Raw genomic sequence first — 264655 nt, 5'->3', positions numbered from 1 at the left:
GCTCATATAGTAAAAGAGTGGTGTAGACTGTGGTCCTAAAACCTGCAAATGACTTGAAGTCTGAGTTTTTTCAATTGGTCTCTGGTTAAATGCCTGAAATAAGGTGTGTGGCTGCCACAGCTAGAGATATTTACACTTTTTGTTCTACAACATAAAATACATCATCAAATGTCCCACAATTGAATCATAAAACGCTACGTGTCTTAATAATGGTGGTTGCTAACAAGTGTTGTCAGGGACATTCAACGTCATGGCAATGAACACGGAGACTCATCTACTCTTCTAACTCTAACTTTACAACTTATACTGATTGACTTATAATAAAACATGTATGGTATTTGTGTAGTAAGATGTTATTGGTATTGACGTTAAAGCAATTTGACCCTAATATAGTCTGTTAATAGCCTAACAATAGCTTTTTACTTTTACTCAAATACAAAAGTGGTGTTCATCCGTGAAGATTATCTTGCTTAACAAAATGTGTAAGTATCATCAAGTCGTGTTTGTCACAGAGCTTATTTTCAGTGATATTCTGAAATCCAATTCATAAATCTCAGAGGCTTTTTGTCGAGGGAACCAGGGCGATGCCAACTTCCGGGTCGGCATGCAAAAATACGTCATCCCCACACCACTCTATGACAAATCAAATAAAAACTGTCCTATTTTTTCTGAGTTCTCCACATAGTGGAAATAGCTGTCATCAGGACTTTTTCTTCTGTTCAAAGTAGTTCTAATATAAATTTTAGTGTGTTCTGATACCTCGAAACATCGGTAAATAACACTACAACTCTTTGGATGTTAGTGCTCAGGTAAATAATGAAAAAGATAATTTAGTAATTTGGATCGTGATATTTTATTTGATCCCAAAGTCTTATCTTGATTTAATATACAGCAGTCTGACACTCTCACTCCCTACTGTGCAAATAAGGGCAGAGTCACTTGAACCACTCCCTTCAGTGAGATTAATCCTCTTCTACCGTATCACCTACACTTAGGTTCACCAGATTACACCGCTATGACCTACAGTTATTTCCAAACTCACAGTGGCCTCAGCAACAGCAAGCTTAACTACATGTTTCCTGGAGTCACAGGGATCAGAACATGAGTGACGCACAGAACGTTACAGCCTACTGTTACTGTTAATTAATATTAAATGACATAAACTGACGTGACATTAAACTTGACCTGAAGGACAGCAAATAAAAGGCCACACACACTATTTGAATGTTATAAAATCTTTATTGATGTATACAATACTAAATTTTGAAAGGAAATGCCGGCATGTTTACAAGATGCTTGAAAAAAGTAGCATCAGGAGGAGTACATTGAAAGTGGCAGGGGAATCTTCTGCTGTGAAGGAAACTTCTTTGGTTTAAGTGATCAACTAAACAAAAAGGCCATAAAGTAAGAACTTTATATGAACAAAGAGGATGTTTAAGGCAAAATCACTACCTGACAGTTCTGTAATGTTTTTAACTTTCTAACAAAACAAAAGTTCTCACATATGATCCAGATTAAACATCTGATTTCAGGACAAATACGAACAGACGTTGAAACACACACAGAAATTGTAAATATTAGCAAACGAAGATGTCACAAAAGTACAACAGTTGCATGAATGACAAGGAAATACCTCGAAGCCAGTCACATTTTAACCTCTACAGTACAGATAATGTACATGTAAGCCTAGTGTTTCAATCCCTTTTCAGTTTTTACACAAAGAAGGATAAAAAATAAAAATAAAAAAAAAATGAACAAGCACATTTAATAAACACATGCATTTAGGCGGAATTATTTACTTAATGATCCCATTGAGCCAACTGGCAGGTAAATTTTCTCTAAGTTAGGAAACACTTAAAGGGCCTAAAAATGTGCCATTTCATTTCTCCCGTATTTACCAGATAATTATAATTATTATTATATAAGCATGACAGTGATTTTCTTGCATAATTAAGATATCAAAATATTTCTGGCACCTTATTGTGACTTAAAAAGTTAAGAATCCATTGGATTATCTTATCTAGACAGTAAGTATAATTCATGTAACGGCGTATAGATCTGACACTGGTATATATTCCCTCTCCAACATATTTCAGTTCCCATGCTCTAATGCATTTCAGACTCTCTTAATTTTAATACCTTTCTGCAAAGCTTCCCATATGCCTCACCCTCAGGGCAACTTTATCATCCTCTCCAACAGCTGAAGTCCTTTTCCACTTTCCAAAACACCCACACTTGTCTCTCTTCCACTACAAGCTCATGCCCAGGAGCCTCCACAGGGGCAGAACACCTGTGGCTCCAGAGAGCTTCTTCCAGTCTTCGCATCGTCTAAACAAGGACGCGAAGAGGATGAAAAATGGGCTGAGCAGGAGTCATCCGTCAACGCTAGGAATGCTGTCGTCTGCCTTTATCCACTTCTGTGACCTCTCTAGTATCTGGGGCCTCGGCACCTGGTATCACTTGCTAAATTATTTTTGGGGAGTCGTGGCATTAGACATCTGTAGCCTCGGCTGGTGAAGCACTAACAGTGTGCAACAAGAGCAAGGTCATTTTATACAAACTTTCAGGCAGATATGGAGTTGATTGCAAAGGTTTTCGCACTTCCTTTGAACTTAAAACTTTCTCGGCTTTAATGTTGTTGGTATCAAACCTTGACTATGTCCCACAAAGAGATAGCTGCAAGATATTTCTCAGAGGACAGAGAAAAAAACATAGGCAATCAGGCATGTTTAACTCCCACTCTTATCTACAATAATATAAGAATCCATCCCCTGAAGGAGTGCGCTTACTTATACCAGCCTGTGCAAGGTAAAGGCACTGTAGGAGTACATGCGTGCATGTATGGAGGAGGGTAAGAGTGATGGTGCCGTGGCAAATGTACAAGATAGTATTTGAAACTGAGTAAACATTTCACCATGCAAGTTATGGATTCCTGAAGAGAAAGACGACTTACAAAACACCCACGTATCATATAGTAACTCAAAAACAGATTCACAGATACAACATTTACTGTTACGAGTACACACACTCAAGGCAGTTATCATAAAGTTACTAATTCATGGTGTATACGATGGAAATACCTAGAGAGTAGTGTGCCTCACAAAGAAAAAGACAAAAAGATTCCTGTACATAAACATACAAAGTTGCCCTGCAAAGGCGACAAAGGGCTGCAAACGAACATCAATATGTCTGTTGAAATCTGTCAGGTACTTTGTTTTGCTAGGGTTTGTTGCTCGCCATCTAGAGCAGCTCCTCTCCCGCATTGATGTCCTTCATTTGCATTATAGCGACAGAGCACGAACATGTTTTCTGGCATTTTCGAACAATAATTTTTTTAGAACTCTAAAAGTATTGATTAGTGTGATTCTCAAGAATATTTAGACTATTTCAAATTCCATCTATTCTAATTTTCAGCACCTGAAGGTTTATTTATTCTTATTTACTCAATTGGCAAACAATTATTAAAATATTATGAAATAAGACACGCAACTCGTCTGGTGTTCTAGGTAGGCCATCAATGATAAAGCCTGAAATTAGGAACTGGATGTCCCGAAGGACAGGGGATAAGGCAGTGCCACTTCTACTGAAGTAAAGTATTCTGTTAGCTAAGATCTGGGCTTTTTCAGAGCAGGTCCAAAGAATTCAGTAAACGACCTCTAGTTCACTACAAAACACCCTAGGACCTTTTCCCCGAAAACCCAGAAACTCCCCCATTCCAACTCTTGCACAACCTGGCAACACACTGCCTCAACAGGCTGTGGGCAGTACCACTGTGGCCAAAGATTTACTATTTTTCACAAAAACACAGAAAGAACAAAGAGGCTATCTGTCAGTGAGGAAAAACAGCTCCAGAGACAAACACAGCAGGAGGGAGATAGTTGGCCCAGCGCCCTGGTGATGCGCTGCTATTGAAGAGGTGGGCACGGCTTGATGGGAGTGAATTATGGTGCATTGCTGCAATGTCGTTTTATTTAGACAACCCTGCTACAGGGTTTAGGAATTGTTTGCATTGAATTTTGATTCTAGACCCTGTCATGTCTAGTTGCTAAGGCAGTTTGTGTCAAGTTTTTTAGACTGTACTGGTAATCATCAAAGGTTGTGCTGCAGGAGTCGTCCAAGAATGGACTATCTTAGGAAGCTGAGAGTATGTTTCAAGTGTATGTGCGTTTGTAGCAAGAACACTACTCTGCTTACAGTGGAGGGATAATTTGTGCCTGCTGGGTGTTGGTAAATGTAGAAACTTTGGGGAGAAAGAATTTGAAACTAGAATTGGTGCTAAAATCAAATTAAGACACTTGAGCAATTGTTTGCTCCACAGCAATCGTTGGCTCTACAGCAGTTGTTGCTGTGGGAGTCGATTGCTCGACAGCAAGCGTTGCTGTGGGAATCATTTGCTCAACAGCATTTGCTGAGGAAATCTGGATATCTGCTGCCGTCTCAATAAGGCTTTTGTGTTGCTCTTTTTCTTCTTCCTCTTCTTCTTCATCCTCTACACCAACATCTTCGTCGTCCTCTGGAACTGCCAGGTCAGCACGATTGCCATTGAACTGGTGCTGAATGCTTGGTGACTCTCCATTGATTGCCAGCCCTAGCTTCATGCTCTCCGGGCTGGAGGGACTCACTTCGAAAACAGCGTCATCAGTATGCATCTCGACGGAGGGAATCTCTCCATCAAAACTTCCCAGAGGAGGAATCTCCACATGGACTCCTTCCTCAGGTGAAGACATAACTTGTGTTGGGGCCTCCCCATCTCTGACCTTTTTGACATTAAAGGTCATTGGAGACACCTTGAATGAGGAGCTCTTAGTTGTCGGGCTCTTGGGATGATTAGGGGTGAGGCTCTTCTTGATTTTCTCACGCTTCTCTGGTGGCACAATCTTTGTGGTGATCTGGGTCATCTTCTTCTCGATGCTCTGGCGTGAGAAAGCCTTCTTGAGGCTATCAACCTTCTTGAGACTGTTACGCTTGAACTTGTCAGCCCTTCTCTCAAATGTGCGTGAAGTGCCCATACCCATTGCATCATCGCACTCTAGCATTTCATCACCTTCTGCATGTGCTGCAAAACTCCCCTCATCAGAGGACAAGCTAATGGATTGAAGACCCTCCTCATGGGTACGGGCGCCATCAACAGAGCCTGTAACAGATGGAGCAGGCAGGATGGATTCTGCATCAAACTGGCTTGGTTGTGGGGTCTTGAGGGAGTCCTTGACCATCACACTGGCGGGAATCTCATTGTCTTCCTATTGGGAAACAGAAGAACAGAAAAAGTTGGGTTTACAGGTATTACTCAAACAAGGCTTAGCAAGGAATGACCTTAATGATATCTTTGTTTGAACTGGTTATGGTCAGGGTTTGACTTTAGGCAACTGTGCACATTCCAGTGACGTCTATGGAATTCTTTATCATGATGATCAAAGTGAAGATATTTCAGATGTACTTCCAAACACACCACCCCATAAATATGTTAACATATACCTATGGCCATGGTTTGGCCATTGTAAATGGATGAGTGAGTCCAATACACTCTACATATGTTGGGTTGGTCTGCCTGCTGAGTACTGAGTAAACCAGTCTCAGCATGCCTCCCCCATCTTCTCCTCAAGACATCAGAGGAATTCCACATGTTTCTCTGCAGGAGTCACACATTTCTCTCAGTTTTCTCTCTTTTATAACCGACTTTGCCTTTAACTCTCTGTCCTTGAGCACATTGATGACCAAAAACAGTGCGAGATGGAGAACAGCAAGTTCAATATCCGGAGTTTCCGTTTGTTTCTCCTCAGTCTCTTCCTCCTCCCTTTTACTTGCTGCCCATCCATCTGTGCACAATCACGCAATCACACACATGCGGGCACACACTGGGGATTTATGAGCTACAGTTGCCACCCACCCCTATTACCCCTATCCCTTCACATCCAGGAGTGAGTGGAGAGTGAAGGTGCTGCTTCAGTGGTTGACATACTCCACTACACATTTGAAATGCTCATAAAGAATCCCTCTCAGGGACATATACTGAAAGTATCACTAGTGGATGCTTGGTTGTGAGAGGACTAATGCATCACAGTTTCAACGTTCAGGTACAAGAAACGTCTATGAACAGGCAGCTAACATGAATACTTTTATTTGACCACAACAAATGAAATCCAGCAAAGGCTTCATGGCTTCCACACCCCCAACAGTGCTTACATTTTTGGACTGAGTCATATCTATGTGGGCCAAGACTACAGCGGTGGTGCTTTGGTGGTTTTTTTGGATGTTTATTTCTGAATCCAAGTTTTCAGGCACTTTGGATTTTAAAATATATGCAGTGATGGGTAAATACTGGAACGGCTGATATTTGAGATTTATGAGCGCTCAGAATAACTAAAAGTCAAACAGCAGGGTGTTCCCCTGTCATCCTCTGTGCACTGGAATGACACTTTGTAAACAGTAGTTTCTGTTCACTATTGTTGTAAGAATGTGTCTACATTTGAAGTATGACTGAGTTCAAAGAATGCATGGCAGCTCTTGAGACGTAAGAGTGCTTGAAGTATGTCTATGAGTTGTTAAAGGAGTATGCAATGCATCTTTCCTGGGGTGTCATTTACACATACTCAAGGACTGGGCCAACCAGATGGTCTGGAAGATTCCTGCCTTCTGTCCATTTTTCTCTCATCACTTCTGGTGTGTTTTAGCCGGAAAGGACATTCTTATTGTACCTGCATTCTGTCACTGCCAACCTGATCCTGTTCAAGCCAGTTCTGACACTGTCATTTGCTGCTATTTTTATGAACTTGGTCAAATGTGAGAGAGAAGATGATACAGTTTCTGTGACAATTATAGGATATAATGTGGTAAAGAGGGCTGAGACTGCAATGGTGATATGAAAACTGCAAAGTGAATCACTCCTGCACTGATTCAAAGGTCTGATCAATACATTTAAGTGTCAAATACTATACTTAACAAAGATGTAGGCCATCATAACAAAGTGTGGTCTGTTCTGCACTTTCCTGATTACATAAACTCTGTCCACAAAGGGCACTCTTGGTGATCATCGCCCATTTTTAGCACCTTGCAGACACATGATACCTTTTGCCTTGATCTCAAACATGCAGGCATGATTCACTGTTCAGGTGTGAGCCAAGCATGTGTGGTATCTTCGAGTTAATGCCAATAAATCTGTCAGCGCATTCTTAAAGGCACAACATCTATCTCATGAAATTTTTAAGGGGAAGAAAAGAACATTAAATGTTTTATAACACACTGCACAACATATAGTACAGTGGAGGATATAACTTGCTGAACTTCCTCGTTGGAGGTGTCACTTGTAAAACATCAAGGAACTCAATGAATGTGTATGTTGAAAGTTTAAGACTTTTAAAATACCATAAAGAACTACTAGGGGAATGTAATCATCCCATAGGAGCTGGGAGTTGCAATGCACTGCACTGTAACTTGAAATCCCCTAAAACAAAGGAAGCACCCTGGGGACCAGCTCTGGTTGCTACTACCTTTGGTCTAGTGAAGCTGTAATTCCTTGCTTTCAGTTTTGTTCCATGTAGCTCCTTGTCATGTGTGAATGAGAAGTATCTGGATGCCCCAGTTTGCAGCTGCTCTGCCGCGCCCACAGGGACTGTGTGGATTTGAACGTGTTCATGCAGAATCCAAATCCGAAAGAACTGTGTGGGCGACAGCTCTTGTACAGGACGTTAGAGAAATACCGCAAAGCTTGCTTATACACAGAAAGTTTATATTTCTCCTGACTTCAATGCCAATCTCCATTTTCTCTGTGTGCACTTCAAGTTATAAAGAGTAAAATAATTTTAATCAGCAAGATGTGTAAGATGGCATAAGGGTTAAGCACCCACTAAAATCTGATCAGTAGAGATTAAATAATTTAACCAACATGGCCTCTTTGACCCTCATTCCCACAGATAAACACTAATGTTCTCTGATTGTTTGGCGGTATTAAGGTTTCCAAAGATTCAGTCTTCACACCTCTGCTCCAGTCTGGGCATGCCATGACTTTCTCATTTGGCTCAACATGTTTGATATAATCAGTCAGGGTTCTGGAGAGTGTGGGAGGCAGCAACTGAAACTCAAAACACCCTTCAAAGAAATTTGAGGTCGCCGACCACATACGGTACCAGACCTGCTGCAGAAACAAAGTTTCAAAAGTTTTTCTGTTGACTGATTCCAGGGTCACAACATATCATTATTTGCAGTATTGATTATTGGATTAGTTGTTTAGCCCCAGAAAATAGTTGTAAATGTTGATCACTTCCTTAAATGTCTGGCTTTATTCAATACCCAGAAAAAAAAACAAATCTCCTTCGCAGTGTTTCACTGCTGAAATCGTCATGTGCCAGCTCGGTAGACAATACCCAACTCTACCACCAATCTGTCACTTGTTGACTTTAACTGGAGTACTTATACTGATAAAAACAGCAAGAGTCCCTAGCGCTCATCATTGCCTTTTCCGCTCAGCCCTGACTTCATCCGGCTTTTATTTGGTTTTACTGGTGAAAATGCTGTGAAATTAGTTTGTCCCCAGTTTAACCCCAAACAAACTTGGCAAGCAAGCTAGAACAAACATCATTTTCCCAAATACCATTTGACCCAAGTCAGTCCCGTGTGTTTTTGTGCGTACCTCACATTCTGGCACTTTTCTCTTGGGAACCCTGTTAATTAATGTTCCCTCTAAGCAAGCGCTCATTACCCACTAGAGAATGTGATACTTGTGTGTTCGACTATCTGTGTGCCAGTGCGTATCTGTGTGCAGCCATGTAGAACATCAGACATTGTTTAAAACTATTAAAGCCATTTAAAAGAGCAACATGAAACAGAATTAAACTACACTGGACTGAAACCAAAAAACAAAGTTAATTTACTGTGACAGCGAGTTTACTGTATGTAAAATGCCACACTCTTCAGAGATATTTCGGACGCTTATGTAATTGAGTTCAAGCGCTCACTTAACAGTTGCATGGCAGAACTACCATTTAATTGCAAGTTGCGCGAGGTGTTAGTCAGCGGGTGCTTATATAAGTCAGCTCTCTGTAGTGTCTGGATCTATTCAAATGAGAGCGATCAGGCGGAGCAGGACCAAGTCACCACTGATTGAAACAGCTCTAATCGGCTCACGTTACTCTGAATGTGTGTCTCTGTTTATACCACATGTGTAATTATATCTTACATTGTTTCTCTTGTGTCTGCTCAACCTCCGTTGTGTGTGTGCACAGACATCTGCAGTTAAATACTGTCTTATAATGAGAACTGGGTGATATGTTTGAAATATGTACAAATACATTTAAGCGCTAGTGGCATAGCTCTCGGCAAGGCAGTGTCGCTCTGTCAGTTGCTAACTAGCCCTCAGATCGTATGCTTAAAGGGGCTTTATGGTAACAATCGTAGCATTTTTGGCTATATGTGAGTGGATTGTAACATGAAAAATGAGACCTTCCCCATCTTTGTTGGTGGCCTATACAAGCCTGTGGACAATTTGTTTGAGTTGTTTCGATACGGTTGGACTGTGGATTTATTTTTGTTTAAAGTACTCAAAAACAAAAAAAACTACACTATACTATAAGTGTTGAATAAATATAGTGGAGTAAAAAGTATTCCCCTCAGAAGTTAATTGGAGTAGAAGTAAAAAAAACAAACCAAAAAAAAACTGACTATGTACAGTACTTGAACATGCACTTAGTTACACACCACAAATGCAGTTATTCCATCACTATTCATTTGAGTTCCAGTACATTTACTACATCCATGATGCTCAGAGGATGAATCCGAATAAATCTGATGATCCCAGACTTTTCCTGTCATGCCACAAAGCCATCTGGTCAACATTTCCTTTTGTCCAATACTCATGATAAAATAACTGCAAAGCTTATGACATTGCCGTGAACCTCAGCTGTATACGACTTCTAATTTGCACTCTTAGAAAAAAAAAACTAATATGGTGAACATGCTAAACATCACACCTACCTACAGCTTAAATATGTGACACTTTAACACACATTGCACATGTGCACACCCCTCATAAATGAACAAATCGAAGCGCACACCCAAAATAATACGGTATCAGCATATTTGCACACAGTCAATTATGTGTTCAAATACGAGATTGTGTGTTGGCCCTTCAAGATGACTTATGCAGTTTCTCTTAATCCTACCAGGCGAGGTTAGTACAGGTGTGTTGGCACAGTGAGTCACGTACCTCCAGGCAACTGCGCCAATGAGAGGGTAAACCATCACCACCACACACACACACAAACAAACGTATGTGTACACATTTGCTGTTGTCAAGCAAGCCCCTGCAATTATTTTGTTAACAGCTTCGGATGTTTTTTTATTGACTGATTCACCCCTACCCAGCTTGTTGCGCAACACCGCGACCCCTCCGCCCCATCTCAATGTGCTTGAAGAGCCATCTGTGGACAGAGGAAGTAGGGAGGAAAGGAAGGAAAGGAAATGGAATTCTGCTATTTGTCATGGGACGGGGTAACATGATAAACTCTCACTCTGTGTGCTGCACTCTGCACATGGCCTTGCACTGATGCATGTACAGAGAAAATAATAAACCGTGAACAACACCGCACCAAGTATCTGCAAATTGTGACTTTCACTATTGTTCCGAGTATCTCAAATACCTCGTCAACACATTCACATCAATTTTGAATCATGCCTTCTGGCCTATTACCCATAAAGCTTTGCACAACAAGTTAGGGCATTCTTTCCCCATCAGCACCCCTCCCATATCTGCCTCACCAAAAGAAAACACGCCATGTTTACTGGCCTCGCAGGCTTGCGTAATTGCACGACACAATAACCGATTGAGGTGCGATGTCATGCTGACGAGCTGGTAGGATGGTAGTTCATGGCGATTATTCCTGCTGACATATACCATGATGTCGGACGTCTGAAGAAAACCTGTTCACTCAACCTGTAATCCTCAAGAGAGCAGTCTGTGCACTTGGGATGATGGTGTGTTTTAAGATCCTGCTATTTAGGCTCATAATTCATTTCATACATGACGTGGTATTCATTAATAAAGTCTGTGGTTGACTGGGCTCGTTGTCACTTCCTCTTCATTACAACGGATTGCATCACTAAACCCGCATTTTTTCCCTGCTTATCTTGCACTTTCTCCTCCGCATGTATGATGAATGTGTCACCACAGCACATTCCTGTACTTATATAGTTCTTGTTTCTTCATTTTTTTTTCTTCCTTTGGCTCTTTTGTTCGACCCTCCCAAGGTCCCCCTCTACACATTGCTGCAGCACAATCCCCAAACCGTGCCTATCTGAGCCATTGTTTGATAAGGGCTGTGCAGAGATACCACAAGCATTTTTTTTGATAAGGCTACCACCAATTGTCACAATGTTTACCCCGTATGGAGGTCAGAGGGCGCGAGTATCCGCAGAGAAGCCAGGAAGTCATCACGTTATCTCCAGATGTGCTGTATTTTCAATGTTTTATTTAAGAGCAGAGAAATAAGAACACTGAGAACCAGCACAGCTATTGTTTTCCCTTTTCCTGCCATGGACGTTGTGGCCTTGGGATATGGACTGGATGGACAGCGGGGTTTTCAAAAGTCAAGGAGAAGCAGACACGGTGGAGTCCTGACATCAAATGACAGAAAATAAGGAACTTGATGGGAGTAGTCAAAAGAAGGTGGTTGCTTTTTGTCTGATTGTATAATAGGACCTTCAGCTCCTTCGGATTAATACCGGCATTAAAACGCTATCCCTTTGAAACGGCACCACCTGAATCTAACAAGTCATGCCCTGCAACTAAGAAACGAGGAAGCTCAAAGAACAATGAGCAAGCTAGGATGAAGCAAAGAGCATTTGAGTGCAAGTGTGCAAAAGAGCTTAATGGAATTACCTGATCAATACCTGCAGCCAAATGAAAAACACGCTAAATATGTGCTCCTGGCAGTTCCGGAGAGAAAGGAGAGCAGTGCATCATGGGGTGTGCTGAGAGGCTAAACTGTCTTAAGCCTTTCCACCTTTATTTATCTTTGAACACACTGCTTTGTCGCGCTGTCTCTATCGCTTTGTAGTACTTTCATTGAGGGTAAGGTTGTCAGCATTTGGGATTTTTAATCTTTAAAACAACTCTGGTATACAAAACTTGATAACTCTTTTGATACCACAGAAAATATCAATAGTATCTGTGCAGTCTTGGGTTGAAAATCTGATTGTAGATCTGTTTTATTTTACATTTCATTTTTTTATATTTATTAATAATGAACTGACACTGTAAAGTTTCAAGAAATGTATTTCAAGAAGCACCGATTCTTTTGACGACCTTAACTTATAGGGAATCATTTTATAAATCGTTTCATACCCTCAGCTTTTTAGGTCATGATAGTGCAAACAACATAATAAAACACAATTCACACACACACACACAACTTCATGTCCCGTCACGTCAGGGAGGCTTGCTCAGACGTTGGAACATCATCATCACTTTCCCGCCTTGTTAAAACAAGACTTTCACCGCATTAATCTGCAGCACCATTGTTGCCTTTGCCTCACAAACCGAAACAATTGTGCAAACCCGTCGAGCCTGAATGTGACATCAGGCAGAGGACTACTTGCCCATCCACATGTATGTCTTTCACAAATACTTTAAGCAAACACAGGTAGGCATAATCTCTTCTCCAAACTCCCTCTTATGGTTTTTATCATTAAATGACAAAAACAGGCCACTTTTTCTTTTTGCTTCTATCTTTTATCTCTCTCATGTATCCATCCTTGGTGCTTCTCCCCTCTTTATTTGCTGTTCTCTGAAAACCCAGGGGATTATCTGAGGAATGAACCCCAAAGGGAAAATAAAGAATGATAACAAAGCCCAGAAGCCATGCTGTAAACAAACCGCATTGTTCATTTAGAGAGTGTGCCTTGAAGGCTGTGAGGACATCAATCTCTGAGACCCAGATTTACTCTCCAGAGTTATGTCCAACTGCGCTCCTGTAGAAATGCTCGAAAATCTCATTCACAAGTTTGAGATTGCAAAGGACAAAATGTATAAAAGGTCACTTGTTGTGTCCTTGTGGTCACTTGCAGGGTTATTTCCATATTACTGACCAATATTTAAATTGGAATATTCTCTATAAACTCCAGCATCCGTACCGAACAGAATAGGCCTTTTTACAAAACACTTGTCAGAGGAGTTAAAGCAAACGTAACTAATTGAGTTAACAGTGGCTCATCTCCATCGAGTCTCACAATTAGCCATTGCAGTGAGCCACGATTCACAATACCAGAGCCCTGAAACTGGCTGAATACATTTGTAGCTAATCATTAAAAAACACCTCTACGATGTGAAAAAGTCTGCCCTGACAGTTTAACTTGGATATTCTTTCTTCGAGTCAAGGAAAGCAATATAAAAGCCTGTCTTAATTTACAATCTACAGGCTAAGCAGTAATTTGCAGGTGAGGCCAGAGAGAGAAACTTCCTTGGGCCACGTAACCAGGAAGTGCACGCAGAAGCTAAAGCGTTTTTTTTGGCGTATGCACCTGGTGAGCAACTCTCAGATGCCAGCTTTGCTTCCTGTATCCAGTTTAATTAAACATCTGCGGCACAAAGCTAACTTGTCTCGTGCCAGTTTTTGCACACTGAGTGCACAGGCACAAAATTATCACCAACTGTCCAATTTGACTCCTGGTCAGAGAGACATCAAGCCAAAGAAAGACATGTCAAAGTTATAAAAGGTTACTGGGATAAGTAACTATAAAGTAACGCATAGATTTAAGAAGTAATCCTACTTGCTGAAAAGAGAAATGATCACAATACTGTAACACATTCCTACTTATTATTATGCAATTGTACCCATGGGTGAAGGACTGCTTTTAATTCCTCATGTGTCAATGTATCGGTCTACAGTGGATTTAGCTGCATAAGCTATAATAACTCACCTGTTACTTGGACTTAACAATCCTTTTACTTTAAACATCTCCATGGGCTAAAGCTCAGGAATATGCAGGCCCAGCCTGTGTGAATGCACTAAAGCAGCGAGCACTGCTTTGGGCTACAAGCTGGTGCAATATATCACCTGGACGAGGGAGACACACACTCTCTCTCACACACACACACACACACACACACACACACACGCACACACGCACACACGCACACACACACACACACACACACACAACAAATCCCAGCTGTAGCCTACAGCCAGTGGCCTGCTCCAACCTGTGGAGATGGATATGGTTTTATAATGTAGGATTCTACACTGAACAAACTCAATATGTGCACCACAATTACACTGAAATATCTAATTACCCCTAAGCTTGTATTGTTTGGGCTGCGGGTAGTTTAGTAAGTTCAACTCTCAGCTTCTGCCTATTCTCTCTCTCTCTCTCTCCGTCGCTGTTTGTTCGGCTTAAATGGTTTCTCTTGTTGCGAAAGCTCCGGTTGTGTCACATTTGATTTGTATGCACGAAATGGGACCCGACTGGATCCGACAGAGTGGAACACTACTTATTTACTTGACCATTATTTAGCTTCTGTCAGCTCCAGAGTACTGTGCTTTGCGTCATTAAGCTAAAAAGGTACGAGCTTGGGGCGAGGCTGAGAATTACCAGTTTGTCCTCCATCTTAGAGTCTGAACAGTGGGTGGAAAAACAAGCCTCACTTCCAGCTGCTGAAAGCTAAGATTAAGTCGCAACCTTTGGTCAAGTGTCGATACACAAAAAGCTCAATGACGACTGGCGGCAGAGCAAACAAAATGACAGTGAGTGAAGTTAAGCCAATCAGTCAAAACCTTTAAACCTTCGTAACCATCGCATGTACTGAGTGACGAGTGAGGACGTGGTGATGGACTGAAACGTCTCCGTCTGTGAAGCTCTTATGGTCTTAGGGAGTACATAGGGTAGCATGTAGTCTTTTGTGGAAGCTGCATGTAATTTGACAAATTGCAGACAGAGATGCCAGTCAATGGCTAAGTTGCATTGTGGGTAATGTAGGCACCATTTTTTGAAAAGCAGCCCTGGACTGGACACAGCAGAACAAGATATAGGCCTATCACCTTTTCTTATTCCACGCAGTCGTCTTCCTTTTTAAGATCTTGCGCCTACTTTACCCACAATGCAACGTAGCCACCGAGTCTCTGGAGGCAGTCCGTCAGATTACATGCAGCTTCCTCTGGAGCCGGAAAAAAGGCTTTATGCTACTTTGTATGTAATAGCGAACACACTTTAACATGTAAATTGGTGAAGTTACCCTTTAAATGTCAGGTTTTACTGCTTCTCTTTGTCACTTATGATAATAAATGAAGATTTGGGCTGTTTTGGATTGTTGGTTGGACACGAAAAAGAATCATGAAAAAAAATCTGCATATTAATGGATAGTAAAATAAATCCTCGGTTGCAGCTCTTTATTTGTATATTTGAATAATGAGAAACAAAAGAGTCAAGTTTCCATTACATCTACAGCACAGCGTGTGTCAACCAAAAGCCCGTTGCAGTCATCGTGTTTAGTTTGGCTGGGGAGAATGTTTCTCTTTCCCCGCCATGCGATACGAGCGCTCTTTGATAGTGTGTGAGCGCTCCGACTGTTGTCACTCCCTGCCACTCTGCGATTAGGGATCCTAAGAATACAGACAATCACCAAACATCCTCTTCCCATCCCATCGCACCGGGGACGGCCGCGCAAATCCCCTCTCTCTCTCTGCTAAGTATCTCGCCAAAAAAATAAAAACTATGAATCCGGGGCCCGCGTGTGCAAAGCGAGAGAAGCGAATGGAATTCTCACGGCGTTCGAATTCAATTTGCCATTGTGGCCGACTTTGTTTGTTGTGATGAAACTCGGCTGTGAAATAAACACAGGCGGGGAGATTAAGATCTGCTCAGAAATAAATGACGTCTGTCGCAGGAAATGACATTCAAAAATGCGCCGCATTTCACATCGCATGCCGCGCAGAGATAAGCTACAAGATCTCCAGGGTGACTGTGGATATTTAAACACTCAGGTAATGAGCTCGGAAATTAACCTGTGTGGCAAATACTAGGAAAAAGAAAGAAAAAAAAAACTGCTTCATGTAATCAGACACAAAACAGTTTACCTCTCCAAAAAGGCAATTACCAAAACAGGCTCTACACTGTACACACTGGAATCTCACGTGGCCGGGTATTGTGTGTGTGTGTGTGTGTGTGCATAGAGAAAAGGGCCTAGAGAAGGGGAGGGCCATGTGGAGACAGGAAAGGCACTGGTGCACAAAAACAAACAAACAAGGCCAAAGCAGCGGTAATTAAGTCCTCATTAGTCCTCGTTATGCACAGGAACGCAGCGGAGCGGCACACAGCGCTGTCATATCTGACCCAGCAGCGGCCAAAGCCCATAGCCTGGTATAGACCCCTGCTCCATGCAACAGTGGGCGTTTACCCAGAAACCCTCTCTGTGTTTCCACCTCAGCTGGCACGTACAGGGCGATGAGTGTTCTGGATCTATTTTGTCGAGCGGGCAGGGGGAGGAGGAGGGCCCCTCGGCCAATAGCCGCAGGGCTGGGGTAGAAAGTTTGGCACTTGGGTGTGCGGCAAATGCGCGTTATCAAAGAGTGGCGTGAGGCGCGCAGCATGTGCTTTCGTGTAGGTTCAGGGAATCACGACAGGTGGCGTGACCAAAGAGGAAAAAAAAACAGTGGAATTGGAGAACGGAACTAGAGAGCAATGAGGTGAAAAAATGGCTGCACATTTTAAAAGATTCACCAAAAAAATAAATCAGACAAGAACATTACAGCAAAAAAAAAAAAAAAAAAACAGATGGAGAAAAAAACTCAAGAAGAAGAAGAACAAATCCTGGAGGCGAAAAAAGAGATGAGGTGAGGCAGAATGTGATGGACACAGAAGAGAGAGTCAACGCGAGCTCGAGCGAGGAGAGGGAACAAGGGCTGCACTTGAGTTCTTTTATTTCCTGCTGCCCTCGGGCGAGCCAAGTCTCATTTACCCGCGCTGTAACTGCATACACCTGACCCAACACATCAGCGTCCAATGGGCAAGTTGCACGCACACACATGCTGTCGCTCTCACACACACACACACGCCCTTGGGATCATACCTGGCTCTTCTTCAGCCCGCCTACAACAGCTCCGCTCTCAGTTTGACTCAGAATAAGAGGGAAAAATCTCAACTCAACAGCAGAGTCAGATTGACATGCTTAGAGCAACGTTATGTAACTTTTTGAACTTAAAATAACAGCTTCAGTATCATGCTGATGGTACAGTGTCTTGCTATAGGGTGAACGGTGTCTCTGTATCAGGGACATGTAGTGTTTCTATATTTTTAACTCGTATCCTGTGTTGATCTATCCTACGTGTTTTGAAGTGTAAATGATTCATACTTAAAGTTTTAGAATCAGTCCAGAAGATCCCTCAGCTAGCAGCTACGTAAAGTAATCCTTTGGGGCAACTGTGGCCGTTGAAGCGTTTGTATGGGTCTTGCCCAAGGAAAAGTCTCCCTCTTAAATCTCGGGAGGCGAGTTGTTGCCAGTTAAATATTCAGTCATGACTTTGGAAATCAACTCGTGATGGCAGATCCTCTGGGAGGACTCCAAACTCCTCTCACCGACTCAAGACTTGGCATTCCATAGTCGTCTTCCGGCACAACAACTCGCCTCACGCAAGATTTCAGAGACTTGAGATTCTGGCTACAAAAAGGTGATTATCGTATTGTGATGCTTTAAAAAAGCCAAACACAATACGTTGATGGAAACAGCCCAGCCAGCCAGGAACATGCTAGTGCCAGTCACCATCAACAGCTCTTCAAACTGCCTTTATTGCTACTTTATCTCCCTAGGAATCGTTTCCACAATGTTGTCAGTCGCATTTGGAAAAAAAACTATCTCAGGCTGTCAGCGACAAAGAGACAAACTTTTAGTGGATGTTACTTTGACGGTCGCGGTTGCACTAAAGGATTTCATTGCCGCCATGTCACAGCCGCGGGACGGATTCAAAAACTTTTGGCGAGTACGAATCGTTTATAAACCAAAACATGAAGCCTATGAACAACAACACAACGCTCATGATACACGCTCTTATAATTTCAGTGTTATAAAGATCAAGTAAAAAACACTGAGAACATTCACATGACGCACAGAAAGGAGAAAAACAAATGAATCTTTGCGGCTCCACTGTCCACTCTCTCTACCTCCATAGCAACGGGACACTCGCCATTCAAACACCCAAAAAAAAACAAACAAACAAACTGACCGGTGGCTCAGTCAAATCGATCCGCGGTGCCTCGCCCAGCAGCACACAGAGCCACCTTGTACAGGTTAAGGTTCTGGCACCTGTTGCATTTGAACAACAGAGCCTCAGTACCTGGGAAACCAGATAACAACGGCGGTTAAAAGCTCTCAGAGGCTCTGGCTGTGTCAACAACGGCCCCCCTTCCGCGGTCCGGGCACACACTTGTACGCACAGGCTCAGACGCACCCACACAAAAACACACGCGCATAAAAAACATCCACTTATTAATGCCTGAATCAAACTCCGTGACCAGGTTTTTTTTTCTTTTCCCCTTCATCTTGCATGACAAATAAACTCTCGACTGCAAATCATGAATCCGGGCTGAAATTTATGTCTCTCTGTTCACATTCTGTGTAAACAGAAAACGTTTTTTTTTTTTATGCCTCGAGATCAGCGAAATATGGGGATATGTGGGGATGTTCCTCATAGTTTCCACTCGTAATTTCCTGAGGATACGAGGAAGTTCATCACTTCTTTTTTCGGGGGGCCAGTATAGAGTTTTAGCCTAACAGGTGTGGTATGGCAGTTGAAGTGGTAAATCCATCCGAGAGCCATCTGTGTGTCTGAATTATGACTGTGGGGTGTAAACAGATCTAGTCGAAGTCGACGTCTGAGCCCTCCTCCATTATCCTCTGTAGCTTCATTCCCAGACACACCCTTCTCCTCTCTCACACACACACACACACACACACACTCACACACGCACAGAGGGCAGGACAGGGAGAATCCTTAATGTATGTGTAGTAAAAATATTAAGATCTTATCTAAAGAAACCAAATAATTTTCAAAGATATTATTTAATTATATGAGAAGAGGCGTGTCTGAAATACGTTCCCAGGGTAAGAAAAAACGGCACATCATCACATCATCTCCGCAGCTCGCCCGCGTCCTGCTCAACAAGTTTTTAAGTGTCGAAATTGTAATAAATTGCTGTGCGCTGACATCCGATCGTCTTTCTGTGCCAAGCAGGCAGAGAAGAAATGTGCCCACATCCAAAACACACCCACAACTGTAGTCAAATATGAATGCAAATGTTGGCGCGCGCACGCACACACACACACACACACACACACACTACGATGAGACCTCAAGAGGAGATTATGATGCAAATACATCCAATGGACAAAACATTATACGCCTAAACCTTAAAGAGATAGACCGGCAATTTTGCACTGCTCTTTATAAAGCAGGTACAGAGATATCCGGACTTTTTAGACTCGATGATCCTACATTTCCCACAATGCAACTTGATAGTGTCTTCCTTTGGCGCCATCAGGTTGCCCTTCAACTTTTTTGCAAACCTCAACACCTCAATTTTGTAACGCAGGGATTCTATTAGTGACAAACATTACGTCTCAAAGCCCCGCCCGAGATGACCACCGATGACATCACTGTGACATCACCGGGGTTATTTTACAAACTTTGTAGTATCCCACCATTTACAGGATTAGTTCCCCCCCACGTTGTTTACACACGTTCAGAAACAGAAATCTCTACTTTAGCAGCTAAAAGCTAAAGGGTTAGCACACATACTGTCTGAAGCGATTTGACGAGCTCGACCTCGTGTTGACGATGTAAATAACGTCTTTTCAAATCAAATGTTGGGACCACAGGGCTTCAGGACACTTGGATTACGCCACATGGAGTTTATTTTATGGGGTTTTTTGGTTGTTTTTCCACATTTTAAAACAATTCCCCTCTCACTTTAGTTGTCTAAGGGGAATGCATGGCATGGGTGTTAGTAGAGAATGACTAAATATTCATTTTTAGGTGAACTTTTCCTTTAAAATATTAGTTTACATAATGCTGTTTTATAAACTGATCTTACATCAGTGGAGTGGCCCTTTAACATTCCTAACTGTTGGTCACGTTTTTGTGTCCCTCACCTGGAAGATGAGCACTTTGAAGTTGTTCCTCTTCAGCAGGTGGTTGTGGTTCGACTCCAGCTTCTTCACCTGGACCGCCTGCTTGTCCAGGCGCTCCCGCACTTCCTTCAGGTGCCCGCTGACTTTGCGCGAGCGCTCGAGCAGCTTGCTGACGCTGTTGGAGGTGCAGACGTGGGTCTTGGACAGGCGGGTCACGTCGCCCTGCACCACCCGCACGGCGCCCTCCAGGTCGGACTGCCGCTGCTCCATCCGCTGCTGGTTGTCCTGCACCGACTCCAGCATGTTGACCAGCTTGTCCAGCAGCGCCACCACGGTGATGGCGCTCACCTGGCCGCGGTCGACGGGGCTGCTCGGCACGGCCGCGGTCGGGCTGGTCAGGCCTTTGAAGCCCATCCGGGACAGGGTGCTGGTCGGGGTCGGGGAGGCCGGTGCGGAGGGGCTCAGGCTCGGGCTGATGATGTCTTTCTCGGGCGTGGTTTCGACCTGCGGGCCCGGGATGGTGTGGGTGCTGCCGGAGACGCTGTTGGTGAGGTCGGCGTGGGACGCGTCGTCTGCCATGGCTCACAGGTGGTCGGATGTCCCGCTGCAACCTGGTAATTCACCTCAACGCGAAAAAAAAAGTTTGGAGGTGTCTCTTTCACTTCCTCCTCTTCTTCTCTGAGTGCTGCTGTCACGTCTTGCTCCAGCTGGGAACTGAGAGCAGAGTGATTTACTTCTTCTTGGAGTTGATTCGGCATCCACGCCCCTGTCTGCCTGTCTGTTTCTGTCCCCACACACACACACACACACACAGGCTGTGAACTTTTCAAAACACCTCCCCTGCAAGCCAGAAGGGAGGGGCCTGGTTGCTATAGAGACCTTGCAGGCCTAACCCTATTGACAGAGCAGAGGTAGTGTTTAGTGTGTGTGTGTATGTGTATGTGTGTGTGTGTGCCTGCTCTCTGTTCGTGTCCATGTGACTGCCAACAATTCCACTTTGTGCACGCCTGCAAAAAATGTGCGCGGAGGCTGCTTTTGTTTACTGCGCTCACTCCGGGTTGTGTGTGTGTGTGTGTGTGTGTGTGTGTGTGTGTGTGTGTGTGTGCAGGACAGGACAGAACAACACCATAAAGAGGGGATGAAACTGCTGCAATCCACACAGGCCGGCGTTTCTCCAGGAACTTAGCTGAATTTTTCCCTTTTCCTGAGATAACTCACCAGTGTCTGGTGTATGTACTGTATGTGTTTCCTCCCCCAGTGTGCCCTGTGAGAGACCCCCACTCTCTTTTCCTCTGCCCCCCCCCCCTCCCTCCCCACCTCTTGTTTTCGAGCTCGGTGTCATGGCATGAGGAGGGGGCACCACCGACATGGAAATGTGGAAATCCCTGTTTCAACAATGAGCTCATCCGTGCCCTGGCGTGGATCCCTGGCCTCGCTCTCAATCTTTCTCTCCGCGTCGCTGTAAATGTTTCATTCACGGTGACACTATCGCCGCTTCCATCTAACACGTGTTAAAAATCAAGTAAATACGCGGCGTTCAAACAGGAATGTGTTGCAACAAGATGGATCTACAGCATTACAGCTATGAAAAGAATCTCCTTTTTCACTGCGAACTGTGGGAAGCATCCAAGACAACACCTGGCTTTTATTGGATTCTGCCTGATATGGTTAAAGGCTTGTTCTGCCACAATCTCATCGAGAAATCAATACAAAGTATTCACGCCCTTAAACTGAGATTAGGCTTCTCTGCAGCCACTTCTGTGCGCACACACACGCACACACACACAGAAAAGACACACCTTAGAACCACATTAAAATATGTTGGCAGAGTTCACAGTCGTCCTCACATCCAAACCACAGTAAAAGAAAAATGCATTTATTTTTAAATTGTGTTGTTTTGTCTGCCGTCAGAGCTGCTGGCTTTAAAGGAGTAGCTCCACATTTTAGGAAGTACATGTCGTTTTCTTTTTATCTTTCTTGCTGAGAGGTAGATGACACGACAACCTGACACAGTTAGCTTAGCCTAGCACAAAGACTGGAAACAAGGGGGGGGGGGGGGGTTAGCCTGGCTCTATCTAAAGATAAAAAAAGCCACCCACCAGCGCCCTTAAGATTGCTCATCAGTGTGTTATCTCGTTTGTTTGATCCGTACAAAAACCCAAACTGTAAAAAATGACTCATTGCACTTTTATGTGATCATGTTCCAGACTGTTTTCTTGGCCAGCTGCAGTGACTTCCTTTTTTCTTTACACTTTGATTCCAAGAGATGCTGGAATTTGTTTGCTAGGGTAGCTGCTTCCCCCAGTTTACAGTCTTTTTGCTAAGCTAAGCTAATTGGCTGTGGCCTGTAGCTTCATGTGTAGACAGGGGGTGTTTTTAAATGCCGGAGGTCATGAATTGGACTCGTGATGGGAGTGCCACCGGGTGCTGTCGTGATTGATGACTGACAAGTGCTCTCAGGCCACACTGGCTACAAGCTACGTCCTCTTACTATTGCGCAAACGCTTCCTGGCTGCACCTGATTGGCCAAACGCTTTCACTCATGGGATGTGTGCTCCGAGGTTTAAAAACCGGACCAACATGGCTACTGGTTTGGAGTCTGTCTCCTCTTAATTAATGCTAAGGGACAGGTTTTCAATTTTACCACGCTTGTTGGTGCCGCTTTCATACATAAAGCATTAGCAACACAGCTACTGCTAGCAGCCTGGCTACTGTCCAAAGCAAAAAACAAATGCGAGAATCCCAATATAACCTTGAAACCCTCATCTCAGTGTCATGAGCAGGCAGGTTCTGTTACCTACTGATCTAGTAGAGAGAATGCCGCCATCGAACCGTCTCGAGTCCGGGTGGCAAGGGGAAAACATATCACCAGGAGAACCAATTTTGACACAACACAGGGACTCTCTTTCAAGTTCACTCTCGCTCTACCTCGGTTTCCATCATTTTTTCCACAAATATTTCCACAGATATTCCAGTTGATCCATCGCTACTTGGGATAGTGATAGCCTCTTCCTGTTTTGGTCGCGCAATGACAGACTCGCTTCAGCTGTGCCATATTTCAACCTTTGTTTGGGTGGAACCATGGTGAAAACAAGGTTTATACAGAACCAATATACTCACATGGTGTCATTTTTATACAGCCACTACACTGTGCAATTAGTGTTTCCCTCAGAATGAGAAGTTGTCGATTGCTGGTGTAAATAGTTAACCTAAACGTGTTAATGTGAAACATTTAAGGCAAGAAGAAGTCATAGGGTTACTCAGCCTGTCTTCATTTTAGATTGACAACAGCTCATTGAAAAGGTTTTTGAGTGTGTCCAGAGGTGGTGAGTGGTGCTGGATGCCCCTGATTTGTATAACATAGCCTAGACCTCAACTTTATTCAAATGAGGAGTGGCCGATGTGATGCCTTTTCTGTTCACTGCACAGCTGCTTTCTTTGACAATAGATGGGAAGCATGAAAATGACGTATCTGTGGACACCTACCACAACGTTCAATGAGGAGACAAAGTCATGGTGTCAAAATGTCCTTTAAAAAGAGACCTTTACCTGAACTGCCTTGATAGCCGTGGTTTGCCATTTTTCTGTTACAGCTCAATCTTTTCCACCAGCAGAACATGTAGTCAGAAGAGCTCCTGACAGATTCTCCCATGTCAACATCGAAGACTAACACCTCTCCTAGAGGTTACTCGCTCGACAAGCTTCAAAGCTGTCAGAGTAGAGTGGAAGTGCTAGACGCAACAAATTTCCTTCCTCTCTCTGACACAAAACCCCCAGTGTTTCTGACCCGTCTCTGTCTGTCACCGCCTCTCCCCGTGGAGACACACCACTTTTGTCAACATGAAAGTGTGACCTCACGTTCCTACCTCTCGAACTCTGACTTTTCCCACTTTCGCCCCCGAGATGGAGCGGTGGGGAATGGCGCTCCCATCCTGTCATTATTCCGATTGTCCCCCTCCTTTCCTTTCCTTTCCTCAGCTCCCCCCTTTTCTCCATCCCTCCCTTTCCCCTATTTCTTCCTCTCTCTGTAACGTATCATCTGCTTTCCTGACTTCCTCCACTTTTTTCCAGTGTTCTGGTGCATGTTTCACACATTCCCTGTGTTGTGTAAAGGAAGGTCTTTCCCTTGCTGATTCTCCCACTACACTTTCTATTTATTTAAGGGATCTTTTTTTGCTGTTAACCTTCCTTTGGTCACGTATGATGGAATATACCACAAAAACAATTATGTCATGCTCTCTAGCTGATAGAGGATGAGCTGGTGGATGGACATCTGTAGATGTCAGCTGTAAGAAATTGCTCTCTGGAGGCCAAGAAATGCAAGTGCATGGCTTAACGCTGACAGTTTCGTGTGTGTACATTTCCAAGCATAATTCACGTCTTTACGTTTTGCAAGAGGTGATTAAGACTCACCTACTTCAGTTATATTCTTTTCTCTCATTTTGGACTCAGATCGAGTTTGAAATGTTCCTATTTTTATTTCGAAAATGAGCACAATCAAATATTCTACTGTAAGAATTCTCTAGAAAGAAGCTATGAGTGAAATTACTGGAGCAGAACCGGCAATCATCATATTCCATCATTTCGACAAACATGCCGCTGCACGTCGCATCCTTGAGTGAACGAGCTTTGTATCCTGGGAAACCGCGACTGCTTCGAAAACCTTCAGCAGGGGGTGTGGTGACGCTGTGACCGTTGGCTGTTGGCAAATTACCTGGGTGGAATTTCCACAAATGGTTGATGAACGAGTTCTTGCTTAAGCTCCACCACACACAATGCTTTTTCACATATAAAAAGATGGTTAACATATAACTTCAGGTGGGACTGTTTTGCACGCTAAATCACCTGCAGAGAAAAGTTTCCTCAATCTTATTTCCTTGTCGTCATTTCAGCTTTGCATACTCTACAGTCCTTGTCACTGCTGTGGTGACACGATCCGGATCCTCCTCTGTGTGATTCGAGGCCACATGATTGTCTGAGTGCCCCGCTTGTTAAGGACACAAGAATGCAACTGAAACACCTGGAGGCAGACTTCACGGGGACTGTGATGACAGTTTCTCTCACTGAACAGACATTATGCAATAATCTCGAGGAGGAAATGCTCTCAGTGGAAGTGTACCGTCTGCATTTTTTACGTTGGAGTTGCTTTGATACCATATGTCTGTTTAAAGGTTGTTAAATGCTCAGTTTACAGTAGTTTAAACTATGTTGGCACATATATGGTTCTTGGGGTAACGTGCAAACCTAAAGAACAATAATAATGGTACTAATACGGAACTTACCATGTGTAGAACTTCAAATCAACAGTTGTAAAATGCTTGACAGAGAAAAAAAGGAGACGAGAATATGAATATAGAAGACAAATAAAACAAGATAAGATATATAGTACTTGTAGTAGATATGTAGTAGATATAATGGGTAAAATAAACAATATTTAACCCTTCTTCAGACATTCAAATATATATATTTGAGACACTGTACATTACAAGACACTTGGAATAACAGACGGCCATCTCTTTGGAACAAACAAGTCCCTAGTTAACAAAGATTTGTGACTTATTGGATCTCATTGTGAAGCATTTGTATTTTTCTCTATTGTATTTTACATTACGTTGCAAAAGGCGGCATAGCAGGATGGAGGATATCAACATAGGTCATGTAAGTTTAATGTTCAGTATTTTGGAGATTATTATTCCTGGTTAAATAAAGTTATAAATGACTTGAAAAGCCTCTGTCCCCTCTGGTTGCAAGCCTGGATGTAGGAGCACTCAACCCAATCACAAGAATAAATGTTAGCAATTTACATTTCTGCAAACAGAGGATGTTGCAACTTTACTTTTTTAGGTTCAACTTTTGTCTTTATGTTGTGACAGCACTGTGCTCATACTCTGGTTAGGTTTAGATACAAAAGCCGCTTGGTTAGGTTTAGGAAAAGATCACGTTTTGGCTTTAAATGCCTGCTTTTGTTACTGCAAACAGTGCTGGAAATGTCCTGACCTTTCATCAAAAATATCAGTTAGTTTTTTTTTTGTCGACACAATCATGGCTGGAAATTATACCCTACGGTCAACTTAAAAATATCCAGTGGAGACACGTTAACATGTTAAAAAAAGCAGTCTCAAACTAAGGTCCCTGGCTTTGCAGCCTTCTTGCCTGTAACGCCACCATCATCCCGTTTCATGACATGAGAGTCAGGTCATTAACATGTGCTGTGAACATGAGATGATATGAGTTGCTCAAATTTCACTTACAAATGTTTACAAGTGTTAACTGCCGACATTTATTTCTGGCAACTGGGCTGCCGTGCTAGAAGATCTCAGGCATAAGGTCATTATTGGATCCATCTTGTTTACATTCCCTACCTCCAAGAATATAGATATATGAGGAAAAATGAAGCACTACTTGGCAAATTGTTGGAGAAAGTTCTAAGTAGCTTTTTTACACAAGTTTACAATGTAAAGTTATTTCGCTATCTTGCATTTTTGCTCTTGCAGTTCCCTCATCTCGAAGACGGGGAGTTTTTTTTAATGGATTTGTGGTTAAGTGCATAACATAAGGTCTGTTATTTACACAAGCTTTCAAAATATTGTTCTGCAGCAGTTTTTTCCTGCTACAATGCTGTTTTGCTGTGATGCTCCACAATTATTTTTCACCCGACTCTCCATCGGTATGGGAGTGAGTAGATAATGCCTGAGCTTGAATTTTTTGGGTGAACTTTTCCTTTAAACAAAGGTCAGACCTCAGAACTATTCATCCACCCGCTTCCTCATATTTCACAGTCAGTTTTGTTCGCTCCTGGTTATGTGATATCTGCAAAGGGACAACAAACAGGCTCACTGATCAGTGTTTAAATGGGACCCCTAATGATTGTGATTACCATCAACAGTCTCACACAGGTGGTCATACCTGTGATGATACGATGGATGCCCGGCAGTGTTTGATTTGTATAACCAGCTCAGACTGGATGTCTGGTCGCGCAGTGGGAAAGAAGGAAGCAATGGTACCCTTTTGTCGCTAAATCAAAGGCCCCCACAGAGGGGAAAATGGCGTGCTGGGACCAAAACAGATGGCGATGGATCTTTAAATGACCCTTTTTCACAGCCCAGCGTGTGTCTAACACACGCTCACTTAAAGGTGGCCTTGTACGTTACCACAGGAGTGCGTATGTGTTTTCTGTGGTATGTCATTTCTTTGATGCTATCAATTGTGAGGCTAATGGACCAATTTTCAAGGTGTTGAGCTTTACACACCCTCAGAATGTGAAGGATGTGTATGTGTCCGTGTGTGTGTTTGTTTGTTCATGGGAGTGTGTACGTTCTAATGTGTCCAACACCATCAATTTTCAGACCAATTTGCCAAGCCTTCCCTGGCGAAGGAGTTGAGGTGCAGTTTGCTGATTGTTAAATCGATGCGAGGGCTCTCGGGGGCCGTTCATTCAGCCTGAAGGTTCGCAAAGTGTGGATTCCTGAAAGGCAGCCGCGTGCCTCCAAGCAAAAATGGTTTGACTTTGCTGTTATTTCATTCATCACAGGTGTTTCCCTCCACACCACCGATGGAGAGAGAAAAATTATTATTCAGTGGAATGTACATTTTCAACATTTTCCATTTACCAATGCCCTGGAAAATAAGATGGCATGTTCAAACATGCTTTCCTAAAATGGTAAGGAGAAACATGAGCAGCTATGCATTTCAAAGATAAGTGTCAGATTCCAAAGCTAAGTGCTTATCTGCTCAATGTTGGGTTGGGAATGTGTGCAGGGAGTTATATCTGTGTGAACTGCTTGTCGTGATGAAAACAGATTAGTTTAAGTGTGTTTGTATAAACCCAGCCCATCTGAGATTGATCGCACGGATCATCATTGTATGGCCACACTTTAAATTGTACAATAAATCATGACAAGGGGGAAGAAATTATGAACACATATAGTTCCTAGGTGGTCCTGAAGTGCAATCACTACGGCAACACAAAGAAACAGTGGAAATTAAATAAAAGAGAAAACACAACAACAAATCAGAAATCACAATGACATTAACAGCTTCCAGAAAATGCAGGTACTCTTTTTAACATAGAGGAAAAACACCATTCACACGTTACACTGGATCCCTCTGTTATTATCTACGCTTGACTCAAACTGTCAACTCATACTGTAGCTATGGTAACAAAGGTGCGTAAGAAAGTAAGAAACGTTAACATTATATCCTGGTAACTGGGCTGTGTGGTTCTGATGGGGCGGTTTATGAGCTGCAGTTCCCCTAGTAAAACACACCAACCAATTCCAGCCTTATTTGCTTCTTTGCTTCCAGAGTGTCCCTGGGCAAGGCAGAGTGGACATGCTTACTGTTTCTAGAGGGTAAAGGTACCAAACTGTGGGAACAAACACCATTTCAGAGGATGCAGCAGGCAAATCATAAACAGCACATTAGTGGACTCACATCAAACTTTCTGTCCATCTTATTCATAACATATTTTACACAGAAGTTACAGAAGTTGGATTATAAACCTTTTGCCTTCAGGCTTGTGTGGCAGCACTGTTGAGTCCCCAGATGAGGTCTGCAGGTGGACCCTTGAACTTAAGGCAGCAGGGACACTGTTAAATGATCACACTGAACCGTTGGCAGCAGTTTCGTGTCAACATTGGATTTCTTAAAAGACTAACATTCAATTTGAAGTTGGATCTAAGCTTTAACAGTGGTACAGTATGTTCCTCCACCAGACACCCCTCGCAAGCTGTTACTTGTACAAACTCTGTTTGAACTTGATCATGCAAATCCCAAGTAGTAGCAGCAAATGGTACAACCACAGATGGCAGAAGTCTTCCTTTATTTCTGGAAGCAAAGTGGGATTTCTTAGCTTTTGGCAGCTGACAATGCTTAACTTTTTTCTTTAAGTCACCTCCCTCCGTGTGGCATGTGTTGTTCAAACTTTCTTCCGAAGTATGCACAGCAAAGTCCACTGTGGGATGAACTTTCTCTCCATTAATGATAGCATTCGCCACATTCTTCAACCTCAGATGAGAGCAGATACTCAGACATTCACAGAAATGTCCTCCCTACTCCTCCCTGGCCTCTGGCCCGCTGGATTTGAGCCGAAAACAAGCCGGAGAAGACAGGAAACTCACAGGATTACCCTGACTGGGTCTGCTGGGCACTGAGCAGACACGCAGATGAGTATACACAAAACGGTGTGTGCCGAGGGGATGAACTGCAGGACACGAAGGGGGGTGTCGCTGAGAAATTAAAACCGTATCCGTGCCTCTTAAATGACTGAATCATGCTCATGGGTTAATAATTAATGCTCTTGAATTACTAATTTGTGCCGAGTATTGTTTTTGGCATGAGACAGCTGCTATCAGGCTGTGTCTCGCTATCTCACCACCCAGAGCCACTCCTTAAAGTAAACTATACAGTAGCTGTGAAGGTTAACTGCTGCCTCCACACACTAAACAACATCTAAAACGTAGGATTTTCCTTTTTTTTTTTTTATCTCCACGTTCCATCTTCAAACTCTGTAAACAAGTCAGTGTAGGCGTGCAAACAAACACACAGACCTCTACGTTCACATGTCACCGAACAATGTCTCTGTTATTAATTATTAAAAACCTGGAGGCATCGCACCGCAGCGGGAACAATACACGGAATTAAGAATGGGCATGTCGATGCATGTGGCACAGCAGCAGGGACTTGATTGCTATTTATTATTTATAAGGGACGTCGTGCAATTATGTAGGGAGGTTGCATCTTATATTTGAGATCATTATTATATTCACAGCATGCAATAGTAAGGAAATAGTAAATATCCAGCCACTTTTTACTGAGCTGTAACTGTCTGAAATGGTTGATGACACACACAAAGGACAGCAAAAAGATTGACTTCAGAAATACTGAGAGATTAATCAACGAAACTGTGCAAATTTCAGACCAATCGGAGAAGAAATGCGACTTTTATTGTGTCGAATAAAATACTGCTGAAACAAATGTTCACTTCAGATCATTTATCATCATCGATGAACCTGACGTAGATGATGTATCGCTTTGAAACAGCACTATGCCTTAGAAATCACTACAATGTTTGCTCGAACCTCAATGAAACTTAAGATAGCTGCACAGGATGTTAGATCTGTTGACTTTGTAGCCTGACATGCATGAAATCAGATATCTGACAGATCATAAATGAAAACCAATCACATGATAGGGAGTTGCGTGTCCGGTCCCGTTGGAGACATTTGATCACGACAGCCAAGAGAGTGTGCGGTTGAATATTCAAAACGTGTTAATACCGTCTGAGAATTGAAGTTCAGCGCTCGACGACATGCAGAAGAAAAAAAGGAAGTGTGTTGTTTTACACACAGACATGAAGAGACATGTAACCGAATGAGTTTTATAGGTCCAGACGCTGAACACGTTCTGATGCATCACTGCATCACCAGCCTGACAGAGTGTGACACGAGATATCTGAATATCAGGTCAGGTCAGGTCATGAACGAGTAGCGTGACGTCTGAATAACAAAGCCAGACGAGTAGTGCTCAGTTATTGATTGTATATTAAATAACATCCATGTGTTTGTCCTAATGCAAAACGTCTTTTTCTGTCCAGCAGGACATGAAGTGTGAACTTTGTCAAATAATATATTTTTTAATAGCAAATCTTCAACTCTGCGTCCTCTCTGAGCAGTGAGGGGAACTCTGCCTGTCAGTGTAAACAACAGGTGGAGATTTCCCACATGGAGGCCCAGGATCAGCGTTAGCTCAGCGACCAGTGGTTATGACGCTCTGTGCGCAAAAACACACGATGAAAGACGGAGCTAGAAAATGTCTGTCTCACACCAGAAACACCATTCAGAGCATCAATGATAAAGTGATAGCACAGATAAGTAGTTTAAGAAATAAACATTTTTCACTGGCCTGTGGGGCTCAACATGCCAGATTCAAGATTTAGTAATTTTATGACATGGCAGAACAAATCATATGGATTAATGAATAACTAGAACGGCACACAGTAGAGTGTGGACCTCCCCCCTTGATGTTTGGGAGTGCACTCATGGGTGTACAACGTAAACATGAGGGTGAGCACCCAGGCCGAGGGTGAAGGGGGGGGGGGGTTCTGGTGTTTAGAGCAAAGCGGAGGAGGTTTGACGGCCAATCCGAGCTGTCTGGAGTCTGTTTGTGAGGAAGTGCAATATCCAGTTGCAGAGTGTTGTACTCGAGCCCAGAGTGAAGTTTTTCTGTTGGTGAAGATTGTGTTGAATGCAGAGCTGAAATCAACAAACAGCGTTCTGTTGTAGGTGTTTTTATTTTCAAGGAGTGGAGGGCAGTGGACCTGTCATCCTCTGCATCGTCCTCTGCAGCATCCTCTTCATTTGGGATTTCACAGACTCCTTATAGGTTTGAGGAGGTCCAGTACAATACTGTTCCTGCAGGCGAAGGAGAGAAGAGGAGCTCTCGCTGCTGTTTTTTTTTTTTTTTTTTTTTTTTTAATGAGATTCATCGCACTCAGGCTTTTGTGTATATGTCTGCATAATCACTCAATCATCGGCGCATCATTGCCTGGAGATACTGCGTTAAACTTGGCAAAGTCGGGCTGACATTTAAACGTGTCTGAAGTTAATAAAAGACGGAGGATCTGCCCTTCAGACAAACAAACACACACACACACACACACACACACACACACACACACACACACACACACACACACACACACACCGGTGCTGTGTAAGGCCTACAGGTCCATTAAAATCAGGCTGGGAACATATTTCAAGTCTGCCAGAATGACCTGTAAGTGACCCCGGTTTCACATGAGAACCTCATATATGAACTGTGATCTTTTCCGTTATTAGAAAAAGTCTTGTGGTGCTTCTAACAGCAGTGTGACTTTCACGTTTTGAGAAACATTAAATCATGTGGAACACGGGTGGAATGTGCACGTTGTCCTCGCTCAAGGCTAAACATAAATACACGGATTAACTTATTCTGTGGCTCGTTGCTGATGTTTGTGAACCTGGTTGAACAAAAATTAAGTAAGTCATTATGTTTTAAGTTATGTAAAAGAGGTCATATTCCAGTTGAGACTGCGACTGAAACTGCCAAAATTAAACATAAATAAATAATTTAATTAATTAATAAATGGCTCAATAATAAAATTATAGACAATTAGCACCAGAAATATTAGAAATAAATGTGACATTAATAAATCATCGGATATCATCGGATTCCTTATTTATTTACTTTCCCATCTAGTCAGTCTAGTCAGTTTATTAATTTTTAAAATGTATTTATTTAGCATTTACTGCAGTATTTATTTGTGATCATTGTTTATTATCATAAAAAATTGAGACAAACAAATAAAATGATTAATTTAATAAACACAGGGAATCACATAAATAAATTATTGTTTTTGTATTATTATGGTGCATTAATGGCATGATAATGGCATATTTATTGATTGATTGATTTTTGATTTTGGCAGTTTTGGTACTCCATATATGAGAGGCTCCGTCTCTTTCGACAACAACAAATCACCAACACAAGGCCTGAGTGAAAACATAATTTTCCTGTGACTTAATTACCATAATGACCTTTTTTGTGGTAGTTGTACTTTACTAAATTCCACCACACTACATTTTGGAGGCTTATATTTAACTATATACTCGCTTTATCACCAGTTACTTTGCAGACTGCATGCAGAATCAAGACCCAATGCACATCTTTAAAAGTGTTATTACAGATAATAGATAAAGCTTTCAGCCTGGCTGATACTTTTGATATGCAAGTACATTTATCGCCAGAAAATTACTTAAGACTCTTTTAATACCAAGAGTGTAATGAAAGTAGTGTTCATGTGGATCATTTTCGACAAGGATTTTCACACTATGATTGATTTTGCCTTGTTATGAATTAAGGGAAGGTATGAGAACAATGATTACGTCACTGTCGGCCTGTGATTGGTCAGTGAGCTGCAGATTAACTCTGGTCTCCTCTCGAAAAGAAAAAAAGCGAATCGTTGTCGGCAGGATTCGAACCTGCGCGGGGAGACCCCAATGGATTTCTAGTCCATCGCCTTAACCACTCGGCCACGACAACTGACGATGATGATGGAGTTAGAAAGGAACAAATCATTCCCGCAGACTGCGTCGCTGAATGAGAGGTCTTGAACAGAAAACACTCTTGTGTCATCGCTGTGGTCCACTCTGATCTCTGAGCCCGGTGGTTCAGTGGTGCCGTTCGAGTTTCACCCGGGCTGTTATGAGCACAGCACCACCTGGTGGCGGTGGGCGTCACACTCTGATCGACACTTCCCTCTGTGTTTATTAATGTATAAAATGTGATACACAGTGAATTCAGACAGTATTTAGCGCTGCAGCTTTATGCCAAAAGCTTTTACATATTTGTTTTCCCCTCATCAATCTACTCTCAACATAAACAGAGTAATGACAAAGTAGAAACAGAATTTTAGAAAGCTTTGCAAATGTATTAAAAAGGAAAAAACTGACCTTTTACTCAGTATTTAGTTAAACACCTTTGGCAGTGATCACAGAACGGCTTTGCACACATGGATTTCTTTTTCTGAAGTACTTTTTTGGCTGTTTTCAGGCTTTATTTCAATTAGAAGCCTTTTTTTTTACTCATGCAGACAAAGGGCCACAGGTCAGACTTGAACTCCGACCGCTGCAGCAAGGACAAAGCCTCTGCACATTGATCGTGCGCTCTACCAACAGAGCAACAAGGGAACCTGGATTTGGGGGTTTTCTGCCATTCTTCTCTGCAGATCCTCTCAAACTCTTGTTGGGTGGAGACAGACATTTTTCAGGTCTCTCCAGAGATGTTCGATTGGGACATTCACACTGCTTTTTGACGATCGGGATGGTATTGGCCAGGCGATGAGCGGTGCCTGGTTTTTACAGACATTAACGCTCAGAATTGAGGCCAAATAGTTCAATCTTGGTCTCCTTTAGAGTCCTTGAGATGCTTTTTGTGCAAACTGTCACTGAGGAGAGGTGTCCGTCTGGCCACTCTGCCTAAAGCCCAGATCGGTGGAGTGTTACAGTGATGGTTGTCTTCGTCCTTATCTCCACACTGTGACCATCATTTTAAGTATCCTTCCCCACATCTGTGCCTCGACACAATCCCGTCTCTGAGCTCCGCCTGCTCCGTCAGCTGAGACCTTTTGAATACTGATGTCAAAGTGATATCTCAGTTTTTCATTTTGAATACATTTGCACACATTTCCAAAATTCTGTTTCCGCTTTGTCTTTTAATGTGTATAGAATGCAGATTGACGAGGGAAAAAACAATGCAAATGATTTAATCATAAGTCTGGAACATGACACAATCTGAAAAAATGTGAAGGAGTCTGAATGCAGTGTAAATTTCTGGTTCTGTATTAATTTTCTTTGTCTGTATGCTGCAGCCAGGCCTCTGTATGTGGGAAGCCTGCTCTACCAGCTGAGCTAGTAGACGCCCCAATTAGCTCTTTAATCGTATTTACATTTGTGTTAATTCCCCTATTTATTCACTTTCCCATTTGTTTGTAGCATTTTGTTTATGTATTAAATTATTCAACTTTTTGGACACATTTTGCTGATTTCACCATGGTAATATTTAAGTTGTCTTGTTTTATGACAGCTGATTTGACCTGTTGTTTACTTCCTACCTGAAATCATCTGCTTTATTCTTCACACTCTAGCCTCTCTGTGATTGGTCAGTGAGCTGCAGATTATCTCTGGTCTCCTCTCGACTAAAAGTGAACCGTTGTCGGCAGGATTCGAACCTGCGCGGGGAGACCCCAATGGATTTCTAGTCCATCGCCTTAACCACTCGGCCACGACAACTGATGATGCTAAGTCTTTGAAATTTGGGAATTCATCTGAAAAGGAGTTATTTGCTCTTTGAGTGTGGGGATCCTGCATCAATTCTCAATATCCCCCTCTGTGTGAACGTCTCACATGGGGTCATGTGCCTCCGGAGGTAGAGGTGGGTGCTGTTCTGCTTCCACCGGGGAACACAGCACCATCTAGTGGCGGTGGTAGAATGAGTCCTCAGACTTTTCACCAAAGATGGCTGTTATGGAGGACTGAAACTGCCAAAATCCAACATAATAAATAAATACTGATTTAAAAAAATAAATACTAAAAATACATAGTAGACATGTATTAATGATTCATTTATTTATCTGTGTATGCATGAGTGCACATCCCATGTACAGAGGTTTGGTCCTCACTGGGTTTGAGTCCCACCCATGGCGCTTTGCTGGGTCTCACCCCCTTGAGTAAATGTACTCTGTTTAATTGCGTCACTGATCATTGCAGTTCAAACTCTTCAGGACGTAAAAGAACAGTTGAACAAAAATGGAATAAAATCAGATGCTACACATCAACTTCAGAGTATCTCCATTTCAGCAGCAAACACGACATGCCTGTATGCGTGGATGTGTTGAAGACTGTGAGACATTAAATAGGTTTCGATTCAGTAATCAATGTACTGTAAATAAAAAATACAAAGGCCACAGGTTGAGGAAGAATTCAGATGCTTAGTGATGCCATAAAAAAAAACACTCCATTAAGAGTAGATGCCTGCATTTCTTAATGCTATTGTAGTAAATGTAGTAAAAGTACTCACTTTTCTTTTATATATCATTAATGTTTTGTAGATGTAAAAATATGTGAGGTGAATTTTAGTCTTGCAGTCGGTCAAGGTGGAGCCGCTGTAACCGATGTATAATTGTAACAGGTTTATATTTTACCAAAGACCTTTTTCATGTTTGTTCATATTTTGTTGTTCTTTCTTTTATGTGGTCACATCTAATTGTGTTTATTTTTGGGAGCTTTTATTTTGGTAAATCAATATAATTTAATTTATTTTGGTAGGTTTTATCTTGCTTTGTGACCTTTGACATTGCTGTGATGTCACTTCCTGTTGATTAGCGCTGCTCTTCTCAATCGTCTCCGGACCCCGTGTGGAGAGGTTAGAGTCACGAGTGTTCTCACCTGTAGTGTGTTAAAATGTTGTAAAAATCACTAAACAGATATGTTAGTTGGTAAATGTCACACTTTTATTATTATTATTATTATTTCGGAGTGTGCAACACTTTTCTGTAGCATGCTAAGTTAAGCTAAACTATCCTCGTGGCAGATTCTCATGCAGGTCGATGTGATCTCTTGTTTTTAAAGGTGTGCTTAAAGGAAAGCTTTATAAGAGAAGTTGCTGTACTCATTTTGATGTGTTTTACACAGGTATGAGAGCTCCATTATGTTATCTTTTTTTTTACTGCCAATTTGTTAAGAAAATGCTGCTAATGGGGTGGAGAATCATTTGAAAGAGGTGTATTTTGTTTTATCATACAGTTTTACTGATGTAATTGTTTCATTTAGTTGATAGAGAGAGTGGCGGTAAATGTAGTCACTCACTCGGTTTCCGGACCCCCTGAGGAGAGGTGTGCTTGAAGGAAAGTTGTAAGAGAAGTTGCTGTAATCAAATTGATTTGTTTTATGCAAAATAAATCCCCCCGGTCAGCAAGGCAGAAACTGTCCTCGTCTCATTCTCCACCATCCACAAACACAACGCAGAGCCCGTAGCAAACCGATATGTCAGGCCAGACCGGCTACATCACCTCTGACTATGTACAGTTTAATTAATAAACACATCACATTCTATAAATGTATCAGATGTTTTGTATGTAAAAAAAAGTAACTACAAGATTTCCCTCTGAAAAGTAATGGAGTAAAAGGACAAAGTGGCAGGAAATGGAAAAAAAACCTTAAGTTTCACACAAACTGGATGCCTCCTTCATCTATTAATCTTGAAGAAAAAGCAGGTGTGACGTTGCTTTTGTGTTCCATCATTTAAGGAGTAACATCTACTGTGTATGACTGACACAATTAGGACTTTAAAGATGACAGATACTATATTGTTGATAGAGATGTCCCGATCAGGTTTTTTTACCCCGATCCCGATCCGAGACCTGAGGAGTCGGCCCTCCTGCGTTGTGCCATCCGTTTATGAAGAGGTCAATATAAAGATCTAATATCACTGAGAAAAGGTGCTGAGAGATTCTCTCTGTTATGTGACAACATCAACAACATCATTGCTTCATCACAGGACGCCACAAACAAAGAGTGACACGGCATGGTACATTTCGTGATATAAATTATTTATTTACATTTACAGAAAAATGACCCCATCAAGACAATGTAGTAATAACTATTGGAAATAAAACCAAAGATAGAGAAGCTGACGTCATCGTCACAACCGAACAGAGAGCTCTATGATAACATTGTGCCCTCTGTCAAAGGTCTCCTGTAACACAAGGTTCAAGGCATCACGTGTAGCCCCGAGAGGAATTCCTGGATGGGAGGCAGTCGATGCCTTGGCAGGGAATCTTGTCAGCCGCAATCGGACAAGTACAGCTCTCTCAAACTCTGAGATAGGAGATATTCAGACTGTACTCATGCCTGGATCCCATTGACAAGTCCCCAACCAAATACTCCTTGAAAAGCAAGAATTAGACCTTGTCAGGATCGTGGAGAGCTTCTCCGAAGCGCAGTGGCTCTGCTCCAGGCCAGCAAGCAGCTGAAAGGTATCTGCCTCTGATATACAGTATATTTGTTATATTTTTATATGGGTGTGTGTGCATGTGTATATTCATACACACAACATGCACGTGTATGTGTTACAGTACACACACTTAACGTGGATTATGTCATCTTGTCATCTATTTGCAGATTGTTCATTGTTCATGGCCAGGCTGCCCACAGACCTGATATTAACAGGATTTCTGAGTGTGTTGCACTTAGACTCTACAAAGAGTTTCGGGAAGCCAGAAATAGGCCAAAGGACAATAAAGGGAAAACATTTGCAATACCTCAGTCAGTTGTCACAACTCAAAGTCCATGTGAAGCAGAAATAAATGTGTTATGAGTTTGTCACACCACAGAAACGTGTATCATTGACCACTGAGCCAAATTTGAAAGATAAAAAAAAATTGCCAAGTATATGAAATTAGGCCTCAAAATCATGGAAAAACGAGCACTTCTCTCTGCTGTGGAACGCTGGGGGCGTGTCAGTTAGAGGCGCTGGAACCACGCGCGGGAGGGGAGCCTCCTCCCCGTACTGTACAAGGACATAACCTACAGTAACAATGGAAGCTAGCAGCATCATCGGAGGACCCAGCCCGACCTGTTTGAGCCATCAGAGCCAGAAACTGACTCTGAGTCAGACACTGATAGTGCTCATCCTCGTTCCTCACAGTCTATGTTTTACATTACTGTGGTGACCCCTGTTGGTGCTCGACGGTGGGGTCTGGAGTAGTTTGGTGGTTGGCAGGGGGTTGGGCCAGCCTGGTAATCTGGTAACGGAGTACACCTGGGCCGGTGAGCTGGTTTGATCTATATAAGCAGGTTCTCATTCATTGTCTCTCTCTCTCTTCCTTGCAGATGACGCGGCAGCCTTAAGTTTTGGTTCTTTTGGTTTTCTTTTATGCACAATACAACATTCATCTACACCATATTCACTGCATGCACATCCCACACCACTGATTCTACTGACTTTCACACCTCATGTTATTGTCTTATTTGATTTACCCATCTGGTTGATTTAAATAAACATATTTTGTTATTCCTTTGAACAGTGCATCTCCGTTGTTTTGTCATGGCCTTGAGCCAGCTGTGACAATTACACACAAACGTATAACCCCAGTCTACATATAATTCCTTGTCATAGCGATATTGGTGCACATAAAATATTACCTGTAGATTATCATTGTGCTGTCAGATGGACTCCGCTCAGGGAATGAGGCCAAATCATTTCATGATTAAATGCAACAACATTTGCTAACATTACATGGGCATGACAGGATGCACGATGTAAAATCACTTTCAGGATTTGCACCTTCAGCAAAATGCATTTAATTGTACAATATTTAGAACATGCATAAGCACACACTTACACTTAGAGCTTAGATCTGGCCCCAAAAAAATCAAGCCCGACCTGAACCGCGCCCATGCAGTGCTGCCGGTAACGCGTTACTCTAATCTGACCACTTTTTTCAGGACGGTCGCAGGCGGGCACATAATGCCGGCGGTGGAGATGAGAGCATGCGCTGTCGGCGGGACGGGAGGATGCAAGCTGGGGACAGAGAGGGTCGGTTCGGCCCCACTGACCAGCGTCAACGGACTCTTCAGATATCCAGACTTTACCTGGTGACAGTTGCTGTAACTATCGGGGGTAAAGTGGACACTGCAGAGACGGGTGATGGTGGTGATTTTAAACTCCCCACAGTAGCTCCTCTTGACAAAATCGATCCACCATTTCCTTATGTTGTAGTCCGTAGGAAACTAAAATAAGCTAACAGTGCCGTTGCCCTGCACACTGTGGCATCCAGGAAAGATGCACGAGCGATATGGAGGAGACATGTTAGCTAACTGGTTGACTGGTTAGCTAGCTACAAACAATTCTAAGAGATGCTATCCAAGACTCAAGAGCGAGCGAGCAGAAAAACCACTGAAGCTAATGCGCTGAATGTATTTATACCACTTCCGCAGAAGGGCCGGGTTTATGCAAATCATGGCCGCGCTACGTAATGTGGCCATGATTTCTTATCGCCCATTAAATCCTGAACACAGAAATGTTGAAACACAGTTTGTGAGCCTAGCTCCAAAATTAAATTCTAAATGGTTGAATGGCATTTTACATGTTTTAAGGAAATACATGTATGACCTTTTTAATGTGTTTAGAAGAAAATGGCTGAATTTGCTTTACACTGACTTTAAGGTCAAATGAAACAGCTAACAGAGGACTGCAAAGACATACTGGACAACACTAACCTTTTACTAGTGACCATAAACAACACCTCAGTGTCCTCCTGGTGAGTTCAAATTTACAGCTTCATACATTCACTTCAATATGAAAACTTACATAGTCATACAAGATAATTTCAACACAAATAATGACTGAAAAAAGTGTGTTTGTTATAAAAAAAACAAAAAAAAAAAACAAAAAAAAAACACAACCATCCTTTGGGTGGAAGATTCCAGGTGCAAGTCCTGGCAAGAGTGTGCACCTTGTTGGCCCAATCAGTATTTTATTAAAAATGAATTTATAATGTTACCACCTGGCTCTTAGGTGGCAACAAGGAGCGAGGCCACACACAGAGCATGAAAAGTAGTTTTATTTAACATAACTGAATTAACTTTATTTACAAATGAATGGCGTGTGTAGGTAAAAAAGGAGTCAGTCATGACGGCAGCGTGGATGCATGGAAAATATGGTGAGGTGTGTGTTGTATGGTGCGACAAACCAAACAAAAAGAAGCAGCAATGGTGGGTCTGGAGTCTGCAGAGAGAGGGAAGCTATGCAGAAGGCTGTGTTTTATGCCCTCTGGAGAGCCCAGCCCACATGGGCAGGTACAATCATGACCCTCCCACTTTACCCCCCTAACCACTCCCTGTACCAGCAACAAAAAGCAGAGGTAAACAGGTAGGCAGAGTGGGAGGGGTGGCCACCCTCCACGTGCCGTATGTCCAAATGAAAAGGCTGGAGGAAAGGACACAAACGCATGAGTCGCTGGTTTGGGTTTTGGAGTGAGTGGAGAAAAGTTAAAGGATTATGGTCAGTGTACACCACTGAAGGACATACTCCACCCTCCACATAAACCTGAAAGTCTCTTTAAGCCTAGATGAGTGCTTCCTTTTTAATGATAGAATGATTCAGCTGATGTGAGGTGAAATTTTTAGAAAAGAAGCTCACCGGACAGTCGACACCATCTTCATTGGCCTGCATGGGCACAGCACCAACTCCGACCTCACTAGCATCCACATGACACGAGAAAGGCCGGTACATCTGTGGAGCTACAAGGATAGGGGCAGAGCACAACACTTTAGAGACTCAAAAGCAAGTTGACATGGGGGAGACCACTTAAATTTAACATTTGGGCTAAGCCAAGAAGTGAGGGGAGTAACAACTGTGGGAAAGTTGTTACAAAAACCATGATAGTAACCCACCATACCTAAGAAACGAGAAAGTTCTTTTTGGGTCACTATGTATGGGCCAGAATACTTTACCTGGAAAGGTGAGCCAACTAAAAAGGCAGAAGAGCAAGCACTTTGTCACCAGGAGTAAACACACGGCATTCTGTTTGCCAATCATAGAGGCTTTTCATTTTCTTTTTTGCTAGTTTGTTTGCACGGTTACCCTAAACTGCTGAACCCATTTACATGATCTATGACGTTTTTTGGGGACTCCTCAGCTTGCCAGACACTGTGCAAAGAAGCTGAAGGGCTTTGAACTGCGTGGCCAAAAACCAGATCATTGGGGGTGTACACTGACCATAATCCTTTAACTTTTCTCCACTCACTCCAAAATCCAAACCATCGGCTCATGCGTTGGTGTCTTTTCCTCCAGCCTTTTCATTTGAGCATACGGCACGTAGAGGGTGATGACCCCTCCCACTCTGCCTACCTGTTCACCTCTGTTTTTTGTTGCAGGTACAGGGAGTGGTTTTGTCAATAGCAGAACCATCACTTGGGTGCAGCTTAAGTATGCCAATTCCCCACCTCCGTCTCAGTGTGAATCTCTCAGAGGCGACGAGGGGTGAAATTTGATATGCCTCTGGAGGTAGTATCAGGGCCGTATTATTGGACAACCGAACCAGGGTGAACGCATAAGCCGGCTTCGCGTATCCGCGGCGTGTTGATCAGACGGTCAGTTAACGACACAGGTCCTTCACTCAACTTAATACAGAGAAATTTCCAACAAAGCAAAATTACATGACCAAACAAAAGTAACGTAGTAACTGTAACTGTCTTTGGCAACTTGTGAGGAAAAAAAATACCGCAGATATACGTGTAGATGCGTCCGTCCTCCTGTCTGTCCTCCTGCCCTTCCTACTGACTCTTCTTTACATTTCTTCCCGAAAAACAGCGTCTGTCACCGGCAAAAAACTTTAACTCACCAAGTGTTTGTAATGACAATAAATCACTGCGATAGTCAGCACTCCGGGCTGAGACGTCAATGAACGTTCCCCTATAAAACATCCTCCGAGTATCAGGTACGGATGAAGCACTTTTGCCGAGTATGAGTATTATACGAGTAATACCAGTCAATATCTGTGCTCGGATTGAATGAAAATCCTCATTGGGTAGCTGACTGTGTCTGTGATCGGCTAGTAGTCACAGTGTTTCTGTGTCCCGCTCGGCTCAGTCACACACAGAACAGCTCTCTGTCTCTCCCTCAGTCGTTCAGGTTTGCGGTCTTTCCATTAACGTTTAGGGTTTATTTAGCTTCAGGTTTGTTTTTACTTCGGTTTGTACTCACTTATTAACCAGTAGAGTTCTGATAAACGTGGGTTCGTTTAGACGTGGTGCTTGGTAGAATGTGACTCGCGTTGCGTCTCTGCCTGTTGGAGATTTTGTTTCTTTTTTTTTTTTTTTACCGTCAGCTGGCTCTGGTTAAACCCCGCCCACTTCCTAGTTAGGTCCCGCCCACTCAGAGTACAGATACAGATGCAGATAATTCATATGGTTAACAGATACAGATGCAGATAATTCATATGGTTAACAGATACAGATAATAGTACTCACTCATCCCTAGTGGTCATGCAACGTGTTTTGAACTGTTAAAGCAAAATAAGAACATGCAGACCCTTTAAAGTCTCTATCTAGCAAGCAGCACACAAACGGTTGAAATGAATGGCTAAATCACAAGCAAACTAAGTGGGGGTCTGCCTCTCTTTGAGAGATCTGAACTGCTGGCGATAAGCTTCTGGTACTAACTCATACGCTTTAAGTACTGCCGCTTTAACCAAATGATAGCTACCGTTATCCCCAACACTTAAGGCTGAGAAAACCTGAGCCTTGCCAGTGAGTACACACTGAAGCAGCAGAGTACGTTCCGTGTCAGACCAACTTCAGGCCTCTGCCAAAAGCTCAAACACCACAAAGAAAATGTCAGGGTCCTTTTAAATTTGGGAATTAACTGCAAACTGACAGCAACATCAAATAACGGAGTCTGAGTAACAGAAAGTACAGCCCCTTTAACCTTCGATGGCTCAAGTTGAAGCTACCTTTCACTTACAACCTCCAACTTGTAACGTTCCAACTCTGACTCTGTTCACATGAGCCAGTTCAGCTTCTCAAAGGCAATCCTTCTGATTCAACTCTACCAATTCCAGGGCATTATTTTGTTCATGCTGGAGCTGCAGCAGAAGACCCCCTCCACCCATCCAGTTCTGCATTTGATTTTGTTTAATTTTTTTTTCCTTTGGGTTGAGGAAGCATGAGCTGCCCCTTAAGGGGGGGGGGGGGTTCTGTCAAAGTTCATCTCTGCCTCATCACTCTGCACCTGCCTGTTGAATCTGCCAATCAGACACACCCCCCTCATCAAGCCAACTCCAATCACCTGTGCTCTCTGCTCTAATCTGGCTGCACTTAAGCCCCAGCTCCACACTCACTAATTGCCAGATTGTTCTCGATGCTTGCACCAGACTCTCCAGCATTTCTCTGCCTGATCTCCTGGTTCTGACCCTGCTTGCCTCTGACTATCCTGCCTTACCGATCTCCTGGAAATCACCTCAGCCTTCCGTCGCCGACCACAATCCTCGCCTGTCCCTTTCTGGGATCTGCCTGTCTGCTCCCTTGGCTATCCGGTTGACCCACCCAGAACCGGACGACACACACCTCATTTAAAGCCTGTTGCCCTGCTTTGCACTACCCCAGTTTTGCTTAACCCCTCATCTAGAAACGACAGACACCGGCTAGCCCGCCTCTACCAAAGCTCACACATTTTGTATCCTCAGTACCATCCTCCCCTCAACAAACGTTATCAACCTTACTGTACCCCTCTCACTGTTAACAAATAATTCCTTAAGGAATCTACACTTGAAAGTGGTGTGTCTAGCAGTCTGGCCAGCTCCCCATTTGGTAACAGTGGGCCCATCACTTCAACTCCAGTAAAGTGGCTAATGTATTCACCATTAGAATTTATTGTTCCTTCACCTTTTCTCAAATTAGCTGTACAAGAATTGGTTTTGTTTTCTTTTCATTTGACAGGATAGTCGGTGTGATCCTAGAGGAATTCCTGAATTCCTCACCAGCATCTCTGTACCTCTGGACGATTCCCTGACAAAGGTCATCAAGGCCAGCCCCTTCACCAGTGGTCAGCACAGAATTCAGCACTTGCCCAAATTCATTGCTGATATTTGTAATCCATGTGACTGTGCCCTCAATGCCACCAGCAAGTTTTTGTGATCTACACAGGAAAAAAAAAAAAAATGTCTCAAATCATCAGCTATGCTAACAAACTGAATTAAATCAAGTTAACATAGGTTTACATTTACCTGCTTAGTAGAGTCCAGTTTCAAGATTCTACCAAACGTTGAAGTGATGACACCCCTCAACTCGTCAAGGTGACTCAAAATGTCGTTGGCATGAACTGTCTCAAACCACTGGGCCAGGGGACTGAAGGGTGGTGGTGGCTGATACAAAGCTTCAGACTGGGTGAGGACACAGGACTTTTTGTGGAACTCACAATCAGTGAGGTAGTCGATGGTCCGCCTAGCCCACTCCTCCTCACTGTGCATCTCCTGCAAGGCTTACTGTAAATAGCTGGAGCTGTTCCCTGATGTTCTTGGGCACAACATTGCAACACACCTCCTGTCCAGTGCCAAATGGGTTGTGAGGACAGCTGGGAATTTGTAACGGTGGGAGGGATCAAGCTGTTTTAAAATTTCAATGCTCCAAGGGCAGACGGGAATCATACATTTGCTGCACCTTGGATAGTCTCCACCGACCAGGTAATACCTTGACTCAATATCAATTACCTGCCTGACCTGGTGTAAATGCCAGAATGGTGCATCTTCCTATTACACTGAGTGCATTTCAGAGGGATGCCCCACATCCGCATTGGAGACCACAGGAACATCCGCTGCCGGAAATAATTATTTGGATCAGGAGGTGAGATGGATTTGGTGGGGCTGGGGGAATGAAACCAGTTCTGAGACGGGTTTTGTTTCAGCTGTCCTTTGCTGTCATAAAATCTGGGCGATCCACTCCTGGTCAGCTGGCTGGATTACTCTGGAGAACTGCCTTGGGAGAAAACTCACCCAGTTTACCTCAGGAGGCTGCAGAGTGAGTGGGTGTCATGGTGTTGCTGGTGACGTCTCATGGGCTGTGGGAGGAGCAGGGGAAGGAAAATCGGGTGGGTCACTGTGTTGCTGTGTCGTCTCTTGGGCTATGGAAGTGGTAGTAGCCGCAACATTTGGGAGGTCTGTTGGACAGGTTAAAATGTGACATTCTTCTAGGTGCTGTAACAATCCAACAGCCCCTAATACCTTTGCACCACACTGCTCACACTGCTCCTGGGTGTGGTAGTCTGCCAGGTGCTGTGTATAGTCCTCATACATCACCTCCCATTTACACAGTAAGCACGTGAGAGACTTCCCCTCACTCATCCTGCACAGAGCTGGGGCTTTCTGACCTACAACTGTCTGTGGTCCTGGAACTTGAACAGCTTTCCCAGCTGCTGCACTGGCCTGACAACCTGGAGCTGCTGTTGTGCCTGAACTGGCTTTGGATCCTGAAGCTGCTGCTACACCTGCACTGGCTTGGGATCCTGAAGCTGCTGCTGTGCCTGAACTGGCTTTGGATCCTGAAGCTGCTGCTACACCTGCACTGGCTTGGGATCCTGAAGCTGCTGCTGCTGCTGCAGCTGCTACACCTGCACTGGCCTGTGGAGCACTCAGCTGACCTGTACTGGATGCTGCTGTCCCTGTCTTCTCTGCTGACTGGGAAAAACAAAGCTGGGTTTACATTTAAAGTACATTTTCCCCCAGTAATCTGCACCCAAATAGTTACATACTCACACTGTTTAACACTGGGGAAAAAAAAAATGGAACTGAGGAGAAACCATTTTCCATTACATTTTCCAGTATATTTGCATTACATCACAGGTGTAATGATTCAATGGCATCGCTTACCTTGTAGTAGCCACACTTGCAGGGGATCCTTTTCCCAAATATGTCTTGCTTAAGGACAGCAGTTTGACCTTTCAGGTGGGTCAGAGGACAATCAGCAATCCGCTGCATTACTGCCCTCCATCTCCCCGGCCTCTTGCCAGTGGAAAATTTTTATTCTACCGGGGCATACAGGGACATCACACCTGCCCAGTAGGCATCTGATTTGCCAGTCTTTGTCATTTCTACAGATAGGGACAAGATATGGAAAACCCTTTATTTCTCAGTATTTCAGCAGTACATGTCTGTCTTCTAAATGAACAGTATAGCCTACCCTATCAGATGACAAATATGGTGATTGGTAACCGTAATTCATTTCACATTTTATTTTAGTGAGAAAGTTAATATATAGGTCACGCAATGTGTGTGCTTGCTTTTCAACTGGGTCATCGTGCTGACGTCACTTGATTATTTTAAAAGCACACAAAATCACCTCAGGCGTTAACGGTTTTCACGTCAGGTCAACAACACAAAACACAGCTTAAGATGACCACCACTTGTCGTGCGCACTTGTTTGATCTTTGCGCACATATTCAGCAACAGAGTGAAGCAGAGGCAGGTGAGTAAAAAGACAGCAACACGAACAACACTGTGCAGCTGCTCTCTCTTGGTCTCCACCCCCAAAGTGTCAAAAGTCCTTGCTTCAAGGAAGTAGAGCTCCACCACCAAAAGAACATGGGAGAGCGGGAGCGCGCAAGAGCTGTGCGTGTTGCTGTTTTTTACCCGCTCGCACCTGCCTCTGCTTTACTCTGTTGCTGAATAAGTGCGTGCGCGCAGATGTGTTATCACTCGCGTGACTTTTGACTCAAATATAATGCCATATGTCGGTCAAGGTGGAGCCACTTCTGACTATGTACAGTTTAATCAATAAATACACAACATTCTATAAATGAATCAGATGTTTTGTATGCAAAAAAACCCCTAAAAACTACTGCAAGGTTTCCCTCTGAAACGTAACGGAGTAAAAGAGGGTTGCAAAAACTGGATGCCTCCTTTGTCTATTAATCTTGAAGAAAAAGCAGCCATGACGTTGCTTTTGTGTTCCATAATTTGAGTTACATCTACTGTATATGACTGACACATTTAAAGATGACAGATTTTATATTGTTGATAATAGAGATGCACCGATCACCGAAAGCAGTATCTGCCGATCCCGATATTGCCGATCACCGATCACAGCGTCAAATCCATAAATTCTTCTATATTGTTGTCTTGTGTAACTTTAATAAATGATTCTTCTTACACAACATTGACATTGTATTATTAAGTATAAAAATTAGGAGATGAGAAAGTATCATGAATTGGCCACCGTTTTACTGCAGGCTGAGGCAATGTGCAATATTTCACATTTTAGAGACTCTCTTAGAGACAACTTGGACTCAGCTTACATAGAGTAACTGTAGCTTACTAGTGGGAATGCATGCAGTCAGGGTGGGAATTTTGTCATTTTAGGGGCAAGTTCATTTGGCCTGCACTTTTTTTTTCAGGGGCACCAAGGCCACATGACAGGGCACAGAGGCCACTGGGTACAATGTGTTGATTTACCTTTCAGACTGATACCATAACATCCTAATTTATAATAAGACATGGATTGTGTATTAACACATTTTTTTATACCAAAATCAAGTTAAAGTTACATTAGAAAGTAGTTTTTGTTAAGTAGGGTTAGGGTGAGGTGGGTTTTGTGACACCTCACTGAATATTAGTGTTATTGAATATTTCTCCCAATAGAAATTCCCAAAATTATGGCAAAGCACATTTTTTCCAAACAAAAAATTGTAGAATAACCAGCAGGAGACCACTGATGTGTGGAGTGATTATGGTGACACTGCACTCTGAATAATAGTGAAGCTATTGCATTTTTTGTAGTTTCTCTTTTCGGTGTTGCACTTTGTAGACGGTCCCTGCGCCCTCGTCTCACAGCTGGCTGACCATACAGACCAGAGTTAATGTCCAGACGCTCGTTTTGATTAACATACGGTTGTAGTTCGTTGTCTACCTTACTACGGTAGAAAAGAGCCGTCGTTTATGTTTTAACAAGGTTTCACTTATGAGTTATTGATCCGGGAAGTTCGAATCTGAATATATTTCCAACTTTACCGGACTAAATCCTACCACATAAGTCAGTTACGTATCATGTCAAAACCGGCTGCGCTCGCTTTTGCACCTGTGCTGTAAGTTTCGTACTTCTGTATTGAGACGCTGCTGCTGTTTGAGAGGCTTTCACGTGAGATCATCGTGATGATGAGACTCCACCTGCGCGAACCGTGGACTCACTGAAGTTACTGTGAGTGACTACTGTGCACTCAGGTGGCTGTAATTAAAGGCAAGCTCGCTACGCTGACCGGGCCAGGGGCACAGAGGCCACTGTGGCCGTAGATGAGTTTTTTTTTTTTCACGGGGCATCAAGGCCAAAGTGCGGGGCAACGGCAACCATGAAATTCCCTCCCTGCATGCAGTTAATGCACTGTCTTTATACTTAAACGTCATCTGATCGGCCTGATGTGATCTATTTTGAGAACTCCGATCAAAACCGATAGGGGCATTATCGGCCGATTGCGATCGGTTGCCGATCGATCGGTGCATCTCTAGTTGATAATGGTCACGGTAAAACTAGGTGCTGCATCGTAGCCAACTGGACTTGTTTAAGTGTCTTGAAGTTTCACCTCTCATTCAAGAGGCTTCTTCAGTTTAAAAGCTGCAGGCTTTTAAACTGTGTGGGAGTGTCCTTACAGACTCGATAAGGACAGGTGTGAGCTCTGAGTTTCAGAGTCGTAAGGGCCACTTGTGGGTTGTTGACTCAAACCGGCTTCATGTGGGTTGGCTAGAGCTAGATGAGCCACAGCATTGTTGGTGGGTGATAAGTGAGGTCATCAGCAATCTCCTCTGTTCAAGGACGGCCGTTCCAGTTTAACGTAGATGGATTCCCTTACTTCTCTTTCAGACCATCTGTCCTCTCTGGTCAAGGTGTTTACATTGTTGTCCTCAAAGGAATGATTTTCCTCCTTCAGATGTAAGTGGACAGTCGAGCCTTGACCTGAGCCGTCGGCCCTTCTGCGTTGTGCCATTCTTTTAGGAAGAGGTCGATAGAAGAATCTAATATCACTGAGGAAAGGTGCTGATAGATCTTTATATGTTACGTGACAACATCAACGACATCATTGCCTCATCACAGGACACCACAAACGAAGAGTCACACAGCATGTTACATTTCGTGATATAAATTATTTTTTTAAATTTACAGAAAAATGACCCCATCAAGACAATGTAGTAATAACTATTGGAAATAGAACCTGACGTCATCGTCACAACCGAACAGAGAGCTCTATAATAACATTGTGCCCTCTGTCAAAGGTATAACACAAGGTGCAAGGCATCACGTGTAGCCCCAAACCCCCCAACCCAACCCTGACAGCGCTCATCAACCTCCACCAGAAACACACATTCAACCTGGTTGTAGCCTGAGAGACCAAACAGAGCTGAAACCTGAGCTCTCTCTCTTTTTTATCTCAGTATCTCTTGCAGCGAAAACTCTTTCCGAGCTGACTTTTTCCAACATTTGAAGGAATGTCGCACACCGGACTCAAAGCGTATCGATGACCTGTTGGTCCTTTAACCCCAAGGTCCCCCAATCGGGGGACTTCAAGACATGCAGAACAATCAAAGAGCCACTACTGCACTAATTATGAAATAAGAGTCATATCTTATATCAAATTAAACAGCAGAAACTGGGCTACAACGTGTAAAGAAAACATTTCTATGACCCAAACACAGCCCAAACACTACTCAAATAAACAACTAAACATCAAACTTCATGAATCACCGATTTGTGGACCCAGTCGCCGCATTTCTGGCTCTTATGCTACAGTACATGATGCAAAACACCCAAGCTGCCCCTCATATGAAAGGGCAGACTTCACAGATTGAAATGGATAGCACTTGCAGCTACGCTGATTCGCCACAGAGACAGAAGCCAAAGTCAAGGGAAAAAAAAATACTGCTTCTCCAAAACATGGCTGTAAAATTCCACTTACCTTTGCTGTTTTGCCGTTAAAAGTTTGTTTTATCGGTGAATCCACATTTTTTCCTGGTAGCCCTGTGTTTTGTTAGATTTAAAACAATCCGGTAGTTTCTGACGGGCTTTAGGAACCGGGGGGGGAAGTATTACAAGCGCTGCACACAACAGCCTGCTCGTCATACGGACTGGGACTACGGATTCCGATTGGCTGGCAGTGCTGTCAATCACATTGTCGTGAGTATAGCTTTATTCTATTGGCTCTAAGGAGTAAAACGAGGTGTTGTTCACCCAAATTGACCAATCCGTTGCGGAGATAAAGCCCTGCTTATTTGCCCAAAGGCGAGAGCTTTGTCACCATTACACAGCGGCAGAGACTTGGTGTTTTCTGTAAGTTTTGTGAGAAATATGGCAAAACAAGGCCCAGAGAAACTTATGACAGCCACAGAAGTGCTGGAACTTATGGAGTTGGACGCCGAAAACACAATATGCGTCAGTGACGCGTCGTTGGAAGATGAAGACCTTCTTCATCCTGAAGATACGCACGAAGACAGTGACCCCGACTATTGTCTGCCATCATCGGAAAGGTATGGAATGTTCCTCTCTGCCTCACATCCACAAAAAACTGCTTTCAGCTGAGGCATGATGGACAATAGTACAGTAGACATGACACTCCTGTAACTAATTGTTTTTGTTTGCTGTGTGTTTTTATAGTTCACAGAAATGTTTGCAGTGTTATAAAATTAAACTAGTCCATTTGGATTCAACATGCAATTGCGATCATTTTTTGAATGGGATCTCGCTCTCTCTCGCGCTCTCCCCCATTCAAAAACTGTTGTATTTTGATATTTTGAACACCATTAGTGATATACATATGAAAAATATAATATATTTGTACATCAGAAAATACAAATGACACAAAATGGTGCCAAAACGGCCATTTTGGAGACTTCGCCTAAGATGTCTGTGCTAAAACCTCTCTAATTTTGTTCTGCTGCACTTGTTAAAAATCAACCTTTGCAGAGACAATGTTCACATATTGTACTATGATTTGAAAGAGGTTTAGAGCTTTGGCAGCAATATCTCTAAGGGATACACACCCTGAAAGTGCTTTGTTTTTAGGCGAGACTAAAAATTATTGAATTTTTGCTGTGTGCCATCTTCATTTACTATTCACCAGTAACACATATACTGATAATTACACATCTCAACAAATCCTCAAAGATATACTCATTTTATTATGGATATGCAATTTTCGAGCAGAAGCCTAGAATATAGGCTTGGGGCTTAAATGAATGGAAGTGTTTATGTTACGTGGAAAATCACACAGAACTCGAGTGACATTCATAAAACATGATACAGCGTCTACAGCCCAGTCTGTGCCACAGAGATAGTATGCCGAGGAGAGAGTCGCAGGGCGCTGACGTTGTACTGTGGGATTCATTCTTCTTAGCTTTCTGGGTGTACCGAATGCCGAAAGAGACATCCATGTGCTTCACTCATTCCATGGAATCGTTTGTTTAATTATAGTGTACAAAATAAATAAATACCATTTTGTACCCTGAAGGTGCCTTGTTCATGGCATGGAGAGCTGTGTACAGGTGGACTACGTCTGCCTCCTCCGTGGCTGACATGGCCGTGTTTGTCCGGTCCAAGCCAACTAGGTAGGCGGCTAGAGCATCAACTGCTGCCCATCCTCTCGAGTCACATTGGCTTGTCTGAAAAGTGATGAGGAAAAAAAAAAAAAGCAAAAAAAAGCAAAAAATGTACTTATTATGTGAGCAATGCTGATTTCACATTTATTTATCTTATTAAAATGTAACCAGATTTACTTAGTTAAATACTGTGTTTTTGAGTAAGGTGTTACAGAAAGTATTATTGACCTCTGTGACGATGGGTCCGGGTTCAGTGTCACCCTCCAACAACACCTGGTCTTCCACAGCACTTGGAGGATCGGGATCACCAGCCCCAAGCTCAGCTGACTGGCAGAGAGTAGCGTCCGGCTCAGCATCATCCCAGGGATCATCAGCCCCAAGATCTTCTGGCATGCTCACAGTGGCATCTGGCTCATCCTCGTCTTCCTCAAGCACCTAATGAGGGGATTTCAGGCATCTGCTTTGGAGCAAGCAGGTCACCTCTGTTGGTCTGGGCCAATAGATACTCCACAGCAATGTGCTCCCCTGTAACCAGTATAAACACAAAGATGAAAAAAGGACATACATCCAAACATCCATCTCCTACATTTATAGCACAATCTTCGCACCCAGGAAATGCACGTCCTCTAAGTAGGGGGGTGCCTAAGAAAAAGAGGAGGAGGGGATGTAATACTCTGGTCTACCAAAGTTGCTCTGAGATCTCTCTTACAAGTAGGTTTCCCAGGTGGGGTGAACTCTGGAACCAGAGCACAACCAAGGACCCGCTGGCTCATGTTGTTCAGGTGAGACATCAATTGGACATCGAATGTTCTGAGGGCTTAGGGCTCCCTCCACAGCTACTGCCTCCTTGCCCTTGCCCATGTTCCACCTTGATGCTCCCTCCAGCATGTACATGTACATTTGCATGTGCACTGCATTGCATCGCAAGCCTAAGAAACAACATACTCTGTTCAGTCAACCATTATTGTAAAGTGAATCTGGAGTGTCCCCACCTGCGTGTACAGTTTAACACCTGCAGGGTCTTGGAGGCACTCCAGGTGCTTCTGCTGCACCTCCCAAACGTGGGGCATGCTGTCATGGTTGACCAGACGCAGCCCTGTGGTGTCTGTCAGCTCCCACACTGATTCCAGCAGCCCTGAAATCATGCTCCGAATCTCTTCCACTCCACGTATCCTCCTTCTGCAGTGCCTCTTCAGCTCCCCTGGGCTGATGGTGGCCATGAGTTGTTCCTCAGTGGGAGCATGTCCGCTGTGGCTGCTCTTCCACTCCGCTCTCTTGGCCTCCTTCAGGCATTGCACATCCTCCCGGTCCCATTCAAAGATGTAGGAGGAAAGCTTCGCGTAAAAGATGCCATACAGAGGGTGGTGTTCTGTAGTGAGGCAGCAGTTAAAGCGTCGCATAAAATGGAAGCTGACCAAGCGCACTGAAGACCTCCACGAGTGAAAGAGTTTAACCACAGAAGACACACCTGTGAAAAACAACCATTGATAATTACATAGACAACAACACCTGTGTGTGGTTACACCAACTGGGGCGCTGCCAATGGGCTCTATGCAGAGCTCCACTACTTCCTGCCAATGTTTGTCATCCATTCAGCACTGTCCCCGATCCCACCAGCCAGCTTCTTGGTGATCTGTAAAACAAACACTACTTTCAAAAACAAACTGAAGACACTGCCCCACTAAGAAGTAAACCCATTTCCTGTTTTGTTGTAATTGTACATGTTCTATTGTTTATATTTTTTACTGTTGAAACCCTAACCTTCTTTTTTCTACAATAGGTAGAAGTGATCACTCCCTTCATCTCATCCAGATGGCTGAGGATGTCGTTGGATTGGACCGTCTCCAGCCATTGGGCAAGTGGAAGGGGTCTGAAGGGTGGTGGAGGAAGATGGACAGCTGCAGAGGGGACGAAGGTAGCCATCTTCATATGGCGCTCACAGTCCGAGAGGTAGCGGATAGTCTGACGTGCCCACTCCTCGCTGTGCGCTTCCTCTACTGCAGACTGGAGGTAGGAACTCTTACCACTGGTCCTCGGCTTCAGGAAAGAAATACATTTTCTGTCCAGAGCCAGCTGTGTTGTGAGGACAGCGGGGAACAGGCTCCAGCTGGGAGAGCATATCCTGGCTCCATGGGCAGACGGGCTGAGAGTACTTGCTGCAACGTGGATAGTCCCCTTCCACTAGACAATAGCGGCTATCCACATCGATCACCTCCCTGACCTTCCTGTAGATGCCGGAGCTGTTAATTTTCCGGGAACACTGTGGGCATTTGAGTGGAATGCCCCACATCCTCATTTGTGCCCAGATGAACATCCTCTGCCGGTAGTACCACCCAGGCTCAGGAGGAGATGGTTTGGGCTCCAGTGGTGGGTGAAACCAGCAGGCCTTGATTTTTTGCTTAAGCTGGCCTCTAGGCTCATAGAGACACTTAGCAATCCACACCTGATCGGCTTCCTGGATTACTTTTCGAAACTGTTCAGGAAGAAAACCTTTCCAATTAATTGAAGATGGTTTAAGTGGAGTTGCAGTGTGGTGTGGTGTGGCAGAGCTACTGGAAGAAGGGAGCAGAGATGGCGTTGGCTTCGGGGGTGGTATTGTTGGCCTTTGCGGTGATGGTGTTGGTTTCCGCGGTGATGAAATGATGAATGCTGAATAGTGAGCCACTGATGACAGATCTGCTGGCTGGGGGGGGGGGTACAAAAAGAGGGCCATGCTACATGCAACTAAGAATCCTACACCAACAGCTTTCTCCAGAATTGTGCAGATATATATTGTTCAATAAATAAATCCACATGCTACAGTGAATCATCAGGACTTAGTAAATAATTTCATCTACCTTATGGAACCCACAGGAGCACAGAAGGCTTCTCCCAAACAGATCCTTTGTGTGGCTCTGCAGGGGACAAGCATCTATATATTCTCTAGGGCCTTTTTCCCATTTCTTGGCCCCTGGGCATATTTTATACAGATGTCCTTCTAGTAAGTGTCTGGTTTTCCTGTCTTAGTCATCTGCAAACATTAAATATAAAACCAGTTAATGTTAAGCTAGGCTATATGTACAGACAGAGCGGAGGAATCTATGTATGTATGTATGTATGTTTTGCATTACTGTTTTATTATTGTGGTGAAGCACTTTGTAAATGTATGTTTTAGAAGGTGCTATATAAATAAAGATTATTATGATTATTAATACTACACAGACAGATGTAAAAGTAATATTCAGCTGACGAAAAATTAAACTTAGCATAATTAAGCATGTTTAAAACACCTGGACACATCTGTCTGCTCTGCTCAAACACACAACCAGGCTCCATTACCGGAGGGGAGAAAATGCCACAGATAGCCGATAAATTACTATTCCACTGACGGAAACTTGGCACAATTCTTTCACATCTTAAGGCTTTTCCCAAGAAATCAGCAGAGTTTATACGGCAAATAAACAAATAAATAAGCCACTATTGGTCTTCTGATTCTGTCATATCACCAATATCCCTACCATCGGCACACAGTGCTAGTATATGTACAGCAACGCCATTACGGGCAGAAGCTCCGTTAGCAAAACGGCTACGTAACAAGAAAGTTAGTACAAGTCGAAATTAAGTGCTAACGGGATGGGAAATTAAATCGTATATTTTTTTGTCACACGGTTTAACATTCGGCTTATACATGGCATTGCTTTTATGAGTATTAATCAAGTTTCCCGACCTTTTTTCCGTGTTTGGTGTTCGGCTGGTATGCTGTGTGTGAGAAATTTACATAGGATTCCTTTTGTTTATCAAGTGTATTGTAAGGACAGGAAGGAGAGAGAGATTGTCACACTGCCTGAGATGTCACATGAGCCACAGGTGGGGGCACATCCCCACATGGAAAGATACACAAGTTTAGATAAGATAACATTTGCTGTCCCAACTGTTACATCAAAGGGTCACTGTCCTGGGAAGACAGGACACACCAAAATATCAAAGAGTCATTTATCTGTAAAGAAGATGTTTTATGACTGTTGTAAATGAAGGTAACCTCCTCTCTGTTCTGTACTTAAGGGATAACAATTTAGAGTTTGTCAGAGAACGCATTTACGCCTTCTACTCCACGCTGCGTGTTATTAAATGACATCTGATTCATACGCTGAAGTCGGAAATTCTTCGGAGAATTAGCACTCTCTACCTCACAAGGAGAATTTCCACGACATTTTGGCGACGAGGATGGGATGGACGCCTTGCTGACTGCCGCCTGCGCCTGAACTGAAGGAAACTGCCGGCAGGGAAAATTCCACTCCGACAAACGGAGGATTGGATCCCACCTGAAAATTCGGGCGCAGACGTGGCCAGCGGACGCTCCACCGAATAAGTGAGTACAGCGTTTGAATCATTTGCTCAAATCCTAAAAGCCTAGGTTTGACTTTCGTAATGTAAATCCTGTGTGGTAGAAAGCAAGTTATGACAGGTCCGTGTTATAGAGGCCTAAATTTCCATGTAAATCCTGAAAAAGAGGTATTGACTGTGTGAGTTAAAAACGTCCGCGTCCAGAGGCGTCTTTCCATATAAAGCTGTGTGTTTATGGAAAGTTTTGAGGTAAAGGGCTCAATGAGGAGCGCCTTTTTATTTCCCTTGTAATTCCTGTGTGGTTTTGGGTGAAAACGAAAAAAAACAAAAAACAAAACTGAAACGCAGCGCAAGGCTGTCAGCACTTAACGAGTACAACAGGCGAATAATTTGATTATTATATACCTACGGTGTGGAGAAAATTTTCAAGTGATTGTAGATTTTCAGATGCTACTTACTGATGGGTAGATATTAAATAGTGGTTGACCAAAACCTGATAACAGGAAAAATAAGAATATAATAGAATATAATAATAATATGATCTTATGTGAGATACTGTAATAATGATATGATACAGTATACCACTATATGAGGCCCCAATATGATAAAATGGGCGTATGAGTGATATAAATATACGAAATAAGTATAAAGAATAAACTTTGTTGTGACATTCAGTGACTATAGTATACAGATTGTATGCTATAAAAGGGTGCGTTGCTTGGAACGAATGTGTCATACAAACCACCTGGCTGAATAAGTTGCTCAAAGTTAGTGTGTGATGGGATGAGATCCAACCATACACTGTATGGAAAGATCAGTGTGATTGTGAAGATTTTGTGTGAATGATAAGCCCATTGGAAGTTTAAGCAAATCTGTCCCAGTGAGTCACTAATATAACATTATGGGGAACAAAACGGGGAAATTAGAAATTCTAGATGACCCTCTTTCAGGTCCTGCTAAAATGTGGTTGAGGATTTCAACTTTGGCATTTTTGTCACCCTTGTGGTGTTTCCATTAACAGGCAAAATAAGCACAGAATGTTTTGAGATGGTGTAGAGTTTGTTGAAAGAAAAGGTAAAATGAAAGTAGGGAAGAAACAGATGGTCTGATAAATTGTTTTTTTTTTCAAAATCAGTAGCATGATTGAAAGAAATGTGAAAAGAGGGTTTGAGTAAGAAAAAGAAAGAGAGAAAAGAATGTAGGGCTAGAATTTTATGAAATGGACCTCCTCCCTGCTGTCTCCACACCTACATCCCTTCAGCGACACCTTCTCCACATGTGGTCAAACACCCAAAGATGACTCTAAGAAAGAAGGGGAGAAACAAATATACCCTGACTTTTCAGCCGTCTTCCTATCTCCTAAACAGCAACAAATTAATCTGCTTCTCCAAGAAAGACTTTTCTCCAATAGCAGATTCTGCTGACTGTTGGGTGCGGAGTGAAGATCACAGAAGTAATGATGTTTCCCTAGCTCCATGCCGAGGCAAACAGGAAACAAGACTGTCATTGAAATCCGGAAGTGTTTGTATACAGGCCATACAAACTGAATGAAATGAAGGAGGTTGCAGAGGAGGCACCTGACAAAGACTGGAGTTTTGGTCTGCCACAGAATCCTGGACAGAGATTGCAGTCTTATAACAAAAAGCAAGAGGAGAAGAAGACTGAATCCACATCCATCAATGAGAATGTAACAAAACTGGAAGAAGACTGATGATACAAAGGGAAGCTGATGGTAACCCTGAGTTTAATCAGCAAAAAAAAAAAAAAAAAAAGGCGAGATCCAGAAGAATCCTGGCCACATGCACCACATGAAGGTGTCTGCTCATTCACCAGGACACAAACAGGAGACAGTGGAGGAAGGTCAGAGCATTTGAACAAGCATGTAGACATGAGCAAAATTAGACACAAGTAATGATGAGATACACACACACACACACACACACACACACACACACACACACACACACACACACACACACACACACACACACACAGAAACACTGATTGACTGATAAAGACTAAGAAATTTGCTTCTAACACTATTAATAGCTTGAGGCTGTAAGCAAGTTAAATTTCTGGAGATAAAAGATGCAACATTCCCTAAAGCTGTTGAAATCAGTATTTGTCATTCAGCCTACCATAAATTAAGGTGCCATTGTTGACTTCCTAAATCTCACCATGTACCTCCCCCATCTTGCCTGACAGAAAACAAATGAGGGGGTGGAGATCATTAGAACACCTTAGAGTCGTAAATGAAGCTGGTCAACATCCAGCAGATGTTTCTAACACTAATGTTAAACATTCTATCAGACTGGGTTTTTCAGTTATTGATTTAATAAATGCATATTCTAGCATTCCTATTCATCCTGACTCACAGTTCTGGGTGGCTTTCACTATCAATGGTAAAATGTTATACCTGGATGCAGATGCCATAGGGTTTTCTTCTCCAATTTTCACTTTGGATTGCAGTAGAGCTGAAAACTTAGCATTAGTGACCATTGTGTGTTAATACACTTGTCCAGTATGTTGACAATGTTTGTGCATATGTTTTCCTATGCAGGAGCATTGTCAAACTGAGACAGTGTATCCATTTTAGTTTTCTGGCGGAAAACGATCCTACATTTTTAAAGGAAAAGTTGCAAATTCTTTTTAAAATGAAATGCGTTATTTTACTCCGGAAGATCGTGAATCTGGTACCGATTACATCCACAATCTTGGATGTTAAAAAATCTGCGAATTAAAATAAAATGATTGCCTTATTGAATTTAGCAGGCTATTGTTGTCCATGGATTTGATAAAATTGTGGAGATCTCCCAACCCCTATATAATCACATATGGGGATAGACAATTGGCCATGACTGACTTTTTGACTTGGACTCCTGACGCAGAGAAAGCTTTACTGACTTAAAACAAGCTTTTTCGAGTTCCCCCTTGCCTATAGCTACCAGACACTCCCACAATTTAACATTTTTTGTTTTTTCTGAATGTAATGAGTTTTATGACAGAAAATTCTAACTCAGTCACATGGTGACAAACGACCTGTGGGATACTATTCAAAAAGAATGTCCACAACAGAGTGAGGTATGGTTGCATACCACAAGGCTGTAGCAGCTGCTACTGAAGCAGTGCTGGCCACAATTGATATTTTTGCTATGTGCCATCTTTAATGTACATGTCCCACATGCTGTCAAGTTTTTCGTTTACAGGAAAATCCGCCCACCTTACCCCAGATAAAACTGCTACACTAGCAAAATGTGTTGCTGACAATGACTCACGTAACTTTCTAAAAAAGTACTGTCCTTTAACCCATACATTTTGGTCCTGACAGCTCAAGATGGAGAATCACACCCCTGTCTGAAAGTGGTCGTTACGGTGTCAAAACCAACAGATGCACTCTTTGACACTTTCCCTCATTAACCTTAACTCTGTTTTTCTTTTAGATAATTCTGCTGTGAGAAATCCAACAGATGGATCCCCTTGTGTGTCATTTGAAATGTACTAACTATGATATAGTTTGAACGTACTAATATTCCAAATAACCTGTCTGCTCTGGCAGCGTTTTTTATCTTTTCCATTTTTAGGACCGGGAATAATATCACTGTACATACTGTCTCTCAGTATGCATTTAAATGTCATGTGTAAGCGTCATAATGTAAAGTTCATACAAGTACTAATGACCCAGTGTCACTGGGAAATGAAGCTGCTAAGACAGCTCATCAGAATCTAAAATCAGAATACTGTATTTAAAAAAATAAATAGTTTTTCAGATACTCCATGCAAAGTAACATAGAGGTACAACATGAGACGAAACAAGTGCTAAGATAGAAATATAGATAAAACAGTAAAATGGACAATAAAATGAAATTAAATAAAATATACAATAAAATAATACAATAATAAAGTAGACAATCTGGGAATATATACAATATACAATGAAATGGTTAGCGTTTATAAATGAAAATGAGAATAAGTAATTAAAATTTGTTTGTCTGTTTCTATAAATAGCCATATGAGTCCGATCATCAAGGCAAGGAGTGGTACAGTTTTAATGACCACAGGCAAGCATGACTTCTTGCTACTTTTTCATCTGTGTCCCCACTCTACAAATGCTTTTATCTGTCCCTTAATAAAGTCTATCTGCTTCAAACAGAAGCTGATGATGTAAAAAAAAAAAAAAAAGAAAAAATGAAAGTAGGAAAAAGTTTATTGAACTCCCATCTGAACTCTGGGTTGGTGTAAATGGCCTCCCAGTACTGCCCAAAGCCATATCCCCTTTCTTTGCAAAGTTTGACACATGGTTTTGACCATGTATCAAAAGGGAGGATGTAGAATATTGTAAATAGACTGTGGCATACGGAAGGATTTTTCAACTTTTTGTTAAAAAACTTTGTTAAAAAGTGTGTGATCTGTTAAACTTAAAATGTCGGCAGAGGCATAGCCTCTGTCAGCCCATCCTAAACATTAAGATATTTTTTGAGCATTAAATAATGGATTTTATTCAACTCACTCCATGTAATAGGTCTAAATATTGTCACATTATTGTGAAAAACATTTTCTCAAAAGGGATTGAATGCTTTCCATGTAAATATGTAACAGTGATCTAAATTGCTAAATAATTGCTGAGGGAAATAATTCCCCATAGGTCTCTCCCCTAAAAAAAAAAAAATAAATAAATAAGAATAAATAATTAACAAGTAATAATGGATCACACTTACAAATAAATAATAATAGTAATGAGTGATAATAAAACATGATAAATAAATGTAGATAATTTTATTCAAAACCTCTCAAAAAAAAAAAAAAAAACCCTGCACATAAACCTAAAATCACATTGTGATAGCTAGTGGAGGTGCAGTGGAACCCGTTAACTAGACCTTAAAAACAAAGTTGACTGAATTGATAGCAGAAACAGATATGTCATGGATTTATTTTTTACCTTGCATTGGTTTTATGAAAGATTGCCCACATAAGATGACTAGACTGTCTCCTTACGAGATAATTACTGGCTGTCCTTTAAAAATAATTAACACCCCGTTTTCCTCAAAACAGGTTAACCCTCACCAAATTGGATGCTGATAGTTTTAAGATAGTGTTGTGCATTTAACCATGTTCTTTGAAGATAATCTTCCATAGGTAATCTTCTGGAGCCTACGATAGTGCAAACTCCACAATATCCAGCCTGGAGACTGGACAGTGATAAAAGAACCTGAGGAGGAAGCACTGGAGTCAACCACGGTGGACAGGACCACATCAGGTGCTGCTAATAATGCCCACTGCTGTCCGGATAGCTGAGAGGGACACCTTGATCCATGCATCCTAGGGCAAGCCTTTTCCGAGCCATGCCACTGAAGGAGGGACAACGACCTAACCTGCGGAGTGCTGAGAGAGGACGCCGTTGGACGATTATGACTGTGGTCTTCATCATTGGGTTGGTCACCACAATGGCCATTACCCAATCCTATCTTTCAACGGAGCAAAGTTTCAAACCACCAACTGATTCACCTGCAGTCATCAATCACACTAATATCATCCATACTGATACTCATACACCCCATCTCTTACAGAAGGGTAAAAATGGACTGTCTACGAGAGCAGAAGACACAGAAGAACCAATGCAGGATCAAACAATCCTGAAAGGACATAACTAAAACTTGCCACAGAGCAGGTGATCAGGAGAAAAAGAGAACTGTTTGAAAAAGAAAATAAGTGGAAACCCAACGTTTTTGATGCTGATGAACTCTTTGATGGAATGGGCTCCAGGAAACCCATATGATGATTTAAATGATGAGTTGATATAATTCTGTTCTTTAATACTAACTGTTTGAATGATTTTTTTTTTGTGTTTGTATTTTTGTTTTTGTTATTCACAGTAGAAACTGATAGCTGTAAACATTTCGAAGCTGTTAAAAATTTCCTTTCCTATTTTTGAAACTTTCAATGTAATTTCTCAAAATGTTGTGTTGACACTTTTGTGTCAAAAGGGAGGAATGTGAGAAAATTACATAGGCTTCCTTTTGTTATCAATGTACTGTAAGGACAAGAGGGGGAAAGAGAGACTGTCACACTGCCTGAGGTGTCACAAGAGCCACAGGTGGGGGCACATCCCCACATGGAAAGATACACAAGTTTAGATAAGATAACATTTGCTGTCCCATCTGTTACATCAAAGGGTCACTGTCCTGGGAAGACAGGACACACCAAAATATCAAAAAGTCATTATTCTGTAAAGAAGATGTTTTATGACTGTTGTAAATGAAGGTAACCTCCTCTCTGTTCTGTACTTAAGGGATAACAATTTAGAGTTTGTCAGAGACAGGTTTACGCCTTCTACTCCACGCTGCGTGTTATTAAATGACATCTGATTCATACGCTGAAGTCTGAAATTCTTCGGAGATTTAGCACTCTCTACCTCACAAAGGAGAATTTCCAGTACACAGTTCAGCAGCAAACACAACGACACGCCTGTATGTGTGGATGTGTTGAAGACTGTGAGACATTTAACGGGTTTCCATTCAGTAGCCCCATTCAATCTGGCTTTTGGGTGCGGCTTTAGTACGCCAATTCCCCGCCTCCGTCTCAGTGTGAATCTCTCGGAAGTGGCGTGGGGTGAAATTTTGCTTCGGCCCTGATACGCCTCCGGAGATGGTATCGGGGCCGTATTATTGGAGAACCGAACCAGTGTGAACGGATAAGCCGGCTTCACGTATCGGGGGAGTGTCGATCGGAGAGACTATGCATACTGAGAGACTAAACGGGTCCTTCACTCAACTTGATACAGACAAATTTCCCACAAAGCAACATTACATGACAAAACAAAAGTAACGCAGTAACTGTAACTGTCTTTGGCAACTTATGAGGAAAAAAATACCGCAGATATACGTGGAGACGCGACTGTCCTCCCACTGTCCTACTGACTCTTCGTCACATTTCTGCCCGAAAAAATGGCGTCGTACAACGGCAAAAAAACTTTAATGCACCGAGGGTTTTAATGAAAATAAATCACTGTGACGGTCAGTCCTTCCCGCTTGAAACTTCAGTGAACTTTCCCCCAGAAAACAGCCTCCGTATCGCGAGTGAGGGAGTCAGGTTGAAAGGGGGGACACTTGGGAAACACCTTGAAAAAAACACAGACGTCATCATCAAGACGTGTACCATCAGGCCTCTTTAGGAGCCGCAATGCCGGCTTTCTGTGTGAATTCACAGCGGTTTGTCTATAAGGAGGAGCTGCTTCGCTCTGTGTGAATCACCCTCGGTGGAGAATTGGCTAAACGCGGCTGTGGCTTTTATGCGCCTTCTCCTGTGTGAATAGGGCTAGTAGTCAATGTACTGTAAATACAAATACAAAGGCCACAGGTGGAGGAAGAATTCAGATGCTTAGCGTTGCCGTAAAAACACTCCATTAAGAGTAGATGCCTGCATTTCTTAATGTTTTTTTAGTACATGTAGTAAAAGTACTCTTTTCTTTCATATATCATTAATGTTTTGTTGATGTAAAAATATGTAAGGTGAACTTTAATGTTACATTCGGTCAAGGTGGAGCCGCCTCTGACTACGTACAGTTTAATCAACAAACACATCACATTCTGAAAATGTATCAGATGTTTTGTATGTAAAAAAAAAACTACAAGATTTCCCTCTGAAAAGTAATGGAGTAAAAGGACAAAGTAGCATGAAATGGAAAAAAACAAACTGGATGCCTCCTTTGTGTATTAATCTTGAAGAAAATGCAGCCGTGATATTGCTTTATTGTTCCGTAATTTAAGGAGTTACATCTACTGTGTATGACTGACACAATAAAGGATTTAAAGATGACAGATATTATATTGTTGATAATGGTCACGGTAAATGTAGGTGCTGCATCGTAGCCATCTGGACTTGTTTCAGTGTCTTGAAGACGTTTCACCTCATGCAAGAGGCTTCTTCAGTTCTGAGTGACTTGAGGGGAGCTGCAGACTTTTAAATTGTGTGTGGGAGTGTCCTTACAGACTCGTTAAGGACATGTGTGAGCTCTGAGTTTCAGAGTCGTTAGGGGCCACTTGTGGGTCGTTGACTCAACCCAACTTCATATAGGTTGCTAGGGCTAGATGAGCCCAGGTGTGAATGGTTGTTAAGCTTTCAGGACAGCATCGTAAGGTGGGTGATAAGTGATGTCGTTGGCAACCTCCTGTGTTCAAGGACGGCTGTTCCAGTTTAACGTAGATGGATTCCCTTACTTCTCTTTCAGACCATCTGTCCTCTCTGGCCAAGGTGTTTACATTGTTGTCCTCAAAGGAATGATTTTCCTCCTTCAGATGTAAGTGGACGAGTCTTGACCTGAGGAGTCGTCCCTCCTGCGTTGTGCCATTTGTTTATGAAGAGTTCGATATGAAGATCTTTTATCACTGCGAAAAGGTGCTGAGAGATTCTCTTTATGTTACGTGACAACATCGACAACATCATTGCCTCATCACAGGACGCCACAAACAAAGAGTGACACGGCATGTTACATTTCGTGATATAAATTATTTATTTACATTTACAGAAAAATGACCCCATCAAGACAATGTAGTAATAACTATTGGAAATAGAACCCAAAGATACAGAAGCTGACGTCATCGTCACAACCGAACAGAGAGCTCTATAATAACATTGTGCCCTCTGTCAAAGGTCTCCTATAACACAAGGTGCAAGGCATCACGTGTAGCCCCGAACCCCCCCCCAACCCAAACCCACCCCCCACCCAGAACCGGACGACACACACCTCATTTAAAGCCCGTTACCCTGCTTTGCACTACCCCGGTTTTGCGTAACCCCTCATCTAGAAACGACAGACACCGGCTAGCCCGCCTCTACCAAAGCTCACACATCTAAGACACATTCACACTCTCACTCATTCACACATTCTGTATCCTCAGCACCATCCGCCCCTCAACACCTCATTGTTCAGTTTTTTTCAGAAAAACCCTGGACGGAAGTGACAAGGTGCAAGGAGACACATCGGCGACTTGGGGAAGGATTTGGCGGCGGCGGTGACTGACGACAACATCATCACCATCATCGTCGTCACCATCATCGCTGACTCGGTACTCGCCAGCTCTGTCTCTGCCGTGCCACCATCCTCCCTGGGCATTCTTTAAGTTCGTACTGGGAGAGAGGGGGGCGAGGGGTGAGGGGAAGCAGATCCTAATTTTTTCGGGTTGGCCTACAAGGGGGGAACATCTAACGCCACAGCGCTCCGTAAAGTGGAGGGGGGGTCTCTGTTCGGCGGGTCTGGGCTCAGATAAGTCGAGTGGAGGCGCGCATGGTGTTCTCCCTGCTGAAGTGGACATTGTTCTGCTTCTGCCGGTTGATCCTGTTGGTCCGCGGGCACTTCCTGTACAGGGGGAGAGGGTGAGGGAGGGGCACAAGAAGATACATGTCAGGGTTAAAGATCATTCTGATGCCAGAAAAAGAACTGAAATATTTTTTTTCAAGTATGAAGATGGAAATATGTTATTTTAAAGAAATCTGATTAAAAGACCAAAAGCCAACGATAAACTGATCCTACTAGCGAGTAGCCGAAGTTTTATATAGTTTAGTCCGAGGTTGTGTGTTTTGATTCTGCCTGTTCTCAGAGTTGTAAATAAAAGAAAGAAAGTGTTCATCTGCTCATGACCCAGAAGCAAGCTAACTAAGCTAGCTAACGTTACAAGTTTACATCCCAAAATGTCACAAACTTCACATCCGTGAGCTGCGTGCCTCCGCAGCCTTGTTGGTGAACTATCCCTTCAATTAACGTTGATGAAGAGGTGACTAAATCCAAGCTGTGAGTGTAGTCGCAGTGTTTTCCTCTGAGCCTGACAGCGCTCATCAACCTCCACCAGAAACACACATTCAACCTGGTTGTAGCCTGAGCTAAAACCTGAGCTCTCTCCTTTTTATCTCAGTATCTCTTGCAGCAAAAACCCTTTCCGAGCTGACTTTTTCCAACCTGTGACGGAATGTCGCGTACCGATGACCTGTTCGTCCTTTAAGTGAATGGAAGTCTTTATGCTACGTGGAAAATCACACAGAACTCCAGCGACATTCATAAAACACGATACAGCGTCTACAGCCCAGTCTGTGCCACAGAGATAATACGCCAAGGTGAGAGAGTGGCAGGGCGCTTACGTTGTACCGTGGGATTCATTCAGTCGTGCCGTGTGATGTATTGCGAACTTTTACAAGGCTGAGTTTTTTTTATATATTTTCCAATTTAAATGAATATCGCTGAGCAGCAGGAAACATTAATGGTACTGTAGCTGCATTCAGTGTTATAACGCTCCCTTCTTCTTTTTTATCTTCTCTCTTTACCCTCTCACCCTGCTCTCCCCTTTACGCCCCCCCCCCCTCTCTCTTTTTGTCCCTCCTCCTCCTTTACTCAGAGGAGCAGTTTTGTCTCGGCTAAAACTCTTTTAAAATCTTTTATTAAATGTCATAAATTGCTTAGGTCAGCCGGAGGCAGACGAGCTGCAGGGTAAATGTGTGTGTGAGAGAGAATCTGTGGGTGTCAGTGGTTTTCTTCCGTGAATACAAAACTCCTCCTCAAACACAAGCGTGTATGCTTGCCTACACAGATATCTCTGTGTATCTGTGCTTGTACGCACGCCCAGCACGTTTTTCACTTCAGATGCATGTGTGTGTGTCCGCGGGGGAAAGTGACAGTACTTTCTCTCACTGCGGTGAAAGCAAGGTGACCTTTCGGCTGTTTCCTCCAGGCCTCAGGAGCCCCGCAGCCCCCCTTGTGACTCCCTAAATATACACAACAACATGGAAAACACTGCTCCCAGGCTCATTAGTAAGCTGTGTGTGTCTGTGTCTGTGTATGTGTGTGTGTGTGTGTGTGTCGGGGCGTGACTCACCTGGTAATGCAGAGCACCACCACACAGATGATGACCACCTGGAGCGCTCCGATGATCGAGGCGATGAGGACGTAGTGCAGTTTGCCAGAGCCTGGCACCACGTACAGCACGTTGTACTCCTTGATGTCACACTGGGCGCCCCTGAAACCCGAGTGACAGCTGAGATCACACACACACACACACACACACACACACACACACACACGAGGAGCGAGAGAGAGAGAGAGAGAGAGAGTCACTTGAGGCGCTGAGAGACAGGTTCATTATATTGTGTTTCTAATTGAAATGTCACGGTGGTGGAACAATGCACCTCCGTGACACGGGAGCGACTGCGCGCTTCCTTTGCTTTGACCGTTCAGACGAACTCGCCCGATACAACGTGAGTGTTTCGGACTGAGTGGCTGAATATAAAAACGCTTCATGTTGGCCAGGTTTTCTGATGCCAGTGAAAAATATTGATAGTAAAAAAAAAAACTACATTAAAGAAGCGAGTTCAGTTGATTCAGCAGTCTTGTCCTCTTTAGTGACACATTTCTTCAGCACACCTCCTCCTCTCCGCGATCACAGCTGTTTGTCACAGCGGTTGCACAGCATTTCCTACTATTCAGCAGTAATACACAAAGAAATGGCATTTACAGCAATGCATCTCCAGTCATACAGCATATGTACACACAAAGTGTAGCCTACTGTCACTTTATGTCCAACAAGTCCTCCATATTAAGTGATACAAAGATTTTTCCTCGCACCACATATTCCCTCTGATGGCCTTATCGTTGTCTGAACCTTAAACCTGTAAGATATCACTTAATCCGCTCTATGATGTATGTTAGGTTTTGGTACAATCATGATTTTGGTCAGGAAAAGGGACCTCGGTAATGTGCGGGCGGCTTCATCATCATGGTAACAGAAACAGGAGATTGACGTTTATTTCTGAGTCCAGTGATTTGTCCCGACCAGTATTGATAGTATTACGTCTGTTCCTTGGTCGAACTTGTTTTTCACTTTGGAACCAAACATATTCTAGTGGATATATATCTGAAAACACCAGCCTCACATTCAGAGACAATTATATGGACATTTTATTTTGAAATTCCGAGTCTGTTTGGTCCCTTCCAATGTCGACTCTGCAGCTACTACCGCTAACCAAGCTATGCCACCTCCTTAGCAGATGTTGGCAGTGATCAGCTGTGATGTTTTTGTCTGTTGACCATGAAGAAGAGGTTTTCAACAACGTGCTGTTTTCACATGTAATTGGTGTTTTTGGATCCGGCCAGCTTTGTGTGTCTGTGGCCTGAGAGAGAGAGAGAGAGACTGATGGAGGTGATCTTTGTCCTCAGAGAGGAGCTAAAACGGTCCCCCTTTTAATCTCTCTCTTCCTCCCTCCGTCCTCTCTTCTCTACCTGCTTTTCCTGTCTCCGGGGAGGTTGTTACCCACCAACACCTGCACATCCTTGTTTGATACCAACACACACACACACACACACACACACACCCCATCCCTTTCGACCTGACAATGTGTAAGATGAACACTGCAACCTTGTTCTGTTCTGGGGTTTGTGCTCCGTTTCCACACACATATATGCAACGTTCCCACAGAGACCACTGTGTGCCTCCCCTTCTCATTACGACCTCCAGGGGGCAGCAGAGACATGTCACACTCTCCCTCTCACCCTCTCTCTCTCTCCCTCTCTCCCTCTCTGCTCGGCTCTGCTCTGTATGCATGAAGAATGTCTGGCTGGGCGAGCTGGGACGAGCGAGGTTAGAAAGAAAAAGGAGAGAAATAGAGGGAGCGAGAGATACCAAGACCCCCTGGCTGCTACACTATCAGGCTGTAAAAGATGGCAGACCTGAGCGGCACACATGTACGTTCACTGTGTGTGTGTGTGTGTGTGTGTGTGTGTGTGTGTGTGTGTGTGTGTGTGTGTGTGTGTGTGTGTGTGTGTGTGTGGGCGGCGGTATATAAAATCATTCGTCATTTCGCCTTTATGTAAATGTGTGTCTGCGCCGCCTGTGTTCAAGTGTATATTATGCACTTGTGTGAGTCTGTATGTATGCGTGCTGTCACATGCAGCTGTGGGACTGCTGTTTTCTAAGTGCATCTGAGTGTGTGAGTGTGTGAGTGAGTGTGTGTGTGTTGCATTCCTGTCTTTCTACACTTGTAGGGCCCCAAAATGACCAAATCCTCACCAAAGTGAGGACGTCCTCGCCTCTTTTTAGGATACATCCAATTTATGGATCTTATTTTTGCTAAGGTATTGTTTGTATTGGTATTGTTTTCACCGGAGTCGAGGCCAGAGGTCTGGAAATCACAATCAAAAGACATCCGACAAGGCCAGAATCAAGGTCCCAGATACACTAAACCTGGAGTAAACCGAGGTGAACGGTCCCGACAATCCACAGGCAAGGTTTTCCTGCGTAATGACAATGACGTAATGATAATCTAAATTCTAGCCAAAATTCTGGTTGCACTAAATTTCATTTCTGCATCTAGGGGTCATTGAAAGCAGATACAAAAAATGTCTGCTGATTGTTGTGTGGTTCAGGCTGGCCAAGCTGCCCAGAGCGACCAGCTTTGGGAGGAATGAGTCGGGTGCAGAGCCGGACCTTCTGGAGGGATAAACACCCAGAGTCACATCGGATTCTGCTCTGTTTCAGAGTGCAGAGAGATTCATTTTTAACTTGCAGCAATGATCTGAGAAAGTGAACTCCTTCCTTTGGTGGGTTTTTATGTTTGGTAATGTTGACAGGAGCTGGAAGGGAAACGTACTTCAGTGGAAGGCGACATGAATTTAACTTTAGTCTCGTTCCCCATCCTGGAAGTAGCAACGGGCAAACCAACCCTTAGCTTGAGTAAACTTGTATAGTTCTCTGGATTGAACACTGTTGGAAACATTTGGTAGAGTGATCTGTAAGTACACAACTCAGTGGTTGCTTTTACACATTTTATGTAGATTTTTTACATATAAAAAGGGATTGCTTAATTGTTAGGACTAGATTTAGGACTAGGTTTAGGTCAAGGTTATGAGACAAGGCATTAAGTGGTCACGTTACACCTGCATTTACTCTTTTTTTGGCCACTTTGTGACAATTTAAGTGCAAAAAAACACATTAAGCAGCGACAAAGTAGCACAAACACTCTTCTAAAGTTGTGTTTCTGACTTCCTGATGATATAGATTCAAAATTCAGTCTTATTTTAGCTCCGTTTTTGGTCTCTACCAGGGAAACATCTGGCTCTTTTAGCTGCTACATGCTAGCTACCATTTCACAAGCTAGTGGCAAGAAGTGTTCTTCAGAGCGAGGGTCGGTTAAAATTGTAAAATTGCATGTAGTTGACCGAAAACAACAGGATGAGCTCAAATAGGCTTAAAGGGAGGTATAATTTGGTCAGTTGTTGTTTCCATCCCCATCGATGGCACCGACACTGACAACTGCACCACTTCCAGACTGTTGGCAGCAGTGATGTTGATCTCATGCAAATGATCCTGTTTTTAAAAATGAAATATTCTTGTATTTCTGGGAACTCACTGATGACACCCCCGAGGTGTCAGCCGTCAATGACAGCAGCACGACGATGTGTTTACAGCCAAGTTCCATCACTGGGCAGACAGATGACAACGTGTTGCTTTCTCTCTGAGAATCACCAGCAAAGTGAAATCTGGTGGAACAAGATTAAAATGTGTGCCGGGGAAAGGAAACACCAACATCCTCATTTAGCGGGTGAGAAATCCAACATGGGATTAATTTGAAGCAGCGCAGTTTATTTTGACTGGTCAACAGCCGGGCCGACTGCTACAGCAGGAGGGAGCTCAAACACTTCCCCCTCTCGCAGCACCCTGGCTTCTGTTCATACAAGATAAACAAGCCTGATTAAAAAAGATTAATGGGTTCTAGCACTTGCTTAGCAATTGCTGAATTTTAACTGATTAGCCATCTCACATTACACGCTTTATTTTGGTATCTACAGATTAGGGAAGACGGGGGAGCGGGAGTAAAAAAAAAAAAGAAAACAGAAACAGACAGAGCAGGTCTGAGTCGTCACACTACAGTCAGACTTACTGTAAAAACTTTGCAGCCAATAATAGATACAGTAAATAGAGTTTAATTGATTGCTATATAAGAATCCTTCTGCTGGACCATAATTAGCTCAAACAAAATATAACCCTATTGATTTCAGGCTATTAAAACTCTATTGAAGTCATTTGGAATTAATAATCAATAGTCCTGTCTCGATGCATGACGCTTAAATAACATTCACTTTACTAAATATTGTTTAGTTTTCAGAATTACGGCCAAAATAATGGTGTCCTAGTGGCTCACTGGGCATTCATGACAATTGTAACTTAGTATTCTTCAATCAATCCCATAAATTATTTAATATAGTGTATTTTTTTCAGCCAATAACAATTACAAATTAAAGTAAATGTTTAACTAGCAGAGGCGGGACTAACTCTGGGGGTGGGTACAATACTGGATTAGCTCTGAGAGGCTGTTTGCAAATGTAGCCATGATCTGATTGGAACACACCCCCAGTGTGGGAAGTGAGCATTCGTAGAGACAGAGACAGTCTGAACATTTGACATATAAATGACGAAATATGTTGTCTGTGGTTCAGTACTACAGTTAATGTTTTAAATGTTCCCGAAATTTGAGAGGGACAGGTCTGCTCAGCTGATTTATATGCAGCTTTCTTTTTTGTTTTGTTTTTTTACATCAAAAGGGACCCAAATGCCAGACAGGCAAGTAAAGGAACAAAAAAATTGAACTTTAATGCTGGTAACCAAAGTCCAAAACCCAAAAAGCAAGAAATAAAAAGGCAGGCAAAAGGAAAGTCAGAGGCAAAAACTAAACCAAAAGGACAAATCAGAAACACAGGGAGCGCACAAGGACCAAACAGAGGAACCACCAGACTTGCACTTAAATACACATGCGCTAATGACCTAATGAAACTCAGGTGGACACGGAAAAAAAGGTGGCAGGAACACACACACAGAGGCAGGAAGTGGAAAGTAAAACATGACAGAAGAGGATAAACTTTAAACAGGAAATCAACCGAGGACCACGACAACAGCTGCAAACTGATAAGATCCTGATTTATATGAGAATTCATGTAAAATGGAGGTTGAACCGTGAGCAGAAAAAAAAAAAACACAGACAGCCTGTAAAACATTTTAATAGGCCACCCTGTCATAAATAAAGCAATTGGAGGCCGCGTACGAGCTGATATATTAGTCTGATAACATTTATCCCTACCCGTCCCTTCTGCTAACAAATATAGTCATACTGTGTGTGTGTGTGTGTGTGATTGTGTGTGTGTACCTGCAGGAGGGCTGGGCCGGGATCCTGGGGTACTGACACTCTCCGTGGACACAGTAGTTTTTGTAGTGATCTGGACAGGGGATGTACAGGCCGCGCGCCAGAGGATCCTCGTTTTCCACTACTGAGTAAAAAAAAAAAAAAAAACATGCAGACAAACGAAATTCATCAATTCAAGTCAGTACTGGATGTTTATATATATGCTGGAGGCTAGACGTGAATATACATCTCTGTACTGTACAAAGAAAAAAAAAAAGGTTTGAAGAGGAGAGGAAGAGATGAATGACGAAGGGTGAATAAAAGAAGTTCAAGCACGCAGTGAGAGACGAGACAGACGGAGGTGGGGGCTGAGTCGGGGGGCTGAAGGCAGCTTTTGAGTGGCAGCACATGTCATTTGGCAATTCGCCCGCCGCACACGCACTCACCTGTGAGGTCAGTCCGCGCGAAGTGTCCGTCTTCGCCTTTGTTCCCGGTGATGATGTCACCTGGAAAGGGCCAGAAACACATCCAGAGTGATCTCAGCGGTCCCTACAACCTCTCCTATAGCTCTCAATTATACATATACAGCGCACAAAAGAGAGCGGGAGAGAAAGCGCAGGATGTGAATCATCACCTCGACAAAGGGGTTCATGTGGTGTGTGCACCCGTCTAGTTAACGCGTATAAATGTGGACGATTCCCTTCAAAAGTCTGACGCCGTCCCCTCTAATGCACAAGGCTGAACAAAGGTTAGAATGGAGCCGAGCGGGCGAGAAGAAAAGATCAGGGGGAATGATGTATTTTTGCTCACCTTATTGACGCTGCATTGAATTCATCTCTCACGAAGGCGAGACAATATAAATGGTGTTTTTACTGTCTGGTGAGCGTGAGATAAAGTTTGAATTGAATCTCTCCTTCCTATCATTAACATTTTATTGCGATTGATTTTTATTATTATTATCATTATTTTTTTTTTTTTTCGCAGCGGTCAGTGAATGTATTCCCTCAAACCGAGTTTGTGAAAGTAATTTCCTGGTTTATGATGCAAGAAATGCGCCGAGATCTGACACTTTTGATTTATCTTTCTTATTTATCTGCTTGTAGGACATCGGAGGAGATATAAAGCAGCAGTTCACTGAGATCAGAAGAGTATTGTGTTTTATTCACCGGGCAACTCCACCAGTTTTACAGGTTAACAGGACTTATTCTATTTAGATATATGAAAAAAAGTAGTTTGAAGTTGCATTGTGGGTAATATAGGCCCCAGGTTTTGAAAATAAGTCCACTGGCTTAGCATTGCACTCCTGACGGGCCTTTCCAGTGGACTTTTAGCAGCGCCGAGGCAAACCGCGCCGTGTTTACCCGCCCCGCGTTGAGCCAAGCCACTCCTGGGATGGACCCATTCCGGAGTGGAGCCACAGTGGGCACACGAAGCCTCCAGGTGGGCGGATTGACATCTCAGTACCGCAGCTAAACGTGCTAATCCCCCGTGTTGCGATCGTTAGACTTGTATCTGCGCAGGAGGCGAGGGAGAAAAGTGCTCTTATAAGTTTCCGTTTTTAGTTCTCAGTACTTCTTCTCCTAGCTTCCTACTGAATCTCTTTAGTTTCCCTGTTTCTTTTTATTTTAGATATCCGCTTTATTTTACTTATTCATCATGTTCGCTTTCAGTTGTTTAGTGAGTTAATTTGATGAATATCTTTCCATAACTGAATAAACAAGCTTTTCCTCAAAGGGAAATAAGGTCCCCAGAAAAAAATGTTTTGAAGCCAGAAATGTGTTGACTTGGAAAAGATCCTGCAAATATGAACACAGTAAATGAGTGTGCAATTTTGACACTTTGGTTATTCCGTCATTAAATCAGTGAATTTGTCTCTACTGATTAAAATTTCATCCCCAAAACTACTGAGGACACCTTGTAGTCACTGCTGGTGAAAACCCAACATGTCCTGACTTTGCTGCGTCATTCCGAAGGCTTTTAAATGTCTACGTACTTTAATGTATGGAGGACTTTTATTGTGAAGACTATACAGGAAATGAAACTAATTATACCCGGAGTGGAACTCTGTTTGAGGCTATTCTTTGGTAATCCTGCGGGGGGAAGAGTGTTGGACTGATGTTTCAAGTCAAACATGTCATGAAAGCCATGAAAATCCCCACAACAACACTGGTAGACTCATTATGGACTGAAAGAATAAAAACAAAATGTTAAAAATCGTTCCAGCAGAACCAGAGATCCTTTAACCTGGCGCCTACATTACCCACAATGCAACGTAGCCACTGAGTGACATCAATAGAGGCAATTTATCAGATTACAGACAGCTTTCTTTGGAACCACAAAAGGCTTTATTCTACTTTTTTTTTTCCTCTCATATGCAGTAATACTGTCCAGGACATGCCGGCACACTTTAATGTGTAAAATTGGTGGAGTTACCCTTTATTAAGCAAAATCAGATATGAGACTGAATGAATTTTCAGACTCTCAGAGACGAGACACAAGCTTTTCTTTCTTCCCCCTTTAATTTTTCCTCGCTCCACACGTCAACGACAGCTTAAGATCTTAACGATACGACGCCTGGTTTTATAAGGACCCGGATTGTTTCTCGATGCTCCGGATCGGCGTGAGATCCAATAAGAAGCAGCGATTTCAAGGAGAATAAAAAGAAACTGTTTCCCATAGTATTATAAACCAGCCATCTGAATATCAAGGACCCACTTTGAATCCTGACTAACGAGAACTTTACTCCAAACCTCACACTTTCATGACGTTTGTTTCTCCCTGATTAACACAGAAAGCGGATCAGATCAATAAGGGTGGTCCGACCCAAAGGGTGTAACGTTCGGGGGGGATGGGGGGGGGGGGGGCGTCAGATTTCCATTTGTGCTCCAGAGCTGGTAAGCCCTGATTGCTTTACTCCCCTTTACTCCTCAACGCCCTCATATCTATTCTCACATCTCGATCAATTGTCCCGTTCGTCCCAGGTGGGCGCAGAGCTGATCAGATGCTCGCAAATGAGCTTGCGCACGACCTGAGCCGCCGCCGCCGCCGAGCAAGACTTGAACACCTCTGCCTCTCTTTGAGATCTTTTCAGCTGCACGAAGTCGCAATGAAGAGAAATTGAGATGTTTCTGGATCGTGCGTCAAACAGATAAAAAGACTAAAACGACATTAAAAATAATTATTCGTATGTGATTTTTTTCCCTTCTCTCCCACGTGGATGAGCAGCATGACTCAGTACAGGGATTTCAGCACGGAGATTAATAAAATAACTTCATCCCTGCACCCAAATAAAAGATACCGCACTAAAAAAGAGAGGATTACCATTCTGCAAAAATTATCAATATACATAGCAGAGAAGGCTATGTGGGTTTTTTTTTGAGGATTATCTTTGCGCAAAGTTTTTTTTTTTTTTCCCCCAAACATGATTGAGAGGAAAAAAATATTTTGCAATCACGAAATGTGTTTGGAGCGGCAGCTGGGAGGGAGATAGCGAATCACGCCCGTCTGCATTTAGCTCTGCTGCGCGCCGCCTCATTTGCCTCCGTGGCCTCGCTTCAACTTGAAGTGAACACCTGCCAGACGGATTGACGGCTCCCGCGGCGCGTGCGAAGGTGTCGCCGTGTCTTTCGAGTGTGTGTGTGAGAGAGAGAGAGGAAGAGAGAGAGAAAGAGAGAGAAAGCGTGTGTGTGTGTGTGTTTGTGACTCTGACCTTGGCAGTGGCCCAGGTACTTGACCTCGATGCGTTCCTGCTTCTGACAGGACGCCTCCTTCACCTGGCAGGGGTTGTCATAGGAACGACCGTCCGAGGCACACACCGGGTTGAAGCTGATGTGGGAGCAGTCGATGTTGCAAACACACCTGCGGAGGGACAAATCACATCAGAGGATTTTTTTTTATTTATTAGGCGTGTTAAGACATAAAATGAATGAGATCTGAAATATTAATAAAAATGAGAGCATCTTTATCCCGGAGAGACTTTCGTGTGCGTGTGTGTGCGCGTGTGTGTGTGTGTGCATTTGACTGCGAGGGACACAGACGGAAATCCGTTCAGGGATTAAAAAATGAGGAAGAGAGAGAGAGAGAGAGAGAGAGAAAAAAAAGGAGTACAGCTTGCACTCAGTCAGGAAGCTGGACCATGCATAGTAATCCTGTTCAGACTGGGTGTTGGCACATTCAATCTAACACAATGGCAAATGGATTTAACTTTGCACAAAAAAATAAAAAAAACAGAAAAAAGAAAGAGAGAGAGAGAGAGAGACAGGCTGCACAGAGGACTTGATTGACAAATGATGTAGCATTACAATGGCAGGAAGTTATTAATAATGAAAGAAAAGTAGATAACAAAGCTGCACATTTTTTAGCGTCGCAGAGGAAATTGTTGCCGCCACCAGACTGAAGCTTTCAGATGTGTAATTTATTTTAGATAGCATTGGAAACAAAGTAAAACGGAGAAAAAGAAATCATAACTTGGCTAATGCTATCATGGCGCACAGTGAAACAGCTTTGGCGAAAAAAACAGTGACTGAAGCTTGCAGAACAGAAAACGTATAAATGTTTCTGCAGAATCACAGATAACTGGACTTTGTGTAAGGTGAGTTTGCTTGCTTTAGGTGTTCGGCTTTAAAAAGCCTGTTGTGGGCGCCATGATCACACATAGACGTGGTCCAACCGCCCGTAAATGACTAGCCGGTTTGAGTTGCCACAGAAACAGCTGGAAATGTCCGCAGTGACGTGCCAAGTCTGGTACAAATGTCAACCAAACAGTAACTGCTAAGTAAGTTATAAGTAAGGGATAATGTCCGACGAGGTGTCCATAAACAGAAGTTAATGGATGACGCGGAGGCCATTAACTTCTGTTTATGGACACCTCGAAGGGCATTATCCCGCTTATACCATAGTAACTTGCCAAAGAAAAGAAATTCGGACTTTTAATTTACATTTTCATGCGTTTTACAATCAAAATATAAAGTTTTTCTCAAGCCATAACTTAGTTTCCCTGGTAACGCCTGAGGGTTTGACTAATACCTGGAACAGTCATTAATCTCCCGTAAGATTCTTATGCAACGGAAGCGTTGTTCACTCCTCCAGTAAATAGGATGGATCATAGATACGACTTGGCAACGGGAGATATTCTAGTCCGCTCAGCGATGAGCCAGAAAGCTAACGCTATGCTAGCAAGATTCAAAGTCAATAACATTGCGCACGGTTGACAAACAGTAAATATAATTTGACAGTATGCTAGCTAACACGATTAGCTAACTAACCAGTCATGTTATTGTCCCCAAATCAATAGCAACATGTTCACGAACAAATGACCGGCCGTGTGTAACGTTACTGTGGCCGCAGCCTGAAGTAGAGAGTTGAACAGCGTATTTGCGTAGCAATAAGTTTAGAGGGCAAGTGAACTTTCTGCAGCTTGTGTGTTACAGTCGCCACCCTGTGGTGTTCAGAGGATAAGACACTGAAGGGCTGACAGTCAGACTGCACTCAGTGCTGGAAATAACATATTAAGATTTGAAACGCCAGCTAGCGCATTAATTTACAGCGGTGAACAGTCAATTTGACTGGAACTACTTAGTAGGTGTCCATATATCAAGGGTTAATGGACACCCTGCAGCCAATCAGAATCGAGTATTCCTCCAGACCATGGTATAATGACGGTTATAAGCTTTTAATTAAATGCATGTTCCTGCCCAGTCACCAAGATATGTCAGTATAGTCACACATGTCGATGTATCGTACTGACATCTGTATAAAATGTGACATATCACGTCAACACTTCATGTTTATTACTTGACTTTCGTTGGGTGTTTTTAAGGAAACCTCAGGATGTTTCCAGCTGTGTTTGTGAAGAAAAAAACTGAGACATCATGACACCTCCAGCCGTATTTGTGGCAACCAAAACAGCTATTAAGCCAACCACATTGCTTTCCTAACCCTAATCAAGTGTTTTTTTGTCAGAGCACAGTGTATTCTGGTGTTTTCCTTGGCAGGTTGCTAACTTTTAAGCTGTTCAATTTAAAGTTTGGTAAAAACTTTTTCTTCAGATCTGCACACGTCAAATTAAAAAGCGTGTTACTTTTTTGTCTTGGGTAGATAACTTTTTCATGTCCATACGCTTTGACGCGAGTTGTGTTTTGCCTCCGCCGTTTATTAAATCAGTTACTTCCTCGCAGACAGCTGATATTCCTGGTGTGTTTTTGCTGCAGACTGTAATGCGTTCTCAGTGAATCAGACACTCGCTCGATGCTTTCAGCTCTCGCAAATTAAACGAGCAATTTGCTGTCGCACCACAATGTTCGGTGAAATTTAAGTGTGAGATGTTTTGTGTTTCTGTGTGTGTGTGTGTGTGTGTTTGTGAGGGCCCTTCTGGGCGTGCGACATCTGCACAAATCACAGAGAGAGAGAGTGAGCACACACACCTGCGTGCGTGTCCATATACGTCTGTGTATTGTGTGTGTGTGTGTGTGTCTTGGCATACGTGTAGTGTGACCCCTTAAGTGCGTGGCGGGCCTGATCAGCAGAAATTACACCCAGATTGCCTTCCCCAGACAGTTGCTGCTGAGTAGCGCTGAACGCTGGATTCTGTAATTATAAATCTGTCATTATTCTCCCGGTCTTTTCATTTTCCCCTGGTGCCAAGCTCTCGGTAAAGCACGGGCATTCAGCTGTCTCGCAGCTGCATTTGCATACAGGCCCTCGTGGGCGCCCGCCAACGCATAAACGTGTGCCCACACACACACACACACACACACATACGAGCACGCCGACACCTTCACAATCAGCCGCGATGATTCGTACTGCTGACATTGATGTTGATTGAAACGCCGCGCAGCAAAGCGTGGCGGCGCTCAGCTACTGTTGTAATGATGGATCAGCAAAGTACGGCTGATTCGCTCCGCATCAGAGACGACACGGCCGTGTGACGGCGATATCCAAAACCCCACATGACATCGAAGGTGAGCCGGAGCAGCTATGAATGACCTGCCACTGCACAGGGTTACACAATGATACTGTGTGGTTTCATAAAAGGTCACTGCACCCGAATTACAAAAAAAAAACAAAAAACACACAGTCTCCAGTCATGCAGATAGTTTTGGTTTTGTGCACTGAGGTTTTGACATACCCGCCTCAAGACCTCACTGTCAACAGCTTTCGTTAGAAACGGAGAAAATAGCTGTTGACAGCTTTCTCTGTGCGCTATCCAGAGTCATGAGCGCTCGGGTCTGTGGAAAGATCTTTTGCTCTTGAATTATTAACACGTAATGTTTCACTACAAATGAATTCCCATTTGCTTCCAATAAAGGGTGTAAAAACCACAGAATGAGAGATATGGCTGCGTCGAGACACAACCGCAGATCTGATAAATTCTTTGTGGCAGAAGTCGACGCTGCTGCCAAGAAACAATGTTTTCAGCACTCTCTCATTCTGATGTGTGTGTTCGCTTGTGTCTCTCGGCGTCATAGGCAGTCTGAAAACATGGAGCTTCCAGGTCTGAAAAGTCCCTCTAATGGCCGGCAGGGGGAGAGTCCACTGCTGTCATAGAGAATTTAAATTCTATGTAAGCTTATGAGAAAATTACCCTCCTACTTCTACTTCTTTGGCTCAGAAAACAGTTTCCTCATGAGATTAGGGTCTCAATCCCTAGTTTAAAGTCTTCCTCAATACAGCATGATGTTCATTTTGTAAACTATGCTTCCATGTAGAGTAGAGGGTATGCTCCACCCCTTCGTCCAAATATGTTCACCTTTGGCTCAAAAACCAAGATGGCAGTGAATATGGTATAACACGCATCCACTCTTCATAATAAAGTCTTTGTTCAGTACTTCTTTTTTATCTGGCTGGCTGAATTTTCACATAATTTTCACATAAATCCCCAAAATGAAAGAAATAACTCCCGAGGTCACAGTTCTCTTGTACTTGTATTCCCAGTGTTGGTTATGATGACCTGTGTCTGGTGCTGTACAGAAGATAGTCTGCTGCACTGTGTCGCCTCGTCCTCCTCAATGACTGACAGACAGACAGAGAAAATGGAGAAGAGACAGAAGAAAGAGGTACTTTGGTGCAAATTTCAGACGTTTCTGCAAAAGACAAAAAGCCCAGTTTCTTTTTGAACGTCTGAGAGGAAAAGGAGAGTGCGGTCTGTAAAATCTGCTCAGCCATTTTTCTTAAGATCACAGGGGTCGCACTGACTTGTGCAGTGGTGTGCACAAACTGTCTCAGGGGCAAGAAAAGATTAATCAATGGTAACTGATGTAAATTAGTTGTGTTGTTGCGGTGTTGTTTCCATTCTTCATAAGTCACCAGAATGCAGGAAACAAAACTTAAAAGTTTTCTGGCTCTCGGTTTGGAAATCCTCCCTATTTTTGAGATCTCAAGGTTGGAAAGTATGACGGATGCTCTTTCAAAAGCACTCTGGCTCCTGTTACTTCTCTCGGTTGAAGGCCAACGTTGCCATATAGCACTGCTAGAAGTAAACAGCACAGGTTTGGCAGCATTTCTGCAAAAAAAAATGGTGTTGTGCAATGTTAATGTTGTTGATGTAGCAGTAGAAATCATACTCTGGGGTATTTCTCATGCGATTTGATGTAAAAATTGGCAAAATAATATATTTTTTTTAACTTACTGAGGCCAAAACAATGTCTTATATAGTTCTTAAAGAATTAAAAAAATGATAAATCTTCACTCGTGGTTTAATTGTCTTGTACCGAATTGGCTTATTTGAATCTCAGTGTAATATTACAAATGCACCTATTATCTTGTTCCCTATATTATAGACTGTGTATCTGGACAAGTTTCAAGTCCTCAAAGACGTATACCTCCACTTGTGTAAAGAGGGTTTTCTGATACGCCGCGAGCAGACTTCAGTTAAAGCTGAAACGATCTGCATAGCTAGATATCACTCGAGGCAAAGTGAAGAAGTTTTGGGTTAACCTTTAAAGATTATAAAAGCCCAAACTTTAATTTTTGCAACAGCCGCCCTCATGACAAGATTAGGGCGTACAAGTAAAGTCTCTGCGTTATCGTGCGGAGTATCTAAATGAGAATAGTTTTTAGGATGAAAGGAGGAGGCGAGATGAATCACGAGGAACCAAGAAGAAAAGGAAAAAAAAACCTTCAGAGCTTCTGGTCTACAAGAGGAAAAAATGTCCAAACTTGATACTGCACACATGCACATACAACCTCCTGGAGCTCTCTGAGTCTCGGCCAATCCCGAGAGGCCGCCGTCGGTCGGTGGCTCATGTCTGGGCTCCATACATATTTAATGAGGACTCTCACTTTCTCCACAATAGGCACTATACCGCCAGACTGCAGTGCGTCAACACATCCTAATGCTACTCGCACACACACTCGAACACCCGCAGACAGACGTGCACAAACAGTCACACACTTGAACAAGACAACAATCGCTTTGTGATCAACCTTGTTCCTCCGCCCTCTCTCTCACACACACACACACTGCTTCACACAGTCTGCTGCGAGCTACAAAGGGAAAGAAGTGTTCAATGAAAGTTACCGGTGTGTGTGTCTGTGTGTGATATGTGTGCGTGAGGTTACTTTCTTAGCAGGATGTGTCGTATTGATTAGTTCCCCCGCGATTATTTCCCTCCCATTAAAGCCCCCCTCCGCCCCCGGACTGTCTGCTAGTTCCCAACTGAGAAAAGCCACTTTACACACATGTAAACATTCTCACACACACACACACACACACACACACACACACACACACACACACACACACACAGAATAACACACATGCACAGCAGCTTAGGCCAACACTATCCACTGACTGCCTCGTGTTGTGTACAAATCCTTAGCAGCAAACCTTATTGCAACTGAACACAGCATTGATTTTCATAATCCTTGGCCTCAAATTTCACTCTAATCCTGTGAAAAACTGAGCGAGAGGCGAACAGACTGAGAGCGAGAGAGGAAGAGAGAGATGAAGAGATGGAGGGAGCAAGAGACCCAGTGACGGAGAGGACGCACACGATCTGCTGAAACACAAAGGAGAGGGGAGATAGCGAGGTCGTTTATATATATATTTATATTGTCTATTTATATATAAGATATTGGAAAAAGAGAAGGCCTCAAGAACACATGACACAAACTGTGAAATACTATTGCATCGCTTTGGTGCACTAAACATGGTGAGGTCAGCAATCACCATCAATAATTATTAATTAAATGGGTTAAAAGGTCAGGATGCCAGAGCTTCTGATTGAAGCGGCTGTTAACACTTTCTGTTGGAAAGTCAAAATATTAGCACAATGACTACAAAGAGACACAGAACTATAAATAATCACAAGACAACAGCAAAGAGTCACCTAATGAATATGAAGAGACAAACAACAACAAAACCAACAGAAATAGTCAAACTTCAACTACAAAGACTCAGAAAGTAATCAGAGCGTCACAAAACGCAAAACACAAAGGAGACAAAAAACAACTAAAAAGAGCCAGAAAACAACTACAAAGCCTCATAAACAACCTCGGCATCACAGAACGACACCAAGGAGACACAAAACAACTGCACAAAACCAGAACAATCTGAAAGAGTCATACAAGGACAGCAGGGTCACAAAGAATGCACACACATACTCAAATATACTACAGGGAGTCAAAAGCAGCCACAAAGAGACACAAAACATCCACCAAGGGATGCAAAACTTCCACAAAGTGATACAACACCTCCACAAAGTGTTATAAAACTCCACAAAAAGACACAAAACCTCCATAAAGAGATACAAAACCTCCACCAAGGGATGCAAAACCTCCACAAAGAGACACAAAACCTCCACAAAGACACACAAAACCTCCACCAAGGGATGCAAAACCTCCACAAAGAGAAACGAAACTCCCACTGAGGGATGCAAAACCTCCACAAAGAGAAACGAAACTCCCACTGAGGGATGCAAAACCTCCACAAAGAGACACAAAACCTCCACCAAGGGATGCAAAACTTCCACAAATAGACACAAAACCTCCACAAAGACACACAAAATCTCCACAAAGACACACAAAACCTCCACCAAGGGATGGAAAACGACTACAAAGAGACGACGTCTCAGTGGCCTTTGCCCAGTGGCCCGTTGTCGCTCTTTGTCTGCTCCTTTATACTTTCTATTTTTATCCTCTTTTTATATTTTCTCTTATCTCATGTCAGTTGTGTGAGGATGGCTACCAGTGGCTGTTGCATGTATATGTGTGTGTGTGTGTGTGTGTGTGTGTGTGTGTGTGTGTGTGTGTGTGTAAGGACCCGGCTCAAGGAAAATAAAGGCTGTCTCTCACTTTGCCTGTTGGCCTGTGGCTTGTCTGGCTTTTCACTGAAATTCCCTTTTGCTTTCCGCAGAATGGGCCTCAATGAGGACACAACTGTCGGGTCTGAAAAGGCCTCCAGCTCCATTCTCAGGAGGTCTGAACCAGCGAGGATCCCTCCAGCCCCTCTCTATGACTAGCTCGCTATCTGCTCCTCCTCTACCTTAATTCCATCAACATCAATGGGTGCTATTGATGGGTTTGAAAGCATGGGTTTTTGTGGGTAATTACAGTTCCACACCACAAATGGTTCTAAATGGTTTTCCGTGACACTCTATTGATCCTTGAGGGGTAAATTGGTCTTTTTTTTTTTTGCGTGCCGCCTGCCTCGAGTGTACAGAGAGCCTAAAGAGGGGTGGTGTGAGGACAGCGAGGCTTTTTTGGCCACAGCAGGGTCAGTCGCATTATAGTTCAGCCAAAATAGGTTCAAACACCACAGAGTATCTCAGCTTCACCGCTGAGCACATTTTTTCTTTTCCCTTATCTAAATCCAGATGATCATTAATGACAAATGAATGAAATAGCAATTTTCTCCTGACCAGACCGCTCAGTGAAAAAGTCAGAGCATCACTTCTCAGCACATTATGAAAATAACCCTTCATTATGGCAGGCACTACATTTATCTATGCTGTCAAACTGTGTAAAAAACAATAATCTTGCATTAAAATTGCATCAAAACATCTCATCGTGATTCATCATGATCGTGCTAATCATGGTTTCACTGGCGAGCACACTGACGGATCCTTCTTCACCACGACTACATGGACTTTTGTTGTTACAAGTGTCCGGACATTAGTTTACATTTTGAAAAAGTAATGAATTCCTTTCTCAGTGACTTTTAAGGTCAAGTACATCCAGTGCTCCGTGAGTTAATGTGCTCTGTCAGCCAAGTCCGAAGCCTTTTAGGTGAGATTAAGAAATGTGAAGGTCATCTGTTTGTGCCAATGTCAGAAAAATACAGCAACAGAAAAATGATTACAAGCGTCACTGATAGGATCAATACAGCTGGAAAAGGTTGATGCGAGTTGACTCACGCCGAGTTCAGAGCTCATGATATCATCCAACTGTAGCTTCATAACTAGGGGTGTAAAGTTTCACCAATATGAATCGCTAACTGTATTGATTTGAATTTATCATTAACCGGTCGATGGCCCGATTCTAAAGTTATGTATCAGTTGACTGAAGCTTTGCTGCTAATTCTGCAGAGCGTCTCTCAACTCTCGTAAAAGGTTAAAGGTCAACGCGCAATTCTCGCGAGAGTAACATTAGCGTATCCGAGGGAAAAACCACAGCAACAACAACAACAACAACTACATGTCCGACAACTCCGACACTGTTTACAATGCACCAGCTAATCTGAAATCTAAAGTTTGGAAGAGATTTGGATTTTATGGACATTTGGACAAAAGTCTGGCCATATGTAAGGTCTGTAGAACAGCTATTAAGTACAGCAGTAGCACGACAAATCTGACAACTCACCTGGTGAGACGGCATGGAGAAAACTACGCGGGAGACGAGGAGTCTGTGGATGCTAACGTTACAGCTAGCACAAGCAAGAACACACAAGACAACGACATGGCTATTAAAGACTTTTTCCAGCCACAACTGGGCGAGGTCCAAGGTAATCCCGGCATCTATAGCCCGTTTTATTGCGAAGGACTTACGACCTTACAATGTGGTTGAGAGTGATGGCTTTCGAGACATGGTAAGGTAAGCAATCCCACTTTTATAGAATTGCTTATTTTAATTCATAATGGAAAATTAATGTCTACATTAAACAAACGTTAAGAACTGTATCAGATTGCATCGAATCGCATCGTATCGTCCCTGAATCGTATCGTATCTAGATGCGTATTGAATCGTCTTATGAGGGAAAGATACACACCCCTATTCATTATCCGAACATAACCTTAACGTTACGTACATGAGAGAGGCATCGTTCATCTCATCCTCAACTCTAAGAATAAGCGGATTTCCGAAAAACTCCTTGAAAACTGGATCTTTCTTGATTCATTATACGAATAAATAAAACGCTCGCATGACGGATGCGCGACTAATTACTGATTGGTTGGGGTAAAATGATTAAACACTCCCAAACAAAAACACAATTAACATGAATAAAACTGAATAATGTGATGAAAACAAGATGGCACTTGAGTCGAGCTGATCATCAGGCTACTTTGAGTCCCACATATCTTGAAAAAAAAAATAAAATATGCATACAGTCCCAGTATACGCTCATTCCTCCCTCTGTATTGTTTGTATGAAAATAAAGAGTAATGCCTCGCTGTAAACACATCACTTCACCGACACCGCGTCTGTGATTACAGTCATCCCTCTCCACTCATTGTTTGATTAACTGACAGTTTGTTTGATTAAAATCAGCTGCAGCCTGATTGGAATAACCTGTCATTTTAATCAAAATGATCCCTCGCTAAGCCACCCGGTTGGCTGCTGTTTGATGAAAATTACCTGCTGTTGGGTTGCAATTACCTGTCTGATTATTCACCAGAAACCGCTCTTATCAAAACACCTTCGGGGCTTTTTGAAAGACTGAGGAGCACTTGTAGTTTCCCTTTTTTTTACAAGACGGTATGCTGAAATATTCATGCGTGTTTGTGTCAACAGGATACCTCGCCGACTTCGACTGGCTCGCTCGTCTTGTCCGTTCTCTTCCCATCGAGGAGGCAAAACATCCTGCAGTGTATATACTGCGTATTTTCACCTCCCGTTCCGGTTATGCTGTTTACACTCGAGGCTCCGCTTTCTTTTTTATGCTTTTAAGCTTTGTGTGCAGTCATCATCGACATTACGTCGTGCTGCTGCGACCTTACGAGTTCTACCTTTGGGGATTGAGGAATTGCCAATAAATCCATTTCTGTGTTTTAGCGGAATATTAAGGTGCATTTGTGGAAGTGGGTAGCATCGGGAGGAGTGGACTCCAGCTGTTTGGTATTTGCAGCAAGGCTCAGAAAGCGCTGTGAAACTGTGCCTTTGCATTATGGTTATTGCACACCAGGGTACATTATCTTTCCATTACATCAAGCAGTTTGATAGAGCCATACTCTCGGGGCACTTCTAATTTTCTAGCCCTTACGTCTGGGACTTCTTCTGAGCGCCGCCTTTGCTTCTGCTGATACCAGCTGATCCTTGTATCACCCCAAACTGGCTGCTTCATTTAAGCTCCATCCATGCTGCAGAGAGCAAAACACACCGACACTGCCACAGCCTGGAAACAGTTCACAAGTCGAGCCTCATCTAACTGGGCTCTGCACCCGCATGTTTATTACGTACCCCTCGAGGATGTTTTTTAATGCATGTAACACATTACTTGCCTCCGTCTCATCGGCAATAAATGGTTAAAATTTATGACAAACCTTATTTCTTTCACTGAACTAGTTCTCCTCGCGTGAGTCAAAGTCATTTTTGGACTGACATTGCCGAGTCCTGTAAGGATAGTAATTGGATTTCCAGAATAAGCGAAAATCTCCTTTCTCTCTGCGCCCTGCTCTAGTAATTGAGGTTAAATGAAATGGTCAACCATGCACTAAACCTCAGTGGGTGTTCGGCGGCGGGGGTGTGAAGCATAAAGACAAGTTCTAATCTATATTCTTAGTGCTCCAACTGGCTACAACAACAAATACAGAGGGGTTAGAGAATGTTGAGGTGTTGAGATAATCTGATTGTAGCCGTGTGGGTCCGCCGGTGTCGAGCGGCTTTGACAAAAAAGTTGCAGTATCAAGCCTTTTGTTGGGATGAGCAAGTGAGACATTATCAGGGTTTGGTTAAACAGCTAAATGATCCAAATTTCATATCTGATAAGTTGTGAATTTAATCCTGAAACTGACTGATCATAATTTGCTTTTTTTTTTTTTTAAGAAACAGCAAACAGCAACTGAATAAGGATTTTCCCTTTATCAGTTAGCTTGTTATCAGTTAGCACCTGTCTTTGTGTATGAGCTTTGTATTATGGGTAGGTCGTGATAACACGATTAAATAACAACTAAGTTAGCTGTGTGCTGCCAGTGTTAAACACTTTGGTTGTAACTCCAGTTTGCAGACTTGCAGGCTAGCTGAAGTTTTGTGTGGAGAGGAGCCCGGTCGCCAGGATACAAGGCTAGCAGTTACTAGAGGTAGAGGTCCAAAGTTGACACGTGAGAATGATTATGAACTGACTTTCATACCTGGAGGGGTAGAGGTTGATGGTGGCATGATTACAGCCAACAAGGCTGCCAGACTGCCGACCGCAGTTTCGAGTCACACCAGTGGATATTAGATAGAAGGCCTCTAGACACTTCCATCCTTTCTTACCACGTCAACAGTAGGTGTTGTTTTAGGAAGATCTCCAGACATTTTTATGGCAACCAGAACCGTCTACATTTCTCGGGACGTCGGACTGTCTCCATCAGTAATCTCAGGTATTCTAAGCCAAACCATAACGTTTTACTAACCCTGTGTTTTTTTTTTTGCCTCAGCCTACGCTGAGCATCAGCACAGTGTTGTGACAAGAGAGAAATAGAACATTTTAAAAAAAGGCTGTTTGTGGTTTTTGCAGAAAATTACTGAGTATTTATTCTGACGATGTGGTCGTGGGAGGAGGGAGGGAGGGAGCCTCTGTGTGTAGTTTTACGACTTCCATGATATACTTCTGTGATGTGTACTGGCACACTTGTGTTGTTGTTGGCTTAGGTGAGGCAGATCTCGCTGCTGATGAAGGTCTTTGTACTTGTTGGCAAGTGTTTGTTTTTTTTGCTACCAAATGTGGACCCTTGGAATTAGTTGTTGTATCCTTGGTGAAGCTGGCTGGTAGCACACTGCTGCCTACAACACAGAGCGTGTTTCATCCTGAGTGCTACTCAAGGCCCTCGATCCCTTTGATGGCTGCAAGTGTCCGTCTACATTCACTAGTTTTGTCCAATTTTTTGAGAGGCTGCATCTTCAGGCATGCAGCCGAGAGATGTCCATCTTTGTCAAATACTGCCGAATGTAAAATGAATACTGTTGAATTAACTGGCTGTTTGGTTTGCCTGTGTTGAAGGGAATTCACTCTTAGGGGGGGAGATAAAATGACCAATGTAGTTTTTTGTGTACTTGGCTCCCACCATTCTCCGTTTTTTTTTAAACTCAATAAACCTTAAATTAGCTTTATCCTCCCTTCAGCCAGCGTTTTAACAAACATACGTTATCTGGAGCAGATCCGTGCTCACTTAACCCTACGGGGGGTTTGTCTCTTTGTTCAAACTCACCAAACATCCTCTGCATCCACGTCGCACTCAGCCCCAAACTGGCAAATATCACAGGTGGAGGTTTCCTTCTGCCCGGCCTCGGCTGAGCCTTCTCCACCTTTAAGAAACACAAAAGGCAGAGACGGAGAGAAAAACATTTAACACCTGTTTCATCCAGGAAGGATTTGCACAAACACTTACTGTTTGTCTTAAACCCAGCTGTTTCATTCAGAGGTAGATAGAACCTGCAACAAAAGACCCCGTTAACAATACACCTCTCACAATGCAATGTGACCGTGAGAAATCATCCTCGGACAACTCAAGTGCATTTACATTCAGCCACATCCCCGCCGTAATCCCACCGAAGCCGTCTCCCTCATCCCTTCACTCCTTCCCTTTTTTTCCCCCTCAACCCTCCTCTCTCCTCTCTCCGGTACTCGTCTGACTCCCATCTATCACTCCCAATATCCCCGCTGATCTCTTTGGAGTCCCTCTTTTATTTCATCGGCCTGATTTTCTCGCGCTGTGAGTGCCACGACTCCTTGGCGGCGGTGTGGGTACTGGCGTCAGGCTTATGGCGGCTTAGGGACCCCGCCGGTGCATATCACGCTTCATGAGCGGCCGAGGGGGAGAGGGAAGAAAACGGGAGGGGGGTTGGGGGGGGAGCAAAAAAAAAAAGCAATCTGGCCAATCTCAAATTGCATTCTCCGACCACAGAGGACTCCTCCAGTCTCTGCACGCTCTCGCTCTTCTTCGCTTTCCCCTCGGCCCTCTTCTCCATTAGAAAAGCGCTATTTTTAAACTTACTCGGGGGCCCACGAGGACAACTTTGGAAAAGAAGACGAAGAGGTGGCATCATTTCCCCATGTCATATCTTTAATCTCCCCTACACACACACACACACTGAACACACACTCAGGCTATTCACAGACACCCACACACTGCTGCCACCATTCGCTGCTCCCCTGCGTCGCCTCTCTCATTCTCCCTTCTGAAACTTTTGTTATTTCTTGTGATCCCCGGCGACGCGCTGGATGAATTGGAGAGAGCTCTGGTAGGGAGGTTTAACCTGATTTTCCGCTGCGAGGCTTAAGTTGGGTTTGACTCTTATTTTAAGGTCAAAGTCACTTAGTCTCACCGTTGAATCTAGTTAGCATTTTGACTTGCCTCCTCCATAACTCTCGGCTCGGATTTTCGTGGCTGTAGGGTCAGATTATCTCGACAGCTTCATTCGCCTCTTTCGACTGTGTCCAAAAAAACACAATGCAGCCGACAAGAGTGAAAAGTTCCTCTGCTGAGGGTGTTAAGCTACTTTCAAACGTCCTGTATTTCCCTCTCAGTGTTTATTTTCCTTTTGAAGTTGACTCCAAAGCTGCAGGTGCTGGAAGGCAGCCACGGCAGAGAGGCAGCACGTCCTCCGAGTGCTTAAAATTTTGCAGTCAGGTGACGAGATGTACACTCCGGTACGACTTTATCATCTGGTCACTGGACCGGCAGGGCCAAGAGGTGTGACACAGTGTTCACATGTAGCCACTCAGTGGAGCCTCAACGCCAAATTGCCACCGCAGTAATAATTTCAGAAAAATGTATACTTCTAAAGAAAATCTGTTTCCAAAAAGTTTCCCAGTTACTTGCAAAGACAGTTAATGAAAGCAGCTTTGTTTTTGCACTGAATGAAAGGGAAGGTTGAGACTGAAATTGTGTGTTAATTAATGTTAATTAGCTGTATGGGCTGTACTTGTGTCGGCTGCCTCTGCTGCTACTTGATCAACAAGATTTATCTTTGAAATTTCAGCCACAGTTGAACATTTTCTATTGTTTTTTTTACAACTCCTGATAGAAATTCAAGAGCAAACACTTGGTCACATGTTGTTTCTGCGCTGTCTTCATCGAAGGTGTCGGTGTATAGTTTGATGATGAAAGAATTCTGCGGAGGCAAGGCTGGGTGGAATGGTAGAGCAATCTTTATTGAAACAGATCTCGAGCCTGCGTCCGAACCAGGGCGGCCGCTCCCGGTGTCCCAAATTCTTCTGCCCAATTCTTTGCCCTCTGCTCCATTTGAAATCCTCTCGAACCTTCAATCTTAGGAAATCTACAAGTAACCACCCCACCTTCTCTTCTTGCGCAGGCCTTTTTAAAGTCCCTTCGCCTGTACCTACCTACTTCTTGTAATTGGTCATTTTGGTGGGTTGAGGGTCAAACCATCCAATAGACTGAAAGAAAAGTTGGCCTGTCTGCCTGCTCATCTCCCATAAATCACCTAACTCTGCTGTCACTCCTTAGGTCTTGTACCCCAAAATGGCCAAAATGGTCTCACTTGTACTTCTATGGGAACACAAACGTTTAGACATCTCCCACCATCTGGCGCGAGGGTCACACTCAGTTTTAGTACTTTATGGTGGCCTGGTCTTTTCGCTGACCTTTGACACACACACAGCTAAATAATAACTCCTGGACCTGCAAGAACCACACCGTCTGGATTCCTTAACTCACACAAGGAGAAGCAATTGGACATAGTTAAATCTAAACTACGTTAAATCAAAGATCAGAATGTGTTGCAGTCCAGATACCTCACACACATTAATATAAAAAAATGCGTCCACCAGACTGTTTGTAGTAAAAGCCCTGATGATGTCCCCGATTCTATAACGATGCATTGTGGGAAGTGTAGGATCCAGTCTTTTGGGAGCTTGACACATACAAGGTCGTGTCAGGATATCTCTACTAAACATAATTTCCTTTCACTTTCTTTTTATATCCGTCTTGCGTTACAGTTTCAATACTTAAAAGACACAAGCCTCAGCGCCTCAGTCATCATTGCTGATATAAAAGTGAAAAACAATGATGATATTTCTCGTTAGTCATCAGCATTGCATCTTTACCCTGGGCCCAAATTTATCTTAGTTATAAATGCACAGTATGTATTTGCACAGCGTGCTGCCGGGGGTCCCTCAATCCAAACAAAACAAAGGAAGTAAGTACTGTGGGATCATGGGAATTGTTGTCTTCATTGTTCAAAAGCCATGATTACAGATTAAAATCTATAAGACGTGACTCAGAATGATGAATGAAGTACATGACCTAATAAAATATATAAGAGTTGCTTTTAGCGATTTTAATGTGTAAATGTTTCGTATTATATCTTCTGCTGTAGCTGCTCAGCAGTGAGTTTATTATAACTAGTCTTTGTATCAGCTACTGCTCAGAGTACTTTTACAAATGTAAACAACAACATATGAAGAAAACTCAATCACACACACACACATGCGGCTTCATCAACTTCATCACTATTTGTGGAGTGGCTACTTTGTTGATTTACTTTCTCAAAGAATAATTTTTCTGATGAATCATCTGGAGTTTACCATGTTTTCGAGGAAGTCCTCGCAAGTAGATGTGTGCGGGGATGTGACACCACTGACAGGCGACCAAATTGAAGAGTCAAGATACAAGATTCAACATGTTTACTGACATCTTTGTGTCCTCTGTGCATTTCTTAATGAAGCTCGTGACTGTGTTCGTGTCGTCACTGATATTTCCTGCGTCCCTGAACCCCCTTCCAGTCAACACGTTCAAAACAAAATGAAGCTCAAACCCGTTAACTTGGACAAAATTAGGATTTCTCTGGGTTTGAACACATTTGGAAAGATTCTGGTGAATGTAGAGTAACAGCAACACCACAAAGGTCTAGTCATTTGTATTTAAATGCTGAAATGTGACATATTATGCCTTTGATTCATATCCTATCAAGGCGTGTTGTCAGTGTTGTTCTCAAGTGTTCAACTGTGCCTGACAGTTCAATTATATGAGCTTGTTTTTGTATCATACCAGACTGTAACGTACTGTCGACACCGTGACTGCGGCTGATTGAATTAGCCAGTTGAGACTGGTTGACCGCTGACGTAAATGAAATTTCTCCGTATATCCAGCCGTCGTGTACGTCGTGGGCAGTGAAATTTTCACAGGGCTCCCGCAGGAACTAGGAGCTGGCCGGTCTCTCAAGCTGCTCTGTACTCTGTCAAATGATCAGCTCCACATAAAGGGGCTTGTGGGCAGGCAAGCATGTAAGCTCTCCCACGACTCCCTGCTCGTAGGAGAGCAGAGTCGTGGTGTTTCTTACAAGTGTGCGCGTACGTGCACGAAGCAAAATGCCAACATTGTCTTCTTTTCCCTCCCAAACACTCCAGCTAACACATCTCGTATGCACTCTCTTACTCACACTCTTCCCCCGGATCCCAATACGAGGTACTGCAGGCACAATTACTGAAGGCGGCTGGGGACAGGCAGTGTTTTCCACTCCTCAAATCCCTGATAGAGTGTCCTGTAGCACTAACACAACATCTCCCCTGTTTCTGCGTCTGCTAATCCCTCGAATCAGGAGACACGGCTGGGTAATGACTGAAATGATTAGCCCCTCTACTGCCCCCGCAACCGCCCCCCCGCCAGCTCCTACATCTCCCAGTATCGATCCACACCTGGACCGTATCGGTCAACCGGCTCCCCCTCCGCGATTACTGTCCTAGCCTCACCTTCATCTCTACTGAATCCTGCCCTCTCCTTTTGTTCCTTTTGTTTCAAGCAGTTCACTTCACAATCAGCAACAATCGTGTAGTTTTTTGTGTTACTTTAGCAAAAAAGAAGAAGAAGATAATGTCGAGATTAAGTTACAAGGACGAGAAGAAGAGATTAGAGCGAAATAATGACTTAAACATGAGATTATCAGGATAAAAGGTAAAATGACAGGAGGAAAAGATGGTGGATCATCCCCAGAGGTGCTGTGGACGCTCATCTGGGGGTTAAACAGTGTCTCTAATCTCTCTGTCTGGAGATCGGCTAAGCTGTGAATACAATATGCACGTCTGTATGCACACAAATTGGCATTATCACGAATTTAAACCCTGAGATTCCACAATGACAAGATCTTCCTGTAGAAAATAGGAAAAAGGTTTGCTGCGATGAGCTCGGAGCTCATTTAACTGCTGATTCGTTCACTGTAAGTAGTAAAATAGAAGCAGGGACAGTCAGTGTGCTCGACGAACATGAAGAAATATCTGTGACGATATCCTAGTAAATAACTACGGCATTAAAATCTGTAGAAAATTTAACAAAAGATGAAGAAAAATGTGCACTTTCACTAAACTCGACATTTAACTTGAATGAAAATCACCTGTTATGGTAATTTTTCCAGGAACAACTACGACTTTATCCAAACAGATCTGAGTATGAAGTTGATTTTCACTTCTATCATCTATATCCCAAATTTGATCTTTGACCGATGACAGTGTGCTGTGTTTCTCTGAAGCCTCCCCCTCAACCACTAACCCTGATTTGAATTCTGTTGGTTTTCTGCCTCCATTGATGGAAATCCCCTCGGCTACGACTTCCCACCGGTGGAACTGTGAAACTGGTCGTGCCTCAGAAAAAAAATATCATACGCCCGTGGTGTTTATTGCAACTTATATTGGCTGCCTTCCCTTCGACACACAGCTCTGTGGCAGGTTTTTTTTCTTGCCAAGCGCTCGCTCACGGGGGGAAATGGTGGGTCTCTGTAAATAAATGAATCAAAGAGTATGGCCTAGAACTGCTCCAAATAATGATAACTTTTGTTGTGAATTGGCGCTATATGAATACAATGACTTGGAAATTGACTCACTGGAGCAGCTCCGGGCTCTGTGACACAGTAGCCTTCATTGTTATAGGCTTGTGATATTTAACTAATCAGACAGAGCTTTTGGTTGACATTCAAATAATGATTTAGATGTTGTTTAACATGGCAACCGTAGCTGCTTTGGAGCATTCGGCTCAGCCCCGGTTCACCCCAATCAGCCGACGATCGTGCAGATGTTAGCTGGCTCGCTGATCTCAAACTTTTCCAGGAACTCTGATTCTCTCTGGCACTTTCTCCCAGACTGCTCTCATTTTCTTTTCTTTTTTTTTGTCTCCATGCATTCCTGAATTGGAGTCCCAAAGATCTGAGTTAAGCAAAAAAGTTTTCGCTCGCTCAAGTTAAAGTTATCTTCAATCAATTAAATTCTTACCACGCCATGAATTTAGGTCAATAGCTATCTGTCCATGTGTTTGTATCGACTCTACCAGAGAGCAAGCATGTCAGTTAATCTCAATTTGTACGGCCATGTTTTTCTCCTACATGAGCTTATGGTACAGTTATATCACCGAAACAAAGACGAGATCATTCATTTGAAGCGAGCACACGGAGAGAACAAGGGAAAATTGTATTTGAGTAAGCAAACGCACACACACACACACACATACACACAAACACAGACAGGAGATTTAGGGCACTCTAGCATGCGGCTATCATACGGATGATGAATGAAGCCCACACACCTCTGGAAAACAGAGCAGGACCACTACGACCTTGGTTGCAAACACACTGGGGAGGGATTGAGAAGAGGGGGGCGAGAGAGAGAGAGAGAGAGGGGAGGGGATGGGTTGATGAGTGTGTGTGTGTGTGTGTGTGTGGTCGCTGACACACACTCAGTGTAAACCCCACATGGCTCTCTATTGTTGCTGAATCCCCCCTTCAAAAGGTTTAGACTGGGCTCAGACTAAACGTGTTGAAAGCCATTTATTCAACCCCCCTGGAGCACGATGGTGATTTGTTTGGTTCAGACGGTGAGATGCTCATGTGTTGCACTATCAGGGCAGTTTAACATGTGAGCCGCTGGAGATATTGCACCCGGGTTGAGGACAATGTCACCAACAGAAAGAAGTAATGATGCAACCCAATCACCAGAGTGATGTTTCAATGTGTGTCTCTTTACATGTGTTTATGTTGCAACCTTACTTTTCTTTCTGTATAATATGTACTGATCTGGTTAGGTTTAGGTCTACCATCATCTCCTGAATTTCCGTACATGACAGGTCAGGTTGTTAACCGTCCAGGCGACTGATGATTCCAATAAGAAGGATTCATCCATGCAGACATTTGTGACCACAAGAACCAGATATTTTTTTGATGAAACCTTGCAACATCTACAGCTGTGTTTGTGGAGACCATAAAAGGCATTTTGAGCCAAAACATCATCTTTTCCTGACCCTAACCACGTGGCTTTAGTGCCTAAACCTAACCAGAACAGAAGTACATTACACTTCCAACATTTATTATTATGATTTGGTCGCATCATTAAATGTTTTTGTCAGTTTTATTTTCTTTAACCAATTCACCGTATGCGATAACTTTATATAAAACCTCCTATAAACCCTGTAGAGCAAAACAAAATATTAGACACAGGATGCGAATAAACAGCAGTACAAACTGCAGCCTCTGAAATATCCATTAGGTTGATGCAACACTCTCTAAAACAGCTTCAACGAAAGCCAAACATTATAACTTCAGGAAGGTGCAGGGCTGTTGTATTATAAGCCGCATTAGTTTTAGTGCCATGTACTTTATAAATCACTCCTTGCACATATACTCAATTCCTATTGAGCGTTCCAAAAAGACTTGTATACCGGCCACATAATAATTGCACAATGCCAGCGAAACCGAACTACGCCTATTGGCAGGTGTGATAAATCTTGCAGAGGGCTGTTTTCTTTCCCGCACACGGACATGTGATCCGTGAAAGGTGATACAGGAAGCAATAAACACGAGGCGGATAGCTGATAATGGGCCGGGGATGATGATACTGAATCTATGGAACAATCGCATTGTATCTGCATCACACTGCGAGACGTACACGCAGTTTGAACTCTGACTCATTTGCGATGCAGTCTTTCAGTTGTGTTGGAGAGCTCCATTAAGAGAAGGCCGTGCTGACAATTAAACTATTAAAGCCATCAATCAAAATGGCATTATCAACGGGCCGTTGCCCCAAGTGGCCGATCTGACAGGGCGAGCCGGGCCAGGGAACAGAAGACAGCCAAATAATCCATAAACATAATGGACATCAATATTGAAAAGATGACAGATGAGACTGCCGACAGAGGCCTGGATTCAATTTCTATTCTTTTTTTTTTATCCTGCAGGAGACCGTATCGCGTTTCACAAAGTCATTTGTCAGCCATGAGGCCGATGAGGAGAAGCCAAGCTCCTCAAAAAGTGAGCCAAGGGCGGTTGTTCCAGTGACGCAAATGACAAAATGAATCAGGCACGAGGCAATAATGACTCCGATATAAATAATGATACTATCAAAATGCTTGGTGGGCGTTGTCAGGGAAACATAAAGACCCATGCAGCGTTAGCAACAGAAGCAATATTTTGAAAAAGCCAGTTTTAAAATCACATTCCAACGACAAAAAGGAATCAAGTTTTGGCTGTTGGAGTTAATTAAATTGACTGTCAGAACAAAATGAAAATCATTCATTTAAAGTTCCCATGAAGACGTAATGATCGTGTTTTTAATCACAACATGTCTGAAGCTGTGCAACACCCACACGCCATTATTTGGCCCAACACTGGCAAAGAAAGTCGTTTTGTAGGAATTCTGGTATTTAAAGAGTTTGTCATTTCCGTATATACAATAAAAAATTGTGATGACTCATCCTACAATCTAATTTTCCATCCAAGTGTTTCTGTGGGCCGGATTACAAAAACACAACTTCATATCTTAATTCACTGATTTTAATCATATTCTGTGGATGTCCTCCAGCTGCTTTGCCTCAGCTCTGGACAGATAGGTTAATTTGTTGCTACAGTAATCGCTAATTGCTGCTAGCACCCTCCGAATGAACACCTCTGAAAAAGGCATTAACACAGCCTCCAAGAGAAAGAATTACTGAGGTGATTTATGGAATCTCCTGAAGGACAGATGGCTTGACTTGTTGCTTAACTTGTTGCTAACTGCAGCAAAATGTAGCTAGTGAGCTAAGTTAGCCATGCAGCTAGCAGTCGTATTAACGATGACTGATCTCTGGGGTGCCGGAGTCAAACTCAGGGAATAAATGACTGAGGTATTTCATGGAATCTCCTGATAGATTTACTTGTTGCTAAAATGATTGCTAACTGCTGCTAACTGTAGCGAGTGAGCTTCGTTAGCCACGCAGGGGTGCGGCAGGAAAACAACATTGATTGTAATATAGCGATAAGGTGCAAGCAGCCAAGAAGGAGGGTTGTTGTTGAGCTGCTGAGCTGTTGAGTCCATTGTGCTGCAGCGAGTGACCACAACATAACTCAGGTAAAGTCCTCGCCGGGGTGGATTCATCACTGACCTGCTCTCATATTTTAGTCAGACGCAATCACAAAAGACAGCAATCATTTGTAATTGACGCCTGCCGGTGCATGTTGACGAGACGGTTCTCATGCGACCTTGCGGCTTTTCCTGTCACAGCATACTGTCGAGTCTCTTCAATCCTTTTTTGAGGGTAGTTTGTTGGGCAAAAGCAGAGCCACAGCAAAGACAACTACCCATCCCCCTTTCATAGACAATTAAGTTATCTGATTCAGTTTCTTTACTTTTTTTTGCACCCCCTGACCTGCTTTCTGTCAAATAACCATAATAATATCCCTCCAGACTTAATGGACTGGTTCCTTTGACCAGACGATTCAGAAGATTACTGGGCAACTGAAAGCCGCTATTACTTATTTGAGCTGTCACATTACTCTGATGACCGACTGACCCTGATGGAGGCCATCATGCTTTCGAGTTTAGACCGTTTGCACACAGCTAGCGAGTCGGACGTCACCTCCTGCTGACATGTTGGGAGTTGTGTCCATAAATCTTTGACTAAAATCCTTTCTGTCCCTGCTCAAGCCAACACAAATAAAACTCTTACGCCGGAACTCAATGCTCAGATCAAATTCAAACCTGAAGCGCAACACAAACACGGTGGCCTCCGACTCGCTGTCGTAAATCCCACAGTACCTGGGTGCAGCTCCAGCCAGGTACCACACTGCTAGTGACCGTGCAGCTGTTAACGAATCCTAGAACAAGGTCGCCAACTGGGTCAGAGCCTTTCTGAATGGATTAAAAGGAGAATTGTGGCTTTAAAAACGTCATCTTTCCCAGCTTTGAGAGGATTAGACGCTGCATTCTGTTCTCCTCTCGCCTGTATGGCTTAGCGACTGTCTTTCAATCCTGTCACCTATCTGCAGTCGACCAGAGCCGTGGAAAAGTGCATTCATGGTGCTCAGAAACTTTAGGAATATGTACTGGCGTGTCTAAACCTCCGCCTCTACCTCCCTTTCTTCGCTCTAATAAGCATGAGTGAGACACAAATATCAACCTGTGTGTGGTTCTTGATCACAGAATGGGTATTTAGGAGATTTAATTCCAAATGTTGAGGTACAACGGATCTTAATTAGCATCTTAATAGTTTATTTATTAGGCCTTGATAATGTTACCTCTGCCAAGAATGTAATATTTTCACCTGTGTCCGTTTGTTGGTTAGTTGGTTTGTCAGCAGGATTACACAAAAATCACTGAGTGTATTTTCACAAAATTTGGATGGAAGATTTTGGAACTTTGTGATGAAACGTTTATCCAACATCTTTGTTAATTTCTCAGGAAGTAAGAATTAGATCTTGATGAAATAAACCAGGCGTCATTAGATCGCCGGTGTCTACGAGTGTGTACAATTTGACGAGGATCCAAATAAATCTGGATCAAGCAGATTTGAATATATCGTCATAGAGGATGGTCTTTTTCATTGTCCCAGTGGTTGGTTGTTAGAGACCTGGTGAGAATAAATTAAGGTGAACGAGTTATGGGTGGTTTAAAATTTATAGTGATACGGGGGGGATATCAAGTTTAATATTGGATTAGGCTTAATTGAATTAAAGAGGACTGTTGGGTCTTGGCAGAGGCCTTTCTAGTTTTAAATGTTCAATACTTGTGCCAGTACAGACATAAATATGAACATGTTTTTGATATATGTTATGTTTTTTCTCTCTCTTGCTGATTGGAGATGAAAAAAATGACGTCAGTGCATTACCTATGGAGGTTAGGACCTGGAGGTGTGTAGCGTAGCTTAGCAACAGATGCCAAGAAACACTTACACTTCATTACTCAGTGTAAAACTCAACCTTTTGTTATTTTTTACTGTCCTGGTATAGACCTTATAAATGCCTTTGGTCTTTGGTCAGAACCAGGCTAACGTCCAGCCTTTATGCTAGGCTAAGCTCATCGTCTCCTGCAGCCGTAGCTAATTTGTTAATGCATGACGAGTGACTGATATCAATCGTTCAAGCTGAAGTCAATGCAGTCCTTTAAGTTTTGTTACTGATACCAACATGACGCTGTGTCTTTGAGCTATACTGTAGCTCACCCTTGGTAATAATTGGAAAATGTGTCAGTATTCAACTTTGTCTCATCCAAAAGCCATTTAAAAACTAAGCATGGATGAAAACATTAGCAGAAGTATGATTTAAATGGAGGGAAATTTTCATCTTTTAACCAACACATGCTGAATTCTTGTACTCTTTCTGTTTTTGATGCCCTGTGATGAGCTGTGACACATTACAGTTGGTGCCCCAACAGTGTAGGAGCACCAGTCCCAGCAGATTAAACTTGTTTTGACAAAGTTGAAATGTATATTTATACTTCGGAGGACATGCACACACTGTGAAGTGCAAATCAGTGCGAGTTTGAATAGCAGTCCATCAGATGTCAGACGAGCCATCACTCACTAATCAGAGAGGCATCTGTGTCTGTGTATTAATGCAGTCCCTCAGCGAGTCATGTGCCTTTACAAGATAAATAAAAATCCCCACAAATAGTTACCGTAACAACTACAATGCATGAAGCAAGTACGGAACATCTGGAGTTTGGACCGGCTCAGTATTATGCTAAAAGCATTTCACAGTGCGCTGCTTCGCCAACAACAGACTGTGGAATCAGCTTTTGTGCCGTTTCTTCCTCCGTATTCGCTACGGCCCTTTTTTCTGAACAGTCCCTTTCTGTGTTGTGTCCCAAACAAGATTCCTCTTTTAATCCGGAAACATGCTTAACTAGCCTAAAGCAAGTCACATTGGACTTCAGAAAACACGGGGAAAAAAGCAATGCTTTTCAAAGCAAGGCTATTCTTCCCTAAAGAGGACACCCGTCTATTTAAAGTTTGATTTCACTAATGCATTATGACAAAGCCACAGCTCTGGCCCACAGCACCGGCTGTCTATTAAACCCAGGGAAGGATTTTTTTTAATCAGGCACACTAAATCATTCATGCCTTTGTTTCTGGTTAATTTCAACTAATATAATTTTACATGACTGTGGCAGACACCGCCACCACAGCATCAAAATGCAATGGATCCCCATTATTCGGCCCAAGTTTTTCTTTTTGTACACCTGTTCTTCCCTTCCGTGATCCTATTATTCGTCCTCACATGCACACAGCTCACGAGGATTTTGAATTTCCTATCCATATCTCACATCAGCATGCTTGTTGGAAATTCAATTAATTTCCCTCTCAGTTCGCACCAGCAGCCAGGCCTCTCTAACCTTGGCATATTTACTCTCAAAGCCCCAGCACAACATGGAGAATACACAGGAATGAGCTGGCAGGGAGCAAGAAGCATGCTCTCGCTCTCTGCCTCTATCCCTTTTTATATTCGCCCCAGTGGAAAATTGCGGTGCACTTTTTATTTGTCGAGTGGTCCTTCTGCGGGGAAAAATATCCAGTCACGTGTGGCTCGTTGCCCACCTTGACCCGTTCTGCAATGTAGAGCAACCAGTGGACACGGACTGAGGCGTACTTCATCATACTGTGGCTGTATGTTTGAAATATGACCCAATTTCAACACCCCAAAAAACTGGCTGAGCAAAGATTTTACTGGCCACGTTGTTCCAGAAACAACCACACAGGTGTTTCAAGCACGGATAATTAGATCTCGGTGTTTCATGTGCGAGCGCTATCACCGGGATGTTTGTCAAAAATGCGGCTCTCGTATATCGTGAATGTGACTTACAGCAATAGTTTGACATTTTGAAAAATGTATTTGCCTTCTTGCTGAGAGTTGGATGAGAGGATTGCTACCTCTCATATCTTTCGCATTATACAGAGTTAGAGCTGAGGAAGCGTGGAAGCGGGAAGCAGGGTTGTTGAGGGAGGGAGGCGCCGCGGCACCGACTACAACGAGGCATTATAAAAAATCCATCATTTGATAAAAAAAAAAAAAAGTGGGTGATGCAGATTTGCAGCACCGAAAAAAGAGAGAGAGAGACGAGCGAGAAAGAGAGAGCGTAATAATAAATGTCCACTTGATATGAAGACTTTCTTTGAAGCCTAATGTTGGTCTACAATTCTCTGCTTATTAGTCAAGTTCATAAACTGCAGATTGGAATCTGTGTTCGCAGAGACAAACAGATCCGTGTCATATTCGCCCGTCTCCTCAACGAAACAGCTGTAGCTTCATGTCTCTGCAAAATGAGGCTGTTGATTGCCGGCTTTAAGATCCCTCCTCGGTGGATCCAATCATGACTGGACAGGTCTCAGTCCGTGAGTGCACACCTGGCCATGCGCCTGCAGCGACCGCTTGTCATCACATCTCATTTCTCTAGCTCTATATGCAAAATGTGCATCACTGGGACACGATGAATGTTACGCAAGCAAAGAAAGAACTTAATGTATGACATATGTGGTATTCACAAGAAGGCACAAATAATTAGGAACTCACAAAACTGAGATTTGATTAGGGACTCTGGAGGATTTCTCTCAATGGTAATCTCCTCGCTGTGGTTGACTGTGTAGTTGTTTCGGCTGCTTTAAATCTATATCTTGTTGGTATTTTCAAGTTGTTGTATGTGTTTTTTATAATATAATTGTTACTTATCTGGCCGTTACAATGAGGTTAATGTGCCTGACTTCCAGCTTCCTTGGCTGGGAGACAATTAGCCGGCTCAACAGCACAAAAAACTGAAAAGGGAGAAAAAGCAACCCTGACTAAAGTAGGCTAAATACAAAAGAAAAGCCTACCAGCACCTCTTCAGTTCACGTATTAACATATTGTATCTCAATACATCCGCAAACAAAACAAAATTTGAAATTCATGGGGAAATACGCTTGCATGTCTCCCAAAGGAGAGCTTGATACTTCCCTCTGCTTCAAGGCCGTATCGTAAGCTAATGACGTCTCAGAGAGTTGTGTCGATTTTTTTTTACATTCAATAGTAAAACAAATAAAAAAAAATGCCAAGTAAATCCTTTGTGCTAGCAGACCTCCTGGGGGCTGTAGCTAGGCTACTTGAATGCCAACAAAGTGTTGTTTTATCTGTTTTAAAAAAGTGTGGAAATGTTCACATCAGTAGACACAAAAGCCCAGTACCATGTTTCAAGGCTACGCGGAGCACAAGCTAACCTCGGAGCTAGGCTGAACTTGAGAGTTTATGTCATTTTAATTAGCCTTGCTGTTGTCCATGTTGCTCTTGATGGGGATTGTTTTCTTCCCGCTCGTCTCGTTTATGTTGCTGACTAAGTTTATGGCTCAAAGTTAAGCTGAAGGACGCATCCAACCTCGACTGCAACCACGGCAAATCCCTGCTTTGCCGCTTGTCCAGGTCCTACGGTTCAGCTGGCAGCACACCCGACCACGAGTCCTCTCCTCGCAGGTGGCGAGCCCACATGGCAAACAAACACGCCAGCTGATGACTAATGACTATTTCTGTAAGCTAATGCTACGTTTGACCAGCACTGTAATTATATACTGCGCCAATTGCTGTACTTACAAGCGCTAAACACGGCTAGCGCGGCGGCTTTCGAGTAGCAATCTTTCAGAGCTAATTTGGGTTTGCATTTAGTTATTCAAGTGCTTACCGCACCACAAGCAGCCATTGTTGAGTTGTTGAGTAGCTCATCATCACAGCGGTATATAATGGAAGTCACTCTGTCCATAAGCTCAAGTGGTGTGTCGCTCTCAGCCAGCGGCTTTGACACGGTGTTATCTCGCGGAAGAGATGACAGCTGTCAGACTTTTTTCAGCGCAGTCTTTTACAGAGCCAAGGTTTTTTTTTTTTCCCGCGTAACTTTTTCCCAAAAGCACGAGCCACGTTATGTTAAAAGCATCAGAAAAAATGTCTCTTTAAACCCGTCTGTCTGTGCGTCCGTCCCACGGGAAGGAGGACGAGGCGACAAGAGGAAGAGAGGGAATGAGTGCATGTGTGTGCTTTGTGTAAATCTCTATAGCTACGAGGAGCAAATTGTTCTTACATGGCTCAAAAATGCGGCTGGCTGAGAGTCATCATTATGTTCTGGTGTATGATACGGCAGAGATTATAGCGAGGCTCTGCTGGTTAGGCTTTCATGGGGGTTAGCAGGTTAATTTAATCATTTGCAAATAAGCAAAAGTCTGAATCTTTATCGACAAAGCAATGAGAATACATCATAAAGTACAGCGTCCATGGTCATGCAGACAAAGGCACATATTTGTGTACTGTGTACATTTGCCTCTGGTCTGTGATGAGAAGTCAAGGCAGCGAAAGAAAGAAGAGTCGCTCTTTCAATTTTCCACTTTGTGAATCAATTGATGAAAGAACCGTTCTCCTCCTACACATAAATATCCTGCATGAAAAATGTCCGTCCAAGGTTGCCAGTGGCCCTGAAGCAGATTGCCGTTTAATGCAAAGCTCCGGGGCACTTTGGCAGTGGTAGTGTGTATTTCAAAGCCTCTACCAACCCTGGCTGACTTTAAGAAAATCTAACTTTTCAAACAGCGGCTCATTAACAAATTAAAAAGTGACTCTTCCACCCTCTTTTTACTTGCGGGCGTATTTATGTTGTTGCGAGAAGTTTGCTCTGACTTTAAACTGGCATCAGTCCAGGCTTGAATCTTAACTTTGGGGTTCGTATTTCAAGCAGATCGGACTGATCCGTTAAAATATTGCTTTTTCATATTGAAAGGAGGAACAAGCAGCCAGAAGTGAAGCAGCGATCCTGCAGGACGCTACACTTAAAATAAGTGAGCTTTTGTGCTCACATGGACTCTCCGTATTTGACAGTTGTTTCAAAAGCTCCATTTTCGTTTTGCTACTTATTGCTTGGAGCAATTTAGAAGCACTTCAACCACTTGTATCGTATGCGGTATTTGCTTTGTCTCACTGCTGCAAAAAGCCCCAAAATATGCATTCCACCAGGGTTTCAGAGAGCAGGGAGAGATATCTGTGTCTGAAGTGTCACTGCAGACGTTTTTACTCGAAAATGTATTATATGTGAAAATGAGAAGCAAAGGCAGCTTTAGGTGTATTTAAATGTACATTACTCAACAGCGCGTGGCCAATTAGAGAGACTTTGAGTCATGGATAGCACCGCCGCTGAAAAAGAAAGCCTCGCTAACGAACAAAACATCAAACCACATCCTGTTGTTTCAGAAGTCAGGTAGACGGAGATGAACCTCTCATGCAAGGAAAACAACAGGTTCAGCAAACAAAAGCGATCATAAACAGAAAGGTTTAATTGTGACTTAACTGCGTAGAAAGACGCTTTGGATTGTGGTTTACTTTGAGACGGGCATGAAACAGAAGCTGCCTCCAACAACGAGCAGAAGAAGAAGACAGAATGTACGTGATGACGGTACAGCCTCGACCACGAGACGTTATCGTATCCCCTGAAACGAGCGCTCGGAGAAGCACCGCACAGCAAACAGTAACCGGTGTGTTCATTCAGTGTTGCAGCCTGTGACAAACAAACTTCGGGACTTAAGCTGATGAACTTAAATGATCCTTTCCAAACTAAGCTTCCTGACTGCCAACTTTTCACACAGGGCGGATTTTATGGATTCAAACCGACAACTCTTCAGAGGTCTTGCAACAACTGTTCCATTATAATGGATTTCCTGTTTGCAGCCCGTGCAATTTTTTTCTTTAAACTTTTCTACATCAAGACGTGAATTGAATTCATAACAACCGCCGGCGAGTCTTAAAAAGGCCGGTTTGGATTTTTCACACCTCAATGACTCATAAGTCATTTGTACTTTGAAAGAGTAATTGGACGCTGTAATCGTTTCGCTTTTGTCCGTACCGAGCCGAGATGGATCCCTTCCGAGAGTGACTGCACTACAAACGCTGAGGGTCCTCACACTGTGCAGTAATGCTTGTGAAGTTGATGTGAGGCAAACAGAAATAGAGATGTTGAACTTTTATTGCTGGTTCTGTAACTTTGAAACAAACCTACACACGATCCATGAAGATAGACACAAAGGAGGACACTTACCGTAGACACATCATTGATAGTTCGATAAATGTTCGATAGTTTCACATGTATGAACACAGAACAGATACGCCCAAAACACTTCCCTTGGTTGTGGAGCGCGCGACGGAATGAGTGACACACGAACAGCCAATCACGCAACACAGAAATCCCACGTGTGCGCCCTCCCTCGCTCGCTTACAAAGCCAATCATATCATCGTAAGACGACCTGACCGGCACCATAACAACCTTATTTTATTACTTTAGCCGTTTCCATCTATCGGAGTGCACGACATGTCGTCAGTCACAACCGTCTACATCTGCTGCTACATCTCAAGAAACAAGACCCAGTGATGCCTTTGTGTCTTACAAAGAGGTCTAATTCAACATAAAGAGTTCGAATTAATGTTTTTTGTCTAGTCTTTAAAAATGATAAAACAGCATAAATTATTGATAGTGATCAACATGACACTTCACTTTCCTGACAGACTTTTCCACCATAATAACCTACAAAGTATCATTTCAGTGAGATACATGGCAATTTGATTTGGTAAACTGAAGAAATCTGTAACTATCCTTTAAGTCTAAGAGCATAAATAAGCACACCACATTACTTTAGATGTATACTGTGATGTATAATAATCTTTGCACCTTGATCCTGCGTTCACACCTCCTCTGAGCAGACAATCCCCTGACAATCCTGTCCACTGACCCCTGTGTCCTTGGGCAAACACACACTTTAGCGATCTTGGCACAGCCGTGCCCCTTCTGTCCCCGTCACCTGCTTGTTCCATTATGCATCAGTGACAGAAGAATCTCAGGAAACGTCAGCTTCCAGCCTGTGACTGCTCTGAACCAACTCCACCGGTGTGTACTCGCTGCCCGCTGAGCCCCACCATGCCACGTCTAATCTCGCCTCCAGCCTGCGGAGGCCAATCGCGCACCGCCGAGTTCTGGAGAGAAGCCGTGGACAGCCGGACGGCTGCCGATGGTGGCAGGGTTCGCTCACAGGGGAAGGAAGAGGAAGAGCAAAACTACGAGGCTAATGGCTAATCCTGTGTGCACAAGACCACCAGAGCGGATTGGCTGGGGCTAAAGACAGAGCAACAGGGGATAGAGGACTGGGGATCAGACCAGAGAAGGCGAGAGGAGAGGAGCTGGAGGAGAGGGAGGATGAGTGAAGTCATATCAGAGGGCGGAGGAAGGCGAAGAAGAGCCATGAGTCGGTGATTATGGGCTAAGATGTCTGACAGCACAAATATCTGGGCTCCAGCCGTGATTACTTTTTAAATCGTTGATTAATCTTGTTATTTGGTCTATAAAATGTCTGAAAAGGGTGAAAAATCGGTGTTTCCAAAGCCCGAGGTTGTTTAGTCCTCAATCCAAATGTATTCAGATAGAAGTGAGATTGTGTTTACCTTCAAGGAGCTGGAATCACATGATCTTTTTCATACTTGAAAAATATTTAAACTGTTAAATCAAATTAGTCCGGGATTAATAAAATAGCTGGAGGCTAAAACCATTCACTAATTAATCACGCTCTACACAGCTTCATCAAAATCATCGTAAAATGGTTGTGGATCTGAATATTGTTTTAAAGTTAATTTCTTTAAAAGCATTTTATTGTTTAATTTAATCTCCCAAGACAAAAATCTGCCTCGTCAGCTGCTAAACGCTCCACGACTACCTTCACCTGTCCGCCTGCTGTTTGGAGCTGATCAGGTGGTTCACAGCCGGTTTATTAGAGCTTCTCTCTGCTTGCTGCGGTTTGGAAGCGACATGAAAACTGAAACAGTACAATTGTTCTGGCAGTAAACTCTAAACAGTGACTTCATTTCTAGTATAAAGAGATAGAAATACACAATCTCCCCGTCCTTGTGCGGGAAAGACCTTCAACAGTCAACAGAAGTGTTCGTCTGAGCCACAAGCAAAACCGTAAAGTGGCAGCAGCGGATTTTAGAGACGCCTCAAGGTCTTTATCTGAGCCTCCTACAGGTACGGCGATTGTTCGGAACGACAGCAACGAACCAATAAAGAATCCTTTTGCATGCAAATGGGAGAGATTTGTCCTCGTTGGCATGTGCACGAGAGACACTTACAGCAGCGACGTGTCCGAGTCAGAAACAGGACACATTAAAACACATTACCATATAAACATAACGGCAGCTGCATCCAAAGGAGCACCTGGTGTTTAAGAGTGAGTCAGAAACAGTAAGATATAAAGTGGCCGTGTGCTGAGGAGGCAGGCTCGCTTCAGAGAGTAGCTGTCGGTACTGATACAGATATTTTTACGGCAGCAGGGAACAAACCTGGTCCTGTAGTGAGGATGTATCTTTAGCTGCCTCTTAAATCTTTTTCAACATTTGGATTTACTTCATGATTTTCATTCGCATGACTAAAAATTCAGCTTCAAGTTGTCCATGAAGCACTTTGTTGATTTGCCTCGATCCGACTGCAAACACGGTGAGAATGATTAACAAAATGTGTTAATTGCTTTAGTGGCCTTACAATCAGCACCTGGACTACGATTGTCACCCACAGCTGCGTGTCCTTGTTTTCTACTCTCTCCTCATCAGTGAGAATCTGAGGTTGTACGTGGAATTCGAGGGGAAACGTAACACAACTGAAGAACAGAGCCAAACATGGAGAGGCGTGTTCATCAGAAGGAACTGATTGTTTGTTAATCAGCCAATCTTTTACCTCTTTTCAGCTCTGATAGTCACATTGACTCAATCCAATATCCAATATTTCATATGCTTTGGAAACTAACTTATAGCTGCTAACTTCACATGACTAACTCTGTAACTCTGCAACACTGAGCCGCTACGGCAAGCTCAACAGGTCAAAATGCAAACTCAAAGTTCCCGATCGGTTGAAGGTGTAGCCCCAGCTAGTGGAGACGTTGTGCGCCAGGAGAGGGCAGCACATATACATCTTGGTGTTTTCTGTTTTATTTGCTCTTACAGGACGAGTTTGATGAGCAGGAAAAGCTAAATGTAGCAGTTCACTTCAGAAAGTATTTTATTTTACAGATTTATAGGCAGGACAGCAAGAAGCTACTGAAATAAAATGTAGAGTGACTGACATGTGATGTGCACTAATGCTGGAAATATGACTCATGATATGTTTGACTCTAGAACAGGTTAAAACTGAAATTATTATTTTTTTGTTCCAGGTGCCAGTGTCTGTTCAAGTGTGAGCGGTAACCGAGCCGATTGATAAGTCTGTAAACGTACTCCTTCATAGATAAGCACTAAGATAGTTCCAGATTAGTTAAGATAGAATCAGAAACTTCCACCACACTATACTTCTTGGTACAAAGCGGAACATCACTGTGAAGTTTTGATTAAAGGTTTTGATTTCAGTCACAGTGTTTCAGAGGAGCTGTGGTGCCGATCAGAGCCGAGGCCAGCGGAGCAAAGATCAATGCTGTAACAGTCGACTTCGCGCATGTTTCAAGTCCACCGCGTTACGTAGGAAATTATATTTCCATACAATCACCTCGCTGTGAATAATTAACAAATTACATCCCCCTTTTTCTCCCCCATTGAAAAAAAACTCCATTCGAATCTTGTTCCTTTCAGAGGTTTAACTGCTGGACGCAGCGTGTGTCCGGACAGACTGAGAGGTGTATTTTCAGAGTGTTTCAGGTCTCCGTCACACTTCTATGTGCTGTAAATTGGACCTCGACCAGCTTCCGAACAAGCTACGGTACGATGCCATCTCGCACCGACGTGTATTCATCTGAGATTTGAGCGCAGATAAAACTACGTCACGTAAAACCCGGCACGGACACCAGGGCGTTTTTTTTCTTTTTTTTACCATTCAAGACAACTATTAGGGATTTGTTGAGGAGAAAGTAAAGCCTCACACACTGTAATATCTCTTTCTGGAACAAATAAATAATTTCTCCACTAGATTTCACTTCAGCTCTTTTAATCCGATCGCTTTCTCCTGTGGAGAGAGTAAACAAACACTTCGACTGTTCCTCCGCCGCGAGCTCCACCGTCTCAACCCCTCAATATCAACTGCTTCTTGAATGCAAACAAACTGGCAGCCACGCCGGGCCGTTCCCAAAGCACAGCCTATATGTTCTGCCTTCAAAACACAAAGCCTTTAGTTTTCTCCCCCATCCACTTAAGCGCCACGAGGGGGTTTTGAGCTCCAGCCCTAAGATGAGCGTCGAAGCCCACAAACAAACAGCCGTCAGATGTTTACGTATGGAGCCCACCGCTGTGGAGGGGCCTCCAGAGAGGGAGCGGGGAGCTCATTTGCACTTGTCGATGAGGAGAATCACAAATTGCCGCCTTTGGTTTCGTGATGGTTCAGACTGTATGTAGGTTAGGAGGGAAATATAGCAGAGACAGAAGCACAGGAACAAAAAAAAATGCTGTACATGGAGGAAAAACTGGCCGGCAAAATTGTTCCGTTTTCTGTGTTTTTTAGGTTGCAAAATGCGCCAATCACATGTTACACTGTTGTGGCTCATAAGGTGGGAAAGGGGGAATGTTTCGATTGATGTACACATTTTGCTGTGATAAAAAACACAACGAGATATAAAGGAGGCGGACTATTTTACAGTTTAACAGGAAACGTGGAATTTAACCATTATAAATGACCCGAGCATCTTTTTCTGCATTATTATATTAAAAAAAAAACAACCTTTTCATGTCAATGCATATAGCACAACATAGAGGTCAACACTGATATACTGAAGCCCATAATGTCAGCCGATCAATACTCTGGTCAGGCTCAACTTACTGTAACAACACATATAAACATTTTATTTAGTAAGATGTAGGCTTTTTGATAAGGGTACGAGTTTATTTTATTGAATGTAACGTCAAAATGTCAAAATTGCAACAGACCTGGAGATAAATCAGGAGGCCAGAAAAGAAAAGGAGAAGATGAAGACAGCGGGAGCTTTAGACCCCAAATAAAGATGTGATGACCAACTCTTTTAAAGCTGATTCCCAGTCAGGCGAGCGATAAGTGCTGGAGATATCATTCGCTCCTGCTGCCACGAGTTAGCGAGCGTCAAAGGAGGCACGACCACCTGTTGATGATAGTGAGGATGTTCTGCAGAGACCACCGTGTTGCAGAAAAAGATGCTTAAAGGTGATTTATAATTCTCAAATTCACTGATGTCATTTTAGATTTTTAAAGTTTGTTGCTGAACTCCTGCCACCATTAGTGATGCACTGCACACAGTAAGGCCGATATCGTCATTTCACGCATTGGGAATGGGGGAAAAATAACAGTGTTTTTGTGTTTATGTAATACTTTTTCATTTTAAAGTGACGGTGGATTATATGTACCTCTGTGTTTATCCAGAAGCCAGCGGTGCTGAATGATATATCTCACATTAACTGTTAAAATCTGCAGACTAGTGGAGCCGGTTGTTGTTACTGCAGGACGGTAATCATCTGTTCTACCATCACAGCTTTCTATAATTAACAGTAATGACTTCTGTAAACAAACAAACAAACAAACAAACATGTCCAGCAGGTATTACACCTTAGCTGTGAATCCAAGTCCCTTATAAAATGACCTGCTCTGGGTTACTGCTTAACTGAGCATCAGCAGAATAATAAGTGCTGCAATTATCTTCACGCAAATGAGGAAATGTTCTTCTCTCTGGAACAATGACCCACAGGAGAGACCATAATGTGACTCCTCAGTATCCTTCCTTCCTTTCTTCTTTATTCCTTTCTTCTTTCTTTATTTCTTTACCTCCATCCTCTTCTTCCCTTTCTTTTCCCCTTTCTTTCTTCTTTCTTTCTTTCTTTCTTTCTTTTTTCTTTATTATTCTTCTTCTCCAAGCAATATTCCGTCTTTCCCTTTCTTTCTTTCTTTTTTCTTCCTCCTTCCTTTCATGATTTCTTGATTCCTTCTACCTTTCTTCCCCATCCTTTCTAATTCCCTTTGTTTCTTTCTTTCTTTCTTTCTTCCCTCCTCCTTCTTCTTCTATTTCTTCCTTTCTTTCTGATCCTTCTTTCTGTCTTTATTTTATTACTCTTCCTGCCTTCTTCCTTCCTACTTCCTTCATTCTTTCCCTTTTTTTCTCTCTTTCTTGATTTCTTTCTTTCTTCCTTCCTTCCTTCCTTCTTTCCTCTCTCTTCTTTCTTTCTTTTCTTTCCTCTCCTTCTTTCTGATTTCTGATTCCTCCTCCCTTTCTCCACATCCTTATTCCCTTTCTTTCTTTCTTTCTTTCTTTCTTCCCTCCCTCCTTCCTTCTTCCTTCCCTCCTTCCTTCTTCTTCCTTTTTTCCTCTCTTTCTTTATTTCTTTCTTTCTTGATTTCTTGATTCCTTCTTTCTTTCTTTCTTCTTCTTCCTCCTTCCTTCTTCCTTCCCTCCTCCTTCCTTCTTCCCTTTTTTTCCTCTCTTTCTTGATTTCTTTCTTTCTTCCTTCCTTCCTTCCTTCTTGCCTTCCTTCCTCTCTTTCTTGATTTCTTTCTTTCTTTCTTCCTTCCTTCATTCCTACCTTCCAGGAATTGAGGCCGGCATCTCTCTGGGAGCTCGTAGCTCAAATTGCTTTGCTAGCATCGCGCAGCCACACGCGTCCTCTAATGAGCTGCGGCAGCTCGTTGCTGACGAGGGAAATGACAGCTGGCGTGATTACAGAAATCTGGGACTTGACCAAACTGTAACTCGTGGAGAATGATCAGGGGAAGAAAAAAACTGTAAAAAAGATTCCAGTATCTCAAAAAGGAAAGAGGACAAAAAAAAAAAAAAAACCTCACACGCATATCACCATGGAGACTGAAAACCTGTGAAGTTATGAATAAATTGGGCACGTTTAAAATAATGAGTAATAGTGTTAATAATATTTCTCAAATCCTGAAATAGAGAGAGGAAGCGGAGACGAGCATGATTGCTCCATTGAAAGTGTTTTTTTTTTTGGGAGGGGGATCAGGCTTACAGAAGAAGCCATGACCTGGAATCACCAGAGAACGGGCCAAAAGGGCGAGCGGATGTCTCCGCCGCTGCTGCATGAAGGATTATGAGCCTTCATTTATCTGGGACATCCTATCTGTTTCCCTGAGTACAGTCTTTACAGCCGTGACAGCGACACTGTAAGACAGCGTACACAGCAGATGGTGAGGGCTCAGTAGAACCGAATATCACTCAGCTGATATAAAGTATGTTTGGATTCGCTGCTGTTTCTATTATCCGCTGTATGTTGTGACATTACGAGAAACTGCTGCTATGTGTGCACTTTTTTTTTTCTCAAGTTGGATATACATTTTCAAAACCGCCAGCTAGTTTACAGTCAGGGGCGAGTTCTGAACCGCAGCCTTTTCAAATCCCCCCTCCCTGTGAAATCGCTCCCTCACGACACGGCTCAGATTCCTTCCTGAAGTGCCCACCTGATTCCCCCTGTTCCCTCTCTTAATCCCAGTCAAATCCTGCCATTACAGAAAAAAAAAATCCAATCCTCCCAATCTCTCCATCCCAATATCTGTCCGCGCCTCCCTTTCGCGTGGGCCCCCCTCGATTTGGCGCAATCGTCCTCCCCTCCCCTCCCCTGCCGCTCTCCGCCTCAGCCCCGTTCCATTATTTTCCGGATGACAAAAAAATATATGACAATAAAATCCCAGACGCCGGCGAGAGAGCGAGGGCTGGCCCAAAGGTGACCCCGCTATTCTCATCAGCCTCCATCCCACTTTTCACCCACCGTCCTCTGATAGCTCTGACACAAGGCGGCTGTCGCTCGCCGGCCCCATCTCACGCCAGATACCGTCTGAATCCTCACCACCGCCACCGCCGCCCGCCAGCACCACCACCACCACCACCACCCCAACACACACACACACACACACACACACACTGGCAAAGGAAATTTTAATAATAATTTCAGAGTGGTATGATTGGATACGTTCCCGTGGAGAGATGAAGGAAAAGCCAGAGCGGCAGAGGTGAGAGATGGAAAAAGGAGGGAGAGAGTGTGAGAGGGAGCGAACGTGCGGGGATGAAGGGATATAACGGCTTTGCTTCTATCTCATTTGCAGATCCTATCCCTCTCAGTCTACATTACTACATTATCCCCGTGCCAAAATAAAGGCTTATCGCCCGAGCTTTTCTCATGTACAGCGCCGGAACGTATGCTCTGTGAGAGCGTGAGACAGATCTGCTTTAACGTCGGGGCTATCTCGATGTACATTACAATGAGCCTCGCCAACCTTCGTATTCATCGGCAGCGCTCTGTGAGGAATGGAGCTGTTTGTGTATACAACATGTTTGCAGGGCCGAGGTCCGAGACCTTTTATCTTTGTTTCACAATCATCCGTCTGAATATAAATTGAACATGCAGCGCTGCTGTTATCTAAAGTGACTTATGGAGCGATGAAAGCATTTTTTTTTTTTTTAAACATAGAAGTGACTGGTTCAGTGTGTCATCCTTGCATCCAGCGTCCCCACAACCAGCACACGTTGTTCAAGTTCAGGCACTAAAACTACTTGGTTAGGTTTAGTAAACATTGTGGTTTAGTTTAATGGTCATATTTGTAACATAGTTAATTTTGAGTCTCATTCCCGACTCGTCAAATACCGACGTTTTGGGACGGTGGCCGACCTCACCTACAGTCACTCAGTGTCAGGATCCTACGAGTCAGGGATGAAACTGAAAAATCAACTATCTTACCGTGACATCAGTTACGAACGTACCTTACGTATGCTACTTCTTTTACCATTTTCCATTGTGCTTGCATAGGCTGATGTCAAGGCCTGTTGCTTTACACCAAGTTTGATAAAACCTATTTATTCTGTTTGCTTGTGCTGTCCCTTTACTTTTTCTTCGTTGGTGCTGTTGTCTGAATTCATTAGTACTGTTAATCTATTTGATAATATTTGAGTCTTTCTTTTTTTTTTTTTTTTTAATTTTGGGTTAGATTTTGCACAATCATTGTGCTGGAAAGCCTGAAACCAAATCTGGCAACGCTTGCCTGTGAAGCTGGGCAGCCTCTTGGTGTTTCTTTGTGGGGATATTGATCTGCAAATGTTGCGCTGAACACTTGACTCTACGGAAAGCGTTTGCTGCTTTCTTACTCAAGATTCACCAAACATCTGCACTAAAAAGCAGCAGAGCTTCCCTTTAATGTTGAGGAACGTCAGCTAGAGTACGGCTCAGACTTTTCAACAAGGCTGGAAGCCTATCTGCCCCTCCGGCTTTCACCTGCCTATTAGGGTGGAACATATTGGCTAGATAGGCTGTGTGTGTGTCTGTGTGTGTGAGCGTGTGTGTGTGTGTGAGTAAGACATGCAGCATAGAATGACCAAATACGACACGCAGAATCACTCACACTCGCACACACATACACTTGGGTGGGCTGGCGGTGGCGAGCCTTATCGCTATGCCACAAAGTGGGAAGATTAGATTACTCACTTCCCTAAACCTCTAACTTGGTTACCATAGCAATAGCAGTGTGACTGGGGCAGCAGCTCGTCATTGTGGAGGCGGGAATCGACGAAGGAGGCAACCACCGGGGGGGAACGGCAGGTCAGCCGGCTATTTTCCCTCAGTTATTCACCGACCTGTTCACTTTGTTTCCAAAGTCAGAGCGGCTACAGCGAGGTCACCTCACGGTCAAGAGCTCCAGCGTCTATTCCCTCCACGCCGCGGACTGACGCAGGGACAGTATCGTTCAGATTAGTCATCATTATTCTCAACGTTGGCTAATATCAGCCCTAACAGGCTTTTGATTGAATACGTTGCTGCACAATATTTGGAGAGTCGATGGAAAAACAGCACAGACTGCTGCCTCATGTAATCATTTTTGTGCATCGCTGCATGCCGACCAAAGGAGATCAATTAAAATTGAATTCATAATTGCACCATATTGGAACCTTGCCCCTAATTCAAATTAATGAAGTGCTTGCAGATCCATAGTGTTGTGGGTCTGATCGTTAGATTAATTACCCCAATCAGGCTATTGTATTTCAATTAAGCCGAGTGCTGTGTTTATCTTTTCATTAGTCAACGCTCAGAGAAGTAAATGTGAAATAAAGAGTGGAGACAGGTGGTGAACGTGCGCACAAATACACAAATCCATTGTTGTTATCTATCTTGAACAGTGATCAAACTCTTTAAAGTAAAAGAGGCTAAACAAAGCTCAGCAGATAATAAGAGGGAGACACAAAGGAGATCAGGTGGAGAGAAGCACATAGAGGAACGACTGATAAAAGCTCGTATCGAGGCTGCGGACGGTCCAGGCGCTCTCTCTCTCCCCGACCGCTAAGGACTCATAATGGAGTCGTTCTTCACCATTCAAACAGAAAAAATGGCTCTGTTAAGTTTCGGGACACTGTTTTGACCTTGACAAAGCACTTAATTTAGATAAGAGTTACCCTGCGAAAAAAAAAAAAAAAAAACTGCAGTGAAATTAGGTCAGTTAAATGCCGGCAGCCCACGAAGCATGACAGAGTTTAAATCTTTGACTTTGGGGCTGGAGGCAGGAGTGTCCTCATGGATCCTGACTGCTGTTCTGGCTTCCTCTGTTCGGGACTAATTCAGCTTTACTACAGGGGATTTTTTTCTTTTTCTCTCCCCACAAAGTAGATATTTAATATTGAATTGAAAAAGCCACAGACCTAAAAGTACATTTTCGTATTCTGAAAAAGATAGTGAATGATTTAAGTTGCTGGTTTGGAAAAGTAACATTTCAACAGACTGTCTTATCTTCAGAGGTATTTTGATTCCATGTAATGTTTTTTTTAGCCATGCTAGCTGCTCAGCTCTGAGGCGATGTTGGTCCAGACTAAAACATCTCAACCGCCGTTTGAGTTTCGTACCGACCGTCATTGTTCCCTCAGGATGAATCCTAATCACTTTGACTATCCTGAGTCTCATCAACCGTCCATGAATTACCTTTTAATCTTGCTGCGAGTCAAAACATCGGCACCCTCGTACTTGTGACTAATGACCGGTTTGATGAGTGTCTCGTCAGTCTCAGCTGTGCTTTGAGCTAATGTGTGAGTATTAGCACGGTAACGCGCAAAACTGAGATAGTAACAGTGGTAAATACAGACAGGAAATGATGACATATTATAAAATATTGAGGTGTAATCGTTCAAAGAAAAGTTTGAGAGACTACAGCAGTGTTAAACATTCAGCTCAGGACTGGAAAAAACCCTGAGCTGCCCTGAAAACGAGAAAAGTTCGAGGTTTGCAAAAAAGTACGTCAATTATGAACCACTGCGAGAGCAATTTCTCTTTCCTGGTCAAGTCAGACGTCGTGTTGACTGAAGTCAGATAAAGTTCGAGTTACTCCTTAGTTAAGCTCGATTTACGCTACAAAGAGCAGATCAGGCCGGGCAGGAAGTCAGACACAGGAACCGCATAAAGCATCCGGTTGATTTTCAAAATAAAACACCCTGTGCGGTCCAGGGATCTTATAGCACAACAAAGTCGGAAATAACGACAGTAAACACAGTTAAAACAACAAGACAACACCAAAAACAACAAAAAACATATTGCACATTTGCTCACGGCTGAAATAAAATAAAATAAAATAAACACACTCCGAGCAACTCAACAATATCAGGCGGCATGATGCTCTCCGTCTGAAGCTCCCGGTGGGTTCTGGAGTCGTGCTGAAGACACGCAAGGTCATAGGAGATGTGCCCGGTGAGTCAAGGCTGACTAGTTAGTTGAGTCATGTCTTTAAAGCTGCTGCTGCTATTTTCTTATTAAAACAAGTGTTAAATAGCTCTGTGCTCTCACAGTAATCACTGTTATAGAGTGTTCAGTCAGTAAACCATGTCTGCTCCTGCTGTGGGCCGGTTTCGGTACCGGTGTCGCTGCTGTTGTGTGCTCACGTGTGGGTTTGATGTCAGAGACGGGCTGTGAACTGGTACCAGCCCGCGCCTCTGTACAGATGTTATCATTGTCATTAGATGCTGGAGCTGATTACATCTCGCTCTGTTTACTTATCAGGACAGAACATGTGTCCGACAAGCGTCTTCCTAACACCACATCCTCCACTCACAGCGGTCCCTCAGAAAGTGGTGAGTTATATTCCGGTTAAAGGCAGTTTTCTCCGTCCACATCACTTCCTTGAAGCTGTCCACGGCTCTGACACATTTTAAGGCTGTCCAACATTTCATGGCAGTCCACCCAGCAGCTGTTGAGTCATCCAGTCTGAATCAAAGAGCCTCACTGCCCTCCACGGAAGATTTCTTTCACACCATAAAATCTCACAAATCTATGACTTCATCTCCTCTGTGAGGATTCTTTGCGATGAGCATCGCAGAGCTAAACATATGCAGGAGTCGCTGAAGCCCCGACAGAAATCTTTTAAGGCTTTTTGTTGTCCTTTGTCCCTCTGTGACCATGTGAGCGCAATTCAATTTATCCACTCTACAATTTGATTTGGACAAATGTCTGATTCGGACTAACGGGGCCATGTGACCAGAATCATGTCTTAAGGGCATCTCCCTGCACAGTTGACTTGTGCTCTCACTTATCGGATCAGCAAGACAAAAAAAAAAAAAAAAAAAGAGGCAGACGCTTAAACAGGCGTACATGCACACACACACACACACGGCTGTCTGGTCTGGAAACACACATTCACACTCGTACGAAGTGTGAGAGCTACCCGGCTGACCGGCGCTTTATGTGTGCAGATTTATCATTGGCCATTAAAATACATTTGATTTTTAGCAGGACGGCGCTCCGCTGCCGGTTTCCTCGACGGGAGTCGGACTCGCCTTTTTTTTTTTTTTACAACCACTTTCTTTAACCTTCTTCCCTGCTCATAAAACACCAGCAGCTCTCGTCTTCCTCCGCCGGCTCCCCCCCCCTCCTCCTTCCCTCTCCCGTCTCTTCTACTGTATCTCTCCATCTATTCTGACCTCTGCTATGATTCTATCTTTACAGGGTGTGTTTGTGTTTCTCCTCCTCCTCCTCCTCCTCCTCCTCCTCCTCCTCCTGCCCTTGCCCTCCTCTCGCACCTCTCTCCTCGTCTACCACACAAATACCCTCTCTGCCCCCCTCGAGCTATTTTTTTCTTAATTGTCTCTTTTCCTCCCGAATGATCGATTCGTCACATTTATCTGACAGCTTGAGAATAAGGACAGTTCTCGGGCTTCTTACTTTAGACCACGCAGAGGTCTCCGAAGGTGAACGCTCATAATGAGCTTTCATGGGGATATTCAGAGGAAACGCTTCGCACTTTCTGCCAGAGGACGACGGCGTATTACTGCGTAGACTGCTGTGCTTCTTCACCCCGCTGTTTGCTAATGTATGAAAGTGACGTTAAGGCAGACAAACACACTGTTTAGTTCACTCTTTACGCTTTTGCTTCCTTAAATGGCGGTTCTGAAAACGTCTGCCGCGCCTTGTTCAGGTTGCTGAGCGATGATTGGACAGGGGATTCTGGGAGATGGGTTCAGCGGACGGTCGCAAGTTTTACTTTTATACGTGGCTGCTGTTTGTTTGAACAATTTTCAGAGGGCTGTGGGGATAATTTGGTTATTTGTTTATTGTGAGAGAATTGTATTAATTTATTGTTACAGGGCATTTTTTTTGGTTCCAGACTTTTCCCTGGGAAGGCGCAGGGTATTTATAGACTCGCTGTGAATGCTTTGTTCCTTATTTTACGATTGCAGAGAGGCGATGATGATGATGATGCCTTGTAATAAAAAGCCAGAAAAAAACACTCCTGGGAAGCACGATCCACTGCACGACGCAGCACGGAGTGAGAACCAGCTTACGCGGCGTTACTCCGTGGTAGGGATGTTCCTGGTGACTAATTTCCCTGACATTTCAAAACAAACTCTAAAATTAGACCAGGACTAGAACTTAAAAGCACGAAAACAATCCGAACAACACAATCAAGAGTTGTTTGGAAACAAATAGTGCATGTATTACATCTCAGAGGCGAAGGTTAACCAGCGTCGTTAACATTAGCAACTGTCGCTTGTTATTTAGAAGACAACATTTGACAAGGACGACATAAGACTTGAGTGCAAACTAGAATGGCACTCAGTTGAGCGTATATCTCTGCCAAGATCCACAAGTCACCTCTCGAACCCTCCTCATATACCACTTTTGGGCCCAAAGCGAACCAAGTGCTGGTTCTGGGCTGGTGCTAGTGCTGGTTTGGAGATGGTTTAAGCTGCAAACCTTTAAAGAACCATTCTTCCATGGACAAGTCCGAACACGCGACTCTAGCTCTGATTTTAAAAATGACAGTGATAGTAACATGAAGATGACATAAGCCGTTCTAGTTGGTCCTTATAAAGTCAAAATAACCCCATCCCCTGACGTAAGCTGTACTTTGTTCTAGTAGGCACCTGAACTGCCCTGGTTGAAAAAGGCCATGTTTTGCCCCCCCCCCCCCCCAAAAAAAAAAAAATCATGGATCTTTGTCTTTATCCGGATCTGCAAAAAAAGTTAATGGGGTCCATTCTGGGGCAAGACCAACCCTCCATTCAAGTTTCACTGAAATCTGCTCAGTAGTTTTTGTGTAGTCCTGATCACAAACCAACCGAAAAACAGACAGGAGCGAAAACAAAATGACCCTGGCCGAGGTAATGATTGCAATATTTGATTTAAATATATGCTATGTAATATTATTGCACCAATTATTACAACCAGAAATGTTAAACCCCGGGGACATCAGTCATTAAATTTGCATTTTATTTGGTCACCTGTGGCTGTAACTTCAGGGAAACTGCAGATGACACATTAAAAAGTGCGGAGGAAAGTCGCTGAATGTGACTCAACATAATGTGATTAAATCTTTATTACATTACCTCATCTGTGAACATTTCTTCCTGAATCACGTCAGCTCGATTCTCGTCTTTAGTTTTGCTTTGATTGACCCCCATAGCGGCAGAAATTACAGTTTCAATGTTCCTTAATTGACAGAATATGAAGAAGACACACTTTGCTAATGCTAATGCCAGTAGTTTATAATCCACATGTGATTATACAATTCAAGTTTAGGTCGTGTTTGTTGCTCGTCTGCATCACACGATCCCAGTCATAACAAATTCAACGCGACGTTCTGAATACTCTGTTCATATATGAAAATGTATGTTTCATTTAGATCCTCCGTCCTCGCGTCTCTTATCTCCCTTCCTTCTCTCCCTCCATCTCTGAATCGCTCGCCGTCTGTTTCCTCAGTTCTCTTATCTATTTAGTGACTTTCCTCGGGCCATTTCTTTGTCCGCCTCCCCCGCCCCCGTCGTCCTCCCTCCACCTTCCACACTCTCCTTTCCCCTCTCGCTCTCCCTCTCTCTGGTTGACCTAGCACCAGTTTCATTTCCGCTCGTTCATCCGTCTGTCTGCCGTCTTTTTTTTTTTGGGGGGGGGGGGGAACTAATCTCTTTTCCAATCTCTCCCTCATATATGCTTGGAGAGGCTCCATGCATGGGAGTTAATGAAGGAGCTGCACGGGTAAACCCACAGGGGGACGGATAGAGACGGACCGGAGTCGATATATGCATGCGTACGAACGCGATCTGACGGATGAGCTCGGCTTCTGACCGTCTGCGCCGACGTTAACGCCGAGTCTTGTTAGTCAATTAAGCAACAAATTAAGAGTCTTAGTTGGATGACATTATTAATCATCTGGAGGTTTTACATGATTAGCTGCTCACACAAAAAGTTATTCGCAAAAAGTCACTCGCAGCTCTAAGCTCCTCTCCATCTTCGCACAATAAACCCTCGCACACTTAATCACCCGCCTCCCGAATCGTGTTCCCAGCTCCAGTCTTTATTGATTGCAATGTTGTCCACGCACTCGCACAGAGGAAAACAGCCACTGTTACCCCTCCTTCCTTTCAGCAGGGTAACACTCACTCGCACGATCCTGAATGAGAAAGTTGATGAGTACAAGGTTCCTGTGACAGTCTGCACAGTCTTTGCAAAATAAAACACCGTAAGACACGTTCTGAATCAGTGGATTCCAGATGTGCAACAAAAACAACCTCAGTCAAATTAAAAAAAAGTTAAGACGAGGAATAATTAAATGTTGTGGCGAGAACTGTCTGATTCCTGACCATTCTCCGAATAATGTTCTCCCTCTCGGGCCGGAAATTTCAGGATGCTATTAAAATTATCTCGCCGAGACATGAGAGTAGCTCGAGATAGTAAACGCACCACGAGCCTTTTGTTTTTTTATTATCCCTATTTTCTGTCCCAGTTACACTATCGTTCACTGCAGCGGCTACAGCGGCAATCATTTCAAATGATGCAATCAAGGCCACTTTGACATGTTTTGTTTTCTCAGTAAACACTCCCTGCTTCTTCTTGAATTATCATGCACAGACAGAAGTCAATTTGACCCCCCCCAAAAATAAAAAAAAAGTAATAAAGGCACTGAAATGTGTACTGATGTAGATAAAGTAAGAGAAACAATGGTTTAGTTCAGCTGTTTTAACTTTAATTTGCACGGCTAGAACGAAGTGTTGGCAAGCAGAAGTGGCTCTTTTGTTGCCTGGCAGTTCAATTAGAAAACAATGTTCATAAAGACTCAGCAACAACAGTCACTCTTCTCCAATATGTTCACCAGCTAACTTTTTGTGCTTGTGCTGCATCGATCAAACCAAAACAATGAGCTGAAAGACGCTAAAACAGATCTTAGAGGGAACTGCAGACCGGCTAAATAATTCCCTGTGGATTCATCATCACGAGGGAAATCTTTCACATGCAGGTAATCATGTCAGCTATCAATAACACAGAAATACAGATTATAGCAGCTTTAAATTCAAAAGTAGAAACATAATCATTAAGGCTTGATCCGCAGGGGGTTCAACTTTAAATTGCACCAAACCTGAAAACTTGATTCAAGATTTGAAAACGTACATATTTAAATTGCTTAAGTTTTTACTCGAAATCTAAATTAACTGTAATTCTGTTGCACAAAACTCTTATGGCCAGAATTTAAAGATGGCTCCAAAAATTTAAAAAATGCTGTAGTTAGCTTCCGTTAGCTTTTTAAGCTCATGGCTCGGTTGGCTGTGGAGCCAGTGGCTCTGGAGGTTGGCTGGACGTGGGCCTCAGATCACAGAGGGAGTTACCACAGGCGACCGGGCTCGGCTCAGCTGGGTTTGGCAGCCTGAGTGGACGAACTGGGGCTGAACACGGCGTCTGAGACCGACGGAGGTCAGTGCGGCTACACGGGATGCAGCGCGGTGGTGATTTAAAGCAGCTCTGACCGAGACTATGACTCTGATAAGACGCAGAAGCTTTGCCATCTGATGTTTCTGAATTGGACTGAATTGCTTCCTGTCCGTCTGTTATATGTCTGTTTTACTGTTTGTCCATATCGCTCCATTGATTTGGTCAGCGAGGTTTTCTCAAAGGAGGAGAAACTAGAGCTGTTATGAGTAGGCTAATTATCTTTTTAGCTAGCTGACAGTGTACCGTCCTGGCAAGAGGGGTTTAGCTTTTATTTATTTACTCTATTTTGGACAGGAAAGCATTTGTGCTGATCAATAAACTTGGGTTTACTGAGCAGGGATTTGGTGCACCAGATCTCTTCCTCATTCTGAGTCTGATTTCACCCAGAAACTAACCTTTTTTTTTCTGGTGCGGCCCAGTCGATGAGTTACAAAGACTCATGCATTGTTGAGAGCCACGAATTACTGCAATTGTCTTCGCAGAAACTGCTCTTGTCTCGGCTTACAGCTCAGACGTCTGTATGTATGCGGCTTCATTTCGAATGTAGTTTTCAGTGGAGGGAGACAATGAGTGCAGAGGAACACATTAGAAAGCAGCACATGTGGAGTTAGAACAGAGAAAGGAGGAGGAGGAGGAGGAGGAGGAGGAGGCCAGTAATCTTACCGTCGTCTCCTGATCCTGAGCCGGCATCTGCGGAGGAGAACAAACAGTTATTAACCAGAGGCTCGCACCGCCACAGACATTAGCTGAATAAGCGTGCGTGTCTGCATATGTAAGTGTTCGTCTGGGCCGAAGTCAGTATCTGCTTTTGTGTGCGAGGAGACACTTTGCGAGCTCGTGGGTGTGTTTGACCGCGACGAGATTTCTCTAAAGACGGTTGCAGAGAGTGAAGCTGAGAGAGGAAAGAAAGCAGAGAGGAGACCCCAGCGAGGACGCCCCGAGGCTCCGAGCATCGTGTATCTGCCCCGTTCTGCAGCAGTACATTAAAGATAACACCTCCGACTGTGGACCTTTTCTGCGGCGGGTCTGCGGGTCTGCGGGAGGGCGCTCCGTTTCCACTCCTTGATGTGTTTTGTGTGTCATCTGTGTAAAGCTCCCTAAAAACACACCGAGCTCCCTGAATTGTTTAACAATAAGGCTGTGAAAGGGATAGCGATGAGCACTTAGAAGGAACAGGCAGCGTGTAACTCGAGCCGCAGCAGAAAGCGATCCGCTAAAATGCCCGGGGCCGGAGAGCAGACGCAGGGCCTCAGAGGACCGCAGGGGGATAATAGCTCAGCTCCATATGAATGCCCATGTGAGACGGTTTATAGGAGGAGGAGCGCTCAAACTGGCCGGGTCCATCGCAGCCCTGAAACACGCCGAGTCTGACCGGCAAGCTGTCCTGATACTTTAATGGCATAAGCTTTGGTTCAATAAAAAGCATTTCTGAGGGGGTGAAAACATGAGGTCAGCGCAGCAGATGGTCCGCCGTGCCAGGGGAAGGTAGCTCTCAGAGCAGCCACTCAGAATCTGATCACAATCAGTGAGATGGGACCGGGTCCAACTATAAAAGCAGAATTATTTTACTGGCGAATTTGAAATTCAAATTATTTGGGGGGGGGGGGGGGGGGGGGGGGATTTATTTTTATATATTTTTTTTTTCATTTGTTTGACAGATTTCAAACGAAATAAAAAGGGTCATTGAATAATTCAGTCCCTTTAATGGTGCAGTTGTGGCAGATTGTTTTGTAAAGTCTGTGGATGGAATACATGTTTATTAATGAACCAACACTTGAGAGTTACATGTCAACTGTTTTGAAAGACTTGCATTCGTGCACTTACTCATTTACTAAACCTTAACCCAACTGTTTTATTTATTATTTCAACTAGAACGAGAGCGTGACTTCTTACCTCACAACAGAATCACCGTATCTTGATTAAAGATCCCACATTATGCTCATTTTTCAGGTTCATACTTCTATCTTTACATGTTTACACTAAAAATTGTTCTTTTTCCTTAAGCTGTCGATTGCTGCAACCTCTATTTACACTCTTAGTCGTAGCGTCTGTCTCTTTAAGGCCCGCTACCTCTTGAAAAGCCCAGTGTGCTCTGATTGGTTAGCTCTCACAGGCCTGAGTGGGGATGCGAGTGGTGACTGTATACTGTAGCTGTGACACCAGGACCTTATGGAAGTCTTGACGACTTATTTCAAGGCCCAGTTTCTGAGTGAGTGTGCACTTCTGTGTCGATTGCAGGTTTTAATACTCATATAACACAAAGCTGCTTTATGATCAGGTAACACAGGAAGTGCTTTTGTTGTGTTTATTTACATTTTGTCCTGACGTATACGATATACAATCGGAACAATGGCATAATGATGATACTATCCGACAGCGTGGTGTCAAAATAAACCCAGCAATCTAAACTGTAGGTTTCTTTAAAGGCCACTGATTTATTATGGGGATCAGTGAGCCTTCGGTCTTGAGTCTTGATGGGGAAGGTGGTGTGTTAGCATTAGCATCAGGGGCTGAAGGCAGATTATTACCGTGCTGCTAACTGCTCCGAAAAAAAGGGGGATTGTGAAATGTGATCGGCTCCCGTGTGGACAAATGAGAGACCATTCTCATTTGTTCTGAGATTACTTTATTGGATCCAGCGAGGGAGTCAGGAGTGGATCTAAACTGATCCACAGTCACACCACAGCTGATCCTGAGCATGCTTTCTCAATGAAGTTTACTAGCTTTGTTTCGGAGCATCATTGTTTCTAAATTCCTTATCGAAAACTATTATTTTCCTGGAAGTGGCCGCAACTGTAAACCAGGGCCGAGGAGGAGGAGGAGGAGGAGGAGGAGTCCCAGCCGCATACATCCAAAGACCACACTTATGAAATAGCCGGCTTATTTTACTTTTTACAAACATCCTTCGCTCTGGAACTCGCTGATCATTTGAAATTTGCAGAAAAAAAAGAGCGACTGAATCCTGGTTAACTGAGCAACACACCTGCAATCATGTCCACTTCTTAAATGTAATGTTCTTAAATGTAAACTTTATTGTTTTAAATGCAGACATTCATTTTCCCTCTTTCGGGACAGAGGTTGCAAATAAGCATCTGCTGTAAACACGTCGGACAGATGTTTCAGTTTGTCAAATAAATAAATGAATAAAGAATAATATGGTAAAAAAAGTTTTAAGACAGACAGGTCTACAACTTAAACAGGTGTCTGTTCAGTATGCGTGTGCATATGAATACAGATTCATCCTCGTTTATGTTTTGGTGTCTATTGTTTTATTTGTTTGTAAGTCATATGTTTAGTTATTGCTCTCGGCGTAATGGAGATATCGGCGTCCTTTATTATTCTATTTGCCGAGTGTTATGTAAGAAAGCATTTGTTTGTTATAAGGCGAACTCAACATGGACCGCCGCTGCCGAGCTAACAGCTCATCCCGGTAAACAACAATAAACAACAATAACCCGACCCGGCGCTGTCGAGAGCGAGCGGGAAATACATTTAAGAGAGGAAGAAAAATGCGTCTCATCCACTTCTTTGTTGAAACGAAGCAGAGGGAATTTTAGCACGACATAATGCAGAGTAGATATAATGAACAGAGGAGAAGGGGATTGATCTTTTACAATAGAAACGCTCTCTGATTTAGCTACAGTGTCATTTAAGGCCTCGCCTCTCTATCCTCAAGTCACAGATGGCAAAAACACAAATCCACTGAAAATATAAGACGCACTTTGAAATATGTCTTGGGAAAATAAGAGTATACGCGCACATCCAAACCAGAAAGTGAGCAAAACGTGAAACGAAAAGACGTGTCGCACGACATCCACTTATTTAATGCACCAAAGTACTGACGCTGGACGTCTGATGAAGAGTGAAACGTCACTACCTTTGTGGATTAAATAAGTGGATATTGGGGAAGTGCAGGTGCTGTCTTCTTCTTTCATGCGCTACGTATTCCTGCCATATCTCACACTATACTGAAAGACGGTTGGCGACGTTAATGCTCAAAGACGCGCAAGCGCTCCGACAAAGGCAGCGAGGACGAAGGCTGCCCACAAGCACCTTTAATGTCGGAGAGAAAAAGCCTGCGCCCAGACTCTGTACAGAAACCCGCCCTGCTCCGCCTCACCTGCTTTTAAATCTGCAGAACTTCAGTGACCTTGGAACACGAGGGACACCAAATGTGCAGTGTTTCATGAAAAGGCTTAGCTCGAAGGATCAGGCCGAAGTCAGAAGGGGTTCGCGGGAGATCAATACAAACCGTTCAGTATCTGTACAAGGGCAAAGGTTCGAGGAGAGAACGACTGGCATTAGATAAAAAAAGAACAAAATGGCGAGGGAGATAGGCACAAGCTCAGTTCTCTGCCTGCTTGTCTGCCAAATGAAGGGTCACAAAAGAGGAGATACCGCACGATTTTATTTTATGTGAGGCACTGAAGACTGAGCGAGAGAGAGCACAGGAGGAGTGCCAAGAGAAAAAAAAAAAGATAAAAATGGTTTCCTCTGCTGACAATAGATGATTGAAGTGATTTTTTTTTTTTTTCAGTTTTGGAGCGATTGATTAGAAGAGGATAGAAGCAGAGAGGAACCTTCCAGGAGAGCTGTTATTAACATTACTGTGGTGCTTTCACAGAGGCTGTACTGCATCACACACACACACACACACTTCCTGTCTGCGTGCACGCGAACACACACTTTACACTTTCGGCTTTAAATAAAGGCTTGAAAGTCACGCCTCAGCAGACGGTATGGCTGTGGTAATGTTGACAGACACTCTGCATGGCCGGGTGGTTTTCGGGTATCAAACAACTTGTAGAAATTCCTCGTAAAAAAAAAAAAGATTCTCACATTCTAATAGCTATCTTTACTGTGAACACTTGTAATAGATTTTTCCGTGATACACAGTCGGAGACACAGACCAGCCTGGCGGTCCCACAAACGCTTTCCAATCCCTCAACTGTGTAGTAAATACGCTCGGAAAACAGAACCTATCCGCGAGACTTCCAACAGCAACACGCGGCGGAGTATTTAGTCACATTTCTTTGCGATGTCGAGCTGCGGCGTGAACACCAACCCTTTTTTCACAAAATATCTTCAGTATTTGCAGCTTTGAAGGCTGCAGTCGCTGTCGGGGGAGATCCAGAGCGAGTTTGTGCACCTTTTGAAATTATGTTCCATCAAAGCAAATCTTGATCGGAACATTTTCTCCTCAGTGGGAAACAGGGGTTTTTAATAAAGTGACCGCGGGGGGTCGGTGGATCCTGGGACTCAGCCAGAATCTTTAATATCTGACTGACCAAACAGCTTTGTAGATACAACACCGATCCCGAAGAGAATCTGAGAGGCGGCGGACCCTCCAGCTGACACTGTGGCTCAATCCCCTTTTCCAATTTTTATACCTGTACTATTTTCCAGTGTCCCTTTGTCCCCTCAGAATAAAGTTACAAGGGACAGGAGTTGAACTGTCCGCCTATGAAATGTGACAACCCTTCAAGACTTTCATATTTCATCAGTTGTCGACATAAACGGAAGCAACTGGACCTTTCCAATATGCCGTCTTCACATGTGGTGATTTCTGTTGTGTGACTGTGGCAATCCTGGTATTATCACGATGTCATTCTTCATTTATCTGATGGGAGATCAGAATGCATGGAGGCTCGCCATTTGTTCACAACTTCACGCTATCAATCACGTCATCAAACGGTATGTGAACTGTACTTTCATAGAGTTTTTCCAGTCTTGACCGTCACCATTCTGGGAGCAGAGGCTACCATGTAAGGCGCCGCCTACTCATCAAGAGCGATAACCTCTGATGTGCAATCATGCACCAATAGGAGAACCACTGGGAACATTTTGGGGATCAGTATCGTGTCCAAGAATACTTCAGGAATCAAACTACCAACATCCCGAATGGCGGACGACCGCTCGACCCCATGAGCTACAAAAAAATGATCATTGCCTCATTATCTGGCATCTAGTGGCACTTTGTTGGTTTACATTTGCAATCCGTGATCTGAAACTGCCAGTCTGCACTGATATTACAGAAGCTGCTGGACTTAAGTTCAATTTTGGGGCGTCGTATACCATGAGAAGTACGAACGCAACATTGAAATACATCAAAATGCAGATCTGTCGTGCACAAAGCATTCATCACAATTTTATGTTGGCTAGCATCAACAAAATATCATATATTGTTTCATATGTTTGGGGGGCCATGTAGCCCGAACATTTACCCCTTGTACCTTTTAACAAGCATGACGACACAGTGCTCCTTGGCATGAACACACAAAATTGAGGGTGAGTGGTAGGGGCGAGGGGCGTATTGGGATTGTGAAATCCACTCAAATTTTGCCATTAGAGAACACTTCTGTCAGCTTACAGCCCCTCCAAGCCCTGTTTTCCAAGGAATGGTGTCCATATTGGATGGAAGAAGGAAGAATGTAGGAAGAAGTCTGTTGTGAGAAGAGAAAAGTAAAAATATGGTGGGGGCGAATGAGCATCACAAGCCTACAAAACAAATGCAAACATTTGCAGAATCATCACTCAACACTGACATTCTGACGACAGGGTTGCCCCCACCCTAAAAATGTCCTTGAGAAAGTCCTCGATTCCCCTCCGGAGTCCTGCACTGTAGCTCATCTTTACCTCTGACCTCCCTGGAGAACAGCAAGCAGAGAGAAAATCTCCCTCCGGATCAATAACGTATTACATTATCACTTAAAGTACTTTAAATTCAGATTTAATTTGCAACTAATTGGCAGTGTCGAGACATGGATTTTTTTTTTTTCTTAAACACACAGAAAATTAGCAGCGTATTGACGAGTTCTCCTGTGCTGAATGTAAGACTGCACTGACACGACTACGCCGCTTCTCACTTAGCTCCTGGTCTGCTGTTAACCCGGAGTGTGCATCTTAAATCATCAGCCGAACATATGGCTCCTGTCGTCTGTCGGTGCTCGGGGATCTCGGAGTGACAACACTGTGATTAAACATGCCATCAACATTTTAACACCGTGTCAGTTAGACCCGTCTCACACCTTCCCGTTTAATGACTTCCTGGAACTTGTTTGTAAACTGAGTCAGAGAGAATGCCGTGTTAGCACTTTGCGTAGCTTAACTCTCTCCTTTGGGGGAAATAGCCCGCTTGGTTTGTTTCACTTGGCTAAGCTAATGCTTTAACTGCTCCTCACTGTGCTGGGCTAGCACTTGATGTGATGGGGAAAGTGGTGCCTTTTTCTGCGCTAATCAGCTTTTACTGGCTTTGTCCCTCTGAGAGCACCTCCTGTAATCGACTTTGGAACTTCGGAACAATCAGAAGTTCCTTATCTGTCGGTGACATGAAGGTAATAAAGGCCGGAATGGACCGAGACTGGAATAAAGAGAGCGTATATCTGCTTCTTCACCTGACAGATACTGTACTGAAAAAGTCAATAATGGGCTAAAAACACCCCCGATTTGCGAGATGTCACAAATCGGACCCTCTGTGATATTATGTGGTGCATTATGTGAGCGCTTTTTCTGCCGGATGCTTTTCCACGGGGGACCACAAACGCATCGTTATGGTATGAAATCATGTTTATATATGCCTCGCTGCCGTCACTTAGCATGAAACTGGCACCTCAGCAGGCCTCCTGTTTACTGTTTGGAATGACAGCAGATTGTAACGTCTGGCCTCTTGGCCTCAGCGGCATCCAGGAGGGTTAATGCGAGCGCATGAAACTGCGCTGTTCTGTTTGGTGAACATCAAGACGGATCCTGCAGGTCTGTCATGCACAGCAAACAAAAAAAAAAAAAGGGGGAATTTACAGTGTTGAATATAGATATCTCGCTTTCCATTCTGTCAACTACGACTGCAGAGAAGTCTCTTAAACCTATTTTGATTCCAGTTGAGTCCTCAGCAGCTGACAAAGACGGCTGTAATATGCTTCTAAGAGCACGTTACATGTTTCTTTTCCTTTTTTTTTTTTTACAAAATAGCAAACAAAGAAACTAAGCTGGTGATTATCAGGGGTTGTTGGAGACTAAAGAGGGGTAAACACAAAGTAAATATTTGCGTTATGGCTTAAAAGTAATACTTAAAGGCACGGAGGAAAAGAGTGGATTGTTGCGTCTCATTCCCAGGTCGTCAATTACAAGCGCTCCGGGTCGGTGTTTGGTGTGAAGTTCCGACCCAAAAGTTGGTATTTGACGACCTGTAACAATCAACTATATTTACCCAGATTCGCCTTGCCCACCTTTAAAGGATAAGTTCGCAGAAATTAAAATCCAGTCATGATCGGCTCACCCACATGCTGCGGACAGTATCGTAGTCCACAGATCATTTCTGGAGCTTCACAGCAAAATGGCGTTACGGCAAAAGATAACTTGTTTTAAAGCGTGAACAGCCACAAAAAACTTTAAATGGCTCCAAACGTATGGCGAAATCCAAGTCTCTGAAAGCCGAAACTTACTAGAAAAGAAGTTCTTGACACCAGGATGACATGCAGTCCAGGGTGTATATAACCTCTTTCTAAATCAATTTTGTGTCACTGGTCTTCCAGAGACTTGGATGACACTGGACTAGCTGCATGGAGCCATTTAGTTGTTTTATTTTCGAGCTGTTTTAAACATTTCAAAACTAAAATTACGGCCTTGTGGTTAAATGTCTTCATGCACTAGTCAAGTTGCTGTTATGGTGCGAAAATCTGTTTCATGAGGTCACAGTGACATTGACCTCTGACCTATGGCAACCAAATTCTAATCAGTTCATTCTTGAGTCGTAGTGGACACTTGCACCAAATTTGAAGAAATCTCCTCAATGCAATCTTGAGTTAAGCCCTGATGGAGGGTTAGCTCCGTCTGCTTCAGCTGTTTAGGACTTTCTGTTAATGTAACTGTAAACTGTGATTTGTTGCTCTTTTCTGCACACTCGACATCTATTGCATGTCTGTCTGTCCTGGAAGAGGGATCCCTCCTCTGTGGCTCCACCTGAGGTTTCTTCTATTGTTTAGTTTTTTTCCATCAACGTGAAGTTTTTCCTCACTCGAATCGAGGGTTTAAGGACAGAGGATGTTGTTCACTGTACAGATTGTAAAGCCCACTGAGGCAATTGTGATTTGTGATTTTGGGCTATATAAATAAAATTGATTTGATTTAGGAGAAAGCTGCAATGCTGTTTTTCTGCAAAACTCCAGAAATGTTTGGTGAACTAAGACGGCATGAGGGTGAGAAGATATGACTACATTTTCATAATTGGGAAAATAAAACTAAAAACACAGAACGTGGTATCGATGTAAGCTCCATGTGCTGATGAAGACTATGCGATATGACGAAAGACCTTATGGTGAGACTGTTTTGTCAACACTCACATTTGCACGACTCCAATTTGTTGACGCTGATCCGCTGATACGAGGAGTCACAGCTACAAGATGAACACTATATCTAGATTTTCTTTCGTCCCTCCCCGAGATCACCGTTTCATGATATTTTCTCACCCCGGCAAAGAAAACAAGTATTGGCAGCGCGGAGCTGACATATATCCATTACCCTGTGTACTGTTGCCGCTAATGGGATTCTGGAGGATGGAGCGCAGGGAGGAGAGGGGGGGAGACTGAGAGAGAGCGAGAGAGACCACGAGAGACAAGGGGAGGTTTTGTTGCAGCGAACGCACAGCTCGGGCAAAAGTAGTTCCTCGCCGTTCCTCGTAATCGCAGGTGTTTGAGATACTTTTAATGTGTTGCCACTGCTGCTCTCGTTTTAAGTTAGCTTAGCTGAGGGTATCAACTAAACGGCTAAGTGGCGAGGAGAGCAGAGAGGAAGCGCTTCAGAAGTAGCTGCCTGGCCTACTTTTCCACATGAAAGGTTTGTGTGCAACACTCGGTTATGTAAGAAAAAGCTCCCACACAGCGATCCCGTGTTTAACGCTCCGATGAGAAGCGGGCGTCACATATCTTCACCGTATCAAAGACCTCATCACTTAACTTTCGGTATATTTAGAAGGAGTTAATCAGTTTAATCAGCGAGTGTGAGCACATTTCTTCAACGCGGCGCTCGCATCGATTTATCATCGTGTTGCTTTGCTGGATTTTACTTTGAATTTCAATTAAGAAATAACATTAGACAAGTTATTTCAATCTTTTTTTTTGTTCTTTTTACTTTGCAACTTGTTAAATATCTATAATCCTTCATACTTTTGAATGAGTGTTTATGTTTGTTCCTGTTTCAGCTGCCTTTGACCTTTTTTGGAAACAGAACACTCATTAACGACCACATCGCGACTGTTGTTTATAGGGTTGAATGAACTAGCAGAGAAACAAACTAAATGCAGAAGTTTTTTCCGCACGTTGCACGAGGAGTCGCCGACCCGTTGGATGATTTTTCTGAGAATGAATCATCCGCTCTGACCTTCACAGTCAGAAGATGTGAACCCAAATTAACGCTCGTCAAAGATCAAAAACATCAAACGTGGGAATGTGCGGTCACGACCCCGCATCTTCAAACACATGATAGATTTACTTTTGTTTTGCCCAAAGCGTATTCTGAGTGCCGGTTCCATACAACGTGCGAACTGTAAGCAGGTCATCTCGCTGGCAAAGTGCCAGAATAAAGAAAGGTCACAGAAGTATCTATCTGTACGAAAAAGTAGGGTTCGACTGATGCGGCTTTTTCAATGCCAAACATTAGAAATCATGGAGACTGATATATATATTATACAGTATGATGTAGTATGTAGCAAAAACTGGAGATAAACTGGGGTGGAGGAGGTTTATATGGTTCTTTTCTCTGAGTGGTTCGCTCCTTTGGCTCCATATCTCAAGGTAGTCGGTCTGTCAGATCAACGAGATAAAGTAACACATTTTGTCTTTTCTGGGTATTTTTAATTATATATTTATTTTTGTCTGAGCTGTTTCATCAGAAAAAAATATAGGATGCGAGCAGGTTATTACAATCCATGTTTTTTTTTTGTTCGGAAGCAATTTCTAGCGGCCGTCGTAAAAGGAGGAAGTGAGGTGAAGTAGTATAAAGACAGAAAAGTATAAAGTGGAGGTCGGTGAAGGACAGCTGAGTTAAACAAACACAAGTGCAATAATCCAAATTTAAACTATCCCGTGTGAAACCAAAAAATCTTGTTCTGTACTGAAGTAATCCAGGCAGTGTAATGATTTTAACGCAGACCACAATGTTTCTATAAACTTGATCAGGTTTTTTTTTTTTGCCTAAACTGAACAAAGGTCTGGTACGTGTGTGTTGCCGGTGCGTTGCAGCGATCGCGTTGTTTGGAAATGCGAGTTATGTAATTTTGGGAGATCCAGACGATCGACCTTTTCAGTCGTTACGGCGATGAGGATGTTGTTTTTGTCTCCAGGAGTTTATCGTTTAGTCGTGTGTCCCAAAGAGAGGTCACTGTCTGAGAGAACATTCTGTTCAGCAGAGTTCAATGTTGTTTTTCAGCTCTCATTACCAATGTTCCACTGGTCCCCATCCTAATGTAACAGAGTAAACATACTAAACTACTTGAAGTCACAAAATTCCACAAATTTTAAGGGGGATGTTAAAATGTAGTAGTCAACATTGAAGCCACTGTGCTGCACTTGAAGAAAAAAAATTGACCCACACCGCTGGAAGGAACAGTGACTGGACTGAGACAGGGAAATAAAGTTGTTTACTGGGGCCTTGGTTTGGAAAAATGCCAGAATAAAGAGTGCAGCATGAGACGCTGAAAAGATCGCTTCATGTAACATCACTGTCATGGTCTGTTTTTACAGAAGACACAAAAAACATTGTTGTACGAAGCCCTGAAATAAGCTTGAAAAGCGCTGGTTGTTGCGTCGGAGAAAAGGGTCTTTGTGCCTTTTTCTCTTTCTAAAGATACAGCAGACTACACACACACACACACACACACACACACACACACACTGGCGTACACCATCACATGTCTTGAGAAGGACCTCACACACAACACCACAAACAAGCAATTTAGAGAAAGTCTGGACATGTGACTGGACGGCCCGGCCCACTGGCACACAGACACCTCTACTGTTACCGCAGTGACATTTCCACCTCAATCTCCACATGTTCCCGCTTTCTGAGCCGGCGCCATTCAAGGGCCCGTTAATGGACTTCTGCCGGCTGCCTATCACTGAGTCAGCGAGCGCTCAACTCGAGCCCCGCAACACTGTCTTAGCCGGGGTGGTGATTCACATACGCCTCGGAAAAAAAAATAAATAAATAAAAAAACAGGCATCATCGCCTTCGCCAGTGGATTCACTCATTCACAACTAAGCACATTATTCAGGACATGACTCACTAATTGGTAGATTCTGAAAAGAAATTCCCTGGTGGGCATCGGGGGAATACGAAGTATACGCTCATCCATTTCGATTTATCATCACAGGATTACACACATTACATAGGCCAAACCTAATTACACATGTTCAAATGAAAAACAGAGCCACGAGCAGTGATACAGAGTTCAAACCACGAGGCAGCTCTGATGAACTGCTGCGAAAGTTTCAGGCACGTGGTCACTTTAGCTAGTTTACTTCTGATTAAAAGAGGCGACGCCGTGTGCAGCATGCAGCTGTTTCTCCTCTTTTCATGTGAATGAAAGCTTTTTGCTCAGCAATGGATGACTGTTTTTACAATACTGACATTTCGACAATTTGTGTCACGTCACTGCTCTCATTAGATGTTTATGAGCTGACTCTTATCAGGAGGTGGAGGGGATGGTGATGGAGTTATGGGAGGAAGTTGGGCGGCGAGCGCAGTTTGAGACAGTTTCAACATTTGTTCGTGCGAAACCGCTGGATGTTTCGACAAAGGACCACAGTATTTCGACATTTGTAAGCCCGACCTCGGGGCAGAAGCCGGGTTTGCGGTGAATAAAACTGATATTTACGACGGGAAGTCATCTCCTTGTTGTAGCAACCAGGCTTGCTGTGGTTTACAACGATTATATAACATGCAAACCGGCCCCAAACATCATTTGGCTTCTAAAAGACATCAACACGTACAAATTTGGCGTCAATCGGGTCGAAAATCCATCAAAAGCTGCTCACATTTTTTTGCAAATTAGCACAAAATGTCTGTTGAGCACATTGATTGGGATACATGTAATACATCTTAACTCAATCAGTGTGTGGATTCTAGCGCCAACATACGAAGGTCGATTGGAGTCATACATCATCTTCATCCGCAACGTAACGTCCAACCAATGAGTCACATTTCTAATCTCTTCCAATTTGAGCTCTGGCAGAAGACGAGCAATAATAATAAAGCAGCACAAGCTCAATGTGCTGCGTCCCCTTCAGGGTTTGAGCTCTAATAAAAAACAGAGAGAGGGGGGGAGAAAAAAAAAAAATCTCCACCTGCTTTTGTATGTGTAACAAAATTTGATGAGCTGCTAACACAATGAAGAGCTGCACGTGAAAATGTTATATGTGCCATTAGATTAGGCTAATCGATTCAGTCACTGTGGTGCATTTTCAAATCGAATGCTCTGGATTCAATTCGTGGCAGGTTATACGACAAGACACTGGGCGTTGGGAGGGTAAAAAAAAAAGTCTTGTATGCTGCTAAAAAACTGTGTCTTCATTAGAGCAGACAGCTTCTGCTCAATCATCAGGATGAAAATGAAGTACGTTTATGAGGGTCTTATTTCTACGACTGCCTTTAGAGTAAATTAACCGTCGGCAAACCTTTTATGGCCGAGCTTCTTTAAGTTTACGGCAGTCCGAGCGGCACTGCTCGTCTCCACTGCACAGCTAATGAAGTGGCTGACCTTTTCCAGCTGAAGACGCCTACTCAACAGCTTAAACACCAAACTATATCAGCAAACAGGAATCCCAATTATGTTGGATAATTACACCCAGCGCTTTTTTTTTCATCAGTTCCAGCCAATGCGAGGATGAAAAACAAAAAAAAAAAAAAACAATAGCAGATGCCATCAATGAAAAGAGAAGCCTAGGGAAGGATATTCTCAGGAAAAAAGTGAATTTTGCAAACGGGTATTCCCTACACATGAAGGATAATCTACAACAAACCCGGCAGTTATATGAATATAAAAAGAATCCCAGGAAAGTACGAGACAGAACCTAATTATTCATTGATGTGAAGCAGTCAGGCTTTTGGCTCTGTGGATCGTGTTATCCTGCTTGTACCACAGCTACTTGCCGGCAATTCAAATATAGTTTATTCGCATTTTGAGTCAAAAGAGATGCTATAGACTGTCCGGATTCAATAAAGACTCACCAGATTCAGCAAAAAACATTGATACTTCCAATGCAAACACACACTAAGGGCTCACTCACACTGAGGAATCTGTACCGTCCACGTTTGACCCCCAAAGTCCAGTTTGCGGTCTGAAGCTGGAACTGATCTACAGGTCAACACGAGAGTCCACCTGATAATTGTTGTCAAAATGTAACTGATGCGTTCTTCGTGACGATGGGAAAGATTTCCCTTTATATTTGTTTACCCTCTCAAAAGGAGTGTATTTCCATTCAATCATCATCATCATAGAAAGCACAAACTGCAGTGAGAGGATTGTTTGCACTGGATGCGGCTTCAAAAGATAACGAAATATGATCGCTGAGCCTTTAAGTAGCTCCATGTTTCCTCCCTCGTCTATCAACAATCCCAGCATCAGAAATTTGCAGGAGGAAACGCAAACAACCATTCTGTTGGTAATCTTGCGGTATATGCTTGTAGGAGCATCTGGTTTGGGGATGCCATCAAATATATAGAAATGTTAGCACACAGCAGCTTACTTCAGCGCCAACGTGAATAACTTTTTGACCATCATTATTTGTCCCTAACATTACAGACTATCTCTTCCGTCTCTTTTACTCTTTAATGCTGCCTCAGAAGCAGTGGCGTGCGCAGACTTTTTGAAGGGCAGGGCGGAAAAGAAGGGCACTTTAGCGTGCATTTTGGCTCCCAAGAGGGCACTTTAGCACGCGTTTTGGCTCCCAAGAGGGCACTTTAGCGCTTGTTTTGGCTCCCAAGAGGGCAGTTTATCATGTTCTAACCAGCCAAGGGGGCAGTTTAGTGTGTTTTGCCAACCAAGAGGGCACTTTTGCACGCTTTTTTGGCTCTCAGGAGCGCACTTTAGCGTGCATTTTGGCTCTCAGGAGGGCACTTTAGCGCGCGTTTTGGCTCTCAGGAGGGCACTTTAGCGCGCGTTTTTCAACAATTGGGCCACGAGGGGGGGCGACTGCGACTCCCCTTGTGCACATCACTGCTCAGAAGTATCTTCTACCGTTTAAATGCCTGCAACAACTACAAACATTTGCACGCTTTGCTTTTGGCGTCCAAAACAGGTATTTTTAGCCAAACGCACCTAAACCTAACCAGACCATAACGACAGCGCTGTGACAGGAGAGAAATATAAAATTCAACCTAAAACAAACTTAAGTTTCAACTCAGGGAAGCTTTTTAACACATCTGTGGTTTTTGCAGAAACATGCTCACTGACATTACAAAGGCTGTCAGGGATATCACATGTCACGTCTCTAGTCGTAAAATATTCTAACTCTGACTTTCAAACTAGTGGATTGGTTAATTTATAGTAAGGTGTAGCAGGACGCTAACGGGTGCTGATGTCCTTTTACATTTAAATTAGCTTTATCCTTCTGCGTATGTTACTCAAGCTTCAAAAACATTAATTGTTTTTTCATTTGAGAGGATTATGCTGCTGAGCAAAAAGCACGTATCATAAACCGCAGAGCTTATTTTCTTTTTTGTCTTTTGCCAGGGCGATGCCAACGTCCGGGGTTAGGAGACAACAACACCAAGTCCTCCCTGCAGCACCCTGTTACCATCCCGAGACCCCCTGCTGCCAGCGTGGCTAAAAATGTTTCTCATAACTGTAAGACTGACTCTTATTCAGTGAAAGGGTTTTGGTGACACAACTGTCACCGAGAGAAATTACATTTCATGCATTGTTGGCCAATTCGGAGCTGGTAGCATATCATTTGTAAGTGTGCTCTTTCATGTATTGCAGAAATTAGTCATACAGTATTTATTCGACTTCAGTGGATCCCTTTACAGAGTGAATTCAAGTGCTTTTTGAAGAAGATGAAAGAAAACAATATGTCAACACAATCCAGATGACGCGTGATTCAGTCATTCAATTTTCTGCTTTATTGAGCGTGCCTCTCGGCTGCGCGTTACAGTAACTACCTATGACAATTTGCCGCGCATTTGTATTTCATGCCTTTTGACATTCATTCAAACATTACGTAACGAAAGGTCACAGCTGTCGAGCTCCCTCTGACTTCCTGTTTAGCGCTCCAAATGTTGAATAAACTGTATAATGAACTTGTTCAAACTCTCTCCGTCGCTCCGCAGGCCTCTTGGCCAAACCGCGGTCTTCTGTTTCTTTTGGGAGGACATCGTCTGGCGTGATGAAACCTTCGTCTGCTCAAAGCGAATGCTTGTCACTTGTCATTGTGCTTTTGCTTGTTACACTAAACTTGAGAAAATTACATCAGTCTGTCACCTCCAGAGATTTTTTCATCATGCCTTTTTTCTTCTAATTCCTTTGAAGTGATGCATCGCTCTGTAATTACTGAATCCCGTCCACTGGAAGCATTTACATATATTGATAATTATAATATTTAAGCCTGAAAAAATTGCTCTGCCGTTTGCACAATGTTGCAAATTGGATTACGTTTCTGGCATCCGAGCTGTACGTTTGCTGTTCGTCGTCTTGTTTGCTAACGTAGAAAATGCGCTGGAGATATTCTTCTCGCTCGAGTGTTTTCTCTTTGTGTTATCGTCTGCAGGGTCGCTGGTGTTTGTGCGTGCGTTTCGAGTGTATCTTGCTTGTGTGTACACCTGCGTAGGCGCCATGATGTTAATGTACATACCAGCAGGACAGGTGCCTTCTGACATGATAAGCACTTCAGACTGCTGCTTGCAGGCATCCCTGCGCAGGAAGCACTCGTTCTGGTAGTTCTGATTGTTGGAGCCGCACACTGGGGTATAGTCACTGTTGCACTGCGGAGAGGAGAGGAGAAAACAGGGAGAGACAGGTGAGCGTTAAAAAGCTGAGGCTGGCATAAACACGGCATCTTAAGAGCACATGTAGGTGGTGTTTGATTTTCAGGACAGACAGCAGTTGCAGGAGACGAGGCTGAGAAGCCAGCGTCTGGAGCTCCAGACTGGGTTTCAACATTTGTAGCGGTCGCACCACTGGATGTTTTTTAACAGTACCAAGGAACATCGCCCAGCTGTGTTTGTGGTGACCACAGCGGATATTTTACACCAAAAAATAATATTTTCCTCATCCTTACCAAGACGCCTGAACCAAACCAGACCATCAGAACAGCCTATGAACAAAGTTTAACACGTCTGTGGTTTCAGAAACGTATGTTGCCCAACAACCATCCTTGTGATTGGGTTGAGAGGACTTATTTTGTCATTGTATTTGCTACTCACTTTCTCTGCGGTCATTGAAAATGGAACAAGAGAGGTATTCCCGACTGCAAACATAATCCACCAGTTAATAATAACAAAGGAAAATCAAAATGAACGTGCAGCTACTTGAAAACACACCGCGCACTTGTTCCAGCCTTTAAAAGAGCCCCGAATGTTAGTGTTATAAAAATGCCTTCTCATTTGGATTCATAACGCTTTCCTGTCTTTATTTGGAGACGTGCAGTTGTCAGATGTTGCTGTGTGGCACGTGGAAATGCACGGACACCATCAGGAGTGCTGTAATTGTAAATGTAGTGTTTTAAGAGGATTTAAAACTGTGTACAGTTAACAAAAAAAGACCTCAATTAAACATTGCTGCTTGCACCTTTAAGTGTAAGCATTGATGTGTTTTTTTGTTCAGGAAATGAGCTGTTTAATATTTTGTGTTAGTGTAAAATTACAAGTCTGTTTGTTATGCAATATCCCTGATGGATTAGATAATAACTAAGGAGAAACACCTGTCAAAAACAAACATCAGCTGCTTTATACTTTTTCTTATTAAACATCACATTTGGCAGTTTGACAGATCCAGCGTTAATTTGGAGACGTAGAAACGTGCAGTCTGGTTCAGGAGCAGAATATAAAGGAGTTCATCTGTTTGTCACCGACTATCCACGTGTAGTTACGAACAGCAGCTGGACACGTGTCTCTTCAGCGCTGTGACTGATTGCAGAACTGACACCATATCATCACAATCACGATCTAAAGAGGCCCTGAAAATCCTACACGAACATAAAGACATGAATATAATCCACTGGTGCATAAATCCATGCCCTAATCAGGATTACGCAACATTTGAATCAGAAGCTGATGACACATTTGATCAGACCACACCCACGCCACCGCCACGAGTCTTCAACTCAACCTCCAGATGTTTTCTCTCTACTTGTTGTTGCGTTTTTCAGCCGTTCGGTCGCATTCTTTAGATTTTTCCACACTTTGTTCGATATCATTCATCTTCACGCTACATATAACTCCAGAAAAATGGCCACCGTCTTGAGCAGCTCACCTCTGCTGCTCCACTGGAGCATTTGCAGGTTAAGTGACTTGCTCAAGGGCACTGAGCGAAATAGCTGCTAAGCTACGGGAGAACATTACTCATTCATTTCCCCACACGGTTTGTTGGCTTCGGAGCAACTCGAGATTTTTTTCAGATGACTGATGACACCAGCGCGCCGAGTCTTAGTTTTCATTTTTTAAGGCTGCCGAGGAGAGATACTCATTTGATTTGATATTGATTCGCCCGTGCTACACCGCAGGAATAACAAACGTGATTATTCAATTGAGAAATATTCCTCCATGTTCCCCGGGTAGAAGGAATGGCCATCAGAGGGTCCGGAGAAATTGTCCGTCCGTAGTCAGAGCCCCGTAACCTGATTAAACTTTAAAGTGCCGAAGAACGGGCAACGTGTGAAAATGCTGTTTCTGTCGGGCGTGACATCACAAGGACAAGGGGCGCGCTTGAGAGTCCCCGAAGGAACGAGTCTAAGGAGCTCACGGCTCTTTGTCTACACTTCTGCTCCCCTCCAGGTCTCTAATGGATTGACCTGGAATCTGATCTCTCTGTGCCCTCGAAGAAAATGACACGGCTCTCGCAAAAAGGGCATTTAAGGATGGAGAGAGATTCACTCATGCGGAATGTAAGATTGTGTATATTTACGACACTCCAACTACAAAGTACATACAGGCGGAAACATCCGCATTAAACCAGCTAACGTTGGGAAAAGTCATCGTCATTCTAATTTAAGATTTCAAGATTAAATGTGTTCATCACTATACAACACAAGAAACAAATACAGTTTTCAGTAATCCATTTATTTCTTCCCACAAAAACAAATGATCTAATTGGATGAGATCTCACAGCCTGATGAGCGAAGCTGCTCTGTAGTCTGGCGGCTCAGCAGCGGATACTTGTATCGTTTGTCAGATTCAGCGGGGTGAACAGACTGTGGCTGAGATGGTTGTTGTCTTTTTTGTGTTTAGCGTAGTTTAGTTTAAACTTTGCATCACCTGCCCATAAAAAACAGCATCTTATTCTGTCATCAGACTCGCAATGACAGACATGCGAGGTCTGTTGAAACTTTCAAAATAAAGGTGCAATGACTGTCTAAATTTCGAATCAAGAAAAAGATTGTGGTGGCTTAACATGATTGGTATTCTTTATCCTCCTCTGCTGGTGCTGAACCTTGATACACGCACGCAGAGTACTTTTCCAACTGAGGCAATGCAAAGCTAACTTGAATTTTATTCTGTTTGACGGTGGGGGACAAATTAAATACGTTTATGGTCACGTTACAGCTTGTTGTGACACAGCCAGGTGCTATAGAGCAGAGAGAGAGAAAGACTTTGCCGCCTCTAACCCACTAAACGAGAGCTAGTTTTAAAGGTCGGTTTAGAAGATCACACATTGCAGGTCGCATGGGAACGAGACAATAAGGAAACGAAAAAACTGGGGAAGAACTGTGAGTGTGACTTTTGGGATAATTCTGTGAAGTTGCTTGGAACCAGTCCATTTCATCTCTACCCGACCACATTGCGCTCATATTTATACTCTTTATGTTATATAGTTGTAGTAGTTCACAGTCCAAATTGTCCTATCAAGTCAGAACTCTAGAGTATAAATACAAAAAGGTCTGAAAAACATATATTTAATCTCTTAAATTGTTCAAAAACCTTCAGTTCAGGTCTTGAACGTACACACATAATAATCAATATATCCTCACATTCTTCTGTATCGAATTTAATTGCGTCACTAAATCCTTTCTGTTGGTGAGACGTGCCGATCACAGGATGAACTCCGCAAACTGTGAAAGAACACGCCGTCTCAGGTGACTGAGTGTCTTTTCTTTAAAATCGTTTTTTTTTTTTTTCCCCCTTCACAAATAAACCAAATCAACTGGGAACATTTGCCTTCAGCGATCCAACGCTTGCATGTAAAGTTGCTTAAAGTTGTGTCAAAGAGAATTTGTTCTTGGCAGTTTCTCTTGAAACAAAAAGCCCAAAAAGCAAACGAGGCAAAACTGTTGAACATATGGTTTGGGAGACGGTGGCTGCTCCCTAACAGGGATCAGATCACTATTTTACACTTGTTCTGACACGAGAAAGAGAAAAAAATATGCAAATGAGAGCGACTGCAGTGAGAGTCAGGCTGCATTAAAACACGTCAGCGTGCTGTGGGTGATTAAAAATATTCAGCATCTCTTCTGTTGTCCGGTGTGGACAGACGTCGTTAAGAGAATGCTTCTGAAAACGGCAGCGTGGAGACGAACATCGCTTTCACTCGCGAGCTGCATTTTCAAATCGAGCTGGCTTGGAGTGGATGTCATCTGAGACACGCTGACAAACACAAGGTCTGATGGCCTCAAGGAGATGAGCAAAAATAACCACGCCATCGATTCAAGAGCCCTGGAGCATCATAACGATCAGGCGCGAACAGTGTTTTTGACCGGCTGAAGGGGGGGGAAGATGGCAGAATATACACAAAAGTGAGCAAAAGGGAGGAGGAGGAAACTGCATGCTGGCTCTTGATCAAAGGGACTGAGATGCAGGAAGGAAGGAGGCTGTGGAGGAGAGGAGAGGCAAACTTGATGAGTGAAATTGGTCTTAGGGGGGGGAGAAGAAGTCAGTGGAAATGGATGAGAGTGAGGCAGAAGGAGACTGAGGGGGTAATCAAAGCGAAGTGAAAATACAGAGCCGAGATGCAGACGGGGCTGGTGAGAGCGACGAAGCCCTGGCTCCGCAAACTTGGCATGATAAAAAAGAGCCACGGCGCCTGAAGAAACCACCGCAACAACAAAAAAAAAAGGAGAACATCATAAAATAAAATAAAAAAAAGGAAAGAAAAGAAATGGGGACACAGACAGAGAGAGGGAGAGGAATAGAAAATCCCCTCAAAGGAGAGCGGGAGAGAGAATGAAAAAATGGCAACCCCACAAAGGCGCTTGGAATAGCTTTCTGCAGGGCCCGCGCTTTTTTGCCATCCTCTATCCTTCCCCTCTGCCTCCCCTCCCCTCCATTCCCCTTACTCTCACACACATTCTCCCATCTGGCTCAGGCTGTTCTTAACCTGGGGACTCTCACTTTATGCCAGGCGTGATGCAACGGAAGGGAAAGCTGCCCGGCAGAACCCTGCGGGTGTCTTTTAAGAGTGCCTTTCTATTTCAGAGAAAACTCCCCAACCCCATCTTCTTGATCTTCCCCAGCGTTTGGATCTCACCCCTGCAGGAAAGAGCGAGGAGTGATGAGAGGATGGGTGATTTAAAAAAAAAAAAAGTAAAAAACCTCCGTCTCCCTGAGAGGAAGTGCAAGGACGGAGGCTGCAGCTGTGTCTCACCTAGATGTAACCACAGGAAGGTATAAAGGAGGATCCTGCTGCTTATCAGCCTATTTAAGCATGCCGAGTGCATCCCTCCAAAAAGTCTAGTCTAGTCTATGGGGAAGAAATTTTAGTTGCCATCTATTTTTACAATTGATTGATCCTTTAGTCATTCAAGTCAAGCCGAATCAAGTCAAGATTCAAGATTCATTCATTTGTGCCGTGGGAAATGTATCTTTGACAAGACGCTGCCACATAGAAATACATCATCAAGTCATTTGTCAAGCATAAATGTCAAACATGTGCTGGTTCCAGCTCCCTAAATGGAAGGATTTGCTGCTTTTCTTTGTCTTGTGGGATAGTAAACGAAGAGGCTTTGGGTTTTGGACTGTCAGCCGGACAAAAAGATTGCATGTAAAGACGTCACTCTGGGCTATTCAAAGTTGTGACGAGCATTTGTCACACACACTTAAAAAGGATAAATCGGGTGTTTGGATGCGGGGTTGTGTGAGGCACTTATCTCTCGTCAGTGCATCACCTGCAGTAGGTGACCGTCAGCTCTCCCCCCCCCCATGAGGAGAAAGCAGCGCCAGCGGGAAGCAAAGCAGAGCACCAAACTGCTCCAAACCACAAATGTTTTGAGCATTTCTTGGTGCTTTATGTTGCCATTAAACAGCCTTTTCCTTTGGCACATTTCCTCCACCGTATAACATCCGTATTCCTGCACACAAGCGCAACGTAGTGCCGAAGGAAAAGGGCTGTTTGACGGCAACATAAAGCTCCAGAAATGATCAAAACATATTTCAGGTGGCTAAAATACGTCTTGCTGCTTTCATGTCGGTGCTACGCGCCGCTTTGCCACAGCTGACGGTCGTCTACTGCAGGAAATACACTATGATAAGTACCTCACATCCAAAGAACCGAACTGTTAGTTCAAGACTCAACGATTACTCCAATACACGTGAAAATAATAGTAAACAATAATGACAGTAATAAAAACTTCAACAGGTATAGAGTAATACCTGACTGATGATCTGAATCTGCAACGTGTCTAGAAACTAAAGTTCAGGAGTGGAAATGTCTCGATTATAAGATGCGTTGATCTTCCAGCCTCGGCTGCTCAACAGAGTTGTGAAGACAGGTCGCTCTCATGCTTTGAACTGAGGGCGGACATCCGGTTAATGGCTCGGATCGGACCTGCTGAGGAACGACCTGGACAGGACGCCGGCGCGCTGTGTTCAGGCAGCAGTGGTTCGGTCTGTAGGGACCTTAAGACCAGAGCACTGCTGAAGTGCCCCTGAGCAAGGCATCAAACCCATAACTGCTTCTCGCAGCCCCCTTGCTCTGACACCTCTCAATTAATGCACGTGTATATGTCCTCTATGTAAAAGAATAAAGCATAAATGGAGCACTTCCTCTTCTTCTAACTAGCTGTCAGCTGTTTTCAACTGAAGCCTGCAGCACGATGACAGAGTAGCCGAAGAAAAGAGATGATGTCAGACGCTGAGATGCATCGAGAATCGTTGACGGATGAATCGTAACTGCATAGACCCGTGAGTGAAAGTTACAATATCTGCCTCACAAATGTGTTAACTAAAAGTAATGTAAAGCAGCAGACACTGGAAACATGCAAGTAAATCACCCCAAATGTGTATTTAAATGCACAGAGGATGTAGTGTGGGATCATGTGGGACACGGTCAAGATAAATTATTCTAAGCTGTGTTCTTGTGATGTTGAGTCACATTCGCAGATTTCCTTATTCACTCTCCGACTCTCTCCGTGAAGTTATAGCGATTGGTGACCAAATAAAACTGCTATGTTAAAGAAAAATGACAGATTTCTCTGGTTTGATCATTGTTGGAGACATCCGGGTCGACGGAACATCCAACAAACTAAGTTTTAAGACATTTCAGCGTAAAAATGTCACATTTCATAACTTTAAGTAAAATGCTCGGGTAAATTGTACTTATTCATGTTTCCTTATGGTTTCTATTCCAAATATCAGTTACTAATCCTTGATTAATACTCAGTCTTGGCAACAGACTGCTTGAAATAAATAAATAAGACAGTCAGACAAGAGAGAAGACGCTGCACCTCTTCACCTCTACTGGATCTTGAACCAGCCTTGCTGTAAAAAAACTTAACTCTTTTCTACTTGGTTCTTATTTGTCCATTCTGGAGAGGGTGAACTCAGGTCACAGACTTGTGGTACTTCACAAAGCACATGACCACATCAGACACAAAGGCATTCCCTGTTTTAGCCATTGTCCCGCCGCTGCAGCTTTCATCCTCCAACGGCTTCATAACTGGCAGCGTGTGATGTCGGCAGTCTGCAAATATGAGCCTCGTCAGCTGCTGCACTTCCACTGTAAGTCTGCCGGGCGACTGTCAGCTAAATGTAAATGAAAAAAGATAGAGGTGTCAAATAATATCGGAGACAGGCGTCTGAGAGATGGGGCCGTTTGAAGGGAAGAATCTGGAGGAGGGAAAAAAAAATGAAGTGAGTATGTTAATGAGGGGGCTGAATGAGACAGAAGGTGAGAGAATTTGATCCTCCACAGTTCTCAGCAGACAGGGTAGCGGGGGCCATTGGCCAGGACCATATGGCACGGCCTTATGTGCCCGCTGGCTCGGGCTCCGCAGAAGTCGCAGACATTGCCCCACACCTCCGCTGTGACAAAACCTGGACAGTCTCGACCGAGAACACAGCGACAGCGGAGGTGTCGATGGTCCTGCGTGTGTGCTCGCGCTCTCATGTGTGACTGGCTTAGTGACAGGAAATATGGGAGCGCATGAACCAGGTGAACCTGACTGAATGCTTTCCTGTCAGTGTTGCATTTGCAGCATCTCGTGTGCGTTTAAGCCAGTTTTCTGCTCTTCCTCGCATCCCCTCACACGCGCTCTGTTTTCTGTCACTAGAAGTTGAGATTCCGCAAGCCTCCTGCAGGGGCTGCTGTGGCTCTGCCTACCCTCCGCTCTCGTCATCTGAGTTTCCAATAGCCAAGCTTCGGTAGTGCAGCCAGGACCTGTTGTCTCTCTACCTGCCTGGGATCGGTGCGTCACACGCATGCACAGGAACGCGCACACTCACGGGGCAAACCGACGCACCCGCCGTCGGAGCACTTTGTACAAAAAAAGAAAGGCATCTGCGCCTTACCAGGTCACAACACACAACAACCTTGCAAAACAAGCAGAGCCATCATCATTCATTCTGTGCCTCCATAGCTGCTCCCGTCGCCGACTTCACCGAGCATCCGACGTAACTGCCGGCTGACAGGTTAGGAACAAAGACAGGTGGTGGGAGGAGGAGGAGGGGGGAGCGCGGACTGAAAAAGCAGGTATGAAGGGTGGGACGGCAGGAAAAAGAAGGGAGGAAGGGAGTGTGAGAGATAGAGAGGGGCCGGCAGAGTGAAGGCGCAAAGGAGGTAAGAAAGATGAGATTGGAAGGTGAAAAAGTGTAAGTGATGGAGGTGGGAGGATGACAGGACGGTACCTGCGGCGGAGACGAGGAGAACAATGTGGAGGAGTGTCGAGGGACGCGCACAACAGAGGCGAAAACCGGAACGAGTAGGAGACAAAGGAGAGGAGAGATGCAAAGTGAAGGCGAGTGCACGCATCAGTGCGTGACTATGTAGTGGAGGGAAGGAGCGTGCCAATATGAGGGGTAGAGCGCCCGCGAAACGCAGCGAGAGCAAACATGACAGGATATCAGCATCAGTAAGCGTGAAAGCAAATGACGCGTCCGTCCGTCCGATTGAGCTCCACTCCACCCAAACGCCGACATGTCCACATATGCAAGAAACCATCATCATTCCAAGAAGCGATTAGTCAGATATGTGTAGAAGTCACAGTGAGGTATGCGTGGACTGAAGTCATGCGTTCACTTTATAAAACTACAGGATTATTAAAGAGGTACACACAATGGAACTTTTAGGTCGTTTTAAGGCACAATTTGAACGAATAGATATCACCACATAACCTTCACACATGATTTACACTATTTGTTATAAATATGCACACATTTTCATTTTGTATCATTTTGTTGATTTATTGGAGCCGGAAAGGTGATTTTGGATTTCATCCACCGCTTCAGATTTCTGGAAAATAACTGTCATCATCATTTATTTTTTATTAAAATGCTATTCAAATCAGGCTATGAAAGCTTATTGAACTTAAACATATAAAAGTTTAGTGTCAGTACTGGTGAAGTGAAGATTTTTGGCTGAAAGTATGAAGAGAAAAAACTCAGCCTTTAAATTAATGAACTGTAAAACCACATATGGTTTTAGACCAAAGAAGACAATTAATTTGCATATTTCAAGTGTTCTGAAATGTTGTGTTTTTAATACGCAAATGAGGCACCATCTATTAAACATACACTCATTTTGCAGACATTCCCAGAGCAAAAATCTGAGCTTAAACGCCAGCACCTTTTTAAAAATGTTTCCCAATGAGGGGAGATCGTCTGCAGCCACCTTTTTTTTTTCTTCTTTTGTGTGGTCACTCCGAGCACTTCCAGTTTAAAAATCTTACTTTCAAGAAAAGTGCTGCGGCCGCCAACGTTCCTCTTTTTCAGGCAACCAATCGCGTGTTAGATCAGGCGGGACGTGTCACCCCGGTAACCAAGAAAATGGGGCTTTACATGAATCAGAATCTATCAAAACAGAGACAGAAAAAAGCCCGTACGTGGGAGCAGATCTGCCGTGCGGGCTATCAACCTACGCGTTGTAAGCGTGTTATTAGCTTTGCAGTCGGCCCTCTGGTACCACAGTTAGTGTCAATCAAAACCAGCGCGAAGCATCTTGTTTTCTCTCGCTGCTCAAGTGCTTCGGCCCGGCCCTCCACAGTGCACTGCCATCGCTGTGGACACGAACCCCTAATGTGTATTTGGGATGCTTCTGTCCCACCCGTCTAACCTCGGACATGTTAATGGAAGCAAAGTAGACCAACATCTCAAATGTTGTTGTTTTGTAATTCACAGGGACTTTACATTCCCCCATGCATGAGCAAGTATTGTGTATTTTGTTTGTCTGAAACCTCGAAGCAGACCTTGGCCTTAGATTTGTCTTTGTCTGGCCTTAAAGGTTGCATTATTTATATTGTGCATGATATGATTCATTTTCATGGAAAGTTCAGATGCAAACTGAAAAAAACACGACTTTAAGTCAAGCCGAGGACAACCAAAGCTTCACATCTGGAAAAGTGTTTTCCGTACAGCTGATAAATTTACAGCCCCCTGACAGCAGCATTTTAATTTGAAGCAGTTTGATGACCAAGATAATCTTTGCTCATTCTGTTGGTCTTTATACTTTACTGCCTCGGATTAATCTTGACAACCGTGCGGCTTGCTCGAAAATCCCATAGCAATATACTCGTATTGATAAACAGTAAACATGCAGAGTGTGGAGCCATTACATTTAAGTCCGTAGAGTTACACAAGTAACACGCTGATCTGAAATGAACCAAAATATAGCGGTTGTTATTGTGGCTGAATCAAAAGAGAGAGCGAGAGAGAGTCTAAATCAAAGACCTGACTGTTAACAGCCTTCCAAAGTTTTAAGTGAGAGAATAAAGTTTCAGTTAAATAAAACGTTAAAATTTAATCAGTGCTTTGATGGGTTTGACCGTCTTTATTAACGGGCTTTTATTCCAGTCGCTACGTGTCCAAGCCAGGTCAATTGAGAAAGGGAGGCACATAAGTAGAAGGTGCGATAGAAAGAAAGATGAGTCTCAATCCTAGGTCATCAAATACCAACGCTTTGGGCTGGCCACCAATCAAAAGTGTCTGTATTTGACCCGCCAATAGACTTTCTTATAGATTGCATATTTATTTGAATTAAGGCCCCCCCCCCAAGTCCTCGTGGTTTGGGGGGGCACCAAGAAGGTGTAGTGATTTTAGGGCCACCCCTGGGACCTCGTTTGGACACTAATCATTCTCAAAGTATTGGCACTAGAAACCAACAGGTCCCAAAATGATTTGGCATTTTGCAAACAGGAAGCATAATGTTTGATTTAGTGAGTTACCCTGTGGGCTTCACCATGAAGCCATTTTGCAGCCAACTACCACAAGGTTACTGCACATATTGCAGAAACGGAAAGATTCTGAGGCAGGACCTGAAGTTACGAAGCAGCTGTTATCTCTTTGACTCTCGTTGTTTCTATGTTAAGATTTGACAGATTTGAGTTACAACCAAGAAATAGGAAGTGCAAATTTTACCAAGTATGTCAATTGGCTAACAATTCATACGAGATACTAGATAACGTTCATGTTTGCGGCCTATCTGTCAGACCGGTATACGATGGCAACAAAGCAGGGTTTTTGCAGCTACCTTTCTGAGCAGAGGAGATCCGATTGTGCTTCCCCTTCAGCTGGGAGTCCCTGCTGACTGATGGTCCCTCCCCATGGGTCTGATGCCAGGTCACTGTACTTTAAATACCATTAACGAGAGGCACCCAGCGGGACAACCTGACCCAAGTGCCTGAAAAGCCTGATGCAGTGTTTGGAATCTGCTCAATCGCTGCATTATCTCAGATGAAAGAACATCGTGTGTCGTGTGATTGTCTGCGCGACCTTAAATGTGCAACCCCCCCCTCCCCTCCCACATTATCGCAGTCACTGGACCGAGCTGACATTTAACCTCGTGTGCACTTGCGAACATACCTGACAGCCTCTACAAGACTGTCAGAAATACCACATTTGTCTCTCCCATTGTGTGCTCGTGTTGAGGTTGAAAAATATGATTTCCTTCTCTGCCTATAAAGAATAAACATAAACATACAGTACATACTCGTCCCTGAACGCAGCGGCACTACAAACCAAGAGTTTTCATTTGTCTGTTTATTCAACGCAGACAAAGACTGTGCCATAGGAGGAAGTAATGCAAGAAGTGTAATACGGCATATAGCTGCATATATATCTCGCCCACAGTTAACAGAACAGATGGAATGAACACTGCATCTGTTGGTACCGTACAAATGTGGACACAGCACCCAAGCCGGTCTGGTTGAGGGCCGTGCCATCCTGCCCAGTTGACAGTCCACCTAATGTCTGGTTCCCTTTGTCTGACCCCAGTCTTGTTCCTAGTATCTTATTAATTAGTATTAATTAGATATCAAGTCTGATCTGATATTTATTTTCCTCTTTCTTCTGCTGCCTCTGCTTTCTTTCTCTACAGGTACAGTGTGCCGTATATTTCATCGCGTACAGTACTGCACACACAGAACTGGCCAGAAAAATGACCCAAACAGCTGCCCCTTATGGAGAATCGCCATGTACAAAGCATCCCGCCAACAGCAGGTGTTGTACATCCTGTACTTCCTGAGCTCTGTGCTAATCCCAGGCAAAGTCAGCAGCAACACAGTCACGCAGAACCCAACTTTCAGGGCTAGTTTTTCTAAAGATGAGTGGGTATGTCTCCTGAGCCCCTGCTAGAGGTGCTAATATCTGATCATTACATAAAGGGGTTACGAGATGTAGAGATCAATTTGGAAAATTTGTCAGAGAAATAAAGAGTCAAATCGCACATCTAAGTATAAAGACTGTCCGGTGCTGTGATACTACAAGAAGCCAAGGTTGTGTTCGTGTGCAGTGGTGTAAGAAACTACCGTGCTTTACTTCAAGGCTGTCCTTCGCCACGGAATCTGGCATCAACTTCAACATGAAGATGTTTCGTTCGTACAACGTTAGTAACTTCATCTTAGCACGTAAAAAAATGACATAAAAACTCACTTTGCGCTTTGCATGTCAACAAGGACACGTTCCAATAACCTGAGGGCCGGTTTAGTGGATTAACATCTGTTTTAATGCCGTTTTTCCCCCTCAGCACATCTTCTGCAGGGGTTTGGTAAACATCACAAACCAAAAACATCAGCAAAGACCAAACATCACGACTTCCATCTGTCCGTCTGTTGACTCAATGACACTCCTTGTCATAAGCACACTCACCGTTGATAAGCTCATAAGCTGCTGTTTCCTTTTGGCCGATTATGAAGTGCCTGTGGGTGCTTTACACTTAGACAAGATTTGCCAAGAACTAAAGGAGAGCCATGGCAATATCTTACTCATGTATTTATTTATGTATCTATTCATCTACCTACCTATCAATTTAGGCATTGTTACGTCTAATTAAAATGCAAGCGATCTAATGTATTTAGGGCTTCTAGTGGTGGCTAATTTGCAAGCCTGGTTAGGCTTTTGAGGAAGGAAACGCACGACAAAAATAGACACAAAGACTTGAAATCCTGGTGCTTATTTGAATTTCTAATAAGGTTTTGGTGACATTGGATGTGGAAAAAGAAATTGTGCATTGCAGAGTATATGAATACATACATAGATACGTGGCTTTAATGTATTTACTCAAATGAAAAATGTAATGTTGTTCTTAAAGAATTGACCCTGAGCAAATAAATAGCACCACGAATATATTATGAGATTATTTATTATACAATAAAGCCCTTGAATTTTAACCGTCTCTATCAATTGTAGGATTAATTTTCATATTCAAAAGGCTCTTCATAATAATAATATTATGTTTCATTGACATTTTCTATTCCTTTTTTCTTCTCTATAACTATCCTGGCCGATAAGCGAGGCCATATGTTACTGTACCGATGTTCCCGTGATGGAAAAGTCATTCAAATGTTCCCCTCAACAGGACACACTCTAAGACTGTCCTCGAACACAGGGCCACTCTACATCAAATTAAGACAGCAGCTGCACCAGCATCAACAGAGTCCATATCACAAGCTAATGATATGACTGCCTCAGACGGGCAAATTTAGAGTGTTGCTATGCTAGCACAGCGTGGGACTGCAGCACATGCAGGCAATCTGGCAGATGCTGTATTCCCTGAGTTGGCCTTAATGTTGCAGCCTTTCTGTCAGCGACTCTCAGTCCCGGGACGGCCTACTGGTGTGGACTTACATCTCGGCTGAATGCCTCCGCTCCCAGTGTCACACACTCAAGACGAACTAGGACCACCTACCCACAGGCGTGCAACTTGGAAATCTGTTCAGCGTCTTTTTTGTCACTTCAGAATCCACACCTAAAGAATTCTCCGACACCTCTGAACAATCAGCGATGGCGCTTCACCATCTTTTCTACATGCACCAGACAACACCTCCCCACCACAGTTACCGCCTACCAGGGTGTTTCTTCACATGAGGTCACGCCGCCGGTAGGCAATGCGCATTAATGGGGTGGGTATAAATAAACATGTAAACTGCATGACGCACTTGCCAACCTCCGACATAATCATACGTCAACATGGGTTCTGATCAACGCCTCGTCACCTCGGTTGGAAGGTTAATTAATGAGGTGAACTATTTTTGTCTACATGCGACCATAAAGGCACACCTTAGGAACGTGTAGCAGAGGTTTGTACACAGGAAATGTTTAATGAAATAGAGTACAGAATAATGTTATCCTCTTTCTTTGACATGTTTGTTTTCAAGGGATATTCAAGTTGGTTCAGGAAGTCAACAAGTTTATCAGCTGGAGTTTATCACAGACCTACTGTGTGAATATCAAAAACAAAACATCAGAAATCATCATACATGTCTGCCCAGACCACAGATACTTCCTATAATGTTACAACAGGAATACTCATGAATTAATAAATGCAGCGACGATGACGCTTCCAACAGTGAAAGATAACGAATGAGACCGGATAAAGCAAAGACATGATACTACCGTGAGTAGAATAGCTGAGTGAACTCAATAACTTTTACTCAAAGGCCCAGATCTCAAGAGAATGATTATGAATGTGAGCCTGTTGAGTATCCTCCTAAATACAGAGTCAGTGGCTCAGAACTGCTGAAAAGGGATTTCATTCAGCTGAAGGACACTCTCAGGAACCTTTCTGCGCGAGCATCTCCAGCACTACCCCAACATAAAACAGCGGTGCGAAATGCTTCACTACACTGCAATCCCTTCATCAGCATGTGTGGCATATAGAATGAATTTCAATGACAACTTTGACATTTTCTGGGGGCGCAGAAAACTGTTTCAAGAGGATGGAATCCACTGATCCCAGCTGGGAGCTAAGGTGCAATGCAAAAATGTATTACATGGCCTTCGAATCCTCCCTTTGAAATCCACTGAGTGTATCCAAATCCATGTGAGGGGAGACACAGAAACACATGGAGTTGCGAGCAGATCTGACACCGTGCATCAATGAAAAACACCTGAAGACAAAGAACCAGTGGCCTCCTTTCCCCGACTGTCACAGATGAGGTTATAAAGCAGAAGTTAACAGTGTTGTTACTGCAATTTGTCTTCCCATTTTCTTCAAGTGTTCAATATTATTTTCCTTTAACCGTGACTATCTAATTGATCCTTCACTAACCAAGTCATTTGGCTGAACCCAACGAAACATTACCATTTCCAGCGCGTCCCCACATAGTTAAACTGTAACATCAGTTCATTATGGATCATGTTTATGTTTCCTATTAGGCGGCAACCTCAAGTGGTCATGGTGGTTATTACAGCAGCAAAGGAGGAAGACAAGGTTAGTGGTATTAAGAGCGGAAAAGGGGCAGTATCCGGTGTGAAACCAAACGTCATCAGTGGGTTATTTCTCACGTGACACCAGTTATCTGTTATCTTTACCCAGACAGCAATCTTTTCCTAAACCTAACCAAGTCGTGTTCGCACCTAAAATGAACTAAACTGCAACTGTCCAACACATCTGGCGCTGGTACGCCGCAACAGGCTCTTTGGCAGACGTTTTTCTCCAAAGCGACTTACACCAATTCATACATTCAGACACTGATGGCTGCGGCTGCCATGCAAAGTGCCAACCAGCACATCAGGAGCCGTTTGGGGTTCAGTATCTTACCCAAGGACATGCAGACCAGGGGGAATCGAACCAGTGACCTTCCGATAACAAGACGCCGATTCTACCCCTGAGCCACAGCCACCCACGTTGATATGCATAGTTTAGGGAGTTATTGGCAATCAACCTACTCAGCCATTGAGCTTTCTGTTCTAGATCAGAAAACAGTTTTGTCGATTTTTTCTTTTTTTCCTGTGGTGTTGATGATTCACATGTATGCATATTTAGTATAATCATTATTTATAGGACAGTAAATAATTACTCGCAGTCCAGAGGAGAAACTGAGCCTCCGCAGCCATCACGCTCAGATTCTTATTGTCTTGACACTTCTGCAGAACAAAGACATGTAAATGATTTTCAATTGCGTTTTCAGATTTTCCTTTTTCTTTGTCTGTCTGATTTGAATACATACCAGAAGTGCATCGTGGGTGAAACTCAATTTTTTTTTTTTTGCTGTAACGTTCAGACGAGGAAGCAAAACAAACTAAAACAAAAGAAAACTGCTAATTATTGAGAAAGTGAGGCAGCAACGGCGCAACATAACCCATCTTAAAATGCAGTAGAGAAGTATATGGTCACAAAGTGTCTCTTAGGAAGCGTCCTTATCGCAGAGCCACATTTAATTTGTACCTCGATGGTTAAGGTAAAGACAGATTACGAGACTAAACATTTCCCTCATATAATAAAGATACATGAGCTATGGGAGCCGACAGTACAGTAGCTATCAGACTGAAGGCCAAGTGGAGTCCAGACAGCAACACATTAGCACCGATGATGTAGAGACATCAGAGGGGAGAGGATCTCTGCTCAGACTGCTACATCAAAGCTCTAAGCTGTTTCCATTTGTTCCATCGTTTCAATAGAAAAAAGGATGTCTGGACTGATAATGGCGTGAGGACGGTAAGAGAGAGTTTAAGTGTCTATCTAAACACGGCGTAATGCGTTGTTTACCGTCTGTGATCCACCGCGACAAGACAGTATGCAGATAATCATCATAATCAGCGGCGCGAACACAGAGGAGCAGAGACAAAAGGTGCAGACAGACAGACACATGGTATGGGCAGACAAATATGATACATGAGAGAGCGAGAAAAACGGAGTGGCTGCACTGGAGAGCTGACAGTAAACAGTAAGTGGTGAACAAATCTACATCTGTGCTTCATTCTGATTTGGATTACTGTGTTTTGTATCGTGCTGCAGAAGATATCCCTCTCTTCTCCAACATCACTGTCCAGGACTTCAAACCATTCATGTAATAAATGAATATCAAAACAGCAAGACTCTGCTCCCTTCACAGCAGCATGTCACGGGGCAGTATTGTGAGTAAATTCCCCGTTAGCTGAACATTTCTGTTAGTACCGTTAGCTAAACATCTGTGATGGATGAATATGAAAAATGTTCAAATATAGACGCAATAGCCTGCTCGTTATTGGAATAAATAATATGAACAATTGCTTGATTTTTACAACACAATTCAGTACGAGGACTTAAAGTTTCTATGAAGCCAGAACTGATGTTTAAATGTTTTTAGCACTTGTGTTTTGCGCCATATCTCACCTGTACGCCACTATCAGATCTTGTAGGGCCTTTAAAATTGGTATTTTAGAGTTTGTAACTTCCTGTAAGACATTTAAAAACTGTTGAGGACTCATCCTGCACTCGGAGAGGTTTGCAAATGTTGAGTCTAATAAACACTGGGGTGTTTCTCAGGATATGACCTCGTGGGTTACTGGACAAAAACACAACTTTAAAAGAAATTTAAACACTAATTTGGGTGAAACCGGATCATATTTTATGGAGAAAGCTGGCTATTTTCTGATGTCCCCAAGAGAACCACCTGGTAAGAAACACTTTTAACACCGTAGATCCGACTGGACCGATCCTTCCCGGACAGAACTTGTCTACAGTGAGAAAAAGCGGATTGAGTCTGCTCACTACAAACTGTCTGGGAAGCTCTACAAGCGCGATTTCAATGGCCTCTTTTTAGTCCGGCGTTTGAAAATACAGTTCTGGTTTCAACTCCTGTAAATACATTTGTAGGAATCCATTTCAAATTGCTGTAATTGTAGGGGAATGCCGAGAAGATGGCATTTTAATACTTCTTTGCTGCGATCAATAATTTTTTATTTACTATACAAAATGATTCAATTCAGCCTCTTAACCTATATTTCCAAGTGTGCCATATTTCATTTGCAGTGTTTATCTGTCATACGATCTCCCCAGACTGCTTGGCCTAGAAATCCACAAGCGCGTGGTGATGGATACCAACTGAAGCTAGACCCACTGCTGGTATTTACTATTAACTATGTCTGCCCATTACTCTTTAGACACTAACGCTCACACGTTTCTGGAAGAACTGAACTGAACTGAACTAACCCGCGCATGAAACAATCAATACTTTCGACAGCACCTTTGCAGCCACACTTGATATAATTGCTCTAATTTGGACAAAACAGTACTTAAGGGGTAAGAGATCGTTGTGATCACTTTGGAATAAAGAGCAGAAGAATAAAAAATAAAAAATAAATGGAAGCAGTTACTGAACACATGATGTTCACTCAGCAAGTGGAGCTCTGTGGTGCTGCGAAAGCTGGTTTCAACCTCTGCATTGTTTGTCTCTCTCCGCAATTAAACCCACAATTTAGAGCAAAGTCTCTAATATCACTACAGCATGAGATTCCAGCTGAGAACATCACCTCCAGTCTTTGGCGAGAGTCGCGCTATGCATTTTTCTAGTCGAGCTCAAGCCGGTGTCACATATATTTTACAGCTCGGCTCATAAAGAAGCGTAAACACACCTGACATTTCACGGACCGTTCCTCTGAGACTGATGGGTTTCCTTCTGTGTAAGTCTGCATCTCGGTGCTGTGTGCGATAGACTCCCGCTGGAACAGCAACGCAACCCTCTCTATCTCTTTCTTTTAGATCCAGGACTGTGGTGAATTAAAACCTTTCAAATGTAAAGATTGCACATTTCATGCATTTGAAAGATGCATTTCAGTTTAGGTAATCATATCCAGTTGATGCATGTAATAAGGGATTTGCTGTATGTGCTGATGGTTAGTTGTCAGGGCTATAGTGCTGCAAACACACACACACAAACACACACACACACACACACAAACGTTATGCATGCACACACAAGAGAGACACATACAAACACGGACACATCCTTCATCCGCAGAGACCTGACTGATAGCCTGATCCATTTCCTGTATCCATTAGAGGCGGCTCTAGATTATGCAATTCATCCCAAGGCTATCATCCACCTCTATCAATAATAAACATCTCCACGAAACTAGGGCTAGCCTCAGAGGATGGAGACGGCACCGCCCAGCACGTTCTACTTCTGATGAAACCCTCTTGTCTGCTCAGCACCGCATTTGCTTTCCACAAGACTTGTCTTCGGTTGCAGAGACCCCCGGGCACAATCTTTACTTATGCCTTCTCGCGCTTATCAAAGCTGCAGTTTTATCAGCTCTGACAGAGACCCCTCAGTGTTTACGGCGGTGGCGGCGAGCACCTGTGGCTCATGACAAGAGACAGAAGCTCTCGTCCGAGATTCCTCTGCGTCTCTGATGCGCCCTCTTTCTTTCCATCAGCCGGCCCTGTCGTCATGTGATTGACGTCCGGTGCAGCGTTTGTGACGTGACCCGGTGCCGGGGTGGGGTGGTGAGGGAACTCGGAGAGGGAGCTTTAACATTATAGGGAATATTGTTTTGGATGCTTACAAATGCATTAAGTGTAGCGCATTCTGTTTGAGTCCTTTATATGAGGCTACTGTCACTGGTGCTGCTTTCATCCATGAGTGCATTTACTGTGGTTTAACTGAATTTACAGAAAAAAGAAAGAATTAATGCATGTTTCCATCCCATTTTTTCTGAGTTGGGAGCATCAAGGAATAAATTAAATTAAATTAACATTGTGTCGCAAACACGCTATAGCACGTTCGCATTATGTGTTTATTAGCATTTTGAATCAGGAGGTGGAGAGTATGATGGTGGCGTTACTACAGACAACAAGGCTGCCAAACGGCCGACCGCAATGCAAGTAACACATCTGGATATTTTAAAGAAAACCTGCAGACATGTCCCGACATTGTTGTGGCATCAAAACATGATTTTTTTCATGAGGGGTTCCATATGGACCATCTCAATCTGTGATCGTGGCCACCAAAACAGGTATTTTTAGGCAAAACAAGGATTTTTCCTAACCCTAACTATGTGGTTTTTACACAGCATTGTGACAAGACAGAAATTCAGCCCTAAAATAACTGACCCAACCTACAAAACCTCCCAGCTGACACTCAAAAATCAGCTTTTCTCAAAAACAGGACCTTGAAGTCACCTGTTAGTTCGGAAAAACAGTTGGTGGCATGAAGAGAACAGACAGTTTTTTCTGCATAAATTGAAAAGATGCACAAAAACAGATGCATGGAAACACAGCTTGAGATCCAGGTATGCAGCTGTTGTCCATCACATTACTGAATTACAACCGTTTTTGCTCCTGTTCTGCTCTGAACAAACCAAATCAAGTTTTAAGTTCTCGATTTTATCTGTACCAAGCGATTTCCATTTCTATCATACAGAACCAGATTGCTAACAAAGCACAGCAGACTGTATGCACAGGTTCTCAGCAGCAGACAGCTCCTTACCATATTCCTCTCATGCAGTATTATCTCTTATAAAACTGATATTAGAATTCTTTTCTTGACTTGACAGTAAACAGACCTCTCATATATCTCTTGCATCCTTAGCTGCTGTTAAAGGCTCAGTATTTATCACTTATTTATCTATATTTTCTTTAAAAAGTGTTTTATTCTTGTGTGATTTTGGTGTGACTTGTATATTTTTGTGTGATTCATATAGTTATCTTTTTATGTTTTGTGTGATTGTCTGCATTGTCTGGTATGGAAGCATTTTAGTTCAAAACATTTGAAATTAAATTATTCAAAGAATGTGAAGAGATAACAGTTTCGCCGCTGTGTCAAAGACGTCTGTGTTTTTGCGTTGAAATGATATCTAGTGAAGTTAGCATGCTAACCAGCTAGCCCCGGGCCTGTAAACCTCTTTCTACCAGTGCACCAAAGCGCACCCATGCTAGTGGTGGAAACACCAACACCCCCTGTCTTGCTAGCTGCACAGCTAACTGAGCTAACAACTAGCTACATGGATGTTTGAAAAGAATAAAGTTAGCAGCAGTTAGCAGTTACTCTGGTGATTTTCGAGCCCCTATTTGTCGGAAGTATGTATTCAAGTTGACAAATTCTTACCAAACGATCCTTTAAAACCAGGAGGAGAGACTGAAGCACCAATCATAACTTCAGAGACTCTCCAAGATGCTTTCCTGACACAAGATTGCGTTTGACTTTGTGCCCTGAATACTTACTCGAGTCTTAATTGCGTCTTAAAGCTCTCAAGCTGCGCATAATCATTATGTTTGTTGTGTTTCGTACATTTGTTTGGCCATTTGTTGACAAATGAATATGAATATGGAGCATCTTTGAGTGACAGTTAATTTATGATTCAGATAATGTACCTGTGTTGATGAAAAAGGATTATTTAAAAATGTTCAATTAATTAGTTGTGTTGCATAAACAACCCACAGTGTGTCCGCTGCTTAAATAAAGTGCTTATCAAGGGAAAAAAATGACTGAATTCATTTTGTGTTTTATAAGCTTTAATGATTATTCCATTATGGCTGCAGATTGATCAAGTAAATTGCTTACAATCTGCTTCCCTAACCCATTTAATCCCACTCAGCCTTCAAGAAATGCTCTTGTTGATAATTCTACCTGTCCCCCTGCGCAATTTTACTTGATTCAGGAAGCGTCTTGTCAATCTTTTATCACAGCACTTTTGAGACAAGCAATGCAATATTCATCTTCGCTCATATTAAAAAAAAAAAAAAAAAAACATTAATTCCTTCATATCAGAATCTGAGCACTGTGTTGAGGGGTCCCAAAGCCAGAACTGGATAAAGCATATTTTGGACGATTTAGATCAAAAAGGTTTATTCTGTGTTGGTCTGAAAAACGGTATTTATTAGATCATTAGCCTCCAGCTGGGGGACAGACCTTTAATGTGAAGAGCGGGGACAACCAAAACCCTAATGATGGCTCATTAAGGGAAAAAAAAGGAGTGGTTTGGTTGGTGTGACTGAGGTAATGGTCACCGACAGAGCTAGGTCAATAATCAGTTATATCAAACTGTGAGACCGGCCTTCTTTGAGTTATCACTGACATTAAAAAGGAGCTGCAGACAACTGTCGTGTTCCACAGGCCCAGCAAAGTTTCATTTTGCTTTAGAAAAACTTTAGTAAAGCCGTGACACCGTGCCCCAGACACTGCGAAGCAGTTGGTGTCAGAGAAGGTGGATGGGAAAAAAACCTCAACACACCGACAATAGATCCCTGAGGAGCGCCGTCAGACTGACAAATCTGTTCTGTGCCTGACACCGTTGTATTCCGACGACCTCCTGGACAGAGCTGTGTCAAGCATCGACTGGGTAAGTGACAAACTCTTGTCCCATGATGCCTCGCCCTGTTTGCAAACACTTGGTCAAGTCCTCACAATGGAAGGGAAGACAAAGAGAGAGTAGCAGAGGAGGGAGACGAGGGAGGGGTGAGCTATTTGGACAAGCGAAGGGAAGAGAAAGAGACAGACAGAGAGTAATGGGGGAGACGGGGAGTTACTGTGACAACGGGAAGATGGAGAGAGATAGAGGGAGACTGGGAGGTGGCTGGCTGGTGCTTCTGCTCTTTAACCGCTTGGCAGTCTCCTCTTGATTAGGGCCTAGCCCGCCAGTCCCCGCGGAGTCTCCCCAGCCGAGTCACAGGAGACGGGCTCCTCTGTAATAGTGTGTGACAGGCCAGCCAGAGCCACAGAGGAGCTGACACAGATGCTCCGTTTTTCAGGAGAGACGTCCGACACAATTCTTTCCGAAGTCCTGTGTCTCCCTTCTCCGCCTTTCCCGAGGCCCGGAGAATCATTAGGGATCCCAACCACCCGGATAACGGCCTGTTCTCCCTGCTGCAGTTCGAGAGGAAGGTGCCGCATAGCAGCGAGAGGCTCAGGAACAGCTCGCACACACCCAATCATGCACGTTCATCAAACTAAGGAGCTGGTTTAACAATAATTGTTGTAATGTAATTATTTTTTCCATCAATAAATGTATATCATGTAAAGTATATCTTGAGGTGTAAAGCACCGGCGTTCCTCGGGCACATTGAAACCATATCTGGGTGTTTTAATCCAACTCTAATTAGGAGTTGTGATTAGAATCAGCTAATCAAAAACCTAATGTGATAATGTATAGTGCTCTCGTACGGAAGCCCAGAGATGAAAAACGCATTAACAAATCCCCTGTTGCATTTCTCAGAAACAAATCAACCAATCACAGAAACATGATGCAATCCCCAAAACACACACACACACACACACACACACACACACACACACACACACACACACACAGCAGCAAAGAAAACACAACAGGCAACAAAAACTGGAAAACAAAGCTATTTAACTATCTGGAAATGCCATTAATGATGATTAATGAGATCATTAGGGTTTGCTCTCGTCTGTATTTCTTTTTTTTTTTGTTTTTCACTCTGATGGCAATATGCAATATTTTATTTCTGCAGCGCACACCAGACAGGGCTACAAGGACAATGCTGCCACATACATCATCGAGTGAGCTGAAAAGATTATTCGGTTTGTTGGATGGGAGCAAATTAAGTCGCTCAATAAGTTGGATATTTGCCTCTGGATTCTTAGAAGGCGAAGACATTTGAAGACGTCACCTTGGACTCTGAGAAACTCTTTTCACTTTTTCTCACAGTTTTTAGAAGCAAAACATCAATTACTTAATCTGACATGAATAGAATAAAAATAATTGTTACGAAAGAAAAATGGAAAACGGACTTGCATTATCCAGTCGACTGACAACTCAAAGCGCTTTACAACACTCGTCGCGTTCACCCATTCGCACACACATTCGTCGTTAATGGCGGAGGCTGCCATGATTGGTGACGAACTGCTCATCAGGAGCGCTCCGGGTTTCCGTATGGCCGAGGATACTTCAGCATGCGGCCGGGGGAGCCGGCGACCTTCTGATTACTGGACCTCTAGCCACCTCTCAGATAGCAGACATATGTCTTGCAGATGTCGGCCTGATGAATAGAGGTTACGTTGGAAAGACGTCGTAGAGGGAACTGGGAAGATGTTGTTTTTCTAATCAGCAAACGCTCCCCATGCGAAGTCCTTCCAACGTAACTCGCCCCAATGTCTGCAGCACGTATGTGCACTATTGGGTTCCAAAGTGGTGCTTTCAACAGCATACAGAACCACGGAGGCGAGAGCGACTTCCCAGAGGAGGCTGCACATCTGCCCAGCACCAGATCACTTCGCAAAACGACAATATCCCTTAAAATTCCCGACATTGTGCACTATGTTACTTACAGTTCAGTTCAATATTCTTCTCTTCAGGTTCATTGTACAAAAGCTCTGCACACACACAGATCTCTCTCACACTGTTTAAAGCTTCCTTAGGAAAAAATAATGTCACCCTGTGAGAAAGAAAATTAACAGTATAGTAAATAGTACATAATAGCGCACACCACACAGCCATAATTATATCATCAGCTCTCTCCGTGAAACAGACCAGCATGTGTCAAACACTCCGTTCCTTCATCATCACTTTGCTTTGTTTTAGCTGCATGCTCTCGCATTTTTCAGACCACAAACATGTGACTCAGAAACTGTGCGAAGTCGTCTCGCTGATTTTAATTGGTGTATTTAGCATGCGGAGACGCGAGACGGTTGTGCCCCACCACAGAGACCCCAAACCACCACCGAGACGAGAGAGAAGCGAGACCCCAAACGGCCAATTGTCCAAAATTACCGGAAAAGCATTCATACTTTCTCACGGTTGGTGTTTGGTCCTGCAGATTATTGTGGATTGCTTTGAGGTGTTGAGATATCCACTTCTCATATTTATGCTCTCACCGTCATACAATGGGAGAAAGTCGAATTTAACCGTTCCTCAGAATCATGCGTTAGAGCCAGAGATCTTCACAGACTACATTTTTTTTTTCTGTATAAATTAGTTTCATAACAAAATGCTTACAACTACAAAATTCTATTCACACACATTAGCTTGCAGTTGCAGCAGAAAATCTCACAGGGCTAACTCAAAAACCTCAGCAGATAGAACCAAATCTGTTCGCATGGATAAAAGCCACTGGGGTAAATGATAAAATATGTATCTTTGTAATTCAGATGAACTGAACCTTTAACACTTTAAGGCCTCACAGCTCTCCCACTAGCACAGACAAATGAGCGAGAGGACCACATATGTGAGAGATGTGATTAGAAAAAGACAGAGGAGAGGATGAAAGAGGCAGCAGGCAGCGTGGAGACTGTAGGAGACGCAGGGTTGAAAGAACTGGAGTAAAGAAGATTAGGCTATGCAAGAAACTGATGAAACAATCCAGCGCTTATCTTATTGTAAAAGGGGAATGCTTTAATTTGCTTAGCAACAACAACAGAGGATTGAATTGACTTTGTTCGCCAGCCAGCACCATCACCAGTTCAACAACAAAACTTGTGGCACGTCGAGAGAAAGCCCCTCAGTGAAGAGGGATGACATGCATCAAGAGTTTTAAACCGGATGTATGGAGACAGCTTTTTCATGAAGCGACTTTTTGCAGTTCTGTTTCCTGAGTTGACCCTCTTCCCAAACGAATCAATGCAGGACCTCTGAAAAAGAAAATAAATCCAGGATATCCAACAGTGTTGGAGTTCCACAGGATAACTGTCTGAAATGCGGCTTACAGTACGCTAGCTGTGTCGTTTTTGAGGTGAATTTATTTGTAATCTAGAAACAATAGTGTGACACCTCTGCTTGTGGATTATGGATCAAACTACCTTGTGGCCATGAACAAATCAAACTGTAAAAGTTTGAGAGCCTGTACTCATCATAAAATTAACAATATAGGCTGGTTGTGAAAGCAGCGTATTCCAAAATGCATTTTAAAAAATGTTGTCGGGTGGCAACCTCTTAAGGCGGCAGTAGTTATTACGGCAACAAAGGAGGAAGTCAGGCAAGCAGTATAAACAACGACAAAATACAGATTTCAGGATGGATTTCCACCCAGGAGACTGCTGTTCATTTTGTTCTGTGTCACCAGAAGTCAACAGTAAGTGATTTTAATTTTCTTATGTAGCTAACTTAAATCACGCACATAAAGCAATTGAAGTAACGTATGTACATAACCTTTAACACAAACAGAGAGATTTTCCAAAGATCTTATCCAGGACAACTCTGTTTGTTTGTGTACAGGTTGAAACCAAAAATCTCTCGTGAGTTATTTAATCTACACTATATAGGTAAGGCAGTCAAGATAGTTCAGGCTCCGGTCGATAACATAGTAGCTTTGGTTTTTCCAACTTGTCGACACTTTGGGATTGTGGGTCAGGTTGGCGGCCATCCGAAAGCATCAGTATTTGACGAGCTGGGAATGAGACTCAAAAATCAACTTTCTTACTAACTTCTACCTCTGTACTTTGGCCAACTTTGGTTGTTTTTAAAGCGCTTAACAAATAAAGTTGGATTGGATTGGATTGGATAACAAAAAGCTTTAAGTCACATGACATATGTACAGAACATATGTTACGCATGTTATGTAGGTATATTCAGAATTGCATTTTAACCCAAACCACAATGTTTTCCTCAACCTAACCAAACTATGAGTGTCTGACTAAGGTCAGGTTCAGCTGTCACTGGAGCTCTACAATGGTCATGTTGTTCAGGGAATGGTGATATGTTGTTTTGGGAGTTACTATCGAGCTATTTCCCGTTTAGGTGTGAGGATGTGTCGGGTAAAAATGACATACCCTCAAAAACTAGGACGTATCCAATCACCTTTAATCTTTCGCTGTGTCTTCAGAATAAACTGAACGGTCCTCTATAAAGCCATCATCACCCACTATCAGATGCTCTAACTGATTACGTACAGCGTAAAAAAAAATCCAAGGTCATAAAAGGTCTGATGAGTAACCCTGAGATCAGGTTGGCGTTTTTACGTTCCGTCACTTTAGTCAAGGATGAATGCTTATCATCATGTTTGTCGGCGTCCCTGCTGTTCTTGCTTCCCCTGCACCAGGAAATAAATTCACGGTTATTCAAAATCTCAGTCCCAGTCCCTTCTGCGTGGCCCTGGATAAAAGGATGATAAATGGATGCAAATATATGGAATGGGGTCTGCTTCAGAAGCTGGTGTCAGTACCACCTGGGCCTGTGTGAATTTGTGTGCATCTGTGTAATTGTAGGTATTTCATTATTTCACATTCTATCGTCTAAGCCTATTTGTGTGGCTGTGAAGATATTTGTGTGCTGTGAAAGAGGGAGTTAGAGAGAGGAGGGGCGGAGGGAGTGTGGGGAGGGCGGGTTTGGTCGCGATCCAGCAGCATGAGGCACATTTGTGGCCTCTGTATGTGTTTTTTTCAAAGGTGTGTACCAAAGGATTTTCACAGGTTGTTGTTTAGTGCAATATCAAGGACGCGCTGCCCTTCCACACCCTCCCATCATCATCATACGAACCCACATTAGCTCTCAACCCCTTTTTGAAGTGCTGCGAGCTTCAGCAGTCTGGCCATCACGACCCAAACATTAGACGGCTTCCGGCGGTGAAAAGCGAGAGAGCAATTTGAGGTCAGGCATTACGACAAATACTAGCCACATCAAACAACCAGCGGGGAGCATATTGAAGACCAAATGTGCCGCAAACATTATCATGAGTTCTTTTGTATAAAGTCAATAAATGTTCCACGCTGACTGAGTGTACATCATGATGGTGAATGTGTATTAGGATGTCAGAGGATGCTGACTCTGACTATGAGCCACTAGCATGAACACCAGTGTTACACAAGCTGAAATCATGCTTTCCCAGTCCGCGTAGCCGTGAGGGTCCGTGTGAACTCACTCTTCTACCCACGCTTATGAGGTTCCAGTTCTGATGTTGGTGTGCGGCCCAAAATTTAAAGATCCGTTCCATCGTAAAATGTGTTTCTCCGTTGTTTACTTCCCCTAAAATGCTCGACCTTCACTGTGCTCACTTGTATCTCTGCAAGAGTCGGCGAAGCAAGAGAGCAAGAGATGTCTGTGCACTAAACTAAAATCTGTAGCTGAAGCTCAGGAGGTAGAGCAGGTCGCCCAGTAATCAGAAGGTCTCTGGTTTGAAATCCCGGCTCTTCCTAGCTGCATGTCGAAGTGTCCTTGTTTAGGCAACAACACCTGAATAGGTTTAGGAAAACATTGTGGCTCAATCACCAGAATAAATGTTAGTCAATTTATCTAAACCACAGATGAACTGAAAGTTTCTTTATGTTGCCACTTTACGCTTGTTTAGATTAAACTATTTATTTAACTTTTTAGAACAGTACTGTGCTCATGCTCTGGTTAGACTTATGCACAAAAATCGCTTGGTTAGGGTCAGGAAACAAATTCTGGTTTGGTTTAAAATACCTGTTTTGGTCGCTAGAATCACAGCTGGCATTGTTTTCGCCAATTTTGACTTTGACTTTGACTGGAAATGTCTGCAGGTCTCCTTAAAATACATCTGGTTTTAACACCACACAAACAGCTGTTTGTCCCTAGTTGTCCTTAAAAATGTTATAACTTGTCTGGAGGGGAGCTTTACATCTGAATGTGTCAACACATCAGTGTATACAGACTACAACCTGATACAAAGGATTTTTAAGGTTAATACAGTAATTCTTATTTGGGAGTTGAAAAAAATGTGATAATACATCGGCCAATGGTGATTTAATTTGACATAAACACGTAACATAAAGAAACAATTTTGACAGGGATCTCTCATTTTGACCATGACAGTGAAACTGGTTGACAAATGTGTGAGATTGTCTCTCTATCTCAAACCTAGTTGGGCATTTCTGCACTGCACTTTATGGTCAGCTGACACATATATAGTACTGATGCATCTGCAAAAAGCTATTATCAGTTGATGTATTAGTCTGCCTCTAATGCAGAGCCCTCCCTCCGATACAGAACCGCGTCTGTTGTCCAGCCGGCTGTCTGCGTCCGCGGACACAATTAATCAGCGATTCATCATTCAGTATTCACATACATGTACATCGTGGTTACCATACTAAACAGTCTGTTTCATTTTGGATTGAACTGTGTAACCAACAGCATTTTAGGTAGACAGAAAAATTAAATACTAGAAACTGAACGCCAGATTTAGATGTTTAGTCCAGTGAGATTAGTTGTATCTGGGTACCAACATCTCTCCATCTCTACTCAGAGTCAGGCTTAAAATGACAACATAGGACTGTTTCCTGATCTGCCATCTCTATGGTTACAGTTGAGACAGGTCTAGAAGACAAACTACGTGGTTAAAGTCAGGAAAAGCTCACGGTAACTGTTATAAGACACCAGCATGGGCAGTTGGTAGAAGAGGGAAGATGAAGTCCGACCACCCGCATAAAACCTCCTTCTGCAGCAGAACAAGTCTTATGTTTCTTCTGTCCTTGCTGTTAAAAGGCAGCATACATTATTTGCATACCGACAAGGTCACTTGTCAAAAACAAATACGCAGGTTGTTTCTAGTATTTGGGTGAGCAACCACCAGCAACAGTTTCAAAGGTAATAGTGCGATTGGCCTAGATTTGGGTCCAACTAGAGAATGCTTTTATTTAGCATATCTGTTTAATATGCATTTTGGACTGCCGGTGTTCCATCTGTGTTGGATCTATGCATTGCTGGGGAGTTAACTTATGATTACTGCGATGACTGCAATCTCCATTTTATTTACACACACTCAGGGAGGCGACACAGTGATGTTTTAACACACTGTTTGCAGCAGTATCAAGTGAAATCTTTGGAGCATTTGTGTTGTGGAAAAAAAAAAAAAAAACAGCCAGAAGGAAGAGACATAAAATTCTCTGAGTTATGTTGACTTTATTGCCTTTTCATTTAAATCTAACTACCATTTAAACACTTCCCTGCACTCTCACATTGTGGTAGATATTTCCTGTAATGCATTTTGAATGTGGGTGAAACCTCATTCTTGAAGCCCGCAGTCAGAACAATTACTATTTTTTCTTCATGACATTGCATTTTTATTAGCAGAGTGATGGACTGGACCTGAGCTATTGTGCATTTTTTGTAACAGGCATTCATACGAAATAATGGCGCTGCACACATTCAGTGACTCTGGCTTCCTGATTTTTCTGGTCAAACGTGAGTGAATCATTCATGTACTTTTCAGTTAATGTGCTTGCCTGCACGACCACAAAAACAACTTTGTTTTCTTCTTCTTTGTCTTCTTATTGTGTCAGTCACAACACCTCTTCACACCTAAATGGCTGCATAGGTTGACTGCCTGTGAATCCTAAAAGGATCACGGCTCCCAAAACAACAAGAACATTGCAGCAGAACAATGACAGGCTCACACTTAAGTGCGTACACTTGTTTTTTTTTGGTTAGGTTTAGGCACTCAAAATAACTCATTAGGTTAAGGCACTCAAGTTACTTGGTAAAGTTTAGGTATTATAACTACTTGGTTAGATTTAGGAAAAAAAACTACCTGCTTAGGTTTAGGCAATCAAACTAACTTATGAAGTTTAGGCAAGAAAACTATTTGGTTAGGTTTAGGAAAATGTTGTGGTTTGGCTAACAATAACTTTCTTAGTTATGTAACTCTAGTTAACATACATGACATAGCTATGTTAGTAAGTCAAAATAACTCACTATTGACTTTTGCCCTTACCTGTACGCCCTTTTTTTCTACCCCGCCTCAATTCCTTCCTTGCTACTGTAATAACTACTACGGCCACTAGAGTTCACCGGCCTACAAGGAATGTGATTATGGGTCACGATAAGCTGCTTTCACGGTCGACTTTGATGGTTTGTTTTTCTGATGAAGCCAACCCGAGGTATCATCATAGTCCCAAGGAAACCGTTAACAAGCTGGATGTCCTCTACCACTCCACAGCAAGCATCCTCCCTACATGGCCTGTAGCCAGTAACAGGGCTGGATTATCAAGCAACATCACCATGAGCAAGCAAGAGCCTAAAAAAATGGCAGAAACATAATCTCTATATAAAGTTGGGTGCATTTGTCTTGTTTATCTGCATATCATTTCAAACAAGACTGCGCCACTCTAGAGTTAAACCCAAAGATGTCCTCCTGCAGGCTGTGTGGTGGAGGGTGCCAACCCCTGAATTTTTTTTTTTTAAATTGCAGTTTTTGGCTGAACTTTCTTGTAATTAGTTTATGGACACATGTACTAAATCCATCCCATCTGGAGGACTGGAAGTACTTTTTGACCCCGGCCTGTGGTCAGCATCATCGAGCTGTAAGTAATGCTGACACAAATGACCCATCGCATCACTCACATCTGCTGTGTTAACACCTGTCTCCCATTCATCTGCAAAATCTTCCGCGGGACTCTCCATAAACCTTGGAAGGTTTTACAGATATTCCACTCGCAATCTGCAGCAATCTAGTATCTAACTTGTAAACAAACCATCCTCATAAAACTGCATGCCGAGCTGTCTGACTTCCTGCTCTCAAAAGATGTGCTTGAATTATTAGCTGTGTGTTTGTGTGTTTGTCTTCCAAGTTGATGCAATTAATTTGTCTACTGTTGGCCTTTTTAGCGCCATGTTGGGTTATCGTCACGGTAATTAACTTGAACACATGAATAAACAAAAGGTTTATATATATATTGTTTCAATAAACGATAATAAGCAACCACAGGGGCAACCGGTGTCACAGATGTTTTCAGTTTTGTGATTTAAAAGTTCAACATTCAAATGAATCCTACGTCAACCCTGGTTGTATCCTTATTTCAGCTGATATACCCACATTTATTTGCAGTGATGCCTTAAATGTGGTTATCAAATTGGTACATGTCATCTTACGTTACATACGTCAATAGCGATATATCTGTGATATCAGCCTATAAAAAAAAACAAAAAACTGGCATACTGGTCGGGCTCTATTGTTAAATGATAATGTTAAAGACATATTACTGACAAATTAGTTATATACTGTGTACTGTTTCCTATTCCAGACCTGCATCCATCTGTGGAATATGTTCCTGATTATGCTCTTGAAGAGTAAAACGGTATCATCTACGTTTCACAAGATGTTTAGTCAGGAAATATTATTGTGTTCATTCCTAACTCACTAAAATTACTTAAAATCAACATAATTTTTGAGAAGTGCTTGTACAGATTTTATTACGGTATTCTTTGGTCTTGGTAATTAGTGGGTTTGATGTTTGTTAATGAACTTGGTGAGTGTGCTCTTGGTTGTCAGAGTTATGAGTTTAAAAATCCAATTTCATGAAGGTTGCTTCAGAAGGAAAAGTCAATAACAGCAAACATATCTGTTGGCAATTTACTACTTTCCTCTGATTCCTGTATTTGAACAGCAATCATCTCAAACTCTGTACTTTCACAGGTCGTCTGTTCCAAAACCTATACAAAAGAAGATACAGAAGAAAATCTGAGCTGCGTACAGTACAGAGAGTAGTATTTACTCAGAGAGTAGCTTTAATACAAAGCACCATTAGAGAAAGCAATGAAATGTGCCATTTACCCTTTGGTGGACGGTTTTAGCTGAAGTGTTTCACAGCGCCACGAGCGCACACATTTTTAGAATGGACGACCGTTTTGGGAATCAGCACTGTGACCTGACATTAACAAAACCAAACTGGCAGCAATAGCTTTTCCCAGCAGCAATTGTGAGATGAATTACAAAGAAATGTGATGTGATTAGTCAGGGTGTTGTGTGTGAGCTGACAAAAAAACCAAAAAAAACAACAACTCATTTTCAGGTAGTAGAGAGCGTGTTGCTTTGAAGCAGTTTGACTCCGGCTAGTGAGTCAAAGTCTCGGCTCTTTCAAGAGTCAGTGTGAGGCGAATCTAATGCATCTTGGCAATGAATAGTGTCCATTGATTCCACCACAGCAAACTCACTTCCTCTTCACAGAGCCCCTTGCATGTCTCTTTCCTGGGTTTTTTTTTTTTTTTTCTGTGTGAGAGCGTGTGCGCACCCAGCCGTAGATTCTCTTAGAACAAAGAAAATCCATCCAGGATGAGAATTTATTTCAACTTTCGTGCCTGCTCTGACGAGCAAACTGCCTACAGGAAGAAAACCCTTGGATCTGTTTATTTGACGCTGATTGGGAGTGACTGATTATTTCAGGGCACGGCAACGATTTCAGGGCCAGGAAGGTCATGTTTATGTTGACTGATGAAATAATGACACTGACATCAGGACGCCCCCACACACAAACAAACATAAGATGTATAGCCGAGCTGACCTCAGACCAGAGGTATTAAGCTCGAAATCACGGTATGACCTGCTCTTTTCTGAGAGCATAGAGAGCGCCTCGATGCACAGCGACAGCCGTATCAGTGTGAGATCTCCTGAAGAGGAATGGAGCTGTAATGTCATTTATCTGCAGGCCTCTGTTAACGTTTCCTCCCGGGGAAGTACAAAATTGAGATAAAAAACTGGTGACCAATCGAGTGTCAGCATGCCTAGTGCCTGGGCGCTGATGACGCGCTGATAAAAGCGACAGATGAGAACACATGCTACATCTTCAGATCTCAGTGGCTTCATTTATCTCGGTCTCTGCATAGCATATTAGTCTGCAAAGCTTGCAAACGTTACACCAAAATCAATACTCAGCCGGCTGGTTTGCTCCTTTTTTATTACAGGTCTGGTCGTAAAGTTAAGTATGAGTCATTATCGAGAACGGCATATTTCCCAAGATTTATGCCATTAACGAGGGCCTTTCAGTCTTTGGTCTCATCAGTGGCAATCTTGTTTATGAATGCGGACGGCGTACAGCAGTCCAGGATAGGGACGCGGGGTTTCCACAGGGGGGCCATTAACTGGACTCAGACTCTGCAGCCAGCCCCTCTTGGGATTAATATCGTCCAATCACGACAATGGACTTCGATCGAGATGATTATAACTCTTTAAAATATTATTTCACTCTAGTGCCTTTCAACTCAACATATGTTTCCAGTAGATTCTTTATTAACATATGCAGTGCTTTCTGAAGTATATAACATTTTTAGGATGTTTTTTTGAGCACTTTCTGCTCTGTGAATAGCAAAGAAAAGTGTTTTCTGTAGCAACCCGCAACACTTGCGAGCTCTCCTTTGAGCTTTCGCTAAACCGTGCCACCCACACTCAGCATCAGCCTATCACAGATATTTAGTTAACAGTGGTAATAGTGGCAGATTTGCATTTCTAACTCAGTAATTAAATAAAGAAAAACTGAGGTGAGCTTTTCTGCATCACCAAAGTAATGCATTCTTAATTAAAAGCCTTTGAATTAACACTTGAGCACACTTAAGCTGGTTAGCAATGCTAAAGATAACATCTTAACTAGCGCAGATAAAATCTTTCTTTCTTTTTAATCCATTTCTTACACTTCAGCTCTCGTGTTCTTGGTTTTAAAATGTCTTTTAAAGGCGATATCACCCTTCATTCTTCAAAGCGATTGCTGTTCTTGCTACAGCTCCACGGACACCGCTTCAAAACGCAAAGAAATCCAAATCTTGCTAGAACTTCACTTCACATTACACAATGCAACAGTGGCAAAGCTATGACTAGACAATCGCTGATCACAGAAGGATTTGTCAAACAGTCAATTAACACCAAATGTCAGAAAAAAATAAAAGCAGTACACTAATGCAGTACACCAGAAAATTGTCATTGTTCTTACCTTGAAGTCACAAATGCACGTCACCATGTTCCCAATTCTTAGACACTCCCCATCGAACTTGCATGTGTTGGTGTCGCACAGGAACAGGTCTGTGTCCCGGTCATCAAAACCTGGAGGACCAAAGCCAACAAGAGACATGAGTGACTAAGTGTTTCTCTATTCGGCCCTCGAGCAACTCTGACCCGAGCCCCATTCAGGGTCGTTCGTAATGAGCGTCCACCATTAGTCATGGCTCCCCTCGGCACGATACACACACTTTGATCACATACTGTGCTCTTTAAAAAGACAATGCTTGTTCACATTCTTGTCCTTAGCTGCCAAAATGATGAAATGCATTTATGAAACACGAGTCTCTGGAGGGGTGAACCAAGGTTTTTCTTCATGTGGTGTCGTGATGACGGTGTTGGAGAGCGATGCTTAATGCAAAGTCTTCCACAGGTGTTCAGTGAAGGTGATATCTAATGACTGCAGAGGCCACGGCATATGATTCACATCGTTTTCTACCCTTTATGGAAGCACCTACATCCGTCGTGTTTTTTCGTTGTCTCTATGTTTTTCCTGTAATATTTGTTTGTGCACGACGAGGCCGACTCCCGGGGCACTGTCCTGCAGACGGGCAAACCTGGGACATGATCCGATTCAGGCTCTGTTAGGGACCTCAAATGACTCCAACAACGCATCCTGAATCAAATCAAAAGAGTCACATGGGCCTGAGACTGTAGACTGGAGCTTGGGGCTATTAGTCTACCTGAACTGATTGCTTACGAAAAGCGACCTCACGTACATAGGCTTTTTTGCATTTCAAAGAAAAATAGGTCTAAATTTTCGACCCAATTCCGGCCGACAAGAGCTGGAAATGTTGTTGTTAAAGGGAAAAAAAAAAAATCATTATTTATACTGTCGGGACCTGTTACCATGAGTATGACCTTATTAATTTCAGGGTAAAAGAAGCACAGCTGATGTTTTATTCCAAGTTTGCTGTAGAGATAAATTCAAATTACTAGTGAAAACCTTGAACTCGTTATGGTTAGATACTGAAGATATTTGCAAAAGCCACAGTCATCCCAATTAATGAGCAAAACATTTCCAGTAGTAGAGGCTATTTTAGAATCCGGCCTTGTGACTGAAGTTGTTCGAGGGGCTATTTAATAAAACAAAAACACATACGCTGTAGTTATTTTGATGATGAATAACATGAAATCATCTGATTACACTCTGTTTTGGAATGTCGTGCGGTCCCAAAAGAAGACTCAGACTCAGTTTGTCTCTGCCGGGTGTATCTGGAGAGCTTAGGGTGAAAAATCACGCATTATTACCCATCTGTAAAATCGGCTACGTCAGCTTTAAGAGACACTCGAGCCTGACTGAGATACCAAAATCCTATATTATCCCACCTTATCACGGATATGTCGGTATCTGCTCACATCTTCAGACATGCAAAACAAAACTGCATTCATTAAAGATAAGATGCTTTGTGTTTTGTTTATCTTTGTTGATCCTTACTTTTCTTAATCCAAGTTCAACATATTGTTTTTGTATGATTTTAGTTTTTATTGCCAAGTTCATCATCATCTTTGATAATAAACTATAACTTTCAAGTGTTGCGAAAAATATTCGGAATAATGACAAACAAACACAAGATTTGGACCTCATACACTCAAATTTGAATATTACTGCTCCACCGGTCAAGTTCTAGTCTCGGCCAAATTACCAGGATAAATGTTGGTAATGTACGTTTCTGCAAACTATTTCTTGATGTTGCAACTTGATGCTTCTTTTGATTTAGGGTTCAATTCTATGATGCGACAACACTGTGCTCACAGTCTAGTTAGGTTTGGGCATGATAAACACTTGGAAATGATCATCTTACAAGATCAAAAACACGCAGTTTTGTCGCGACAAACAAGGCTGGAAACTGTTCCGAGGTCTGCTTAAAAATATCCTGTGGTTTCACACAACATGCGAATGTTGTAACGCAGTCTCGAACGGTGGTCATTGGCTTGGCAAGGTACAAAAGTCAGGTCATAAATGTGAACAACACATATTGCGGAAATGTCAATATGGTACATAACCTATGACATGTACATGTGAATGTATCAGTGGTTTTATTAGTCGTCACCTTCAGCCCAAGTGCACATGTAAAGCGGGCAAAGAAATAGAAGGATTACCTGTGGCGAGTCTGAAAACCCAATTTATCTTAGACAACTCTCACTGTGGATGCACATTCTTCCAGAGCATGACGTTGCTAGTTATTTGATCTGAGCACCAGTAAGCAAATATATCCTTGACTCTCTCTCTCTGAGGAACTGTCAAAGCTGTCTTCCAACCATGCATACACAAAGGCACAACAGGGCCATTTCATCAAGAGAACACAGAGAGCTGATATGATGACTGGATATAGAAGCGACACCTTATATAACACTTGTTACTGTGCCAGCTGGTTAATGTAATTAAGTGAAACCTGAGATGCAGATTTGCTTCAGTTGTGGCTGCATAGCAGCTTCTGGGCTTATAGTTTTAAACATTTATAAAATGTTTAATGAAGCATTAACTAAGGCAAACACTGTAGCGCAGAAAGAGCCCGAGTCCAGAAGGTACGGTGAAATTGGAATTAGTGGCCGAAGATGAACGTCAGAGATGTCTATCTTTGATGTTCACAGATGAACTATGTGGGGCTTGTTCATTTATTTGTCTCACTTCATGCGTTGTGGTCTTTTGGAAAATTGTTTGACTCGACAGCAATGCATGCAAGATATTTCACCTCCACAGTATGCGAGTCTATGTGACTCACATGAATGTGCATCGAACATGTTGTGAACATAGTTTAATCTGTGCTCATGTCAGTGACAGATTCTGCTAATTTAAACACAGCAGAAAAATACATCTGCTCTCCCAGATGGTGAGACATCCTCATAATTCTCTTAAAAGTGGCAGAATTAAATCTCAGGTTATTTTAATTAACCTTATTTAACCAGGCATTCCCAGTGTGAACGGAAATTTCTTAATTGAGTGCTTAACTGATCTCACGCAGATATTCTCACATGGCATGCCGTCCTCTATAGGGAGCACCAAATGTCAAGTTCAGCTTGCTAACAGCTCTCCCGGAGCAGGTACAACGTGCAATCACTGTCAGGCTCAACAACACTTCAGAAAGCATGTCCTCTCACAATGTAACACTCTCTCTACCTACTATCGCAGCATCTAGCTGTAAATGTTTGTTTCAGTCATACTTGGCTGAGGCTTAAATGGAATTGCCACCATACAATCTGCAGCGAGAAAAAAAACACCCCGAAAGAAATGTGATATTCAGCTCCGGTTCATTGACAAAGAGCCTCCTTAACCACCTCTATATGTTTAATCCCCAGGGGGTCTCCAGATGCTATTGATAAAAAAACCTCACAAGTGCTGTACTCAAGCTAAAGGTTCAATAAAACGTATAATAATCCCCATGAAAAGCTCGTCTTCTGACCTGGTTGAAACTTTAACTGGCAGATTTTATGTCAATGCCCTCAGCTTTGAACTCTTAACCACCAGTCAGATATTTTACAATGCTATTTTCTATTCACAGATGTCTTATTATAATGGGCACTTAGACTCAGCACCTTTCCTAATGTAACTGTAATAACCCATGCCCTTTCCCCACTTGAAAAAAGCCCTCTTGGCACTGAACAACCTGCCGGGTGATAATACCCCATGGAACAGAGGTCCAATGCTGAAACGGACCTGCTACTTGCCAGGCTCCTGAATGACCACAAAGCTCGCACTCTCTGTGCAAATATGCTATCATCGAGCCAAGAGCAGCGACATGAGAGGTCTCGACATTTGGAGTGCATGGATGGAACAAAGCCCTCGGCCCCAAGAGAGCCATAAGAAGCAATCTGGAAAGCCTCAAAAAACATTGGCACCCCTGTAGGCTAGTGACACGCTGAAAACACTCATCGGAGAGAGGCATTGTTATGATCACAATCATGCTACTGGCTAAGGTGTACACAAATGATTGGAAAATATCAGATCCTTTCCGCACCAGCTGGTGGACTCTCGGTTAGACGGGATATGTAGTGAAATTGCTCCAGGCTCCTAATTTGATGTTTGATATCTTCGCATTTTTGTTCAAGGTCTCCTGGACAGCGGGCGATGGAAAATCATTCAAAAAAAGAAGAGGAAGATGCAGCAACTGTTTTAATATGAAAGGAAGAAGACAGAGCGTGGCTTGTCGTCATGCCATTAAAATGTCTTGTTTACAAAGAAACAGATGTGCAGCTTGGACATCCACGGCAGCCGGAGAACAAGACGAATGCACGCTTGATTTGTAAACGATCATTTAAGGTAGGAGAAGAGTTTCCAAGGAAGACTTAAAAAGGACACTTTGGCTCAATACCAATAAACCGATTAACCCTGTACCACTTAGCCCTACCCTTAAGTAGGGTGTCCCAATTCCTGATGGAATGGAAGTGTAGGGTGAGGTGTTGGGGCCACTGCGCCCTCCAAATGGAGGTTTTCAGAGGTGCACTTCCAACTGAAAGTTATGAGAACATTTTAATGTTTCACGCTCATGTTATTTATAACCAGCATAAAACAAAAACATACGTTTGCTGATATCTCCGTAGCCAATTAGCTAGCTAGATAACATTACATTGTTGCTGTGATTACTCTCCCATCTTGATGTTTTTCAGTGTTGCACCGCTTTGATGGCATACGTCGCCAAAAATTGATCTGCAGCGAAGTTCCTGCACTCGGTATCGCTCCTCTAATATCAGTGCAGACTGGCAGGTAGGAGCATGGGTAGCTAATGTGAGCACATAAACACAGGTAGCAGAACATATTGTCTACACTAGTAGAAGTACAGATACTGCAGGCTTTAAAAGGTACATATAAAAGTAAAAGTATTATGTCTTGGAGCCGACATATTCAAAAAGTTCCCTTAAATAAGGCCACTCGTTTGTCATTCACGCCCTTTCTCCCCGTTCCAGTCCTCCTTTCTGTATTTGTAACCTCTGCTCACAACCCCTAGTGCCAGGAATTAAGCATTATTCTTTTTTTATATATGATGCCTTTGATTCATAGCGTGAAGTTGTGAATGAATTGTGAGCATCCATACTTCCATACTAGACAATAACTGGTGACTTTTGATTGGCGTTCGCAGTCGCTACTCCTCGCAACTCTGTTCCGAGAGGCACTCGAAAACGGCAGGGTGGGGGTAACAATTGGAAATGGTACCGACACTAGAAACACAAAAGACATTCTTTCTGAGAACAGTTTACAAGGACGCCAGCGACGTATCAGCCTTTGTTATGGATGTCAAGCCTCTGATGGAAACAAGTATAAAGCATAATAGAATAAATGTCCCAGATGATCACCTCAGGGCCAACAGGGCCTGAGCTTCACAGAAAATTCTGCAGAACTCTCAATTAGTTATACGACAATGATTGCCTCAAAGCACAGTACAGATATAGATTTACAGTACTGGTACAACCTGAGAGGTAATTTCTCATGCTTGTCAGTTATGTGCTTTGGGAATGCAATATACTTCAAAACACAATCGCCCCGACGTGCAAGTTAGTTTTCGTCTTCCCGAGTGATGTATGTCTTTAACCCATAAAACCAATTTGGCTGTTGCTTTTTCCGATCCCTCTTAAGGAGCCGCTGTTTGGATTTCTGCAACATGAGTGCGTACGTTTGGAACACATCAGCATCGCTATCAACAAGATTTGTAGTGACAAAGCAATTTCTCAACGCCGACAACACGAACATGAGTCAAAGGCTAAAATAAGGGCTGTCAGGGAGATTTGCCTGCAGAGTGAAACAGAGATTTAAGGGTATTGTAGAAAAACGGTTTAAAGCGTGGTTTAAATCTCAACATGATAATTGGATTTTTTTATTTTTTTTTGTTCGATAGCTCCTTCTGACATTTTCCACGTTTATCCAAACACAAATCGTTTTTTCCGTTGAGCAGGTAAAGACACCAACCCTGACAGCTGTGCACACCCCTTGAGATTTGAGGCTGTAGCATTCACATCCACACCATTTAACAAAGTAAAACATTTACTGTTATTGTTCCATCTCTTACACCTGGGATCCATTTCTGAGCTGAAACTCAGAGTGCCTGTCGGAAAAGAAACTGAAATAAATAGAGTGCCTGTGTAGTAAAAGGGAAAAAATGAGAAAAGTGACAGTTAACGCTGCGAAACACTTTCCTATTTCCTTCCGACACTTGGGCTCAGATCCCCCCCCCAAACTTTAAATCATGTCCGAACAACAAAGATTGGTTCTTTCAAGATAAGCATTTTTTCCAGTGCGCTGATATATAATCACTGACGGACATGAATCAACCATAACTGTCAGTATCGTTTCATCTTTTTGATGGAAACGCGTCTTGGAAGTGCTGAATATCAAAAAAAAAGTCTTGATAAGTGAAAGAATCTATTATTAATTATGGTGTGAAATACTGCGGCAATGTCTTAACTGTTAAATACTGAACTCCCGAGTCAGAGTCAGGAGTTTTTACTTCATTGATGTACACATCGGTTTCTAATATACACATATATATATCTATGACGTTTACGTGACAGGTTTTCAAGATAGGGGATATAAGAGAGCGCAGCACCACGGGGGTCAAGTTCGTCAATACAACTAGAAATTGTAAAGCTCGTTTTCACACTAATGAGGGTGAAAATGTACGCATATGATGGCCACGGTTTTAAAAACTGCTCTGGTCTCAGAGGGACAGGAAGCAGACAAGAGTTAGAAGAAACAATAGTGAGAAACTGAGTTGTATTGTGAGGAGAGAGGAGACAACTGGGCAGGTGACTCGATGATCGATCGTTGGCTAATGATAGCTAATGCTATAGCTAACGATGCCTAACACGTTAGCTGTAGATACACAACGCTGTGACATTCTACTTCACAATGTTGTAAAGTTCAGTTTCACACACGAAGCAGTGTAGTCTAGACAAAAGGTCATTTTAGGTATTGTACTGTAGGCTGTTGGCAGTTAATGTTTCTGCAAACTACTGATAAGTTCAGTGAGAGTCCTCGAGATTCCTACAATACGTGTCGCATCATGTTCCCATCACATGTTTATGATCTGACTTCTCTGGAGGTTGGAGCGATGGTGGTGGAGTTACATACCAAGACACTGATCGCAGTTCGAGGCTGCGTTTTCAACAGCGCTACCCGTGAAACCGCCGCGTTCATGTTGACAAAAATATGATATTTTGACTGAAAGCCGGGACACCTCCAGCTGTGTGTTGTTGCAACCAAATCCTTTCTTGCATTCTGGCAGCTCTCCCAAGCTCCCGGTGCTGTTTTTTCTGTCCTTTCCATATCACACCGGGGAGGCGCGAGTGCCACGAGGTGCACCGCAGCGCCGCCCGCTTTCTTTTTGGTGCCCAACTAAAATGGAGTTGTTCAGACGGAGCTCCGAGGCCTCGTTCAGCAGCTGCTGTACTTATTTCTGCGTGCCACAAGTGAATCAGGCAAGAAAACATACCGATAATCTATTAGAAATAGAATCACTGCTGTTTGTGATTATGTTTTTTTTTTTTTTTTTTACGTAGGCCAATTTATTCCTCAGGGACGAGCAGACCCACACACACACACACACACACACACACACACACACGAGTTTGAAACCCCTCCACTGCAGATCATCGCACGCGCTCGCCAACACGTGAAGGGGTGGACTTATTAGGCACTTATTTCTTTTTCCACTTCAAGCACTCAGCGGTTTGCAGAAACGCACGTTGCCAACATGATTCTGGCGGTCGTGTTGGATATGGGCGCACACAATAAGGGCATTTCTCTTCCTGTGAAATATTACGCCATTATGAACAGTAAGAAAAAAAGTTAAACACACAGTCGAGAGGAACACACTGCCTCCAGTGACGGAGTGTGTGTGTGGGGGAAACAGACTCCAAGAAAAGCAACTTCTCAAAGCTTAATTTCCCTGAAACCTGAACACCACGAAACAGTAACTCTCCCTGGAAGTTGCAGCTCTTTAATATGATTTAACGCTTAATATTAGACTCTAGAAATGTAACAGATTTGAATCGTACATCTTCACAAAAAGTAAGGAGGGCGATGATGACAGACGCTGGAAAATATCTTGACGAAAAAAGGATTCTGTGGCATTTAATATAGTTAATATCGACATTTAATACTATATGATTCGATCTGTCTTTGTTTACTTGGCATCTTTGTGGTTTTTATCACAAGGTGTGGTGCTACTTATTGATTTGCTTTTTGTTTTCTTTCTCTGTTTTCTGTTAATGTACTATTTTAAAAGCTATAAACACACTAATCGGAGTGAAACCTCCCTCTCTCGGACCGTCCCTCAGCTCAGCGTACGTGGGTGCTTGCTGATACGGTCCTGTGCCGGAGGCCCCCGGGGGGAAACGTACACTTCCTGCTCCTGCCCCCGCCGCTCCGGGAGGAGATTACAGTCGGCTGAATAATTAACGAAAACAAGCTGGCGAACATCAAATATTGAAAAGGTAATGTTTGTATGCTAACGATTAAGATGGCAAGCGAAGCACTTACTTGTCTAAAAGAGAGGGCTTGTCAGCCAAATGCATCCCCACCTACCTACCTGGAGTTTCACAACACTAAGAAGACAGAGTCCTCCCTCCCTGTTTTAAGCATTGTACTGATCAATAATTAAGCAGCGCTAAATTAATAATGAAGGTTGAACAACCACAGCGGTGAGACATCCTTCCTTGACCTCTCTCTTTTGGTGCTTTTTTTTTCTTCTTTTTTCTCTTTCCTGTAACATCGCAACAGGTTTTGAAATGTTTGTTATATATAGAGAGAGAGCCCTCGTTATTAGCTTATTAAAAGGCTAAATAACTCTAAGCACTAAAAGCACTCACATCAACATAATGTCCCAGTGAGCTGTGACAGTGAACTTTAATTAAAGAAAGTCTAAGGTGTTTTTTTTTTTTCCCCGAATGGTTGGAAATAAAGCTTTTTCCGTTAAACAGCCTTTGAATCTCGAGTTTCTAATTAGTAGCTTCTGACCCCTCTTTGATTAGTCCTCGCCGACACATATAATTCACAGTGTTCCGTCCCCGTTTTCCTGTCAGAGGTGCCGACCGGCGCGCGCGAGAAGTACTTTTGACCTCCGTCTTGACAAATCTTGGAAGCAGATGGCCAATTCTCTCCAGACCACTGGTAATTCACTCCACTTGATGGGATTTACAGGGGGCTTTGCATATTCTGCACTCATTCCTGTCACTTCAACTATCAAAGCATCACATGGCCTTTCAGAGTTAACAATGGCGCGAGGGGAGGTGGGGGGGGGGGGGGGGGGGTTCAGTCGAGAAGGGATTGTGAAATACTCCCACAGGGGATGTAAAGTATAGGGGTAAATAAATTCATACAGCGCCGCCGACACGACGCCGGGAAACTATTTTGATTCTGTTTTAAAAAATCTGAATCAGGCGGAGTGAAACTGGTACTTAGGGGGGCAGTCAGCGCGAGATGAAAAATTAACAGTCTCCGCTTCAATTTGTTTGTAATGTGGATGAATAAAATGGCAAAAAGACACGAGCTGATATCGGGCCAAAGTCTGCGAGTGCACCTATTACAGATAACACAGACTTCGCTCATTTATCTAAAGTGGTACAAGCCAAAATATTACAGGCAAAATGCCACCAATGGTTTCGACTGTGATAATTACACAAAATGTTAAAAAACACAGTCGACTGTGCTGGATGAATATAAAACCGTGTCCAATTTGTCTTTTCAGAAACAGTTGACTTGTGTGGAAAACTTCATCAGAGATGCAGCGCTCATCATCACCGCGAGACGCCGCTGACCCGATGCTGGTTGATTTTTTTTTTGACTAGTTCGTTTGATAAAAGCATGACGGCTGAACTTAAATGTCCAGTAGGAAGTTGTTTTTTTTCATTCCAGCTCGTCAAACACTGACGCTTTGGGATCGTGGGTCGGGTCATCAATGAGACTCAAATGTCAACTATCTTGCCAAACAGAGCAAATGACCAAACGTTCCACACGGGTTTTGCTCACTTATCACTCCGCGTCCCCAATGTTTTAGCGTCTTTCAGCTCATCGTTTTGGTTTTGACAGCCGGCAACGGCATCATTTTGGAAGTCTCGCCGCTCTCTCGTGAGCATAGCTCCCAGCAGCAGGCAGCTGTTTGCAATAAACAGTTGCAATAAAACTCTGATCATGAATCTATTGTCCTGAGCCAGATACGGCAGTGCTGCTCAGCGCTTGCTTCCAATTTTTGCCCAGTAGCAGCTCACGGGATTGTAGCCATAAATTCCCCCTGCAGCCCAAAAAACAGCTATTTTCCCCGAAGACAATCATTACAAAAGAGAAACAAAGAGAATTATGACTCATCTTATCATGAATCTCTGGATCCATGGAGGTTTCATATTTGTAAAACTTTCCACGAACTGAATGCAGAAATGAAAAAAAATCTTTTGACGTCATCACCGTGTGAGGTCTGCGGGCTCAGAGGGAAAAACACTGCAGCGCACAGTCACTGGGCCGCATAACCGAGGACCCTAAATAGGGAACGAAAGGTCGCCGTGTCACCGCATCTCGCTCTGAAGCCAGATCATGGTGACAGCTGTGTTGAACACGCTAAAAAAAAAAAACAACAACGTATCTACGCTGTATGATTTGTAATGGAGGAATGCATCAATGCACAAAATGAAAGAGCAGACTTCAGAGAAGGAGGTTGATTTGTTCATCCAAATGAGTCACAGGGCTGATAATATCGTGACCAACTGGGGCAGGTCCAGCCAAATATCACTGATGAGACAGCAAATACACCGCGAACAGGAGCCTTTCCTACACAAAGCCGAGGGATGAACATCGTGTCGATGAGCCTACTCTCTGACGTGTTTTCTCTCAGCGGGCTCAAGACGTAGATGTGTTGGGCTACAGTTTGTTTCTCCGCAAATCTCCCATAGACTTCCATACAGCTGTCTGGCACCAGTGACGTAATGACCCTCAATTTGTTTTTTTTAGATTCATTGAGCACAGGCGAGCAAGTCTGACTGGACTGAACAGGCGCCATCTTTTGCGTCCGGTATCTCGCTCTGTACTCCAGCTACGATCCGGATAAACTGAGGGAAACACTCGGGGACTAGCTGGTGAACAACACGGAGCGTTAGGCAGCTAAAGGCTCTGCTAATATCCGAGTGAGCCGGCATGCCGTCATTAATTATCATCATTTACACCTGCTTTTCTTACTGTGACATGTCCTCTGTGAAACTAAAAGCATCTCCCTCTCCTTTTCTCAATAACTGTTGAAAGGACAGAAATGTATTCAGGAAGTGGGAAATTCTCAAAACGAAGCCTTTCACTGGCACCTCCTATGTGTATTTTACAAGTTCCAAATATTTTGGCCGGTTTGCAGAACGTACAGCATGCGAAGCGTGAAACAGACTCGCTCTTCTGCTCCGGTCTCACTCATGCGCGACTCATACAACAACACGACGGTCAACTCGGTGTCAAGATCACGTTGGGCTCGTCTGTTCTGCCTCGGCGACAGTGGCGCTTGTTCACGGCCGTCCGCAGATGCAAACAGAAGAGAATGACAATCTCTGTCAAACCGAGTTTTTGTCCCCCCCCCCCCTTCCCTTCTATTTTACTCCACGGAACAGAATCTCATTCACTGCTCGCTCAAAGGCGGCACTGCTGAAACTAGTGACCCGTGCCCGCTTCCATTACGCCACCACAATGCCCGTAATTATGTGTATCTTAGCGGGGAAGTGACACCGAACTCATCACCGAACTGTTCCCCCGGTCTGCCTCGTTCTCCTCGGACTGAAAACTGTCACACATTGGTGCTGCTGTTCAAGTGCACGGTACACAGCAAGTGTGGATAATTAAGCCCTGCGCAATTACTCTGTTTTCTTTCATCACTGAAAAAAAAAAAAAAAAAAAAAAGGTTTATCTTTTCTCACGACGGACCACGTGCCACTTGTTCTCTTCTATTAATTCTAATTGGTGCCGGGCGCGCGTTGCATCTGTTTGTTTTTTTTGCAGCATATGCACTTAAGCTTCCTCAAGGCGTGTTGGATAAAAGCCTTTTGTCGAAAATGCGCATGAGAGTGTGTCAGGAAGTGGGGAAGGCAAGGTAGGCGAGTGTGTATCTGGACAGGATGTGTACCATTATCCGTCATTACAAGCAAATCATCGGCACCATCAGCAGCACCATCAGCAGCAGCAGCAGCAGCAGCAGCACAAAGCGGCGCTCCGACGCAACACATGTGGAGATCCGTGCGACTGGAGGGATCTGAATAAACACCAGGCTGTAACCCCGGGGTGAACACGATATGAACACATCACCACGAGACTTTAAACTACACAGAACATCGTGAAAACTACCAGTGAAATCCCTCCAGAGCCTCCTGAAAAAATAATGACTGCAGCCTCCCAGATGTTTTTACATCTTAAAGGAGCGTTACGTAGTTTTGGATAAGAAATTCAAACTCAGAATTTGATTATCCATAATAGATAAACAGGCTGACCTCTGGGGAGAATGAGGTCCCCAGAACATTGCTTGAAGCTGGAGAGGTGGCAGGGTCCGCCATGTATTAACAAAGCAAAACAGTGTGAAATTGTCCTTTAAGGTCAGTTTTGTTCTGATTATGTTCTGATTAACGTGTCTTTCCCCAAAACTACATAATGCTCCTTTAATAATAATATTAATAATAATAATAATAATAATAATAATAATAATAATAATCAGAAAGATATTCTCCTTCGGTCTTGCTTGTGTTTTAATCAGCTTCTCAATCAACACAATTAAATTCATTTGAAAAACTTTGATATCCGGACGAGCCCCGTGTGTCCGGACACGTTCTGTGACAGAAGCACTTCTCTGATAATCTCTCTGTTAACATCTCAGCTCTGCCTCGTCAGCTGCAGCCTGCAGAAACAACACGGGCCACTCATGACTTCCACATCGACGTGTGCGCGGCTGTTTATGAGCCATAATATCAATCCCGCTGCCTGCCCGTGACTTCAGCGTGGAAATCGGCTCGGAGCTATTTTAAGGGTTTCAGACTTGGAACAGGGGCGACGGGGGAAATATATGGCGGCTGATTTACAAAAGGGAGGCTCTCTCTCTCTCCCTCTCTCTCCCTCTCTCTCTCTCTCTCTCTCTCTCCCCCCCCCCCCCCCCCCCCCCCCTCTCTCTCTCTCTGCAGCCCGGTCCTCTCCTCTCTCGCTTCATTCTTCTCTTTATCGCTTCGGGCACCCGAGGAGAGAAAAACAAGTTTGCAGCTCGATGGCCTAATAAAGGAAACGACTACATGTGTATTTAAAGTAACACTTTGTTAAACGAATGAGGATGTCTTTAACACAATTTTTTTTTTCTTCCCCGCCACTCTCTGTTGGACTGATCACCCCTGAAGAAGTCTTCCTCTCCCTGACTTACAGCCAGCGTCTGTCGCGTAAAAAGCCAAGTGTGTTGGAATGATTGTTGTGGCGCACATCACATTGGCCCCCTTCTCCTCCTCCTCCTCCTCCTCCTCCTCTTCCTCCTCTCTGCTTAATTTCTCGTTTCAAAAAAATAAATAATCACCCTCTCTGTTGCTGTCCGGATCGACACACATCATCGATCATCCCTCTCTCTGTGCCTGCCGACTGATTATTCTGAGCTGATCGGCGGTGAATGGCTCGCTGTCATGCTCTGATGCAAACTCACAGACCCCCCCTCCAAAAAAAGAAGAACAAAAAAAACTCTGCATCCTCTCGCCACGGGGCGATGCAGTGGATCTGCAGCCGACACAATGAACCCCCCCACCCCCCCGACACACAGCTGCTGGACAACACATCACAATCACACAACGAGGAGCTCTTCTAAACTTTGCTCCTCTCCTGTAACACTGAAGCACAGAACAACAGCCTGCAAACAACTCTGCCGAGACTCTCACCGGAGCAGTTCCAGCCGGTCGGCGTCTGGCAGTCGCTGAGGGAGGACGGGAAGGCGCGCAGCTGCTCCACAGGTAAAGTGGCGAGGAATGAGACGAGGGTGATCCGGAGCCAGCCTCCCGCCGTCCCGCTCCACTGGCGCAGCCGCCGGGGCTCCTCGAGCGGTGCCTGCGCCGCCACGCACAGACCCATATCTCACTGGTCCCGACGGCACAGGCGAGGCGGGGAAGAGACGCAGACGCGCACCGACAACTCCGATCCCGGCAGGTTCAGCGGGGCGCCTACAGACCGACAGCGGAGCATTTTCCGTGCGAGACCGTGCGCCCCATGTAGCAGTAGTGCTCCCCGTGTAGACTGACCAAATGGGTTCCGCCCGATTTCCAGGAGAGGCTGCTGCTGCTGCTGCTGCTTCTCCTCCTGCCGCCGCTGCCGCCGCCGCTGCTGCTGCTGCAATAAGAGGAGGGACCGGGGAGGGATGGAGGAGGTTTGTGTGGGATGGAGTCGGGTGGAAAAGTTAGCCAGGCAGGCGAGAAGAAGACTTGCGAGGAAGGAGGAGGAGGAGGAGGGGGGGGGGGGGAAGGAAAGGATGCTCAAGGATGAGGAGGGAGGGAGAGCAAAAGATGGGGAAATAAGAAAGCAAGAGGGTGGTGTAGGAAAAAAAAGAAAAGAAAAAAAAGGAGGTGATGGAAACTGTAAAAAAGAAAAAAAACTGAGAGGATGTGGCCAGAGTATCCAGCGGAGAGGGAGGCTGTTGTTCTTTTTGGTTTTTAGTTTTTTTTTTTGGAAGTCGACGGCAAATTGTGTAATAGTATCCACGGGCTGAGGCAGCGAGCACGGAGCTGAGCGGTCCTCCCGTTCACTTTGTATGTGCGCTGCGTTCAGAGGCGCAGAGAGTACTGTGTGACCCTCTCTCTCTCTCCCTCTTTCTCTCTCTCTCTCCTCCTCCTCTCTCTCTCTCTCTCCAGCAGCTGGTTCCACCTTGGTTATGATCACATGGAGAATGATGCGAAGAGGGAGGGAGAGGAGGAAGAGGGAGGGAGAGGAGGAGGAGGAGGAGGGGAGTGCTCCTCCTTCATAATTGGAATATCTCACTGGTGGAGTAGGCAGAAAGAGAGAGAAGAAGACAGAAAGAGAGATAAATATATATATATATGAAGAAAAGTAAAGGAGAGGAAAGACAGAGTGCTCCAGGCCCGGTGCTCCTATCAGTCGGCGATGCCTCCACCGCAGATAGGGCGGTGTAAGGGGGGGGGGGGGGGGAGGTTGGCCTCTATAATTGGCCGAGAGCATTTAAAAACAAGTCTGCAGGAATCGATTCGTCCAGCCCCGGCCTGGGATAATTGCTCGGCTTTGAAACGACACCGTGGTCTATTCCTGGGTCCTCTGCCTGCAGGAGATTCCTCGAAGAGACCTCCATGTTATATTCGCGTAGCCATCACGAGGGGCCGGTGCTCGCAACGCTTCTCGGCCCGTGGAAGCCCGAGAATGCGCACGGCATGCGCGCAAGTTTTAAGGAGGTCAAGTCTGCCATCAGGTTGAGAACACTTACCCTCTTTGAAACGAGGAAATTAGAAGCCATGAGCATGGAAAAGCCCTGAGAGTAAACAAAGGGGCTGCTGTTGAAGCCCTGCCGCAACTTTATAGACACTTGACCTCATGATACCAAAAGAAGCGAAGCTGCAGTCGACTATAAATAAATAAACCTTTTGTTGCCTCTCACTTAAAGATCGTTAAGTCGTTACATCGTTTGTCTGAGCTAATTGGCTCCATGACAAGCCGGTTTCATCTGAGGCCAGTCGTGCAGACACACACTTGAACAGTAGAAGGGGATCGAGGTCCTGAGACGTCGGCGACGGCGATTGAGTTTACACACGGCTGTCAGTGCGTCAACATCGCCAACTGTGCTGTTAAAATCACAACACGGATGTCTTACAATTCCCGTTTTCATGAATTCGGTGTGTTACTATTTTGGATATTGTCTCCGAGTTAACCGACTCTGAAGGGAAGATGATTACGTCTGAACGCGGCGCTTCTACACATGTTTTCACCCTCCTTTGAGCTCATTGTTTCGGTTTGACGGCCCGTGGACATTCACTGTACGACCGAGCGAACGAGGACTCTCTCGGACTCCTGCAGGCGACCATTTACAGCAGGAAACGCTCCGATAGACACATTGTTCTCTAACTGCCCGGCACCAACCAGCAGCAGACAAAGTGACAGAGTGGCGGCTTGACACAGTCAAGTACTGTTGATGCAGAAGAGATTTTTTTCGGGCAGGCATTGGTGGGAACCAATTCGGGGATTTGTGTGGTCTGAGCAGCCTGTTTACACGTCAGTTATGGCGACCTGGTCAGTGGCCCTACACCGTCTAGCATCACCGCTTGAAGCGCCGCTGTAGTGCAGCAGTATAACGAGTCTGAGTCGGAGGTGCTTGGGTGGATCGATCACAGGACGTTACCTCGGCAGATCCTGTTTGTGACCAAGAGTCAAGAGTGGTTTGTTTTTAGTTTATGTACCAAATATTATTTAGTGACTTATTCTTTCTACGTGAGTGACATACCGTAGAAATGTCACTATGAAATGTGCGACTTGTATCTCTGGTTTGCCGAAAAGTAACCTGCCATCATTTCATTCTGCGGCAGCGACTTTACAAATCCAGCAGATACGGATCAACATTAGTATTCACTGGAGTCATGTTTCTTGTCACTCCTGATGAACACAAGTCTCCACCAGCTCCTCCTGTAGCCAAAAGCTCCACTGTGTTCACCAGCTAGTTGCTAATGTTGTCCTGTCTGCTGTTTGTCTCCAGGCAGACAGCATACAGTGGGGTTTTTTTTAGGGCTCACAGCCGCCTGCTGTATCTGAACATGGTGCTGACGAGAACAGTTGAAGTGAACCGCAACAATAAAGCTGAAGGTTGTAAAACAAAAAGGAGATAAAAAACGCTAAAATGCTCCGTAGAGCTGAGAGTAACTGCATTGTTGGGAGGTAATTCACTCTGAACAACACGTTTCACACACTCACAGTCATCTGAGCCGTCCTCAGTACATATCACGTGTACAAATGCTGATGATAGCAGCCTGAAGGGACGCATGTGTCAGTTTGACTGTCCCAAACACTGATTCATGTAGCTTTACATTTTGGGTCGGGAAAGTTTGGCTAACCAATCAAGGAGCATGGTTTAGACTTGCTCAATTAGACAAGTGTCAGGAGATGATAATGAGATGGGTAATTATAAATGTGTGTAATCATTCGGTAAATTGTGCGTGAAGGCTCAAAGGTTCACTGTTGGACTTTCAAATTATAGTTTGGTTCCAATTACGTCGACGCTGAGGGTGTCAGATTTTTTGCGAAGAGAAACCAAATCCAAAACCCCGACAGGTAAAAAAAGAAAAAGCAAGATTTAATGATGAGCTGATATCAAAAACTGGCAGGTGAAAAAAAACCCCAAAAGAAAACAGGCAGAAGCAAAGCCAAGCACTAAGGATTATAAAAATACCTACATTTAAAAAAGTGCAGGGAAGCCAAGCAGGAGCAGACACAACACCAAGAGAAAAACAGACAGATTGACACCTTGGCATTTAGTCGCTGTGTTCCCCTTTTTCGGGGATAATCATCAGGGACAGGTGAAACCAATGAGGGTAATCACAGAGGAGGGAAAGAGGCAGGAAACAAAACATGACACACGTGGGAGGATCCTACAAAATAAAACAGGAAATGCCTGAACTAAAACCCAAAACCATGTAAGTTTTCAGAGCTTTCAGCCCCATCGCATGTTCTTTATCGGCAGATGGAGTTCGCTCAGTTGTCATGGAGATGGTTCAGGGTTTTAATGTGTGACTCGAAAATTGAATTTCAGTCACATGTTATAAGGTGGACATACGAAGGGGGCAGCTGTAAGCCCATTTGCGGATGAGGGACACAAAATGCTCAGGAAGATATTCCAGTGCTGTGAGTTCAGTTTACTTTACATTGACTAGATATTTTGTGTCCCCAATATGCATGAATGTAGCGGGGGAAATCTAATTTGTGATATAGTGATTGAAGTTTCGGGACGTGTGGTGTTATGTCCTCGAATTTGTCAGGCTAAATAATCAGGGGGGAGGACGGCGGAAAGCACCAGACGACAGAATATTTTCAGTGTGAGCCTTAAACTATGACAAGGAAGAGGAAAAGAGAGGACTAACTAGCGAGATAGTGGCGAGGCGACCCAAGGCTGCCTTTGTACTCGCGCTAATTTGGAATTCAAAGCGAGGCTTCTCTCTTCGCTTCCAGCAGTCTTCATTTGTCCACTGAAGCATTTGGGCATACTGTACAGTTGCAGCTTTCCAGGCAACCTTGTGTATAATCTGGTGTGTGAAATGGGAGAATAATAGGAAGAGGAACTGGAGGAAAGTCAGACCATTAATGGCTTTCTCTACAAAGGCCATAGAGAAACCTTCATGTGAAGTGTGTGCTCTTTCACCAGCAGCACAGATGTGAAGAGGATCCTGCTTACAACAATGAAACCCGCAACAAAAGCTGCCAAACTTCAACTGAGTCCTCCTTATTCCGGGCAGAAAGAGAAAAAAAAAAATACTTGCCAGATTTCGGTTTATTAAGCAACCGCCAACTGAGCCAGATCGGCCATTTATTGGTCGGTCTCTATTTAACCATTTTGGCTGATGCGGCACATTGCACAAAATAGAAAACACATTTTTCAACAACTGTCAGATCTGACACTGAACACCGGCCCAGCTGAGTGGCTCGGACTGATTTGGGGTGTAGAAAGCCATCAAATGGTCACGGGTCATGATCGGGCTGTCGAACACATGCTCGTAACTCACGCTTTTCCATACAGTTTATTTAACACAAGGCCGTGTCCGTGAACAGAGGTTGAGACAAAGGGGCTATTTTTCATTCCCAGTTCATCCTAGTTCATCGGTTAAACCGCTAGAAGTTGTTCACGTTGCGTATGTGCAGTAGAGGCCGGTCGCTTCCACGCTGTGATTCATGAAAGGGAGCGGTGACTTAAGATAAGAGAGGGGTTCACTTTTTAGGGTTTTATTATACTGGCAGGGGATTTCAAACAAAGCAGCAGCTGAGTTCTTTGGTTCTAGGTGAGGCTGTAAGGGTGAGTCGAAAAAGCCAGGAGGACTCTTTGAAGAGTCTCCAGTCCGACTCAAAAGATTTGGACCGCCGCGACAGCGTCTGGCCCCGTTGGCTCGTACCACAGGCATCACAGGCACCCATTTCTGGACAAAGAGACTGATTTAAATAAAAACAAACATGAATAGCAACTGATTACAATCCAATCCAATCGCCAGAATGAATGTTGGCAATGTACAATTTACATTTCACTCCTACAAACGTTGAAATGCCGTCTCCAACAGTGGTTTCTCTTTTGGCAGCCATCTTGCCCGTAGCTTGCACACCATTGCAAAGGCAGTAAGGCTGACCTAATTCCCACATTGTGGAGCTCAGTGGCAAGGCTGCTAACTTTTTCCGTGCTCCTTCCGAAGACAAGCCATAGCAACATGTAAATGAAGTTCGAATTGATGAGACTGTGCTCTAATCTGGGAAAATCAAAGATCTTGGCCAGGTGTTGTGTGAGCAGGGCTCGACGCAGAGCCAGGAATCAACAGTCGGAGTCACATCAGTTTCTGAAACCATTTAGGAGGAAATCTGCAGGGATTAAAACACTCTTCAGGATATGCCGCTGTCCTGGTGTCAACACCTGTCAACCTTACAGAAATGCATTATGTTTGCCCCCCTCAATCAGCTCATGTGATGCTCATGAAGAGACCGACTGCAGCTGGGTCAAAGTTTTGCTCGGTTATTATATTGACAAAGTTTTGGCCCTTGCAGCGGCTGGTGGAACTTGCTGCTGATCAAACAAAGCTAGTTTCACAATGCCTTTGTCAGAAGCGCATTGTTAATTCAAGAGAGACATGCACCAACCCAGCCATAGCCATGATAAATGGGTTAATAACAACGTTGGTGGCAGCTACAGTGTTCGCCTCCGGCCAACATTGTAGTTCTGTCCTATCAGCATTCTGTTGCATCTTGACTGGGGCGGTTCTGAGAATGCTTTTTAGGCCGGTGGATGGTTGACCAATGACTGATTGTCACACACACTGTATCATCCTGGCTCAAGGTTAGTGGGGCCCCACTTGCTAGGAGCTAAACCATCCATCTTCCTTAGGCCACCTTTGCAGACAGTTGTCTCTTGTTTTTCTGATACAGCAGCAAAGTACACCTTGAGTGGTGAATGCCTTTGTTGCAAGCTTGTGTTGCACCTCGCTAACAGAACTAGATGGACAAATTAGATCAGACTTGTATAAAAAAAAAAAAAACACTTTGGTGTCAATTTCCGAATTTGCATCTGAGTCATGCAGAGTAAACAATCCATCCTTGTGCTCGGCCTCACTCTCGTCCTTCCAGGCAACAACAGAACATTTATTGTGTCTCTGGTCTCGCCACGTCTTCGAAACCAGGCAGTTGTTCTCTGCTCAACTCCAGCTCTAAGAACAAAAGTGGATGTGTGTAAAGGTCAGCGCTGAACAGATTGGTATAGTTGGGTTCCCTTTTGATTCATCCTTAAGAGGGCTCAGTGTTGGCTGCAGAATTTACAAGTAGCTCAAGCTTTAACCCGACTGCAACGGAATACACTTTGCACAAAGGCTAAACAGTAATTTCCTCTTCTGTCTGTGACTCATTTATCTCTGCATTAGTCTGACTGAATACCTGGCCTGGTATCAGTGACGCCCATGCAGGCATTGTGGGGAGGAGGTCGGCCTGAACGCAGCCTAGCCCCAGGCTAAAGGCTAATTGCATTTCTGACTTGCTGAAATGTACACCATCTCCTGAGAGAGCATTCTGGAATAACACTCAAGCCTGTATCAGATATCTGATGATTGATTTTTACCTCATAATTACTCTAATGTATTAATAAATCATCCATTTCTTTTGTAAATCCGGGGGGCTGACAATGTCTTGGGAAACATTTGGCGGTGTACATTACCCACGCCAAAAGTTGAAAGGTTAGAGTGCATGCATGAGCGTACGGGTGTGTGTCAGCACGTTACGGTGATTGCTAAGATGCATTATCACGAAATGATACGAAGCTCTGGTGCTTGTCCATGTGTGTGTGTGTCTGAGTGTGGGGTAGCGTGCTGAGCTCTTGTCAAATCATCTTTAAAACTTTTGTCTCGGCACACGCTGATTAGAGTCATGACTCTGAAGTGTGAGTTTCTCTGCTCGTGTAACTGCGGTGCTTTGTAACTATGATTAACTCCCGAGTTTTCGAGAAGAGATTAGGCTTCCATGTGCAGACCTCCTGTTCCAGGCATTGTCATCATTTTCACAATCATCATCATCATCACCATCAGCTCAAGCACCATTATTCATCATAATAATCACGTTTATTGCAATTTGCTTTCAACCTTCTCAATCATGATTTCCCCCCTCACGCCCTCGCCGGCCACGGAATCTGTCATCGTCGAGTTATTTACCCAAAATTGCTGACACATTTGCAGAAGTCGCTCTCGGCACATCATTATAATATGAACTGGAATGACGAGAAACTGTTCCGTTCATTATGCCAGCATACAACAGACGGATGTATACATGTGAGTGTGGGTGTGTGTTTTTAATGGTTGAGTAGAAAACTGGCTTCCTTATGCAGGCGCTAATAGCACAATGTAAACTATTGGTTAAGGCAACATGTATTTGTCAAATTATATTTTATTTTAATGGTACCACAACTGCTGCTTTGATAACAAATAAAAAAATATGAATAAAATCTAGTGTAGGAAGCAGTTTTATTGACTGCATACTAGCCATAGGGATGTTTTTTGGGTTGATCGTCTGTGTAAAAAATGGAAGGAATCTGACTGGAGATCTTTCCGGTTTTAGAGAAAGATGGTGGTTTGAGTTAAATATTTGTAATATGTCATGCTCACCTTTATCAGTATCTTAGGTATTCAAGACCACCATCTTTCCCCAACCTTTGAAAATTGTTGGAAAACATTGTCACCAAACAAAACACAATCACCAGAATAAATGTTGGTGGTGCACGTCTCCTGCGAACCACAGATACGTTGAAACTTTAAATTTATTTATGTTGCATTCGTCCTCTAGGTTACACTTTCAATTTTATCTTGTGGCAGTTCTTTGCCTTTAGTCTGGCTAGGTTTCTGCACAAACACCACCTGGCTAGGGTTAGGGAATGATCATGTATTGGCTTAAAATGCCTACTTCGCGGTGACAAACACTGCTGGAAATATCCTCACTTCTTGTCAAATATATGCAGTATTAGCCGCCAGAAACACGGTGGAAGTTGTCCCAAGGTTTAAACAAAAATATCCTGTGGTGTCGTGCTCACTGTTGTTGAAACGCTGGCATCCTTCTTCAAAAATATCTGCTGGTTTCACACTTACAAATGCCACTGGCTTAGCAGCTGTCTTGCCTTCAACTCCACCACCACCTCCGCCTCCTGATATGAAAATCAAGTCAAACACATGTAATGTGAACTTCATTTGACACATTCTGTAGAAATGTCAATGTGGCACGAAGCCTGTGACTTGGTACAAATGTGAATGCATCAGTGGTTTGCATTTAACGGCAAACAGTTTATTCAAGTGACTGGGCTGTTGAATCATTTGCTAATTTAAGTTCAATATCAACACTCTGCAGCTCTGCCGACTGTCAGGTATACTGTGAGTTATACATTAATAAAATAAACTTTATAGAAAATGTAATCCAGGCAGCATTACCTCCTTTTCTTGCTGTTGCAAATTGGTGGGATATAAACCTCACTTTATACGCCGGGGTTACAGAGCTCAGTGCAGAGAGAGTCTGGAGGGATTTTTTTTTTTCATTGCTCGAATTTGTAAACCTGTGCCCTCGGATTAATAACTAGTTCCCACAAATGACTTAATTAATTCCCTTGATTCAATAGCATTGTCACCTCCATGCCATTTGTACTCTCGCCAGTTTAATTAATCAGTGAACTATCAAGACTTTAGTGAAATCTGAGGCTCTGTTTTGTGTGTGTGTGTGTGTGTGTGTGTGTGTGTGTGTGTGTGGTTGATGAGCCCAGCTCTTGTAAAATCATCTTTAAACTTTTGTCTCACGCTGATTAGAGTCTTGACTGTGATGTGTGAGTTTCTCTGCTCGTGTAGCTGCGGCGCTTTGAAACTATGATTAACTTTAAAATTGATATTTTCAGAATGTATGAAATGACAATGTGTGTGTCCCAAACCCCACCCCGCCCTCTACGCGCTGGACTGTAGAGTGAGTTTGCCATTTCGCAGTGCTGTTCGAGTTTATAGTGTATGTAGTGAAAGTATCCCACAATGCATCGTGAAAGGAACTGTACAGCCGATGGCCGCTGACCGAAGGATTGTATACCAAGCATCGTGCATTGCACTGAAGGGAAACAAGTGACTCGAGTGCTGTTCAGAAGTGTTTTGTCATTTAAAGTAATGGTACGGGTCTTTTGCTGAGGGGTTGTATGAGGGAACTTATTCTTAGTGAGCTCACAGCTGCGTAGGAATACGGACGGGAAGCGGGAATTTTTTGACACAACCAATGTGAAAGTAGTCACTTGTAGTAAACACAGTGGAGCAAACGGCAGAAAAGAAGCTGGATATTTCTGTCAGGAGCTGCTAGAGATTAACACTGGTAACTGGTAACTGCTGAGTGTGTAAATAAGAAACTTCAAGTTCATAATATTAACTCGAAATGTGATGAGATGTCAAAGGCTGCGTTTGCAACTGTCCCCAAAAAATCAGAAATTGCATTTTTTTTTTTTAATTTAAATGAATTCATTTTAATTTTGGTGTTGACTGAGAAACGCTGACAGTCTTTTGGTGGAGCCGTATGTTGACAGCCTCCGTAGAAATGGAAGAAGGCCAGCAGAGCTAATGAAAGCACAAATGAGTCTTTTTAGGACATTAATAACTGATTCAAAATTAATTACTTTAAGCAATTCTGAGAAAAGAAATTGCTGATGTCAGGAAACAATCAAATGACTTCCCCAACATGCATCACTTTGTCTCTCTTCCTAGATATACGTATTGTAAGCGCGGCTACTATAACATGCCGTAAGATCTGAACGTTGTTGCTCCTTCAAGCAGAAAAGAACCTCAGCGCACCAAAGATACACTTTTTCTTGTCCTGAGTAAGTATACGCTGTACATATGAAAACAGGAGAGAGTGCATCCATCCCTAACACAAAGCCATTCAGTCCATGAAATATCCATCATAAATATCCCAGTGTGCTTTCAGTCGGATGGATGCTCGAAGGAATGAATGAGGAAGTAGCTTTATCCTCTTTCCCACTCATGGGAACTAATAGAGTTAGCCTGAGGGTAATAGCCTGCGGTAGAGGAGGAAGGCAGCTCCGGCGCAGTAGTTACAGTCGAGCTACACCGCTCGCTGGATACTTACACCTGAAGCACCGCGCCGAAAGACAATCCTGTACTTTTTGTGTTGTATCGATGGCACCAGTGGGAGTAAAGTGTTCCTGCCAGCTGCACATGCCAAAACAGTTAAAGTCATTTAACACAAAAACAAAGAAGCATTTAAATGTCGGCAGTTGGCGTGTGATCCGATCTCTATTCTTATCATTATCCTTTAATGAATCCCACACCTGTTCTTTTCCTTGACTCACTACTTCCATTCCTTTCCGTTTTAGATCAACTATCTGACATCTACAGACAGTTTGTTAGCTGGGGGAAACTTCTGTTTAACTCTCACAGACTTGTCACAAGTTGTATTAATGGATATTAAAGACATGTGCAGGACGGCTTTAAAAGTTTCCCTCAAGCTTCGATATGTAAAATACGATCCCAGTGAGCTCCCCTGCACACTTAGTTTATATAGACTAAAGTGTTTATACTGTTTTGCTTGTGTGACCGTTTGCCACACTGACAGAAATTTGATCATACTGTAATATATTCACACTTAGATATGTATCTGCACAACACCTGGGTCACACCGTTCATGGTGCGTGTGCATATGGAGTAATTACAGGGACAGATGCGGACACATGCACGTCTATAACAGTGCATCAGCAACTCGCATGCAAAGCGCGCCCGCCCACACCTGCCCACATGCAAAGCGACCTCCTCTCGCTTTGAACGGGGGATTTTAACGAGCAGGTGCCGGGCAGAGGGACAAAAGGCACCGAGCAGCTCATCTCGGCTGATTGCAGCCGGTCGTTGCGGCTCCTCCGAGTTAGACGGTGAGGGAGGCAGGAATTCGTCCCGTCCGCCCTCCTCACCGGGCCTCTTTTGCGATCCGCGTGTCACCTTCTGTTTGATTACACTGATTCCTCTGCAGGCGGTTAAATAATGCTGCCGCAATACAATATTTACATGGGATGCCAATCAAAGCGAGTCTAGTTTCTGAAATAAGATTTTGGATGCATCGGCAGATCTTTATAAATGTTTGGAAACTTTTAATTTTAGCAGTGAATAGTGTTGAACACTGATTGATTAAGTGATGTCACAGGGCTGCAGGGGTCAGATATCAAAGTAAATGTACAAATACAACAGTAGAAATTCTCTTCAAATCAAAGGTAACTACTCAGTAATCACACATCTTAGAATGGTGTGTAAGATATAATGACACATCACTTTGACGATGCAGCTGTTAGAGGAGGTGCCAACTGTCAATATAACCTGCTGGGTAGCTCGTATCTATAACTATATAATGGAGTATGATAGTTAATAGTTAACAGTTAAATCAATAACAAAACCATTATTGCAAGCAGAAAAGTATAATAACTTCAACCATCAAAAGCTGTAGTGGAATAAAAACCGCAGCATCTGTTAAATTTCATTTTCATCATTTTTGGATGATGATTCTATCAGATCGTTACTTTAAATGATTAAGTGATTGATTCAGTCTCAATTTACGAATACCTGTGTTTAAACATCACACTGGTGTGTCTCACTTCGGGGGTGAAGTTGTTTCTGTTGTTGAGAAAAACAGTTTTTCTGTCAGTGCAAAGGAGGGAAATGAATTCAAGTGACATTTTTATCATCGGATTATGGTGATTTTTATATATGAGCATGCAAAATTCATCCTCTTTGAAAACGTTAGCTTCAAAGCGTCACGCTGCATCGTGATTTTTTCCCCCCCCCCCCCCTCTGATTCGTAGATTCATGAAGTTTTTGCACCCTTATCACAGTGTGAGCCACAGGGACGTGACTTGATAACAAACACGGATTATTTTTGTCTTGTTGCTGAACGCTGGTAAATTCATTGTCTCGATATCTTTTGCTGCTTGTTTTAAGCCTGTTGCTTTTTCTTTCTGCTCTCTTGGCCAGGACTTGTTTGTAAAAGAGATTCTGGGTCTCAATTGGAATATTACTGGTAAAATTAAGGTTAAATAATTAGTAAAATCAAACAAATCTAAAATGTACTTTTTACGACAATGCTTGATTAACTGTACTGTTACATTCCACCCCACAGGCTGAGAAAAATAGCTCATACATCTCCATGCGCACACTTTTTTCTGTTCTTTTCTTGTCTTTTCTGTTTGAGACCGATAATGTGACTAATAACTACAATTCCAGCACAATCAGTGATCATACGCACGGTATTAATCCACGAAGCTCTCACGCACCGGCATCACCGCCGAGTGCGACCGCTCAACCGCTGATAATTTTGGATTTATTGCATTTGATTTTCTTTCGTCGACAGCTTTTTTTTCGAGGCCTTGATTCCCGCGGGGCTCCAACAATTTCCGTCATTTTACAAAAATCAATGTCACTCACACAACGAGAGCAAACAAAGAAGAAGCCTGCAGTGTAAGCCACTGAGGTCCAGACCTTGGTGCAGCTCATAAGTGAAACAGTGATTAAAAAAAATATATCAATAATTAAAATGCCTTAAGAGGTTTTAGAGGCTTGAGATAAATGTCGGCGTAACCAAACATAACAATGCTCCTTGTCAACAGCTTTATCAGGCTGGGCAGATTGTCGGTAACACACCGCTACATCCACATTTTTATTTTCTCTTCTCTGTTTATTCCCGACAGTGTTGCTACTCCCACAAACATAGATTGCATCTCGTTGTGTTCACCTGCACATTCCCTCTGTGAGACGCCACCTGCTCACGTATGTAAATGCAAAAGCGTTCAGTTGGCTGCAGGTTGCATCACCGCTGTGTTGTTCGGAGCAACAACGGAAGAGTGAGAGAGGAAAATGTCACGCGTTGTTACCAGTGGTAATGACACGGTGGGCATCAGCAGCATCGGAGCCAAGAGGCAGAACATTCCACTGATGGGGTTCAGGACCTGTTCCTTTAGTCGTCGCCGAGACACTTGATGTTTGTATTTCATTTACACAAATATAAAAGACGCTTGGAGGAGTGAAGCGAATAAAAATGCAAACCGCGGGTCGGGCAGAAGAAATTCAGACGGCAAAGCAACAAGGCTGCGATGTCGAAACGATGCACGGGTGCCGCCAAAAGAGGCAAAAAGGTGAACGAACGAAGAGCCGCGATGCAGATAATGATACACAAATGATACAGTGGAGTGTGTGCGTGCGTGTGTGTGTGTGTGTGTGTGTGTGTGTGTGCGAGAGAGTGAGACTGCACCTGTCTTCAGAGACACACTGGAGGGACATGATGTGTCATGTTACTGGGAGTGTTTAATTTGTAAAAAAAGGGAGATTCATTAGCGAGGTGCACGAACAGTAACTGTTCCCGCAGACGAAAGATCCATTCAAGTGTGAACTTCATTTGAATCGAATTCTGCTGAGGGGAGACGCTCGTAGGTTGTAAACAATTTGAAAGCCAAAAAAAATGTATAAATAGGGATGTTGGTCTGGCGGACGCGAGGAGCAGGCCGAAAAAGATTGACAGCCAGCAGTCGCGCTGTCTGTCTTCATTTGCAGACATTTGACGTGCGCAAAAACGCTCCGTAAAACAATAAAGGAAAGGCAAAACCCTCCAAAAGCAAATTATGACCTCTTTGGCAATTAGGGTAGAGTAAAATGCGTGCACTGTTCCATGTAGTAGGGGTGGGCGATACTGCAAATTTTGGTATCGATCCGATACCAAGTAAATACAGGGCCAGTATTGCCGATACCAATACCGATACCGATACTTTTTACTTGAAAATTCCTGATCAATTAATGATTTTGTACTTTATTTAACATATTAAATCTCTAACCTGCATGTAGCCTAAATAGGAATACTAATGTTCCTTCAACAGATACACAAAAGGGTTATTATATTCTTGAGGTAGGTTATATATCTCAATATAAGTATATATTTTTGAGTTACAGTTACAGTGAACCTGAGTGAGCGGAGTGAGAGAGGTGAAGAGGAGCGCTGCGCTCACACAAACTCTGGGAAGAAATACAAGTGATTTGCTGAATTTATAGAAGAGAAACTACAACAAAAATATCGATCTCATCACGCTGGTATCGATCCGATACCAATACTCACCTTGGTATCGATACTATCGATATTTGGATTGATCTGCCCACCCCTACCATGCAGCTTGTGCTGTGTAATGCCCTTTTTCCACCAAAATAAGCTCTCATTTCTTCCTAATGTGGCTCAACAGGCTGAAGATGCCGACTGATTCCCTTCCTGTTGCCAGTAGACTGAACGTGTTGCCTTTCTTTTGTTTTGTATTTTTCAGGTGTGTCGCGTTCTTCCTAACTCGACTGCCTGGACGACGCTCGCGCTGCTTGAACGCAGATGGATGTTAAAACTATTTATGCCCTCAACGCGCATCGTAGAATTTAAGCTGGGAAAGCTGACAGACAGATGAGCGTGTTCACTCGCGTGTGATGTTTCCATCACCGCCGATCAATGCCGGAGCCGATAAAAAAACCTGGGACTTCAGCTGGAGTCGATTGTCCGGCGAAGACAAAAGCCAGATGTTAATGGATGTTGGAGGGTTTTGTGTCCAGTGTAAAAGGGGTGTTAGAGTCCTGCCTCTACAGTTCAGTTGGATAAATCCATCTTTACATCTCGACTCTTGTTTCAACCTTTGTGCCCTTCTCTGGATTGATGATGAAGAACTTCATAGTTTCAGCGGTTGATCTCTGTGCAATTCTTATAATAACTTTTCTCAGAAGTAATAGGCCGTACTTTTTACTCAACATGATCCCTTCTTTATTAGATGCACATCGGCAGTTATAGAAAGTCTAATAACAGTCCAACAGGTTAAGGAAATCAGATGTTTCCTGCTTCATCCTGCAGTGCAATTTTCTTGCAATGTGTCGCTAATAAACCTCTAAGAAAGTCTAATGAGAGTCTAACGAGGTTTGTCGGTGAAGGTTCTCAGTCACCGTAATACTAAGTGCTGTATCGTAGGCAACTGGACTGAACGAAATATAAAAGTGTGGTGAGGTATTAGGGTTGTTAGTAGCAACTGATCACCCTGTAAATGAGTGAAACTATATTAAATAAAGCCTAAATGAAAACATCATCCTCTGACCATCATTAATACAACACAACATATGTTTGTCTATTTGTTGTCGGTCCCTGCTGATAGCATATAGTGAGGTCTGCTGTGTTATTTGGTGGTAAAATAAGGTCTAATTAATATATTTAGGATCTGAATTTGATTTATTTTTGAATGATCATATGAGGTTCTCCTGTCAGGTTACTAATTTGAGTACAATTGGGTTTAGTCATGTCTAAATATAGTGTATTTTAGGTCTTATAATGTATTATACGCAATTTGTAATTACAATGGGATTTGGGTATTTAGGTTGATAATGAAGATATGAATTTAATATAATATTTTTTTGTTTCTTTTTATATACAAATTGGCTTGTTACGTCGTATTAGTTAGTCAGGATGTATTTTAAATGTTCTAACAAGGAACATTTTATTTCTAGTTTTTGAGTAATTTAGTGCTAATTATGTCTTACTACCTTTTTTTTTTTTTTTTTTTTAGATTACTTAAGGTTTAACTGTCGATGTTTAATGTCTAATAAAGACCACATTATTTCTATAAAGTATGGCGTTTTATGTCTTATTAGCGTACTCTAAAATAAAGTATGTCCAGAACCTTTATGCAATGAATCCATACCAGAAAACACAAACTGCAATACTGTTGATTGGTATGCATCGACAGACACAACATTCCCCCGCTGGACTGAGCCCTCCGTCCTGCTTCTGCAACAGCGAGGCGACGCCTAAATTATTTGTGCCCACAGTATAATCAAGTGTGCTTCCCCCATATCAGGGCTGAGGAGATAAGGTCATACAAATTGGGGATGGGTACACCAATTACTTCGGCTGAGGAAAAAATGAAATTCTGGGTTAGTTTCTCATTTTTTTCAGTGACAGCGAGCATGTAGGAAAAGGCAGATCTACATTTGTGTTCACTCCTGTCCTGACGCTCTTCCTCCCTGCAGTGTCACTGATTACTTACTTTTTAATTTCCAACAAATACTTCACAATAAAAGTCCCCTGTCACACCACTGTTATTTAAAAGCTTTTATTGTGAAGCGGCAAAATATCAACGTTGAAGCACCTCAGCTGTTTGAGAAATTTGTGTTGTGTTCGAGCTGTGATCATTGCCCAGGTGACTGCAACACTTCAAGTCACTGTTGCTTGCGACTTTTTGTATTTCTAATTTGCTTATCTGCCAAGATAACCTTGTCGCTGCTGAACACAGCCATGAAACCAAATCCTGAAAGGTCAGCGAGGACGGGAGTGAAGAAAAATCAATGCTACTGGCTGTGAACACAGAGGACACTCGGAGTTACAAGGGTTTTGTCACTCAGAAAATAACTTTTTGTGCACAGATTAGTCTCTGTGTTACCACATATAAATAAGAACAAAACCTTTCTGTACTGCATTTTTTCAAACACCTTTGTAGAACCAGTGTTTGGTCTAGAACCTGTAGATGTTGGCCCAATGGCTACATGTTAAATGTCTTTTTCGCAGTATCACCTTCACTGCAGCACTTTCTCTAATAAGGTTTGTAGGGCACGCTCGTTTTGAGTGACAGCAGGCAGTTATGAGGAAATTAGTGCAATAGCCAATGGCGAAGGAAGGAACTATATTGAGAAGATGTTATCTAGGCTACGTTGCAGACAGAAGGAGGAGGAATCTGTCGCTGTCGAGCTCGTATCTTCATTTTCTGGTTGACCTGGTTGATTTGTTTTCTGAAACAGGCCGACCCCGACTCATTTCTCACAGTTATGGACAGACACCGGTCCCCTCGGGGCTTCAGAGGGAGCGCGGGGTGGGTGTGTTTTGTTCCCTTTGAGTTTGCACGGTCATATTGAACATCCCTTGCGTACAGCATGACCGCGACAGGTCACTGCCAGCCCGGTAAGTCATTTCTGGACTGGACGCGGTGAGGAGCAGCGCTGGCGATGAGAGATGTCTCCCTTGTTGTCCTGTTGCTCCAGTTTACCTGCGCCACAGGCCATTGATTTGTTCATCAAAAGTCATGTCCGAAGGCCCAGACGTTGCGCTGTGGGTCTGTAAAAAAGTCGTTGGGAGATCTCAGCAGTCTTTGTACAAATTACAGGTTTTTCCTCTTCTGAATGGCCTACAGTGTAGTTGCGGTTCCCCTCTGGCATCACTTCCTGAAGCGCCCGTCTTGTGCAGCAGCATAAAGAGCAAGAAAGAAAGAGTCTAAATCATTTTACTTCTACACATAATGAACTTACGCGATCAAGCTAATGCATAGAAAACCCTGATGCACATCAAAAATAGACAAGACCACATCTGAAGCTTTCCAGCATCCAACCAGAGCAGTAATGGTAAGAAAATAACTTCCTCACTCCTCAACCCTGCTGGTACTCGAGCCTGGAGCAAATTATTCAAGTGACAACCCATTCATTGCAGTCGGTGTATGCCGGTTTGCTCAAAGGTCAGGGATGTTCCGAACATAATAATTCCTTCGACAACATCCAGGAGCCCCAGAGCCTGATGAAACTCAAACTGGAACTGTTTGGAACAGAATCCGTTTTATTGGACAAGTATGTTTATGTGCATTTCTAAATAATTTCTTTAAATGCACTTCGCTATGCTTGAAGGTCATGTTTTGTGCAGTTAAGAGTTTCGGTTTGGATTCCACTTGAGGAGATGGAACACTTGTGCGCTACCACAACACATTCGACGGAGGATTATAGTTTATAAAGGCAAGTCACGAGAACTCCAGGACCCCTACAAGGTGTTACGCTTCTAGACTGTGTGAAGCACATGTCTTAAGTATAAAAGAGAGCTCAATGGCAAACCAGACTTTCTGCACAGCCAGAGAGTCCAGGGACAAGTGTCTCGACCAAGGTTGTAAACCAGCGCCATACGCTCACCCTAAATCTACCCTTTCAGTATTAAACGCTCACCGAGTTTAGACTTGAAACGCAGCTATAAAAACTGTTGCATGCTCCCTCCATCAAAGCAGAGCCAGCTGCTGACATAGGAGGTAAATGCAAATGCTAAAGGCTCCAGGGTACACAAGAAAGCCCGGGGAGGGAGGGGGAGACGAGTAAAAAAATGTAATGATACATGCAAATTGTGAAGGCAAGCGTGACCGTGTTGTCAATAGATGATGTGTTCTTGCATTTTTCTGTCCGCTCAGACCCAACCCCTACTGCCAGAGTAAATATTGCGAGTGTAGGTTTCTCGAAACCATGGATATGTTCAAACTATACGTTTCTATATGTGGCAACTTTAGGTTCAATTCTCTTTTTTTATGTTGTGACAGCACTGTGTTCAGGTCTGGTTAGGTCTGGGTGCAAAAACACTTGGTTAACATTTGGAAAATATCACATAATTTCCCAGTCTGGGATCATTAAAGTAATTCTATCTATCTATCTATCTATCTATCTATCTATCTATCTATCTGTTTTGGGCTAGGGTTAAATACCTGTTTTGGTCACCGTTTGCGGTGACCAAAACAGGTATTTAAAGCCCAAAATGAAAAACATAATGTTCTTGTTTGCCAGAAACACAAAGGGAGATTGTCCAAAGGTCTCTTTAAAAATATCCAGCGGTGTCAGGCTTACGAATGATAATCTCGATCTGCCAGCCTTCTGTAACTCTGCTTCCATCCGCTCCACCTTCCGATGTGACAGCCAGGTTATAAACATGTAATTTGAACATGTTGTCAATATGATACGTAGCCTTTTGGACATACAGCTGCGAACAAATCAGGTCTGCAGAAGTGTTAATTACTAACTTGACAGCCAGTCAGTTATAGAATTATAATGTTGAGAGTTTTATCGACTCAAGGGGAAAGTGACAGGACTGAAACTACAAATACATGACGCAAAGATACAAAACAATACAACACAACGATGGAGAAGACGGATGACAGGTTCAGTTTGGTCATTTTGATAACAAGGGAGACGGCATGAGAATCTAGTTAGCTGACCATCTGTTTCTTTGTACGAGCTGTTTCACACCGAGTCCAAGTTTCTACAGCATCACAATGCATAAAGCGTCTCCAAGCCTCACACTTTCGGAAGCTGCCGTGGACGGTTTGGCTTCAGCTCAATCTGCATGACGGGCCGCAGCGGTTGTTCCTCCCTCTTGAACTTGAAGAGATGGAATGGAGTTCATTGGTTCGCCATTTTTTAAACAGCAGAAGCGATTCATTCTTGGTCACACACTACCTTTTAGAAATCATCTCACCTGCCGCCTCATGTGCAAGGAAGCCTTTCTTTTTAAACCATTAATGCTTTATTATACAGGCACTGATGCCGACACCGTTTGTACTACAAACTACTGAGAATTCATCCAAAGCTTGATGCCAGCCTCTCATAAAACTATTTTTTTTTTCACACTTTTCTTTACACGGCTACGTTGATTTTTGTGGAGACCACTTATCCTCGCTCTAGAGGCCACTGCGAGAACATAGCATGAGGAAAAATTGCATAATAAGAAGAAATATATGCTCATCTACTTGGTGCTTAGGCAGAGGTCTGAATTGCAGCTATTATAGGTCTGAATTGCATCATTATGCAGTAATAGGTAAAAGCTTGACAATCTTCCTCCGTTCCTCTTGGCCGTTTTAAAACTCCTCAGGTAGTGCTCTTGTTAAAGTCAGCTTGCTTTAAATGCTCTGGTACAGGTCAATTGAAGAAATTCAATTGTGGCCCCAGAGGGCAGAGAGGCTACATCATACTTCCAGGCCCCTTAAAGTAATTAATGTTGCAGTTGGCTCAGTAACTGAGATCCTTCTTAAATCTTCTCATCTGCGAGGGAGGGATCCTGCAGACCTTAGGGCCTTCTGCAGCAATGAAGCAGCCACAGACTGTTGTTCATGTCATTAGCTTGAGCAGCTCACTCGGCTAATTGGTTAGGCAGAGTTCATTTGGCTTCCTCTCTGATTTGGCTAGCCACTGGGGATAGGAGGAGTGAGTAATTAGAAACTTGAATTAAATGTAGTTTTTCTCAAATGGCTCCGAGGAGGCCGATGGCACGCTATGTGTCCAAAGGTTGGCTCGGTGTGCGTCGAAGCAGGCCAAAAAAATCAAACTGTCATGAGTTACAAAAGAAGTAAGTAGGATGAAAATGTGGGAAAGCATGACATGGTGTGTGTGTGTGTGACAAGTGTAATTAATGTTATTGTACATTTTTTCTGTCATTCAGCCTGAATATACAGAGCTTGTGATTATCTTTAAGAGCATAAATGTAGAAAGGTTTTGCTCTCATTGAGTGACAGAGTCAGAGAAAATGTTGCCCAGTTGTCGGAATGGCAGTTTACATTTCTGCAAACCACCATGTTTAAACTTTGTTTTAGTTAGATAAAGACACAAGAAATAGTTTTGGATTACCTGGTTCTGTCGCCACGATCACGTCCTTCTGTCAAAGTGTTCAGTTTTCAGCCGGCAGATTCTCCAAACGTCTGTGTCTTTTTCAGTGTTAGAGGCGAACATCAGTATGACTTTCACATCTGTATGCTAAATATGAAGCCTGAGCTAGCAGCTGATTTGCTTGCTGAGTGTAAAGAGTGGAGGCAGTTAGCCTGGCTCTGTCCAAGGTAAAGAGATAAAATAAAACCGTTTCTCAAACGTGGACCCAAATGCAAAACTCCACCACAGATGGTTGAAAATGAACGGTGAGTTTTAACAAGTTAAACTGTTGTTCAAAAATCAAAGGCAGGCGACAAAAAAACAAGGTAAAAAGAAACTTCCAAATAAACTGGAACTAGAAGATAAAAACAAACATTCAACAAACCCAGGTTGAACCTTGGAGACGCAGACATGATTGCAAAAGATTCGGAACGAATTAAACACACATACAAAGAAAAAGGGGCAGGAAAGAGACAAAGACAGGAAGTGGAAGAATCACAAGACACACGAGGATGAACCCTTAAAAATAAAACAGGAAATAACTGAGAATCAAAATAAAAGATTTACACCACACAATATCTCGTTCATTTAATTCTGCTCTGTTTTTTTTTTTTATTTTGCGAGCCATTTCCTCCTTATTTCATGCTAAATTAAGCTAAGCTAGCCCTCTCCTGGTTGTAGTTTCATCTTTAACAGGGTGGACATGTTAGTGTCATTCATCCTCTCATCCGACTCTCGTTGATAATTTCTCCTTTTAATCTCCCAGTTTCAAATCCAATGGAGTGCCTCGGTTTTATTTAAGGATAATGTAGTTGTACGTGGCGACACAAACAGAGGCGGAGGTGAGTGTGTGTCACTCGTCCCTGCGCTCTGAAATCAGACTAAACAGGTCCCAAGAAGGCGAAATACACTGAATATGACTCCTCTCAGTGTAACACTTTACCCTTTCTTAACACGGGCCTTGAAGGGCTGCCATTTACTAATACCCCGGAAAATCTCCCCTTTTTCCACGGCCAAATGCTGTCAGGTATGTTAAACTATTCCTTCAGATAATCAGAGATCTGAGGGGGGGAAATTCCTCTGAATCCTTTCCTTCAGTTTAGCGTAACCTATCCTTCAGTTACCCGGAGCAGCTTCTATGAGATGCCTCTTAGAAAGAGATTGAATGTGTCGCTATCAAACCGAACCTGAGCTCAACTGCGTACGGCTGCAAGGCCAATTTGTTAATTCAGAGCAGAGCAATTCACAGCCGTTAAGGAGCTAAAGTGGCAAATGTTGGCGAGGTGAGGCAATACCTCTAAAGTATCGTTGCATTCAAGGCTTCAATTCGGCACTTCTGCTTTTCTGTGCTTACAATACGGACGCTAAATGTCGGAGGGGATGTTGGTGCATAAAAGATCAGTTGGATATTTTTTTTTTTTCTTTTCCCTCATTCGCCGAGCTTTTCTTTCAATAAAGCAATTAAAAGGCACAAAGCGAGTGTCCAGCCGGCTCTTGAAACGGAGCCTCGCCGTTCTCATATTACTCATCAGCAGCCTGGCCGGTGAAATATTTATAACGCTGTGAAGAAAGAGGATTTTCCTTCGTTTTGTATTTTCAGCCAACAGACAACCTCAGACCTCCCACCAGAGCTGATGTTCTTTATTCCGTTGAATGTCAGAAATTGATACTCTCTTTGCTCGAGCTACACTCCTCTTGTTTGTCTGAAGAGGCTCGGCGGCTCCCGCTCACCTACGCCATGCCCCGCAGAGGAAGGTGTTAATATTCTATTAGCACTTTTAGGCTTCGTGCCGCTGCCCGTCTCTTAACCAAATTGCATACTGTCAGTCGCTCCTAAAAAAAATAAAGATGCTAATCAGCGGACGGGAATTTGACACTGGATCATCTCTCAGGGGGAAGCCGAACACTTTGAGGCCGGCTCTGTGGGAGAGTGGAGCTGGCGGTGCCCCTGCAGCCCCTCCGCGGTAATCTGACATATGCAGCGCTTTGCACTATTACACGCTTTGAGGAGCTGATCAAAGGAGCGAGCTCTAACAGGGCCAGGAAACAGAAACAGAAACAAAGGAACAAATGATTTTGTTCCAACCTCGGTTTGATGTTTACCTCTCGCTCATCGCGGCCTCTCCGCCCACCGACTTCAACCGGCTCCGTCTACTTATCTCAATTTCTCCTCAGCGTCCCACCCCGACTCTCCCCCCCCCCCCCCCCCCCCCCCCGCCGCCCGCCTTTCACGTTTGTTCCGACAAACTAAATTACTCCCTTCAAAGGAATTCCATCGAATGCTTGTGGAGTCCGGTCGATGTTATTTGCAGACTGACCGATGCGACGGCACGGCCCACATAACAGGCTTCAGTACATAATCGCATCAGCCAGAACATTGGGTTAAACTTTTTAATAACCGAATTTAAGGAACACACATCGGAAAATTGTTCGCTAATGCTGCGAGTAAAATGGATGTCTGGTGACATATCAAATGTTGCGAAGCGTTCAAAGTGCGCATGGAGAAGACGCTTTATTCAGGAAAGAGGTGATCTTTGTGACCTGAACTTATTTTACGCCTTCATAAACCAACTGACCTTAAAGTACGACACAGTTTCATAGCTGTTATATATATTTATGTTCATACGTGGCGGACCCTGCCACCTTTTCTAGCTTCAGTGGTTTACGAGAGCCTAACATGCATCATATTTTAAATCATAATCTGTACAGTAAAGCCGTCGAATAAATGTGATGGGGAACATTTCGAGTCCTCACAAAGCTCAAAGGATTTCAGAATCGTGACTTCAAGACACCGATTTTCATTAATAATATAACTTTAGCTGTGTAATTTCTCAGATCTCCACTCTTACAGTACGTCTTGTTGTTCCCCTGCCAGATTTATGCTTTTTGTGCGGTTCACACAGGCGGCAAGTTTGCAGAACAGGACGTTTTATAACTCACTCAGGACTAATGCATCGGGCTGTCAGTGTAAAGTAGCTCTCTGTACCCCTGGAGGTTCATCCGTCGGTGCAGAGTGTAACAGCGAGTGCCGCGGATAATTCCTGAAAAAAAATAAGAAGAAAGAAAGCTTGTGCTCTCAGAACAGGGCCGCCACCGCGGACTGAAGCTGAACACTTGAAGGAACACTCTGTACTCACCGAAGGACTCTGAAGATATTACATTTGGTGTTATCTGAGTACGACTGCTGACATTCCTGCGCCGGTTGTGTTTGCTTTGGAATCCAGTCTGAATGTGAGTGAGAAGATGTTTTGTATTTTTCTGACTGACTGCCGGGGAGAGACGTGCTAATGTGTGCGGAGACTAAAGCTCCAGAGAGCTCCTGCTGTCTGCCGTGCTGTTCACCTCTGTGTCAGTATCAGGGCCTCAGGGTGGAGGTGAGAGCTGCAGCTGCCCCGAGAGCTGGGATGCGATGACCGCGGTAAAGAGGTGTTAGAAGAGAGTGGGGTCTACTGAGACCATTAAAAGGGACCACAGAGCACTAGAGACACGGGCAGGATCGCTCAGGAGGGTGGTCCGGTCGCTGGAGCAACAGGCAGGATTGATTTGGAGGGGAAGCTCAAGGAACACAGACGAAATCACTGAAGAGTCGAGAAAGACACAGCCCCTTTAACACACCGAGTCTCCAGAGGAGCAGCGGGCTCCGGCAGGCCGGGCGCTGGGAAAACCGGGCCTCAAACGGAGATCTGCACGGATGAAGCGAGAACGTGACGGAGAAAGGAGAAACAACTCGGCGCTGAGAGCTGAATGAAACAGACGTTCTTGTGTGTTCAGTTCAGACGCGCAGCCAATTTGTCCCAAAAAATTGAGGCCAAAAAGTGTTAAATGGTTTTTTATTTATGACTGAGTGCTGCTGCTTTTACAACTTGGCTTTGGTTAAAACAAACTATGGAGCGCGCCCCAGTAAAAAAAGAAAAACGAGTGAAACCCTCAATCTGAAATGCCTCTTTATTTCCTCGTTTCTGTCCGTTCATCCTAATTACCGAGTCCGGCTACAGTCTGGACTGTTGGTGCTTGTTATGACTTGTTTACGGACACCAAAGAAAATACTGTAAATTGAAAAACAAGGCTCTGAAATCAGCTGGATGACCTGCTGTCAATCACTGGGAATTGATTTGCCCATGTGGGATAACGTGGCGCTCATCATCCACGATCCTGCAACAAAAACTGTCCAATAATATAGTCACGTCATAAATCTTTCTGCTTATATTTCCTTGTTGAACACAAGACGGACCAGAACTAAATGCATCAGTGTGTCACTACAGCTGTGAAAGCAACCTACAGCCACTGTGTGCTTCACGTGACCTTAATTTAGCATGCAGAATTAATTTAAATGAAGTGTAAATCAATTCCCATTCACATACGTGTGAGCAGGCCAGTAGATATCCCGTGTGGGGAATAATGTAACTGTCACGGTGCTAATCGTGGCTCATCCATACCGTAATAAATCACGCTGCTGATGGCAAAACCATTCAACTCATTCGTCAATACATGCAATTCTAATTAATTTATTGGCTATGGTTGACTTCAGTTAACACAATGTTTGTTGCATGAGCTACCGTCCGCATCATCTGCTGTCCAAGGGTCCAAACTGCCAAATAGGACGTGAGTGTCCAGAGAATAGCGGCGTCTCGGACTGTACCATGTTGAGTACAGAGGGGGGTTCGCTGTCATGCTGGTAGGTGGATGGAAGGTGGATGGAAGGACTGCCAAGCTGGTGACCACAGTTCAAGACTGGGTTTCAACTTTTGAAAATGTGAAACCACTGGATTTCTTTAGGGAGACCTCGGTACATACTCAGCTCAGTTTAAAGTGAAGCTTTTAGCTAAAATGCAACCTAGGCTTTTTTTGTGAATGTACCCGAGTCACTCCATCGTGTAAAAGCATAATTATGATGAAAGAGGCAGAAGATTTACAGTATTTTCGTTTTCAGGTCTAACTTATTTTCAATGGGAGTGCTACGGGTACTTTAGTGATAGCATCAAAATCGCTATTTTTAAAACACTAACAAGGCTCGACACAACATGAAACTTTGCTCGTAGTATCACCAGGGTCTCTACACGTGAACACGAGCATTGAGAACATTGTTTGTGTACACAAAGTTTACTAAAAAGGTTTTTGAACAACTCATGTTAGCAGTTGCTTGTTCCGCTCCCCGCCGTCCTGCCAGCCAGAAGTGTCGATCTCCAAATGCGACATAACTTGGACCCCTAACCCTAAAGCCAAAACATGATATTTTCCTAACCAAGTGTTTTTTGTGCCTAAACTGCATAAACACAAAAGTATTTGACATATCAATGGTTTGCAGAAACCAACATTGCCGACATTTATTCTGGAGAGTTGAACTTTGAACATTAATATAACAGCAAACAACCATCTGTTATGGATAGACAATGAAATTATAGTGTGAGGGTAGTCACACTCCCTGCGAGCAAAATGTCTTTATTATTTGATTTCACAGCCTGTATGCATGTCAGTGCATGTTGGTGCATGTTAGTGATTCTGGAGAAAGATAGTTGGATATTGAGCCTCAGTCCCAGGTCGCTACACACCCGTGCTTTGGGTTTTGGTGGCCCAAAGCGTCAAGAATCACTTACTGCACCTCTCTAGTTCCCTAAACATCCAATTTGTCAATATAGGACAATTGGACAATTAGAATAGTGATTAGGATATTTTTGTTGATTTTCCATGTTAATTGATTTCATTGAATTTCCAATTGTCAACAACTGACATACTCAGGGGTTCTCAGGGGTCCATGAAGGCGTTTCATGGGGAATAAGCAAACATGGGAATCATTTATTTTCATAAAAACACATCAAGAAGTAACACAATGACAAAATGTGTGAGTGACATTTCTGGTCATGTGGTTTCTATACTTTCTGTGACGAAACAGAATTTCTAAACTTCTCTCAGATCAGATTGGGGACCCTTGGCACAGATAACACGCGGGGGTCCCTGCTATAATTTGCACCACAGATTCACTCATATATAATTACATTTTAATTTAGCTTCTCATTATAGATTTCCTGCTTTTCATACCCGCCGATAACAACAAAGGGCTTCACTTGTATCGCTGGGCTGGGACTGTTATCAGTTCAAAACTGGGTTTCATCACACACATGAACACGGTTTTGATGATTATCCGCCCTCAAATCATGAACGCTCTCAAACAACAATGGCTGGTAGCACTGCATCTATTAAGACGATCAGACGGACCAGTGGAAGCCGACTGAGCTCTTTCCTTTTTTTATCTCCGATTCTAATTTTCCGATTTCACATAAGCTTTGTATTTCCAAAAGGCTTTGCTGGCATGAGTGCAGATAATGTGTTATTATCAAAGATAGATTACAAACACTGTGATTCAACAGATTGGGAGAAAGAAAAAAAGCCATAGGTTTAAAAAAAAAAAGAAAAAAAAAAAAAAAAAGGATCAGTTAGACTCTGATCATACCTCTCACCTTCACACGAGCACCTTCATGTGCAGCACACAGACACGATATCATCATATCGCGCTAAAACAAACGCACACATACAGTATTTAGTCTCTTTCCCTCCATCACTCAAACACAATTACGCTGTCAAACTCGTGTCCATGTCTCCGTCCGCCAAATCCAGAGGTGTAACATATCTGCGATGCACAGGCCCGCTTGTAATTAAACACCTCAATGAGCAGATTACGAGTTTCCCCATTTGGAAATTTCATTACCATTTCCATAATTGGATTCCAAATTTAATTAGTGCTCCTGGGCTAAACAGCATGTGATTCCGGGGTGAATGCAGATGCTGTCAGAGGTCTTGAACACTGGTTTAACCTCGCTTGCTCATCTGACACCTTGGCAAGAGACAAACTGACCAGAATAGGAAATTAGATTCCTTGTATTTCCCTTTGCCAAGAACCAGTTTAAAACAAAAAAAAGAGGCAGAAAACGTTATTGAAGTTTGTCCTGGGAATAAAATGTCATTAAAGATTTTAACACAAAAAAATAACTGCTGCAACATTTGGCCAGGACCTGACCTCCGACAGAACAAGTGCTACATTTACAGCCACGGCACTCTTCAGTATCCTCAAATCTTGTACGAATTGTTAGGAAACCTTTCACTCTGAGCCGAAAATTCATATTGAAAAAAACATTTTTTATGTGGACAAATCGTTTTCTATAAATAACACCTCTACAAAGCTTCCAAATAAAAATATGTCCTCTCCTTAAATGCATTATTATGATTGTGAATCAATTATTTAGAAATGGTCTATCAGCCGATAGTACAGTATTGCCCCCAGCATACTACACCGCCCTAAAGCAAGAGACGTAAATAATAATTTGCCTTGGCAACGTTAACGTTTGCTAGCTAATGTTAGCATTGCTAGTTAGCAAAGTGCACAAACTGGGAAACCACTTGTGATCCAAACAACGGCGGTGTTGTGACGTGAGAAAGGGAGAGATGGAGTGCTTTATTTAACGACCGAATGGCATCAATAACACAACACTTTAGTATGACAAACTGTTGAGTGAGGCTGTACTTTGGCACAAGCATCATGGTAATATCAGTAAGCTAACAATAACATGCTAAAACCATCTTAGTATTGCATGTTTGAGGTGGTGGAATGTAACTGAATAAATTACTCAGATAGCTTAATTACTTTTTCTGCTATTTTCCATCTCGACTCCACCACAGTTTGGAGGTAAATATTTCTCTTTTTACTCCAGTACATATTTGATACCTTCGGTGTGTAGTTACTTTGCAGATTGCATGCTGCATCAGAGCCAAAGTCGTACATTTTTCTAATAATTAATCTCATCGTAATCACATAAAAAAACTAAACAAACACTCAGATAATCAGAGAAATGGTGAATGTAAGAGCTGATAATCGGCCAGGTGGGTTATCATTCTACCTGTATCCTACAGTATATACATACATGTATGTATAATTAACTTTTACATATACTTTTTATACTTTGGTTCATTTAATAACAGATGCTTCCACTCACGTACTATTCGTATTCATGAGTATGATTTTGGAGTCATTTTTACCACATTGCGTGTTAGCATGCTATCATTCGCCAATTAACGTATTATCGCAGTGAACAAAGTCCAGCTTTCACTGACGGAAATGTCGTTAGCGTGCGAGACGTGAGCCAAGGCACTGAACCAATTACATTTGTTGGCCTGACAATGATGCTACATGTAATGGACCACCAACTGCAGAGCAACTCCTCCTCCAGGAAACATTACTGTCTGTACTAGATTTCATGCCAGTCCGTCCACTAACTGTCAAGATTGAACTCAAAACAACACGTCACCCTCTTGCTGGCACTTTGTGGAAAAAATACCAAACTTATTATGATTTATCTTTTGGGAAACTTTGGGATATTCTTCCCAAATGTTACATCAAGCCATCTGAAATGTGTTGATATATATTTTTCTTTTTATTGTAGACCAAGTCAAAGCGAGGATCTTGGCTGAAAACCAACTCAGAAACTTTCTACCCAGGGTCCAAAAAAACTGGAAACCAATTAGCTTTGATAGACTTAAACCAAAGAATGTTCCCGCTAAAAGAATTTTCAGCATTTGACTGAGTGGGAAATTTAATAAGTTCAGAGGACTTCCCCTGGCCAGATTATCCCTGTGTTGGTTTAATGTGCGTGTACTTGTGAACACACAGCCCACTGTGCCTAATTTGATGCAAAAGTTCGACAATTTGGGGAGACATGTTTATTTGATTTCCTGCCATGATGTTACAGCCCTGGCTCGAGGGGGGGGAGAAACATAAAGGACAAACCAAAGTTAGATGAGTCGAAGTTAAGTTCATCACAAAAATTTAATTTAACAAAAAAAAGGGGGGGTGTGGATGAAGGCTTTTTTTAAGCAAAGCCTCATGAATGTGTCTTTTGTGCCTCACTTAGCGAGGACATGTTGCAAATGAGTAATCTACTGATGAAACAAGCTGCAGAGTAATAACATCATCATCCTCCACGAGTTTGAAATAATTTCCCACCCAAGTTAGTTGTTTTTTCTTGTCCCTTGCTTTTCATTTTCCAGACATTTGGACGGATAATGTCATGAGTATTAAGTCATTTTCTCCCTCAAATTCAATTTGTTTATTGTATTTCAGACGACCTTTTTATTTTTGCGGTGCACAATTAGGAACAGACAAACCCTAACTTTTTTTTGGGGGGGGGGGGGGGATTTAGTTATGTGGACGCCACATTTTCCCCTCTCTTTACACACAGAGCTCCACATTTACTCTACCTAGTTCATCAGTAAGACACCGTTCAACTTCCTGGCCCGTCGTCAAATCATTTTATACGATGCATTTTTTTTTCCCACTGTCCAAAGGTTTTAATTTCCAGCTAATCGCAACTCCTCGAAAGAATAGCGCACATTATGTAAGCGTTCCCTGTGTGTCCGCAGGGGACGAGAGTAATTGTGGAGCCACCTCCCTTTGAAAAAACTACGCATCACAGTTGACGCCTCGCAATGACTCTGATCGTAAATTAAATGAAAAGGCCCTTGAGGACACGAAAACAACTCTCCACCCAAGTTAACCCAGAACTCAGCAGAGTGTGCTTGTTGCAAATTAAACCACAATGCTCGCGTCTCAAGTGATTGCAGACACTCACAATCACCTAAGACGTGTAACACTCGAGAAATGAGAGGATGTAAAAACCCACCCAAAAAAAACTAAACAAAAAAAAAAGAATTAAGTAGGACAAGAAACCATTTTCAGTTCTTGGCCCCTGACTGAGACTTTCAGGAGGCTTTGGAGGCTGTGAGCTGCAGGCCCGGACCCGACCTCCACAGGAACCGAGCCTGAGGCGAGATAACTGCGAGGATGCTTATCTGGAAGATGGAGCAGCTTGGGTTGAGCGTCAGAAACACATTCCAGCACGTGGACGTAACCTGTCCAGGGGACGGTGAATCAACCCATATGTCAGGTGGGTAGACATCTTAAGTGTCCTGACTTGATGATGTGAGCTTTCATTCCTCTTTTTTTACAAAGAGGCCTCACAGAGAGAAACACGATGTTTGGTAAGAGCGCGTGCTGCTGCTCTGGAGAATCACTCTGTCTCGGGAGATAGACGGGGCGAGTCGACCGCATTTCTCACATGTCACTCTTTTACTTCGATATTGTTTTTACCGACGTGTCACGTTTTCAGGCAAACAACATCCATGTGTCTGCTATCACAAAACACTTAAAGGTTTTTAAACAGAGAATATAAGCTCAGCTGATTTTATACCGAAGACGTGATCAGGTAAGACAAAACACTGTTATATTTTGAACACACCAGATGTACCAGCGCTCCTGTACACCTACATTGTTCGTGATTTTGATTAATGCGAGTTATAAAACTACTTTACAGCTCTAATCTTAAAATATAATTGACTGATCACAGAGAATCAGCCAATACAGTGCATGCAGCAAAATTATGGCAACACCCCAAGTCACCAAACTTTACAGCACAGCCACACGGTCCATTTTACATTTAAAGTTTTACTGACCAAAACTGATAATTATAAGCACTTTATGATAACCACCACTAATGGAAGGTACATTTATGGTTGTTTAGACTTCAGCTAATAGCTATATAACTGTGAACAAACAATGAAAACTTAAAAAAAAAAAACATTATTAAGGGTGTTTCTGATGATATTCAACCACTAAATGTGTCATTCCATCTCCTTCCCTCCATTGCATTCATGTTACAACACCGCTGTTTGAATCATCCGTCCCCTCAAGCGGTTGCCAGTTTGAGCTAACCTTGCTAAAATGCTGGCTAACTTTGCTAACATTATTTGGCAAATGTTAGCGCAAGTTGCTAAAGCTGATATTTCCAATGCTAGCTAGCTAACTTCAGGGCAGTGTAGCACGCTGGGCGCATACTATAGAACTCAGCCATTCTCAGTCTCTCAGTCTTTTTTTTTCTTCCTTCCCACAAACTGGCAACCACTGAGACTCTTGATCATTCATGAAACACAGATACCACGTGACACCACGGGCGTTATACTATTGGCTGACAAACTAACCCTCAGAATCTTTACACAGACATAAACAAAACAAAAATGTGTGTATGATTAAAAAAAAATGATTTGAATGACTTTTAAGTCAGCGTAAATTACCACTGATCTATATCATACTTAAATAAATACTGTGTAGTTATTTTCTGTCATTTTGAAGGTCATAATAAAGTTGCAGCTGATGCAGGTGGGAATCAGGATTACATTACAATAAATGGTTTATAAAGTACATCATTGTTTACAGTCAAATAACTAGTAACTAAAGTTCATATCAATATAAATGGACCATTTTTCGGTGTTATGAAGTGTTGTGTGTTTAAGGACTGTAACACGTTCATTTTAGTCGACTCTCCCGCAGATACAGTCTCCATCCATCATTAGGAGCTACAGTAGTCTCACTCATTTAAACTCAGGACTCCTCGTTTTCTCCCCTATTCGGCAGCTAATTGCAATTGACACAAGTCTGGTCTTGTTAAGATCGCTATAATTAAAACTTGCACAGCCTGTGGGTCCACGGGACCAGCAGCAACAACCACCCAGCAGCACCCTGATGCCAAACACATTCATCACAGCGTGAGAGTGATCTCATAAAGCATAAAAAAAAGTGCTGATGAAATGTTCAGATACAGCAGCCACAGGATTATGCACACTTCAGTTGCGCTCAAAACGCTGCAAAACGTGCAACTTTTTTGTGCTACTTTGATACAGTTCCTTTAACCCCGAAGAGAAACTTTATACCTCTCCTCCTTTTTGCAGCAAGTCTCTTTCACAGAAGCAGAGTTGTCAGACAGTTTAGTTGCCCGCGGCTAAGTTTGAATTACTTTCAAGTGACTTTGTTCCATCCCTGGTATCACCTTAGCCTAAACTTGCCTTGAAATCTACAAGGTGACGGAGGGGAACAGCAGCGGGTATTGATTGGTGTGCTCCTCGAGGAGGGCTCTGAGGTGAACAGTAAATACCTGCGGAAAGATGCAATACAACATCATTATAAGGTTTTCCATTATATCTAATGAATGTGAACAACACTGCGAGGAGGTGCTAAAAGGGAAACAAAAGTGCTTAAGGCTATCAGTTAATTAGGTTGTTTCTGCAGCTATCTAGAGACAGCAAATCGGTGTTTAGTTTTATAGGGATAGATGAGGTAAGGAAACTTGAGTCTATCCAAATTACCTGGACTATAAATTTTATGTTGCTGATGTTTTTCACTGCCTCTGATATCTCAATAATAAAAAAAAAGTGGTTGTGTAACTGATTTGTAAGGGGGCTGCGAGTGCACGCAGACCTTTAATGAACCCAGAGCTATCTGTGAAATGCAGATATGACAGACGCTCGTCCCTCTGTCTTCCCCCGTGGCATGTCTGGGGAGCATTTAGTTTTTAAGATAACCTCTGACCCCAGGCTGCCAGTTCAACCACATACCCTTTGGTTGTTTATGTCAAAGGTCCCTGCCGCTGATCCATGCGCACATTAGCGGGACGTACGTCAGTGTTACCCACGTGTCACTGCTTCCAGGCAGAGCAGAAGTTCCCAGAAATACCAAAAATATGCTCAGTGATGTGCTTGTATGTCGAGCTATCTTCAAATTCCAGTGTAAGACACAGAGCTTAATATATGAATGAGTATGATGTGGTAAAAATATAACCAAAAAAATAAATTGAGCTGTATACCTCCTCTGTTTTTTCCTCCAAATATTAATTCCAGTTAGGATGAAGCAACAGCACTGGAAATGTTGAACATCTGTTTTTCTTTGTTTTTATTTCTAATACAGGTAACTCGTTTGATTGATGACTTAGAAGCTGAGAATCTCTTCTCTGATTGGTTCAATCTGTTTCTTGGGCAACACTGTTTCTCTTCTTCTTCCTCTTCTTCTTTATTTGCTGGAGTCCTCTGTGTTGTCATCCCCGTCGCTGCATCAACCGGACACAGTTTAAAAGAGTATGTTGTTACTCAGACTCACAATGGGCAGATGAAATAGGGACCAAAATTGATACACAACCAGAGATGTTGTCTGTCTTATTCCATGTGTTCCTCCTCATCAAAAACTGGCAACTACATTGCCCACAATGGTGGCGGATTCAAAGTTATTCGGCTGCTGTCGAAAGAGGAACATGAAGGATGCTGAAGGAAGTACTGTACTGTGATTTTGTCACAGAAGAAGCCAAAAATTACATTTTCATGTTGAGGGTTATACGTTGCACCTTTACTCATGAGGATAATCAAATAATAACACATGCTTCCACAATTTAGCCCGAACCAAGACAGCAAACGTTTATTCTGCTCACAACTGCAGCACTTGTTTTCTGTGACTTTCACAATAAAAGTCCTAGACAGGAGACACTGCGAAACTGCTTATCAGAAGGGGAGAAAATTCAGTCTGACCATTTTACTAACTGTTCCCTTGATAAAATGACTTACAATGTCAACATGTATGTATAAATATAGTTGTTAGGGAAATTCCATTCATAGCTTATCCTCATTATTTTGTTTCACACCAACATGAGAAGCCTGAAGTCGCCTGCTCTGTCCTGTCTTCAAACTTCATTCCCATGAAGACTTCAAAGTCTCACGGTTCTTGCCGTTAACTCACATGATAGCACGCGTTCACAGCTGGAACCTACCGAGCGTAATCACACTTCTCTGCTGACCACTGACTGGCTAAGTGGATGCCGTTAATTGCCTTGCCGAAATGCACCTCAACAACAGATGTTGTGAGAAAGCGAGTGCAGTCCCTTTTCCTCCATTATTCACATCTCCAGCTGCAGCCTTAAATCAGATTACCCACAACACACACACTCATCTTTACTGTAAATTACAGCTTTAGAAGCTAAATTACGCCTGGCTTTCACACCAGGGCGGCCAAGAAGCAGCGTGCCACCGTCATCAGTGCCACAACTTCCACATGGTCAAGCTGTGTGGGCCTCTTTTTAGTCATTAGCTGCAGAATAAACATGTTTATATGCAGCCAACACCATCCTTCCTGCCACGGGTTGACCACAGTCACTTCATTATCACTGGCTTTCAAAGGAAAAGCTGTCAGTTAGCCTCTGACATGTCTCCGTAAACCGATGTGTGTCTGTGAGTGTGCACGCAGCCTCACTGGACACTATTTAAACCCTCCATCAGGCCATCCTTTGCTGCTCCCACTTTGAGGCTTAATTAATATGCAACAACAAAGCTGAGGATAATCACATTTTCTTTTTCCATTTTCTTACTGCAGATAGCGCCATCCATCCTGACACTTGATGAAAGGGGAGCTCCCGCTGTCTGCATATGCTGACAGACGCGTTTCAGAAGGAATATTCAGCGAAGACACCGGCATAGGGAGGAGTGAGTTTCCAGCAATGCGGAGGTTATCTTCTCCGAGAAAGAGAAAAAAAAAAACAAGGGTTAAAAATACAGAGATACCTTAAAGCAGGGCTTATACAGCTTCCTCCTGCATTTATAAACAATGCAATCTGCTACATGTTCAGCTGAGGGCAGTTAAAAAGTGATATGCTTCGCAGTTGATATGCTGTATGTGCCTCGGAGTATGAAAAATAAAGCAGACTGCAAGGGCGAAGTTGCATGAGATGTTGAATCGAATTTGTTGTCAGTCAAAGGACGGGATTGCATTTTTTGCCTCCCTGCCGATTAACGAATGCCCGGTCCGCAACCAGCTGCAGTTACATGCTTATGGTCGGTACGGCATGTCCGTAATTATTGTGTGGCTTTAAAAAAAAAAACAAAAAAAAACAGTCCAGCAACATAAGGCCACTAGCAACGCTTTGACTTTTCCTCAAGTCAGCACTTTTGAACTTCATTGCCATTCACCGGAGGGGTAACTTTGACTCATAACAAAACTGTTTCATAATGCAGTGACACTGACTGATGAGGCTTCGATCGAACAACAAACTGAGTGGAAGTCGCGGTTTTGAAAACGTACGGGATAAGAGGGAGAGCGAGAAAAAGATGATTCATCGCCCAATAAGATAAGACGGCAGGATTATTATCTCTAGAAGTTAATATTGAGATTACAGCTCTCATGGTTTGTCAGGTTCGGTGTGCTTTAAAACACTCTGAGTCAGAAGCAGAGCATTTGGGGGATTAAAGGTGCAGTATGTGAGACTTTAAGGGGAAAACATTCGAAACGTCCCTAAAATGATCAATAGCACGTGAAGGAAAAACAGTTTTGATGTCTATGTAGGCGTTGCAAAGCATGTTTAGCATGCTAACCGGTTAGCCCTGGCACGTCCAGGTTCAAAGCTCCTGTGCTAGCCGTTTAAACGGCAACACTTCCCTCCAGGTTCAAGGTTTCCTCTACATGTAATTGATTGTGGCGCACCGCCACGGCAAAATAAAAGCCGCCACACCTTCAGAATAATGTTTTTTTTTTTTTTAAACCTTGTTTTTATGTTGTTTTATGTTTATATTAATGTAAAGTATTGTATGAAATGTGATTTTGGCACAGAACATGGTGTTTTTCATGAAATGTGACGCTACGCTGCAAATAGCCTACCCTTATTTTGAAAAACCAACACCGGAGTCACCACCTGCCTGTCTAGCTGCGCGTGAAAGACGAAGAGAATGATTGAAGAGAGCAGAGACAACAGTCCGACGTGGAGGGAGAGAAAAGGGTGAAAGAAAGGTACCTAAGCTAGGTTATATATTTTTATAGGCCTATATATACAGTTTTGTTCAAACCAGTGAAAACGACCCTAATGTATAGATAGATTAGGCTACATAAAAAATCCTGATAAATGTGTTACTGATTGGTTAATACAGGATACGCATTATTTCTATCATTTTTTCAGAGAGATTCTTATTTTTATTTTATTTTTGTACCATTGACAGTTGTTAAAGAGAGATTACTTTAGGCCTAATAAAGCATGTCGAGTCTTTGGTTATACAGTAGAGAGAGATATCACTTTGTTGTAGATTAATTTTTAACTGTAAAACTTGATTTTCTATTGATAGAGGAAACCTGTTACGTTTCAGATACACGTTTTGAACAGCACGACATAACGTTAGCTTAGGTAATGCCCAGGTAATTTTCTGTCATGACTCTTTTCTGGTTACATTTTCAGATGAGTATATTAAACTATTTTCAAAAGAAGAGAAAGGCTCCAGAGGAAGAGAGTCAGGTAACCTTACATAAAGGAGAGGCTCAATGTTCTTGACTTATTGTCGTGATGTTATTCCCTAAAGTCAATAGAAATGATAATGATGTGTACCATGATAAGTGTAATATTTAAATATGCCTAACATTACCTGCGTGGTATTGGTGATGTGAACAAACTTAACACTTCCCAATATTATATTAGATAAGAGCACAGGCAGAAGTAGTGCAGGAGGTGAGTGGAGGAGAGGCAGAGAAGGAGGTTGAGGTATTCAGTATAGACTAGTTTAGTTATTTAACTTATATCTTTAATTTGTTGTTGTTGTGTTTGTTGTTTTGGCTTAGTGATACTGCAAGATCCTATTTGCAATTATTATTTTCAAGCCATGTACCGGAAACCCTATAGTAAATAATGTATTACGAAAAACATTCAGTTTGAAATTGTCATAATTTCACATTTCAAAATTCATGTTGCCGTCGTCGTCGTCACCACCCCTCTTCCACTCGGGCAGACCTCCCCACGGTTTAAAAAAATCCTGGAGGAAACCCTGAGGTTAGCATGCTAACGTCAATAGACATCTCTGTGTTACTGTACATAGACACCACAACTGTTGTTTCTTCAGATTCTAGTCATATTTAAGTCACTAAAATATGACTATTCTGACTATTTCTTACACATTTCTTCTGTAAGATGTGGAAATGATATTATCTATATTAAGAAGACCCTGAGCCAACCCGTTTATATAATATGATCCAAGGACAGTACTCTCGTGGCCTCGAGAGGTGAAGGATGGTGGCAGGACAACAGTGTGTTTCTAAGGCGCTCTCTGTAGACCAGACCGGGGTCCATCATGCAGGTCAGCTGGCATTATAGAGCCCTCAGCAGGTGGCGAAGAGGTGAATCTTTGGCTTTCAGGCAGGTGAAGCTGAAGAAGAGCTGGAGGACAAACCCTTTTATGTTGGTTTCGAGCCAGCTGTTGGCGATCCAGCAGCAGTCATATGTCTGTTTCGGTCGGTCACGGAGGCACATTTGAAAAGAGGCAGACTTGCACGAGATGAAAAGAGAAAAGATAAAAGTCCGTGGTCTCTGCTGCAGGTGGGTTTAGGCCACTAGACACGTTTTTGCTGATACAATCCTGGAATAGCTCAGTTTAGCTTTGCGCCTGATGGAACTGGTCAAAACAACATGTCATCGTGGCCAGAATGCAAAGCTTGGTTTGAGCAGCTTCGTTATCATCGTTAGTTAAATTGTCCAACATTTATGCGGCACCGAAAACGTCTTTCTCACACAGTTCAACAGAAGTTTACTGACAGTAATTATCCCTGCTGTAGCGGTCAAAGTCTTTGTACAAATGTATGTGATTCACACGGGAAACATTTCCTCAGACTTTAACACCCTTTTGAGATGACATGACGATGCAATTAGCTGCTACCTGCAAGCAGTAAAATGGGATTGAAAACACCATCAAAAGCTAAGTTTGTGTGTGCCCGGAGACAGCCGCGCTTAATCGTTCTTCCTCTTGCATTTGTGTAGCGCTGGCTCACATCTTGTTTTCACACAGCTTTTAGTTTTGTGTCCGTAATTACAGACGTACGACCCTAGTAAATACATTTCTTTACAAATGGATAGAAATGCCACCGCTAAGAGAAGCTAATTTTCTATTTTCAGCAGGGTTTGGAGCGCTATCAAGTCAAAAACAGGACCAATTATGCACAACGACAGATAAGTGAGGAGGTCGGCCTGCTAGATGTGTGAACATACTCACGTTCAAATTACATGTTTAATTCGTAACTTTCATGTCGGGAGGTGACGGGGACGCTGGTGGAGTCACAGTTGACGAGGCTGCTAAGCCAATGACTGCTGTTCAGGACTGTGTTTTAACATTTGCAAGCGTGAAATCACCGGATATTTTTAATGAGAACTCGGGATATTTTCCAGGAATGTTAATGGTGGCATAAAACAGATATTTTTGACAGGAGGTCGGAACATTTATGGTCATGTTGTCGCAACCAAAACAGGTATTTTTTCTTAAGTTTTTTTGGCCTTTATGTGGCTTTATTGACAGTACAGCTGAAGATATGACAGGAAACAGGATGAGAGCAAGGGGGAGTGACACAACATAGGGCACCAGACTGGGACTCGAACCCAGGGCTGCTGAAGCGAGGACAAAGCCTCTGTACATGTGACGCAACTGAGCTGAACGGCATCCCTAAAACAGGTGTTTTTAAGCCAAAACCTGATATTTCCCTCACCCTAACAAAGAGGTTGTTGTACCTAAACCTAACCTGAGCATACACCCAGCATTGTGACAAGAGAAAACAAAAAGAAAGGTCAAGTTACAACTTATCTGTGGTCTTGCAGAAACTTTCTTTGCCAGCGTGTTTTCTGGTTTTTGCAGCTCTGTGGAAACAAGGCGTCTGGGTGCTATACTGCAGGAGCACTGCTGTGTCTCCTCTGCTGTGTTTACCATGCTCACAGCACATAATCAATGTAATCTGCTCACCCACATCTGAAAGCCTGAAATACAGGGATAGAACACCGCATAAGTATACCAAACAAGCTCGAGATAAGAACAATAGAATAACTGGTGTAAGCCATCTAATAACATTTGCAGCTAACGCTCGACAGTAATCGCAGGAGTGTGGAGAGGTGCGGGGAATCGGTTGTGCATTAGTGTGATTTATAAGATAATCAGTATTTTAGTGAGCGGGAAATCAGGCCATAAGATGAGCTAAAGGCCTCGACTTCTCCCCTGGTGATGCATGCTGGTGCCCCGCTAATGGTGGCTAATTTGCTAGTGAAGCATAATTGGGTTCCGGAAGCACAAACGCCACGGGAATTGTGAACACCAGCAGAGATAGAAGCAGGGCGAGGGAGAGTGTGTGTGTGTGTGTGTGTGTGTGTGTGTGTGTGTTTGTGTGTAGTTTTAGGTTTGCTTGCAGCATGTGTATGCGTGACATAACACATAGTGGATCATTGCTGTATTTAAGTGTGCTTTTCTTTAGTGTATATTCAGACTGCGCGGGCCTCGTGGAGGGGATTCACCATTACCTTTAATGATATTAACTGTTTGGTTGTGTGTGTGTATGTGTGTCTGTGTGTCTGTGTGCATGGAGAAGGTGTCTTTATGTAAATGAGAATCCGTGGGAGGCGAAGAAAGGCTTCAAAGCATGCTGCATAAACACTGGTGTGCATGCAACAGCAACGAAAAGCATATGAGGGATGAACACCGAGGAGGCTGGTAAGTGATAGACGGCGGGGCGAGAGAGAGAAAAAAAAACAGTCTTATTGACCAATAAATTCAGCACAGGCACATCAAAGTGTTATGAGAGGTGGCCATCTTTTTTTTCCGTATCCCCGCGGTGCTATAATGTGCAGCTGTTTAATTGGCTTTACTAAACAACGCAATCCCCGGGCAGGTTTACTTTTCAAACAGGAAATACTGTCCTATTCCGCGTGTCACACGAGAATGCATTATGCAGTTATCCATCGCGGCGTTATGTCTTTACAGCTTAACGGACTGTTTGCAAAACGCAAAGTGACTGTTGCTGACAGGCCCTCACAGAGCGGCATTAAAAACACGTGCTTGTTTGACGATGATGTTTTTGATATATGCACATGTGGAGTGGCAATTCATTTTCTGTGTCGTGAGTAAGGCAGCCTGGTCAGTGGCTCCATGCCTCTAAATGCGACGCTGTAGTTCCCCCTCTGGCCTCTAAGCGTCTCTCTAGTGAGATAGTATAAAGATAAGATGCTGAATCAGGGTGTAGTTGGGTTGGACATTCACAGGACTTTCAGGCCGGAGACCATTTGTCACTAAGAGTCAAAATTAGTTTTAATTTAGGTCAGTGAAGTCACATAAATGGTGAAACTGAAGTCACGTACAATATGACATGAGTGACTTTGCTTACGTTACGTGACTTAAGTTACATTTCCTAATTAACTCAGTTATTTTGAACTCGAGTATTTTCTCCGAACCCTAAGTTTTCCTTGCCTAACCCTGACCAAAACACATCTACCTATTCAAACACTGAATTTTTTAAGTCTAACCAGACTTAGCATACAGCCTATTAGCGCTAACTTGTCGGCGGAGCCTTTCACGTGCAAAAATGATGGTATCCAGTTACTTTTCAAAATAAAAGACTCTGTGTTGACACCAGCACACAAATCTCAAAAAAGAGACAAACACATGCTCTTCTGCTAATCCTTCAGTCGGTAACACTTCCTGTTGTTGTTTTTATGACAAATACCTATAGCTGCAGTCGCGAGTGATCATGTGATTATCGCGGGAACTCCTCGGCCTCGAACTGCCAGCTGTCTACCGTACTGCGCCGTGGCGGACTCAAAATGCAACCGGTGGGGATTGGCGGACGGCTGAGCAAAACCGGAATGGAGCCGTAACGCAGCGGCCACGTATCCAGTGGAAATTGGGGGTTAGTATGTAGAAATACAAATCCCTGGTCTGCCAGATGTAATGTAGGTACCAACTACATACAAAACTCATTATGTCGTAACAATGTCATGTGTTGAAAACATATACGTAACACTGCGATCCTCTTACTGGAGTTATATAGCGCAGAAATGTGATGGCTGAGACAGAAACACCATCCACCTTGTTACAAGACACTGTGCCATCAATATGATCTTCAAGCTGTTATGTTAGGGTGGAAAAGTTACGTAATGTTGCTTTAATGCTGCTGAATTTGAAGAGGAGGGCGTGTTTTAATAAGCCAATCAATCGGTCTCGGATATGTTTTACACTTCTTGATTTTTCTACCAGCGTTGTGTGAACAGTATCTGGTTTCATGCCAACAAACAGTTAAGCAGGGAGCTTCTGAGACCGACGCGTGTGCCGCTGATGACCCCTGGGTTTCAAATCTCACTCAAAATAACCTTTCCACCACTTTTACTACATTCTGACTCAAAATAGAAAACTTGTCTCAAGCTGTGTTGACACGAGGGGGGGTTTACATTTCATTGTCTCATTTCTGAGTTGCAGGGATACTTGATGTCTGCCTCGCTCGGTTCATCTTGTCCCGCTCAATTACACACACCCGGAAAGACTTCAGGTACCGTGCTCACTTAGAGCTCAGCTGAAACCTCGGTTTGTGAAAAATGAACTGTGTTGAAAGTATTGATGTTACTTTCCCCCTGCTTGACTGACATCTTTGGAGTGAGCTGTACTTTCAGAAAGTTTGTTTCTTCAACTCAGATAATCAAGAGACTGATAGAAGTATCAATTATTTATTTATTTATTCATCATTTATAGATGAGAAAAGGGTTTCAGTCTGAGACTGCGATGCCTTCAACTCAAATGTTTTGATGCTCAAATTGAAAAAGTATTTTCTTACACATTATTATATTCAGTACTGTAACATGTCTGACATACATATTACAGATGTTGCCTTAAAGAGCACTGTGCCGGTCTTAAATAAATCTAGTAAAGATAAGGAGATCGCTGGCATTGCTGGAGGCTTCGCTAAATTATGAACGTTAACTGGGAGATGTGGAAGTAAAATTCCCTTTTGTGTCTTTATTTTGATGAAATTGCTTTCATGTGGAGATACTCTCTGTCGGGCTGTTCTGAGCTAAACGCTAACATGTCTGCATGCTAACATGTTGCCCATGTCACATGCTGGTGTTAAGTACCATATATACCATCTTAGCTTAGTGTGTTAGTATGTTACAACAAGCTAATTAGCACTGAATACACAAGTTATTATTATTAGTTCTGAGGGAGAAATTAGAAATCTGTGGCTACATTTATGGTAACCCTGTTTCATATATGGTAACACAAATTGTCAAGTTTCCCCACAAAAACAAACATGTCCGTCTTCCTCAGCAAAACGACCTAATAAGTTGTCTGTGCCAGTGGGGCATTACCACACATATTTGTTTTTCGTGAGGCGGTGACCTCTAGTGGTCAAAGGGATTATGACGGGAGCAAAGGAGGAAGTCAGGTGGTAACTATTAAAACTGTGGAAGGAGCTGTGTTGGATGGATGTGTCACAGCTAACAACACAATACGCAGCACATGGTAGTGACCTATGTAGTTAAGTATGAGGATGTGTGTGTAGTCGGCTACAGACGGATGGTTTGTTCAGTCGCCCTCAAAGTAGTTTTTTCGAAAGTGCCTGTCTTTTTCCAGTTTCTAGAGGCTCTTGTCGGGTTAGTGGTTTCTCATGCTGAACAACGATTCAGTTTTAATGTTAGCCCTAGGTTTTACTCAAATCTCGAGGATAAGAAGAGTCACAATCTGAGCCTCCATCCTGCTTGATCACTCAACCCGACGTGCTCGCTACCTCTGTGTTAGCTGAAAGACACACATCGGGATAATGCTGCGTCTTTCAAACCCATAAACCCCCAGTTGTTAAATCTCCCAGACTGCTGTCAGATAGAATTGGCAACACGAGTAGAAGATAAGTTTGCAATGGTGTTAGATATAAGCCAGGTGTGAGAAATTGTAGCCCAGGAACCAACAATGGACGCTGCACTTGGGGGGGAAAATAGCAACCTTATCTTATTTTCTTGAGATGTTTGAAATTGGGTATGGGTAAATCTGCTGCGCCAACACCGACCTGGTAGAGGAATGGGCTATTCAGTATAGATCTTGACAAGTAAATGGAGTTACTGCTGCTGAGTCGGATACACAATAAAAACTTTTCAGATATCATCTTCATCAGCTGTAAAAAAGGATAAATAAATAAATAAATCCTATTGCAGCATTGTGTGTGCAAACAGGAGTGGAAGATCTTATTGTGTGTCTTCCAGAAAGCCAAGGGCAAACTCTGTCTGTGTGTTTCAGTGTGTGTGTGTGTGTGTGTGTGTGTGTGTGTGTGTGTGTTACACAGTAATATTTAAAAAAAATAAAGTATCACGATTTGTGTGTGCCTGCACTCACGAAAAGTTAAGCTGAAATGTATGCATTGCCATGGAAAGATAATACATGATGTGTTTGTGCCCTACATACATACCTGCATGTGCGTGACTTTGAGCATGTGTGCGTCTGTCTGCATTACCCATCATGCATCAGGCTGAGAGAGGCTCAGGTGTGGGTATGTGGCTGTAATCAGGCCTCCTTTTCCTCAGCTGACAGCTCTTTTTCTCGCTCTGTCTGGAGTCAGCTTCTTCACGAGCAGCCAATATATTACTGTTGCCTGGCCACGGGGTCGTCTTTGGAGAGTTTCGGGCCCTTCTCCGAGATAACCACTAAAACTCTGTCGCTGCAGAATCTCAGAGGTGGAGTGCGACTCACCCGACACGACATCCAGCTTGTTTTTCTCTCCGGTTGAGGCCGTTTTCAGGGCTGAATTTCTTTTGTAATTGTCTTTGTGAGGTGGGGATTTTTTCCACAGTCTGTCAGAGCGACCTAATAACATATCAATCATTTGTATCTGTGTGATCCAGAATTTTGAGGCACGATTTCTGCACAACAATCAGATCTCTATGATTTTATAGAAATAATCTACTGAGTGTGCGAGTCAGATATATTCTGATGCCATTCTTGTTGTAGGTTAATTCATGCTTGCTGTATCAACAACAGCATCGAATAGATTTCTATGTCTAAAGATCTCAGTCGGACACATTCCCGGGTGCTGTGAGAGCAATCTGATTCAGTGCAAACTCACCCAGAATTTAGAGCTTTTCCTAATTCATCTCGATCTCTAGAATCTTCTAGAAAAAAAAACACTTATTTTTACTCAATTGATTCCTGTGTTACGCTCTGTTTAGATGAATACATGAGGCAAAGAAGTTATCCCTCCAGGTTTCGTGGATGTTCAGGATACATTCCAACCCAAGGAAGTGAAAAAGAAAATATTGGTGAGGGTTGAAATACACATACAATCACATATAAAATTATGTAATTCAGCCAATCAGAGGGCCAAACTTGAAAATTTGATACCTTAAAAATGACCCGGAGTACAGCTGTAGGATTTTGTACGGTGCAATAAAACTAATAGACATTTTTATACAAGTGCTTTCAAGAAATTCTCTCATACTCTGTATTGGTTATAATCTGTCAAATATAACCAACGAGGGTGAAATCAAGTCATGTTGATGCAGAAACAACCTTTCAGTCACAAGGTAGGAGCTGTAATCACTTTTTGGCAGGTGAAATATTGCCTTTTATGAGCTGCAATGGCCCTTAACAGGTATTCAAAAGGGAAAAAGGATTGAGTGGGCTATTATCTGTCAAATATAGCCAGAAATAAGATATTGAGGAGGTTTGTGTGATACTTCAAAGAGAGATGTGAACTGAAGTCTTACACAGGAATGTTCAATGTAACTGTTTAACATGACCTGTAACCTGTGATCTTGTTTTAGGCCATTTTATTACCTGTGTCTGGTATTGAGTGACCACTGATGCTTAACTCTTCCTTATCACTTCCTTCTCTGTGGAGTATTCCTTTAAGTGCAGGTCATAAATTAGGAACTAATTGAGTGAAAACACACCCACAAAGAGGGATATATACCATGCTTTTCCCTTCAGATATTGAGTCTTCACTTTGTAACAGACCTGCATGTTGCTCTGTGAATGCTCCTCTTGTACAAGATTACAACCTTGTTTGAATCTTGAGCTGACTCCGATCTCCTTCCTCCAGTTCTAAATTATCGCAGAATTATTTTAACAGTTTGTAGTACACATGCAGTGAATCACATAAAATGATGGAATTCAGCTCTGAGGGACAAACTTGAAAAAGTCATACCTAAAAAAAGGATCTGAAGGGAAAGCAGTAGGATTTTGCACGGCGCGGTAAAACTTACTGACAGATACATTTTTATTAATCAAAGGAATATAAACATTTAAAATACACCTTTTTTCCCCACTCATACTGTATTTTATCGTGTCTAAATGCTCCAGCAGAGAGCTCGGATCGCTGGGAAAGAAACAGGCAAGTTTCTGTTTCCGACAGACATTTGCGTGTCTCAGAACTGGTTCAGTGTGTCCCCTCTTGTTCTAAATTAAATCAAATAAATGAATAATTAAATTTGGTCCCAGTTGCATGAAAGCTGCTGTTTCTTAAGTAAATACACACCAGCTTGCTTGCAGCGTATCAGCTGGCTTTGTGTTGTCTCCTGTGAAGATGTCGAATTTACTGAAGTCTAAAAGGCGCAGAGACATTTCTGCATCCACGACAACACGAGGCAACAAAAATCATCCAAACTGGGGTAAACTGACTTTGAGCTCTTTCGCACTGAAGGCAGCGGTTCACCAAGTAATTGGTAAAATAAATGATTACTTCAAACAGGGGTGCAAACCAAGAAACCCCGCTCAGGAAACACAATCACCAGAATAAATATTGGCTCTGCTCGTTTCTGCAAACCCCGGTTGCTTCTTTAGGTTCAGTTTTCAATTTGAGGTTCAAACAACGCTGTGCCTGTGGTCTTTGAAAATAAGTCAGTTAGGTTGAGGCAAAGATCACGTTTTGGCTTAAAATAGCTGGTTCTGTTGGCAGAAACACAGCCAGACATGTCCAGACTTCTCAACAATGATATCTGTTTCATGTCAGCACAAAAATCACAGCTGGAAATTTTTCGCAAATGGTGAAACATTGTCTCAAATCTCGGTCACTGGCTTGGCCCCCAAACTGTGCACCATCCCCTCCCCCCACCGATACACAAATCAGGTTATACACATCTGATGTAAACATGACACGACACATTTTGTATAAGCATCAGCGCGGTATGCATGACATGTGCAAATGTTGTCTGCTAAGATTTCTGGCGAGGCTATAAAAGATAACTCGGTGAACATTTTTAATAATTGATAATGAATAACTGTGGGTGATTGCACGACGAGTCGAGATGGTACACCATACAAAGGACACACAGCAAAAGAAAGTGAGACCATCGCATGAGTCTTTGCTTTCCACAGACTCATTCTCTGGTTTCCCTCCACCTCTGTGTGAGGAGAAGTAAATCAATATGTTCTTGTTGGCATGAATCAGCACAAAAATTACACTAATCCTGATGCCGTTTATCTACATTCCCATCAATAAATTCCCAGTTGCTGTGTTCCAAATCTACTAACACTGCAGTGGAGTTCGATTTGTGGTTTTATCCTAAAATTATGGCGTTTTATGTACTGTATGAATACTTTTTGCATTGTTGGATATTTCCTGAATTATTACATAACTAGCTGTCATGAGAGCCACCAATTAAAGCTCGGTAAGCTTGTGCTGTAATGAGTAGCATTGCCTGAAACGCCTGTACAGCTTACTTAATTAGCTTTGAAGTCTAACAATTTGGCAACATCCAATTTAAACATATTCTTTATCAGCTCGTTCCAACGCTTCATTGGAACTATATACCTAATGATGATATTAAAAGGCTACTTTTTGGCCACAATATAAAAGAAAAAAGCTGTCTAAACAGCATAAATTAATCCTAACACCTCCGAGAGTACCACTGAGACTGAGTCAGCAGGCTGGTGAGCTTATGGCCACGCTTCATGCCAAATAAATACATAAATAAATGAGAAGCATAGTGTTTTTTGAGGACGCCCCAGGAGCCCTCATATCCTCCTCAAAGCCGTTGCAGCTGTTGTCGAATCTCACCTTGTTACAGAGGGTGACAGATTTACCAGCTGGTGCCACAAACTTTTGAAGTACTTGAATAATAATACTGGAAACAGATTATTTACATTGTACATTTCTATTTAAAGACAGCTAGAGACGAGAAAAGGAACCTGCTCCCAAAGCAATCAATGTGAGCTTATCGGAATGCATCTTTGTGACCGTTATGACCACACATCACTTCTTCCAGCCTAGTTGCCATGTAAAAATGTTGGCGAATAATGTGCGTTTCAACTTTTGTAAGCGTTACAACAATGGATTTTTTTGCTTGTGGCAGCAAAAAACAGATGTTACTGAAGTCTCCAGCTGTATTTGTGGAGACAAAGCTGGTATTTTAAACCCAAAACATGACGTCCCCCTCACCCTAACCAAGTCGTTTTGGTGCCTAAACCTAACAAACACATAAGCACAGTGTTAAAGTTAAAAAAAATAACCTTATAAATGTTTCAGCATATCCATGGTTCGCAGAAACCTACATGGCCTGGTTTGCCCCTTCACTGTGTTGGCAGTTATTATCTATTTTTCTGAGTGTCTTCTGTATAGCTGTGTCTGCACAACGCCGAACATAATATTTACAGACTCTATTCTGAAATATCAGTTGGGTTGATAAGGTTACTTACCAACCAGTCATCCCACTATTCAGCTTATAATGACATTTTTGTAAGGCGTCTGTAAGGACGAGTCTGGGTCATCTGCAGTTGCAGCGCAGTGAGACGATGAAATGGGCGAGTGTCTGACCTTTCGACACGTCTCTGTGTCCGTCTAAATATATATACATTCACAGACAGACATGTTTTCAAAGTGGGGGGGCGAAGGTGTCAAGGGAATACATGGGGACATAAAGTGAGACTTCTTCAAGGGAAAGAAATCGCTCATCAAAGTGAAGAAAATGTGCAAACGCTCAAATAATTCATCAGAACTCCTCTGCTCACTGTGATCAAACTTTGATTGCAATTAAACCCTGTTTCCTCTTTGTGTTTAATGAGATTTGTTGGATTTAAGACCACTTCCTATGAAGTCATTTTGCTCTTGAAACGGCACATTTACAATATTCATTGCAGAAATCTGCATGCATAAAGAGGCTTATATTGCATTTTCTTGTTTTTTGTGACTTTAAGTTGTTGTTTTTCTTTATTGTTGTCTCTGTGTTTGGCCTCTAGTAGGACAAAAAAAAAACACTTTTGGGTATCCAAAAATAGAAATAAAGAGTAAGCCAGATGTTTGAATGTTTAATTGATTTGAATTAAGAAGTGCTCCTGAACATTTAAGAGCATAAAGTACTTTAAAATGCACCAATGTGAAGTAGAGGACGCCGCTGAAGTTTGGAGAGCGCTGTCCGGGCGGGTTGACTGAAGTTTCAGGGAGCGAGGGGAAAGCAAAGAAACAATAAAGCAAAAGAGGGTAAAAGATCAGCGTGGGAAAGAGGAAGTGGGGGTCTCCTGTCGGGCACAGCGGACGAAAGGGAAGCAAGGAGGATGATGATCGCGGTCAAAGAAGAGGAGAGAATGATGGATGGGAGCCGTGGCAGGAGAGCCACACTCTCCGGTGGAGCGTGGAAAGGCAAAGGCAGAAAATAGAAAAAAGGATGGTTGTCTTGTCCTCTGTGACCCTGCATCACTGGGCTACAACGCTGGCCCCCCGTCTCCTCGTGGGCAGTGGAAGGACGCTGGAAGCTGCTTGAAGTTACTACAGTCTGTGGACGATTCTCAATGATGTACTTGATTTGGAAAAGTGAAAAATAACGACTGTCTTTCTCGCCCTGATATTTAATTTCACATTTAAAGGAGAAAACGCGCGATTAGCTGGTGAATTTTTGCAGAATCCACTTAAGTAATTGGATAACCGGCCTGAATAGAGGCATGACACACTAAACCACAGCTTTGACAGCTGCAGGGTGACGCTTTTTCAAATAAACACTTCAGCTCGGATGGCTGAGAACAATCGCGAGTCAAACATGAGGGTATCTCTTTTGAAGACTTGTGTCAAGAAAACGCTGAAATGGGACTTAGAGATGCAGAGCACACGTCTCCCCCTTTTGCTCTGCGTTTTTCTTTTTTTTCCCTTTTTTTTTATCTGCTATTCCCTCCTCTCCGCATCTGAAAAAAAAGAAAAAAAGAACAATCTAGATTGTGCGAAAACATTAAAGATCCAGCCCCCAGGACAAAACCCCTGCTGGGCATACCTGTCAATCAAAAACTCTCCCAGCACAACTCACTGAAGGATGATTTCTTTCTGTTTGCAGATGACATCAGCGATAGAACGATCACCCATTTATCTCCGGGCTGTGCTAAAAATTGCCAGCGAGACGTTCGTCAGAGTATTTGGGATGCGGCTGCGTTGATCCTTTGTCGAGATGAGACACACGTAGAGAGAGAAAAGGACAAAACAAAGAGAGAAAAAGGAGGTCTTTTAAATCTGATTTCAGACAAACGCCCACTGAGAGAGCCTTTTCTTTCACCAGCAAAGTGAATCTTGTGACTGCTACTGTGAAGTCGCTCGTGTTACAAACTGTCGCCTCTGTGAGACGGCAGGGAAAGATTCCTCTGCCTTGGTATATTAAATTGGGCACACCGGAAAAATATTAATATGTTAGGCTACATGTGCTAACCTTAAATCGTATAATCAATCTCTGAATGTATTCAAAATGGATAACAGGGTATGTCCATTTGCTATGTGAGCAACCAAGTTTTATCAACTTTACCCTGTTATCCAACAGTTGTATGAATGAAAGGTCGCACTCGGGGATCGACACTTTTTGTCTGCCATGATGGCGACGCGCCGGAGATCCAGCTCCTATGGTGAGTAGTTCAAAAACCTTCTTTTTAGTAAACTCTGCGTACACAAACAATGTTCTCAATGCTCGTGTTCATGTGTAGAGAACCTGCTGATACTACGAGCAAAGTTTCATGTTGTGTCGAGCCTTCTTAGTGTTTTAAAAATAGCCATTTTGATGCTAGCGTACCAGTGCCTGTAGCACTCCATTGAAAATTACCTTGCCCGAAAACGAAACTACGGTAAATCTTAAAAGTGCCTCTTTCATCGTAATTATGTTTGTACACAAAGGTTTGACTCATATTCAATCACAAATAAAGCCTTGGTTGCTTTTTGGCGAGAGTTTCACATTAACCTAACGAGACCATGAGCACTGCAGTGACACAACATATGACTGAAAATGGAACAAAAAAGGGGAGTTTCATCTCATCTGCGGTTTGCAGAAATGTACATTTCCAACAATTATAGTGGCACTTAAAGACACTATGTGACATTTCTGCATTCAAATGTCTTCGAATGATTGGACCTTTGTTGTATATTTTGACGAGATGTGTACTTACATACTCCCGATTGTTTCCATCAATGTTTCCAAGTCCAATTCGTAAGAACGTTTATTTTTGGGTCTCCGAGCTCACAAAGTGTTGACACATTCGGGTGGCGGCTGACTGGACAATCCTAAAGCATCAGTATGTAATATGTTGAGAATGAGAAAATCAACTTTCCTACAAATTGAACCTTTAAATTCGAAGAAACTCATCATTTTATTTTATCAGCATTTGGGATTTTCAGTTAATGGTCCAGTGTGTAAGATTCAGGGTTAGAAACTGAATTTATTATTCATAATTATGTTTTCGCGAGTGTACAATCGCCTGAACTAAAAATCCTCCAGAGAGTCTGCGATGTTCCACAGTCGCCCTGTGACTCTAACAAGTGCAGAGGAGGGTGAATGGAGGTGGTTAATTGGTTGTAATCTGCAACCTTACCTTTGCTAAGAGGCAGCAGGTTCCCATCCAGTTCCCAGTCTTCAGATAAGTACAAGCATGTGGCCGGGCTCTCTCTCTCCACAGCAGTTTTGAGAGAGCCATCCCGCTTGTTATTGGTGCAGATCTTCCTCATCACATCATCCCTATTAAACTAGTGAAGTTGGGACCTCCAGGTGAACCAGTTGCCATCCCAGCCATACTAGGGTGGATACTAAAGGGTCCGGTAAGGACACAGTAGTGTGTTGTGACTTATCACCGCTACATGCCGCTCAATCGTACACACTGGTTCTTTTACGCTCCGTCATCTCAAAGATATGGCAAGTTGGGGACTCATGAGTTCATTCAATTAAAGTTAATGAATCATTTTAAAGCCTTGATTTTCAGATGACCTTATCCGTGGAGGCTTCAAGGAAGTTTACAAAATGGTATGAAATCTCAGAAAAAGCCACGTCACCACCAGGCCTGTGCTTGTGGTTGGTTACCAGCATCTGGTGCTGAGACAAATGCTCTGATTGATGGAGAAAAGGCCAGTTTCCATTTGCAGGCTTGCTGCAGGTTGCCACATTCGCTAAAATAAAACCTTATTTTCTCCATGGAGCAATTGTAGCTTGGCTCTAAACACTGATGCCATGACCACTCTCCCAGACATCTTCGCATCCTCGGAAGGTTCCATATTTACCAGCCTATTTGGATCCATTTCTGCCTGTCGTTCCCTTCGGTGATGTGAAAGCTTCCAGCCTTGGCAACTAGGTATATAAATTTGTACTAAATCAGTCAATTGGGTCAGGTCCTCCTCTGCACTTACAGCAGGCATGCAGCTCCTCACCTACAAGGCCTTACATGGCTGTGATCCAGCCTGTCCCATCTGTCTAAGCTCCTTAACTCATACTGCCTGACTCGCAGTTTGCCTCCTCTCCTGGCCTCTTATTGCTGCAGATTCTGCACACTGGGTAATGTAGACCTCACTGTTGTCCATCATTGATAAACGCTCACAGTCAACATGCAATCATCAATTTTTTTTTCAAACATTTTTTAGCAGATAATGGAAATATTTAAGTGGTGCAGCTAATTACAGCTCTGTGGGAGTAATATGTTAAGCAATCACCGTATTACATTCAAAGTGAGTCAGAGCTGGTAAATAAACCATTACCTGTTAAATGTTGATATCAAAGCACACAGTATAGATTCACTCCGTGGGGCGAGGCGATGAGGTGTGTCGGTGTAGGATGTAGTAGTAGAAGAGGAGGACCAAGGTGGCCTTGATCCCCACGCTGCTGCAGAAAACAGCTGGGTGTTAATTGAAGGGAGACCCTCGGAGGTACTGGACCCGGCTGCTGCTGGGGTGCTGCAGGGTTCAGGCCTCAGAAAAATCCCAGCATCCCAGGCCTGCTGTTCTCTTCTGTTAGCCGCAGCACAGCAGTCAGACGGGGTCAAGAGTTCCTTTAACTAAACAGGAAAGTCTGTTATTTTCCTTTCAGCATCAGGAGGACTGCAAACTCTGAGTCCTGCTACGCTGAATAAATGGGAAAATAAATAGATTAAAAAATAATCAGTTAAAAAAGATCCATGGTTTTTTAAATAGGACATGTTTGCAATCAGAGATATGTTGAAACTAGATTTATTTCTTCATGTTGCAATTCTTGGGGCGGCTGTGGCTCAGGGGTAGAGCCAGTGTCTTGTTGTCATAAGGTTGTATGTTCATTTCCCCTGGTCTGCATGTCGAAGTGTCCTTGGGCAAGATACTGAACCCTAAATTGTTGTCCTGGTTGGCACCGTGCATGGCAGCCACCGCCACCACTGTATGTATGAATTCCTGTAAGTCAGTTTGGACGAAAGCATCTGATAAATGCCCTGAATGTAAATGTCTTACGTTGTGTTAGGTTCAATTTTCAATGTGTTTATGCTCTGGTTAGGATTAAGAACACACTTGGTTAGTGTTCGGCCACTTTGGCATTGTGCTGAAAGTGTGAAGTTGTATTATTCGTATTAATCCGACAAGGTTGTTCTGGTTATTCAATGTTATGATTTAAATTCTGACCTAAAGAAAAAAAAGTTGCTGAACCACATGAAGCAATAAATACTCAATAGGACTCACATTAAACATTTCATTTCCTCAAAAGGAAATGACTGATAAGTAGATTTTTTTTAGGTCAAGAGTAATAAATGATTTCATAATGTATCAATGATACCGCTGTGGATAGTTTAATACTTTTTAAAATAACAATCGCTGCTGCTCTCTTGCCGGCACAGTGTGTTTTTCTGAACAGGATGATAAATGGGGAAGCCTTATATAGTTCAGTGGTTTTAATACAGGTAGAGGCATCACTCCTCATCATTTCTTCATCTGTCACATTTATGGATTTCTGTCTGGGTTAAATTACTCACTGGAGCCGCGGAAAAAAAAAATCAAGCCTCAAGGTTTATTTACAGAACCTCCCATTAGACATTTCTCATATTCATTCCTCCTGTCTCGTCGGTGCCCTCTGCCCATCAGCTCTACATGTGGCTTCAACACTTCTTCGGGAAGCAAATGGAAGTATAAAGGCTTTGTAGACATGGAAGCCGCAGTCCTAGGGTTATAAATCCATTTCATTCCAGCTGCTAGAACGAAGGCACTGTCGCTTTACATATGTGTGCCACGAGCAAGAGCGAGTCACTTTAGTCCGACTGCTGCACAGCATATCTGCATGCATGAATGCATTCTGTTCATAAAAAGACCACCGTGAGCCTCAAGACCGACTGCAATGCCGTTTGCCACAGATTCAACAAGTCTCTTAAAGTATACTGGAGGGATGAGCAGCAGGGCTCAAACCACTGTCACGCCTAAATGTCACATTCGCCTCGTTAACGGCTAATAAACGATATCATATTAACTGTGGAAGATTCCCTGTCCTCACATCGGAGAACTTATTAAATCCTTGTACTCAAAAATGGACAAGACAGATCGCAGTTTATATTTACAGTTGAAGAATTTTAGGTATTTCTTTCAATATTTTACATCTTTAAGACAATATGACAACATAGAACTTACAAACACTCGCCTCAGTTGTCATTTTACCATATTCAGGATGTTTCAGTATACAGTAGAAGTCAGCAACAGCTTCATCAAGCTTGTGTTCAGGAGGCAAAGGGGAGACTCCTTTACTGCTCCTGGCATAAGCTGTGGCTAGCTTTGTGGCTAACCACCGTGTTGCAATATTTAGCTGCTGGTAAACAAAACTGGAGCTCCCTCTGGTTCACAAGAAGCTGCAGCGTTCTACCTAAACCACCTGAAACCCCCTTTCACACATGAGCCATAACTGTCTGGACATTATCCAGAGGGACTGTACGTCCAAATCCACTAAAGGTCCCGGGACTAACTTTTTCCCATGGTTGAACCTTTTCATTTAGGTGCATCATCACATCATTTGGGTTCAGCCAATAATACACTTAAGTAACACACTTAAATATGATGATATGGTCATGTGTCGCAATCAGGGATAGGCGAAGCGGTAACATACGCCGATGATGTTGGGTCTGGGCTGGGCCTTTCAGACCTGGGGACAGTTGGGCTGGGCTCTCCAAATAATAATGAAAAAAAAATTAAAATAATCAGCCCAATTCAAAGTGAGGAGAACCGTGTTCTTCGTTCACGTGCAAGGAATGTGGGAGCAGCACAGGGTGCAGAACAGGCTGTTGCCTTTTAATCTTGTGATATTTTCTTTTCAGCCTCTACTCCCCCTCCCTCAAGAGGCTTCACCTTTTGCCAGGTCACGATTGTAAAAAAAAAAAAAAATAAAAAAATGTTCCTAATGACCTGCCTGGCTAAATAAAGGTCAAATAAATAAATATTTAAGATTTTAACGGCACACAGTTGTACATAAAGTCCTGCTACAAACTGACAAAATCATACTTGACAGATTTTTTGGCGCATGTACAACTAAAAATAGTCCCACCCTAGAGCCCTGAACTGTCCAGGACACTGAACACACTTCTGCCAATTCTCCACTACACAAATCATATATTGTCTGTTACAGCAGATCAGTGTCCAGACTATAACAGCGAGCAAGCGGGTGTAGCTGCTTTGAACTCTATTCTGCTAACCTGTATATTCATATCCACTCTTTTGTTGACTTTGCAGATACATCCAAATCCATGAAGTATTGATGTCAGACATTCATCATTACTTGTGGTGACTCCCTCGTACACATTTTGCCAAGGCGCCAGTGGATGACGGGTGGCGCCGGTAGGTGTGAACAGTCTGAACATCTTGTGTTGTGCGCTACATGTGTGAAACTCCAGACAACGAGTGGACTGAGAACTCCACATTAATTGTTGACCGTTTGCTGCGATCCTGAGCCCACCCTGATCTCCTGGATGGTCTTTCTCTGTAAACCAGCTCATCTGCACCCTTCCCCTGCTACATTTCAACAACATTTGAGCCATTTTGTCTGTCAGGGTTAGCCCTGACACTAAGGTTAATTACATCTCTTAAAACTGCTGGTGGAGCAATGCCTACTTGACTTCTGGATTAAACCCACACAGCAAAGTCTCACTGGTCCTGTGATCAGGCCTGTGGAGTTATGTTCTTTTTTTTGTGAGAGCAATTTGTAAGATATGGACATAATTTTTAGTTTTAAAGATTCGAATGAACATTATCAAAGGAGTGTGAAGAAACAACAGTGGTGACGTGGTCTGTTTCCTAAAACCACTTTGCACTGCAAGAGGCCATAATCTGCACGTTTTTTAACAAGTGAAAAATAAAGGTGAAATAAAGTGTAGAGTTGTTTTTACAGCTACTTTTCTTCCTAAACGGAACAATGTTAGCTGAACAAGTCTGATTCCTTTGTTGATCCATCATAAAATGCACTTCAGTCAGTCTCGAGTTAAACAACATAACACTCACCAAAACAGTTTCAGTTTTTATTTCCACAATCACCTCCAGGTTAGCTGAAATAAATCCGTAAGTGTCTGAAAAAGAAGTAAAAAGATGTTTTTTTGACAGCTGCTAATGTCTTTGTGTCTCAGGTGCCATAGTCTTAGTCCAAGCTGCTGTAAATCACCTCTGTCGCAGTCTATACTGAGCAGCACTAAGCAGTTATGCTGCCTCCTATAGTTTTATAGCTACCTTTGGATTCTGGTAACTTCTTGCAAGTTATACCTTTAAGGAGTGTGAAGCAACTTAAAGGGATGGATTTATTGAATTGGGAACTGGAGGGGTGCAAAAATCTGGGTTAGCCTAAAAGAGTATGTCCCTCCTGCAGCACTCTTTGTCGGTTTGAGTTACTTTACGATGAACCACCGAGCTCCATAAACATATTCCCCATGGAGTTAAATTGTCCTTCCAAAATCTTCCATGTTATCATTCGTTTTGGCTCTGGCACCTGTGAAAGACAAAGAATCATTCACAATCATTGTCATACTCATTTAGCCATTTAGTCTTGTTCCTAGTCGTCACCTGTCTCGGTAGGCACACCTGTTCTTATCGTATTAACCGAACATGCAGCTTCTGATCTGAAACGCGGAGGTCTAGATGTGCATAAACACGCTACCATGGAGCGAAAGTGGTAGTTTGAGCAATTACACACAATTGCTGACAGCCTTAATTAAAGTTTTACAAACATTGTGAAATTAATAGGGCTTGGTAAAAATCATCTTTGTTATTCTGGTTCACAAGGTGACACTCAAAGACACTTACACAAAGGAATGCACACACTAACTCCCACAATGGATATAACATTTTTTAATAATTGCTCAGTTCCCTCTGTAGTTGGCTCACATCCAAGAGGAGTCTTTGCCAAATTTCGCAGCCAAGTTCATGATTTAACACGGCAGCGAAACAGTGAAATGTACTTGTGTTGAGAAAGAGATAAATGATTGATAATTGCTGTACGGATCTATTTGCAAGAACCTCGGGGTGAATACCACAAGTGTGACAAGGTGCATTTATCAAGAAGCTGTCTCAGCTGTCTATCAGGGCAGGTTCAAATACTGAGAGGGTTCAAGTGCCTTCAGCTGTCAATTGACAGGCAACTCCAGGATTTTTCTCCCTGTGAAGACAACTTGGAGGATGGAAAAAAAGTTTTTCTTTTTAGTGCAATCTCAACCTTTAGGCAGAAAACAATTCTAGACAGAAGGTGTATCGCTAGAGACAGGGAGATTAAACAAGACTGTCCTCCAAAGAATGACAGATTCGGTCCTTTCAGTCAGTGGACCAAGATGATTATGTTTATGTTCAAGTGACAAAGCCCTCTAGTAATGATTGGAGCAAACGAGGAAGTCAGTATTAGAGACATAAAACAAAACAGTGATATAGGACAACACATGTTGCATAGGGGGGAAGTTGAAGTGGATGGAAGAGCGAAAACAGCGGCGTAGACTTTAGCTCAAGACTTTAGCTCAAGACTTTACACTGAATCTGCTGAATGGAATTCCCCGACAGTTCAAATGGTCTCGGGCCAGAATAGACCCCATGAACTTTTTGTGCAGATTAAGGGCGTTTTCACACCTGCCTTGTTTAGTTCGGTTGAATCGAACCCTGGAGCGTTTACCCCCTTGGTGCACTTCGTTTGGGAAGGTGTGAACACATCAATCGCACTCGGGTACGGGCCAAAACAACCGGACCGAGACCTTGTTGAAGAGGTGGTCTCGGTCCGGTTCCAAACAAACTCTGGTACAGTTCGTTTGTGGTGAGAACATGATCTAAACTCGATCCGACCCAACTGCAGGAAGCATCAGTGCTTAACCCCGAATTTCCACTGGATACGTGTCCGCTGCGTTACGGCCCGATCAGGTGTTTTGCTCCGCCGTCCGGGAACCCCCGGTTGCGTTTTGAGTCGGACACGGTGCAGTACGGTAGGCAGCTGGCGTCGCGAGGCCAAGGAGTTCCCGCGATAATCACATGATCAGTCGCGACCGCAGTTATAGGTCTGTGTCATAAAAACAACAACACAACAAGTGTTCCCGACCGAAGGATCAGAGGAAGAGCTTGTGTTTGTCTCTTTTTTGAAATTTGTGTGCTGGTGTAAACACGGAGTGTTTTATTTTGAAAAGTAACCGGATGTCAAATTGTTGTTGTTTCAGTGCTTGACTTCCTGTCTGCTCGGTGCTAAATTCAGCTGAATGTCTGCCTCGTTTTCAAAATTTAGACCAATTAGAGAGCAGTTTCCTCGTGCATCACACATTTTGGTCCACTTGTAAATGCTGCTGTGTGAACACAAACCAAACTCGAGGTAATATGCAACATTGTAACAAGCTGGTCCCTCATTCGGACCAGAGCAAACGAACTATAGGTGTGAAAACGCCCTAAGAGACGGATCCAGGAATCTTTTTCCTTCTTTCCCATACATTGAGAGACAGGGTGTTTTTCAGCATTGTTATTATTTCTCAGGGAATAATGCATTGATCTTGATGAAAAATCTGCCAATCTGCCAGCTGTTATTTATGACCGATGGGAATTTAATTTTAAAATATTTTATCTGATATTGGATTAGGCTTTATCGAATAACTTGTTATGGCTTGGTGGAGGTGTGCACTCTACTGGATGCGTGAACTGAACTGAATTCTAGTTTGCCTTTTAATTCAGAGGACTTTTTAGATTTAACCAACAGAATGTAAACAAATTGCACTTGCAATGTGCTCAATCAATTATTCAACTACTAAATTAGTTAGGAGACGGCGTCAGGGGTCGTGTCAAAAAAAACATAATCCAGGAAAGAGGAAGAAAGGACTTTTCTGCTTTACCAAATTGTGAAAGACATAATTTTACTCAAGGTAATTGTGCATTTCATTAGGTACACGCAAGATAACCCAACAAAGAGTGAGGAAGGGAGTCCGTGAATGTGATGTAACATAACATGAATACAACTTAAAACATTCACTTGTCGGTGAAGGTTTGAGTCATTTTGAGTATTGTTTTCATTGTTTGGACTCAGAGAGCCCTGGCAGGAAAAAATGACTGTGCTCAACTGTGCATTTAAATAACCTCAAGCGCAGCTGTTCAAACACAAAACCCTGCATCACACACCGTTCTAGGCTCCGGGTACAGTACACCTGTCAAACAAGCAGAACATCCACTCCTCTTACTGCTTTTGATCCCCACTGAGGATTATATTGAATTCCACCACACTGATTCGACTGGTTTAGTGATGGCCTATGAATTCTGCAAGAAGCGGTTACTATTTCATGAGTATAAAGAGTGTCTCCCTGCGTGATCTCCCGCTAAACTGGCTCTTGCCACCGGAATTCTAATGAGTCAGTTTGTTTGAGGTTCGCGAGCGAGGCTATTGTGATGCAAATACATTTTGCAACCAGCGCTCGAGACCAAAGGGAAGAAAGAAAGACAAAAAAGAGAGAAATCTGGAATACCTGACATCAGATTTTAAAGTCCCAATGATTTGTTTATCAAATAATCCCACCACACTTGCCCACTTCAAACACTGTAATGATATCAAAACATGCCGAGCTTTGATATGCAAATGCCGTGTAAGGGGATATAAAACATTCTGTTTTCCTTCCGTTCAACCACAATCGGGCTGCGACAAAGATGCTGCTTAGTCTCATTTTGAGCACAAAACGCTCCATTAAATTCTATTTAGAAATGGCTCCGGTGAACCCCTGTGACAGCACCTCCTACACTCGAGCCCACAAACGCTTCAAGTACCATCCTGTGTTGTGCCTTTGTAACGGTTTGCGTGTTTGTGTGTATGTCTTTTTTTAAGCCTTCTGTTCTCCTACAAGTTGCCCACATCTTTTCTGCGAGTCCTATACATCTAACACATGACTCTCTCTGTCAACAAGTCTACAAAACTAAATGATAAATACGTGGATTGTCATTGCGTTTTAAAACAACCTACATAACCTAACTTTTTTTTCTCGTCTGGTGCAGCAGAATGACAAACTTTGTCTTTGCCTGCAAAACAACATTACAAATCAACTTTAAAGCTTGTGTAGTATACCGTGTTCGAACGGCATCGTGAGCATGCGATCTGATGATCGCTGTCCACACGGAATCCTTTAACATGCACGCTGTTACATCACTGTTACATCATGTAAATACATCATCGCGTGCCAATCAGCCGTGTGCTGGAGACAGGATTGGAGACTTCAGCCACACATGATTGATTAGTTTGCTCAGATTGCCTTTCTTTCTACATTTTTTTTTTATTTTTACAGAGAAAACTCAAGTTGTATACTGCAATGATTAGAGGTTTTGGGCTGGAAATGGCAAACAATACAGATTAGAGGAAGTAGAGATGGTTGTGTTGTGACTTCCGGCACGTCCAGCCACTTAGCTGCACGCTCATCCTCTTTCTTTTGTTACGACGTATCATTCATTGATGTTAGCAACTTTATTGAGTGAATACTACTTGCAGTATTTAATTTTAACCTCACAAAATATAAAACTACATAAACATTACCTTATTATAGTTGTTTTTATTGCAAAAAGATTCAAAAAGGCCATAATTATTATATTCCATTTCTACCCATGAACTCCCCTTAAATCCTTAACACAGGACCTGGAAATCCTTGAAACCTTTGACCTTATGATGGAGCCAGAGAACAAATGAAAGACACTCCATTGATTCATTTCATCCTGAGGGGGACGTGAATGCTTGCACAATGTTTTATGACAGTCCATCCAACGATCCATCCAATGGAGTTTGTTCGATAGTAGTGAATGTGCGAGTCCTGACGGATACGTAGGAGGCTCACCAACATCAGTAGGAGAGGTGACCACATGAATTATCTGGTAACCATGAATCTATCGACTACTGTAGATGTTGACGGACAGTATTTCTCTGCAAAACGAAATAGGTCCCCTGTTGGTTCCCCAGTTACTCCGTGTCCTTCAGCGTGTGTTATGCATTCATGCATGTGTATTTATTTGTTTATTAGACTGGGACTTGCTGTACCAGAGTTAGCTTTAAGATAACATCTGTAGTCCCTGGGCAAGGAAACAGAGAATAACATCTTTATTAAGAAGACGTTAGAAGATGCATCTTCAACTAACCATAATACAGAACACATGGCAGCTTCATTACTTCAACAAACCAGTATTCCTACGCTGGAATATTGGCTGCCCCCAGGTTTTGTTGTGTGGTAATTTGATTAGACACTCATTTATTTTGGATTCTGCGCTGAGCGGTTGCCCGGTTTTGCAACGCAGCCTCGTGATGAACTGATACACTTCAGATGTTTCATTAAACCTGATGAACACAGCAGGCCTCCATCAAAGCTACTGTCATCAGTGCTTTTGTTTGTGAATTAGAGTTAACGTCCCCTTTGAGGGTGCTGAAACAATACTGTATCTGATGCCTCCCGTTCCACAACTGAGTCCCTTAGTCTTTAGAATAAATACTTTTAATCACTGATACACTGTAATTACAGGATAAAATGATAAACAACAGTGACAGGTCAACCAAACCTCTGTTTCACTATAAGTTATTTAACAACACACTGTACGACAGCCATTCCACGTTCATCCAGACACTCACGGGGACCTAACAATGTTTTTACTGGCCCACTGGGCTAATGTAGCATGTTTTTAAGTTTTTAATGAGATCAGTTCATCAGGAACAAGCGTAAACATGAGGAGGAAAATGGACGGAGGATGAAGCTGTTGCCAGACAAATAAATGAACAGCCAGGCAGGCGGGATGGCAGTAATCCAAAGACGGGCTGTCTGCTGGGGAAGTGAATGAGCTGAGCACAAACATAAACACACGTATGCCTCCCTCATATCAAGAGAGAGGGAGGGAGAGAGTGATAGCACAGCACGCCACTTCCTCCTTCATAATGGCTTTGTCTCTCTCATTTCACTTTGATTTTTTTTCAGAAGGCACAGAAGCCCTGAGCCCATGTGTCTTGAAACGGGAGAGTGATGGTGGAGCATAAAACATTAGCGCTGATATTGTGTGTGCGCGCACTCGAACATGGGCCTGCGTCAGTAGGCTTCTTGTGAAGCTTATTTTTGCATAATTTGTGCCAAGCTGCGTGTATGTGCAGTCATGTGCATCTGGCGGGTAAGCAGAATAAAGGACCCGCTGGGGTTCGGTGGGACAGGGGTGTTGGGGGGTAAATGATGTGTTTGGGAAAGGAGTAATGTTGGGGTTCTGTGGAGGGTTTAAGCTGGAAAGTGCTGGCAGAATATCACAACTGGCACAGCAAGGAGGACTCATTCCCCCGAAAGCTGTAAGATACACACAGCCAGGAAGACTATTATCTGGCTGGGGATGGCACTCGTTTACTGCTGGCTATCACTCACAGTGCTAGCGGGCAACATCTCAGAATAGCGAGTCATGATGTAAGGAAGGCAGGGACTCAACGAAGGAGCATGTTGATGGTTTCGCACACTTTAAGCGAGGATGTACGAGTCAAAAGGCAAAGCATCTCCTATATCATATTCTTACTTGGTCGATGGTGTTACGATATCCATAAATCGCTACCATGTTGGTGCTGTTGGTCTTTTTGGTGGATCTACCATGAACAAAATAAAATACCACGGGGGGATTGGCAGCCTTAACGTGCCACTGAGCATCGAACATTATGTGTCGCCAGGCAGACTGCTGCTGGGTTCATCTTGGCTTCTGTTCTTCAAAGTAAACAAGACAAAAAAAAAAGGCTTTCATCATTTCTTGCAAAGGCAAATTATGAAAAAAAGAGTCATTTTCCTACTTGGAAAATCCCTTTTGACAGCAGAACACTTCTTTGTTTTCACCCTTTCACCAGTCAGATGGGAAGAGTGCTTTTGATCATTGCGTATCAACCATCAAATCACCTGAGAGGAAAAGTGCATTGGTGGCCGAGGAGATTATCCACTGATTGTATAAAATATGGACGGAGCTTCTGGGGGCTGAAACGTGAAGCCTGCACTCTCTCCAATGGCCATCATCATCATCATTAGTTTCAAGTCTTCTTCATTTCAGCATGATGTTCATTTTGTAGATTATGGTCCCATTTGGATACCTTGTGATTGACAAGCTGTTGCCAGGTTCTCAGTCAGATCCAGTTAGGATGACTTTCCCGGCGTTTCATCCAACTATTGTCACTTCTAGCTCGAAAAAGAATTCCAGGCCTTTATTGTCGTGTAGTTAATGTAGTGAAATGTAGGTCTAGGAACTAAAAATACTTGGCCACATTTTGGTAAAGACCATGGTTCGGTTAAAATAAATATTTTGATGAAGAATCTTTGATTAAGTCACATTTCATACAATTTACTATATAGTTAAGCTCTACATGGTATTCTACATTTAAGCAAACTCGAGATCTAAGCCGGCGCCGTGGTCCAGGATACTGCCTGGAGAATTAACTTGCATGTCTTCAGATGGTGGGGGAAACCAAAGCACCTGGAGAAAACCACCCAAGCGCAGGGAGCAACAATGTTATTTCTGCTATCGTAACCAATTTAAGTTTAGTACGTTACATGAGCTAAAATACATCAACATTGACTTTTGATTCACTTGAGACGCAAACAGTGTCACCTGGATCAGAATTCCGGGTGTGTTGGAGCTGGAGCTACACGACACCCATCCATGACCTCAGCCTTCATTTTAACATCAAAATACCTGTGAAGTTAAAGCAAAAGCACTCAAAACCTGGGAGACCCACAAGGTGAGAACATTGCCACTTGATGCTGTCGTGGCTGGTAATTATGGGTCATATAAGCTGAACAAAAACGGCCATTTGTCTGGTGAGGACAGCCTTGTATTGATTATTCTATAGTACCTTACAAAGAGTTTAGGACTGAAGCCTTGTTATGTTTCTGAGTTAAACCGCAAGCTGAGAATATGGCTCTGTCCTTTTCTTTTAGAGCATCTCTACTTTATAGACACAAACAATCCACACGAGGAGACAACCAGGCTTTTTCACACAATACAGAATAAAAAGGTAAAAATGGTAGTTTGTTTTGTAATACTCAGTTGTACGGATGGATAAAGTAATAGAGAGCAACAATTTCAGTTTAAATGGCTGGCACAGGGTGAGCAGTTTTCTATTACCTTGTCTCCTCGGGCTGCTAAGTATATTGTAGCAGATCTTGAGTTGAGAGCAACAAAAAAAGGGTTTTGTGCAAAAAAAAACATTTCTAAATGACTCATGAAGGATCGTGAGAGAGAACACGCAGCGGAGAACGAGGGGGGGGGGAGGGAGGGACACTGCACCCACGAGCTGCCCACAGCCACAACGACAGTGACAGCTCAAGCTAGAGTTTGACACTTACACCATGGGTTAGTTATGTATGACTTCCCTTTGAGTCATACTGAGAAACCACGGTTAGGGAGTGTGGGAGGGAGATGCATCTGTTATTGATCACGCTGAAAACATCTCCATCTCAGCCAAACCCTGGTGGGAGAAAATAAAAAAAAGATCTGAACCCTCAAAGAAGTTTATGATACAGGTGATACAGGTATGTTATATTGATCATTCATTTGTGCGCGTCTATGCATCTTTGATGCATGAAAAGAATGCAGCAGTAAAATATATTTAAGGCATGTAACGCACAAAATGTATAATTTTAGGCGAAAAAGTTAAATATGAAAACAGTAAAATGCAAAACTTCGATGACTAATGAAAGGAGAGAAAAAAGACATATAGCTCAATTTGTTCCTTGGCTTCCCGTCAAGATTTGCAGGCGGATTATCCAAAAAGCTCACAAGTACAGGTCCTTCTCTTCCCTTCCCTTCCACCCAAATAGCTGCCAAATTGCAAAAAAAATAAAATAAATAAATAAATAAAAAATCAGCTTGAGTAATCCCCTGTGAAAAAACACTAATCTGCTCCCCAAAACCTGCTAATTGTCCATTTGGTTACAGAGCCGGGTAAACACAAAAGAGAGCTGCTCTCTCATCGCGCTCGGTTCACACCCACCAGAAGATGTCTTGAGAGAGATCAATGCAAAAAAAAAAAAGCCTGGAGTAGCTAAACAGCCATTATTCTCTGAGCACACATTCTAAATAAGGCTGAAACAGCAGCCGGTGTAAATAAGATGAAATGCCACCAGTCTAAGAACAACTCCCACATTGTGTAATGTGTCTCATATAGGAAATTATTTCAAGAAAGCACAAAAACTGTCTTTTTTTTTTGTTTTTTTTCTTAAAGAGTCTCTGTGAACAGGAAGCTTTGGGGTGTGAGCTCCAATTAGGCTGTCAGAATGGCAAAGAGCAGCTGGTACAGTAATGTTCTGGATGTAAGAGTTAGTAATTGCTGTAGCAAAGTGCCGCAAATGAAAAATGAGAGGCAACGGTGTACCACTCCTTCATTAATTAGCCCGAGATCTAGTTTGCAAGCTGGTTTGATGGCAAAGCGGAAAAAAAAATAACAACTGAGTAAGAAACACATATAGCGCTTTCTGTGGCGTTTTGTCATTGTGGCATATAGTTAAGATCCCCCAGCTCGCCAAAAACAAGGCGTGTTGGAGGTGCTGGAGCTGAAATGTGTGATGAGAGGGGAGGCAGGCACAGACTCCGCTCTGTGCAACATCCATCTACTGGAGAAAGATTTTAGGCTTCCTTAAAATACAAGCATCATATTTGAATCAACGTATACTTAAATGTAAAAACCCATCTAGTGGGTAATGTCACACAGCTGTGGAGGCATCAAGACACCAACTGAGAATGCAGCTTTTGTTTAGTAGTTATTTATTCGAATTGGATGCAAGATTTCAGACAGATATTATGAGGATGTTCGATGAATGATTAGAAGGGAGGGATGAAAAGGAGCGGAGGGGGGTTGAAGTTAGTCGTGGTGTGGCTGGAGCAACCCAGGAGTCGAGGCACATCTTGGAGAGCATATGGCTTCATCGTCCCCCTGTGGTTCCCATAATAGAGAAGAAGACGGAAAATGACTGAGATGTACTGTAAGCACTGAGCCAAACACGGGTCTTTGATGGTGGGAAGAAACCTGAGCACCAGGCAGAACCCGAGCAAGCACAGGTAGAACATGGCCTCACCTACACAAATCGGCGTTGTTTTGTTGGACAGAAAAAATGCACTATTATTTGCACTTATGTGCAAACAATGCTTTAATATGTACAGTACTGTATATTCACTGTGTGACAGTCTTGACTGGTGGATGAATTTTTAGACGTGTTGCATTCAAAACCCAAGTTAAAGGTCTAGTGTGTCTGACAAAGTGTCAGAAATGGAACATTATAATGACAGCAACTGAATATAATGTTCATAATTATGTTGTCGTTGGTGTATAATCACCAGAAAAGCCAATTATTGTTTGTTATGTTAGATTGCAAGCTATTTATATTGCAGGCTAATGGATAGACTTGCATTTTTATAGCACTTTTCCAGTCTACTTACCGCTCAAACCGCTTTACAACATTTATCACATTCACACATATACTGATGACGGGAATCGTGGGGGGTCGGGGATTCAAACCAGCAACCCGTCAATCAGTAGACAACTCGCTCTACCTCCTGAGCAACGGCCGCCGAAACACAGAGTCCGTGTTTCTGCAGTAGTCTGAAGGAAACACTGGCTTTAGAGAGTGCTGTTCTTACTAGGAGTCTGCCAACGGGGAGGTTGAAGCGAGGGGTGTTTAGTTGGTTGCGGTCGGCAACCTCATCCACACTTGTCCTCTAAGTAGATATATGTAAGTCATATCAGAAAAAGCTACTTATCAAATTAAAAGTCACATTTTTCATTATTCAGTCAAATGGTTCCCGTCAGTGTTTTACTGTTTGTTGTTTTCAGATTTGTATTACTGCTTGGTTAATGTGCGCTGCCTCACACTGCTGTAGATGTTTAAAGGGACGTTGGGTAATGTTTGGAGAAGAAATTCAAACCCAGGATTTTAATATTTGAAATATTAATGAGGTAATTTACAAACCCATGAATATTTATTTTTCCGTAAGCGAGTAAACAAGCTGATCTCAGAGGAAAATATGGTCCCCAGAACACCGTGTGAAGCTAGAAAGGTGGCAGGGTCCGCCTCATATAAACAAAGTCAAAGAGTATGAAACTGTGTTGTCCTTTAAAGTCAGCTTGTTTATTCAGTCATGTAAACAAAGATAGTTTGTTTATTTTGTTTATGTGTAAAAAAAAAAAAAAATCAGCCAATGAAAATCTTTCTCTTCTGATTAAAAATTCGTCCCCGAAACTACATAGTGCTCCTTTAATGTTGAGCTGATTTGAGGAGGGTTTTTAAATGGTTGATTTAGTGAAAGAAGACAGAGAATTTTGTTAACCCATATAAGAACACTTGATCCTTCAGTTTATCACAAATATTCAACACATGGCTTTCAGTGGACACGACGAATGGGATAAACTGAAAAGTAACTTACAAAGCTATCATACAAAAGTAGTAGAAACACACAGTCCAGTGCAATTGCTTTGAATTTACAGGACTTGGTACGTTCCACCACTTACTTTTAGTAACTCAACAGTATAATTAGACATCTCTAATGTGTTTATTTGCAGCTCTAAATGAATGTGCAGTAAGAAACTGCAGTACAAGTGAGGACAGCACCAGTAAGGCTTTGTAAGGCTTTGACGGAGAGCTTGGAGTTTGGTTTATTTGTGTAACCAATTAATAATAAAAAGTGTGAACCACACAAATTAAAATGAGGAATGGTTTGGATACGTGCACGAATCTGGGAGGAAGACTTGAGAAAGCTGCGAGGAAATATCGACGGAACAGAGAATAATGAGATGTGAAGAAGATACAGGTAAAGGTGAGAGAGACTGCAAGAGTGAGCTAACATGTCAGAGTGTCTGTGTGTGTGTGTGTGTGGGTGTGTGTGAGAATGTGTGTGTGTGTGAGAGAGAGTGCTACTTCATGGAGTCTCCGGTGGAAAGTTCTAATGTATGTGGTAAAACGTAGCGCCACCCTCTTTTCTCGTAGGTTGAGTGTTAAAAAAAACTTTAAAGCAATTAAAATGATTTTTTTTAACTGCAGGACTTTTTAAAACGCCTTCGCCTTGTGAGCAGCACTCCTGTTTCGCTAGGTGTTGCCTAGCAACTCAACTCGCTGGAATACTAAAAGGTGGATCGACAGAAACTATATTTTCTGTTCGGCAAAAACAGAAAGGAAAGGTAAAAGGTACTGTACGTTATCTAAGTACAAGAACAACTGGTGTTTCTTTTCAGTTGTCATTGTGTAAAGCTTTGTCCTCACCAGAATAACAGGGCTGGTGGATTATTCAAAGGATAAGTTCACCCTAAAATGAAACTTCAGTCATTATTTACTCTCCCTCATGCTGATAAAAAAAAAAAAAAAAAAAAATAGTCAGGTTTAGTTTTGTAGAGTGCAAAACATTTCTGGAGCATCACAGCAAAAAAGAAGTGTTGCAGCATTCTCATAAACAATGGAAGTAGATGGAGAATTGATTTTAAAGATGTGTTATATTATATTATTCCCCATGAACACACCTATTTTAACCCACGCGATAAGTAGTTGTGATGTCTTAATTTTACACACTTCATGTCATTGACGTACATCATTTACGTCACTTAAGTCATTTTGGCGATCGTGACAAACATCGTATTCGGTCACACGTTCTGAGGACGTGTTAGGAATAACACTGAGAACCGCCCGGTGCAGAGCAGCAGGAGGTTTGTCTCTCCACAACATTTAGTTTCATCTCTACAATCTTACAGCTGCTACAGTTTTTAATTTGTTGGTCCATCATGCATTTGATGAAGCTGATAAGCGGAACTTAAGCTGTTCAAGTGCTTCTTTTGCCATGCAGCTGATATTGACAAAGTGCCTCTTCATCTTCGGGTCCTTATCTTGAAGTTTCTAATCTCATTTTACCTTTATTTAGATACTTAAGTTTACATGGTGTGCTCATTTGCCTGACTGTTTGGCCTTGTACACTGTTGTCGACACTAAATGTGTTAAGTACACACAAATCTTTGAATTTTAAAAAATGTATTAATTGTACTACAATCACATGGATGCATCAATCCCTGAATCTTTGCTCTACATTTATAAATTACGATCCGAATTCGGGTTCACATGTTACATGATTTAGCAAATATCTTACATCATCAAAATAATCAATGCTTCTATGAGCACAGAAAAGCACATTCACATCAGAACAGCTGTGAATATTTATTTTATGTCTATCTGAGTGGGCCTCAGGACCAAGATGTCAGCTATGATAAATAGGTGGCAGGTGTTCAGTGTTAGTGCTGGATACAGAGTGTGAGATGTGTGTTGGCTTGACTCTTTTTGTCTTATTAAAGAGTCACCTTTGAGTTGAAGCGGTCGTTCTCCGTGACCTTTAGTCGTTCCCAGCAGGGGAAGCTATGCGGTTTAATTTGCCATGCCTAGAATGTGATAGGGATGAATTACGTTACATAAGCGATGTGCTCAGCCCGGTGGCTTTGTCTTAGGTGACGTCTCATTTTACGCGCTTGCTTATGCTAAAGAAGACTGTGGTTTGTGGAGACGGATGGACTCCAAACCACGGAAGAGGTATCAGACATCCAACCGGGGAGTTGATCAGTCTCCCTAACCGCTTTATTGACCAGTGTCCTAGAGACGGTAGACATGTAGCTGTGGAAAAATAAAGAAAAACAAGCCACCGATCCCGTGAAACACAGCTGGCGGAAAGTTTGTTTGAGCAGAATAACTTTCAGGGTTCGTACGGTTGCTTGAATTCCTTGAAAGTGCTTGAATTTCACTGTTGTGTTTTCAAGGTCTGAAAAGTGCTTGGATTTTAGTTTAAGTGCTTGAAAGTGCTTGACATAATAACTCTGTGTCTTGGCAACATTGGGATCAGACCGGATAGTTTTCTTATTACAAGGAGAAATAAAATCAGTGTGCATGTGTGAATCATCACACATGCAGCCTGGTAGCAATAGAGAAGGACGGCTGAGGAGAAGGTGAATTTGATGCAATTTGGACTGATGACATGTTTGATATTAATAAACTTTGATAAATAAGCGAAAAGCTTATAAAAGTTTATGTCAGAAAAGAAAATTACAGGGTGCTCTCAGGTCTCTCTTTGTCCCGGTGCAAGTGTACCTGAAGAACGCCAAGTGGCTTCCCTTTTGTTGGATAAAAAACTTTGTGTTCTCCTTTAATTTCTAAAGTTTTTGCTATCATGAAACATAATTTTAGATGTTTACAGCATAATACAATGTACATTATTGTGATAAAAAGTGAAAAAATAATCATGAGTATATATATTCCTGAAGATATGTATTTTATCCCAGCGATAAGGTGCTGGAAAATTGTGTAAATTACCCTTAAAAGTGCTTGAAAAGTGCTTGAATTTGACCTTGAAAAATGTGTACGAACCCTGAACTTTGGGGGACACTGTATTTGCCTTAAATGTGTGTTTTGATCCAAGTATCATCAAGCATACCGACGCTTTCGTTGACCTTTAGCGATATTTTCATCCCAACAACCGATTGAATTGCTTTGCGTATGTTGAACTGGGTTTTACTCACATACCGCCTGTCAAAACAAAGTGACAACGTGCCGAAAGGAACGAGGCGAAGAAAACAAGAAAATATGCGATGCAGTTGTTATTCACCGCGGCGTCGGAATGCTAAACTTAGACGTCCCTCTCCCAGCCTGTGCTTCTCTGCGTTTCCAACAAATCGTTTATGATAAGAGCTCTGCCACGAGGTAAGTAACTTAACAGATGTCTTCTAAATGGCAAAGTGAGAATGCATTCGGCGATTAATTACTTCATTAGCCCGCTGCTGTTCTCATCATTACATCAATAGTGCTCATTAAATGATCTTGACCTCCAGATGGACATTTTCTGTCTTTGCCTGTCACTTTTTTTTCCCCTCCCTCAGCCTCCGTCTCAGTCCGCCCACCACGACTCCAGCTGCACGTCAAAGTTAAAAAACTCACTCACGGCGCCGGACGGAGCGATGACAGCTCATTACGACTTTTCAAAGTTCAGTTCTGTGTGATCTATTAATCTGTTCTGTGCCTCTGCCCGTCCACGCTCATTTCTCTTTTCATTAAGGAGAACAATAGCCCCAACGCCACAGAATTCATTACATGCAATCAAAATGGGATCCTCAGGGCCCATTTAATTCACTTTGGTTATTAACAGTACTGCTATTATTAACATGTTTAAGTGGAAGGCTGCTGTGTTGTGGAATTGAAATGTTAATCCAGCCTTTTGGCAGGTGCTATTCTCACACTTCACACGGACCGAAACTTGGAAACGAGTCTCAGAAAACACATTGATTTAAGCAACATTATGTAACTTTTTCGCCTTAAAATATCAGCTTCAAATCATTGTGATGGTACAGTGTCTTGTAATAGGGTGAATGGTAAAAAGAGCGCCAGTTTCTACATAATGTTGCTTTAACACAACAAACTTAGATTAGCCTTTTAGATGGCTGCTGAAAATGACCATCTGTACATATGTATTTTGCTAAAAATCTGCCATTTCCGGCTTTACATTTGAACATTTTGCAATTTTTTTTCTCCATCAAAATAGTCGCCAATTCATTTTCAGTCAGTCCATCAACTGCTTTCGCTAATTTGTCCCGTTGATTGTGAGTCTTGTTCATTATGGCCCCCCTGCCCCGCTCCAACACGCCTGATTCTAATGATCAGCTCGTCATTAAGCTCTGCTGAAGCCTGATAACGACCCATTCGATCTGAATCAGCTGGGTTAGAGCAGGGAAACGTCTAAAACATGCAGAGCGGGGGGCCTCCGGGACCCTGATTATGAAACAATGCTGTATTTTATTGTTAGCACCTGCATTGCATCTGACAACATTACATGTTACAGACCTGCGTGTCCACTCAGAAACTGCGGGGGCCATTTTGTACATACCGTTGCCGTTTTCTGCCATATAATTATGATATTTGTGAAGGCACATATCGAGCAGAATGAAGATTATTGTCACTCGGGAAACTAAAGTAACATCACTTACGCAAACAAATTAAAACAGTAAAAAAGTACATAGGGTCTGGAAAATATCTAATTGGGTTAATACCACTAACTCATGTTAAATAAGTGACGTTAGTCCGTCATGTAATGTACCTGACGCCTCATGTAACGTACGCCAAATTAGTTTAATCTTTCAGGTACGTTCACTTAATTACGTTGCATTCATTAAAAACAAATCACTCCTGAAGTGTTGGCCCGCTGACCAGGCTGCTGTGTTTGATCCATGTGGAGGGAGAACACACTAACAGAGGAGGAGGTTGAAGAAAAGGGCGCCAGGTTCTGGAAAGCCGTCCATTGGCCTTGTAGCTTTGCAGGCCTATGGCTCTGTTTGACTCTCTTCAAATGATCAAAAACAGTTACAGCAGAACCATAGAGAGTTAGCCTCTAAAGGGTACCGTTTCTCACCACTTCGGCAATGTCAAGAAATCAAAAGCTAATTGCTACCGTTGCTAAGCTATGATGGCTCTTCAGGCAGAGAAATAGCGAAACTATTTCGAGAAGCGTTAACTGTTTTCTTTACATAACTCCTAATGTCTTTCCCCCCCCCTCTTTACTAAAGTTTGAAATTGTGGAACACAAGAGCAAATCGTTTAACCCCGACAGCACTGTGATGCAGGAATCTGTCTGAACTGAGCAGCTTTTAAAGTGTGTGAATGCGTTTATTCGCGGCTGTGTCCGACCCCTCGGCCCTCAGCCTGTTTCTTGTAATTAATTTGACCTTTAGCGACAGCACTAAGTTGTTCTTCAGTCGCACGTCTTTAAACTCACATTTTATCCCAACATGTTTTCAGTCCCTTGTTTCCATTCAACTCCAGTGAGAGCCACTGGAGTCCATGAAGTTCCCAGAGTGTGAAATTCAACTTGCACACATGAGAGTAATCCAGTACAGTGAACATCACATCTCTTTGAAAGCCATACTGTAGCTTATCCAAGATTTATTGTCTTACATGAATGCAATCAGCTGGTTTGATTGCATTTATTATTTTCCAGGGACTTAAACTAGAGAAGGTTTGACTTTTTTGGGCGGAGGTCTTATAAAGTTTGTCCGTCTCTTAATATGATTTAAATTACACGACTCAAACAATAAGCCTGTCTTTTCTAACTTCTGGGTTTATCTTGATAATAAAAAGAGCCATGAGTGCTGATGCCAACAACAGCATTAGACCCAGAGATCATTGTGTGGACTGCATGCACGTCAGTAACCAGGTTATACTGTTGGCTCTGTACTGTAGTTGGACCTCGCCAGCTTTTGGATGCATGCCCATTTTACTGACCGTGTCTACATGTAGCCGGGTTTCTAATCAGCTTTTCCCGCGACAGCGCGTGCATGAGAAAGACTTCAGACGGGGGAAGAATCGCTGTGGCAGCAGAGCAGCAGGATGAAAGGAACCGTCATTACAGAAATGCTTTCTTCATCTTCAAAATAATTCAATTCAAACTCCGACTACCACTGAGGTGCCTGAAGTGGGCCGTTATGCTCATTTTCAGGTTATATACTTTTATTTTGGTAGCTACTGGAACAGGTTTACATGCTCTAATGCTCATAAAACATTATTTTTCTCATACTGTCCACTGCTGCTGCCCTGTATTCACCATCTGTCTGACCAGCAAGACCAGCATATGTTGTGCTTTGGTGCTGGTCTGTGCTGGTTTTTCCAGCAGGGTTAGTTCGCTGACACCATACAAAGACGGTTACGTCAGTGGCCTGTTTGGCAGTGCGGCCATGTGCATCATATTCCTTCTATAACATGTGCGATTGGGAAGTTTGTGGTTTAGCAGCAGTTCTTGTGGTTATGGTCACAGTAGCAGTGCATCTAACTGAAAGCTAAATATTTGCTGACAGAGCCAACACGGTTAGTAGTGCTTGTTCAGGCAGGCATGAGGTGACCAATCGGAGCAGACTGGGCTTACCGGAGACAGACGGCTTAAAGAGACAGGACCTAAAACAGAGCATGTCAGACAAATGGTAAATACAGGGCAGCAGCAGTGGACAGTATGAGAAAAATAATGTTTTATCAGCATTGCAAGACCAGCATATGTTGTGTGTTGGTGCTGGTCTATTCTGTTTTTTCCAGCAGGGAACTGTTAGGTGCTGCAAGCAAGTTATCATTTATTTGTGTTGCTCCATTGTTACCTTCAGGGCATGTCAATCAAGTAAACTTACATACGGCAGCAACACATAAATATAAGCCGCTGGGATCAAAAGCAAAACGGGCTTCATGTAACAACATAGCTAACGCTAGCTGAGATAGTGCTGCAGCAACAATATCGTTGTAAACACAAAGCACACCAGAGAGAAACACAGACATCAAATCTACGTATTTATTTAGCTTCACATGAGGCTGTACATTACAACATTAGTCCAACATCGCCCCAGACGGGGAGCAGCCACATTAGCAGAGCGACATGCTAACGGCTGATTTAACAGGGCGGCCTACAAAAAAAACAGCAAAGCAAAAGTCAAAGCTTCCATGTTTGAAGTCAGTTCACAGACAGCTGGTATCAATCTGATCTTCAACCTACATCTTTCTCTAGTTACTGGACCCATAAGTCAGTTAAACGCACAATTCAATAGTTTTCCTGTCGTTGTGAAGACATTTCCACCATCTTAAGTTCTTGGCATCCTCTGCTCCAAGTGCATAAAGACTTTTGTGCTGATTCATGCAGCCAACCACAGAGCAGCTCCCGCGCTTAGCTTTACTTAACCCTCGTCTAGTTAAAAATATCCTGTGTTTTCACGCTTATAGATGTTAAAACGCTGTGTTCTATGCAAATCTGGTATCTGATCGACTCTATATGTGGCTCAAGTGGCTGTTATTTTTTTTTCTAAGCAAATACTGAGTGAACAGTTTTCATCCACACATTAAAAGGTTTTTTGGCCCTCTGTACAACATTAAAGCAACACAAGTCTGGTCCTCACAGTAATGGATTGAAAACAGTCCAAATTAGACTTGATAATTAGGAGTTTAATAAAGTCGTGTTGAAAGGACTACTCCCGCGAGGATCTATGTCATGTAAGTATCTCAAGTGTTGTACCACATGGGGCTAGAATCTACATTTTTTAATTATGGCATGTGACCTCCTTGTGTAAAATTAATGAGAAAAAGGAGTTCAGACAGGCTGTAAATTAACATACCTGGTCCAGTAAAAGGCTCAAAGTTTTCTTGTTACATCACTGAAGTCGGTCATTATTTATTCAAAGTGCATTGTATAACATCTCCCAAATTGGACTGAGGCAGGTTTATCGAAAATAATCCTGCGAGTGTGACACTGTGAACCGTTCTCGCAGCACACACTGTAAACACACACACACACACACACACACACACACGTCTGAAAATAACGTTTCATCTGTCTCTGATGTTTCTGGGGCGGACATCCAGCAGTCATGTGGACATGCTCCTCCATATGCATGGCGATGAATCAGCACAGCGTTGTGTGAGTCGCGGCGGATCTGGCCAGATGGATGGTCAGCTGAACTTACGCAGACGGGCCATTTAAGCACAGATAGATGGATAGACCGCTGGATCTAAAGAGAGACAAGTTAAACAAAATGAAACCGTTCGCTCTGTACATCTGAATGAGTCTGTCTGCCGATGTCTCATGAGGATTTGGAACACACAGCCAGGTCGAAGAGGGACGTTTCCTGTGTTCTCGACTGCGGGGCACGCACGGCCTATTATTCAAAACAGTGCTCTGATGCAACTGATACGATTTCTTAATAAAGCTGCCGGAGCTGTGAAGTGATGGAAACAAACCGACAGCGCTGTCATGGTTGACCAGCTCATGAACTTTGCGCTGGGCTGTAACACTGGAGCGAAAATCAGAGCTGTGTGCTCCAGAGAATCACCGAAAGCCGCGACTCAGCGCATTCAGCTGCAGCTTTGATTCACTGAAAGGGCGAGAACACTGAGGGCGCGCGAGGACGTATGTGTAAGTGTGCATCTGATTTGAAGACACGAGCAGCAAATACTCCCCAATATAATATCGGCTAATCCAATTCTTATTGTTAACACCGTGGCAAAAAGTGAATTACATGCACATTAGGCAGACACAACACAACAGGCATCTCTCTGGAGGTCTGTGTCTCACCACCTGATGAATGTTGGTGGAAATTTGATTGAGCCTCAGCTCCTCTCGTGAAAACGGATCAGGATCTCTGCTTTGATAGATGCTGAAATCTCATTTACTGCGGCTCTCTGTGTGCAGGTGTGTTACACGCAGCTCCTCTGAGGCCGCACACTGGAAACAGCGTCTTTGGTTTTACCAGAGGG

At 43.0% G+C, this 264655-nt stretch overlaps 2 protein-coding genes and 2 non-coding genes across 6 annotated transcripts; all 4 read right to left on the bottom strand.

Moving 5' to 3' along the window:
* Nucleotides 1-1219: 1219 nt before the first annotated feature.
* On the bottom strand, nucleotides 1220-20928 carry cavin2a (caveolae associated protein 2a). Its single transcript, XM_030428358.1, has 2 exons — nucleotides 20129-20928; nucleotides 1220-5240 (listed from the first exon to the last, which is right to left on the bottom strand). The coding sequence occupies exons 1-2, from the start codon at nucleotides 20684-20686 to the stop codon at nucleotides 4287-4289; spliced, it is 1512 nt and encodes a 503-aa protein (XP_030284218.1). The 5' UTR covers nucleotides 20687-20928; the 3' UTR covers nucleotides 1220-4286.
* Nucleotides 20929-33105: 12177 nt separating this feature from the next.
* Nucleotides 33106-33187, bottom strand: trnas-aga (transfer RNA serine (anticodon AGA)). The gene has a single exon. It is a non-coding gene; the product is annotated as a tRNA-Ser (tRNA).
* Nucleotides 33188-34853: 1666 nt separating this feature from the next.
* On the bottom strand, nucleotides 34854-34935 carry trnas-aga (transfer RNA serine (anticodon AGA)). Its single transcript has one exon. It is a non-coding gene; the product is annotated as a tRNA-Ser (tRNA).
* A 29883-nt stretch (nucleotides 34936-64818) lies between these two features.
* On the bottom strand, nucleotides 64819-189258 carry tmeff2a (transmembrane protein with EGF-like and two follistatin-like domains 2a). Of its 3 annotated transcripts, none has more exons than XM_030428888.1 (10): nucleotides 188300-189258; nucleotides 174384-174493; nucleotides 139845-139974; nucleotides 123667-123693; nucleotides 88817-88913; nucleotides 75961-76109; nucleotides 72698-72757; nucleotides 72276-72393; nucleotides 66959-67117; nucleotides 64819-65451 (listed from the first exon to the last, which is right to left on the bottom strand). In XM_030428888.1, exons 1-10 carry the CDS (start codon nucleotides 188487-188489, stop codon nucleotides 65355-65357), a joined length of 1137 nt encoding a protein of 378 aa, XP_030284748.1. In that variant the 5' UTR covers nucleotides 188490-189258; the 3' UTR covers nucleotides 64819-65354. The 3 variants fall into 3 exon arrangements, with proteins under 3 accessions (XP_030284748.1, XP_030284747.1, XP_030284749.1); XM_030428887.1 differs by having other exon boundaries at nucleotides 72276-72396; nucleotides 188300-189257; XM_030428889.1 differs by lacking the exon at nucleotides 72698-72757 and having other exon boundaries at nucleotides 72276-72396.
* Nucleotides 189259-264655: the final 75397 nt, after the last annotated feature.

This window comes from Sparus aurata, chromosome 9 (genome assembly GCF_900880675.1).
Source record: "Sparus aurata chromosome 9, fSpaAur1.1, whole genome shotgun sequence".
Taxonomy (NCBI): domain Eukaryota; kingdom Metazoa; phylum Chordata; class Actinopteri; order Spariformes; family Sparidae; genus Sparus; species Sparus aurata.
Note: the sequence above shows the minus strand (reverse complement) of the source record. Positions and strands in the feature narration are given on the sequence as shown.

Coding starts and splice junctions, on each gene's coding strand:
- cavin2a (XM_030428358.1), bottom strand. CDS start 20,686: ATGGCAGACGACGCGTCCCACGCCGACCTCACCAACAGCGTCTCCGGC. Junction 5,241..20,128: donor TCAAAGTGCTCATCTTCCAG/GTGAGGGACACA, acceptor GTTTCCCAATAG/GAAGACAATGAGATTCCCGC.
- tmeff2a (XM_030428887.1), bottom strand. CDS start 188,489: ATGGGTCTGTGCGTGGCGGCGCAGGCACCGCTCGAGGAGCCCCGGCGG. Junction 174,494..188,299: donor GACCGGCTGGAACTGCTCCG/GTGAGAGTCTCG, acceptor TTGGTCCTCCAG/GTTTTGATGACCGGGACACA. Junction 67,118..72,275: donor CCGGCCCAGCCCTCCTGCAG/GTACACACACAC, acceptor GTGTGATCTCAG/CTGTCACTCGGGTTTCAGGG.